The 268,690-nt window shown below is 25.2% G+C and overlaps 1 protein-coding gene across 4 annotated transcripts; it reads left to right on the top strand.

The window, feature by feature from the left end:
• The first annotated feature begins 39,985 nt into the window (after nt 1-39,985).
• Nucleotides 39,986-212,224, top strand: LOC113551315 (octopamine receptor beta-2R-like). 4 transcript variants are annotated; one of them, XM_026953486.1, is made up of 8 exons: nt 39,986-40,451; nt 51,964-51,988; nt 69,142-69,173; nt 114,859-114,926; nt 179,272-179,700; nt 186,825-187,346; nt 192,079-192,440; nt 208,031-208,352. In XM_026953486.1, the coding sequence occupies exons 5-8, from the start codon at nt 179,578-179,580 to the stop codon at nt 208,350-208,352; spliced, it is 1,329 nt and encodes a 442-aa protein (XP_026809287.1). In that variant the 5' UTR covers nt 39,986-40,451; nt 51,964-51,988; nt 69,142-69,173; nt 114,859-114,926; nt 179,272-179,577. The 4 variants fall into 4 exon arrangements, with proteins under 4 accessions (XP_026809287.1, XP_026809290.1, XP_026809288.1 ...); XM_026953489.1 differs by lacking the exon at nt 51,964-51,988 and having other exon boundaries at nt 208,031-212,224; XM_026953487.1 differs by lacking the exons at nt 51,964-51,988; nt 69,142-69,173.
• Nucleotides 212,225-268,690: the final 56,466 nt, after the last annotated feature.

A 268,690-nucleotide genomic window follows, 5' to 3' on the forward strand; every position in this document is an offset into this window, starting at 1 on the left:
GCAGCATTTAATTCACCAGTTATATATATTTTCACTACGTGTCGAATTCAATGCATCAGACGAATTAAATTAAAACGATAAGACACACAGTAATATCAACCAGCATTTAAACAATTTTTACTAAGCGATAATATCATCAAAAATACACTGTAGGTATTGTATAGGTATTTTCAAAAGCCATGAAGTCAATTGATAACTTAAAATCAGATCCTGATTTGTGTGACCGATAGGCGATAACCAAGTGATATTTTAAGCAGTAAACCAATACATTTCACTAAAGAGTAAAGGGGAATCGTATGTATTTTGTATTTAAAGAGGCAAAAAATGTTTTATAAAAGTCATTGTCATTAATGTAATAATTTATCGAATTTATTATTATTCTACTTAAATAATCCAATAAGATATCACTATGTATTAAACGTTGCGAAACTATTAACTAAATCAGTTGGAAAAATCAGTTATATACTGCAGAAAACATTATCAAGATAACATTATCGCGTTGATGACCTCCTATTATCAGATAGTTAACTATAGTATAGACGTTTAACAACTAAAACATCCTACATATTAATTTATAAAGAAAAAAAAATAATAATAATTACATTTTAACATGAAGTTTACGGTGACGAAATTCGATGTAAAATTTATTTCTAAAAAGAATGACAGTAAATGTATTAAAACATTTTTACGTATACAATTTCTATAGATTTCAATACACTTATCTGGTCTTCTATCTTTTAGGAATAAGCTCAAGAAGTTGAACTTTATACTGCATGTCTTGTTAACGCCCTCTTATCATTATTCTTTAAACTTATATTATATTTTAAGAGTCATATACTATATCGCTATTGGTGTAAAGAATATATTCATGTGGGATTATTTTAAGTACTCAGAGCATCTGAGTTTGTCTCAAACGAGTTCATATGAGCATACTTCAAAATCTACTCAATTAATTAAACTATTAATAGTTTTTATAAACGTTTTCATGCAAAACTTAATTTTAATTCTGATTAGCTAATCAGTCATTCAGCTTCAAACAAACTTCCTGAGAACCCTTCCAAACGACTCAAAACATATCTGGTGCCATGGCTGCTTAACATTTAAATACCTATTATAAATTTATCTCAGGATTATCAACTATGGGTTTTCCGTCCATGTTTTTTCCCCTATTAATAATGCATTTTAATACAATAGATTCTCGTTGTATCAAACTCAGGGGATAAACAGAAAAAAGTTCGAGATATCAAGTTTTATGAAAATTTAAAAAAAAAATTGGTACCTAAATTATTTGTATGCTTAAAATGCATAGTTTGAATACTTAAAGTACTAATACTACATACATATTAATAAACTACAATAATTGATAAATTATTTATTTTTTTAATCTGTCATTAATTTTGTTTAATATTACTTTTTTTTTTGTAAGAATGTAAAAATTAATTGTAAGGACATTTAAAGTTAACTAAAAAAAATTAAATTTCAGTACATATATTATTGAATATCTATTGCTCAATAATAAATTTAATATAATTTTATAAAATACAGTGTTATGCTATAAATTATTTAAGAGAATTGCATTTGACATGTACACATTAGTTGTTAAAGGGGTGGTGGTTAATACACTCCGCCTCTAAAATATGAATTAATTTATTTTATCATAAAATTTACAAGTTCAAATTATATGCAATAATTAATTTGATTATACCGTATTTTTGGGTTAGTTTTTGTTCACGTCGTATTCATCATATGACAAAGTGGAATGAAAAAATCATACAATTTAAAAAGTTTAAATGCACATCAGTAAAATCAATTTGTCCATATAAAACGCTACTTACGTAGTTGTATTTAAACTATATCATTGAAATATTGAAATATTTTTCAAGTAGGATGTATTTATCTTATTTGTGGTTTTACAATGCATCTAATATGATTTTCTTCTATTTTGGTTCTATGAAAAACAATAAATAAAACTGAGATAAAAATAATATTACCTTAAAGCCATTTCTCAAAATTCCACAATTTTGAGGATTGCGTGGTCCCAAAAATGTACTTAGAAATATTATAAACAATGAAAAAAAAAACATTCAACTTCTAGGTTTAAAACTACTAAGATATTAGGGTAAAATAACTTCGACTTAGAATTCAACTTGAAAATTACATCACGCGTGAAATTCAGACTGCACGATGAAAGGTTTATTTTATTGTGTATGAATATTCTCAAACTGAATAACAAATAACGCATATAATATTTGTATTGTTTTATTTCAAATCGTATAATCGATAAACGATTGTTGATATCAAAATACTACGATTTTGACTTATAAACAGACATTTAATTCCAGAGAAAATATATATTTTATATATTTATTTTCTGCAAAAGTAATATAAAATTATTCAACACAGAGTCGCATGAAATTCTTTTATTTTTTCGTTGACTTCGATATCAACAAATAAATGTATTTTAAATGTCCGTTGATTGCTTTATATGGAATTTAACATTATAGCTGATATGTCTGGAATTCTTATAAGAATTTTTTTTCGATGATGTAAAGACGTAAAGTATTAAATGTCTTATGCCAAGTATTTAATATAAGGGTATTTTTTTAACGATATAACGATTTTCCGCAGACATTAATAATACTATATATTTTTACATTTTAGTTCAAAATAAAATTATAAATTATTATCATTTATGGTAATTAAAATAATAAAGATCTAATTTTAATATTATTTTTATGATTACCATGATGATTTTAGAGTAAATTACACTTTTTAATTACAACTTATTAATATTTGTTTATTTATAAAAATCAAATATTTGTTTATTTTAATTTATATAAAATAAAACCAAAATCAATTAAGAATGCAAGGTACTTTTAAGTAAATAATACTTATTGATAATTATTGCTGAATTTAAAACCGTATTGAAAGTTATTAAAATAGTATTAAATCATTAGAATTATAAGGATGTGTAAAATATTCTAGTTTAAAACGCTTCAAAATTATTCATTCCTATTAATATTTGATGTTTAGATATTTATCGCTCATGTAAAAATTGTCCTTTTATTTTAGTGTTTATTAAATAAAATTAATATTCTATTTAATTTAGCATGGTAAATAAATAGGTAAATTTAACTTCAAATCGTCATTTTCATAAATGGAGTACTAATTAAACGTAGAAACATAGATTATATTAATTATATTTTATTATATTATTAACCTAGAATAAAATTACTTGGATATTATTTTTTTTTTTTTTTTTAAATATTGTTAAGATTAACTCGAAATAACTGATACTTGCTGGAATTACTTCATCGTAGTTGTAGAAATTTTTTTTTTAATCGTTCAACTAACGATAAAAATGATTAAAAAGCTTAAATGTATTCTATAAAATATGTGAATTATAAACAAACATTGGTTATGTATTTGAAACATCATGTACTGTCAATTCTGATAGTCTTAAATTTGAATTAAGATTTAAGTACAATGTAGCCAAATTTAGACACGTTTATAAGCTAACTCATTACACAAAAACGTCGTTTTCCGATAAATTTAATATTTTGTTACAATAAAACTATATTAGGAGCTCCTTTTATACGATATATACATCTATATTTTATAAAGTGTTCAACTACAATGGTGTTTAACATACATTAACTTAATATCTAAAAATAATAATAGCTCTTTAGCTCTTTCTCTATTTGCTCAAAATCTATATAGTTGTATTCCAAAGTATTCAACCTACACAAAAAGGATACACCATCCCAGTATTTCCATCACTATTCAATAATATTATTGTTTGCCATTGTACATAATATTATTGTTATCATTATTAACACATTCTGCCAAAATATAAAACAAGACTTAAATTTATTACGTAAGTACTGTGATCTACAGGTATCTGTGTAATTTTATCTACTCGTATAATCTGTAGGATATACATATATAGTACCATTAGTGTAATTTTATGCTGGAGTATGAGAAGTATTGTGCAAACAATGGCAGATTCTAATGAAAGGGTTAAAGTTGATTAATCTCTCTTGAGAGGTGAATGTAAATATAATCGAGACGTATATGCGGCAAGGAGTTCTTTAGATTTTGTTATTAACAAGAAAAAATAGTTAATTTTCTTCTCTTTTAGCGTTCAAAGAGAGAATTATCGCCTCAGGAGATTAACATGTCCTTTAATCTTCGTAATGAACCAATGAACTAATATATAAAAATAAACCATTATAAAATATAATAAACAAATGACTAACCATCTTAATACGTGATATAAAATAATAGTAATAATAATAAAAATAAATAAACTACTCACTATTAAAATTAATTTTAATCTCAATATTATAACGGTATAATATATAACGTATCAACAATGCTTTAAAATAAATTATTTATAAATTATAACAGTCAATAATATTATAACGAACAAAAAAATTAAAATCACTTTTTACTTTTTAATTACCCGCGATTATTTATACTATAGAAAATGAGTAGGTAGATAATAATTCATTTCATAATATTAAAACGACTAAAAAAAAAAATTTTTAAAAAAACATATTAACACTTCTCAGTGCTTAATGTTTAAAATGGGTTATTTATGTGAAATGTTCTAATTTAATGGATTTTTATAGTTCATTATTACTGTTAATTTTGCAATTTAATATTACATACACAACAATAATAATATGCTCTATAATTTATATTTTTGTCTCGTAAAAAATATTGTTTCGATTACAATACTTGAGTAAAATCATGAAAAAAAAAATAATACGATAAATAAAATTACGGGTGTTTTTCTATAAAATATGTACCTATTAATCCATTTATTAGCTTACATTATATAACTTTATATTACCCACTCATATATCTTTTTATGTAGGTATGCTATAAAACAGTTTAAAATTCCTAATGCAGCTGCTGTAGTACGTAGTATTGTACTCTTATTTTTATGTTTATATATTATATTATATATATATACTACACGACAAACGCCTTTAACTGTAGACTAAACAAATATTTTTGGGTTAATGCTACATATACTATACTATAAATATACAAGTAAATACATTATATTCAATTTACACACACAACGAAATTTGAGTAAATACATATTTTCAATAATAATACAATAACACATAATTTAATTATAATAAACGTCGAACCCATATAGTAAGACGAAATCGTATATCACTTTACTGAGACCAAACATATAAATTCGAAAAAAGAATAATAACTATTGAAACATTGACTAGTATTAAATAGAAATAAAATAAAGAATTTCACAACTTAATTATAAATAGGTATATTAAATTATAAATCATAGACATAATGATTGTAAAAATAAAAATGAAAACTCTGAGAAGTCACTATGCTGTATAATAAGTTGGATTAGAAAGCAATGATTCTGAATGTAGACACAGTGTCAGCCATTATATCTAAGAATATTTTATTATTATTTTTATTTGATAAATTACTATTAATAATTTGGGTTTTTTTTTTTTACAATAGAAATACGATAATTTAATATAATTGTTTCAAAAAATATATTATAATATTAATTATTTTATTATTATAATACAGTATCACATTATATATGTATAATAATAATAAATAATAATGTTATTAATTTATAAGTAATAAGTAAATACTGGCATACATTAGAATGATATGAATAAGACAATATTATATGTTTAGTAGTTAAATCTAAATACTATGAATAATGAATATTTCATTATACGTAGAAAATAAAAATATAAATAATAATATCAAACATAATATTTAAAACTAGGTTAAAAGCATTTTTGAATTACAACCATAGTTATAACTGTCAGAGGAAAGGTTGTTTTATTCGTACAAGTGTATTAAATGTTGTTTAAAGTTCAAACGCTGATAAAAAAAAAATAATAATAATAAAGCCTATGTATTTTTGATATTTCAAAATTACTATGAGAACTATGTACGCTGAACTTTGAGTTAAATTTTTAACATTTTTCGCTAAGAATAAAAATTATTTTGGTACCTCTAAGATTGACGTCCGCGTATCGGGGCCACGATGGATGAGGACGTTCTGGATCCATCAAGTCACATTATGGCTAGACATACAGCTAGATAGTTCTTAGCACACTAAAATATTATTTTAGCATCCCCATACAATTTAGTTAATTACCTACTTACACTAGTGTGTTAATTTATATAATGTGACGAATAAAAAAATAGATATAGACTATTACAAGAACAATTTTCAAACTTTATAATGGGAATATTGAAAACAATTTAACAGATCAATTAAAAACTGAAGACATATTATTAATACATTTGAAACTAATAACAGGTAAGTTTTTTAATATAAACATTTATTTATTGTTTATCTTTGATTTGAAAAATTGATATTATAATAAAAAGTATTGTTAGTAATATAATAAAATAATATCATCTATGTATTGTAGACTTTCTATAATTTTAGCACAATAGCATCCTAGAAAATTAAGGTCAAATTGCGTCTATAATTTAGAGAGTGTTAATAATAATATCGATTGATACCATTTGAAACAGGGACGTGATAAAGTGAATGATTATTACTGGGTACTGTGTAAACTATAATATTGGCAGTTCGAGAGGGTAAAACTAAAATATAACGTATTGCAATTGTTATACGATTGTAATTAAACTATGTTGCAAGTGCAGATAGTGATGGGCTAGTTGTAGCCTACCAATTACAGACAATGGCGTTATTGGTGCTTGCTGAATGTGCATACAATTTTGTGGTGGACGAGCGCGTAGAAACCGTTACCAAATATGTTCAAGTGGCGAGTAATCATTTCGTCGAGTTAACTGTTCGGTTTGATATTGTAATAATAATAATGAAAATAATTATTTTGTATAATATTGATGTCTCGTTTTTTCCAATTTTCAAATGTTGGTATTCGATTTAATAAATTAGGGACCAGATTTCGATGAAAAATGCCTTATTTTTTGTAGGTTCTAGGAAAACTCATTTCAAATACATAATTTTTTTCATTCAACAGATACTTACTATGAAGTTGAAACTTTCATTACTTTAATTTTGCACTTTCTAGAATTGTTATAAAACTTTATTTATTTTTAGTGCACATATCAATACATTGTATGATATTTTAATTTAAATCAGGAAATTCAAAATATTGTATTAAGAAACATCGTTTTCATAATATTATTGTTTTTTTACTTGTAAAAAAATAAAACACATTTGGTGCGCCGATCGTGGCTTGTGATACTTATCAGAATTAACAGAAATCTGAAAAAATACCAACATACACGTAATAGCTTTTCATAATTTCAAACGTATCCTGAAAAAATTGGTGAAGTTATTTTTATATTTTTACCAGAAATAAACTTTTTAAGGAATCATCGACCAATAAACGAGATTGCATTTGTTATATTTTTTAAAGATTAAATTGGATTTTTTTTCCCAAGACAAAAAACATTAAATTATTAGTTTTACAAGTGCAGTTAATTATTTGAATAGAGTTGTAACACTTATGGTAAATGTTTACTTACTTAAAAATATTTTGGACACGTTTCTATAGTGTTTATTATTATTATTATTATTATTTCAAACCATCGTGATACACGGTATTTTAATATAATTATTATATAGTCGCTGTTTCTTAACAGCCGATTACAACTTTAACCATGTCAAAATAGGGAGACTAATGCCAATTATTACCACTTCGACTTCCCAGTTTTCCACAGCAAATGAATGTATCCACTCGTATCCGTTTGCTTTGATTCTAAGATCTTATATTAGACTAATATTTTCGAACAACGATATTAATATCATGGTATGATTTCATATAATATTTCAGTGTATTAGCGTATATTATACCAGTCTACTAGGTGGTAGGTCTTTTATAAGTCGGTCCAGCTTTTAGGGCGAACGGATATTGTAGGTAGGTATATATATATATATATACATAAAATAATATAATATATTTCTGCGATATTTACGCTTTTCAAACGGTCTCTCGACCGCCGCCGCCGGTCATTTGTCTTTTGGGTCGCGTCGTGTAGCTATTTTTGAATGCCACTACTACGGTGTTGGCACGGTTTCGTTACGATTCGCGTGCGCAAGATTCGAAAATAAAATAAAATAAATAATAATAACAATAAATAAACAAATAAAAAAAATGAACGCAAAAACATTTTATATAATATATATATATATACCAACGATATATGACTGATTTACGGCAGACATACCTGTCATACCGACTGCTGTTTATAATGTGGATGTGTGTATATATATAATATAAGTCGTACTATATGATTTCGGCTGAGTCGACGGATATGAAGCGGCGTGGTAGAATAGGAATATTTGGAAATGCGTTTTATCGGGTAGACTAAATCGGTCTACTAAAGCAGTCCCGAGGGGGCTTTGATACGCGCGCTCCTGGGCTGGCTCATTTGCCGGCAGTGTTAAATTGTGCATCTGATATTATTCTGTATCCTGCAAAGGGGAGTGTTGCGCATTTATTCCTATACGAGGAGGACTACACTATAATTAAATCGAGGATTGCGAAAACAGCACGATCCACATTTCCAAACTGTAGTTCGAAAGCCAAATAATGTTTCAGTTTTATTTTTATAATATATAATTCGTTCTTTTTTCAAACGTTTATATAACAAATTTTTTTTATTTGTCTTAAAATGCCTATTATATTATAACCAACTTATTCTGTGGTCATTATTGTATATTATGCAGTTATTTTATTAATTTCAAGAAAACTTTTTTTCACATCACAAACAAAATATTTTAACCATTCACATTAAAACATATCATACATTTTTAACTAGTATTTTTCGTATTGGTAAAACTAATGTAAAAACATAAACAGATTTTAGATATCTTCGAGCGCCATTGTCAAAATAATTGCGCAGAGTTGGCTTGAAAATCGATTGCGATATGTTAAATATAGGTTACAGTCGATTGACCACAGACGACTCAAAAAATTAATTAGGTATCTATAAATTATAATTATATTTTATATTATACTTATCATCCAGCATAAAGTTGCGTACATTAATGGTTAACGGAAAATATATTTAAGTCTGTCTAATCTGGCGCAATAATGCATTTCAGTCGATTTTTGTCAAATAAAAACGTATTAACAGTCAAAACTCTACTGAGACATGGCGGTACCGTATCCGTTTTCCGAAATCGATATTGCACTTAACGATATTATTATTCGAATAAATGTATTATAATAAACATACCTATACATAAAATGGTTGGTAATTTATATTTTTGGCATAGTCGTCCGTTAAACATGCGTCGGCTATATTGGCACGGGTCCTCGTATATTGTTATTTTTTTCTTGATACGCGTTTCGTAATCGTCAAAATGAATACGTCTGGCATAAAAAAATACCGTCGCCGTCACATCGTCACTGTCATTTAAGTCATCCTGCAGAACTGAACTGTGAGATTCGCATTTATACTGTATACCATTACAGTTTAAATGTTGATACATACACTATACATATATAATATATATATATATATATATGTGTGTGTGTGTGTGTATTGTTATATTAATACGGCGTCTAGAAATTACATTTTTGTCTATCAGCTCAATACCAACAAAATAATATTCTACGACTAAATTGCGAATTTACTATAATGTAAGTGGCTATGGCTAATATTTCTTTTTTTAAATTTTACAAAATATTAAATAATAATATAGTAAAACCTTTAAACATGGATACTTTCAATTGCCGAAATGTTGTCAGCAATTTAAATAGGAAAGGGTGGATAAATGAAAAAAAAAAATGATTAATACAAAAATATAATAAAATGAGATATTTTATAAAAACAATAATGATAAAATAAATTATAATAGTATAATAATGTGCATATTATATTTATAAAATATACTTAGGTATATAAAAGTTAGGAAATTATCAAAATCTAGCCATAAAAGTATCTGCAATTCAGAGTATCTCGTATTTAAAGGTTTTTCTGTAGGTAAGTAGGGAAAATGTATACTTCTCTCAAAAAATTTCTATTATCTGTGAAAGTTTCTACCTGGTTTAAAAACCACTCTACTAAACAATATATTTAAATGTTTTATATATTTGTCGTTAGGGTTGAAAAAAAAGGTTTTTTTTTTAAATAATACAAAATAAACGTTTTATTCATTTAATGCTTTATACAATTAATACAAAAAAAAATTTAATTTATAACAATGCTTGGTTTCTAGTGTGATATATAGGTAACAGTATAAAGAAATAACATTCTTATATTAACTATTCCCTGGTTGTATACACCGTTATTTACAAACAAAATGTACACATTTCATCGAACTAATTACTATAAATTGTATGTTTATTTTTAAACACATGATTAACATAATTTGTTTTAAAAGATATTAATTCCTTGATTGTTGTATAGTATTGTGTAGCGATTTATAACTTTATCTCCCTGGAATCCAATGAATAAAGAAAATATTCTAAGGTGACACAGTCACTCACTCTGTCCTCTCTGTTCCTTTCTTGAATTTTAATTACGTTGACTGTGTGGTAAGGAAGATATTTACTAATATTATTATTGTACGCACTATATTATAATAGTCTCATCTCATCTTGAGTAAATATTATTATTGAAAACTTAAAAAAAATCACCCACAACAAATTCATATTATGGAAAAATAAAACATAATATGTTTTGTTTCAAAACTATTCAACGATGAGTTTCAAAACAAGTGCAAATAAATAGTCTGGTGCTGATGAAAAGTTATTTCCCGCACCTTTGGTATGGGTTTGTCGGTGAATTATATTTTAATGAATATTACGTAAATTATATTATAATATAACCGTTTTTCGACAATAAAATATGTTGAATAGAAAGCAATACATTATCTATCTTAAATCTTACATTTATTGTCAAATTGGGGACGAACATTTTTTCACGTAGGTATTTTATAAAAGCCAAATGATTAAATATGTGATGTTTTGTATTTTCTCTCACCATTAATTTTTATACAATTTTGTCCTTACATGATATTTTGTACTTATTTTCAAATATCAGTGCAGATTGTCAAAAATCTTTTTTTAAAAAAAAAAAGAAAAGAAAAAAAAGATTTATGAAAAAATAACATAATTTTGTCCATATTATGTAGCTCAACACGTCATGAATGAATCTATTTAACAATATAATTATTACACATTAATATTGAATTGTTAATCTTTCCGACAACAACACATATAATCGCGTTTACTTATATCCGCATTTTAAATAAAACGCGTGTCGGACCAACCGTTTTAGAATAACAAACTCTCATTACGTATAATACTTTTAAACACATTATTAAAATGCACATTGCCTTGCAAAAATAGATGTAAAGTTTTCTTTAGTAGCACCTTATTAATACTATTTATTTTTAAATCGTTATTGATTGACAATATTCAATAAATTATTAGAGTAAAATAAAAATAAGCTCTAATAAAACTTAATTTTGTCAAAAACTGAAAATATTATTTAGACAGATGTAGTATTTTTAATCATGTTTAGTTTTATGGAATATAAATCTTATCCAATAGTATATGGTTTATATATATACATATTAAATATAATAAATGTAATCCGTGTTTGTTATTATTTTTTTAAATATATAGTAATAATAGTTATTTGACAATTTATGGCATTTGAAAATATTTGAGGAAGATTATTCTAGAGTGTATGAAAGAGGAGAGATTAGAAGTTAGTATGCATGGGTGATTATACACTTGTTATTTATCTCACTTTTTAGAAAGCATGTGAATATTGTGTAATTTATATATTATAATCAATTATAACTGAAATTTAGAAATTTTAATTTCCTTCTAAAGAGTTACAGGTACCAAGAAGAAAATTGCAATTACTTTTATTGAAATTGTAATTTTATAATTGGGAATACCTCTACTACATAGATCAAAAATCATGGAGAATAAACTTCCGACGAAATCCTGCAATACTACAACCTATGAACAAAATCAAAAATAGACAACTACGACCTCGACTGACACAAAACCTATTCCTCGTGGATGATAGCCAAACCTTCTTAAATGAAGATTATAAAAAATTACAAAATTACAAAATAACAAATTTTTAATATATTTTATATTGAATTACATTTCTTACTGTATTATATATCGCATAGGTACCTACTACATTATATAATAAACAAATTTTAGAATATAAACATAAAATACTATACCTTCAATAAATAAATTAAGTTAAAAAAAAATTATATTTTTTATAATTACATAAATAACTTTTTTACAAAAATATACATACACAAGGAATATTAATATAGTATTATAGATATCTACTTTCAATACCTGAATATAATAAATAATAATATAACTATAATATAATGTTTATATACCTAATAATATAAAATGTACAATATATAATATTATATTATTTTATTTAGGATGGTTTTCGAATAGATATATATATTTTTTCAAGATTATTTATTTAAATTTTAAGTGTTACATTAGTTTTTAACTTTAATTTAAGTTCCATTAAAGTTATGAACTAACCTAACCTAACCTGTGTGAAAAAAAGCGTACTATAATTTCAAAAACAATGTTTAAAAACATAACTGATTGACGGATGGGTTTTGGAGAATATCGACAAAAAATATTATAAATCCATGAGTATAACTTTTTTCTTTAGTTTTTTTTATAGCCGAGAACTGAATAAAAAAAAATTACAAACCATCAAATCACGTTTTTAGAAACAAAAAGTTTAAAACCAACAAATCTATACACAAACGAAAGTTTTTAGTTTTTATATTTATTTCAAATTAAAATATATAACCAACTTTTCATAAATTTTATGAATTGTTTATAGTTGTTATAATATAATAGTTATTCCCATGAAAAATAATATCGTACTTATGTACGAATACGGCTATAATATATAAGATAAAAACTGAAAATGGAGGGATGGAACTGCCCTGCTACTTTTTTGCCAAAATATGTCGATCAAAAAGACAATGACGTCGGTTATTTTACAGAATAACTATTAGAATTAATTATATTTTGCTCGTGACGAGGAGTGGTTTAGTCAGCAATGAGCTGTAGATATACATAATACCACAATACACAATAATAAGTAGCCTAATCTGTTAGTGTGTGTTTGTAAATAATGACCATAATTATTATTATTATTTGCTATACAATATGTGAACAACAGACAAAAATTACGCTCGAAATATTATTCCAGAAATCAAACAGTGTAGTTACCTTGACATGCATGCGAGTTTATACCTATGCGGTACGAGTCTGTAAAATTTGAAAAACTCGCTTTTCAATACGTAAGCAGTCCTAAGAAAATAATTTCTAGTCCCTAAAATTATAACTTTTCTTTGTGTGCACTTATGAGTGGAATATAATAAACGTTTTTCTGATCTTATGAATTAACACTGGCGGTTGTAAAAAAAAAAAATGGTTACAGTGAAATTTTTTCTTCACAATATATGGTAAGGTGTATGATAGCACTTGGTGAATGTTGACAGTCACCAGTGTATGTTGACATTTTGCCAAAACGGTCTTTACGTATAGTCATACACCGATGAATGTCGAGCTTTACAATTATTATTGTTCAGTAAATATTGACCACACTTGAAACGCGATTTTTATTTATTATTTAATAATATTTTTTTGATAGTATTTTAACATTATTACTTTATCAGAATATTTCAAAAATTTAAATCCGTGTTCGAGACGTATGTTCGACTTTTATTAATGTTATCACATGAGCAGACGTATTATGTGACAATCCGGTTTTTAAATGTTTGAAACTGGAGATATCTATAATACATTTGTTATAAATGAAAGATCATCTTGTGAAAAATTTAGTGCATTTTTAATTTAAAAAAAGAAGATATTTTTTTTCATCTAAGCACTTATTTATATAATACTAATATTAGTAAAATAATGCTTAATGAGAGCTGAAAAAAAAATAAACAGTGAACTGATTACAGTAGATACATCGATTTGATATGTTAGAAGTACTATAGATAAATTAAAAACAGGTGAAACTAAAATTATTTATAATTTAAAAAAACGAAGTTTATATGAAAATGTCATATAATTGTCTTATAATTTAATTATGTATCAATCTCGTATAAAAACTATTCGTAGAAGGCAAAATAATGTAACTGTAACGGGGGGGATACTGTTTAACAGTAAATCTCACGATAGTTTACCGTGTTGTAGTAAATAAATTATGTTATTGTTATTTATCACAATAATTCTAATTTTATAGTTATCGTTCATATTATGTTAACATTCACTGAATAACAATAATTGTGCGTGTCAACAAACACCAATAAATGACAACATATTTTTAAAAATGTACAACATTCACCAGAATGTTTGGTAAATGTCAACAATCATCGATAATTGTCAACACTCAATAATAAACGGTTATATACACCTTAATATGTACATTTATACGTGTATATACAATTTTGAACCTAAACTTTATAGTTGTTTTTTTTTTTCAGTACCTTTATGTATAAAGAGAGTCGTGAGTAGCAAAAAAACTATTGTTCTCAACAACGTTATGTAAACTGTAAATAATAAAAAAAAATCTTAAGTTCAAAATAATCACCTCTAAAATGTATAAGAAGATAGGATACTCGAATGACTTAATCATGTGATATTTTCAAGTTTTTGAATGTTTATAGTATACGTAAATATATAATAATATTATATTACACTAGATATATTATGATATTGATTATTACGATTTATTTTAAGTGGTGAACATTGATCATCATGATGTAACTTTTAAAGATTATTATTTACCAATGCGTTGAGGCTTTACGTCGAGTTGATGTATTTAATTAATTTTCGGGGAAAGTATAATCATTTAAATCGCCGTTGTTTCGGATCACAATATTATTTTGGTATCAATAAATTATTCTATCGTCGCAGTATATAGACTACAGTCGTTATTAGTAAGTGGACAATGCCCAAAACCATAACAAGGAATGTGGGATATTATAATTTATGGTATAATACAATTATTATCAATACTATTACCAAGAAACTCGGGTTCCACGTAATTTATTATACGCATCCATCTCGAGGACGAATAAACAAATTTGATTAATTAGTATGCAAAACCTTAATTCTCTAAAATAAATTGTAAAACAATAATGCAATAGGTAAATTATATTAAGTATGTTAAACGTTTATGTCATGAATATTTCCAACTAAATTCAACGCGGGGGAAATTAGCTACAAGACCGTAATTATACGGATCGCATTAACCACAAATAAAAATCTTTGGAGATTAATATTTTATCTATTTATCCGATTGCAGACTTGCTTAATATGTGTGTTGTACCTACGTAGTGTATAGTCATAGTGTGCGCTGAATTAGAGTTGGGGACTGCAATTAATTCTCACAGTCACGCAGACGCAGTTTTAATAATACAAAATGTCATGACTTATAACATAAAACATATTTTAATATATCAATATATATATTTATACTATAGTGCACATCATCCAACTCGGCCCGCGAGAGAAGTAAACCGTATACCGACTAAAACGTGGTCGAGTTGACGCATCCCCCCCCCCTATAAGACATACCGACAACGTTGGCGCCGGTCAAAATCAGTCATTGCCGTCAGTCTACATTTGCGAAACGTTTTACTTCTTTCGAGAGCCGTTTTCCTGTGTATAGTTTTTAGTTTTTTAGTTTTTATCGAGATTTATTTATTAATCAAACAGATACATTAAATCCAAAAAAATATTTTAACAGTACGTCATAGAGACTGGTGAGATTAATATTGTATGTGTACAAAAATTGTAAGACATATTGCATATTAGCGTATGGTAGTGTAAAATATTATAATTATAATATTTTGTTAAATTTAAAATAAAATAAAAATTGTCGTTTAGTAAACAAATGATAATCGGTAGAGTGGCGGAGAAAAGAGTGTACTCATCCCCACAACGACTCCCGAGTACCCGTATATACGTATTGTTTGTAGACGTTAAAAAAAGCTAAATGTGCATTTGAGCGTGAGCTGCAGCAGTGGTCCGGAATGAAATAATAATAATAATAATAATAATGATTATGAAAACAAAAATTATAAAAACAAGCAAACATCTGTAGTCGAACGTCGAACGGACGAATAAATGAAACATAAAAATTAGTACGCGATCGGCGCTGTGTAAATCAGACGCTGTCTAAGGGTGGAATATATTAAGAACGTATTATTACATCTGATTGGTTTTCGAGGAAATGAAAAATTATTATAAACAAGATTAGAAGTAATTGGAAATTAAATTACAAAATATACCTAAAGGTAGTTTTATACGAATTATTATCAGCTACCTACGGAGAAATTATTTTATTTTCCCGAAATCGATATAGATATTAATGTGCAAACACAATTCCATAATAAGTCGTAAGTACGAATACAGATCATTATATTTAATCTGTGGTATTATTAAAGTAAACGATTTATTTATAAACCATAATGTTTTAATCTATGTATTTATATACATCCTACTTTAAATTTAATATTAATAACAGGAAGTCATCATTGTAAGTTGCGTTTGTTTGTTTTTATTTCGTGTGCCGTTCGTGATATTGCCTTGTTGTATAGTGTATTTACTATTTACTGTCGTATTATGGTTTAGTATAATGCTTCATACATTAGTAAGTATTTCCCTCCGGGTAAGTAACATATTAAAAAATTACTATTTTAAATTATTAGTCAAAGAAATGACAAGGATATCGTGAATAATCAGTGATAGTGACTGTAACATGTAACATTTGTCATGTGTCATAAACCATCAAATAAAAAATAAATTTTCAATAGAAAAATCAATAATAAAACATTTTTACTAGTTTATGTTTGAATTGTAAGTATATTGTAATTCTGAAGTCGTATCTTGAATATCATAAAGCAATCTTACAAATGTCTTTTAAAAAACCTTTTAATGGATATTTTGTGAATAAAGACCAAGAAAGACAAAGAGCTAAAGAGATGTTTAGTTACATCTGGCAATAGTTGGCTAAGATTAAGCTTGAGTATAAAACAACAAAGCTATGAAAGTCTTGGTTCGCTCATTAGTGACAAGCAATCATTAATGATGAATTTATGAAATACAAAGCTTAAGATTAATATAAATATTTTGAAAAATACTGAGAATTTATTACTTTAGAGCTTTAGACGTTCCTCCCCCCCATGTAGTAAACCAACTATTTGTTTATCGCAGTAACCAGTATCAAAATTTAAGATTGAAGCATTATTGTTTCAAATGTAAAAACTAAGTCTTCACACACACACACAAAAAATATTTAAAATAATTTTAAAACCAATAAATTGGCTGCACTCCGAATCAAATACGTACGAAAACAGAAATATTTATGCAAAACCAGTTTTTTGCATAATTGTTTATGTTTTTTTTTTAATGTTTCTAAGGTTAATTAAAGTAAACTTTAAATTTTTCTTTAATTTTTCAAACATTATCTAGTCATAAATTATTCAAAATAATACGTTAGTACTTTTTATGCTTTCAAATTTCTTTTCGATATTTTTATGACTATTCGATTTGTATGCAAATTAAAAACTTGAAAATTTAATACAACGGTACTTGTAATCTTCCAAAAAACGTATAAGCATTTAGAATTTTGTCTGAATTCAATCATATAGATCTAACGACTGCAGCCGAAAAAAGCGATTGGTTTTGTATTTGTGTCGTTATATAATATTAAAATATTTGCATTTTAGTCGAGGACGGTGACAAATGTGCGTGTGAAACAACAGCTCGGCCCATACAACGAGGACAATTGGAGCTAATAATTAAGTGCGATACGACTGACAGGTCTGACATGTGACGGACGTGTCGGCGGTCAGCCGGCGCTATTGCACCAGCTTTGGCGTGCGCTCGCTTTCTCGTCATGTATCGGAATAACGATATAATAACACGGCGATGATACACACCACCGCCGTCGTCAGTCCGTCACCGATGCGTGATATGTACAAAAAATATTGTGACAAGACCGGTGGCCAATTCAAAACGACATTGTAATTTTTTTTTAGTACTGCTCAGTAGTGCTTGGAGTTTTAAATATACTTCACAACATTTTAATGTATAGGTATTTTTTTTTTGTTAATATTTTGGATATACTAGGTGATCCATGTAAAGAATTTATAATTTTAAGTACTATTGACTTTTTAAAATATTTTTTACATCAATTTAACGTCGTTAAAAAAATTTAATTTTTCTAAAAAATATATATTTTTTATCGCTAATTTTTTTTTAAATGTTATAATATTTAACAGTAACATGCATTTTTAATTCTTTATTCCAAATAAAAATATTTTTTGAAGTATTTCGATGTATAAAAATCAAATTTAAGACTAATATTTTAAAGGTTTTAGGATCATGGAATGGATCGATACAGTTAAATTTTATGTAATGTTGGTCCACTTCTTCGCTTATCAAAACATTTAAATTTTTTTATTTAATAAGCTACTTGTCCAAAATTTGATTTTTATAGATAAAAATATTTCAAATAATATTGTACTTTGAAAAATGAAATTAAAAAGGGTGCACGTCGCACATGTGTGTGTCTTTCTGTTGTATAGTTGGTGTTGAGTATGGAATAGGTATGGCAATGAATTTAAATGATTTACTTTTTACACAATAATTTTTCCAAAAACATTATTTTTTAACGAATTAAGATTATTTATATAAAATATTTTTAAAAGTGTCTTTTTGAATGAGATTGTTTTCAATGGATAACTTGTTTCAACCAAAAAAATGAAATAAAATTAATTTGATTCCGTTTCTGACAAAATGTATTTATTTTGAATTTATATTTAATAGACTTTTGCTATAATAAATAATTATGTATTATTTGGTAATCATGTAATATCCTAATCATAAAGTAATTTCACGTGTGCTAATTACGATAAAATAATTAATCATTAAATAATAATTACATACATTAATAAGCAGAAATTTATTTCATTCATAAATAATAATGTCACAGTTAAGTATTAAGCAAGTTTAATCAATTAATTATTATTATTCATTTGTACTTGTATGTGGTATATTTAAAAAAAAATAAATAAATAATACAAGTAAATTATTGTTTTTAATCGGTTAAGTTAAAATGTTTTAAAATATATAAATAAAAAAAATATGTCGAATAATTGTAAAACTAAATTTTAGCTTTTAAAAGTCATAATATAGGTAATTATATTACTTAAAGAAACTTGTTTACTTATAAGTTAGGTATTGCCATATTGGAATTATTGACGATTATAGTTGTATAGTCTACGATTATTCACAAATTTTATTATAAAATTTAAAAGCCAATAATTAAAATATATTGACAAGATAAAATAATATTGAAAGCAAATCATATTAATATTAGATTTTCATACTTACTTACTATGTTTTAATATTTATAATTTATAAGGTAATAATGATATGTCATGTATTATAATATTAGTTTTTTTAGTTTTTTTTTTTACAAATTTGCATACTTATTTGGACAACATGTATTCATTAAAAAGGAATGGTTAATACATAAATGAGAAATATATTTAATCGTGTTTCTATTGTTAATTATGCATATCGTAATTATTTATTAAATTTAAATTTACCACTAATTTTACTTAGTTTATCTAAGCTTAACACGTCTTGTACATTACCTACTTATATCAGTATAATGTATATAGCACATCATAAACATGTGTAATTACCGATTTATATATTTTAACCTAAATTACATAAAAGTGATGATTACATTCATTATATAAGCTGTCTATAAAAATTTTAATATTTCACATACATTTAAAATATTATAAAATTGTATATTTCGTTGAATTATGAAAACCGTTCTGTATGTTCATACAAAATTATTATGACATTATTTTACCGGTTAAATATTATAAAAATTATTCTGATATTGTGATTAAAAAAAATAAAAAATATCTGTACATATATTCTTTGATATAGTTTATTTATACATAAAAAAATATTGTGCTTTGTCAAATATTATGATAAAAACTTTACAATTATAATACTATGAATTATTTGAATATCTGATTGTAATAATTTAATATACAATCATATTTTATTAATACAGTTCATAGTTGTTAATAATATTGTTATAATTCATGTTTGCAATTTCATTTTAATCTGCCTATATAGACATATAGTACATGATAACAATATTATTTTATGTATTTATAATAATTTATATAGACATAATATAGTGATCTGTTTGGTGCTATATTTTCAGTGAGTAATATATAAACATTATAAATGTTTATACTCAGAATTTGATTTTGAAAGGGTCTTTGTAGTCCTTATTATACTAGTTTTTTGGTAGAAAATGTATGTCAAAAGAAAAAAATGGAAATAGGTTTCATCATATTATATGTTGTCGAGTCCCTAGGGTGGTAGCAAAAAAGTTTAACCTATAGGGACGACAATAACCTAAATGCGCCTCTGTATAAGACAGTATAATAATTAATAATATTTTCGTGACGCAGTGATGGTCGTTTTGACGAAAAACTCGTGGTAGTGGTGGTGGTGGCGGCGTTGGTTAAAAATAATACAAATTGTAATTATTATTATGATTATTATTGTAGTTACAAGAAAAAAAGCCTAAAACAAAAATGAATGCACTGCTGCCTTACAGGTTATCATTAGGCATCGTAGCCTACGATGACGAGACTAGGTTGTTATTATAATATAATATTTATGAAGTATATAAGTGGCTATGCTATAAAATGATATGGTCATAATATAGGTAATAACATATTATTATTATTATTACGTGTCTGGCAGAGAACAGAATAATGTTGTAATTTTAGAGTTTAGATTATGAATCACTAGAAACACATTTGAAAATACCATAATACGTAAACGCATAAAAATATGATTTCGATTTAGTACTGATTATATGAATTAAGCAATATAGGTACTACGAGTTATAGGTATGTATATTATTGTCGGTATAACATCACTACATTGTACCTACTCAATAAAATAATAAAATCACCGTTACCAGGAGAAATAATAGCCAAAAAACGAAAAACATGTTACATTTACTAGAAAACTAGTGAGTCTGTGAATTAAAACAATTAATATTTCCTCATTGCTTTTGAAAATGTATTATTTTACATAATATTTCACAATATAAAAATATTGTTAAAATGTTTTTTAATTTGTTATCATGTGATAGAGTAATAATAATTGGGAATTATCTTTATATGAGTATCTTCGATTTATCAACATGTGTCGTAAATTTAATACTTACAATTTAAGATGTATAAATTAAATTACAATGTTTTTTTTTCAGTTTTTCAAAATACAATATTTGTTGAATTGATCATACTCAGTAAATTTATGAAAAAACTTAAAATCTATCAATTTATACGGAGAAATAATACTATTTTGTTTTCAGTAGTTTTGATATGTGCATATTATATGTATGGAACCATTCTGCTAAAAATATTAAAAAAATATTGTACTTCTTTAAATGTGTTGTTATTAAACATTAGCCAAACGCAATAATTTAAAATTAGCCTTGCACAATTGAAAAAGAAATTAATTCCTAAATTGTTTAATGAATGTATTAAATGTAAAATTAATAACACTACCTACTAAATAATTGCATTGTTCCCGAGGAAAAATAAACTTAAACATAATGACCCGGTAAACATCAAGTATATTTTATGTTAAAACAATGCTCAATTAATTTTAATTGCGTGGAATTTATGATATAATACATGTCTATATTGTTATATCAAACTCGTGATTTAGAGCAAATACTTACCAACTAATATTTTTCTAGCAAAATAAATTTTCACCATAGTTTTTTAATTTGTGTGACGATGAGTGGTTGACAGTAATTTTCACGTCGTCTGCAATTTTAATTACAAAATAAACTTAATATCATAATACAAATAAAACTATCTGTGTAATAATTAAATAAACACTGACATTTTATCCCAGTTATAATTTTTTTTTTATAAAATTGTTATTTTTATAATTTGATGAAAATGATAAGCAAATTATGAACGAATTAAAAAGCTAAAAAATGTATTTTAATGCTGTGAAAATAAAATATGTATTACACTGGTATTTCTAATAAATATATACATTTAGAAAATGTTATATTGCATACACAAAGATATAGTTACATAATAATATTATTGTCTGTTTTAAAATACAATACATGTACATTTATACTTAACACGTACGTCGTATTATATTATGTTAAAGATGTAAGGTGTAATTCTTAATGTTAAATAAAGTTCACTTAAACGTTCTTAGATAACAGATCAATAAGTTATTACTTGCTTGCTGTCTCAATTGTGCACTATACCATTGGTTTTAAAATATACTTTGCAATATGCAATTTAATTTAATATTATGTTATAACATAACTATTTATGCAATATATTAAATATATATATATATATATATAATATATATTACAATAATTAATACATATAAATAGAGTATTGTATTAATTTTTATTATGTTATACAAACACTAAACTATATAGTTTAAAACGTTTACTTACAACATACTTCAATACGCGTATTATACTCATACGTTTACATCTATAATGATATATAAAATAATTCATTTATACTTCCATAGATATAATTAGGTATATAATTATTCTGTTAAAGAATATAATTAATTTATAATATCATTTAATTTTAATGAATTTTATTAATTTCTATATAATATATACCAATTAAATATAAAATAGACCACTTAGTTTTAAATAATTATTTCTATGGTAGATATATTTATAAATATTTAACAATGTCCGTATAAAAAAAAATAGAAATTTTTCCAATTATTTTATAAATAGTTATTTTAATGAATGATTTATAATAGGTATATTAAATATAAAAACTAAAAATACTTATAAATTAAGAAAGTAAGTAATTGAATCGTGTTAATTTATTCTTATAGCTTTAAAATACATCAAACTGAACAACTAGAGCCTAAGCCGATAAAAAAAATAAATTACACCATAGGGTTAAATAAGTAGCTTGCGTTAGAGCTTGACAAACGGACAGAGATTTTCTCTTTCATTTTCATCCAACACCTAACATGTATAATATATATATATATATATATTTATATATGTAGAAGTTGATTTTTTTTTTTGAACTAGGCTATATATTATCCAAGTATTATAGGATTTTACTATCCTTTTTTTACAAGAAAGAAAACTTCTAATGGTAAAAGTAGTTGAATTCTGAAAAAAAAAACTATAGCTTAGTATATTATCTTTAAATGAGTTAAAAAAAAAATACAATCATATAATGCCGGAATAAGATATTGTCTAGTTCATTAAAAAAAAAAAAAGAATCGACTTCAGAGTTAACGATTCGACATAAAACACTCTAATGTTCACATTAATAAACACGAAAAAATAACAGTGTATATTATTTGAATACTATACTAGATACATAATACAATTATAATATTAATAATATAAACTATAAAGAGTATAAAAAAAAATTTAGATAAGTTTTATATTATGATTATGTGTAAAAATCAAATTAAAACAAACTGTTATCATCTGACGCCTTAATATTTGCGTATGATTTATAATTAAATATTTACTGCTTCGCTTTAACGTGTCACGCATTCTTATAGCGTCGTCTGTCTATTCTATTTAATAAAGTCCTGTAGGTACTCCAGTGCAACATTTATGATATAATATATTATTATAGTAAGTAACATTATTTATGTGGTAGAACCAAACTAGTTAGTTCTGTGAACTGTACTTTTTTTCATCATATTATATATGTTTTATGTTCAAATTACGCAGGAAATAATATCTAACAACATAAATTTAAAATATAAATGCACCATTACGATGATGCTTTTTTAGCCTTTACAAAATTTAACTGAAATTTATTTTTTTATCTACGTAAAGTGTATAAAATATTACATTTTGTGAAGTCTGTGGAATTAAAAATTCGCTATATCCGTGTACCTATATTGTCTGTATTTACTTATTATATAATATGTAAATATTATTATAATAATTCTAAGATGATGGAATAGGTACGAGAAGGAAAATTTATTACATATAGCATATTATGTTGTTTAGTTCTTTATGAACAACAGTTAATATATAGGTACCTATTAATATTATATCATTACATCCACGGCATAGTGGTCGTGCTATGAACTGAAATTGGTTCCGGATTAAACATATTGTTAGTCACGGTTTATTGTTTTTTTTTTCTGGAAAAATAATAACTACAATAATTTGAAATACTCAACAAGGTCGAAATTTTAAAGCTTTTAGGTAGTGTATGTTTCGGGTTTAAATGTATTCATATAGATAAAATATAAACAATCTAAGGGTGCACAAAGTTTTATTTAAACATTTTCAAGGACGCATTAGTCAAGAAAAGAAAGATTTATAATGCAGAGTTATTCGCATAGTTGGAACTTTTGGTGTCGCTTGTACATCGCTTACAGAAACAGCCAGCTAAGACCGGAAATCGTCCAGAAAATCCTAGCTATGCCAAGCCAAGGCCATCACATAATATGATAAACGTGGCAACATATTATACATACCTTACACATTCAATACCCATTTAATAACACTCAAACTTTATTTTATTTTATACGTACTTATTTACATATTATATTATAATTCATAACTTGTAAAAAATAAAGATCATGGAAATAAATATATGACGCAAAGGTACTGTTAACATTTTAAATACACTGAAATTGCTATGGAATGAAAAAACAGTACATAGGTACTGACAGTTGCATTTGTAAAATTCGTTTTATAATGAATATCATCAATTAAAACAAAATAATGTTACACTATAGTATTATATTGTCTTCTTGACTGCTCATGACTATACAATCAATATGTATGCAGACAACGGTTATATGTATAAAACACGTAAAAAGTTTTTGACTTGTCGTGTTATCAAAATAATATGTAAAATGTTTATCTTATAAGTACTTGATTTCTAAAAAAATAATAAAATATATGTTTTATGTTTTTTTTTTTTTTTTTTTTGATTGCGTTGACAAGAAATTCAAATAATTAGTGTGATAAAAGTAAATAGTCAATGAAGATAGACATTTGACGAAGGTGTACAACTGTTATGTTCTTAAAATGTAGAGGTCAACAATTCTGCAACTCTTAACTATTTTATATGTTTATGTTTATGTTTATATGAAATTGATTTGTATAACCTATACTTTGAACAATAAATTATAAATTTAATTAGTATTTAAAATTAGAAATTTATTGAATACCTAATACAATTACCAGAGATAGCGTAAAAAAGTATGTTGCATATTTATTTTTTATCGCCCGGAAAAAATTGAAGTATTAATGTTTTATTGCCTCGGTATTTCCCACTGGTGATCTTTCAATAAAAAAAAAAAAAAAAACCATTTGTTTGAACACATATCATGAAACTATGTAGCTATGTGAATACAAAGTAATAATTAGGAAGAATTTCAACGTAAGAAACTCATTATTTCGAAAACTATAAAACTTAAAAAATTACAATGATACTCAAATAATAAAAATAATTTTTTTTTTAACAATTTCGTTTTATAATAACTTTAAATTATGTAATCTAAATATTTTCTATAGCGTCAATAGTTTTTTTTAAAAAAAAATAACTAGTGACTAATGTTAAAAAATCACCTTTATAATAATTATTAAAAATGTTTTCATGTGATATTAGTCAGGTAGTAAACATGTAATATTTAGTTTTTTAATGCAGAATTACAGTTTAAAATACAAACTGAGCACATGATATAATAATATAATCCATCAATGCCATCATCAAATGGACCTATTAAAAAATGTGAGCGTTATTTTTCAACGAAGGTTGTAACCAATTCGTTGGCTGGAAGTAGACGGGCGAAGTTTTAGTTTTGACGGTTGCGTGGAAGCTAATCCAAATATTTGAAAACCGTCGTTGGAAGACATATTAAACGATTACTATTATTTTTGCTCTTATATTATTGCTTATTGTGGGTTGTAGTTACAGTTAAGGTAACTACTGCTAATATATATTATACTTAACGCCCGACCTTTAATACAATATGACGTAGAAACGAAACGTTTTAAAATATGTTGTAATTAACAGTAAATTGGTTTACTACATAATTTTGTAGTCGTCGGACGAAACTTATGTTTTGGCGCAATTCAAAATATTATCAGAGTCGGATTTCGTTAATGTGGACCGATTTACAAACATTGGTGGCGTTTATTCCCTTGAAACGTTTAAACATACAATATAATATGTTTCTACTATTATTATATATTGTGCACAACGCCGTTGATGATAATAATATAGTGATATTATGTTCCACGCCCACCCGTGGCTATCAGACATTCTGCCGTGGAAACTTTGCTAATTGTTACATGCGGATTGTACTACCGAGTGCGATTTATGTCTGTTTAATTTTATGTAATTTGTAAAATTGTAATAATAAGTTATAACACTTATAACAACAACAGCAATAATATAGGAACTGAAACAAATTATCCGACGACATATTCAAAAGCCTAGGACTAGAACTTTCAATGTCAAACATTTTCTCATTCCTCCAACAGTCAGAATTATATAAATAAATTAACATAAAATATAAATGTAAATTTTTGATTAATATTATTTAATCCTATATTGTGTTTTAATATTTATTAAAAACATATATATATATATATATAGATACATATAACTCCCAATATCAACGATACCAAGGACTATCTTTTCTTGAATAATTAAAAAAAAACAATAATCATTAATAAGAATAATAAACTATGAAGTATTTTAGACGAAACTATACGATAGTATTTAAGAGTAATAATAATAATAATAATAATATTTCCAAACTACGGTTGTCCGATCGATACTTAATTCTAAAAATATAGCCAATAACAAATATATTTATTTACTAAAATTTTATAAATAATAATATTATTATTTATTATATAAATATTCAGTGAACGAATATGTACGATCATGCGTTATATGCATATTCTATTTACTATAAGTTATAACCTTGGCATTTTTTGTTATTTAAAAAATATCCGATTGATCCGTATTCCGTATAGTGTATGCGTTGTATGTAACGATCAAACATATTATTATTATTATTATTATTATTATTATTTGGATTATTCTATAATAAGTAGGTATAATTTTTACGAAGGATTTCGTATTTCTCGTAAATAACATGTATACCTACCTGTGTGTAATATGGTTTATTCTGGCTTCAAAGTATAATACATTTTTTTAGATTTAAGTTTCCTTTATATCTTTACATTTATATTTCGTCTACAATAAATAAACAAATCAATTGGTCTAAGGTTTAGTTTTAATGATTATGCTAATATTAGATAAAAATAAATAGAAAATCATTAATAAATTATCCATTCTATATATTAGTGCAATGTACCGCGATAATAGTTATCAGAAAAAATAACATAAATTAATTACAATTTAATAATTGCATAATAAATAATAAATAATAATACGTAAGGTTTATTATGGTCATTGGTTCATCAATATTGTATTGATTTAATATATAATATTCTTTATAATCCAATATATATATATATATATATATTATATATTGCACACACAAGCCATATTCAGCAAGGCAGCAACTATTTGGTTCACAACATATTATGTTATTATAATATTTTTAATACATTACCAATTATTATGATAAACAAAGCGTAAGGCTTACAAAGATAGTTTCTACAGTAAGGCTTTTCGTTTACCTTTATGTACAATATTACGATGTGCGTGAGCGCGTATACATACTGTCTGTTGTACTATAATACTGTAACATCTACACGAACCTATTTGTTATTTTATTTATTCGATGACGTCAAGTGTAACATCATATTCATTAATAAATGACTATTTGTATAAAAAATAAATGTGTGGTATAAGAATATCAGTGTTCAAGTTTTAATGTAAACCCATTTCAGAAAAAAAGAAAAATAGGTGCCTATAAACATATAGGTACGTAATATATTATGTAGGTACCTATTTGTTTGTCTGCATTGTAGTACTTATACTGGTTATACTCTATAGTATATGGTCCAAGTTCAACGTAATCTATCAAACGTGTTACAATTATAATGGTGTAACGACTATAAAAATAACATAATAATAATTGTGTCTATTTTTATAGGAAAACACGATTTTTTATTAAATTTAAAATCGTGAAAAGGAGTATAAAGCAAACTTTAAACTTTATGAAATGAACAAAATCATATACAATAATAGTGTTAATAGTACTATTAAACATTTTTATTTCGTAAGAAAATGTATAGGTATTAGTATAACAGACATTGATTGTATACGATGTTTTTATACTCAAAATAAAAATATGTATACATTAGAATAATATTTTTATTTTTGTTTATATATATATCAATTTTCATTTTTCATAATAATTTACCTATAAAATGATCATAGAATAAATAATTAGTTTTTAAAAAATACGACATTTGTAAGTAAAAATTATGAAATATAATTTTTAACAAACAAAAAAAAAAATAAGTAATAAAAATATTATAATATATTATTATTATCTTTATTGAGCATTTTAATATATATATGCACCTATAATATAACTATTCATAACACAATAATAATTGTATTACCATTGTTATGTTAGTACTATCAACGTGTATCATTGAATGCAAATATTTCATAAGGTATTCGACAAAATAAAAATGAGAAATATTGAATGCTTACAGATAAACTGGTAGCCGATCAGTGCATATTTCAATAATATTTATTTATTTTTATAAGAAGGGAGTCGTAAGATATAATGAGATCTATAAGTCTATAACACGTAAACTTTAAATTATGAAATTATAGTATAACTACAACTATAATATTTTTTTAAATAATTTAAGCCTTGAATTAGTGAAAAACGCTTTGTTCAAGGCTGACGAGCCTGTATGATGAGTTAAATCCTTGAAAAAGCCCTTGCAATATTAGAGCACTGTATAAATAATTTCGAGAAAATCTAAATAAATACCTAAATATATACCTATTAACTAAATTGACTTTGCTTAAATTTGTGACTCTATGTGGTGAATGATTAGTTTGTATGAAGTATTTTACAAGAACAAATTACACTTAAGTATTCTTTAAAATATTTGATACCATTAATCATCATCATAATAAAATATAAATCTTAGACCTATTAAGTACTAAAATACTTAGTTATGTACATTAAGAACTTCCTAGTCAAATTATAGAACTAAAAATTAATATTTTCCTTTCGTAGCATTCTTTTCAGACGAACCTATCATTCAGGCTGAACATTTATGTGTGGGAGATAATATTAAATAATTGGTAGAACGCGTGACCCGTTTAATTAATATATAATTTATGCGATCAAATGATATTCATAAGTATATAGATGTACTTTATTGTTAGGTATCAATTTAAAAGAAGTATTAATAATACATATATATATATGTATTATGTATCACAACTCCTTATTGAAAAATTTGCGAAAACGAAAAACAAATCGTTGTAATGCAAATTCATATGTACACATATTATAATGCAGTTGTACCTTCTAAAAATTGGAATAACAGTGAAATACATTTAATGTTTTAAGTGTTTACAAAAAAAACGATTCAATTTTTGTGAGCTAAAACAAAATAAATGTGTGAATCACCCTATAGCAACCTTTATGTGTTCAAAAAAAGCTTAAGACAACCCCCGAGTTTTGAAGATTCTATTTATATATACTACTTTTATTTAAATTGTCAAATTGGTATAGGTTCTGATATTAACCGTTAGTAAAATAACTCATTATAAATTTATATTATACGTACGACTACACTCAACAGCTCAAGAGCGGGCATTGAAGTTATGTACCTAAACATTTTATGCCGTACCACCGCTGCATAGGTGTTGTTAACTCGACTGGAAAAATGAACTGCGCGTCGACGTTGGTTAATCAAATTGGAACTGAACACGATATTATTATGCTGTTGTTTATGACAGCACACGGATGGTTGAGAAAGAAACAATATTTTAATAACATTCTCACTTTGCAAGAAATCACATGCATTTTTCCCGCTATTATAAATAGTTCATATAAAAATGTACCCTATAACAAATGATTTGTTCAATTACGCCATTATGCCGATAACGGTCGGATAAGCTTATGAATTATATATTATAAATTCTTACGTGAAACCTATGAATAATAATACTGGTAACATTAGGTTTTTGAATCAACGACGTTTCGTTCTTTCCGTATTTTCTCAACCAGAAAACGTATTTTACCCATGTTTTGGCTACTGAAGATTGATGAAGATGAGATTTTGTCCCTAGGTTTTTCGATTAAAATAAAATATCAATAAATTAATATTAAGTTTGGAAATTATGTTAATATTAATTCGTTGGTCGAGTTTGGTAATTATTTTCGATGTGCATTATACCACCTTTGATTCGTATAATAATAATTATACTAATTATTATACTTACTAATTATAATACTATACTGTTCTCGGCGACTTTTCGGCGAAACGTGTTTTGCGCATATTCGAGTCTCGTCACTATATTGGTCCGACGAAATGCGTCACTCGTTCACTGAGGGTGGCGCGTCAAGGTGAGACGCACATCGGTCACCCATGTACATAATAATATTATGTACATTACATTACATATATAATATATTATATTATATAATATTATTTACAAGTTCCTCAAACAAGAACTGTAACGAGATAGCCCTATTGACATTTACGGAACACAATAATGGGCGATAAGCCAATTTATGACAAGGAGAAATATCCTGAATGATTGCGGTTCGGTAACACTGCAAAAGTGTGCCGTTTGAGATTGGCACGATGAAAACCCAGAGCCAATCAGGGGCCATACAGTCGACGGCTGATAGTGTACATATTACATAAAGTTGGGATTCCGGATGAACATTCATTCCGTTTACAAGACACTGTACATTCGAACTTTTCAAAACAGCGTCGGGAGAGTTGAAAACCAGAAACACGACACCAGTCTATCGCCAATCATCGCCGTGATAATTGACGTGCGGTGATGTTATTATAATTTAATAATTTATAGAACAGTAATATTCTCACGGCTACACTACAGAATCGTTGACATGATGACATTGCTATATACTATAACGAGTAAATTCTGAGGACCAGTCGCAATCACAACCCGTTGAAAGTGTATTATAAGTGAAACATTGAAAGGCTCGCCGTCCATACGACGCCGGACCATCGACAACGGATAGAAGCACCTATCTCGATGGAACAGGGAGAAAATAACCATCATGCCTTTGCCACATTCTAGTTCACTCGGCAACACCTCTACCGCATAGTTGTATGGTTTATTGGTTTCTCATTCATACATTGTTCCTGCCGCATAGTTTTAACGGTTCGTCAGAGGTCACAAGGTTTCTGTAGAATTAACTTAAAGTTCACTCACTATAATATTATACTTGGTTTCAAAAACACATACCTATTTTAATGTTGAAAATAACGAAATAAAACGTACCGTAATAATGAGTTACATAATAATTATTATTGTGAATTTAAAAGTTTACAAACAATTACATTTTTTTGAATTTAATTTATTTCTAATTCATTTTATGATAAAAACAAACATTTATTAAATATGAACCAGATATTTAAAAATTAAAATGCATTTAGTTATTATAGAAGTTTTTTTTATTAATCCACCGTATTAATTAACCATCAGATAACAACATTTAACGAAATAAATAATATGTAATTTATGAAATGAAAATAATTTTTAACACTGCTAAGTGGAGAAGGAAAATCCACATCGATTCAAGAATTAATTATAAGTCTTAATATTATAGGCACTCGATTTTTTAAAATTAGCGTAGTGCATAAATTAATCTGTATCATAATGTGATTATTGTGATTGTTTTTTTAGTTATTTTGAAATATATATAAACAAACGTGGACACCACTTTGCTATAAATTAGTTATCTAGTGGATTACTTTAATGGAGGTTTTTTCCCTAGGGCACAATAAAAATACATCCTACAACAAGAAAAAACATTGAAAAATTTGTGAAGGAAGAAGCCATCCAGTGATAGCAGCTATAAAAGCAAAAAAGTTGATATAGTTTTTTTTCTTAGAACACTGAATTTATTATATTATTAGTATTTAATTATTATAAATTATAATAATTTCTAATATCATTATACTATATTATGTTACTATTATTAACTTTTAAGATAATATCACTTTAACGCAAAAATATTTTGAATAGGTAATTTACTGTAATATAAATACATGATATTTAAAAAAAAAACGATAGTTTCCATATCGTCTAAAAATAACTTGCCAATAACAATGTCAAAATATTTAGAAAATTATACTATGCTGAAAAAAATTTTGCAATTTTGACGAATTTTGTAAAATTGTGAACGTAAAATGCATACAAAAATATTTGTACTTGGTAGGTATTTAAAGAAATAGAAATCTGTATAGAGCCACGGACACACACAATATGTTACAGTACAGCAGTTTTACCAACTTCACGCTGTATATTTTTAATATTTTTATACAGATTTATGAATAAGTTATAAAGAATCTTTTATTAAATTTTCAAGTATTTTTACTAAGCTAATAAAAATAAAAATAAAAAAAATATTTGAAAAAGTCTGTAATTAACTTAAAAAGAGTTAAAATATTTAGAAGATTTTATATTGTATTAGAAATATATACGTAAAAGATAGGCGAAAAATTCAATTTCGTTTTTGAAAAACTATAAAACACAAAAATTGTCTTAAGAAAAATAATTAGTATACGGGTGAATAACTAATATCATAAAAATTTGAACTTCATATGGTCATAAAAAATTAATATGACTTTCCACTCTTTTCAGTAAACATTTTTTTTTATTGATAAAAAAACTAATGAGAAATCTTGTATTATATTTTCAAATCTTAAGTATAAAAAGAATTTTTTTATGAATTTTAAACTACAAAATAGTTTAAAAATTTTTGAGATTTTACAAATTTTGTCAAAATCCAAAATTTAAATATTTCTAAAAAAAATGTTGTGACTATTCACTTTCTATATTTTTTAAATTATAAACTTAAAGTAATACTTTTTAACTGGAAAATTTTTCATAGTGTTAAAAAAAATTATAATTATGTCTATAACTAACTCAAATAAAGTCAAAATATTTAAAAATTATATAATGTGTAAGAAACGTTTTCTGTAAAAATTTCAAGTATCTAAAATAATTTATTTTTAAGTTTAACCAAAAAACAAAATTGGTTTTGCTGAAAACTGTTTTTTTTGTAAAATTTCTTGTTTTTCCTGATTATTTTGAAAAATACTAGAATATTAACCTTTCTAAAGTACAAAATTGAAAATAGATCCGATTTTGTATACGAAACCACCCTCAAAGTATAAAATTAAACCTTTTTTGGTCTACTAGGTATACACACCTGCACACACATACACACATACACAAAGAACTTACATCATAGTAAAATCAATATCGCTTTGCTCAGAATTTAAAATAATCAGGTATATAATAGAAAAGTTTTAAGGTTCCAAGCTTTAAAATAGCGTGCGTAATATGACTTGACTTAACACATGAAACTATGACTTTATTTTTAGAGAAAATCTAAATGTAATTTTCATAAGAATATTATAAGTAGGTATTTATGATTTAATAAATACTAGAAAATGAATAAATTTTAATAACTGAGATGTAATATCTTATAGTGCAATACACTTATTATTTATTATATTATTGAATATTGATCATTAGTTCATATAATATTTTAAATTAAGTCTGAGCATTACTATAATTCTAATGCTTTCTATTGTGGTTTCAAAGTGAACATTATATTAAAATATTATTATAGAAGATATCTGGTATTTATTATATTAACATATATTTTGTTTTATTAATGGCAAGTTATAACTAATTTAATTAATTTCAAATTTAAATATATTGCTATGAAAAATGGAGTTTGTATGTATTTTATAAATATTTTTAAGTAATATACATTGAAAAAAAATTATAATTTGCAATTATTAACTTATACATTAATGCAATTTAATTATTTAATATAACATTAGAATATTATGCGAGACAATTATTCATTGTAATCGGTAACATATCTAATTTCAGGAACCTTGATTGAGAAATTTTCATGCAAGTCTACTGTTATAGGAAGTAAAGTCGCCAAGATAATTATAATAAATTCAACCACCGTCTGCTGTCAGGCCTTCTAATAGGAGTGCACTACTTCCGTTTGTAAGAGGGCCACTTGTACAGCAACACCATCCCACTGACCCGGCGGCGTGGTGGTTCCGGTTCCGGACAAATGCCGAGATATACTGGAGTGCTGTAGTAATATTATCTGCACAGTAATGCACTCATACACCTTGATGTGTTAACTTATTAGTAGTTTCCTTGGATGAGTCTCGTTTTTGGCTTTGTGTTATCAAAAGTAATTTGCATGTGATTGAAAGCCAAATAATCAGAGTTCTTTGGCGAGCATCAATAAATTAAAAATGTCGAAACTCTGTTAACAATTAATACTATAGTTTTTGACAGCCATATTCGATGATCATCAAACAAGACGCATATTCATATCACACCGTATAGACATGGTATGTTTACTTATTCACAAACACGATGTAAGTAACCTCAACTCGACGTTCTTCGAGATAATATTATTATTACGTGGTTGGATTTCTATAAGCAGACCGTAATGTCTTTCCACTCTGGCATGAATTTGTCGTCAGGAGTGGCTCTCTTCATTTAGAGTGAAAATTAACGTATTTATTATAGATTATGATGTATTGTATAACTGCACGATCGATCTGAGGACGTAGTTGACGTTTTCAGCAGTAATATTTTACACATTTCTATACATACAAGCACTAGCTTCCGTATATTATAATGTTGTAGGCACAGCGTTGATTAAATACGCATATATATAAATTGTATATTTAATCAATGTATACAGCCTGAAATTATTTTTGCAATGTCTAATAGATACGTTTGTTTATTTAATATCATAAATAGTATTAATTAAAAATAGAATATAAATATTAATTTTTCAGAAATGTTATTGCGATATTTCCGAGAACGTCGGCCGTCCGATCTACGTCCATTATAGCAATGGTTTGCGACCATTAAGTATAAACTTTTGTTCGAGGTTGTGCGCTCTGTATAAGTACTCATGTATAAATCCAGTCGAGCGCACCGACCGACTGACGTCCGTGCCCTTTGCTTAAGGTACGTCGTCGAATATCGACTGTTAAAATAGGTAGGAAATGTGCGGAACTTAATGGTAAGTGAGCACGCCTCGGCAATAATAATTATGATTGCGCTCTGCGATGGCTAATGTCGCATACCTATAGAATATGTTTCTTGTTGTGGCACTTGTCGATCGATCATAACGTGTTAAGCAACGTGGTGTACTTAGAGTTTTTCGTGTTATTTGCGCAAATGAAACAATATACATAATTCGATCTTCCATTCAAAATAATATTAATTCTGCACAGCAAACTTAACTACCTACTGCGCTCACGATCTATCGGTCGCTTATATAAACACATTAAGCAGATTATAATAATATTATAACTTGTAAGTCATGTAACGTTTTAATATAAAAAACAAATGTCAATATTAGGTAGTCTTCATTGTGCATGAATGAAGGCCATTTAAATTAAAATATATTTTATGTCGAACGATTAAACAAAAGCGCATATTTTTAAATATAAATATATATTATGTTATATGACTTTATAATAATTTAATGTGAGCTAATAAATCATTAAGCTGTAGATGCATTTATTTTATACTATTTTAACTGGACAAAGAACATTTCAGTGCAAGGGAATATTTAATAGCATTTCATCTACAAAATAATAACACTCACACGTCGTGACAGATCTATTTATATTATTATACATAAAAACTGCATAATATTATTATTTAAATATACCAAAGTATAAAAATAGAACTATTTAATAACTGCTATTATGGACAATTATGAAAAACTTGGAACATAAATTATTGTTTTATTTTTCAAAATATTTATAATTAAATTAAATTCCTGTGATTGTCATCTATATACAATATGTACATGTTATATTTATTAAATATTATATTAATAATAGTGTACACGTAACACATAATATGTAATGTTTATTTATTTTGAACTATTTTAATGATATAAATATTGCCCGTAAATCAATATAATACAATGTAATGCAAAATGTATTTGAAACTTAGATTGTAAGATGCTTTAGATGTAGTTGCTCATAATTTCCTATATTTTTTTGGAAAATTATTTATTTTAAAAATAATTAAAATATAGTGTTCTTTGGTGGGAAAAGGAAGATTTTTACGACTTAATATTTACATTTTTATGCACAGATGAATTAGGTTTATTTGTACATACGATGTTTTACTTTTAAATATTTTGTTTCACTGAGACATCAGTTTTTACCTACACAGTATACATATACTCAACAATATTTCTCTAACAATAATAAATATTCAATGTTAAATTAATACATTATTTAACAATGGGATATGTAATTTTAGGAAACCTCAAAGATACACTTATACAGTATATTTGAAATTTGAATTATTACTAAAAATAACTTTTTTTTATATTATATTTTATACTTTTTGTATATAACAAACATTACAGTTTAACGATCATAATATTAATGACAAGGTAATTGTACTGAATAATGTAATTATTTACCTCTTACAAATCAAGTATAGAAAAACATTTAGAATGAGATGTATTCAATGAAATATATTCGAGTGATTATCAGCCTGTTATGGTAGAATATAGAAATCAAATTCGAAAATATTGCCAAGATTAAACCAAAATTAAAAACAAATGTTAAAATAATATTATTTTATTATTATTTTTTTTTTGTCATCATAATTTATACGTATCTTACTTAAAAATCAAAAAAGCTAGAGATTACGCGTTTGAAGCTTAAAAATGTATTAAACAAAAAATAAATTAATAATTACTAGTTAAAAATACTACAAAATAATAATGTACATACCAAAAAAAAAAAAAATGTTTAGATAAATCATTTTAGAATTGGTCGAAATTCGTTTGTATTATTCATTGTATTTGTCATTTGTGTATAAAACCAGCGTTATTTGTAAAAAAAAAAAAAATGATAATTAACTATTTATGAAAAAAAAAAAATTGTGATTAATTAAATTGATCAAGAAGAAAATTAATATAAATAATTGATTATATATTTGTATTCCTTGTCAAATAAATAAATATATATATATTTATTATATATAGATACAGTTGTCAAGAACTTGATTAGAATATTGTAAATACAGTGTTTTTTTCAAATGTAAAATATATTTTTTATGTAAATTAAATTACAATGATTAAATGTAAGTCAAACGACAGATATTATGAATAAAGCAAGAAGGACACAGTATATATATCGAAGTTTTTTATTTAATATTTATAAGATAAGCCGTTAACGAATGTTTTGTTTTTATTTTGTGATTGCTTGTCAACGTGTTAGATGTTATTGATATATTATGAACAACTTACAGTAGTTATAAAGATAACGAATATGAACTGTGTAGGGGGGCCATAAATGTGTAGGGCCAAATGCCATTTGCCCACAGATGCTTTCAATGTTTTTAGTTTGTTTGTATTTTTGTGTGTTTTCTCAAATGTTCGCCCAATTGTTTTGTCACCCGTGTAATTGATGGCGTCTTTAGTTGCCATTTCTGGTATTGAAATACCAGTGAAGTATAGAGTAACTCACCAGCTGCTTTTTTTCATTTTATTTTATTGTATTGTGGTTAGACAAAATTAATTTTGTTCAATAAACTGTTCTAGAACTATTACTAAAAATAATTTAAGCCATAAAATTCTAAAACGAATTTCTAAGACAAAAATAATAAATACAAAACAATGTTTTTTGAAAGTACTGACATACACGAGTATATTTATATATTCAAAATATTAATTAAATTTTTATTTTTTCTTTAATTAATGCAGTTTATAAAATTGATTTAAGACTTCTTGTAATATTGAACTCTTTTATTGTCATAAGCATAATTAAATTAGAAAAATGATTCAAGTTTAATATGTTTTACTATATTTGTTTCATTCATGTAAGTTATATATAATAATAATAGGATTATATGTTGAAAAATGTATTTATTTAAGATATAATATTCGCCATTAATATTCCAGAATTAGAAAATGGAGTTATATTGATTGTTGTAAGAAAACATCAAGCTTAGAAGTCATTAACATCGAGTAAGCTATTGTCGTATAGTATTAAAATTCCACATGCATATGACACGTCATGCACATAAAATAATATGACTGTTATAATATTACAACTGTGGTTATTATTATCATACTGCAGAATAACATTACCAGTTCGTTATTAACTTATAAACGAAAAAAAGGTTTAATTAAAAAATAATAAATACACTAATACGTAATTATAATAATACGAAATATTGATATCACTTATAATATGCAGACCATGTCCTTCATTAGTATAGTTTGTAAATTGGCTGTAATATTAACGACCGCCGACTACCGTGCACGAATAGTTTAAGTTTTGTTATTGTACATACCTAATCTCACCTGTTCTTAGTAATAATAATAATAAAAAGTAAAGAAAAACGTAAGATATATTTATTAAAATATGTCATCGACGAAAATTTATACTACACAACAGACCACAGCGATGGCAGCAATGTTTTTTTTAAAACATTTTATGTCATTGTGAATGTATTAATAACATTAAAACGGTTTCAGAGTTAGTAAAACAATTATAGCGTATAGGAATAATATAATATGTAGTCTTAAATATATTTACAAACGGTCACTCTGTGGCTGCCACTGGTGACCGGGGCTTAACACACGACTGTAATGTAATATTTAGTCAATTATTCATAAAAAATAATTAATTTACGACAAAATGTTACTGGTTTTAATTTGATGATTATCAGCGTGTGAGTGCGTGTTAAGCGTCATGACGGCATAACTGTGACGAGTTATACGACAAATAGTAGTATTCAATTTTATAGAAAAAAAACAAAATTGAAATCATAACTTTTTTTTTTAATAATATTCTATATTGAATAAATATATGATATATAATATGATTTATATAGGTATGATATAAGTTTACCGATTTAAAAACAATAATTTTCCAACAACTCACTGATCATATTCACTCAGTCAAGTATTTTCACGATTATTATCATTACCATTATATTGAGCAAAAATTGTCAACCTACACCAGTGGATCGTTTCTAAAAAGTTTGTATGCGTGTAGTGCATAACGTTTCCAGACAAACGCGTGTATCGGTTTCAACCGCAGTACACGTATGCTAAATATTTTTTTTTTATATGATAAAAATATATTATTATTATTTTTATTAATATTGAATGACTATTATTGTGGTAAGAAGGACAGGCGAAAAACACGCGAAAAATGACAATATAATAATAATAATGATATAAAATATAACATCGTACCATCTGTGTGCAGCGGGTCGTAGGTAATACGTATTATTCCAGTTTAATAACAACTATAATATGAATGCGGTCCATTTAGTTGAAAAAAAAAAAAATAATTAATGTAAAGCTAAAAACGAAATCGTATATACGGGCTCTTGGCGGCGACGAACGTGTCACATATAATAACAATAATAATAAAAACAATAATACGGAGTCGTAAAATCTCGCGCGCGTTGGCCTACGGTAATATTTTATTGCGGCGCTCGCGATCACTGTACGACGGCCGCGCCAAAGTTGCCCAAGCACCGGAGCGGCGGCCGCCGACGCGCACGGTAGCGCAGTAGTTCCGGATTACCCTCCAAGCGCGCCGCCGACCCGCGTAGTCCTGTGACCGCGTCAACTGTTCGCGCCGACAGACGACGACGAGAGATATTTCGCGCGATTTCCACTTCCGTTTGCCGTTCGAATATAATCCCTCCGTCGTTTATCGTTATTATTATTATTTATTTATTTATTTTTTTTAATTTAATATTTTGTACGAATTTGGTCGTCCGTCTGGGCACAGTGTAGTTGGTTTACGTACCGTCGTGAATAATACGAAGTGTGTGTGATCCCGCGCGGTGTCCAAGTGCGAGTCGGATTATAGCGTAACACGATTGCCGAAGTTGGATGTGTGTGCGAATTTTTTTTTTTATTGCTGTGTCGAGTTCGGTTATTTTTCTAAAAAGTTTTCCTCAAACAGATTACAATATTATCGTACTTGACGGATAATGAATAGAATTCAACAGCCGAATTTGCCGATGCTGGTTTCCTGATTGTAGTTAATAGGTAGGTACTTGATAATTACATTAATATTCAGCATTATTATTTATCTTCGAATAAAACGCAAAATGTAGGTACGAAACGACTTGTTTATCTTCTGCGAACATAATAATATTATATACATTAATATGATTATAATAAATACTATGACGCGTCCGCGATGGTGCCGAATTAAAAAAAAATAATTTTAACGACTGAGTGGCTTATAATATAATATAGAAGTATATATAAAAAAAAACATCACACTCAGACTTCTGAGTACATGGATACTTTTGACTATTTAATAGACTGAATATTTTTGTTATTCTTCAAAATCGGTCGAAATTGTGCGACGATGACTTTGTTTCACAAACCAACGCGTTCGTTACTATAATTTCTGAAAAATTTCCGTACGATGTTTACCGAATTAAGTTACGGTATGTGTTCGTATTATACAGCTCCACTGAGTATTATTATGCTTAAGAAGTACCCGTCTGATAATGAATAATATTATATTAATCTATATATTCTATATTTGCATATTTGTGGTCAACAACAACTGTGATATTTAAAAAATAATTTACCACCTAATAAAATTACTAGCGTCGTAATTACTTTTTAAAAACTTTAAACCATTAAAAAATTTATTTGCCAGATATGTGTCGAATGATAAAAAAAAAAAATGAGAAGCACTGGTGGAGTTCACTCGATGGTAATTGACGTTAGGTGATGGGTTACTTCCGTACTGGATTCCCGTGTGTGAGTGTGTATTTTTTATTTTTATTTTTTGTCCATTGTCCGTGACAACGAATTCGGCTGGTGTAGTTGCTACTGATCGCAATGATCACATATAAATTATAGTTAGTGTGTAGGCATCTCGTTTAATAGAATAAATATTAAGTTAACGATACGATGTTATACTATATGTTATGCTGCACGTTCAAAATAATTACATGTGCTATGCGATTCGTTGGTTCTTGTATTTGAAAGTTAGAACTGCAGTGCTACTGATACTGTGATATTTATTTTCATTATGTATTTAGCATTTGGTCGTTAAAATGCTTTACATTTATTTGATACAGAAACAGGTAGTTTATAATTAAAGTATTAATGTAAAAATATATTTCGAATACTGAGTGATATTGCAAAATGTCTAAAGGGTGATTAGCCTTTTATTCGTTTTTCTTGTTTTTAAAAACAACTCCTCTTTTGGGTAGCAAAGGTAATTCAGGCATTTGTATAAAGCTCTTTTTAGTCTCTATATTGATCGAGAAGTAGACTCGTATATAACTATGCACGAGGTCAGCTACAATAAATTCTCAATAACTTGTGGAAATCGCAAACACATTTAGAAATTGTGTCATACTGCAGCTATAAAATTAAGTTTAAAACACTTTTTTAATGGAAATAACATCCAAACTGTCAAACTGGAGTACTTCTAAATTTTTCAATATGCAATAAAATTAACTTAAATGTATTTTAGTATATTTATACAAAACTAAATTAAAAGTATTTAGAAAATAATAAATATCCGTGTGAAAATATTTATACTTAACATTTCATTAAGTTAATATGTATTTATTTTATGTGACTAGATTATTTAATATATTCAATCCTGAATATGTAATTCTGATAGTGTTTATTATAATGATACATCTAATAAGGATTTAACAAATTTATTTTACATAAATTATTAAGTAAATATTTGAAGATAAATGACTTAAATTATATAAGTATACACATAAAAATATAACATAATATTAGATACCTATTTATTTCGTATATGTATGTATATGTATAAATTAAATATTTTTAAAATTTAGTAATTGCACTTATTTAAATTTTAGTTTGACGATATTTTATATAATATGCAGTTATAAAAATCAAGTACCTATAAAATCGAATTGTTACTAATATACATCAACATGATGCTATAAATTGTAAAAAAATACTTAGGTAGGTACGTGATATGACAATATTATCGTAGCATAATTTATAACGTTTAACAAAACTATAAATCTACAAAAATAACAATAAACACAGTTAAATAATTGCAATACATATAAAAAAAAAATGTATAGAATTAATTGACAATATGTTAATGATATAAATTATGTAATTAAATACCTAATAAGCTTTTGATTAATTAATTAATTAATTAAATGTTCTTATGTTGTGATTATACTATTTAATTTAAACTGTAATAGCATTTAATGAATTAATAGTATTTGTAATCAGAACATTAATAATAAATGAAGACTTATAATTAATTATAATTACTCAATTAACAATCAATATTTAGTAATAGTAACGAATAATGCATATTGTAATATGCATAGTTTATACGAGAAAAATAATCTTTAACCTTATACGTTTTAGACGAAGTTTTGACGTAATAAATCACAATACAATTATAAAATATTTTTTAATTTGTTCATTCATAGTTGATATCAAAAAATAAAGAATAATCTTACCTCAAATGAAGGTTTATTAATTTTGTTTTTAATTTGATATCATAATCTCCTAATAACTATATTTAAAGACACAATTTTGATCGTTTAATTTTTATACTTGAGTATCTATCTATACTCATATAATTAACTATTTTATTTACTATGTCGGTAATCTACACACTACCTATAGATAATTCAATGAGTTCGTGTCTAATCTAATACTCTCTGATTTTGAGTCTCAAATATTTTAAGGATTGTAAGTACTTTTCTAGTACACTATAAAAAATAAAAAAGTCGTAACATTTTAAAACTAGTAGATAGGTAATTTAACTGTTTTAAATGAAATATGTCAACATCGTGTACTGAAAATAATCGAATGTCAAGAAATTATTAACGATTCAACTGTTATACGTACCTAAGACAAATTTTATGTTTTCACGTAACATATATTTGTCATAAATAGTAAAAAAATAATAATATACAATTTGTATTTTTTTTAAAGTAACCTTATTTAATATTATATAATAGTAAGCACCTTATATTAATAGGTATAAGCGCCAATGTGTATATTTTTTTAATATACCCATAAAAATATTATTAATATGTAATGATTACAACAAGTTCAGAATAAGCTGTTATATTTATCACATAAATTTGCAATCATATTGTTTGATGATTCATAATATCATATAATATGACGTACTATTATAAAATGTTATTTAGTTTTATTTTTAATTTTTCTGTTCATTGATTCCTATTATTTATTATTGTTTAAAATTAAACATGAATACTGATGACAAGAAGTTCTTAACGTTAATATACTACATAAATCAATGATACTCTTGAACCAGGTCTTATAGAAGTTAATAAACTTTGAATCATATAGATTCATGGTATTTTCGTGAAGTTTTCTTAAGAAGTTATTTTAAATTACACTTATGATTAGTTTATGTGTGTAATATAAGTACGTGCAATATGAATCTATATATATATATATATATGATTATATACAAATAAACAAATATATCAATATATCTGTTATTATCTTTTAACAAATTTATTTAGCTTATTAAATTAACTTAATGAGCTTATTATTTAGTTTTAAAATTGTACTAAATATATTTTTAAATTCCAAAAAAAAAAATTATATAATTTTAAATTATATAGTTATAAATAGTTAATTTGATCATTATTGATCATATTTTGAACCTTAATATAATTTTTAAATACAATGATATGTATATTATATATTGTAAATATAATATAATATATTAAATAATATGCCTTAATTAGATTATTATCATCAGGAAAAAGTTGATTTAGTATTTCATCAAGCAATAATATAATTTTGTTCTCATCTTTATTGAGAGTCAGTCACTTGCGTATTCGTATAATCTATTTTTAAATAATTATTATACCTATCTTATTTTTTATTAAACTTCTTGTAATCTTATCGTTTATATTATTATGGTAATTTGTCATTAATCATAAATATATATTATACACCAAACATATATTTTATGTTATGAAAGTACCTAAATTAATAACTTTTTAAAATTATTATTTTTTCAGTACTTAGTAAACACTTAGTCATCAGATAACATGTATTATTTTACTGTGTTTCTGTATATATTCCTAGGGATTTTTTTTTACAATATTTAACATAATTTTACAGTGCATATTTATATATTTTTAGACATACTTTAAAATTCTATACCTTTACTATTTATTATCAGAATACCATTGTTATTAGAATATTATACTATACCATTATAGAACTTAAATTCATACGTAATGATTTGTAATTTTATTTATCAAGCAAAAAGCTAACTTTTTACGCACGAAATCACTAATCAAGTTGACCTTGTTATTTATACACATTATTTTTAGCTTCTTTTAAATGTATATATTTGGCGCACTATGAGTGGTCAAAGCAATTAATTCGTGTGACAAAAAGTTTAAATTTTACAGGGTTTTTGGGATTTTTTTTCTTTTTTTAAATTATTATTTATACAGATACATATTCTAGATAAATTATTAAATATTAAGAAAATATATTTTAAAATGTATTTGTTTGTTAATTTTTATTCTTTTCATCATATATTAAAAAATATAAGGTTATGATTATATTTATAAATGCCTTGCTATAGTCACGATGTTTTTTTTATTTAGTCATTTTTATGACCATCATATTTTGTTGAATTTTTTTATTATACTAATTTATCCTTGAAAACAATAGTTATAATCTGATTTATTTTAATTCATAATTCAAAATAAGTTTGCTTTAAATTTCTCATTTCTCTATTTTTTAATGATTTCAAGTAGGTAATAAGAAAACTAAATTCTTAACTAATTATACACATTATATACACATCAATCTATAAAAAAAAAACTGGATAATAAAATTAAATCGGTTGTATTATTATAAATACATTATAGTATTATGTAATATATAAAAAAGCGGACAGTATACAGAAACTTGATAATGAGCACTAGTCTCGCTTCTAAAAATAATATATTTATATGTATGTTTTCAACGTTCTAACACAATATAATGTTAAAGACTGTCACTTTTACATAAACTTTCATCATAATAAAAATATATTTTATGAAAAAGATAAATTATTAAAATATTATTATTTCTCTAAATGTATAGTAAAAATTTAAATACTTTTAAATAATTTTGTATGCGTTTCAATCATTATATTATAGTTAATATACGTCTATTTTTGTTAAGATACTTACATATTCTTGTTGAATATTTATATATATATATATATATATACATTAAATATTTGAATACAAATGAGTCACTTACTATTTTATATTGCATTGACATTACCTAACCTTAGCTATAGTTTAATATTGTTAATATTAGACAATGGCCACTGGCCTCTGTTTTTTATGGACGAGTGTCATAACTAAAATTGAATATCGAAAATAAATATAAATAAATACTGTGCTAATTATGACTAAGAAAATAGATAATATATCGACAACGTACAATTCACCAATAGTTTACTTATAGATAAAAATGTAATTGTATAATTTATAATATATGATTTGTTTTATGTATAGTGTATTATTAGTTATTGTGCATTATATACAATTTTTATATTGTAACACGTATAAAAAGTCTCGTTAAATTAAATAACAGTTACAAATAATAGATAAATTATCATATAATATTACTTTAATAATATATTATTTTGGCTTGTAACTAATAAAAATTCATGTTATTTAGTTATAACATATCATTAGAAGTTATAGAAATAAAAATATATCTGCTTGTACCTACTGTATGTGTATGTATTTTAATAGATCAAAATAAATTGAATAAATAATTAATTTAAAAAATATTATATCACTTTTAAACTCTTTGGATTTTTTAAAACTATTAATAAAATGTTGGTACATTCATATTTATAAACATTTATATAACTATATACAAGTTTGAAAATGTAATACTGGGTTCCTTATAAGTTTTTTTTTAATACTTAGAAATATTTAAGAATATTGAATATAAATTGAAAATTTAAACAAAAAACAACGACTTTTTACCTTTAAATTATAGTTATTTTGTTGTAATTCAACAAATATTAAAACTTATAAAAGTTACGTATATTATTATCTTCTATGCGCAATAATATTTTTAAAATATTAAGACAAATTTAATTCTATTGATGAATCCCGAACCTATTTAAAACATTCAACGTACGTCAGTATTGGCTTATAAGTAATCAATAATAATACATATTAGGTATAATAATATAATATAAAATATGATGGTTTTATAAAACAAATAGATTAACATACCATATTATCAATAGACAAATAAATTACTTATAGTAATATTAATATATATATTTTATAATAGTCTTAGAAAATATCAACACACTACAATAATAATATAATATCCGCATTGTATCATTGGCTTAAAATTATTTTTCGTGTACAATTTTACTTATCATTAAATTAAAATAAAACACACGTATTACAGACTACAGTGACCTTCTCAATTTTGAAGTAATCTTAAAGTCTATTATACGGTAAAATTAGTTCCCAGGTTTTTTTTTTTTAAATTGAAATAACGTTGTTAGTGTTTTGCATACATAATTCGCCGTAATTAATTATTATTTATTAGTTATTTTTCTATACAATTTTTCTTATGTTATATTTTATAAAACCGTAAAAAATTAAATATATAGAATTTAAGTAATTAACTATATCGTTTATCCCTATAAATTATATTCACATTTAAACAAACAATTGCTTGGCGTTTTACATAATATTGTTAAAATATTGACGTTTGCATTAATATTATATACGATTAAAAATATTATACTGGTTCTCCGACGTTCTATTGTAAAAGGCTTTCAAATTGATTTACAAAGTGACTATGTAAATATAGTGTAATAAATAAATACTAGCGCCCATATGTCAACATTTAATACTAATTTTATAATATTTAATATATATATATATAGGTTTGCGGTCCATTGTGATATTACTGTTTGAAGTGCTCCAGATTATTTTTTCTCATCATTTTATATGTAATCTTATCAGAAGCCGATGAATAACCAGTATATAATAAATCGTTGTATTATTTTGCAAGCTAACAAAGTTTTGGTTGCAACATACTTTTTTTTGTGTTAAATCGTAATTTACACTATCCATGAGCAAAAATGATATTTTTTTGATTTTAATTTATAAAAATTGATTACATAATTAATTATCTACAAAGTTATATATGAACTATTAATTTGTACAGCTATATTTAACAATAATTTTGAAACATGAGGCATTTGACAAATTCTAAGATAGTTAACATTGGTGCAAATATAGAAAGAGATGACAATAAAAAAAAAATATCATATTATAATAAGATAATAATTTATATGCTACCTTGTAGAAATATATGACCTATATCATAATAATCAATAAAAAATATCATTTAGTTTTGTATGAATAATTTTTATTCGCCATTCATATAGAATAATTTGTAGTTTAAATCAAGTATTTTGATCGAAATACTTGTAGGTCCAGTTCTGATTTCATCGAAAAAAAATTAAGAACTCTTCAGAGAAAAATTTGAAAGAATAATATTTAAAAAATATGCCAATTATACTTTTAGTGTATCCAACTAAATAAAAAAATATTTTAAAAATATAGAATTTAAAAAAATGAAATAAATATTTCTGGTTCTTTTTTAATATTACACATCGTATGCTGAATGTAGTGAATAAGGTTCACAATCCTTTTTTTCTTTAATTATTTCTGGTGTTTATTTTTTTCTTCTTCTTTTAGTTTTATTTTCAGTGTAGTGTAGGTTTAAATGTAATCTTATAACATCGAGCGACATCGGATTAGGTTTGATGAAATAATTATTTTTTTTTTTTTAAAAAATAAACCACTTTATTAATTTGAATGTTAGGTTAATAATATTTGTAATATATATATAGTGTTCTGCAAAAAGTAATTTATATAATGTTAAGTGTGGATGTTATATTTCAGGCTATGATTGGATTCACTAAGGCATTAAAATCACTATGGTTTTGATATTCTGATATTTCCACTGTAATAGAAGAATAATAATAAATAGGTATCACGGTATCACTGAGTGCCAGTTTGATCCCATTATTATGAATTTCGTACAATCATAATGCATCAATAAATTATCATCATTTTGTATTGATATATATATATATTCCATAAAGATAGGCTTGTATTTATTATACACGTAGAACAAATACAATATGTTTCGATTTTAGTTTATTTTTTTAACATATAAGCATAATCAAACTACTTTATCGAGTGGAATCAAATTTGAATTATTCATACTAATAAAAATAATTTTAATAATGTACTATAATATGCAACTTTTTGTTACATTACAAAATATTAAATACAAATCTTTTAAAGACAATTTGTTCGTGTACCTTGGTATAAGTAGATAGTTATGATATAATGTATAATATATATATTATATATAAAGTTTTAATTTTTAATCTTTAATCATTGGTTATTATAAAATTTACTATATTTATAATTGCTTAGATGTGTTTTAAAGGTTAATGTACCTATAATATTAGTGTTATGTTTTTACAGTACTAATTATATCTTAAAGTGTTGTTATTTATAAATTGTATTTGTAATATGAATTGTATCAAAGTTAAAACAAATGTAATTGAAAAAATGAAATGTATTATATACATTTTTTATTATTGACAGTAAGATAATATAGATATAGAATATTCAATAAAAATATTATTGATACGGTTTACGCAATTAAGAGATTTGTTATAAGTCATTGTCATTGTTAGAAAAGATATGTTATTATGTAATACGTATCTTAACAAGTTTACAGTTGCTTTACTGTGAGTTTTTCGTAATGATTACTGACCATTTTTCTTTACTATTATCAAAAAGTTTGAAAACCACGTGATAATAGACCCGAGGGTTTCAAAAGTTAAAATTTGCTAAAAGAGCTGAATTCAACAGAATTAAAAACCTATCATTGTTATAACTTTGGAATGGGAATTGTTCAGTATAGTATTATTGTACAATTGTTGGCTTAGATTGCATATGTGTAATAAGATTTTTCACACATCACAAGTTTGGGTAATCTATTGAAGCGCTACGTTTCTTGAGTTTCTTTTTTTTTTTATGGGAACACAAATAAATTATATTTATTAACTTCTATGTAAAATTTGAGGTACCTACTCGTATAGACGTATAATACTGTTGATCGGTTTCATAATAAAGTGACTCTGGCTATTATACCTACTTTTTATATATAAACATATTTTTTTATTATAAATATATTACGTGATCTACGTATTTTTTTTTAAATTTAAGAAATTTATAATGTTTGTGTAACCATATATAGTTGTGTTATATATTCATTATTATCTAAAAAATAAATTATTCACAAAATATATACTATATATATTTATATTATATAGCATCATTTTTACCACCAAAACTTAAGTTTCTACCTCAAATATCTTAACTGAAATGTATAAAAATTTAAATATATGATTTTTTAAGTATATCTTTAATGGTTTTGATATTGTTATAATATTTAATGAGCAAATTATAATTAAGATACCCAAGTGTAATTTTCTTTTTTCAATAATATTAACATTATTTAAAAAATTATTAAAGTATAAAATACGTTGAAATATGCACTCTATTGTTTAAATATTTTAAATTATAGTACTATACTTAAAATAATAGTATTGGTTCTTTGTTTTATTATTTTGATTCTTATCTTTGGTTATAAATACTTTTGAGATTGGAATAATTTTTCAAAAATGTAACATACAATTATGTAGGTAATATCAAACAGTATTATTATTTATAGAAAAGGTCGTTTTATATTTTATCAATGCACAGTTTTAAAGTGTAAGGAAAAATATCAATAGGTAATAACTGAATTATTTTTTTTAAAAAAAATGGTTGCATCACGGGCTTAACCGATATCTAGTAAGAGGTTTCTAAAACGCGATGATTTATTATTTCTTTTAAATTTAATAATAAAACATACTATAAGTATATTTTTGGATTCTCTGTACTATTCGATATGCAGTAAATATAGCACTCCAATGGTTTAGTTTTTCTTATTAGCTCATTATATAATCTATACTTAAGTACAATATGAATTTATAAAATTATAAAGTTATTAAATTAATATTTGGATTTTTTTACTTCCCAAAAACTTTGTAGTCGATTAAACGGTTGTAAAACTGTATATTTAAATAAATTATTCTTTTTCTTCTTTATGAATAAATGTACAATGAAATGATAGAAATAACAAAAGTTTAAAAACCTATATTTGATTATAATAACTACTATAAGTAGTTTTAATTACTTCATTATCTTAAATATATTTAATTATTTTATTTATATCACATTAAAGACTAAATATGTATTATGTGTTAAAATTAAGAAAAAAGTTCATATTTATAATGATATATCTATTGTTATATAATATATTTATCTTTATACAAGGATAAAAATTATTGGCATTATTGGTAAAAAAAAAGGTTTTATTAAGTAAATATAATTTTATTTCTTGCGTATCGTAAACTATCAGTAAAAATTAGGTAACATTATATGATAATTTGATTTATGATCATAATATTGTAATAAAAAATAAATAAATCTCATTATTCAATAATTATGTAGTATAAATAAAAATGTTAAAAATTGTATAGAATGTCAAATCTTTATCAAAATATTTAAAGCGTCTGTATGTACAGTATCAAATAAATTGTCTAGCTTTGAAATAAACTGTGCATTTTTATTTATTTTTCCTAAATTCCAATTTTAGGAAATTTCTCTATTCCTCTAAAGAATATACGTACAGCGGTTGTCAACTGAAAGTTAATAACCAATACTAATGACTATAATATAAATTGAATAAATAGCTATTAAATATCATAACAAGTAGAATAAGCCCCAAGTATAACGTACAATATAAACAAAATATCTATACATTATATAATTTCTTTCATAGATTTATTGTATATAGATTCTATAATATTTTATTATATCATAGAATATACTGTATACATAGTGATATTTTATCTACAAAATTATATTATCTATGGCAATTGAAATCACATTCCATAGTATAGTACGCATATCTTATCGTATTCGTGGCTGCGGTGATAAATTATTACAAATTAATTATTCTTAACATATTTTAAATTCAAATACTTTACAAAGTTAAATGTTTGAAAACAAGTGTATATCAATTTAACAAATTGTTATAATAATAATGTTGTTAAATTTATTTTTTCGTAGACATTTTGAAGCGGCTAAAGTTTGTCATCTCTGCATTATGTGATACGCATACATGTAATTATAATAATTATATTTAATGCAATAAAATATAATTTTAAAAGTTTCAATAATAGGGGTAGATAATTCTAATTTATCCATGGTATCATGATAAATACAAAAAATGTAGTTTAATTATTTAATTTATAATATATTCATATTTTAAATCATTATTAATTATATATATATATATATATATATATATATATATATTATAATTTTTATAATTTATATTTCAGATATTCAGTCTATTAAGAAATACAGGTAAATCGTTGTTTTATATTATGCATGGTTTATTGAATATCGATTAATAACAAATTATACTTATACAAGTTACAAATGATAGGTTTTTGTATAAAAATCAAAGTATTAAAACAAATTAAAAGTTAAGATTGATATTTTTATGAAAGTTTCATAATAATATGTCGATAATAAATAAATGGATATTTTATGAAAGAATAGCTTATATTATAACTATAAATATAAAATATAATTAACGTATTCATTTAACACATTTCCTTTGTACAAGATTTCATGAAACATGCAATTCTCAACCTTCTATGATAGAAACACTTTGAGATGTGCTCACAAAGGTATAACATTTCTTTGAGAATTACTATACTTAAAACGAAAAGATAATACATTTTTCTTAGGTATTATGAACATAATTAAGTACTCAAGTGTATTATTATTTCGCCTAAGCTTTTGCAGAACAGTAATTTTCTTAATTTATACCAGATTATATAACTGTAACTACTTTAATTAAGTTATTAGATACATTATACATTTATAACAAATGTTTTTCAAATATGTAGTTTGGAGTTTAATAGTAAAAATATTAAGTATAGTTTATACCAGTGGTCAGATACCTTTTTAGACTACCGACCACATTCACAAATTAAAAAGAGTTCACGAGCATATATATATAATAATAGCCACGTGGGGCGCCAGTTGCCGACTACTAGTGTATATGATATGAGCTACTTAAAAATACAATAGGTTGAAAAAAATACCTTATAGATTTAAAATCGTATTAATTTGATGATTTTAAAATTTAAAAATACCAATAATGAAGATCTACGTTAAACATGGAATTTGGCTTACTATATCATCATAAATTGAATGTATTTGATAGGACTTTTTGTATTATGGTTAGTATCTATTATTTAATTTTTTTTGTGTTAATTTCGACGACTATCTGTCACTTTATTATTGTATAAATTTCTATAATTATTAATTATTTTATTTTATTAAATCTAACTTGTTTTAATTCGTACCAAATAAAAATCTGTGCAGTTACTGTACAACAAATAAATAAATATATTATATGTATTTTTTTAATAACTTTCAATATTATATATGTTACTGCGAATGTCCGCAATTGGTGAGTGCTGACAGTCACCGGTTAATGTCGTCATACACTAAAGTCATTGGTGAATGTTGGTATATTGATTAAATTTGTCATGTTTGTAAACATTTACTTGCAAATGTCGACATTAATATAATGATATTGGTGAATGTTGGTAATGTCGATATTATTTAATCTGATCTTATCTAAAATATATAATTATTGTTAGACATATTTTTTACAATGAAAATATTTTGGGAATTCTATAGTATTATTAATTAAGATTATTACAACGTTTATTATTATTTATTCGTAATATTGAATTTTTTAATTTTTTACATTTAATAATGTTCATAATCAATTTTATTTCGATTGTCATAATGGGAATTGTATTAAATTTTATATTCCCTTGATAGCTCATTTTGGTAGAAGGATTTAATGTGGTAGGAGGGGTATTTAACATTCTTGGCAGTCATGTACGAATACAACGGTATACGCCAGGGACACGTTACCGCGTGTGGTATACCAACGAGTCTCTTTCTATCATTGTCCACTTTCTCTGCCACCACCATGCATCGTTTTGTAATGCACAATTCATCTTTATTACCTCCTCTCTATGTTCATCTTTCGTAGGGTTTAAACAGAATAAGCCAGGTAGTGCCACCCCTATTACAAATGCTATTAAAAGGGGCACGTACTTGGGAACCGCTTCCCACCTATACTTTTTGATGGTAATGTACCTTTCTTTTATACCTTTATCTAGCCATAATGATGGAAGTTACCAAAAACAAATAATTATAATGTATTTTTATAGAAAACTTACAATAAGTATTATTTAATTTAAACTATCTATCAAAATAATTGAATAAATTAAAAAGAAATTATATATCCTAAGAAAAGTTTTATATTAAAATAATTATATTTATGTGTTACTTTTATAATTTTCTTATAATCTCATTCATAATAATAATTAATACGATAATTATATCTTAATCGTTTTGATAAAAAATATAACACATAATTCGCGAGTTAATGTCATATATTTTTATTATTTGGTTAAACTTAACTTTTGACGTACGAATATAGAGTTTTAGTTAAGTGTGATTAAGTAGTTGACATAAATCATTTTCGATACATCTACCTTAATTTGATTATTTTTGAGTTCTTTAATATAATTTACTATTACACCTTGAAATATAAAATAAATCTATAGTATGAATAATATACAAATATGTGAATACATTTTGAAGTTTAAAATAAAGTATTACTCAACTTCACATATTTGTAATTATTAAAATGTTTTTTTTGTTATTATAATTAGGTATTTAATACATTAAATGATAATAAGAAAAAAATTCGTGAAATAGATTTAAAAATCTTATATTGTATAATGTGGAATTGAAAATTAAGATTTCACTACTAACTATTTTTAGCATGAACTCAATTCGTAGTTTTTCTGATTCACTTTAGTCTTATACTCTATATATTTGAATATAAATGTGCTTATTTAAATGAAACCTTTGTCGAATGATTTCAACAATATATGTAAACGAATACTGTTTTTTGAATGTTGTCAAGTTGAAATACAAAATACGCAAATACGTCTTTCAACTTTAGTTAAATTTTTATAACCAAAAATATTTAATCATTTGCTTGAAGTGTTGGTATGTAGATTTACGTAAATTTGATTCAACAAAGACAAAGAAAAATTGAGCCATTTGCAACAATAAAGGTAAAAATGGAAATAGTCATGGTTACTTAGGGATAATAAGATTAGAGTAATAAAAATAATTGTAATGTATGAGGAGACATCATTTAAAATACATTAAGAACTTTTTTTACCTTTTGATTAATTTGTGAAACAAGCTATTATATTTTATGAATAATTTCACATTATTACATTATTTTTTTAACCTTCTTACTCAGCTCCATAAAGTATGCATTACTTTTTAGTTGTAGACGTTAGATATTCCACACAAGGTATTATACTCTTTGGATATTGCTTATCGTGAGTATCCATCTGAAAAATGAAAAATGCACATAACTTGATTTTATTTCATAGAAAATTTAATGCGTAATAATAAGTTAGAAAGAAAACTTAATTTTGAAAACAAGATGTATAGAACGTCATATTTTATGGATTTATTTGGCAGACCGTAATAAATAGTGAAATTAAACGGACCGTCACCATTCCACAGCGAAGCGTCATTTTTAGTTAAAATAAACTAGTGTTGAATTATGCCTAAGTGGCTGCAAATCTATTAAAGCCGTTGAAAATAAATTTTACCCGTACACATTCCAAATTAATATTCTATTATCAAAATGGAAATGTATTATTCAATAAAAAATGTGTATCAGTTTACGAGTATTTACACCTCAAAAATTGTATTAGGTATTCAGGTTTATTATTTTTAAATTATTATTATTTTTACATAGCATTCAAGTCCAAACAGTTTTCTAAGGATATTTACTCTGTTCAAAGAATAATTTTAATCCAGATATTAAAACGTATCACCAGATATACGGATGTGACTATCTATTTGTTGTTATAACACGTTTAGCAATAACGAAGCATTACATAATAATGGACAGTTTTGTAAAATTGTCGATAAAAATATTTTCAAATATAATTGACAATTATTCTAATCCTTAGCATTTTTTTACCTTAAATGTCCTTAATTGTTACAACTGCTAATTTAAATTTCTTTTGGACCGTAATATTGTCCTATTGGGTAAAAATATAATAACATATGCAAATATATATATTATAATATGAATAAAAATAGCAGGCACTACGTATAACAAAAACTGTTGAAGAAAAAACACGATCCAATTGATTACGGTATTCACAAAATCAAAAATCAAAATTAAATGGGTTAACTAATTTGGTTTTATCCATTATATATATTTTTATATCTACATTGACATCTAAGAAGTATAATATGGCCATGATATGTTTATATGATAGAAACCTAACAATTTGTGATAATACGTTTGGAAAAACCATTCGACTTTAAACTTGTTTGCCATAAAGTCATTTGTGTGCATAGAACTTCATCGAAAACTTTGTCCAACTACTTTTTTTTTCAACGCCGGCTCGTTAAAATATACTGGTCTTACTATAATACACTGAGTGAGCCAATTGATATAGTTTGAACGATATTATATATCATACGAAACTTCCAATTGTGATACTCGATATTTGTCCAAAAGAAAAGCCAGAGTTTAGTGATTGAACAATAAGAGTCAACGATGCGACGAGGAATTGTCTGATGCATGTGCCCCGAGAATTGTAATTGTAGTGTGTGATTCCATTTTACGTTGTTTGGCGGCAATACACTTTCGAGCACCGTTTTTCTTCATAATATAACGAGACACTTAATCGGAAGTACTACTCACTCCATTTGGACAATGGATGGCGATGAACCACAACTATATACAGAACAATTCTAGTTGGTTTTAATGTGAACTTGAGCCAAAAATTGATTGTACAAATACTTCAAAAATAGATATGTGTTTAACTTTCGAAAATAAAAAAAAAAAAATGGCTCGAGGGTGTTCGCAGGAATAAAAAATAATAAATATACAGGTGTATAAAAAAAAATGTGGATTATTTTCACTAGTTGAATTGTTAAACACTTATACTTAAATCGATAAAAAAATCACATACAATTTTTTCACTATGAATAGGTTTGTAATAAGATAATGTATATTTTTATATCATTCAAATATTTTATATAACGGGCAAAAAACTAATTAGTACTGTCGAAGATTATTTTTTTTAATTTACCGATTAGCGTTTTAATTTAGGTGTAAAAGTTTAAATAATTCGTATGCAGGAATCAATATATATATATATATATTTATATAAACAGTTAGATATAATATTTATTATATGGATGTACCTTTTTATACATTTCAAATAAGATTATTATGATTATTACTTATTTTTTTCGTATATTTTTAAATTCGTGTTTCGAATAATATTATAGTTAAACTAATACATTCAAATACACTTTTTTTATACCAAGATATTTTAAAATATTTTATCTTATATCTCAAATATAAAAGAATAGATTAAATATTTTATTCCACCAATACAATGTATACTAAATATTTGTGACAACTAACTATACAAAAAAAATGTTTTCAAGTTTTTTTTTAATAACAAAAAATTCGTTATACTAGCGAAACACAAAAACTATGTTTTAAAAATAATAAAAAAATAACATAAACCTTAAAATTTTAATCGCAAATAAACTTTGAACATTTATTAACAGCAAAAAAAAAAATTAAATAGGTAACTTATCGCGTGCAATTTGTAAACATGTGTTAGACATTATTAATGATCATAGGCAATTAAAATAACAAATGTTAGTTATTTTTTATACCTATCTTCTTATCATAGCAATTATTACCTGGTATGAGTAATACTTAACAAAAATACAGTATAATAAAAGATAAAAATATAAAACCTACAAAAGTATATTAACCGATTACAGGATTTCAGTATAAATGATGTTTAAATTAGCGACAAAGTAATAAGGATTTGATAATTAATAACTGATTTATTTTCTTATTGTCAATACAATTTATTATCTAACAATAATATTAATATTTTTTTCATTAAAAATATTTTTATTCTATATTTTATGCACAATTATATTATTTATTTTAGTGAGACTATAAATCCATAAATATTTTCATAATAATTATAAATTTACAATGTCTTTAAGTCGAAACAATAAAACTTGTTGCTGTTATCACTCTTCACTCCTAAGCCATAAATATTCATACTTAGGTATGTTACCCACAAAAAAAAATGTATATTTTACAATTTTTTAAATACAGTATGCTATAGAAGCTGATATTTCCAAAATCGGTAGTAAAATAAATCAGTGTTATATAATAAAAAATTGTGCACCTATGGGCTATTAGTCACAAAATGTACTTAAAAATGAGTCCTTGTTAGGCTGATTATTTTAGGTTATATAACAATTTAATTAATTAAGACATATTCTGATGTTTCTTTAAGACTTAAATTTTTAATATCTTCTAGAATATGGGTATAACATTTAGTTTATTGAATAGGCAATTTATTATTATTCAATGGCTGACCATGAATTAACTTTATATATCGGATTGCGAACCTAGTTTCTTTTTAAAACAAAATAATAAAATAAAATTATTGTAATATAGTAATTTATATTTATAAGAAAATAAAAATAACGATTAATAACAATATTATAAGCAGTAAGCACTTATAATAAAAACGTAATATGCTTTTCTGTAAATAAAAAGTGGTATACCATAAATTGAGTTTATTTTACAAATTAAATTACAATTTACTCATAAAAAATTTACTTTTATCTTATAAATTTGTGTGGTTTGACTTATATTAGAACCAATATGAATATTGAATATATAATGTGCAAGATGTATGACCAAAATTAATATTCTGGCTTTCAAAATTGGATTGTAGATGAAGTAAAATAATTTTACTCCATTTAATTTTACTATATAAATATATATATTATATATTATAAATTGCACCTTTAGTAGAGACAATTGTTGTTAAATCTTTCGTCCAAAGTGAGAAATATAATTTAATTCATATATTAGTATATGAAATAGAGCTTCATATCAAAGATATATATATATATATATATATATATTGTTCTTAAAATAATAGATCATATGAAAAAATATATATCTTATTTTGTCTTATTTTAATAAATTCATAGTTTGTAGAAATTCAAATATACGAATAGTTATTCTGATGTTCTGACTTTTGTTTCTTATTATTATCTACACTCAGTCAATCCACTAGCTTATGTTTTTTTATATACTTTAAAGTTTTAGTTGGTTTTAAACTGTGTTAATTACTTTACGGTTTTATAAACGCATATGAAATTAAAACATCATAAAAGGTTATATTATATTTTAATGTATTATAATCTTTGATACTCAGTTTGCTTTGGTTACTATAAGAAGAACAAAACAAAAATTGCAAGAGACAGAAAGTGAGAGAGCTAGCTGCGCGGTGGAAGTTGTGTGTTAAAATTGATGTGCTGTAAAAGCATATAAAATACGAACATAAGTGATAACTATGATAAGTGGTTTTTTTAAATAAAATATAAATATTTTATGTACATACAATTTTTATAAATAAATACAATTATTTACTTTATATAAGGTTGTTTTTATTTTACTTATAATTTATTTTTATTATTTAATATGTAAAATTGTATTATTTTTAATTTTTATTGTGGTTATAAAGAATACTCTTTGTTTTAAAATTTCAGAATTTAAATTCAAAAAATAATTAATGGTTTATCTTTATTAATGTTTCTGTATGTAATAAAATACCAATAACTGACTACCTATGTTGCCATGTCCCATTGTGACTTTTGTTTCATTTCTTACAGTTAACTAATATGAATTTGTTTTGTATAAATATTTGAAATTATTATATAACTATTATGTTTCAAAATATTTTGTAAATTAATTGTTTTGTTATTGAAATCTTCTAAAACTATTTTTTACATTATATTGTCTCATGAACTTCTAAGATAATATTATTTAGATTTACCACATTCTTATTAAAGTAAAGTGTAACATATTAAAATTTATTGGAATATTTATAGTATAATCAATAAACGTAAATAATTACAAATCGTATTAAAATTTTACCGAATATGTTACTTTATATTACAAATTTATTATTAAAAATGTAAAAATATAATATAATTTTTGGTTTTTTTTTTTTTTTGTTTAAAATATAATTTTTAATAGTTTTTTAGTTCAATGTATACTGAACTTTATTTTATACATTTTTAATTTTTTGTGAATTAGATTGGGTAAAGGTAGTACAATAAACTAAAAAGTAATTAACTAAATATATCTATATTGTTGGTGTCTAATGGGAATATCAGAGAAACTGTGGGTGGAATGATGAGTTATTGTCTAGGGACAGACACAGAAACTTCAAAAGCGATTATTGTCGAAACTTTACAGAAACAGTATTTATAGGAATTATTAAAGAAATAATAAAAATAAAAATCAAGAGTTACTTTTTTTTTTTTTTTTTTAGAAAATCTTAACAATAGGATTGTCAGATGAAGTGTATGTTTTTTACTTTTATTTTTTTTTTCTTTAGCTGGGCAAAGCAATATCGATTTTGTCTACAGAACGTATTTGACATTTTGAACCTGTGCCAACAATTTTTCAAAAACCTCGAACATAATTTTTATTTTTTCAAGAAATATATTGTAGGTATTTTTAACATGGAATTTACGATTTTTCTTTTCCAATTTATGTTAACAAAAAAATAATAAATAAATAAATAAAAAAATAACAATAATAAAAAAAAACGCAACAAAGGAAATATTTCTGACACGTGTTTTTAGGTTATTTATCTATAAGGAAATGAAAATATATTATCTTTTATTGTACTTACATTCATTGTTATATTTATTTGACATTAATGTGTTCAACAAAAAAAAAAAACCACAATCAATAAATATTTTAATTTTATCATTCAGTCATATAAAATGAGTTTAAGATATTTATCTAAATAATAATTATTATGTAGCACGAGATGACTTATTACTTTACTAAGAAAGAAGAATTTTCCCATGGGTCTCCGTCCCTATTTACATGCATTTTGGAAAATGGGGCCCTTATTCATCGTTGGACTGTTGAATATCACTTTGATATAGGTTGCAAGGAATATGAATTAGTAACGAGAATGGTTTATCTACTGATGTCATCTAGGATATACTATTTGTTTCTGTATATACTGAAGTAACTCTAAACAAAATATTGGTAAAAAGTGTAAGTTTATTTTCTGTATTTTTTTAATGCTTCGTTCACTTATTATATAACACTCACTTCGTGAGTGTGCTGTGTTATGATATAAATTTAAAACCAATAATCAATAATTAGTATCATTTATAAAATAATATTGGATAAAGCTTAATAAAAAAAAAAATAATAATAATAATTACATTCAATTAGGTAAGTATACTGATCTTGAAATATTTTCAACAGTTGTAGCAATTATACAATAAATTATTGTTATACTGATAACACACTTATATAATTTCATAACATTATTAAACTTCAATATTAAATACTAAATTACATTGTATCATATGCAGATGAATTAATCTATAATTCAAATTACGTACACAACTAATAATTCAATGTCATATTAAATATTTAAGTTGTGTTTAGTTATTATGTACACCATCGTTACCATATTATAACTGATAAGATATAATTGTATTTTATTTTTAAAAATTGGTCTATCAAAAAATAGGACAAGGATAGAAGCTTATTACAATTCAAACTAAAATAATATTTAAAAAACCTTTGTTATTTTAAATTTAAAAAATATCATCAGTTCTTATAATTTTAATTATTTTAACTAAGGAAAATTAATTTTCTTAAAGATTAATTATAACGATAGAGTGCAAATAAAAGTTTTAATATTATGATAAGAATTACAAATATTGTAGTGTTAAAATAAAATATAGCTACAACATATGATAATATAATAAAAATATCTGGTTTTAATGGAAACTAATAAGTAATAACATTCAAAGGTGTTACACAGATAAAACAGTAAGACAAAAGTATAATATATTATAGAGTTAATAGCTCTAATGATATGTCAGCCTAAAGTTTTGAACTACCTAAAGATATCAGCTTTAATCTCTTAGTAAACTTCAAATCCCTGGTATCTACATTGTCTATAGAACGAACACCTTTAAAACAACACCTCCGGGTAAATTTAAATCTATTAAATTCGTTTATGACAAATATTTAACATAGGTATGTGCCACGTGGTTAGACAAATAATTGTTCAAAATAAATTATGAAAAATATACAATTTATATAAAAAATCAAATTCATAAATATATACACGATATCTAACTTTAAGACTAATATCAGTTAACTATCAAACATGTGTTTACAAAATAGAATAGTGTCGTCTGGCTTGTAGCCGATATAGTATAGTTATATATTATGTAATGCTGAGCCAAAACGACTATAACCTTACTCAATACTGTTATCATAAGACAAATATGGACTTTGTCCAATATTTTAATAGTCTCCTATATCCTATATTTTAGATTTTCAGTTGTCGATGGTAAATTTATAATTTTTCAATATAATTTTTTTTTCTATATGAACCATTTATCAATGTAAAGAAACAAAGAGTATCAATCAATAAATTTCAGATAGATTTAATATTGTAATGGCACATATCAATATCTAAATATCACACTAGGTCATGTGGAAAAAAAGGAAAAGAAAAATGCATCCTTAAAAACTATCCTTATTTTTAGCTGTCGTATTTAGTCAAGTGTTTCACAGTCAATTTATCGTAATATTTGAAATTCTTTATATGCTCTAAAAATCATTTAAAAATATTTTAATAAAACGTATAACATATTAATATGGTTCAGCTGTAGTATATAAAATATACACTATGATGATTTAAATAATAACTGGAAATCAGAGTAATAGTTGAGTACAATGAAATATTATTAATTAATGCAAGAATTTAAAAAATTAGTTTCCTGGCTAAATAAAATAATGTCAGTACACTTGGACGAACACAAAAAGTCTGTTTCAATATTATAATCATCGGTATAATCGTGATATATTAATAAACATAATTACATCTAAATTTCACTATTTAGAATTGAATATATTTTTAGCAAAGATTCTTTAAAAGCGTTTAGTATTTTTTCTTTTTGTATTTAATAATTTATTATAATATCGTTTATATGATTTATATTATATGTTATTGTTTTGTGTGCTTTCAATATTTAAAAAATAAATAAATTGCTTATAAAATAAAATAATAGTAAATTAATATTTATAATATTGTAATAAGGTAATAACTGTTAAAAAAAAAAACACGTTTATATTATTACATAATATATTGATATGAACTATTATTGAACTAGTTTTGTCATTGCTAGTAGCAATATTTGTCTATAGCTAAAATTATATTTTCAATTAAATATATGAAAAAAAATACAATTTATTAGATTTGTCTACTGCAATCGTAATGTACTTAATATATTTATTTCAAAACATATAAAAATTTATTTAATATAATTTAATAGTATTTACTTATATTATCTTTTATGAAAACGTTGAATGATTAATCCAGTATCAGATCAAACTTTATTGAATTCACATAGTTAACTACAATAAAATATTCAACATACATTAATAATTGTATAACAAAATCTATTTGTTTGACAAAGAAAATTGAAAAATATATCGTTTTAATTAATTTTTTTTTTAATATCAACTAAGATAAATTTACATTTTCAGTTTTTAGCAATATGCTCTCATCCAATCATCCAATCAAATGAGACAATTCAGAAAGTGCAACTTATTATTACAATATACTTATTATGTAACCCAACTTATACTGTATACTTATATGTTTTTGTGTGCTTTTGCCAATTTCAAACATTTTAAGTAGTTAAAACATGAACTGTAATAATACACCCACATTATACTACTCACATACCAGTCATACTGTACTGTTCAGGCATATTTGATAAAAACTTCTATAATTAATTTAAATGGTAGGTAAGCATAATACAATTTTTTTCTATTTCAAGTAGATATTTATTTTAAGAATAAGTTGTCCTTCTGTTATATACTTTATAATTGTTTTATCAATATAAATCTGTGACAGATGGTCGTAATATTTATGCGGGCATGTGAACTTAATATTATTATACTCGTATTACTCCAATAAATAAACGGACGAGAAAAGTTTACTGGTATATCATTTTTTTTCTAATTTTCTTGAGTTGTTTTATATTTTTGCCTAAAATGGTAATTTTTCTGTTAACAAAACAACTATATAATTTAATATTTAGTATTTATATTTATTGTATAGCGTCGTATTAAATTACATACTACAATACATAGTATACTCATTGTGCAATAAGTTTCATAAAAAAAAAAATAATAAATACCTCTGATGTAATCCCACGTCAATTTATAACGACAATTAATCTCAAGATATAATAATATCAGATAAGCGTTATAATATTTTTTCGATATATTTTAAGCACTGTGCTGATTTCGGTTTAACGCTAATCCACCAGTATACAAACAAACCATTCAACAACGTACTAGGCGCCAAAATATGAATAATAATAACACATTATTCAATTTACTCAATACCCTTTAACATTAAATTTTATAAACAATTTTTACTTTGAGCTTTTTATAGAAAATTATATTAAATGAAATATAAAAAAATATAAGTTTAAAGTTATGAATTTCGTGTTATTAATAATTTTAAGGTTTGTTGGTACTATGACATATTAAAACGTATTATTATTATTTAAACAATTACCATCATTATCTTTATTTTCGAATGTTATATTAATGTTTCATTAAAACTAAACGTTTTTAGATTTGGTTAATACACGATATATAATTTATATAATTATAGTCCTCGCTTGTGAAAATTAAGTGATTTTAGATGAAAAGTAATTTCATCAAATTCTGATGATTGGTATATCAAGTATCTCTAGTTTTGGTACTCAAGATTGTACATGCAATTTAAAATTTATATTTAATAAATCAATGACAGAGTTCTGAAGTAATTGATATTTATTTTTGTTTCATTCTTAATTGTTAAATCTATAATTTATTTTAGAATGAATATGATTGAGTATAATTATACATTTTAGTAGTTTTGTCATCGCGAAATGATAGTTCAAATGTGTTTATTTTTATAAAAAATTAGAAAAATTTAAAACCACCGTACTTTTTACTACTTTAAATGTAAAAAAACTCTTAACTAATGAATATTTTTGAACAATAATAGATTATGATCTAAAACTTTTCTGAAGTAGTAGAGTATACTAAAAACAGAAATTTTATTTTTATTTTTGTTTAGAAAACCCGAAAGAAACCAATAGTACTAAGCTTATAATAACTGATTACATTAACTTATTTTAAAATGTTATTGATTTAAAGTATTAACATGTTTTGAAATATTGATACAAACTAATGTAATATATGTATATATATAATTAAAATGTAGAACTAGGTATTTCTTTTTCATTGTAATAATACATAATTTTACCTTTTATTTATGTACTGAAGTTTTGGTTATTTAGTTACAAAATTAGTTTTTCTTTAGATCCAACATAAAGGTATTATATGATGCTAATATATAATATGATTATATTGTTAGTGTATTTAAAATTAACATAGTTTCCATTCTATTGTAATCAATTAAAAAACATTTAATAGTTGTTTATTGTAATTTCACGTAAAACATTGTTGTTGCTTTCAATTCCATAACAATTATAACTTTGTAAAGTTGAATATACTTATTCAAATTATAGCGCTAAATTGGATATAAGTGTATAATATCATACCAGAGTTAATTTAGCATGATATTATGAGAATTTGTTCACATATTTATGTTAGAGAACACAATGTACTTGCACATTAATTTTTTTAAACACTATTTTATAAAACAGTTACCCGAATAAACCATTTGAGCTAGAACAATAATAATTAGAATCGATGCTTATTGGTGTCGGACTACCCATACAATAATATTCAAAAAGTACTTCGTAGCTGATGCATGTTACGTTTCGAATAACATGTTATTACATATCGCAGTTTAGGCGTGAAAAGTTGGCAATAATCACAATCCATAAACACACATATCCGACTCAATGTTATACGAAAATATAGTTCAACGTGTATATGTCAGTCGTATGTGTGCAACCGAGTACAGAGTATGACAACGACCAGATGTCGCGTGTCCGGCGGCGTTTGTTGGTTCGCAGATTTTTCCGGTCCGTGTGCGTCGACCGTTGTATATAGCCGTCCAGATAGTCATACACACAGTTTGTGACGGGAAAAAAAGCTGACAGTGGGTTCCTCACTATTTGTTTTCACAATAAATAATGAAGACGAGTGGCTGTGTGTGGATAGAGGTTACGGTGCGCGTGCGTGTCAGTTCAGCGTATATGAAATTTAACGAATATAATATGAGGCACCGCACACTCTTTTTGAAAACAATATTCTATTGGCAGTTTTAGACTTCATGCTTTTATCGTATATTGTGTATACGACGAGATGGTTCTTTTATCGCTACACTATCATATTTTAATCAGTGAATACAAGTGTTTTTAAAAACATTTTTCCGCATAATTTGAAGTCATTAAAATACATTTTTCTTAAGTTTTTCACATTTTCAAATGTCAACGTACATACTTAAATTTTACAAACTACACATTTTTCTAAGAATTTAAAAGTACACAAATTTGATTTTGGAATGACTTTTACCTACTTAGGTATAAATAATTACTTAAACATTATAGTTTTGAATATTTAGATGAATATGAAATTCTAATTGAATAGTACGGTACTTACACGATATAGGTCGTTATTGAGGGTAATGAAATAAAGTTGGTATTTCGACCACGTCAGTGCGACAATGTTTATTTATTTTTCATACTGTTATTTTTATTATTGTTAACTTTATTTTATATTTGGAGATGGTGACTGTGCATAAACAGTCAAATATCATTATTTGTATGCTCATACATACCTACACCTTTTGAATGGAAAATGCGACTGACTCGAAGACAATGTCGTGAAGTAGTAACGTAAATTATTGTCATCAGTGAATCAGACATACTGTTTCAGCAGCGTTTTATTATAATTATTTGTATATATATATACTACAGAATTTGTAAATTTTAATATCCATGTTTAATGTATATATGATGCGTATAATGTTGTAATTATTTTTTATTAATTTCTTTTTAACATGTTAATTGGTGCTTTAGCAGTTTTATTTATGAACTTTAGAACTAAATATTTGGCTATAAAATATGCAGAAATGTAATTATTATTAAAAAACATTTATATTTCAATTATTACCTTTTATCCAACTACATAATATTTTGTAACTAGTATTAATTGATTTTCAAAAATAATTACAAATCAAACACCCTTATTTTTATATTTAATACAGTTAATTAAAAAAAGATATGCTTTTTATAATGTAGTCTTATTAGAACCAAGTGTTGAATATTAAAATTATTATTTATTGTGTACATTTATATGAATTAAGTTAAGTAAATACGGCATGTTATTAAAAATCTATTCAATAGAAATTAACAATAAATACGTAGGTATTCAATTGAAATAGTGACTTACTTATAATATTAGTGATATAATATGATCTAATAATGTTTTTATTTCAATAAATATTTTTATTGATTAACATTATATTAATACTATTAATAATATTTGAGCCACGAATACAATTTATTGAAATAAAATAGGCAAATAATGGTTCAAGCAAAGTTCTTTGAGACCATTGATTTTGATATTATGAAATTACTGAAACAGAAAATATTTAATGAGTTTCTTTTAAAATGTAGTCATCTAAAAGTTATTAAATTTGACATAATTAATAAATTACAATTTATATGAGATATGATTTACATTTTACTATAGAAGTTTAGCTAGCACACTTAAAGCTTATGTATAGATTGAAAATTACTAAGTACAGAGTTATTCAAAATTAATCATCTCATGGTTTGCATCTAGCTTCCTGGCCCCTTACGCCATGTGACTACATATTTTGGCGGTATATGTTTAAGGTACCATATACGTACTATCGTATGATAATTATATTATCATAAACCAAAGAGGATAAAAGAATTAGCGTAATCAATTACGTATGATACGATCAGATTGTGATAGATACGTATTAAATAAATTACAGTTTTGACTAGATGACCTAGATGACATATGTGGCTAAGAGAAGCCACATAGAACAGTTATTGATACCATTAAATACATTTGAAATACTATTTTTTTAATTTTATGTATCATTATGTTACTTTATACTTGAAACAATTAAAACTAAAAATATATAAGCATTTGAAATTGGATGAACAATTACGAATAACCCTTTATAATATTAAGTATATTTGCTATAAAAAATATATATACTAGATAAAAAGATTTTAATATAATGTGTGTAATTACAACATTATTTGATTAATTTATTATTTGTAATAATAAATTTAAAAATAGCTTTTACACTTTTAATTTGTTATGCATTTTGGCATGTCATATATTCGTTTGTTGCTCCTTTAATTTCATTTTGCCAAGCAATAGCAACACAAATAATTTTAATCAAACATTTTAGTCACTAATTCTACAGTTATTACTGTTACGAAGTATATATTAAATTGTTGTAAACGTATATATTTTATCTATTAGTAAAATCAATAGTTCAATTCGAAAACAATAATATATCGTAACTTTATAATAAATTGTTAACACCTTCTAAAATCGGTATTCGCCAACCTAACCTTATGTCATTATGGTAAATCCTTTTGTGAAACGGATATGGACAAAGATAATAATATTATAAGCTGGTCTAAAATGTAAATAAAACTAATCGCATTATTAACAAACTCCGATAATATAATTTAATTTTACAATATTTTAATCATAAATTAATTTTTAATAAAAATATTATAATTTAAAATAAACCTACTAGTGTAAATCGTTAAATGTATAATATTAATTTAATATATATGTATATAACATCTAAGAATAACAAACATTTTGATATGAGTCTATTTAATGACTACTGTTTGAATTCAACATACAATTAACGATTAACGGTTATTTTGCATCAGATTTCTTAATTTCTTATAAAATTATAAATATATAGAATTAAGAACGTAATAAGTATATGTGTAGTACACAGAAATTAACCAAATCGTTGGATATATTATAAACTGAGAATTAATAATATAACACAGACTTTTGTTTATTATATTAAACTATGATATTGTAAGTCCTATGATACAATATATATATAAATATAATAACTATTGTGTTATTTTTTTTATAAGTACATAAAAATGTTTTTAATTACATTAACCTCGTATTTAAACAATTTTTCAATCATATAAAATGATTTTGTCAAAACTTATTTATCATTTTAATATTTATTTTTCAGGAAACAATAAAAGATAAAATATCACCTTTCATGTAAGTAATGCGAAAATATACATGATGTAGTTTATTGTATTGGTAAGTTAGACTTCAAAGTTTTTGCTTAAGCTGAATTCAGACAAGACACAAGAAAAAGCCTTGACCGTTACTGACCTAGATTTATTTTATACTGTAGGAAAACTTTGTAGCCTGGCAGTAAACTATAATAATACAAATAAAAAATAACGATTTACATGTACATATTCATTACTCTTATTTCCTTTCCAGTAATGTGGATAGTGTCCGGGATGTATGCCTATTTGTTATTTCCGGTTACGGTAACCAATAGTGAAAATATAGAGAAAATATAAAAAAATAAAATCTATAAATATATTTGAAATAACTTATAAGGCAGTAACGTACATTTTTCAAGAGCTAGTAAGCCCAGGAGAAAATTATAATGTGAAATAAATTCTAATTCTCAATCTATACAATTGTAAAGAGTCTATTTTTAGAAAATCTAAAAGTGTCATATTTACTCTAAATCTTATTTGGTTTTTGTATAAAAAATTATTAACAGATTTCAAACACATTTTAATATAATTGTATTAGGTTTAATTTATCTAAATGAAATCTGTACAAGAAAATTAAATGTTTTGTCAATCTTTAATAATATCATTTTTTTATTATAATTATTTTTTAAATATATTTTTAGTAAAATTATTCATATAAATATTGTGATACGCAAGTGTCGTACAACTTTCAACAGTGATAATTTAATATTAATTTATTTTAATTGCCTCATCATAAGTTTAGAGAGAATAAAGAGAATATTTTTACTTATAGGTCAGTTGCGTCAATAATTTTATTGTAAAGGTAAATGTTTTCTTTATTTTATATAGTTAACCAAATATATGCAAAAATCTTATCAAATGATATTTACAAAAGCAGCTGAGAGAAATTATCTATTAATTCAAAGCACTGTCTCCTACTAGTAACATTTGACTAGTATATTACTTTGAAATATTTTGGTTACACAAATTAAAATGTTGTTATAAGTATTTGAATCATATAATTTACTAAACTTTATCTTAATATCTTAAATAATGTAACATTGAACTAATATACAAATATTATCTTTATTACCATATTATGTGTATATGAGTTATTTTTCCATTATATTATTTTATGGAAAGGATTTAATGTTACTTAAGCTTCCCTTAAATTTAACTATCATATATAATATTATTCAAAAATATTAATTTAGAAAACTCATGTCTTTTAATTATAATATATTATATTATTATGTGATAATTGTAGTTTCTAAAATTAACATAGGAAAAAAACAAAAAAAAATTTCAATTAAAATGTATTTAAATTTATTTTAGACACTATTAAATTTGCGTATACATTATATTATTATAATATTATAGGTATGTGATATCTCTTATTATGATGTTTAGGTTCATTAAATAGCTTTTATTTTTATTTTATTTTTCTAAATTTTTAAGTTTATGACACGTAAACAATGGAGTGGGAAGGGGGTTTGTGAGTTCAATGGGGGGGAATATCCCCCTTCTCCGAAATATTTTAAATTACATATCTACTTAAATTTATTATTTCCGTAAATTACATATCTACTCAAATTTATTATTTCCATAAATATAATAAATAATTGTATTTATTGGCTCCCGGCCTTTTTTAACGATTTTTTTTTTTTGTGTACGCCTGACTATGACAATGTGTTTCATATAACTTGAATGAAATTCCACAAGAACAAAATATACAATACTAATTAATTTAGTAGGTACCTATATTTAGTTAGTATTATGTAATTTTACATAAAGCCATTAATAGAACTGTAAATAAAAAAAAATTAATAAAATAAAATAAAATATAGTCACATTATATCAAATATATGAAATATTGATATTTTACTATCTTACGTTTGTTATCTACAACTTCTCTTACAACCGTAGTCAGTATTATTAAATATTATACCTACAAATAGTTAATCTATATTATTATGATTGATTGTTTTCGATTAAAATCATGGTGGTCAATGGTATATTTTAGCTAGTGGTTCATTAATATTCTTCGTTTATAAAAATAAACAGTTTTTCCTTCCAGAATTAAATCTTAAGCACCAATTATTTTGTCTTGAAAGGTATGAAAATAGCGATGTGTTACTAGAATTTTCACTAAGTTTGTTTCGAAAACATATCAATCATAATATCATGAATAATATAAGTGGATATATAAAGGAATATATTTATATACATTTATAGCATTGAGGTAAAAAAATTGTAAATAAAGCTTAGTAAATAAATACCAAATTCTTACTTAAAAAATATGTATTGACCATATTTAATAATAAAAAGTGTATGATATTTTATTCAGACATATTTTTGCTCATTTCGAATACGTGCCGAATATTTACGCGAATTCTATCTTTTTTTTTCTTTGGCAACAATTCAGTCGTTCAAAGGTCTTGCAAAAATGTTTTTTATTTCATGTATATACATATATTAAACCAGGAAAAGGTCAAACCTTCTAAAACTCTGTGGACAGCGACGTCCGAGTAAATGCCACTAGTCTATAAATATAGACTTCGGACTGAGTAATATTATGGACGTACAAAGGTTTTCAAGTGGCCCTAAAGAATAAGATGGAATGTGATTGGGTCATAGAATGAAAATATCTTTAACAGAATATTGCCATTGGCGCTTCTTCATATTTAATTCAAAAATTAAATTATTATTATGTTTTGTTACATTATTAATAAAATTAATGTTTACTATTTTATTTTAAGGGGAAAAAATATTAGGTTTTTATTTATCTTGTACTTATGTAAACAACTCAGAGGATTCAACTGTGTTTATTAATGAACCGTGAAACTTGATGATTTCCTGAAATGAAAGTTATAATGTTAAGATGTTAAACCTGCTGTGAAATTGACTTAAAAATAAAACAACGCACTTGTCCAACTATAAAACAAAGTAATATCTAACGAGTGTTACATAAATATGGTTGAATTCTGTAGGATTCAATTTAATTAACCATCATAATAACTCAACTACTATGTTATAAAATATGTTCAGCCGAATAAAATTATCTTAGTTTTCTAAGCATATATAAAAAAAAACGTGTTCACAATGTTTGAAACCTTTGGCGCATAAATAGCTATAAAAATAATCGGAGTTAAGTTTATATTTTTGAAACCTTATTATGGATGATAATAATACTGGTTGTAGGGACTATGATTGAGGGACACTCGTTTGTATAGTTTATTAAATATTTTATTGTTTCTTTTAGATACATTTTTATGAAATTGCAAACGGCTGTAGTTCATTATATTCAATATTAACTACAACTATCGTTATAATTAAGCTCAAATTTATAATTTAAATGTATGTTATTTTTATTATTAATCACTAAATTTACAATAGTAATGAAATAACACATAAATTCCTATAAACCATCATCGATCCTGAAGGTCTAAAATTTAAATTTCTGTTTACATAATATAATATAGAATATTGGCATGTCAATTTCACGGTTTCGAGAACTTATCTACCTGTGTCCGCGTGCAGTATAGCTTGTTATGTGTATGTATAATACTGTAAATTATCATATCTTCACTATCCCATCAAATTACTAAGCCGAATATATTATATGACAACAACGACTATGATGGTAATAAACAGTTTTCATATTGAATAAACCTTGTTTTTCATGGTACGTTTGATTTTTAACTTCACGGAACTATATACTTGTACAATACGCTGGAAAAACGTATGCCAGTGGAATTTACGATCAAAGTATTTTCGATGATATATTTTTGTGAGACATAATACAATATCTATTATTATGATGTATACCACGCAGATAAAATAAAAATATGACCCAGGGTACTATTTGATTGATTTCCCCGAAACGAAAATATTTTTCTCTTTAATTTTTTACATTCTTAAAATATTTTAAGTAATTTAAATTATATAATAATTATCCTACACGAATCAAACTGAGCTAACTTTTACATAATTATATTCGTATATCATTGTATATTACTAAAATAAATAAAATATTTACTTAAGTTTTAATATTATAATATTTCATATTATATTTAAAACCAGTAATATTTCATGTAACTTACCTTATTAATAATTCATTTTAACACGATAATATTAGAAAAGTAAATTATATTACCTATATAATAATTGGTGTATATTAATAGCATTATTTTTAACACAGAAAATAAAAGCTTAAAAATTGTATTGTTTGTTAGATTAAATAGCTTTAAGTTTTGCTTAATATTTAACTCAAAAAAGTTCAGACAAGATCAGTGATATTTTATTATGTCAAACACTCGTCTCGTTTCGCTCACTTTAGGGTAGGCCAATGTTGTATTATTATTTATTATATTAAGCATTTGAAAGCAATAATAAATCATCGCATTTGAAAAATGGTTCTGAGTTTAGCTCGTCTTAATATAGTGAGGTTATAAAAACATTAGTACTTACAGCAATAATTTATGGGTAAAGATTTTAAAATTTAACGAATTCGGTAATGAAACTGACTTAAATTCAAATGTCTCAATCATATTAAAATAATATATTATTATTGTTCAAGATAAATGTCTCATGTTGTAAAATTAAATCGGATTTATTTGTTGTAAATGTCAGTAATACAAATATATAATTTTAAAATCTTCATTGGAATTTTTTTCTATTGATATTTCAATGTAGTTAAAATTTAAAATGAATAAATATATTTTTCTTTAATTTAATAAAATTTAGTTGAACATTTTTAAATTATTATTAAATATATTTGTTTAAATAAAACTAGAAAATATAATTTTTGAATCCATTTATAATATGATTACAACAGTTATAATATACCTAAACTAAAATGATCAATCTTAATCTATTTATGCTTAAAAGAATATTACATAGTATTGTAAGATTGCATGTAATTTTTTAGTTAATTATTTGAGTTTTCAAGCAGGATTTTAATGTTTTTTATTAATTTTTTCATAATTTCCTCATTTATATTGTAAAACATTATCTATTAATTTTATCTTGAAGACAGTAATTTATTACTATAATAAGACTGTAGTCTGCAATAAAAAAAAATAATAATAAGATATTATGTTATTTTTGTATACTTGGTTCTTTTGGTTATTTTTAAAGATATGATAATATTATTATTCCTTAAAATCTTTTGCTGTGATATTTTGTTTATATTATTTAAATACACTTTTTTCTCGATATCTTGCAGACGCGAAATGCGGATAAGAGGGGCGATGCAATACGCCAATCATCCCGGAGCCACCAGTTAAGGGCGAGAAAAAAAAACATCGAGAAAAAAAATATATATAAATAAAAAGCTACATCAACGTCCTAAACCCCATCCATTAAAACGAATTTGTATTTTTTTTTTTTGTTATGTTTCAACTCAGTGGATATGTTTTTGCCCTGGCAAATTGGGCACATTATCGTTAGCGTCGGTTGATGATGGTTTTCGTGTACACGCCCTGTTTTGATAATGCTCCGCACGTAACCTATTGGCACCCTGTCCTTCAAACTATATGCGAAAAAAAATAATAATATCACGTTTGAGTATTTACAAATGGGCGATACTAGGAAAATGGCGGAAAAGAAGTTTTCCACCGTTTTAATAGTAAATTGTTATTGACAGGAATTTATTGGGCGTGGAAGGAACGAATGAAATCTCCAGTCACACGGACGTGAAAACGTGATGACTTATTCCCTAAATAAGAACCAATGCGTGAATATATTTATTTTCTTCTTGGCTTGTTTCCCTTTTTTGTGCGATCTACATGTTTGATTATTAGAGCTAGGCACTTCATGCTCTAAAAAACTTTAAAATGTGCATGTGTTTATTCCCTTAAAAATTACCATATATACTCTGAAAATATGTGAAAATTCTAAAACTCGCTCTTAAAAATAATAATTTTTTTTATTAAAAAACCAAAAATTACAAAATTATTTATTATTAAATAAGAAAATTTTCTTTAAGTATTTTTAATTTAGTTTTCACTAAAAAAAAAAAACTGTATTTAGTCAAGAATATTATACGATCAACGCAAGACGAAAACACATACGATACAAAGTCTATAACAGGCGAGTTTGAAATAAACTGACAGTATTAGGCGTATTTCTTATCGTCCGATTTTATGTTTTTAACAACACACAAATAATTGGCAAAATACATGGTAGTTAGATTATTTAATAATTTTAATCTATTTTTCCAATTTCTAGAAAATTCATATTAAATATTGGATAGTATGTATAAAATAGTATTCTTTATGTCACATACTGTTTTAATTTTTTTTTTTAATAAAATATGTGAAATATGTATTTAAAATACAAATATAACAAAATATGTACTTATAAGAAAAAAAGAGCCAAATATGTAAAATATGCAAAATAAAAATGATTGCTTTAATCTTCTAGTACTATAAAACAAATTTCAAAGAATTACTTGTTTAAATTTAGAATGATTATTGAAAAATATGCAAACTAATACCTAGTCCTATTGATAGTTTATATGTTATATACAATTTACATATCAATATAATATATATAGAATGTTTTCATTTTTCCTGTTTTGTTTGTATAAGGTACATTTTCGTTTTTTAATTGTATTTAAAAAAAGTATTATCCCTTAAGCTTCTCCATATTATTTTGTCTTTCATTTATTTTAAAACTTGATGCATAATACACACTAGAAAATTATTAAAAAACTGCAAACTGTATTATAAGAATATATGCACCTATCCACCATATTATATTTTAATAATATATCTATGTAACCTATGATACCCATCATATGTTTTATGGTTTCTTTAAAATCAAGTTATACGGTTTCTCTGTGGATTTCATATCACGTAAAGACGTGCAATAGTATACATGTATATCGTTAGTCGTAACATTAAATGGAACTTAATTTTGTAATTTTAAACAAGGTTCACTCAATAGAAAATTATTTATTGATCAATTAATAAGAATATTTTAGACTAATTTTTAAATTTCTTTCCATACGTACTTTTTCTCTTAATCCTCTAATTTGTTATTTGTTTAAGTTTTAAGCGATTCAGATTCAATTACATACATTAGATAATAATAACAATCATTCTTTAATAATAATATTAAAAGAAAAAAAAACAATTAAATTAATTAAATAATTAATGATGCTATGAATTTAACCACTATAGAATTACAATGCATTTTAAATGAGTTGAAGTTGACAATATGAACAGATTAATGTATTTATAGTTCTGTTGAAGGGGGTATAGCTTAAATAATAATTCATTTTCGATTTTAGGATAAAATGTATTTTTAGACTCGGTGTTATGATTAGGGTGTTACAAAAAGGGAAATGTAAAGATAAACAAGTAAAAAACTCAGGACATTCAAATTTTCCTGTGAAGATCTTATACAAAATGTATAAATCTAATCACAAGCGACATTTTTCAAGTGTTTCGAGGTTACGCTAGATACTGAATAACATGATGATAAAAACAGTACAACACTTGATGCAAAATATTACTTTAATAATTATTTTGAAAAAGTTGAATAGGTTTATTAGAGAAGTAAATAATAATTGTGTTATTTTGAATCTGAAAAATTTTATTTTAATACGAGTACGATACAATCTAACCGCACGTTAGTAATTTGCATTTATTTACTGTTATAGTAAACATAAATTACTCATATCCTATGTATAGACTACGGCTACTATAATAATTACTTATAGTTACCATACTATAATATTATATGATGTTGTGTACATATAGATAAAATTCAATTCAATACTATGGTTAAATTTTCTAAAATTGTATTTCTATTATCTATACAAGTTGTTATCGATATGGCTATTCTATATTAAATTTTAACAGAGTGGACAAACGTCTAACATTATTATTACCTATGGTGTATTAATTGTTTTTATTTATACAACATGCAATAGATTTATGAACTGCTCTGATGAGAAGATGAGAAGTAGATTATTCATAAAGTAATTTAGACTTCGTTAAGACTGTAACAACAATATAGCATCATTCATCACTATTAAGCGTATATTATATAATATTTAATAATTGAATTTCGTAATTTGATCAATAAAAATTGAGATTTTGTAGACTACTATTAACGACTAATAATAATAAAAGTAAATAGCTTCCTCTCTATCCCTAGAAACTTAATCTATAGTTTTTGAAATTTAACATAGTTTTATATTTAAGGTTATATTTATACTGAAAAATGAATTACCTGTAGATATAAATATAATAGTGATTATATGAAACGTAAGTATATTGAAGTAATAAATACAAATAAAATGATTTTAAAATCAATTTATTAAATTATCTCTGTGATTGTGCTCATTCGTTTAAAACTAATTTGTTAGAGTGTTATACCAACTATAGAGGATGTGGAAAAATAACTCAATTAGAAAACGTAAGGATTGAAAAATAAATAAAATACTTATTTGGTTATATTTATAATTTCTAGACTTTATTATTGGAATATTAAATAACGTATTTATTCTAGATAAAATTTTAATTTAAAAAACATAATTTTTCAATAGGATATAATATTGAAATCTTATTAAGCATATTTAATAAAAATGCTTAATTTTATCAAAACAGTAGAACACATTTATATCAAACTAAACTATTTATTATTTTGTTTTAGAAAATTAGATGAATAATAAATTATTCATTGTAGGTAGGTACTATATGAAAAATTAAACTATTTGTTTTAATATGAACTGATTGCAATTTACATTCATTAATTTAAATTTGATTAATGTTTAAATAACTTTCTTTAGCTGGTTTATAATTAATCATTCATTTTATTTTTCAGTCGTAATAGAAGTAAAACATTTATTTTCTATAAGTATTATTGGTGCCAGAATTTATATATATATATATATATATATTTAAATTCTGATTCATATATTATTGCACTAAGTTAGAGTTAATTATAATTTACATTTAAATTAATTAGTTTTGTTTCTAAAATGTATTATTAATTATTTAAAATTTGAATTCAAATATTTGTCCATTAATGCAGATTGTTACAATAGATCTCTTATATTATAAACTATATATATATATATAGCTATGTTTGAGGCGATATTACGCATATTTTTAAAGTATAACTTCAATTACACTTGTAATTTAACAACATTTAATGAACGAAAAATGCCAATAGATTACAAGGACGTGACTTTAATATATTACTATCTTACACATATTTTATAATGCACGTGTTTATGCATTTATTTAATAAATATGAAAATACTTATCAAGGATATAATATATTAAATATTCTTATGGCCATTTCTAAATTTGTATTTTTTCTTTAAGTTTTACTGAAATCAGTTACAATCAACAGTTGGACAAGATTCCGAGACACGCGTGTGTGGATACCTTGGCACACAATAGCGGTATGTTTTGTAATATTAAAATTAAAAGTAATAATAAAGTATCGTGTCCAAATAAACGGTTCTTATAAAAGAATAAAAAAATTTATCTTCAAAGTATTATTTATAAAATTATACGTCACCATGGACTTACATTTATAAAACTATGTGATTGTGATAAATTACAATATGTTTAACACTACTTGAATAAATGTTGATAGACCAATATTAAAAAAAATAATATCCGTAATAAACTTAATAAATATTGGATTCATTCATAATTTTAAACGTGTTAAATTTATAATAATTTTTTAGTATTATTAAACGTACGTACATTATTCGTTAAATTTGTACAAATTAAGTACCCAGTTCAAATAAAATCATACAATAACAAAATTAAATTAAATTTTCATAAATTACGACTTTAAAAATGTTCTTAGATGAATTACACAACTCAGTAAACTTATATTACTTATCTTAGGCATTTTTATTTTTATAACTCATTAATACATACTAATTTTTACACGGATAAACTATTATTATTATTTTTAATTATTATAATAAAAATATCTATGTTTTATCGGCATTCATTTTTTATAATGGTTTTTGACAAATAAATAAACATAAAATCATATATTTCGCACATATAAATGATTAAAGAACACACCTTGAAAAGTCAGTCAAGATTTTGAAGGACCCATTTAAAAAAAACAATTTGTACGTTCAAATAAAAGTTGTGTAAAGATACAAAAACACTTGACATACAATTTTATGGTTGATTAAAGCTTTTTATTCAAATAATAACTATATTAAATACTTATCATCCTTTTGTAATACATACGTTTCATGATTATCAAAACTAAATTGTATTCAGTGAATAGAGAATAAAACCGTAAGATAGAATTATGTTTATTTAAATTGTTTGGATAGTTTTTATTTTTAATTTGTCTAAATACCAATCGAACAATATCTTTCATTTTAGGCATATGATTAAGGGAGTAATGCGGTGAAAACCATATTATATCGTCATAAGTTTTAAAAATAATAGTATTGTAATCGTTAAATTATTTAAATGTGGAAATATATAAAAATTTCTTTTATGGTATCGATAAGCCTATAATATAATATTAGGTATGATATATAATACTATTGATTATCCCACTAAATATTTATGATAATATGCTATTATTTAAAATACTAGTAATCGCAGTTTTTTTTTTAGTTAATCATGGTTATTATTTTCAAAACCAACAATAATAAATAACTAGATACTACTGTTTAAGTTAAAATCATATATATTTTTGATAATGTCATATTTTCATGTGTGACTTTGCTTAGTATTTTATAAATTTTATTTTTTTATCACTTTATTTTCTCAACTAAATTACTCAAGAATTCAATTTACTTTTTAATTACGTCGTGTTAAGTTTTCGATGACATTCGTTTATTATTAATACACTAGTTTAATTATCTTCTGTAAGATATTTCTTCCGGTTTCAAAACTTTGAGATTAAATTTGTTTTTTAATTGCATTACAGAAATATGCTCTAATATTATATTAAACCGTATTTTAATATAATATGTTTTTCTATTAAAAATCTACAATTTAACTTTATTTTATTAGCCTTTGTTAAGATTTGTATTTACTTTTAATGCGAGTAAGTTTATTTTTTGTGGATTAAGTACCTGCATGTACAATTTAGATCATTTGCATCTATAATATGTATTAAATTTAATATCGTAATAATAATAATAATAATAATGTATTATTCTATAATATGTTCGCTATAAATACAATATGATTGACTAACAAGTTATAAAACAAAATTAATTCTACTTTTTTTTTTTTTTTTTTTTTTTTTAATCAGGTTTATTAAAATTTATTATTATTATAAGAATTAATCATAAGCCATATTATAGCTAAATTAACTTTTTATGAGGTATTAATGGTATAAGAGAGAAAGTCAGTTTAAGGGAAAAATGGACCTCTGTTGGATTGGACACGGAGTATGTCTGGTGTTTTTTATTGGAAGTAAAAATATTGAATGTTGAAAGCTACGTTCGAGTTTCTATTTATATTAGTTATTACCAGTGTCTAGTGTACCTAACTAATCAGGCTTTGCTAAAGAATTCGCCTGTAAATATGGTACTATTGTTTTTTATTTAATAATTTTTTTTCTTTTAAAGAAAAAAACATGTAAAGTTTAAATCCACGTTTAAGTGTCTTAGTTATTTAGGTATACTAGGTAATTCTTTTATCAAACAAAACTCATTATTTAAAAATATATTAATGTTTATTTTATTTTTATTCTTACATTATTTCCAATCAAAATAAAGCTCTACATTTAAAAACATTTTTTTTTTAAGTTTTTTCTATTTTAAATGATAACATACATTTTGAATTTCATGTTCAGAAGCAAAATAATTTTCTAAGTATTTCGATTTATTAAAATAGAAATTCCATCGAGTATTTTATGAGTTATAACTTTATAAGTATTTAAAGTGTAAGTGAGCGAATAGGTTAGTTACGGGGATACCCTGCAAAATATTGTTCTATTGCTTCGCTTACAAAGACTTTAAAGTTTTAAATACTAATAACTCATAAAATCCTCGTTTTAATTTAGATTTTTATGGATTATAGTTCATAATACTCTACTCAGAAAAATTATTCTGTCTCTGAATATGAAATTAAAAATGTATGTTTTGATTCAAAAACATAAAATATTAAAAAATATATTTTTTTATAAAAATTTTGTTTTTGATTTTTATTGTAAAACGTACAATCTGTAATTATTATAACAATAAGTATGCATGAGGAAATATAAAAAGATTGACAAAGGTTTATGAGCAAAACAGCTACCCAATGGCGACACTGTATTACTTGATTAGGTTAAATTTAAAATTTACCAGTGTATATATATGTTAATTAAAATTTAAATCTCTACATCACTTCCTCTTCAAACAACGAAGAGAATTGCCAAGAATGGTGACAGAACCTAGTAGAATTTAGTAGATTGGAGTGATCAGAAACGTTTATATACGATTTTGGCAGTTTTTCCTATTGTATTAATTTTTAAGTCCGTACGAAGGGTATGATTAGAAACATAAAAAGGGGAATTTGTGATTATGCAGAGGGTTGTGGATTGGAAGGTTTGTATTTTGTTTGTGTTGGATTTTTTGGCTGTGTCCCATAACTGAATCCCATAAGTCCAAATGGGCATTAATATTGTTTTATTTTAACTGGAAATTATGAAAAAACAATATTTTTTCAAAATATATAACCTAACCTAACCTTGATATCGGCTTGTCCTATACATTATTATCCAAGGTATCGATGGACGAATATAATGGACACGGTGAGTAGTGTTTCAAACCGTGTTAATCTAAAAATATACGGTTTTTACCGTTCCAGCTAGTTTGACATAGTGTTAAAAACTAACTATTCTCTGCTATACCGTCAAATTAAAAATTAGCTAAAAAGATTAAGTTTTGTAAAATTGAATTTTAAATTTTACACGTTTGTAATTTACAGTTAAAAATTTACATTTTGTATGGATATTTCAAATATTGGATGAAAGTTCCTGGCGTATCCCCACCATATTTGATAATAACTTAATTTTATTTTTAAAACTGATGTATCAGTTATTGCTACCATTTATGATACAATATATTGTTTAAAAATTTTAAATTTTAGACAGCGCACATTTATTCAAATACAAATGAAATATTATATTAGTATATTACATTTTAAAAATAATTTATTTTTATTCCGCAGTTTCCATTACTTATTTTTCTTTTTTCTTTTACCAGTTTTAATTATATATTAATTTTACTTTGAAGTTAACCAATTAGAAAATAGTATAATTTTTGCAAGTTTTTAATATTAGGTTAGGTCAAATAATTCAATACTTTTTTAGTATTTGGTATTCCTATACAATAAAACTGCTGTGTAATAAAATTAATAAGTTCAAATTACACGTACATTAAACCACAAGTTACAGTGTTCTATTGTGGTTACAGACAAACCATTTTTGATTTTATCCCTTTCAGAAGTCATCTTTTTTGAGTAGTGGCTATTGTCCACCGCGGGAGTAATGAAGCGAAGTTTTTGTGTAAAAGGTTGATTTTTTTCTATTTATTTGAATCAAAAGTCACGAGGACAATTGGAAACCAAAAAAAAGGGACAAAAGAAATACAGGTACGCCCCCGACTTACCATGTTTTCGAAACTTAAAATTTTTTATGACATGTTTTTTATGATTTAAATTATAAAATTTAAAAGTTTTCATCGTTTAATAAAATAGTATATAGTATTATTAACATATAAAATGATGCATGTTATAATAATATTTATTTTCTATAGGTTTTATAATAATTTTAATATGAATATTATGATTAAAACAAAGCATTAAAACTAGGTCTTATTGAATCATTGAAATTTAAATATATTTAGTATTATACTGTATAATATATATATATAACAATATATGCATGTATATATGTTGTACATAGTAGTTGATAGTTTAATATTATTCATATTATGTACACAGGCGAAAATATTAGGTTTCATAAGGTGTGGTGTAAGCTTATTCTTTTAAATCTTAATTAGTTAGAATGACTAAATATTTTATTTCATGCAAATATAGATGATTAATAATTTTGCATATTTTAAACAATTATAATTGCTGATGATATTAATTTGTTACGTTTCGTAGAATATTTTTTTATTTTTCATTTTTTTATTATTTCACGTGACATTACTCTACAGCGGGACAGGTCACGGATAATAACCGCTTTACGTTCTCGCAGAAAAACTGAACTGGATCGATAAGAATAATTAAATCTGATTGTTCCCGCCATACCTACTGTGTAAAATGTAATAATATCGCAAGAATTGAAATATTCTCCGCCTTCCCCGAACACCAGGTCGCGGTCGCGTCGTAAATACTCCGGGACGGTATAGCTGCTGCAGCCACGCTACGGGTTTAACGTACACACGCGATTATATGACGCAAATCGTAACGTCGTTCCGTGTTTTCGGACCGTTTCGCCGCATAGAAGCGGTTTTAATCATGGAGAACGGTGCGTGCATGCGATCGTTGTCATAATCATAACTTCACCCCGACCCGACCGATTCCGCGTCAAACGACTGCGGAACCCCTCTGACAACCCAGGTACGCGCAGACGTATACGGTCACACACACAGACAACGAGCACCACGATACTATTTCGTGTACCCGTGTACGGGATGACGATTTACCGAGCACGCTCACTCCGATCGTATGGTTACAGAAAAAAATGTATAAAGAATATTTTAATTTAATAAAACAAAAGTTTTCGTCGCCACGGGACACTCATTAAATGGCGTTTAAATTTTAATAATTTGGAAAATATTCACTTTAATTTATTGTGCTTAAATACTTCAAGAGTTATAAGAATTTAAACGAACGCGTGTTTCAGTATAAGACGGGTGATTATAAGCGTGATCGGACATATTCAGACTGTATATTATTATTCCCGTACATCAGTATGCACAACGCATGTGTACGTTACGATGTTATGTCATTTTAAGAATGCGCGTACGTCAAAACACGCGCATTATGCTAAAATGGCGGCTGTTAAAACTAATGATGGATCTCGAAAATAGGGTATTTTGACAAGACATTCGACACATTGTCGACCTAGGATTTTTCCAAACAGATATTAACCTTTCGCGAATGCGTGACAGCCGCGGATGTTATGTTTATAAATTATTATGAACAGTGTCGTTGCAAAGATAAACTAACAAATATCTAGACAAAAAAAAATAAAAAGAAAGATAATGCATTGAAATTTTACTCTGATATAAAATAGATAATTTTACATACAATTTAAAACTTGCTCGTTTTAAATTTGCTATAAATATAATAATATATAATATTCAATTTGTACACTCTCAAATACGATAACCGATCGGTGTTTACACAGAATGAACAATATACTACGATATGAACTCACGTAATAAATGTACATTAAAGCACTTGATTATAAAATAAAATAAGCAGGGTGTGTAGAAAAAATCTTGGAAAACCTAACACCACCTAAAGTTATATATTTATGTTATATTACATTAAAATAGGCATCGAAATTGAAAATCCTATCACAAAAAAAAAAAAATATCTAGATAATTAATCGATGATTAATAACCATATATGACCATTTTATTTTAATAAATACGGTGAGATATTAGGAATCTCCAGTAATTTTTATGCAGATAAGATATTATGCAGATAAATATTTTTATCTCAATAAATTAACTGGATAATACAACAACTAAACTGCTTATGAGATATACGATAATGGCGTGGCAAAGGGGATGATCGCGAGGCAGCTCGCAGATACTTCTGAGTTTTTTAAAGGGTGGTGTGTGGGCATGTAGTAATTTAATATTACCAGTATTTTTAGCGTTTAATACAACAAATAATTGAGTATACGATAGTAAATGCTTTTGTCAGGATTTTGGCGGATGAATGGAATGTTAGACTAACATTTAAAAAAAAAATCAAGTTTGCTACACGACTAAATATTATGATACAAGGTATTTATGCATTTTCGCTTCGACCAAACAGGCACGTAATAAGCGCACGTTTAAACAATATACGTAGGTAAACATCGAAATATAAAAACGAATATTTCGACAAAGAAATCGCATATTTGACGTGTGACGTCTGAAGTAATAATAATCGACGTTGAAATTATTTCGAGCGTTGAAAATGTCGTCGTCATGTATTACTGACACATTATACCACAAACGTCATCACATCTCTGTGATTCAGCCTAGTTCTATTTTACATTTAATAACTCTGCGACCGAATACAATATTAGGTTACAACAATATGTGTAAACTGTATATATATATATTTATACAAACGACTCACGACCCTCTCGGTGACGTTTTGTACGTTTAATAAAACTATACCACCAATTAAAGTCATGCACGTGAGCAGTTTCATTATATCTGGCTTTTACGTATAATAATATCCTAAGCACGCGCTTCGAACACTTTCAACAAATAAGACACACGATATATTATGTCTTCGGATAATCGGGTCAGTCGATGTATTTTAGTTAGATATTGAAAGTTAACAAATAATATATTAATAATTAAATGTTTTCTAATATTGTATTTCAATGGAAAATTGTTATATAAAGTTTTAAATACTGTAGTCTATAAAACAGTTATTATCATTTTTTGGTAAGTACAATAAAAAACAGATTTGATTCTATCGGGAGATTATAGCGAAAATAGATACTTATTCTCTTTTAACACTGTTTATTTTTTCAATTATCCAAAAAATTGGTACTTATTTTAAATTTTCTTCTTTTGACCTTTAAAAAAATCAACCCGATCTAATATTTTTATCACAGTTGACACTCAAAGTTGAAAAATGAAAGATTTTGCTGTTCCAAAACATAATAACAAACAGAAGCAAAATGCGAAAAATTATTGTAAAACCAATACAGTTATTGCTCTTCTCAGAACCTAAATCTATTAAAGGATAATTAAATTGTATTGTAATTTTAAAAAAATAATAATTTAAATAACATAAATTTGATTTGTAGTGTTAAATTTCTCCAAAACCAAGCACATTTGATTCATTTTATGAAACAGTTTGTACTTGTCTAAAAATTGTATATCAAAATACATTTAAATACCACCGCAGTCGTAATATTAATTATTATTAAGTGGTAAAGAAACTTAAAAACATCACTTTAATAATTATATAAACTTATAACTTAAAAAGTAAAATGATATTTGGTGGTATTATACAATATTGCTATCTAAATATTTTTATATAATATGTAAGCTGTTGTGAGTATACATTTTCATTGATAACTTAATAATAACTTAATTACGTATTTAGGATATTTATTGATTATTCAATTTGTTTAGTTTTAATTCTTATTTTTTTATGTTTTTCTCATAAGTGTCTATAATACGGTACGCCTAATATTTATTATTACTATTTATATTTTCGTTTGTAGTTTTATTAATGTCTGGTGAAAATGTCAGTATGTGGGTACATAGTGTTCAAATACATTTACATAACGTACATTGACGGATGTGTTATGTTTGTTCAGTCTTTAGAACAATAAACTAAACTGTACAGGACAAAGATAAAAGGAAATTCGTAATAGTTGAGAGCATTTCACATGAAACCTGTAATTATATCCCTTAATTAGATAACCCTTGGAAACTTACAGAAACGGAAAGAAGTACAGATATTTATTGGACCATCGAATTGTTTCTGTGGATGTTGAACGATACCTGGGATCGTGTAATTTGTAACAACGATCTAAATTGCTGGTTTAATGATCGAAGCGTAATTTTTACTTATTTTCCACCACATTTAAGACGTTTAATACCACGTCGAAGAGGTGTCATGTCTGTATTAATATAAATTTGTTTAAACAACTACGAATATATTGTAGGTGTTTAAACAGTATCAGATAGAAGAGAAAAAAAATGTTATTATATTCATACTGCGTGTTAGTGGTTCATTCAATTTATCTCTTACAAGTGGGTTTTCGTGAATTTTTATTATATTTAAATCGTCTCCATTAGATGCAATTTATTTGAACTCCATTTAGCTGACAACTCTCAAACGCTACGGATATTAATGGATTACGCTTAAAATTCGATTTCCTATTCCTCTTTAGCCATACACGAACGATCATATAGGATGAACAAAAATACTCATAGCCTTTATATTTATATTTGCTTTACGCCTGGTTAAGTAATTACCATAAAAATTGTATTATAATTTTTGTAAGGTTTATGTTTGTCTGGTATAGTGTTATTATTGGTATTCTTCAAACACGAAAATGAGTCAACTAGAAATTGTATGACTATTGCTAATACCCTTCGTTTGTCATTGTATTATTGAATAATCGATGTTATATTAGTGGTTATATAATATTGTGTATTTTATTTTATTTGTTTATTAAAAAAAAGTTAAGTTTATTTCAAAGGGGCATTTCAATTTATACTATTAATACAATATAAAATATTATTAAGAAAAAAATAATTTATATTACAAATTTACAATTATTATTGCTGAATGAAGACAATTTATTTGGATTACAAAAATAAAAGTCGTTATGATGAATATTTTATTGTTCTTTAGACAAACCCGTAATTTAAAGTTAAGTCGGTTGTTTTTATTTGAGTTAGTTGTAAATATTAAAAATGAGGTTACCCTTGTAAAAAATGTTAAAGTATTTTTTTTCGTCAAAGATAATATCAAGAATTTATGTTGGAGCAGATATATTTTTGTCGGAAAACGATTACACCCACGTACTACATAGATAAATTTAGTACCTTAAAAAGAGGATAAAGAAAAATACACTGGAAAAAACTGCTTTTATTTATAAGTTTTTTTCTTAAACTATAATATAAGTTTTTTTTTATGTAACAAATGTGCTTACTTAATAATTATGGTAAGTTCATAGTAAAATAAATAGTTTAAAATAGTAAATTTAAAATAATTATAGATTTAACGCTAGTTTTTATGTTTGTTATACATTTTTTAAGAATATTAAAGAATGAAAAATGTTAAATATAGCTATGTTATTTTTGATTAATTGTATTGACATAAATTAAAATGGTCAACATTTATACAAGCTTAAGGTGGATAGGAGTATTAAATCTTAAAGTTTATTTCAATATTAGAATTAATAAGAATTTATATAGTTGATTTTGTTTAAAATAAGTATTGTTGTGTTTATTTTTAAATAATTATCCATAGTAAATTTATTCTTATTAATTTTTCAAAAAATTTGGAATATTTTTAAAATATAAATTTGTAAAATGGCCCTTTATTTAACTTACTTCTATAACATACTTTATCTTTCACATCTTAATAAATTTAGCACCACTCAGGTCTCAGAATCATTTTCAAATGTAATGATTAATTATTCATCATTGCTTTCAAATTATTTTACAATAATACATCACCGTCTTTCTTGAGGCTAAGTGAAGCGAGAAGAGTACTAAAACTCAGTGTTATTGTTCTGCCTATAGTTTTTTTAATTTTTTTTTATAATTTTAAACACTTAATGAATGGTTATAACAAAATGTCTTTAGAAAAAAACTCATTTGAGTATTAAATGACTCAAACTAAAGTTTTTATTAACATGTTTTTTACCTCTTACTAGTTATTTAAATTGGATAAAAATCAATCAATTATATTTTAATTGGATACATATTAAATATTAATACTAGTTAATGGATTAAAGTATTTTCATACATTACAGTAGTATACGTAATTGATATGTTATAATACACAGCCTATAATGTTAAAAATAACTAGGTCCACATATTTATATAATTAATTTATCTATTAAAAATATAAATGATATATTAGCTACTTAATATTATATATATTTATGTTAAATCTAACATAACCCAACTGTAGAATAATTAGGACAAAATTAATTTTATTATGTAAATGTCCATAAGTTTAATAAATTAAATAACCAAATGGTCTCATTTTAGATTCCGAGTTGAGTAAGAATGGTTTTATAATAATGTTTTTTAATTTAAATTTTAAAATTAATTTTTGCATTTGTTTTTACATTATTTTACAGTAAAAATAATACTCCAATTTTAGACTTTCATGAAAACTTTAAGTTTTGTAGTAGAAAATCTAATGTAGTTGGTACTTTGGTGTGTTAAAAGCCCAGAATTTACAGTAATTTTTAAAATAATTGAGAAAAACTATCAGAAAATAATAAATAATGAAAATATTACGTAACACTGACTTCAAAAAAAAAAAAAAATCATCTTTTTATTGTAATTAAAATAAAATTGTAAAGGTATGGCATTTCATGAGAAATTTTCTACACGTAGTAAATTTAATCAAAATATTTTGGCACTTATTGATTTAATTTCTATTTATAAGCGCTTGAATTATAAATTTTGAAAAAATCATGAAATTAAAAATAATTTTTTGTAGGTAGTTTTGATGTAATTATATATTTACACAAAATATATCCATTTTTAAATGGATGTTTAATATTTTAATGTATATGTTTTTTTATACTATATAATGGTTTTTATTTTGCTAATTAAATGCTTAAATTACTCTATAAATTCCAGATTAATACGGGTAATTTATCCAATATCTAGGTATGAATAATCTAACTAAGAAATTTGGAGTTTTCAACTGATATTGATACTATAATTTTTTAGACATAAAATATTCAAAATATAATTTAAAATACTTTATTTTAGTAATTTATGGATATTTGTAAATAATAAAATAAAAATGTTGGTAGTGTGTAAAATAATTTGATAATTTTATTTAAGGTTCTTCATAAGTTGTTTTAATATACATCTATTGAATAAATATAATATGATTATTTTATAGCTATGAAATCTTTTGTATATTGTATGTTTATGTTTTTTTCTTTTAAAAGTAATTTTAATGTATACTCGTATTTATAAATATATAATATATTTTAGACTGCGTTTTTAATTTTTACCAATTTCAACTACAGTTGATATTTTTTACCTATTTAGGAGTTAATTTCAACTTAAATAGTATACATTTTTAAATCTTTAATTTTAATATACGTTATAAATAAATTTATATAAATCCGTGTTTAAAAAAATATATATTACTTGCTTTATCTGTTGCTTCGATTCTTGATCCCAAGACTTTTGATACTTGGTTCGATACTTTTATTTTGTTCTTAATATTTACGACATTCAGTTATTATAATATGTACAACATATTATTTTAAATAGTACTAAAATGTAGGATATAAATATTTGTCTATAGATTTTCCACGTATCAGCGTATACTGGTGTAATTATTAATAAACTCTTTATGTGCTTCTTGTAAATGAATTTGAATATTAATTTAAAAACTATACCAACACATTATGGTTTTTGTTACTGATATATTATATATTATAAATAATAAGTAAACATATAATTAAACAAATTAAAGTATTTTAGTAAAAAAATGCGTTTATTATATACTATAGTAATGAATGTAAGGAAACGGAACAAAAGTCATTATTTTATCAAATTAAAATTATCGGTGATATTATGTTTAAATAATTTTAACTGTACCAACTGTACGCATAAAAAGTTAAGTACTGTGTATTAATATTATGCAATACATACAAAGAAAAATTAACCCTGAGAAGTCATATAATATTATAATGGATGCAAAAAATACAATGGTCGAGGAAACCGTATTGCCTTTGAAGAATTTGTAGGTACACTAATTATTTTTATTTGAATCGTCAATAGGCATATTCAATTACGATTCCAGTTTTAAAATAATACAATTAATGGACTTTTAACAATTACTATTGATTTTTAACGTGTACTTTGTTTTATTATTCAAATGAGATGATCCGCTAAGTTCTACATTATCTGAACTTTAAAATAATACAATTGTGTTGAGTTATATCCTAAATTTTTGTAAATGAAATTAAATGGTTAACATAGAAACATATGTCTTACAACGGATCAAATACTTTAACAATGATAGTTTTTTTTTTTTTTAACTTTAATATTCCGTGTAAACTTTTTTTTGTAGAATAATTGTTTGAAAAGCATAATTTATAACACATATTTAATTCAGACCACGGTCGTGTGATTTTGAAGATACTATCTTTCGAATTTCAGATTATTTCTCGAATCGTAAGGAATAATAATCGTCAACTGTAGAAATATTTTGAAGACGTTTTGGCAAGTTCGTCGTTAACTGCAGATCTCTGCTCGAAGTCTGTGTTGAAATGCAACAATTTATCATTGCTTTACTTTGTGCTGGCTGGAGAAATTAAGATAAATACATAACAGTCGGTCACAGTATTCTGTCCAACTTCTTAATTTTAATTTATAACATACTTAATTCATTGAATTCAGAGTATGGAATGCTAAGTGAATCGAATGTTTTATTAATATTAGAATAAATCTTTCCACCAAAAAAAGGTCACAATCTTACTTTAACCACTATACATATATTTTTTTAATGTTCAATTAACATTCTTAATTTTTAAACATTTTTCAGTTTTTTAAAATATTTACCTACAAATTTATAATTTATTAAAGTAATGTACCAATATATTTTGATATTTTTTTAAACTATTTAAAAAAAAAAAAAATATATGCATTAAAAAGCACACATTATTATAAAATCAATATAGCTCTCATGATCCGGTTAAAAACTAAAACAACTTATGTCTATACATCTTTTTTCTTGCATAACTTATACTATACAGTGTATTTAATGTTTATTCTATATCTTTACAGGATGATTCTTTTATCAAACAACACTTATTATTTCAAAAAGTATTAATGTTTTTGAAAATATTTTTTTACATAGTTTCAAGTTGTTAAGAAACAACGTTTTTATTAAAAATGTATATTTTTAAATATATTTTATCCTTATAATTTTTTAAGTTTTTTACTTTTGTGAATGACAACATAGTGTTTTGATTTCATATTCAAAAGCAGAATAATTTTCTGAGTATTTTGATACATAAAATTCGAATTTAGGTTGAGTAGTTTATGAGTTATACTTATTTAAAGTTTAGACAAGCGGAGTAGTGGACAAACATTCGCAGTGTAACCGCGTACCACTCTACTCCATGCAACTAAACTTTAAATACGTATAACTCATAAACTACTCGCCCTAAATTCGATTTTTATGTACCAAAATACTCAAAAAATTATTTTGTTTTGGAATATGAAATTAAAAATCTATGTTGTCATTCAAAAAAGTAAAAAACATAAAAAATTATAAGGATAAAAAATATTTAAAAATATAATTTTTTAATAAAAACGTTGTTTTTTAACAATTTGAAACTATGTAAAAAAATATTTTCATAAACATTAATACTTTTTGAAATAATGAGTGTTTTTTGATAAAAGAATTACCCTGTTTAGTAACGATAATATTTATTGCCAATTGTTTTAAACAGATACGGAGAACTTAGCTTTAAACTTGTATTTTAATTGACTAGACAATATCCGGTCATGTATGAAAGTTTATAATAATATAAGCACCCAACAGTTACGTAAATCTATTAAATTTATATAATTATTATTAAATTTAGGTCAGGAGGATAGGTTTGGATTCTTATAGTCAAAAATATGATTTAAATAATATTATACTTTTAATCGTGTTAACCAATATATATTTTTTTAAATTAATTACATTTTTATTATTAGTATTTTTTTTTTTTTTTTTTTTGGCAGCGGGACTTGCAACAGTATATTTAAAATAGTTCCAAGTGCTATTTTTATGAATAGTGTATTATTTTCAAATATCCAATTGTCTTTAATATTCTTAATTTAAATAAATTCTATAGAACTCTTAAAATATGCGAGTTTATAATTATCAAATCGTCAAACTGTTTTGTTTTTATTTGCATCAATATATGAATATTATTTTTCATAGAAAACTTTGACCAACCAAAAGTTCTCAAATATCAATTCGAATATTTTACTTAAGTATTTATATATTCCTTTCTCTTCGTTATTTTAATCTAAATTGGAGTTCGAAAAACTTCATGGATCATAAACTGTTATAAGTTTTAATGAATATAATATTTGCATCGTTTATTGTATGAAAATTCTCACGTATTATTTAGAAAACATTTAATTTATCGATATTATAACCTAACCTAGCCGTATGAACTTAATGACATACGTTATAATGCATCATGCAAAAAATTAAAAATTTTAATTTTAATTTTAACTAAGCCTTAAACATTAAATATTATTAGACCCTTAATTTAAAGTAACAATAAAATAATAATAAATTTAATGTGTATTGCAATTCAACAGTTTATACAACATATAGGTTTTTGTAATAATTTATTATTCAGTATAATAATTAGAATATTAAATCAAATTAGGTGTTAAATCAATATTTTTTTAGACCATTCTTATTTTCACCAATACAAATTATTAAGTTTTTATAGTAATAACATGGTACTATAGTAGCGTTAAATTTATACTTGCAATATGTGCACGAAATATATTATTCAGCTATACAAAATTGATAAACAATATTTTAAGTAAAAGATAAAATAAAATACTTTAAAATATTTGATAAAATCTGTATAACTTTAATTAAATGTATACCTATTATAGTTTTAATGTGTGTAACTTTATTTGTACTCTGAAAAATCAAAGTAGCATGAGTATAATTATTTCGTTTAAATTCTAACTAAATTTCGACGGTAGTACATCTAGCAGTAAGAATTTTAAAATATATTTAAAGGTACATTAAAACAAATGTATATACTTCATAAATATTATATTTGATGAAAGTATTTTAAAATTAGCCTGGGACTTAGTTTAAAATTATTTTTCCGAGAATTCTAGAGCAATTATTTTTTTTATCAAAATTAATTAATTTTATATTTATGGTTTTATGATGGTGTTTCAATATATGTATTAATGAATAAAACAATCAAACGTGTACACCTATTTAATGTATTATATTGTATTCTATTAATTAAAAAAAAAAAAAATATTCAGTTTTAACATTTGTTCATTTAATTATAAAACTTTATTTTTAACACACATGTATTAATTCTATGTTTTAGTTTGCTTGTTTTATTGTTAATATATTATTATACTAGCCGATGTTTTATTATGGTTATGAGGTTACTACGCGTAAACATTCAAACATGTACTACACATAATAATAATATAAGGAGTATTGAAAATGATACAACGTCCATAAAATATCGTATTACATATGGCGAAAAATTATACTTTGGTGACATATCGATTAAATTCCATCCAAAATCATCTAGGTCGATTTTATAATAATAATAATATAATTTTAACATAACAATTAATATAATATACACAATAAAAGTAATTGACACATTGGTTGTACGGTGACATACTCGTTTGAAAGGTACACGTCCGTTGATGATTGGGCCATGCACTTAGTTCAAAATCGTTTGTTCTCGAATAACGGTGCAGCTGGTGGAATAGGGTCGAGTGTTAACACCGTGAAACAAAAACTGACGTTTCAGACCATGATCATTTTTCAACTATGTACATTTTATATTTTTATATATATAATATTAGTTACTTTACTTGCAAAGCCGTTAGATGGATCAATATCCATTCGATGCACAATATTTTTCATAACGTGATAGATATTATATCAAAAATCATTTGAGGCATATTGTATTGAATGTAATAATATGATGCTACATGTCTACATTAACTTAGGAGTGTATTTTCAGTTTTTTTTTTTCGTAAAAAACACGATTTTTACATACCTATTAATAATATTATTAATTTTTATAAATTTAGTTAAGGAAGCAATAACAAACATTTTATTATTTAATAAGAACCTACTTACGTTTTACTTGATACCGTTTTGATTTAAATTGACAATAGTCTCTGTTAGTTATTCTAAGATTTAAATGTTGTAGATATATACAAAAACGTTATTTTTTGTTGGAAATACTATAATTGATATTATTAAATTTGTTTTAATCGTATTGATTGAAAGTATTAATTAAATTGTATAAAGTGTAATGATTATATTATTTAAGCTTAATTTATATAAATATACCTAAAAGTAACTAAATAATTTATTTTCAAATCAATTATCACTAAAAAACGATAATATTTTTAAAATTAATAACTGATTTATCTAGAAAGCTGTTACAAGCTGTACAATATTATCAATTTAAGTGATTTTCAGCAAATTTAAACAATATTATAAGTATTATTTCATTATTGATAGTATTATTCACTCACATACAAATTACATTGACTATCGCTAGTACCTTCAGAATCTACAGCAAAAAATATAACCTTTGTTTAATATTTTTATAATTGTCAGATTGAGTCAATTTTAGTTTTGTGATCACAAAACAGCATACATATATTTGCCTAAAAGGTCTAATGTTATATATTCCAAACTGGGTTTATCAAATACATTGGCATATAAAAGAAAAAGTAAAGTTTACCGAGTTTTGATCTTTGACAAAGAAGTTTTTTTATCGACTTTTAACCCCCTCTTTCTCATATTTTGTGTAAAGTGGGTTAACGCCAATACTCAACTCAATATTTTAAGAGAAAGTGAAGAAGTGGTTTTTTGATTTTTAATAATTCATAGAGTAATTTTATTTATTGTAATATTATTATTAGTATACCTACGTGGCTAAATAAAATTATTGCTGTCTATATGATATCCAAAAGCGAGGAAAATTCCTTTCAAGCTACATAATCCTAATCAGCAATTGAAAGTTTTTAATTACTTTCCAACTAAAGTACCTATATAGATTTTAATTGTTTCTATATATAAATATATTAAAATATAAAATAAAGAATTATAATACCTACCATTTTTTATAAGTCAACATTAATTTGTCGGTTTAGAACGGAATGGATAAATGTATTTGTTTCGCCATGGATGGTTTTTTCAGCATTGAGAATATTTTCTGGTAAAGAAAATCTGTTGATACTTCGATGGAATAAATTAATTGGAAGAAAAAATATTGAAAAATTGAATGGTTTAAGCAATATTAGTTTTTGATAAAATACATTTTCCGATTATTCAAAAAAAAAAAAAAAAATTCAAATATTCATATTATCATATTATATTCTAAGATTATCATGATTTTCGAAATATTTTGGACATATTTTTTGCAGACATTCGAAATGTTTGATTATTTAAGACTATAAATTATATTACACATTACAATGTAATGTATATGTAGTTTATGTCGCAAACTAAATTAATTACACAATATGTTAAAAAAAATTATAAAATGTATAGTATAGAAACTAATTACAAATCAATTATGTTTTAGTTAATCAGAGTAGTTTTCATGAATGCAAAATTTAAATATTTAGATACTGGTGGCTATATTTATATAGGCGATTTCGAATTAAAACTAATACAGGATTATACTGGAAATTTCTAAGCAATTCCAGTAATTGATTTTTATTGTCTCTCGTCTGTATGATCATTGCGTGTATTATTGTTCATTAAAATTGAGGATTTAATCCCATCAGTTTAAGATGATTATACATCTGTCTGTGTTTGATAATATATACTTGGAGTTCACATCAGCATAGAATATGGTAGTATAGTGATTAAGAAGCTTAATACAGTAGCGCAACGCGGGCCAATAATATCCCGGCATCGTGTTGAACGCATTTACGCATTTACGCATTTGTCCAAAACACTACATAATAGCCGAATATAACGCCACCGTCGAACACATTCGAGTACCTCTGAATGAACCTTAGACACGATTTCAATAAATATGTATTATAGACAAGAGATATCTGAAACACGCGTGCATGATAAACACGAGCAAGGTAACAGACTCCAACCCAGTGTATATAGTGTAGGACGTATGTGTGTATAATTTATTTATTTTATTTTAACAGATACTATAACATTTGACTTTTTTTTTTATTGACATATTTATGGATAGGAATTCATATGGAAATTTTGTCGCTTACCTATAAAACCATTATGGTTTACTGAATAAACTTTACTCTGTACTATAATATTGATTGATAAACAATAAAACAATGTTTAATTTATATAAAAACAATATAAAAGAAAACAAATATATGTTCTCCGACTTAAATAACGAATAACTTTTGTTTGCGTACCTTGTTCCAGTCATAAAAGCTAAATATATCTAAATATTTAATAAATGCGTTTATTTATTGATCGATACTCCAAAAATCTAAAATAATATATAGATATATATGCACAATGTCAATTACGATGTCATTACATTGGCATAGAATATTTTATCTCTGAAACGTTGGTGGTTAATATAAAAATGTACACTTGAGTTTAAATATCATCAATAGAGCGATTATTAAAAAATTTTTGATAACTTTTAAGATAAACAGTATTACCGAAATGCCAATAAAAATACCATACGAGTTATATAGATGATCAAATGTCACAGTCTGTGGTCAATATATTTGAAAACTTTGAGATTGTGTAAAGAGAACTTACTAGTAGAGACGGAATGTTTATATTTTTATATATCTTATATGTATATAATGTATTAATGTGTTGCTGTTTGTATTCAAAATAATTTAAGTTGTTTAATATTTGTATTCTTCTTATACATAACGTAAATTAAATTAGCTTTCACTTGAGAAAATATCAAGTTTGAAACAGAATTAAAATTAGAATTTTATTTATGTCTTTTTTTGATGTAATTAAAAAATATATATATGATACAATAATTCATCACTATGCTTAACACGTCAACTTATAACACAATTTAGTTAAAATTTCTTTAAAATGAATAATAAAGATTTATGTGAATACTTAATCGTGTACTATTAGTGACTTCATTATTATCATACTAAATGACTATTTAAATTATATTTAAATACGGTTTACCATTAACATATACCTACATTTTATCAATACACAGCAATAATAATAATACTGAATAGTCTATCGAAATACGGTTTAATAAGAATGTTTTATTCTTTAATCCGTAAAATCCAATATACATATTTTTTAATTCGATATTATGTAGATTTGATTTTTATTGAAATGTATTTAATATAATTTATATTTGTATTAATAATTACACCATAAAATGAAAAATAATTGTGTGCCTATCAATATAATAATATATCTCAACATAAATCATATAGTTTAATGTACTTCTGTTGTAAAGTTATAAAAATATTCACATTAAAATATCGAATTCTACTCACGTTTTCAAGTCCTAGAAAAATAAAACCAATAGTATATTTTTACTACTGTGCGATAATATTTGTCTGGCTTGCAGAGTACTTTGCATAAGTGATACGTTTTGCAGTTATAATATATACGATGGTCAACGTGTAGAATATTATATTATACACACATTGTATGCATATAAGAAAAGTATCACCATAGTCACATGTGCCTACGAAATTATTGGGTCATCTGTACAACAACCAGCTCAACAACCGTATTCGATGAACATTCTCTTTCGCTTTATTAGTATATGAATAATGATCATTGTACAGCGAGTAATATTATCACTACACAACATTCGTTTCACAAAGACAATTGAATCCATTCTTTGAATATAATCGAACATTGGCCGTTTGTTAACGATAACAACTACATAGCGTAATAAATAATAATAATTTATATATAAATATATAGTTGTGCGTGTTTACCCGGGGTAAGGCGCGTTAACTTTACATATCCCGGGGAAGAGCTTTTCGCAAAGAATGCGGTTGAAGTTGTTCGCACCAATAATTTCTTTATTGCATGAAATTTACATAATATCCTATAACAATGCGTTCGAAACACTGAACATCTGATAACCGTATACCGTGTATTTGCATAGGAACTATGTTGAACAAGTATATACTCCATACCTACCTATCTACCTAAAATAATAATAATAATATAAAAATAATAATTATATGAGTGTCTATATGCACTTAAAGATACAATCGATATTAAAATATTATACATGTCTAAAATGAGGGTTTCCAACATTTATATCTATGCCGTGTTGGGTATTAAATAAATTTTGAAGAAAAATAATTTATCCGTGGTTTTAGAATCGTTTATAAGTTATTTTGTTGATTTAGCAGCTAGTTAAATATTTATTTTTATTATATAAAATAGGAAAATTTTAACTAATATTTTGAGAAGGATCTCATTACGATAATACTTATTATATAATAAATACAGAAAAATAATTGAAATTAAACAAATTTGACGCCTGGACAATACCAAAAAGTCAACATAAAATATGTTTATTTCTGTTTTCAATGGAATTTGTGCTTATTCTCTAAGTACGCGGAGTGTATTGCCTATGTAACTATTCTTCGTTACAAATTAACATAAAGTTAGTCGTCGAAACTTTTTCATTTTTGTGTTGACTTATGTTTTCGTATCACATTAAGAGTTTAATCTGCATAATATTGTTATCTTTTTAAAAATTATTTTTTATAAATAAAAAAAAGAATATTTTACTTTTCCCGTAAAATAAATATTATTTAGCCATGATATGACGTTAGGCGATGGACCGCTAAGGTGTTATATTGTTTACATGTTACCAAGTTAATTTTTGATACGATACATTGACAGTAAACCCGTAACATGCTCACATTATATTTCCGTGTACGTGTCCATTGTGCATTCACTCCGCTGTCATTATTATTTAAATTATTATGGGTGGTCATGTTGTAACTTCGTGATATTGTCTACACTTCTAAAGCATGTTTTTAAAATGCCCACAAGGTAACTGTGTGGTTTCAACACCGTGTTTCTTTTTTATTACGTTTTTAAAACGTTAAACTATTAAATAATATATTTCGTTGTACTACGCGTGTATTCTGGCATCGGAGTTATCGGGTTAATGGAAAATTGTGTATAATTCCACTTTTAAAAATATATAATGTACACGAATACTCTGTCCATCTATGAAACATTGATTCTTGATACTCAACTGTACATCATATTTTCTTATCGAATAAATTACACAATGTACAGATAAATTAGTATAAAGTTTAAAGTTTATAAAGTTTTTTTTTTTTTGTTTAAGTAAATTATACATTTGAAAGACCAGCGATAATTATAACAGAAATACAGTATAAGGTGCCCATATCTGGGGCTAAACTTGATTTATAGTTATAAAAGATCTCAAGACTAGCTTTGTTTGAACTTCCTTAAAAGATTTTCTAGCAGTAATCTCAAGCAAACTTATTAACATAAAGAGAATAAACATTTACATAATAGCATAATGCATAGACATATTTTATATCGTTTTTACATTGAATTTGATATTTATACAGGTAGATAGTATCTATAAATACTACTGTCTTATACACAACAAGTATTATAATAATTGTATTTTTTTTATATTTCTGTGGATAGTTCAACATAGTACGCGGCAAAAGCGGTTGCTACAAATAATGGCAATCAAACCTGTCAGTACCACAAATCCTTGATTATACTAAAGTCTGTTGGTGCTAGATATATAGTAAATAGCATTTTCTGTACGTATAGTAAATGTGAAATATATACTTATATTTATATTCACAGTACATCTTTAGCAATTATAATATTGTAACGTCTTTGAATAGAGGATAATATTTCTTGAGGAACAGACTGATGCATAATGATGACTTCCAACAATTATACTGAACAGTTTTCCAGGGAACTGAGCAATGGTTTCTGTTTTGGTTATCATAAATTTAAACTAACCAGCCACTCGTCTAAAACCGTATACACAATATATGCAGAATAACTTGATCAAATTGTTTTATGATACGCGGGCAACTTTGCCCACAAAGTTTGTTATGCAATACGTGTGCTCGACTTTATATACGTTCACGGCGACAAATCGTCCCTTTGAAAACTATAGTAACTACTATATAAGCAATTGTAATGCGCTTTGAGGCCACCCATTCGCTCTATATAATATTTCTCATTTGCTTAGTCTGCCGAAATGCAGACTCGAGGAGTGGTTGTCGATACTATCTGGAGAGTCCTGCATGTTTCGTTTTCTAATCGAAATATGAATAGGTTAGATACCCGAGTTTCAACCCTTACACTGAAAATCCAGAAGTTTTTGAGTGTATAATTGTTCTAAATACGTGTGTTCTACTGCACGTTTTGCAGAATTTAAACAGGTTTAACAAAATAAAGGTATAGTAAACGATATCGCTCGGTATAAGTAAGATTTAGTTACTAAGTGAATAAGTGCATCATCTTATTATTTATATAATATGGAAAATGGCAAAATAATTTCAAAAATATCTTGATTGTAAAAACAAATTTTCAATAAGATATTTTAAAAATAAGAAAGAAAATGTAATACGTATTCTACAACTATAGAATAGTATCATGGTTGTATTTTCTTTATGACAATAATAAATTGTGTATAAATTAAAAATGTAACACTATAATGTACCTATGCTATAATGCCAGTATATATGCTCTACTACGATAATATTTTATCGTCACAAACATATGAGAGAGAGAGAAAGAGAGAGAGACTGCAATGTTGTTCGTAACTAATCGATGCGCGATATATGGTTGTGCATGAACAGCATTGTATGATATATGATACCATGCGATGGTATATAATAAAGCTGCAGTGGCCATGAAAAGTGAACGTTGACCGTCACGCGCCTAGTGGTTATTTCAGTTGGGCTTTAGTATTAAAACCAGACAATCTTTAGGTTTTAAAATTATTTTCATCAGCGATCAATTAACATTTTTTCACACACGTGTATATTAGTACTTATGCAATGGTTAAATAGTTAATATACCTTGAATATTGTATAATATTATAGTTTTTCTTATGTATTGCAAAGTCTTGCACAGTACGATCAAGAATAGTAAATTGGATCCCTGAAAAAAAAAGTTGTTGGTAAATTGTTTCAGAAAAGAACAAATTATGTATTTTTTTTTTTTTATCTAATATTATTTGATAGACGATAACTTAATAATACATATATTTTATAACTATGATATAAGTTGTACGAATTATAAATTAAAAAAATATATAATTATTATAGTTAAATCAAAATATATGTTTTTTTTTCAATTTTTAATTTTATTATAAATTATAATTCTTGGTAGAAACTTAAATGATACGGATTTAACAAACTCAAATCGGGTTATCTTATTTATAGTTTACTTTGTCATTTGTTTTATGAAGTTTCGTTCTTTTTAGACAGTACTTTTCTTTTTCTTAGCTTGTGCTACTTAATTTTACATGCATCTTTGACTGTATTTCTAGTAATTTCTCTATAAGGCAATAAAGTTAGAAATATTGAGATATGGACTGCAAAAATGTCGGTCATATCGCGAATGATGTGATTTACAATTTTATGAAAATGGTAGTAAATATAATAATCGAAGGTAGGTAAGTAGTCGAACCCAACTTACCTACCACTTTTTTTTTTCATGGGATTCAATTTACCATTTTAAAAATGTATACAGATGGTTGCGCACCAAATGTACCTAGCCCCGACATGATTACCATACATTTCCCAAAAACCTCGGCCAGTTGATGTAGGTAAGTACCAAACGAAAATTGTTCGAGACCACAATAATAAAACGTACTTAATGGATATTTTTATCTACCTTATTATAATCGTTACAGGATATAATTTTATAATTGATCCTTTAATGTTTGGTTAATGTCCTTTTACAGATGATATTTTGATTGGTTTTGGAATAAACCGTATTATTTATAATTAACGTAGGAATAAAAAAAATACGTTTAGAGTAAATTGTAAATTTTTTAGTAAGAATTATATTCAAACCTTTTTCTATTATTTGATTTAAATAAAAAAAAACATAATGGTAATATAACACTGCGTAGGAAATATTAAACCATATTAGTAAACTGTAGCTATTAATCACATAGCATTTTATGATTATGCATACAAATACTACATTTTTATCCTTTTATGTTGTTCAAAACGTTGTTTTTCCAATCAATTATAATTAATTAAAAACACATTATATGTTTGAAAACGTTTAATTAATAATAATAATAACATTTATAGGGGATAATTTATATTTTCTTATATAAGTTATTATTATTGTTATGTAATTAAAGTGAATGTCAATCATAATGCTTCGTATGGCGAAAACACGACGGCTTACAACGTAATATTTTGATATATATTCGTATCAAAATATTAAAATTGATATTAACGAAATAAAATTGGAATGAGCTGCAATTCTTCGATTAATCAAACTGTTCTGTAATTACATAGTTTATACCAGCAGTATCACGTCGGCCGTGGTACAAAACGACTACACAAAAACTGATAAAACGTCTTTCGGTTGAAAAGAGAAAATTAACTTTTGGGCGGTTTTCCTGGATGACAACCCTTCGGATAGGAGTTTTGATAAATTGCCGGTTTGTATCGTTTATACCCTCCGATGGTTGTGATTCCTGCACGTCAGTGTGTTCGTATTGAAACGATTACATTTACGATATTTCGAGGTCAATATTGCGTGTGCAACTCTGTCAGTGTATTCCTATTATTATACAGTTCCATTTACTGACTACGACTCTGCTTGTCACTTTTCCTGAAGTAGTTTTAACACGTGAGTGATAAATAACTGTGTCTTATCGTCATAATAATAATATGGTGGTAAAAAAACAAACAATGATAATGAAAAAAAAAACATAAAACTTATGTATATAGGTATATAACGAAATATATAAAAAATACAAATTATAAGTAAAAATCGTTTATTGTAGACAAATAATACATAGACCAATCGATCATATTATGTATAATATGTAAATAAACAATTAAATGTAAGATTGTATTTTCATTAGTAAATGTATTTGAAGTTAAGATGACCAGAGTGAAGTTAAACAAAAACGTTGGTCCAATACTCTTCTCATATAAATTTAGAATACTTATAACTAATATTCTATATTGTAATAACATTTATATATATTCATTAAAACTATACAAAAAAGTTTTGAAATGTGACATTAAAAATGTACTTGTATGTTGTCATTTAAAATAATTACAAAAGTCTTTAAACACAATAGTAGATAGGTAGTAATAAAATATATATTATAATATACTATAAACGTAAATTAATATGGAAATATTTAAAATAAATAATAAAATTTAAAAATATGTTACGCGTAAAACTTAAATAGACTAAAATTGGTATTTAAAGTGGGTAATAGGTAATAGAACAATACGTACTTATAAATAGATTATAGAATATTTATTTCGACAGAACTGTATTTATTGTTATTATTTGTATTAATATTATTATAGCATTGTATTATAATATTATACACTAGCTGAATAATCTGCCTTTGCTCGTGTGTTAATATAAAATAGTCCATTCGTATATACATTGGTTTTTCATTATAGTTAAAATATTTAAAGCCTAAATGAAAGTACGGACAAAATTAAATTTGAAATAATAGATCACTCATAGAAGTATTTGGTACTGCATTGTGAAAAAAAATCATTAAAATATTTAATTTACAAGTTAAAATACCGTAACCTTAGAGGGTACAACCCTCCACAAAATTAAAAATAGGGTGACGTGGTGACACTCAGTAGAGGATTTGGAACAACACTGTGAAAAAAAGTTGGAAAAAAATTAAATAATTTCGTCACAAAATTCGAGTATAAAAATGCGTTCTTTTATATCCATAAAGATTATTATTATTATTAAAAAATAATCATTTAATTTATTTATAAACCAAACTATTAGACACATTAAATACGTTAGTAGAACTTTTTTATTTTTGTCAAAATGTATTTTTAATAAAAACACCGAATTTTTTCTGTTCCCCTCCACCTTCAAGGTTAGTATCATTTAGAATATAACTTAATATTTTTTACTTTAAACCAATCAAACCATCAACTTGTATAAAGTAGTATTAAAACTATAACTATTTGAAAATTGAAACATTTTTACTGCTCAAAAAAGTGGCAAGGACTCAAAAAACTACACATTACAAAAATAAAATTTTTAAATATTCATATTTTATTTATTTATTTTACAGGCGGAAGCTCAACTAAAATATAATACATTTAAATGTAATATATATATTATATTTCGATAATATTTTAACAATAAACAATACTATTACCATTTTATAACAAATTATTATAATATTATATCAATGCGTGATATATTTTTAATATTTATAATATATCAATATTCAATATATGTGAGACTATTTGTGATTGGGACACTGGATATACGTCATTATTACGAAGGTAACATAATAAAAGATAATATTCAAGCACGAATATCTATCTGGTTCTAAAATTTCATAAAAGAAAAATAATTGATAATAATTTTTTGAGAAAAAAACTAATTTGTATTATTGTGAAACAAATATAAAATTTTTTTTGTTTACTAAACAAAATATTTAAAGTAAAATAATTATTATTGTCTTGATTGTAAAACATTTGTATCTGTGTGCTCATGCTATATATGTTTATTGCTTAATAATATTTCTTGCAATTTTTAGAAAGTAATGATAATTTAAATAATTATAAAAATTAGTTTTCTTATTAAGTGTCGAATAAATAAATGATGTTTTCTAATTGAACAATAGTAAGATTAATATACATTTGAAACTCAAAAACATAATTTGAATAATTACACTTAAATAAAATATAACATTTAATTAATTATAACTCAATAGTGAATATTGTGATATGTGACGTGGTCTGTCCGGCACAGTTGTATCGGTAGTAGTTCGATATACTATTGATTAATCAATAAATCAAGTCTCTCTATTTAATTGCTGGGCATATTCTGTTGTAATTTGTAATATGAGTTAACATGGGCATGCTAATTGCCAATACGTTAAACAGGAAAGAGTCAAATCAATTATTATATTTATACCTATTAGCTATTAGGTTATTAGTCACATTTTACTTATTATTCGGTGAATCGAATGACGAGAAAAAACAACCAACTCATAACTGGTCTCTAAGCTCCTCCGTTAAAGGAAAACACGTGGAGGCACTGAACCGGTACAATATTCAATCCAAAACCATATCATATTATGTATTAAGTAGTCTGGTAATTAATTATTTTAGATTTGGGATAATCACAGAATAGAAAATAATATACAGTAAATCCACGTTACAACGATTACCAATACAACGAAAAATCCCGTTATAACGAAAGTCATAGAAGTCCCCTGCCGAAAAGTAAGGCTTATAAAGAGCTTATTCGAATTTTCGTTACAACGAAAATTTTGTTGTAAAAAAATTCGGTCCCCTGGAGTTCGTTGTTACAGGATTTTACTGTACTATATTTTTGTTTCATATACGAGTATTGTGTATTTTTTTAGACGATATGGTTTAGATTATATTTTCAATAAAATACTTGTTAATTTATAAATTCTAGGTAAACAGTAGTTAATTTATTTATTATTTTCTTTTTCAAGTATATTATAGATAATTATTACTATTAATATGTGAAATATAAATATTCATAAATCTATTACTCAATAATACGTACTTATATGCAAACAATAAATTACTTACAAAGTGCTGTACTAGGAATACACAATTTTTCCTCAATATTAATTTTAAAGATTTATAACAGCTCTTGATCGAGTGGTTTTGAATTTTTCTGATAAAAATAGTGGTCAGGAGTTAATTTGTTAAATTTAATATCTAAATACTGTATCTAAGTTACTTTTTAAGAATATAAAAATAAAATCTAAATACAATATAATAGTTTCATGTATCATTTATAAAAAATGTATAAATTCTATGTTGGAGAAATCGAAATGTGTTGTATTAATTAATCTCATTTATAATGCCGTGTAGTATATTGTAACAGTATAATATGTTCACTATTCATATTAAATATATTGTTAATATATTATTATAATATCCATTGTAGCATATTGTACGTAAATACTGCTGCATCGCAATCGAACGAAGACAACGGGTAAATGGGATGTCTGACTACTACACACACGCTTGTCAATTTTTTTAAATTAAATTTGTTATTATAATGGAAAACGAAATTCTAAAATTTAACGATAATACTGTTTAAAATTTAAAATTCTATAAATAATTAATATTATTAAATAATATTTTATAATATACGCTTTAAAATATACATAACGATCAAAGTTTTTTACATTGAAAAAATATCGAAATTTATTGACAAATATGCTATTTAAAATTTGAATTTATATGTGCGATTATAATATAATATATTAATAATTTATAATTTATTGTAAACCTATAAAATGTATTTTTTTTTTTAAATAATACTCAAACCCTAATTTTCCTTTTAGAATTTCAATTTTATTTTAATACGATTTTAATATTTATAAAAATATTAAGTTTAACGAAATTAAGACGCAACGATCTTTGCAAATTGAGTGTATATTGCAGATTGGAAATAATTATATCCGGTGCGGCAATTCCGATCCGGTCACACATAATGTCTTTAGTCACGTAACAATAGTAACTAAAATAAAATATGTTATCATATTCATATTAATATACATTATACATAGTAGGAATTGAACATAGAATTTGTTAATAAGAATTAATTTAAAAATAATATTATCTAAAATTGCAAAAAACTACACTAAACAAAAATAATTATATATTTAAAAGAATACAATCAGTAAAACAAATTGGTATTTTCACAGTAATAAATTGCAACGATACTAAAACAAAGTACAAATGCAACTCAGTCCAAGCCATAAGTTACCTATAAGTTATTTGTGTAATTTTTGATCTTGTAATAAATAATTATATAAATCGGTGTACCATTCTAAAACATATGGTACAATGAAATAAACATTATTTATAGGTGTCTTAATGCCTGGAAATATCCGACTTGAAAACAAAACATTCAGTTCGATCAGTTTTCAATTAATTATATTTTCGTAACGATTATTAAATTAAATTATATAGTTCGTTTACATCGTCATCATCATCATCATCATCATCGTCATCATCATCATCATCTTCTTCATCGATATATTTCCAATAACCATAATTTACGGTGTTACAGAATTAATATAACTCATATTATTTAAAGGCATATTTATCCTACGCGGTATTGACTTATTATACAAGTATATTTTTTTATCTTATAATAAAACATACTGCTGTTCCATTCCATTGCACCGCAAAATACAATTTATAACAAAACAACGTTTTCATCGCGAAAATGAGAACACCGCAAGATTAATAATACTTGGTCATTGAATTCGTATAATATTTAATTATGTATAACTGCACCAAACATCGAATTGAGTGTAGTAAAAATAGACAACAAGCAACTAATCGTCGTCCATCGACTGAGGTTTCGATTGTGATAACGTTATCGATAATTACGCGGAGGTATAAATAATTATTATTTTCGAAGGTATAGTACCGCGAATGTCCAGTTTAGAAAAATGTCGAAACCCTGTTGCGCCCCCCGCTTTCCCAGTATATTTTTTTTCTAATAATATTATTACACAATTACTTAACAATTGCACAAGCTTGCAACAGTATCATCTATAGTGCAGCCGATACACTGTCCCGTATTGTGCCGTGCTGCCAACCTAAATACTGTTTTAACTTTGTCTCTAATCTAGTCTCGTGTCTTCATTTTTAAATGTCCATGTCATTACGACGGCGTCGTCGTAAGTTGGATTATTGGGTTAGGCGCCTCATCAAAACAGAATAAGACGATGATATATTTCGAATTATAGGTAACGTATTTTTTCCTCGTGTGTTATAATAAGATCTAACGATTCTTTTAAGGTGACTTTTGATTATATATCCATACGTTCGTAGTATTATAATCAATAATAAGTGTTCAGTCAGAACCGTACTTAGAAATAAAGCGCCATCCTGACATATAATTTATGTATTTGATCGCTAACTATCCATCTTAAACTTATTTTAGTACGTACATATTGCATACAATAAGTTTCTTTAGTATTTCCTAGACGTTTAATCTTTGTAAAATTTAAATATTAAATTCTAACATTTAATACATTGAAACCATTTAATTGTATTACTTACGCAACTAATAATTAATACGATAATTTGTGAAAGCATTCAATATAACATTTATAGTTATAGGTTAAGTTTGGTTGTTTGTTTAGTTAATATATATATATAGGTATATATTGATTGCATTTTATTTTAGGTATTATATTTTGTTAAAAATAGGATAAACAAGAATATGTAATATAGGTAGTAAATATCTGAAAATATTTTCATGTTTAAAATAAATAAAAAAAATTATAAGAATTAAATATATATATATATATATATCGCACTTTGGAAATGTATTGATAATTGGTATATTATAATAGATAATGTATTAACAATATCTTGCACAATATATTTTTTTCATTAAACTCGAATTATTTACAATAATTGGTAAATTATATTTATATATTATACATTATGTATACAATATACATCCATAATATAATGGCACTCAACGAACCCGTGGATATAAAAATAAAATGATTCATTGTTCATCGGATCGTATTGGATAACACGGAATATACATTTTTATTTCTGTCCTTTGTAATTTAATTTTTGACATTTCCCATTGTAGCGCTACGGAGAATAATGTTGTAACGGACAGAGAGAATAATGATCAAAACGTTATAAGTATTAACTGTACCGTTACGTTTCTTACTTAAAAATCGGATATTATATTAAACAATATTAAAAAACTAGTTTTATATTGTATATTGTGGTATGATTAATTACAAATATGAACAAATCTAATATAAAAACTTATTGTGACCTCAAAATGTAAAATTGTCGAGTACTACCGTGGAATAACGAACAGTAAAATAATAAACTAATATTGTGCGAGTACAAAATATTATGTTCACATAGATACGGTGCCTGAAGTTTCATGAAAAAAACATTCATGCATACATATATACTTATTTTACAGTATAATAATACATGTATATAAAAATATAATATGGTATAGGCTCAAGGCAACGGTCGTCAAATTCGTCATTAAATACCATAATTATTCGCACACGATGATGCTATTATAATCTATAAATAGATGAATTATTAAAATAATGATAATTAATAGATGCATTATCTTATATAACTCAATCGGACAGCAAATATATATACGAATACATTTTTATTTTCATCAATTGTTATAATTGTTAATATATAGGTCGTAAATTCGTTTATATCTTACTTAAAATCGTTATTGTAAAAATATAAAGTTAAATATTAATTGCATACACTTGTTTTTTAAAAATCCAATTACTATGCAATAATTCAGATAACAAGCATATACTCAAAAATCGTTTAAGTTTCTGCACTATAAAAACACATGCATTTGATTATATTTATTTTGTTTAAAATTTAACATGGGAATAATAAATCACCTTATTCAAAAGTGGTCTTGGTCTGGTGTGGTGTTCATAGGACGTTTTTCGAACTTTAAACGACCATAAGTATTTTCATTTTAAGATTAATAGGTATATTATATTATGTATACATAGTTAGAAAAGAATAACACGATTAATATTGCATATACGACTGAAGCTTAGTTTATTATAGAGATTAACAACGTGTTTAGTTGAAGTTAAAAAAAAATGTATTTATTGATCATTGGGTTTTTATATTATTTTGTTTTGTTATGCACAATATAGTGAAACTATTAAAATTTTTTAATTTTTCTACGAATAAAATATTTTGTCACGCTAATTTTAACTAGGTGTACATGTATTTTAAATTAGTTACAATTGTTTGATTTTCATATTTTGTTTTTTTATCCAGTATCTTCAATATCGATTATAATACATTTAAAGAAATACTGTTAATTATTACTACAGTTATTATGACATAATATCATGAACTTTTTTTTTAACTTAAATACGAATATGTATTAAATCATTTATTCAATAATATTTAAAAATACATAAACATTTACAATTTATTTTTCTAATCACAGTTTGTAAAATGATAGCTATTTATACAAAGTGTTTATCATCATATTTTTTTTTTTTTAATTAAAATAAATTCACTTAATATTATCGATAGATTAAAAGTACTCTTACTTTTTATATAAAAAAATAACTTATAAGTAAATAAAATGTTTTCAATTAATTCAATCATACTCACTGTATAGGTAATCAATGAACTAGCTATATTTTTATTAGATAAGTATTTGCAAATAGCATTATTAGAAACGCAAGTATAAGATATTTAATTATAATTTTCATACCATCACAGTTCATTACTGTTTATTTTAATAAGAATCATTTAACAAATACTATAGTAATTTTTCAGCTTATTGTTAAATATATATTATGATTATTATATAATGTACATTATTTATAATAACTCACGTGTGTGACTTAGCTAATTTTAGTTACACTAAGTAATCTAGACCATGTGAGCTGATAGTTATAAATAATAGTTGTACCTACGTCATATTGAATATATAATATAATATTTTTTAATTAATTAGAGTTTAAGCAAATGTTTTTTTTTTCATTCTTTATATTGAAAAGTTTTTATAGTTTGTTCTTTTATAGAAAAAAAAAAAAAATAAAAAAAAAAAACATTCATTATTGGTTAATGAATTTCGAAAATAATAATGGAATACTACCACTAAAAATAATTAAAAGTTTTACTGAATGAGACGCTATGATTAAAACCTTTGTAGGAAGGTTTCATTTTTCTCTACAGCATAAATTATTCTTGCACGAGTATAGAACTATGAAGATATATAATTTGCATTACTTCGTTGGAAATATATTGTAATAATAGGTATAGCTTTCACGAATTCTTTATATAAGACAATTTAACAAATTTGCTGTTTTAACCATGCCAATCTAGTTTTAATCAAAGAATTTTTACTACACATTTAATAATAATGATAATATAATATAATTCATTTGAATACAAAGTAAAGGTAATAAAAATTAACTATTGAGAATTAAATTTGCATTTTCATTTATAATTTTTAAATCACACATTGAGTTATTTACTTCTGATGATTTTTATATTTACTTTATAGTATAAATATTTTAATAAAAAAAAATACAACTAATTAATTATAAGTGTATAGTGTATACTTGTATAAAAAAAAATACATGAGGTAAACCGTTATATAATTAATAATAATTGTAACTGTTTACACTCCAGTTTATATTTGGAAAAATATACATTCTTAATTTATGTTTTAATCGTTTTTTGAATTTAAGTACAATAAGTCAGATATTTTTGGTAATTTACGAATATATAAATGCAATTCACGATGAAATTCTCTTAACTCCTAATTGGAAATTGATTTTTCTTCGTGTAATTATCTATTCATAAATAACTCAAGTAATAACATCTTTATATAGATGAATCATATGATATTAAATAAAAATAGTAATACACCAATTTTTTTGTTTCACTATTTTAGTGTCAATAAGTGATAAGTAGTCACCGATATGAAAAATATTAAATGTATGATATCATAAGTATGCTCGAGACCAGGTGGGCACGACTCATATAAACCAATCGTGTCAGTGATGAGTGTGTTTTATTTACTATATTATGGAAAAAATAGAATTGGTTCTTGATCGAGATTAAGTAGCAAGTAGTACAGTATCGGACTGAATGTCAAATTTTATTGGAACCTCTTGGTTGTTATATTGTTATACTTTATGATTTGTATCCAAAAAAATTAAGCAACAAACAAAATGTACCTATTATAGGGAATACGATCTATAATAAATAAATAAATCGGAAAAAATGTCGCGTGATAAACTAAAATATTGTGAGGTTTTATGTTAAATACTATTATATTCAATTTAGAAGTCTATTTAGCAAAGAAGTAAAAAAAAAATAAAATGATTTATTTTTCAAATAATTTCATAGAAAGAAATATTTTAATGATTATTATTTTAGTATTATAAATTATACTAATTCTATATTTATACTATTAGTATGCAGCTCTATTATGCATACAGTATTTAACCAGACCTACCAAATCCGATGATGAATTATTTTAAATATTTTTATTTAGTTAAATTCAAAAAATTAAAATTCAAAAATGAATATTATCATTTTTATATATAATATAAAAAAAAATTACCACTATATCATACTAAATTAGGTTTTTTTCTAAACATAGATTTTACAATTTTCGTCTTTAAGGGCCTCGACAAACAATTTCTTTATATATGTACTACCATTTCGAGATCTACGAAGTTTTCGCTATGATTGACGGTTACGTGGGTATATCCATATGCCGAAATCTTGTTGTACCTTACCAACCTGTCGTGATATATAGATATATATAATTGATGCACTATAAACTAATTTTTTTTTATGCAAGTCGTGTTATATTGTATTATGCTAAGTTTTAACTATACAATAGCGATTACAGTACGATAATTTGATAATAACGAGAAATATAATATAGTATAATATTATAATATATATTATAGTGCAGGCAGATCGCATATATCAAACAGCATTAGTCAGGTTAAGTTAGATTTACTCTAAACCACTTACAACATAATAGTTTTTTATTATGTTCTAACTATTTATTATTAAAATATTTACTTTTTATTTTTCATAGAAAATATTAAATAACAAAAATATTATGATAACAGTTATCGTTGTATTAATTTTAATTTTAGCTAATTTCTACAAATAACCAGATCTAAGGAAAACCTATTTAATGTATACCTATATTTATGTATTTTCTATATTTTTCATAGTATTTATGTAATTCAGCTTGTTAAAATAACTATAGCAATAAATAATCATAAGCCAAGAGCATATTTATTTTTTCATTATAATACATTAACTATCTAATTCAATGTAAATATATATTTTTGAATACTCTACTAGATAATTAAGTCAAACAGTGTAAATTGCGTTTTAAGTAGCTATCAAATACTGCTTTCATACAACTTAGGTATATTAAAAGCATCATAAGTATTTAGTTGAAATATATAACTATCTTTAACTGTTAAATATACTGGAATTTATTTGTTTATACACAAGAGTAAAAAGAAAGAAAAATTATCTTAATACGTAATTTTATTTATCAAATATTAATTTACGATGATTATCTTTCCATTTTTCCTTTAATATATTTAAATAAATAAATCGTGGTAATGATAAATATTACTTTTAACAGTTAATTTATTTGAATATATCATATTTTAATAATATTTTCCAAAGGTCTTCGTTCAATATTGTAAGTCTTTCTTTACTTTGAAAGAAAATCTTTACGAAGATAAAAATCACCATATTTGCATACTAGGTATTTTTTTTTCTATGTTCAATATACTAAATACTTTTATTTTTATTATATAAAATATAAATTTTGATAAATATTCTTTTTAAATATTTGTATCCTATACCATTATACGTATAAGTTAACATTGGTATAAAAAATAGTAAAAGAAAACCAATAGATGTATGGTAAAAAAATATTTTTTATTCCATTTTTATAATGGTAAGGTGACATTTAAATGAAATTATAGGGATCATAATTAAATAATAATAAACTCGATATCGATACGTTTAAATAATGTTTTTTATTACTATTTTTTTTTTTTAATTTCATTTCATTTAAGTATATTTATAGTTTACAAATTAAATGGATATAATATTAGGGGTAATGTCATTACCAATAAATAATTTATCTATGAAAATGTTGTAGTTTCGTATGATAGCACGGTTTGTCTTATGCATAACGCTGATAACTATACTAGACATATTTTGTTTTGGTTTTTTTCAGATTAATAGTACGAGTTTCATACAATTCAGAAAGCAATACGTTATTGATACACTTAAAATGCACATCAGGTAATTAAAATAGTTGCATATATATAGAATAATTTAATATCATATTTATATTTGTAATATTGAAAAACAAAAACAGAGGAGTTAACCCGACTAAAAAAATTGAATAGATGGCACAGGGCCATTGGTCATAATATGTCAAAAATAATGTTTAAATCTAAGTTAGATATTTAATATAATTTGTGGAAAGAAGACGAGTTGATAATAAAACGTAATATAGATGAACACATCTGAGGTTAAATTACTAATGAAAAAAAACATTGTTACTTTTTCAAAATAAAAAATAATTCTTTGGATTTATAAATTTCCTAACCTTAATCATTGCTCACATGTGTTTATCATTTATTTTATATTTTAAGCAAGAGTTTTATTTATATCATTTCCAGCTTAACTATTATGTCATTTGTCATTATGCTATTTGGTTCATTATAATATTATACCATTAACTAGTCGAATCGAAAATGTATTATACGGTTCTATAAGTGCATATACAAAGGAAACTCTTTATAATTTATCATGTAAGAGAAAAACATTCTATCATTAAAAGGTTTTGTTAGGTAAAAAAAAAAAATGTTTTTTATTATTTTAAGATAATTATTATAAATAACGGTTTCAATATTTTAAAAATAATTTTATAAAATATAATAACTTATTATAGCAGGCTACAATAAGTCACTAAATGAAAATATCTTAGAAATATGAATTTAAATCAAAAATACATAAAAGTTTTAATTGAGACACTTGTAATAAATAAATAACAATATAAAATAAAATAAACATTTAAAACTAATATTCTGTAATAATGTAATTTATATGGATAAATTTATTTTATTTCATTTTATCATCTAAAAATATAATTTATTGAAAATGCGTGAAAATAGTATTATTTAGTATTATTAGTTATTACTATAGCAGATATACATATTTACTTATTTTGTTCATTATATTCAATAATTCATGTATTAATGCTTTATTTATAAAGGCCATAATATTATTAGTAAAAATATTGATTAATATTGAATACATTCTTATGCACGATTTAGAGTGGAATTAAAATGTAATACATATTATGTACAATGTACATGTATGAAGATTCACCATAAGTCAAATCATATTATAAGTACACTAAATAATGTTTTATTTTACTAAAAATCGTGTTATTACTGATCATAAACTTTGTTTACAATGCTATTTCACTGCGATGTGTACGTTTTCAATAGGAATATGACAAGAAATATTTAATGAATTGTTTGGTTGGTTGTTGGTTTATTAAATTGTACGCGATCAATGAATGCTTTTTAATATACAAATGTAAGCCTACCCACAGTTAATATTCGTCTTGCATTATTCAGGAAGTTATGGTTATATAATATTTATGCATGCTGCATAGTTAAAAGTATTTATATATTTCATCATGTATACTTTTATTTGTGTGTTATTTTTCGAATAAAGTAAGATGTGCTGATAATTAAAAATAAATCTTTTGTTTTTTTCTTTTGTGTTGATTAACTTGATAAGGAAATGCAAAGTAATAAAAATTCAGCAATTAAAATAATTCAAGGCTTGATTTTAATTTATATATGTACAAAAGAGCTTCAAAAGCAGTATCATAAAAAAATACTTTTAAAAAAGTATTTAAATACTCACAGTTGCACAAAAAAGTTTTTTAAATACATTTATAATATGTAGGTACTTTTATAAAAATTAATTTTAAGAATAAATTAACGACATATGAATATAACTGTAAGTTTCTTTTTTGTTAAACAACTTACACCTGGTTTTAAAATATATTTCATACAGCTATAAATTTAAAACATTTAACAATTATTATAATTGTGGATAGTAATTAATACAAGACAAAGTTGTGTTTTATTAGTAAAATGTGGTTGTTATTTTTAGATATTGAATTATATTTTATCTTTGTTTGGGATTGTATACAATATACATGCAATAAAAAAATATATCTAATACGAATGCTGTAACTGTACTAGATTATAGGTACCTGTGTTAAAAAAAAATCTGATTTAATAATTCATTAAAATTTATTACGGCTTCCAGTATTGCCAATAAATAAACAATTTCACTTTTATTCATGAATAGCAGATGTTTATAGCAGTACTACCTACCTACATTTAAAAATTATTTTTTATCAAATTTTTGTGTATAGTTTGATGATTGGGACTATAATATTGTTATTTAATTAAAAAAGAATTTAATTAAAGTAAGTGCAGAAACATTTTATATGATTTTATTAAAATATTTATGACATTCAGTTTTTGATCAAAATAATTGCATGTTCCCTTTATTTAAGAATTTCATAAACAATAAATTATAGTATTGTATTTATTTGTTTATTTTATATTTGTTTGATTAAAGTTTTGTATTTGAATTGTGTTACTATTGTTTCATAGTATCCATCTTTACTTAATATGGAATATATAAGGGATTTTGTTAACATAGCATAATCCGACATTTTAATACTGACTATTAAAATATTAAAATATTTAGGCACTTATACATCTTCTTGTTTTTCAATTAAGACACATATTATATTTTACACGATATTATAATGATTTTTAATGTTGACGCCACATCTGCCATAAATACTATTTTAATAGTAATAATTAGATTTCAAAATAAAACTTAGTTTACTTATTTATTTTTTACTTTAAAATAAAATTAAGCTATTGTGATTTACGAGTTATTTATATGCAATAATGTCTTTTTAAATAGACTTTAGACATTCAAAATAATCTTAAATTAGGTTTAAATTTAATAGGCTTTTTACTTCACATGTAGTGCTTATAGTAGATTTCCTTAAAATATTGTTGTACTGTGAACATAATAATATACGATAGTTAAATTGTTTCTATTTTATAATTTGATTATAACAATATGAAAGTTACTATTTAAAGTGTTTATTATTAGTACCTTATAATGATTTTGAAATTTTTCAAATTGTTTGTAATGATGGATCCTTAAATTTTAATAATGTTCTTAAATACCTACATGAAATTAAAATTGTATGTTATTTTTGAAAAATCAAATAGAAATTTTATTTTATGTTTTATAAAGAAAATTTTCTATTCTGATTCTATTAACTTTAAATAAAAAATATAATATAAATAATTAAAATAGGTATTAATTATATTAATTGAGAAATTCCATCTAAAAACGATTGAAATAAATTGAAATGAATGACATGTCATTAAGTACTTATAATTTAAATAAAATTGCATATTATTATGAATATAGTTGATTTCTGCTTACGTTGTAAAATATGTTTTCAAAAGCTGTAAATCGGATCAGCATTGAGTTTAATAAAATGGAAATACTCGTACCAATACAAGAATGAGTGAAGTGATTTAAAGTATCTTAACGATTACTCTGTCTGTTATCAATCAAATTACAGTAAGTTTAACGTGTACACTTACGTATACCATTTTATATCAATAAATGTAACGCTGAAAATAATAATTTGGAAAAGAATATAAAATATTACTTTCAGTTTGTTGTAGTTAATGTATTAAATCGTTTTCGAGTTCAATAGCTTATGATATTTTAATTCGATGCCTTTGTTTCAAATTTGCTGTCATTTTGGTATTTCTTATATCATACAATGACATAGTTAATTAATAATTTGCTGTAATCTCGAAAAAAACTTTTGAAATGTTCCACCAGCAAAATCACATCAGGTTATCTGAAATTTAGTGCCACATTTTTGTTTTTGTTTTATTTCTTTCGTTTCCTTTCTTCAAATGTCATGTCCACATTTTTTCCGCAGTCTACGTGAGTACCTATTTCTACACTTTTCTACCTGTCGCTTTGCACGATTTTTTCCCTACATGTATTTATCCTTGGATCCTCTTATCCAACTACCTATCTATGTTTATCGATTTACCTATGTTTCTTTCTTCTTTCTCTCTCCCTTGCAATGCATCTCTCACTTCGAACACAATTCTACATTTTGTTCCTGTCGTAATACTATACAGTCGTTACATTGCAGGTACTCGTACTCAGCTCCAGTCAACAATCGTTTACACGTTTTGTTTCTTATGTGAGGCTATTTTTTCTTCAGTAAAACTACTTTACTACGTGTACGTTTTCGGCAACTACTTGACGCGGCCACACCGATAAAACGTGTACCTACTTTCCCTCCAAGGCACTTGCTCGTTATCGGTGAGAAACGTTCTTATTTAACAGTGGGGCCGGATAAATTCGAGTACAGTTGAGAAAAGGGAAACGTGTAAAAAATGTGTAATTTCTTACACAGGTGCCCTAAAGAGGAATCTGCCGCTGTTACATACACACACACACACACACACACACATATCCCTCAGGCTTTAGTATACACTTGTCATATGTTTGCATGTGTGTGTGTGTATTATATACATCGTCTTCTTCGTATTACCTCCACCGTTATACCTAAATACACCTCGGATGTAGTTCACCTACATGCCGTTAAAATGCTTTTATTGTTCAGTACTATTTCCCTTGTGCCATACCACCATCTGCTTCCAAACCTTTGTAGACCACTGGTGTTACCTCGTCTATCATTTACACATAAACACACACACACGCACACCTAATTTGTTCTGTAATACAATTTTGTAACCTCACCTTCATCGAATCACGTACTTTGTGGTAGTAACGATGACGGTGGCAGTGATGACGGTTGAATGGTCGTGAATAGGCAAGCGCACTGAGCTACTATTGTAGAGCTTAAAATATGCAGTTTACCAAACCCTAGTCTAATCTACCATCCAAGCCACTCGACGTCAAACCTGTCTCCACCCGTCTACAAAATTGGTTCTAAATAAACTTTCACACACACCCATTCATCGTCATACGTTTCTTGTACATACGTAGGTATATTATTTTATTATTTTATGCGATATGTTACGATATAAATGTTAACGACGTATGCAGCAGCAATGCTGCCAGTAGTGCGTTTCACCCTTGTCGGAACTCTGTCATCGGTTTCGTTATTACCATACAACTACCTATATTTTATTATTACATCCTTTTTTTTTCATAACATACAAATAAAACAATATTTTATCGACTTCGTGAATGCGTCAAATATGTTTGCGTCGTCGAATGCTATTGTATATAATACTCGATGCGCGTGTACAAAATTATGGTTTTTCACACATTGATGTAAGGCATAGTATTTTCCATTCTTTAATATTAGTTTCATAATTAATGTGAAAATTACGCTATCAAGCTCGTTAACGCATGAGTTATATGCCTACTGCAGAGGCATACATAATAATATGCATGATATACATATTAATTTTGTATACAATATTAGACTATTGGCCAACCTATTCTTAAATCAAAATATGTATAAATTTGATAAATTACTACTATATTACGTTTAATTGTTTAAAAACCATTTATCATTGAGCATTCTTTGTAACTTTAGGAACATATTTTTAAACTCTCATTATTTGTAAATCATAAATACTTTTAAGTACTTTTTTAATAGATTTTATATTGTCTACGTCATACAGTTTTATATGAATTAGGTACTATAATTGAGTAGTATTGATTAGCGACTAATTTATCGCATATTATGTGTAAATCTGGCGATACTAAGATGCATTCATAAAATACTTTTGAATAATATTTCTAATGGATAATTTTTTATTGGAAATTATACTAAATTGTTATTTAGATTATATCTGATTTCAATAGAAATTCGAACTTCTAAGTAAAATGGAATTTCTGTATCATATTCTAATATTTACATTGAAAAATTTCTTTTTAAATAAGCATAATTTGTATATCTAAAAGCATTCTCGCTCCATTAAATTATTATATTTTAAAAGTGAAGTATAATATATTTTTATTTTTATGACAACTCGTGTTTTATTAATACACTTAGACATGAAGGATACATTTCTTCATATTGAATAAATAGTATTTTTTTTATAATACAATTGAATCCAATATATAGCTCTTTGAAAAGTAAATAAACAAAATAATGATAAAGTATTAAAAAACGGTATTTCTATAAATAATATGTGATAAATATTAAATCTATATGGAATATATCAAGGGTGGAAGAGTTAGCATCATATTATTGCACTATATTTCAAATGAGAAATATTCAGGAATAAATATCGACAGTGAAAATGATACAATGCAGAATAGTAATACTATTTACAGTGAAATGCATTTAACTATATATAATGTATTATAATAAAACTTAGTCTTCACCGTGATTTATTTTATATTTTGAATATTTGATGTTTTATATACGTAAATTATGATATAACATCATTATTCAATATAAAATGGTAAATTAAGTAAATATTTTTAATGAAAAAAAAAAAAAAAAATTATTCTTGAAGATAAATCAGTTTTTATGATTATTTACGTATTACTTGCAATTACAGATATTATTTAGAGTATTTAAAGTTTGGAAGTATATAATTTTAACATAGATGTATTTATATATATATATATATATATATATGAAGCACTATATACTTGTATCATTTTGTATGGTATGATTATGCTACATGATCAATAAATATTGATTTATAAATATTTTAACAATATTAATAATTGTCTAACAAACTAATAATCATTGTGTTTTATATTAACAGCATTGTAAAATAGGAAAATTACAATCTTAATTTATCGAGTTCATACTTACAATACAATAATAATAAAACTTAAAAAAAAACTTACATAAACTTACACATTAGAAAGTTTCAAAGGGAAACAAAAAAAAAAAAAATTTATAAAAAGAAATACTTAAAATATATTCGCATAAATTTGGTGCTAATTTGGTTTTCGTTATCAAAAAAATTTTGTTAAACAGAAAATTAAGTTGAATGGAAATTCCTTTTATGTATATTTTACTGTAAAAACAATAATATTTTAACGCAAGTCCAAATGGGCACTTCATAGTGAAGATACCCTATATTTGCCTTCCCGTTTACTTATTCTTATTACTCACCTACACTTAGACTGTTTATTTTAATTTATGTAACACGATATGTGATAATAGCATTGGAACAAACCGCATTTTATGCTTAAACACATCGATGCGCATATCACGGCGTGTAACTATGGAACCGTATAATATCAAAACACACAATTTGACCTCGTTTTTTCTTGATACTATACAATCTATATACTTGCTGACATCATTTATAATATATATATTATATGGTGTAATTCTGTAACATACGCGTAGACGAAAATAGTAGAATATGTTCTAGGTCTAGGAGAAAATGGAAAAGTTAGAATCATAATAATAATATAATCTATTGTATAGTAATAATAGTGTGGGGGTAGTTACCTAACATGATATTATTGTCTCGTTAACGTCATTATATGGGAATCCGTTATTCGCGATAAATTTCTAAAAAAACATCACGAAAAATATCTTCTGTGGTGATGTCCTACCCGTGGGCCAGACTTAATACCACATTTTCGGACACAGAGGGCGATTCGCGAATTGTTATTATAATTATTATTACTACTATTTGTATTATTATTATTATTATTATTATTACCACCGTACATATGCACGTGACGTTTTTCCCCGTTCTGATGCCGGAGGCTGCGGTAGTGTCGGCTATTATTATCGGTGGCGATGTCTGATCTCTGATAACGTATTGAGTTAATGAACGACCAGCGCTCGATATATTGTACAGTTTAATAATAATATATATATTCTGCAATAAATAATGTCTTCGACCGATTACCCTTATAATAGATAAGTGCACGTTTTATTATACATTCGATATGGAGATTCGTCGTAATATTATTATTATATTATTAATACATTCACACTAACGTAATCATATTACAATAATTCTCACGCGTTATTTTGAAGGAGTCTCAATTATTGATTTTTTCAACATGCGTCGCCGTTTTGACCTTTAAATCTGGGCGAGCAAAGCTCTTATTTATTGCGCACAATGAATGCCATCGGCTGACTGTGTAACATTGACACTACACACGGATAAATACGCATGTAATAATTATTATAGACAGGTATCCTAGTGGGGTTGACCGTGAGATTTTATCGCACATCAAAAAATTGATGTTGGTATGTTTGACTAAAATATTACCTAGTCTAACCTAACACTCTCGTGGTATAAACATTCGATTGTAAATAAAAACTTTATCAAGTAATAATTAAAAAAAAAAAAACAGCCTCACAAAATATTGTGAAGACTAAATTCATTCGTTGCAATATCCACATTTTGTTAAGTGATAATGATAACGTTGATATATTAGTATTCTTATTATAATTACTAAACATTTAAACACAATCATATTTTACTTTTTTTATAAATGGTTATGAGCTGAAACTTTAGTTTAGTTATGACTTGCTTTAAGAAACTAAGGAGAATATAAAATTATACATTTATCTTTATAAAAATACCACTTAAATTAGATATTAGTTAATTTTTATTTATAATTGAGAATAATGACAACGAAACATATTTAATACCAAACTATAATAGCATAAAACAAATTATCATATAATACTGATCAATAAATAAATTAATTGAATATTGTTTAATTATAATAAAAATATACAGAATCCAGCTTCCAAGCACAGTTTCCTCAGCCTCAAATGATAATCAAATTGGATATCCACATTAAAATATAGTACAGTTAATATAGTATTTGTTATTGTATAATGTACGAGTATTATGCGATTTTTTTGCTTATCGCGTATTGTGAATCTAAGGAAAACAACCTGGTAAATTAGACAATTGTAATAAAACCGTGGTTATTTTTCTCTAAATATATTTTGATAAACAACTCTATTAATTGTATGAATGGCGACAATTTATTATTTATTAAAATATAAAAAAATAATAATACTTAAACTTTGTGTTTATAATATATACTCTAGACAGTAGATATTATAATATATTAAGTCCGTTCAATTATAACTGTAGAATATGAATTCAATATTCTATAGACACATACGCAATATTAATAATTCAAATGTTATTATTAAAATTAGTCATCTCTGCAAATAACCATCAACCTAATCATTTGGGTTATCAAAGAAGGTATAGTATGCTTGATGGTTATATTGATTCCGGTCGAATTATAAAATACTCAATGAAAACGTATTGTTTATGAAAGTTTGTATAAATCCAGTAAACATTAATTTTTTTAATTGTCATATTATTATCGCAGAATAACTAAAATATCAACAATATTTAAAATGTTATTAATTGTAACAATGAACAATTAAAAGATTTAGACCCTAGAAATCAAGAGCTGTTTACGTTATAGAGGTAAACATACGCGGATAAAATATTATGTTTTTTTTTTCGAGGGGACTTAGATTTCAAAATACTCGAAAAACAGCTGACAAAATATACAATAAAATAAAAATCTATATATGTGTATAACGTTATTCATGTAACTGCCGTGCAGTAATATGCAATATGAATCCAAATTTATTTTTTTTTTCAATATTTTACCCTTTTTGCCGTGGATGTTTATAATAATTTATTGGTTCTATTGAGTAAGTTTGTATTTTAATGTCTATTTACTATACATGTATAGGTACGCCAATCCTATTTCATTTTATATCAATAAATTATGTAACCGAATAAATTGCAGAGACAACAACGAAACTCCAATTCGAATAGCTGCTCTTGTCCCCCGGCGAATAGTGGTAATTTGTTTTAAATGGTAAATATTGATTCAAAACTGTAGCGGTAGCGCATTATAAAGATAATATATTTTATTATATTTCGTCCAAATTACCAATATTACGATCCGAAGTTATAGAATATCAGCAATATTTTGCATAAACGATTCGTCTATGCGTTTTTAAATCCCATTAAATGTATAATATACACACGATTGAACTAGCCTAATCAATGAGATGTAATCATTTATATAGTTTTATTTTTAATTATTCAAAATAACATGTTCAACATATTCTGCAAGTATGTACTCGGAATTTTGTTTAGTAAAGTTAAAATATTCAAAATACAATTTCATAAAAAATTATTTTGTAATATATACTCAAATTTACCGCGAATTAATTAATAAACTTGACAGAGACCAGAAAAAGTCCGCAGCAAGACTATTGCGTGGTACATGGAATTAATTAAAATTCAGCTTGCAAAAGATTTTTATGTCAATGTGGTTTGAAATATTTAATATAGAACTTTAATTACTTAGTTAACATAGTTTTTATTGATAAGTTACTTGGGGAAAAATTTGACTGACTTGACTTTCTAATCCTAATAAAATTCAATACACTAATGTTTCACTTAAGAAACAAATCTATTTTTGGTAATATTAAATTCAATAGATCTCATCAAGTCCAAAATAGTAGTGGATACGTGGATACTTAGTGGAAGCTATGTTTATAACTATTTCGATTTTCACGTTGATCATTTATTTAAACTTATTATATATTATATAACTTTATGTTTGTTTAAAATCAAATAATTTAATGTACACAGCCTTTTGAGACTTTAAACCATATAGGTAAACAAAAAATAGTGTCCCGACGGGTTATCGATTACTATGAAAGTAAATGAGGATAAATCATAAGATTATTAACTGGTCTTGTTAGACAAGTTTTAACCATAATAATTTTAAATGAATAAACTATAAAAAATAACATTTAAGTCATGTAAAAATCTACTAATCTACCCTGAAAATAAGAATGGTACCTTAAGTTGTTATTGAAATTTAACTTATATGTTTGGTAAATGGTCAGTAAATTCCAATGGATGTAATATAGTACATATTAGTGTATACTTCAGGAACATTAAACTAACCATAATATTTTGTTTTCACTTTTAAATGTTTAGTACTCTTAGTATAATATTATATAATGTATATCATAATATAAGTAAACTATAACTGTTCAAAATAATTTGTAAATCAAAAATATGGAACTTTCTTTGCTGCTTATTATGTATCAATGAAATCTTATATTAAATATGTTAGTTAAAATTAACACTGTAGCAACATAATCAGTAGGAACCGATTTGAATATAATTTGGTTTTTTTTTTTTTTTAATATTCGAACATTGCTTTCCAAGCACAAAATGCATTTCATATATTAAGGAATTAATAAACGTAATTTTTATTTTGCATTTTAAAGACTATTACTTTTTAGAACATTTTTTTGACATGTTTAGTGCATTTTTATGTTCTTAAATTTTTTTTTTAAAAGAGTGGATAACATTTTGTAAACGTTTAGTTAAAATTTATTTAAAAAATGAAATTAAATATTATTTATTTTTCCTTACCATACTTCTATTTTTATTATTTGTTTTATGTTTTCACCGATCAGATAAATATGACGCCGTCGGCACCTATAATATGGTTTGCCAAACGAAACTATTTTTGACACGTGTAGACATTTAAATAATATATGCATACACGCAATTAAACGAATAATTATTAAGAGTAAGACTTTTTTAAATGTTCAAAATAAGTTTAAGAACAAAAAATCGTTATGAGTGCATTAAATCGTATTTTTCAAGGTATTTTTTCTTGTTTTTAGAGCATTTAAATCTGTTCTATTATATTCAATATAATTGTATTTACCTAAATATATAATTTGTACAGTAATAATAATTATCATTTTAATAATATTGTTATATTATTTTTATTATTTTTATTATTATTATTTTTTTTTTTAATATTTCACTCTTTGGCTAATCATTATAATATCTGAGCAACTGCATTTTGAAAATCCAGGGCTACAAAAACCACTTTATCTTGCAATATATCGATCCAGAATACGTTGAAGAGCTTAGACACACTCGAAAATGGTGGTGAGAGAGAGGTAGGTGGAGAGAGATGTAAAAAAAATTATACATAGCACAACCCTTTCAACCACAGTCGAGGTCTCGTAGTAACTGTTTCATCGCCATGGCCCCAGCTTTTGTTCTAAAGAATTTTTTCACTCTGTTTTTACCCCTTTTCTTGACATGTTTTTTTTTGCTCGTCAATATGTATAGGGATATGTATGAAAAAAAAAAAATAATAAAATAAAATTCGCTAAGTTTTCATTTTTCTGGCTTCTGTCCTAAATTTGTTAATCGGGTATATTTATCAAGAGTCAGTAATTCTCAAACAACTTATTACATATTAAATTTACACACAACATGACATTTCATGATAAGTATTGAACCTATTTTACGAGTGTATAAAAAGTTGATTCATTTAGGAAGTAATTGTTGTTAAATCTCCGTTAAAAGTGTGTATAAAAAACGACAACATGGAAACAATAAAAGTGTGTATAAAAAAATAATGAACATTTTTTTACTGTCAGTGGAATCGTAAAATATAATATAATAGACACAAAATATCTTAGTTTTCGTGTATCAACGATATAAATCAATTGGTTTTCAATACTTCATGTTTATATGTTTCAGAAAACACTTTTCGGGATAGTAAAATGAGCTAAAATATTTATAAATAATAAATCGAATTGCTGTAAAAAAAAAATAAGATTTAGCATATTTTTTGAGTTCGTCAACTGCTTTTGGAACTTTTTGAAAAATAATAAACAGTTAATATTTATTTGTTTCATTACAATAAGAACAAGTATTGAAAAATTCAATTTTACAATAATTCGATGGAACATAACTGTAAATAATGCTATTAAATTCAACAGCAGTGGTCTTTGCGATTAGAAACTTGTCAGATATAGTCACTATTTGTTTATTTATCGATCAATTAGACATTATATATACGTATGTGTGTGTGTGATGGGGAAATTTATTTCGTGTCATATCCGTACGGGACATACCTAACTTATCACCAATACCTAAACGAATGCTAGATTAAAACTGAAATAGTACTCTATTAAATGCATGCATTTTACTTATCAATAAGTTCGAGCTTAATTTATTCATCGATAAATGTCTGACACCATTAAATCTGACTTATATACATACATTCATGATCCATCATATTTTTTAAAATCATTGGCATTTCTTTAACTATTTGTTAAACAAATGGTTTATACTCTCACCAATTTCCAGTACGAATTTGTTTTGAAAATTTGAATATGTTTTGGTTAGTTCTTAAAATTTAAATTAATCTAAAATTATTTTTGTCAATAAATATTTTGGATTAAATTGGCGTATAGTATACATGTAATATTTATCTTTGACATCAATTTAGAACATCTGCTAAACTTTCTTATCCCATTTTCACCTAAATGAGAATATGAATGATCTCCAGCCTATAATATACCTAATACCTAATACATAAACTATATAATATATTTATCGGTTGATGAGTTACTATTTTATATTTTACTGTATAGAATATTATGCGTTATGTATATAATATAATTTATAAGGAATGATATATTTTTTATTGGCTTATTTAGGTCAAAACACCTATCACTTGCTAGAATAAAGATTAATGAAATTCAAGGCAATATATTATAAATAGTACATAAACAAATGTAATAACAGATTGATACTATAATATTAAAGCATTTTATAACAATTTATAATATATATTATATAGCATTATTGTGTTTGGCAAAATTAAAATATATAAATATATTTAATATATTATATTATATATAGAGGTTGATGGGACAAATTTTAAGATATTTAATTTACATATTCTTTTAACCGGAAACTTTTTATATTTATAAAATAAAAAGTTAAATATTGTGTTCTTTAATAGTATATTACATTATTATTGAATATTATTGTATTTATTTTTTTCGGAAATATATAATTTTACATCAGTTAAACGTAAAACTAATCAATAAAAGAATCAATAATTTATTTACGTTAAATTTTCTTAGAAATTGATATTCTAGTGTTTTATAAGTTGGTTGAATTATTTATATTAAATGAAGCAACCCGTTTAAGAGGAGATTTTTTTCTCACTATCTCGTGATATATAAGTCTTCGAAAAAATGTGATTTATTTTATCATATAGAAGTACACATTAAATTATGTAACCTTTTTATAACATATATTATTTAGATAATTATTTATAAATATTCAAGTTTATAGGAATTCCAGATAAATATAATTCGAATAATAAATAGCACAATTATGTGGGATGACATAGCACCCCTAGCTGAATGTACTAACCCCAACTAGGTGACAATAATTGTATCAAATAAGTAAAACGATGAGGTAATTAGATTTCAATTTAAGTGATCACGGAGATATAACATTTCATAGGGAGTCTTCATGGTAGTATATGTTAATTATACCATGTTAACCATTTAAAGTTGTGAATGAAAACCATGTTCATTTCAATTTTAAAATATAATTTATATGATATGATTTACATTTGTAAATTTGAAGCTTATGTATTCATCGGTAACTTTAAGTCTTGAGAATGTTACAGTGTCTTAATCAGTCACACGATCTATGAGCTAAAATTGCGCGTGAAATAGAGTATGTTTTAGGGTGTAAATGAATACGGAAAATACGAATGATAAAGTACGAGTAATCATATACGTTAGAATTTTAGAAAGTATGTACCTACGTGCATGACATATAATACATAGTGTATACATATTTTTATGACAGAGAATATTTGAAGTAATGGTTAGATATTTTGGTTATGTTGAAGTTGAAATGCTATTGGGACTTCAGTTGTGTATACAACTAATAGGCAATTATATAAATTTAAGAACTCAATTGGTTAGAAAACAGATTTTTGAAGTTATTCGAAAAAGTCTGTCAAAAACAGAATATCAGAGGACAAAAATGAATCCGATTTATATTCTGATTTCAGCATTTTTTTTATAACCAAAAAAAATTATATTTTTATTCATACAACAAGACTATAAGATATTTCCGTAATAGATAGGTTTCCGTTTTTATTCAGTGTCCAAATTTGGTTTTTATTTTATTTTGAAAATATAATTGAAAAAAATATATAAATTATATAAAAATAATAATATAAAATATTTATATGCAATGTTATATTTTTTCAAACCAATCATGTCTAATGTAGTGTCTACTTCTTTTCAATAAATAATAATTAAAATCCTAAATAAAAAATTTTAAAAGTTTACCTCAAAGAAAAGAAACAATGTATAATTTTGTAAACTTTAAATCAACAGGTTTTTAAGTATTTCGAAATTTTGCTATAACTCCAAAGTTTCATATCTGTGTCTGAGTATTTTTATTTTATCAAATGCGATATGTTTGTATAATTATCTAGCAATCAGTAGACGAAAGATTAATTTATCGCCAATCAACAACTAAAGGAATGTGAACTCAACTTGACAACTAAATAAATCGTTCAATAAACGAACTTAAAATATATTTTTCCGGGATAAGCCATCAGCAAGTTTTGACTTGTTTAAGTAGATAAATGACAAGAAAGGAACGAAATTTGACTTAACCCAATTCAAGTCAACTATAGTGCCCTAAAGTTTGAAGGTAACAAATCTTCGAATTACATAAAGTACATACAGTATGAAACTGTTGCCATTTGAAAATACCCGTCATAAGCTATTCGAATCGAATTTTTAACGTATTGGATAAACCCGGGAGACGACCATATTCTAGAAAGATGTATTGATAAATTGTATGTGCAGATGACGTAGATAGTGGAATCGTGGCAGTGACAAAATACATTAACAAGCGTTCCCCGTTAGGACGTGTCAAATGCTTTATTCTGAAATAAAATACTTTATTAGTGTCAGATACCGAAATGGTAGAATAAATAATTAGTACAAGCACTTCACCGACACATTATTTTAAAAGAATCAACTGCAAAATACAACTTAGTTTATGTACCTATTTATTTCTGAACAAGTGTTATGGTATCATATATTATTATAAAAAGATAATATATAACTGTATGAATACTGAATAATGCTACTTAGTAAACATACATCGAAATTAATCTGTAAAAATACTGTATATTATACAAAAACAACGGAAAACATGTTTTTAACAAAATTAAACAAATTTAAATTTAAACCAGATGCTATTTTTAATTGAAATTAAAAACATAAAATACTAAGCGCTAAACAACTATACTTCATATAAGGATATAGTATATAAAAATGGCATTAGATTTTACGAGAGTCGTCAGTTAGCCACCATTAGTATAATGCATTGATATTAATTACCAACACGTACTGATTTGTATTTTTACGAGTTTTTATAGTATTATTATATTATTTAAATTTTATAATGTGCAGCTTAGTTTGGTCTGTCATAATATATTATGGGTATATACTATTGGTTAGACACCAGAGAGACGAACCTACATCATATTCAATAATGATATTTTTGGTAGGTGAAGCATACATTTTGAAAATGATTTTCAAAGAATGGTTTCTGGTCACCGATTTGATAACAATAGTTTACATTCAAAATGAATAAGTACTGCTTGAAATATTGAAACTGGTATTAGCAGAATATTTAGCAATGCCGTATTTTAAGTTATAAGTACAACTCTTTAAAATTTAAAAATAGTTTTTAAATAATTTTTTTTACTTCATGCATAATATGCAACTCTTAAATATTTCCACGAAAAATGTTAAATTTGTAGTATTTCCATATTTTGCGAAGACGTAGGTAGAATCGTTGAATAGCAAGGTTATTTTTTTACGCTCAAAAATATAATAATATTTTTATAACATAATATAAAATTGATAGAATTGTAATATTGTTCATGAACGCATGTTGAATATAATATTTTGTTAACAATACTATATACATTGCATATTTTGTAACGTAATAAACTGAGGAAGAGTATGCAAATAATGGTTTGATTTCTTTGTGAAATTATTATTCATCATAATTATTTTAACGCTTATAAATTTAAAATGATGTTATCCTTTTAAAATAATGTTTTATTGCAATAAATGCCTGGACAGCTGGTGTTTATAATAATATACAATTAAATCATTGAACTTAAACGGCATTTAAAATTTTAAAGTGTTAAGCTTATCACCGTCTAATCCAGGTTCAGACTTCATATATTGTTTTTTTTTTATTATTAATCTGTTAAAAAGTAGTACTGCTTATTTAATATTATTATTGTAGTAAAACGACCATTGAGTCAATAATATTATAACATTTAAAAAACGATACGAATCATATTATTATGCTTATCGAAAACGAACAGGTGTTTGTTGTGTAGTACACATAAATATTCATTAAATACAACTACTCTCCGGTATCTAAAAAAACATATTTATTACAATAATAAATTATCCAAACAATATAACAAAACATTTCGATCACACTCGTTTATGATCGGAAGTAACTTCACGTCTAACAATCAAGGCTGCCGACAGCACAACGAATTCATTCATGAATTTATACACAAGATATACGTCAGAGAGTACACTACGAGAATAATAAAATAAGTTAAAAATAATACATTTATATTATATCTATATTTACGGTTTTTAATATTCGTTGTATTGAAATAGCTTATAAACGTTTTTATAAATTATTAATAATAATTATACTGTTGGTTAATTATATTGTTATATATAATATTATTGTGCACGCTTTTGACTTTTTTCATTGTGAAATATATTTTTTTTAACTTAATATTATTTAAATATAAATTAAATTGCGTAGACTAAACTCGCTCATTTCATTTTAATTCATGAGATAAAATTAATTAATATTGAAATTCTAATATTTAAAAAATATAATTAAAATAAGGAATATGGAAATTCATTTATTGAAAATTTATATCTTATTACTTACAATAAATCCACACTGTTTTATGTTTTGAGAAGTCTAAATATTTTAATGTGCCATTAATACATTTTTTTATGTACCTTCTAATATTTTATTGCTTTGTATTTTGACTATTTCTGTCATAATATTAATATTAATAAGTATGTTTTGAAATTAAATATAAATGTTGTTGTTATCAATTCGTAAACAATTTTGTAATTCACTATAAAATTATTTTCATAATATCATACTGAATTAATGTGAATTTATTTTTATTTTTACGTAATGATTATGAAACGATACTGATGTTCTTGAGTTATTTCAAACTTTTTCTTCGTATATTTTTCCCTTAACTATCCCTTAATTATACTCAATCATTCGTGGTTTTATTATATTTAAGAAACCTAATGAATTTCGTGGTTTGAACAAAAATAAGAGTGAATAGTGAATACTATCATATTTGTTTGCTTTCGACTCTTTAATAATTAAAAAAATATATTCTTCTTTAATTGTAGTAATACTTAGGCATATGACTTTATCTACCATGAATAAATTTTAAAATTGTTTTATTTGTAACATAATAGTATGTTATGTTTATACCTTTGTTGAAAACCAGTTATCATAATGTAACTAGAAAATAATTTTTGCTAAAAATGCATAAGTTTTAATACATTATTATAATTTTAAAGTATAATTATATTCAAATTTGTAGATTCAACTAATGAAACCGTACATGTTACTTTTTTCAGTAAATTATAAACACTTGGTATAAACAGGTCTTTGGGTATATATGAAAAAAGAATAATCTATCTATATTTTTATAAATCTTTAGAATTAACGTTTGATCAAAATATTTATCAATTGAACAAACTTTTCTTAAAAATTCATAGTTTTAGCCTTTATATCGTTTCGTATGTTTCATTGTATAGGTAATAGTTTTTTGGTTTTTAAATGAAACTGTTTTTATAAATAATAAACGAATGTTCACTGAATTAAAACATATTAATTTTAATTAAAAACTTCAATTTAAATTTTATTTTTTTAATTGTACCGATTTAGTATTTATTTTTAATTATTTAAAAATACAAAGTATTGTACTCATAAAATCAATTTCTAATGTAGTCATATTTCTAAGTATTGATATATAGAAAAAAAATACATATTATTGCAAAATCACTAATATAACATAATTTCAAGAGCGGAGAAAGAAGTACTAAATGGAAGGGGAAATTAATAAACTAATAAAAATTATAGTATTGTAGTAAATAGTTATACATATTAAAATAAAGTTATTTTGTTATCAAGGTTACGACGATGCACTAACAGAAATTAGCGAGGAGTTGTAAAACCATTGTAGTATATGACATATTAATTTAAAATAGATGACTTGGTGACTAGTGTAATCGTAATAACTGCAGTACTCAGTAATCAGCTTTGACTTTAGAATATTATAGCAGATATCTTTGTACGTTTATTGTGTCACTAAGGTTCAAAACCAAATTAATAACTAGTTGTAGAGGAAATTTTGCGGCGCGAAACCGTGATCACAATAATTTCAATGAAATAAAAATATATATTTTTCAATGGAAAAATAATTTAATGTTCATGGTAAATATATCGGTAATACTCGATAACTTCCATGAACAACATTTTGGTCACAATTAGTTATTAGAAATGTAAAATTTAATAATTGATAACTTTTTTTTGTGAATTGAGGGGCAATTACCCTTATCCCCCTTGTATCTGTCTTTGTATTATTTTAATGTAAATTTTAATATTCTTGAATTTAAATCATAATATTATATATTTAGAATATAAAAATGAAAATACATATAAATGTCTGATTTATATTTTTAATATAAATAAGTTATTTGATCATATTATACTTGTAATAGCTAAAAGTAAATTGCATCTTATAATTTTATAAATATTGGTAATTCAAATATAATGATTACTTTTAATGTAATTTACTTTTCTTTCTGAATATTTTTCTGTATTCAAAATAGTTTGAAAGTAATTTATAATACCCAAAAATTATAATTTGAATAGTGATAATAATGGATGATTTGGTTTTACTATTATAATCCTCTTAAAACTATATTTATTAAAATTTCCCATTTTTTTTTTTTTTTGTAATTTTTATTATTTATAATTTAATACAAATTAAAGATAATACTTTAAGTATTTACTTGTCAGAATACGATAATTTATTTAGATATTAAAACATATTTCGGTTGACTTAATCAATATAATTATTATGATTATTATTGGATATTGATTGATAACTGGATGTCGTGGATTTCTATCACAAAATCGGGATACTAAAACTACAGTTTATATAATATAGTGCTTGTAGTATATTTATATTATTCTATATTAAAATAAAACGTATAAAACACACATGTGCTTGTTTTATTAAATATATTAGAAGGTATAATAATATACCTTATGTATGGACAACTTTTGTGGTGAAATAATAAAAATTATATTACTACATAAACATAACAAATATTAAACCTCTGTGACATTTACATATTATATTATTATTCGCCATTTTATACCTAGTGATAAAAAAAAAATTGTAAGTATAAAATATAAAGCTTGTCTTATTTTAGGAATTATATGTTTTACGACTGTTCTTTACTATAAACAAACATGAGAATCAGCAAGTACTTTTTAAATTTATGAAATCTACATCAAAAAGCTTTTTATTTGTATTTTAACATGACTTTTGTTCAATTATATTGTTTAGATAGAACACGAAGACGGTTGTGAAATTGTATATAGAATTTGTTTTAGAATATATTTTACTGGTATTCATATTATTTCATGTAAATAGCAATCTAAATAGTTTATTTTTTTAATTCTAACCACATAAAGTATTTTATGTATTAAATGTTTTTTTTTTTATTATTATATCGATACAAAATTATATTAAATATATTTATTTTTATTTTTTTTATTATTATTTTTTCATATCCAGTTATTATTTGTCATCCAATGGTACAAATACTAGTCCATAAACGTTAAATATCTAAAAAAAAAAAAAATATTCAAAATTCTGAAAATTGTGATGGCTTACTTATTATTAGTCATGCTTTTATTTAGGAAAAGGTAGCACGGGAAAATTTTAGTTTAAATAGGGTATCGTAAGTATAATATATTTTTTTAAACCAGTGGACTATGTGAACGTACTTAAAAATAGGTGTATATATATTTGTTTTTGTTTTCATCCTAAAAATCTTGTAAAAACAGAATTTTTTTTCATAATAGTTTAAAGTTAATAATAAATGTTTAACACGTTTTTAATTTTAATGTTAACAATTAATTTGTAGATATGTTAACAAAATAATCTATATTATATATGAATGAAATATACAAAAAAAAAAAAAAAATCAGAAGAAAATGTTGAATATATTATAATATTTAAACTTGTATTAGTGCAATAATATTCAAAAACAGAGTCTAATACAAATAATATATTCATCATGCGATGTAACAAACATTTTCACACATTCTCTCACACACAAACATATACATAATATAGGACTGGAATTTTATTTTATTTTAAAATTTAGTTGAATACAATTAAAACAATAACGTACTTATAACGTTATATTATTATCGTATAATATGTTTTAATAGTTTAATGTAGATACATTAAGAATATTAATTCCATAGCGAACATAATATAGTTTCTATTACAAGTATACCCAATGTATTTTGGGCATGCATTAGATTTCTCATACCAGTGTATCATATTTTAGTATCTTGAGAGACGTGCGCCTATAAAACATTATAAATTACCTATTATATAATATTAACATGTTTACGTATATTTATTAAACATAATATTATTTACATTATATTATCACACGGCGTCTTGAATAGGCAATATAGCTACACTTTTATCACAATATGTTAAGTTCTCTAGTATATCTTTCAGCATATTAATATTATTAACATTATTATAAAATGAAAAAAAAAAAAAATTATAACATCCCATATCGTTGAAATCCCTTATTAGTCGATCAGTACATGCGTGCATAATACATTTATGTGGTATCCAGTATTATATTATGTAATATTAGTGTGTGTATAACTTCGCTGGGGCCCGGTGAAGGGAGGTGACCGATGGTGCGAACTGTGTCCTGGATGATGAATAGTATAGGGATGCACGCATACGATACCCGTATACCCGTTGACGATGCAATAGTAATGGGAATTCCGGCATGCCACGAGGAAATACCATTCGGTGGCTGCGATATTAAATACGGTCCGGACGAAACGGAATATTATCAGCAAACGCGGTGGCGTGGTGTAGCGCACAAAATAGTGATGCCCCAAATAGGCGGTAATCAGAGAGTATTATATATAATATATATAAATATAAGGTGTAAGCACGTCAATTGGAAATGCATACCTGTCCAGAATAGCTTAGGCATATTGTATTATACATACATATATATTGAGGTAGTCTCGTGAAAATGAATATTATCTATAGTTGGTGACAAGATGAGAGAGATAGAGAGAGATAGGGGATGAGAAAGACAAAATTCTACGGAGCGTGAAGTGAAAAGAATTTCGCTGAAATGATATAGGTAGTCTTCGCTGTCGAGTTTTTACCTTTTCCTTCTACCATAGCCAGAGCCAAGTTCACTGGTCACACCCGATTTTGTACAGATGTAGTCTCGCTAAAAAAAAACCGATCAATGAATGTTCGCCAATGTGTTCGTATATAAAATATTTTAATATTATTTATTACATTTTAATATAAATACTATTAATAAATTAGTTAGTTTTTGCACATTTTAACCGCGTATATAATTATGCTTAAGCAACTGGTTTTGAATGGAAGACTTTTTAGTCGTTCCACTATTAAAAATCGAAACAAAATAATTGAGTATGATTAAATTTTGTAAATTATATCTATATAAAATGTACTGCAAATAAATTATTACTAAGTATTTAATCTAAACTAAGAGATATCCAATTTTCGTATTTTTTTTTAAATGTTGAACTAATTAGTTGTTCAAAATTTAAAAATAAATCATATTATGTTTATTTTAAAATTTAGCCAGTAAACGAGAAAGATATAAATATTATTATAATCAGTATATTATATAATTTCCATATATGTCTTAAAATATATGAAATTCACAGTGAAACATCTTGTATATAAGTTACCATATAAATTCAAATACGCTTGTTCGACCCACTATGTGGTTCTATATTACAATGAGATTCACAGCAATTAAAATTTGCAATTATAGTATTATTAGATTGGGTAATACATGAGCGCCAAAACAAATAACAACGGTATTATTATTCTGATATTATATTTAGAGTGACGCCTTCACTCAATATTCACGCAAAATGTTCCGAGACGGACTAAGATATTATATAAATGTGAGTAACACTACCGTTATAATAATAATAATAATAATACCTCACAGTTTACTTGTAAAAACTGCTTTAATACTTTTACATAATTATGATTGTTATCACATGGTTATTAGAGTACTATCAATCTAACCACAATGACGAATAATATGTTTTATATGGTTAGGTGTCAATAATATCATTAATATATTATTATATATTAATATATAATATAACATTGGAATCTAAACGTAACGTAAAAAAAAAAAAATAACCAACATTATATTATTTTATAGTGTATCAATATAAATATATATGTAAAAAAAATATATTTTAACGTTTTGTGGACGATACCTTGTTAGTTGATAACATACCTTTTATATTGATGATTATTTCATCGATTTTCATAAAACGCTTGCGAGGGTCACAAAATAACTTTATAAACTGAAGAAATATATACCTATGCAATATGCATTTATTTTTAATGAATATTATTTTTCTAATGGTAGCAAATATATTAAGACACTACAAAATAAGTAAATAACTATTTGGGGTATTCTAAATTATATTTTTTGTGTTTCTTATTGTAACTTAAAGTTCTTCAAAGAATCGATTAGCAATTTAAAAAAAAAAATGCCACCGCTTTCGTTTGTTAGTTTATATAATATTGAAAGTTATACAGTTCAAGACAAATAGAAAATATGCAAGAATAAATTCCCTAAATTATTAAAATTGTTATGACTAGTCACCTAAAAAACTCAATTTAATTTTTTTGTTAAATACAATACAGTATATTTTCAAAGATACGTATTTATTTTTTTTATTTATTACTAATATTTTATTTTGAATAAAATGTCTTTAATGTTGAATGAAAAAAGTTATGTAAGTTTAGATAGTTTATTATGTATATAATAATAATAAAATGGTAATTTTCACATTTTCTTTCACTATTTCTACTTCAGTTTGTAGCAGTATTAAATAATTAATATGATCAAACCACATTTATACAAAAATTGTTTGTACAATTTATTCTTCCAACATTTCAATTGAGTGAATGATTAAAATTAGGGGCCATTTTCAAGTTCCCAAATTATGTATAAAAACATTTATTTCAAAGTTTTTTTAAAATTTTTTATTGTTTTTAGTACTAACAATCAAAATATTGTGTTTATTTATTAGATACTTGAAAATAAATTCAGTATATTTTACACAAAAATAATATTAGTATAAAATATTGAATGAAAAAATAATAATAAAATAAATATTAATGGAATATACTATGTAGAATATCACATGATTTTATACTATATCACTATAATATGATGATGCTTACCGTTATTTTATCGATTAGTCATTAAATCACTATCGTTCAGACCTTTAGAAGTGCAAAATTAATATGAATAAATTATTTATGTACTGATAATTTAAGAATACAAATATAATTGGTCTAGCAGCCACTATCATTTCTAAATAACGTAATTACTACAAAGGTCGATTAATAATAGTAGTATGTCGGTGATATTTATTATATTTATGGAATCACAGTCGGTTGCCTATCAGTTGGAATCGAGAATGTTATGAGAAAAATATAATTACATAAGAATATAAGACCATACCTAAGTAGAATAAATAACTATAAATCAAATATTATTCTAAACCATAATAAAATATATCTATTTAGCATACGATTTCCAAAATGTATGAATGCTGTTGCTCGTACCGAATAACGATTATTCAATATTAATATATAGAATATTATTTACAGATAAATTAATTTTTCTTCAACTATACCCGGTGTGGAAAAAAATTGATCCTGCTGAAAACAAGTATGATGATGCATTATGAAATTATTTTATTAAACCAATATTATATATATATAGATACCCGCATTTGAGACGTAAACAAATCTAGGATAAGTACATAGCATTATTTATATTCTGCAACCTGAATATCTCTACTGGAAGACCATATATATCATGTACGTCTATCTTTAATACTATCTCCTATCGTATGGACACTGTAAAATAACATAAGTGATTTACGAGAAAGTTTCTAGCCAAACCTGGTGGAAGTCAAGTATAGTACTTAGCGATAAAGTTGTCATTTTAAACATTGCTATTTCTTTTTCTCAGCTGTAACTCGAACACGTTTTACCCACCTATCTTTCTACATAAATACAGATATATATTTATATGTATTTCAGTATACAATAACTCACCAACATGATCACACCATTTCTCAATAACACAGCCAGTTTAAAATAAATACTCTAAAAAAAAAATCATCTATGGAATAATAGTTCAAAGTAGTTCAAAGTAAATAAGGTGAATATCATATAGCAATATTTGGCATATTACCACATGACATTCTTTAAATAGCACAAAAATTTTTTGTATTTAAAAAAATATTGTCTTCAAGTTTATTTAAAAGTTCTGAAAATCAGATTTTAAATGACAGTGTTATACAAGAAAAAAGGTGAGTAAGCATATTTAGTACACCTTACAGGATTGTTATTTGTACAATTTTTCAGTGATTGTCGTTTTGTAAATATATTTTATTTTTTTGAAAGAAAATGTAACTCATTGTATTGATAATAAAAAATAAGTACTTTATTACTAATTTATAATATACATTTTATTATTTTGATACTCTCAATCAATTTTTTTCTGTCGAAACGACTGTAGATAAAAAATAAAAAGTATTTGTTATTTTTAGTTTATTATCATTCTTCTTGATTTTTATTATTATTTATAAACGCAAAATATCTCGGCGTCGTAATAAAAAATTAACTTTTAATATTATTATAATATACTATTATACTATTTTAACGAAACTTAACGATATCCGAGTTATCGGTAAATTATCCTACGCGTTGTTCTATAATCTATGTGCACACACAACTCGTTCACCACAAGACAATGTCTGCCTTATCTATGAGTCTATTGTAACCGAATATTGGAGATAAAAATATCTATACGATTACAATCTTGAGAAACGAAATTGAGAACGAATATTCAACAATACCCAGCAAAACTATGTGCTTTCACACTGTATAAATGCTACAGTACCGTTATTAAAATGCGACAGGATGTTATTTGAAAACATGATGTTCAACAACTATAATGGACATCGATCATAGTACAATTTCCCGAACACGTCAGTTCACGAGTAACGTTTTTCTAGTAACAGACAGAATATGATGAGGTAGTGGTTTTAATTTTATAGTTCGGCAAAAAGTTACGTCTCATAAAAAAACTTTATTTTTTCAAATTATGTTTTTGATTGTGATCGTTGTTCACTGTACACTATAGTTTATACGAGTACGTACATAATAATTTGGAAAGATACACGTATCGTAGTCTCGAAAACTACATCAACGTCTTTATATTTTATACATCATCGAAATAATATGAAACACTGCAAACGCTTGTCACTAGTAACAGCTTTTGATTTTATTTACAGATTTTGGTAAAATATTTATGTTTATTTATTTTTATATATATATTTATTTTTAATAATTATCTTTTCTTTGTAAATACAATGATTGGATGTATAATCCATTAATACGCATTTTTTTTATATTGTTAAAATTAAAAATATTATAACTAAATTATAACTTAAATTAATTATTTTTAAAATTAGTTTTTTGTTATCTTCTCTGAATTTTTAAATTCTTTAAAGAAATTATTCTATGTAATTATTGTACGTCAAGGTTTTTAATATCGCTATTAATTTAAATATAATAAGTAATAACATTTTTACTCTCTCACTTAAAACATTTGCCTTCTTAAGAGCTTAATCTACACACAATGTATTAAATTATAAATTGTCGAATCGTTTGTGTACATAATTTTTATTTCATAAAAAACTGTTTCAAGCTTAAAATAATATATTAAAATATTTTATAGAAAATATTTAGAAAGACTGATAGATGGATTATAAAAAATAAAAATGTTAATGAAACTTGTTGATAACTTTTAAGCGATTTTATTTTGAATAACTTATATATAACTTACAAATAAATTATCACTTAAAATTGTCTACAATTTGTACTAATTCAAATCTACAAGAATATCATAGTTTTAATTATAGGTGAAATGTTACTGTCAAAATACTTCCATTATATAATGAAACGGGATAATATGAACTCGAAAGTATTATTTATAAGTATTCAAAAAAACAATATTGTCTCTATGACAAAAGCATATATAATTGTATGTATTATTAAAATGCCCGTAACGAATAGGAACAGCAGTCTTATTGTAATATTTGTTTAAGTGCAATCTGGAGAATTCGTATTGACGTATTTACGTATAAATTATATTATTCTATAGGCGTGCACGTGTATAGAAATTTATGGCTAAAACCGTTTTAACTCAAGAACCGACAGCAATAAATGTGTATGTAAATCGAGCGAATCGAACCAAAGACAAAGAAGTGCACGTATTTTTCAGATTTTCTCTTCCGATACTCACAGAGGTGTACAAGCAGAAAGTCTAAAACTAAAAAAAGAAAAAAATAGAAAAATGTACCTACGCATATTATATACAGATGAATAATAATATATATATATATGTGTGTGTGCGAAGTGTTATTTAAGATAAAAGTTGTCTGCAAGAGGTGACGATAGTTGTATTATCATAATCGTCGATATATTATATTATCATCAGTATTCTTATATTTTAATTTGTTTTTATTGGCACTAGTTGTTTATAAAATGTAAATATTGTAACCTCAATTACAAACAATGTATGCGTTCCTTAATATTGAAGTTTAATGTTATCGTACAGATACAAGTATGTTACACGAACGCAGCTGTTTTGTCAGCCCATGCTATTTCACGCTGATTTAACTACTGCAATCGACAGTGGTTTTGCTCTCGTGTTATTCGATCGTCAACCAATAGTTATCTGGATAATGGTAGTTATTGACCTAATACAATATGAAACGAAGAAATGTTATTGATAAAAAAAAATTATTCAACTTAATGCTGTGTAACGCGAATACAGATTAGGTTCTTACTTAAATCGTGATGACAAGTGTATAAAGTGTGACGTTCAATTTCAATGATACAATTTTTACTTACCAGTAACATTTTTATGGACATTGCATTAGCGATGAACTGTATTAAAGACATAATTGCAAACAAAATCAATCACAATAACATTAGATAGCAGGGGTGGCTAAATTGCAGCTCTCTTCATCGTCGTATGCGGCTCGCGGTCTTATTTACAAGAACCAAAATTTTAAATTTTTATTGCGTTTATTTATAAAAAAATTGATTTTACTATTATTATTTTATAATTTTATATTTCGTAATTTGAGATATTTATCGGATGTTAGCTATCTTTATTATCTTTGTAGCATAAAAGTACAGATTAGATAATTTGGCTCTTGATATAATTGCATTAATATATTATCTGGCTCGCGTACATAGTCATATTGGCCACCATTGTTATATTCAGCATCGATTACGTGAATTTCATATCATGGAATGTGATAACAAACTCGTTTTTTACCTGAAAAATAATTAAATGCGCCATTACTTATCCTGCCGATGAATAATTTTTATTCAAATTTCTAAGATTGACTCGAATATAAAACATACTCAATAATTCTATGCTACACTCATAATGTTTGATAACGTCGTAATAATTTTAAATTTCGTATTCGAGTTAAATATGTTGGGTATTACATAATAATAATATATATATATTTGATCTTAATATATCGCCAGAGAACTATTTGGACCTGAAAGGATCAGTAATACCTTATTGAATAAAATGTGTAGGTATAATATATATAAATGCTATAATACTCTCACACGTGGTGGACTGCATGCAGATGGCACAGAAATCTAATACTTTCAAATGTTTTCACCCTTTGGGTGGTCAAATTAATTTAGTTGCCATGACCCTTCAATTATCTATATGCATTTTTAAAAGGTGAAATAAACCTAGGATAAGTTAGCAGGAGATAAAAAACTTGTAAGGTTACAAGGAGAATTTAAATAATTTAAATTTATAATTATTCACTCATTTTATTTTTTTTTTTTTATCTCAAACCATAAACTAATCGTGTTGTATATATTTGAATTAATAAAATATAATGAAATTATTCTACTGTATAATACGATTCTAATCGAAAAAATAAAAACACTTCTGTCAATGAGTTTGATTAGAATCTAAATGTTGTAGACAGAATATAAATGACTAACGAGTTTTGCTGGTTAGGTTTTTTAGAATTGTTTTGTATATTTCATTGTAAATTTGTAAAAAAACCGGTTTTTTTAAATATAATATTTTCAATAATATTACACCATTTGACAATGGTTAATTATTTTTTTTGTGTGTGATGTGTACTTAATAACGTTTTAAACTAAAATGTATAACAGAAATACTGTATTTGAGCAATGAGTTGAGAAGTTTGTATGTTTGAAATAATTTTGTAAAGCGTTCGATGAAATTTTAAACATTTCTTCTTCATCCCGGAGATGATGATATTGTACTGCAATAGCATCGTATTTTTGTTGGTCGTTAAGCACAGTCGTACATGAATTGAAAAAAATACCTAACGATGCAGTAGAATTTATGGACAATATCCGGCCGAAGACCAAATAAAACGATGCGTCGCAATTGCCATAACTACAGTGAAAAAACACGATCGCAACGATTCATCTTCGATATAAAATCTTATACAAATATATATATATATATTTGGTACAGGGGTATATTGTCTTATTATCTCCACAGTTAATATAAATAATATAATATAATAATATATAGTTATGGATTCAAAGTTGGAATGGATGTAGAAAGTCAATTTGACACTGATTGCTTGTTAGATTATATATTCTTTAGCTATATAGTATAAATACTTACTTATTTAATATTATAATCGCATTCGAAAATTCCAGATTTACATCGAACAAACACTGCGTGACTCTTGTCAACTAAAATGCGGTGAATAGTTAAAATGAAAACATGCGAAATCCTCATTAACCTTAAACCGACCGTGTATATTATATAATTAATTAGAAATAAATTATAAACTAGTTACATAATATAGGTTATGTTTTATTTTTAGTGTAAGTATAAATGATTTGTTTTGTTATCATTAAAAAAAATTATAGCAGAATTAAATAGAAAAAAATACCTTAAAATTTCTCAAAAGTTTTTTTATATTTATGATTGAATATTAGTGATTCTCAATCTTTTTAGAATAACGAACCAAATTATTCTCTGAAAATCTATCGTGAGACACATGGTTTAACTTTTACATGATCAATTAGTAGTTCTAAAAAATATAATATAATAGGTATATAATATTAATACTATACAATTAAAAAAAAATTGCGCGACCCACAGTTTGAGAAATGCTGTTATATATAATTTACTTACACTTTTTACTTTTAAATAAATATAATTTCCTAAGAAAGTATCCATGTAAATCAATATTCGTGTACAGAATTATATATATCGCACATATTTGAAAAATAAATAACATAAAAATGAGATAGTTTTATTTAATTTTGGTTATATTAATGTTATTTATAATATGTATTATATTATATAAAATATAAAATATTTACATAACTAGAAGTGTTTAGTAAAATTATATCTGTATGAATCTTCTATTGATTACTAATAATTGTATTTAACATCAAGTTTAATTATTTTTAATGATTGCTAAACATTTTAAAATAGAATAATAGACATTCACTGAAACGTTATAAAGAAAAAAATCATAAATATTAATATTTTTAAGTATTGAATATATATTATTCTAATGAATTATAATTTATTGTTCCAGATTAATTTTGTGTTCATTTTTAATGACTTGCATTTCATATTGATTTATAATTTTTTGTTTTTACATATCTAATATTTGTTCATTACTGGGGAGTAAAATGTTATGATTATTATAGGTTTATTTGTGATTGAATTTTGTAATATTGTTTAATTTAGTATAAATATTTTTGTATAATATACATGAACATAATAAAATCATAATGTATTTCAATAATACAATTTCAAATTTTTTAATTTATTATTTTATTTTTTAGTTATTATATATTATTAAGATATTATGCTTACACAGTTATTATATTTTGTATTGGTTTTAAAATTGTATAAGAGCATATAGTCTAATAATTGTAATTTTAAAATTATTTTCCAATACACACACACACACACACACACACACATATATATATATATAATAAATAATATAATAATAATATATATTTAAATATATAAAATAGGTTATATTTTATTCAAATTAATAATTATTACAGCTATTGCGTATATTTAAATAATGGTTGAAAAATCTTCTTTGCTTAATCTAAAGTAATTCAAATCGTGTTTCACATTACACAGTAACTTATTAAGATGTGTGAAACGTGAATAATATCGTTCATTGGAACTTGCCCAAAGAATAATGTATAAGTATTATTATAACGAGGAGTGAAAAATATAAATTAATAAAACATGCATATTACACACACTGATCATTTTTCGTTAAAATTCGATTTGAATTGAATTGACATTTTATGTAGTAATCGAATAACCTAACATATATGGTGAGAGTTGGACATACAGTCGTACGAGTTATTGACATATATTTTGGTATATTTTTCGCGTCGAGATTAACATAAAAAAGTTGATAAAAAAAAAAAAATTATTTTATTTTTCCATAAAGCAATGCTATTTTTTGATCCCTGTCCGTGAATGTAATACGTATGCATATTGCATGACATAGTTAAAAATATGAAACATAATTACATCCGTCTAGAGAACCGAGAAGATAATAATATTACTGCTCTCATGTGGTCGACGTGTTTTTAACGTAAAACAAGATCAAATGTGTTGTTTGTTGTTGGTCGTCATGCGTGACGCTACATCAGTTGAAAGTCGAAACCACTGTCATCTGTCCGTCAGTGGTAAATATTTACGAGAACCAAAAGTATATATGCAACGCCTTAGAACATAAAATCGTGTCAGGACGTCTTAAGGTGCCTGTTTATTGCGAAATGCAATAAATTATCTATTGTGTGTTGAATTTTCAGTTTGTTGCACTTACAGACTACAGTACTTACACTCGTATCATATAAGACTATTGTTTTGCGCAGTGTTGGATAATAATAATTATATTATAGTTAAGATATATGATGCTACATTATGACGCAGATAATTATAAAAAATCGGTAAATAGAAAATAGTTCCCAGTAAACATATAAATACTATTTTTATCAATAATTTTTGTCAAATAAAAAAACGATTATTTTCCATATTTTTTTTTTTTTTTTTTGAACGTGTAAGTTTATAAGTGCACGACTCAAATATTTCATTGTTTTGAAAATTAAATAATATACTTTTATTACATAATATAATGTACCTACACTTGTAATAAATTGAAAAGATAAGTATTTTTGTTTTTTGATAACTTAATTTTTATATTATAATCTATTAACTGATAACACTTTAGGCAAATATTAATGCTAAAATACCATCGTAAATTAAGTACCGTAAAAGTATTATACTAATTTCGTTTATTTCACAAGTATATAATATCCATTCCTAATATGAGAATAAGGTATCGATGGTATAAATTTTGTTTTAAACTACTGTTTACGCTTCCTACTGGAGTCTGAACACATACAAAAATGTAGTTACATTATATTTGTTAATATAATTATGCTGATTAAGATCAAACAAAATAATGCAATTTGCACCTACTATATTCTCAAGTGTTTATTTATTTCTATTTCTATTTGAGCTTACAAACATAAAACGTGTACGTGTACGAGTATTAAAAGTCTACTATTTTATCATAGAACACGTTAATCCGATATAGACAAACGTCTCGCTTGTGTAAATGGGTGTTATTAAGTCTCGTAAAAAAAAAAAATAAAAAAAAAATAACATAAAATAATGAACAAAAAAATAAATGTATTATTCAATACAACAACGGTTTTATTTCCGTTTTTATTTAAATATTAATTATAAAGTGCAACACATAAAATACACCTTTCAAATCGAAACGTAATCTGTATACCTCTCCTCGTCTTCAAGGTATATTTACAATTGTGTCTTGGTAAGAGGAAAGTTAGAATAAAAAATAAATAAAAAACAACAACAATAATAATATCCACTGCAATTATTGTTGTATAGTTACATCCGGAACGTTGAGGGTATTCGGAAAACTCATGGGCTTGTTTGTTGCATGAAATAATATACGACTTCAGTGGGAGGAAATTAAAATTTATTCAACTTCCTGTGTAATAACAAAGTAAATATAGACTCTGGAAATATATTATAATAGACGTTAGATTTTTTTCACAATATTTACAACATTACAATAATACATTATTATATTATTTTTAAATGTATAATTTGCGATAAATATCAAACAAAAAGTCAAGACTTAGCATAACATAGTATTATCTTAGATACACGCTCTAAGAACGAATCATTTCACATTTTGTCAAATAATCGTCTGTTTCCTTGAGTTTACCTCGGTAATGACGAGTACTTATGTACAATCTTTTTGGCTTTAAATAACTAGTTATGTGGCTATCTCGACATAAAACTATTATCTTATTATACGGAGTGATTCATCGAACATGGTCACCCTCATTTTTTCTTTAGTAATAAATTTATTCAAATTCTGTTTATTAGCATTTTTAGTAGGTATGCCGTATATAAGAACTATAATATTTTCAATTATTCAAATTTTTATACCATTTAAGGAGAGCCCTAAGGCAATACAACATTTTTTTGTTTTCAAAAGAGAACCAACTTTTTCATTGTGAATTTTTAAGCATATATATATATATATATATATTATATTAATGGTGATGTATCTAAATCGAAATTTTAGTGAATAATTTGTGAGTTGTTAAAATGTATATAATATGGAAAATTATCTTTAAAAATGGTTTTACAAAAATATAAAATATTTTATCTTAGATCTAGTAATTATTATACTGAGACAATTTCCACAAGGTTATAAAATTTTGATGGATTAATAAAATGTTCAAAACACACATGGCTTCTACCTATTATATTTTTTAAGCTTATTATTATGGACCATTACCCTAAGTACATTAAGTTAAATAATTTTAAAAAAAATTCGTCTAAATACATAAACATTCTCTAAATGTCACCTGATTAATACATCATTGGGAAAGAGGTGATTCTTGTTTGATAAAAAATTAATTGATACCACTAGCTGCTACAAAATACTCCTAAAATGGAATAAAAACTTTGAATTGTTTTTTTTATTACATGATATTTAAGACAAGTATACTTTAAAATTCCAAAAATTAAATGTTTAATAAATGTATTATAAATGAAAAAATGTGGATGAGCACTGAGTATATCTGGTGAATCACTCTGTATATATATTATTTAATATAGGTATATCATTTAGTTGTTTACCGTCATCGATAAATCTGCCATAAAATCATTAAAGTTTCGAATACGAAGGTCGCCTTTTATTTTGCTCCAAGGAGGTAAAAATTCCCCGAGACTGTAATAAACAGTTATTAACATACGTATCATTTATAGCACCTACATTAATCGAAAATAAAAAAAATTATAAAATTATTTAATGATTAAGATTCTCGTAAACCATTGAATATACTGTTATTGTAATATTTATGAAATGGGTATACACTACCTTTTTTTTATTTAATACATTTTGTAATCATATCCATTGTTGGGAAACTTTTAAATAAGAATTACTCTACTAATTATATTGCGTTTTAAAGTTATATTTATATAACTTTGGCTTAATTATCTTAATTTTAAAATGAATTCACGTTACTTTGCAAAATATTTTAATCTATTTTTATACTGTATATATACATAATTTTCACAAAGAAAGATATCAATTAAGATATGTTTATGTAAATATATATACAATGAGACATAATCAAGTGCATTTGGACAATATGGAAAGTTCGTGCTAAAATATAATACATTGCACTCATTCTGAAAAAATAAACTTGCTATAAAATGGTAAGCGTTAGTGCAGATAAGTGCTGGACTTGACAGAGTGCTTAGAAGGTATAGTAAGACACATTTCTGATTTACAGCATCGCATTGGTTAAAATGGCGACGACAACGACGAGATCGCACGTCCATACCCATAAACCTATTCCATATTTACAACGTCATCGACAGTCTGCCCAATTTCACGGGCTCACCGACAATAAATTGAACACCAATAGCGAGTGGTAACCAAATGCTATTCACAGTGCCAGTACAACGAAACCTCTCAAGCTTCATATTTTTTTTTTTTTTTTTACAACCCTTGTTATGATATTTTGTTTAGTTCTATAATTTTTAAGCGCATCGATATACTGACGACGTATCGCCACTAGCAAATCACTCTATTGCGACACAACGAAATATTATGTAATCAACGGGAATTATGTGACTCTCGGTATGTCTTCTACGAACACTTGCAAGACAGATACCCAAAATCTACGGAATGTCCGTTAGAACTTCGTGATGCACTTGTGTCGACCTACTAAACCCACCCGGTTACGAGTGAGTCCACAGTCAAGGGATTAGAACACGACCTGTACAATACCACAAACCAATAAATATCGATCGTATAGTACAAAAACGGTCATCAGTTGTATACGAGTGTAATAATTACATACTGTACTAGATCGACTGTATACGGATGGACGAGACATGACCTTTTCACTGTCTATAGCAAGACCGCGTACTATTAACGGTAGCCGACACCTTCACGGCGACTTACAAAATAGAAAAATGGTTTTCTTTGCAATTTGTCAGTTTCAATTCCGTTTCTTTCGGCCATTTTCCAACCTCACTCCCCCCTCTGCCCAGAAACATCCCCGTGGCGGTCAAGCGGGCTGACGCCGAAAACGTGTTTTTCGTACAAACCCAATTAAGTTTTTACTGTAGCTAGTACTACCGTACGTGTACGGTATTATAGCCCAAAGGAGGCGTGCATCGGTATACATATATAATAATATGTAAACGTTGCACGCACACGTCAAACATTGAATTACGGCAGCGTAGGTTGTGGCCGTGTTCAGCGCCCGAACCGTAAAAAACCAACCAAAGCATTTCACGGTAGCTACTTAGAAAATATTATATTACATACAACCGAATAATGCAGGCCTTATAATATTATAGTACGTAGGTACATGTTTCGTTAGTGCAATTTTATTTTTAATCATTCAAATATTTAATATGAATTACCAACTCTGTAAATAATACGTTTGTTATGTGAACTTACCGACATACAAGCGTACCTATAGAATTATGTTTCTACGCAGTGATATTTTTTAATCGATTTAATACGTTTGTTTTTTGTTTGGTTTTCATCTCGCATTTACGATGTTTTCTCAGCCACTATCCACTTTTGCCCCAAGGGCTTATATCTTTATTTCTGATGTTAACATTGTCTGCTACTTATTGTAATTACATATTATAGACTCAACAAATATAAAACAAACACAAATATATAAATATATATCAACCGTTGTAACAATAAAAAAAACAGTATATATAATATATATTTACACGAAATCCAATGTTGTTAAAACATAACGATATATTATGTGCTAATACCGATATTATGCAACCCTACGAAGGATAACAATATTTTAAGTGTCCGTTAAACGAATAATATTATAATGCATTTACACTGCCAACCTATTGTTTAACCCGTGTCTGGACGATAGAATAAATTAATAATTACGTAGGGGTTCGGTGTAATGCGCAAACTCGTATCTCTGCGTGAAATTGCTCATTGTAAAATGCGTGTTCCTATATACACAATTAATATATTATTTATATTTCAAAATCCGTCTTGATTAAACGTTTTAATTCATAACACATATTTTTTCATAATTTATATTATTCCTATTCATTAAATATGAGTACATAATATATATATATACACGTTCAAAGTTGACCACCAACAATCGTATTCAATTCGTTTAAATTTAAAATCAAATGAATATTTAGGTTTTCTACTACTTACTAGTGTATATATTATTATATCTGTAAATTGCGAATACGAGACACTTACCGCAAAGCAGAGATCATCCGAAGAGACATATCAGTATTAAAAACTTGTGATATACACAATCATATACTGAGCACCTTGTTTTGACGCACCGCTGTCGTTATTGACTCGCAACTCGAGCAACGAGTACCATCTACATCTTGTTCGGTGCGGCAAAATTGTATCGCTTTGATTCAAAATGACTCATTTTTCGAATTAAGCATTTAAGCGCATCATTGTGTCAAATAACTATTGCTAATTGGTGATTGGTTTCGATTATATGAGATATCAATAATTAATGGTGTTCATTCATGACAGTTTTATTCGGTAGCTCAATATTATCGATACTTGTAATCTGTGACATTTAATCGTTAAATATTTGAATATATTTGGGTAAATCTTATATCATTTGTTATGAAATGTTTGAATATTTTGATCTAAAGTTTCTTTTTAACTGTTAAATCTATTTTATTAATACGTTCTTTAAACGCTGATGAACGATAAAAACGCTAAAAATGATGTTTTTAATAAGATTACCATTGAACGTAAGGATTGTGGAATATGGAATTGAGCATTGAAAGTTCTTCAATACCATTTTTGTTCAATAATTGCCGCTCATACTGACTACAATACTATATAACTACGTAATATTATATTTTGATTTCATTAGAGTTATTTATAAATAAATTCATGATCGTGTGCCGTTTTTTATAAACCTTACTAATAAATACATAGTCACAATAGTGTGAAAAACAAAGATATACAAATTACATTTACTAACAGATATTTAATTATTTTTAAAATATAAAATCATATACATTTCACAAATATTGTAACATGTGAAAAATGTTAAGTAGTAATGTGATGAACATTTTGTAATATCGTCGGAATATAAACACGTAAATAATTGTTCACCTTAAAATGAACATGGTTTAACACGCGACTGTACTTAAAAAAGACCCTGCAGTTATATATATATTATATAAATTGTTAAATACATGCTATATGACTAAATACGAAAAAAAAATGTAAGTGTTATTTACTAGATTTAAGTAAACAGCAGCATTCAATATTGTATAATTTAGATTTAGAATGTATTGAAATAATTAAACGTAAATTAAATTAAGTTTTTTCATAAAAGTGATAAGTAAAAATATATTTATCATTATTAAAATATCAACATTATTAACTCAATTATTATTTAATATATTATATTAATTATAATTTACGAATATGTTTTTATAAAAATATCGCTTTTAAGTAATGATAAGTCAATAAAATGTGTTTTTTTTATTAACGATACGTATTCAATTTTTAGTATAAATTATTTATAATTTTATTAATTTGTTTATCTAATCATGGCATAATTTACTGAATGATGACAAACTTCGTAGGAAGTAATTATTCAGGTATCTTCGCAGTTCCGATATCATTTTCGCTTAAGGATAAACTCATTACGCATAATACTACTCTAAAGCATATTATAATCGATTCGTTGGCGTAGCGTATGAAAAAAAAAAATTGAACTGTATTTCATTAGTGCCAAAACAATCTATATTCATTATGAAATTGAAAATCAAGTTTGATGCTTAATCATTTTGATGTTCTACAAGACTAACATGCTTGGTTAGTTTATTATTTTTGATAACATTTACGTAACACGCATGTGTGTGTGTGTTAATGTATATAATATATATTCAATCTCCTTTATAACTATTGTAACGTGATAAATTCCAGTTTATATACCTGTAATTTAAAGTATAATATATATATATATAATACATAAAAGTAACTGCGTTATTCCCCGATTCACATGCCTATAGTGTATTTACACTACACATTAGAACGCAACGAAATGGAACGACCATATATTTATACATTTAGGTACATTTATATATATATATATATATACATTTATACACACACACACATATATATATATATATAAACTCTGTGCGTCCCTAAGTATTTCGATTCTATTTTATCGATGATGAAATGTTATCATAAAAATCGAGATAGACTTATCTACTCTAGCGTATTAATGCGTTTTTCTCGGCTATCGTGCGATGTGCTAATCAGGATTTTTTACAGTTCGCATATTAAATGTATTTAAAATTATTTCGTTTAATACATAATTTAAATTATTTAGTATAATACAATTTCAATTAAAAGATGTTGGCACTTTAAAAGCTATACAGTACATATAGTACTTGAGAGTAAAAAAAAAATATTTTTTTTTTCTAAAAGATGTGTTAACGAGTATGTGAAATCCATTTAAAAAAAAAAAATAATACAATAATTACTAAAAACAATGTGTTATATACTAAACTATTTAAAAATTCATAACAATATAATATGATATTTAACAACGAAAAAACATTTTCATATTTACTACGAATTATAAATCAACCACTGTATTAATAGGTATTATAGAATAGTAATAATATAATTGTTTTAGATAAATAATTCATAATATTGTTAGAATGATTTGAACTTTTAAACACGTCTATTTAAACCATATTCCACGTTTTGAGTATTTTTTTTTCCTTATATAGTGTTTTGAGGCAATATTTACTTACATTTTTAAATGAGAATAATTTTTTTATTTATCTGTAAATTGTTTATTGGATAATTTTATTAATATGTTGATTTGCCTGATTCAACATTTTATTCAGGAGTTTTTCCGTTATTAAATTGGTTTAGCAGTCTTACTAATATATAAAATATATATCATATTGAATTTAATATTTATTATACTTGGCCCACTTTAATAATTTATAAATATTGATGGATTAATTAAAATATGCATTGCTAAAATTTTAAAATGACTAACTCCCCACATATTTCAAAACTTTTTTTTGAATCGCTAATTTTCTTTAGTACAAAAAATTAAATAACTCAGACTGCCCATTTTAATTTTTATAAGAGTTTTATTATTTTAAAAAATGAAAGTTTGTCTCTTAATAAGATATTCCTTGTAGTTATAAAATCTTAAGAGTTTGAAAACATGTCCTTTACGTATATTTAAAAATAAGATTTTGATTTACTGCATTATTGAGGAAGAAATGGGAGTGATCATGCTTGTATGGTGAGTCGCCTTGTATATACATATATTAAAGTTAACAAACAATTTTCGACGAGGGTAGCCAAAGTGAACGTGAAAGGAAATATCTTAGATGGCATATTGATGGTTTGCATCATAAATCATGAGAATATACACTTTTCGACGGGAAAAACATGTCTTTAAAAGTAGCGGCAGTCACTGGCGTACAAAAGAGAACCAAGAAAAAAAAATCGCAACCAAGAAAATATTGCAAGACGTATTGATGGGCATTAGTTACTACGACGACGATCCAATGGTTTTAAGTTTTTAACGTTGTTTGATTGCAATTTAATGCAAATTGTAATATTCGCTATACTATAACTCAATTAACTTTGAGCCAAATTGTATCAGCATTTTGTGTATTTTATTAGATGACTTTGATATAATATACATTCTATCAACGTAGTACGTACACAGTGACGATAAACGAATTATGAGCTAAAAGATTAACTCGATTTTACACTTACTGCTCTACTGCCCGCTTCTCAGATATATTTGACAATTTATGTAAGAAACTGAAAAAGTAGTAATTTAATCAATTCAAGTATAATAGTATGTTATTTTATACAATTTGTATTTATCTTTATTCAATCAAACTCACATTTTACAACGCATAATATAAGTCGATTTTATAGGAATAGTATTATGTTGTAGTTTAATATGGCGGTGAAGTTCAAATTTATGGTGTGTATAACATAATATATCTATATACTCGCGAAGAATTATTATACTATTATGTACAATTGGGTTGATTATTTTTAATTTATTAGTATCTATGTTCTTTTTCTGTAAAGTACTCTGGTCTAGTAAATCAAATAAATAATTAAGGTAACCGTAAATAAATATACTTATACTAATATATATACTAAGATACTGTGCCTACCCGTTCGTAACGCAAATATACAACTAAAATTCAGGCGCACAGCAGAATCTTCCGGATATTATATATACGAAACACCGAGACCGCAAACGGAACAATATTATTATACAAGAACTTAATAAATTAATAACCGCAGGTAATCCGTTCGCTGCTATCAGGCCAGTACGTGGCGATAGGAAAGAAAATGGTAATCACTAAAAATTAAATGAAATCTGTTTCTTTAAGAATGCTATCCGGTTTTGTGTGTCCCTCCCCCGTCTCCTCATTACGCCACATTCGCAGCCCGCGCGCTCAAAATGAGAAATCATCGGTGTAGATTAGAATTGTTAATGCAGAAAAGCTTCTAGGGAAATTTTCCACAACGTTCTTTATGTATAGATCCGTTGCCTCGTGATATATATTCATACACCCACGCAACACTGATGTAACAGATGTACATGAGGCGACGGATAGAGGGATAATTTATGCCGGCCGGGAAAAATGGAGGCTTTTGCTCGTCGCACCGACTGGATAAACGACACGCCATTAATATGGACTACATATATGACCGCCACCGCCGCGTACCGTAAGGCGCACAACTACGAGTGCTACCGCTGCGTAATACTACGTGTATACCTCTATGCAGTGATAACGGTGTAGTGCATTATTTTTTATTTTTGCAATCAGAATAAATCCATTGCTTTTTGGCATTCGTGGTTATCTACTGCTAAATGGTTATCTATCAATTCAACGTAAGCGATTCACCACAAAACTCGATTACATAAACAATATTTTATTAATACGATATTATCGTTATCTTATTTTAAAGTAGATATTTACAATAATTTGTAAACTAAATATTAATGATTAAGTATATAAATATATATATATATATATGACAAAAATAAATAAAATGGCCAATTAATAATGTACTAAAAAATGCACTAAAAAATATACTGTATCTTGAGAACCGGCCGTAAATTATATCGTGTAACTACTTATAAATATTTACTTTCATATTAAAACTTATATTTCGTACATAAAATCTGCACTATCGCAATTTGACGTTCACTCCTTAAACGTACAATAACTATATAATTGGCAATCAGTATTATAATATGAGAATGAATTATCATCACTTTGTCAACTTAACTATTCCAACGTAATAATGTACTGATATTATGATTAGTTTATCTGTGGGTAAGTGGACGGGAAAAGTCGTAGAACCGTGGGCGTCAGAATATTTCACGTGAGCAATGAGTGGGCCAGAACACTCGATCCGATTTTCTATTCGCAAGTTTCAGTTATACGTTGAGATCGCCGGCAAAGTTATCAATGTTGGAAAAGTTTTTGTTTGTGAGGTTTATCATTCCTAGTCTCGGTTCTGATTGGTTACGCTGTTACGGTATGCTGACAGAGAACGACACGCCTGCGTGATATTTATTGTCTTATATACATGTTATTCGTGTATGCTCATCCATCTTCGCACTTCCAATCATATAAATCGTTGTATGTAGTTGTGTTAACTGTTCCGTAATAATGTGACTTGACTTAACTCTGTAAAAACATAAAAAAAAAAAAGAATTGCATGTTTAAAATGGTCACCGTAAATTTTAAAATGCATTGTATTAACATCTATATTTTACCATAAACTAAATAGTTTTGTACATTTGTATGTTTAGAATGTTATAAAGTTGCTAAATTGTTGCTGTTGTTATTATATTGTTTAGTTTTATAGTATAATATGAACATTAAACTACTGCTACACGATTATATGGACACAATAATATATCAAGATATAAATTACTTACAGATACATAAGGGATAATGCTATGTAATTTTTACGTTTTGTAAATAATGTATTTGATATTTTAATAGTGCATAATATTCAGTATAAAATTCTTGTAACATTTTTGTTAAATCGTACAAATTACATAAAACAAAACGAAAGTCGTAGTATACAATGTATATATATTCAGTACAATCATATACACCCATATAAAATATAACTAATTTGTTAAACGTTCTAATATTATATTTAAAAAAACAACTAAAAAAAAAAAAGCCATTAACCTACAATTTTAGTTGTTTTTTTATTCAAGTTTCCTACTTGTTTGCATACTATATAATATAACATTCATATTTATATGTAAACTACTTGGTCGCACTCGAGTATACATTTTTCCGTCACAACGTATACGCATATTAATATATTAAATTATTTTAATAATACCTACATGCGAATAACTTTTGTAATAATGTAGCACGCATAGAGTATGCGGATGAACATTTCGAGTGATTAAGATAAAAAGTTTATCGTCATATTTTTTCAATGCATAGTTCACCAAAGAACTTCTAAGTTTTAATTATAATTAATTATTATTATTAAAAACTTATTAATTTTATACCAAGACGAAGACATTTTTGATACTTACCAAATTCGTTAAAAATATTATTAAAAAATGAATAAGTAAACAAATAAATAATTTGTAATTTATTGAAATTACCTTTTGAAAAGTTCTGTTTTTTGTTTTACGAAAAAAAAAAAAACACGAATTAAAAAAAAAAATCCATTTTAATAACTACCTACATAACATAGGTTGTTAAGTTGAATAGCATTTTAGAATAGCTATAATTTCTCCTCTAATATTATAATTTAATGTTTGTAATTTATTTTTTTTTATGATTTTCTAAGTCCACATAATTAATAACAACATAATCCTTAGCATGCATTTGGTCATTAAAAAAAATAAATATTACCCATATTATGTTTTTATTCACATTACTATATTCACTAAGTATTGAATTTATTTCAAGGATAAATTTGAATAATAAAAACAAAAAATAAATAGGAAGTTCGTCTTATGAATATAAGGTTTTGAATTATTGGCACAGGTAATACATTCTAATGTATGTGTTAAAGTTGAGTTCAAAGAACAAGTTATGAGAAATATTTTTTCAAACATTTTAAACTAGACTATTTTTGTCAACGAACTTTATAAAAAAAAAAAACCTATGTTCATAATCGTTCTTAAATATTTGTCATTATCTCAAAATTATACTGAATGAAGTATGGATATTTATTTTGTTAAAAAAAAAAAAAAAATAATAACTTTATTCATAATAGAATGATATTAAAGGTTCTTCTACGATATATTTTTCGATAGTTGTTGAATTACAATAAAGTCACAAAAATTGTTTTATAAGAAATCAGCATAATATGTTTGAATATTCAATTTTGTTAACATTTTAACTTCAAATGCTAATTAAAATAGCTATATTATGCAAAACTTTGTTTTAATTCCAATATAAAAACTTATGCTGAATTGTTTAGTAAATTATCAAGCTTAGTTATTCTATTTAAAATATTAATATTTAAACGACAAAATAATTTATTAATTCTAAATTATGCTTATTACAAAATATGTTGCCTACAATTTTATTTCATATGCTTATAAGAAAAAAATTGTAGCAAATATTATATTATAAAATGTGATATGTTAGTGTAAGAACAAATTATGATGACTTTAATTAAATAGTTAAGCTTTTTAAAAAAAAATATTTTTATCAATGCGTGTATGAAAGAAGCCGATTATTACAAATAGCTTTAAATATCTTATAATATATTAAAATATTTTTAAAATTATAAAATATCTAGATTTAAGAATATATTAATATAATTAATATTTAATGGACATTTAATACATACAAGATATAAAAAAAATTCAGTCAAAAATTTATATTTCGTAAATATTGCCTTATTTTGTAATATATTCAGTGTGTTCACGGAAACAAAGTACAGTTTATCACTCATTATACTAAAAATATTTTTCAATTCTGTTTGCTGGACATTAAACTAAAGAAATAAACCACAAATTCCAACGTTTTTATTTACAGATTAATTTACAGAAGTCAGTCAAAAATTGTTCAAAAGTCCCTTGTTGTGTAAAAATGTATATTACTTGTCTTAAATATAAATAAAATTTATAGACATTTGAGTATTTATTTTATATCTATTTATTTTAGTTAATAATAATTAATAATAAGCATTCGTTTTATTAAGGAATCAAAGGTACTTCTATACAAATCGTTAAAATCCAAAAATTTAATACTTAAAGCCACTATATAAAAACCACTTTTTAAAAAAAAAGTTGTTTGCACGTTTTTGGGGTGAAGGATTTGTTTTTGGACCTTACATGCATTGTTAGAACTCTTACCGAAGCAATTTACGCGTAAAAAACGTAAAATGTTCGATATTTTTCTTCTTTTATTTGCCTTCGTTACTTTTTGTCAATTTTGCCGCAAAAACATTGATGACATTGGTAAAAAAACTAAGTTTTAAATTGTATTTTATGGGAATACAAGTTTTTATAATAAAATAAAATAATACATCATAAATAGTGTCGAATTTGTCACTTAATTATTAAACCTATTGTTTTGTGTAAAAAAGGAATACGTGATGTACAGTCATAAAGAAAGTCAAATTTAATATATATTTTTTTTTCAAATTTACCTAATTCTAATTTTGCTTATATTGGGTTTAGAATACAAGTAGACAAGTCAAAATTACTTGAAAATATCGATCAAACCAAATATGATATTCATAGTAGCATTTACCATTATAAAAATGAGATGTGTTGTTCATGCGTTAAATACTGCTTAAAAAATTTTAAGTTATAGAAATTTATGATCCATCAGTTCATTTTAATGTCCCACAAAAAATTTAAATATATTTATAAGGTAATGAATGATGAAGTGTACTCTGTTTCCACTGACGCATTTTATAAATGTGTATGTGTTTTAATGTTTTATCAATTATTTTCAACACTATGAATTTATATTTTATTGAAATGTTTGACTATTAAAATAATTTAATCTATATCTGATAAATATTTTATAATACACCACCTTCAATATCTAAGTTTAATGAATTTGTATAGTAAAAAACGTGTATGTTGTCAAAAAAAAAAAAAACCCGTATTTTAAATACTAATAGATTCATATCTTCACTCATAACTCAATAATTTAATTTATGAACGAATTTAAATATCGTGCTGAAGAGACTCGTGCGAATATTAATATAATATTTATTATTTATGCACTGTTTAATGTAATCATAATATGTTATATTAAATTATTACATCAAGTATTTATATTTTATCAAAGATTTAATATAAATAAAAAATTTAAACGCTTTTATGCTAAAATAGTAACTTATAAAATGTAGAAATTAAATACGTTCGATAAATGTTGGCCCGATAAAACGTTTATGTAATCAATTATATTATGTGTTTATTTTAATCACTGTCTTACTCAGTAAACATTTAATTTCATTTAAATTTGAATAGATTTTACTATAATAAATATTTGAAATATAATATGAAATATATCCACATCGCCATGGTATAATATTTTATATATTGATGATTATTTAAAAATAAAAAATTTTAAATAACATGGTATTATATTATTATTCTTTTACAAATATTGCGTTTTAATAATTTTTTCATCGTACAGTAAAAATGTAACGAATTAAAACTTTTGAAAAATAATGTTATGTTGCTAAGCAATCTTATAGGTAACTTAAAACTACAACATTTTTATAGTTTTTTCGCTCGCAATGTATTATAATGTTAGAGTAGTTACGTACCTGCTATTACAGTATTACATCGTTTACACAGTTAAAATGTTTTTTTTATTTACTTTTCTGCTAGTTTTGTGTGTTTTGTTCGTTGTTTTTTATCGAATTAATAAATAAATTGCAATAACTGAATAAAACTAAAAACCTTATTAATCCTATTGTAGTTAAAAATGCATTTTAGGGTAAGCTGTAACGTAAATTTGTACAAAAACGATCCATTATAAAATTAACAAACCCAATTTCATTACTCCTAAGCTCTAAAAGTCTATATCGATCGATATACTGCAGTTATTAACATTAAATTAATTGTTGGTTGTTGTAATAATTTTGAAAACATTAAACCCCTCAAAAAAAAAAAAAAAAATAATTATACGTATAATTACGTATACTTATATTACAACATAATTCATGTAAATTATGTTAAAAATATTAAAAAAATAATCTTTAATTATAAATTAAATTATGATATTTTTTTTTTGTCATATTTATTTTTATTTGTACAATCTGTATAAAATATATTTACAATAAGCACAATAGATGGACGATGTATATAATAGGTCATGATTGGTTTGTTGAAGGAGCTATTCAGTAATAGCACTTCATGGCATGGGTGGTAGTGGTCAGTTGACTAGTCGACTAGCAGGTCACGGCACCAGCTGCGCTTTAAATGTCGGCCAGAGTCGCCTGGGAATGTTCGAAAGGAGATGTTTTGGATGAAGGGGTTACAATAATTTACAAGTTTGTACAAGTGGAAACGTTTGTATAAGATTTTAGCGTCGTTTTTGACTGTCGGAATAAGGAGATCCATGTGGAGAGTATCATTCGATATGTAAAAAGGAGCTTTGGTTATCTGTCGGAGGCGTTTGGATTGGAATGTTTGGATTCTGTTTGTGTTGGAGTCTTTGGCTGATCCCCAAAGTTGAATTCCATAGGACCAGATAGGTTTGAGGAGTACCTTATAGATGATAATTGTATTATGCAGTATGATATGTTTGGATGAAAGGAGGAAGCGGAGCTGTCTTAGACGATTGTTGAGTTCTAGTCGTTTGTTACATATATGGGCAGTCCATGTTAATCGGCGGTCTAGATATAGACTTAGGTAACGTACATTTTGGGCGTTTGGAAGAGGTTGGTTGTTAAGTATGATATAGGGGCAGCTTATGGGTGTGAGTGTTAAAGTTCAGTGTATGGATTTAGATTCATTTAGTTTGAATCCCCATTCTTTGTACCACACCGAGAGCATGTCGAGATGGGTTTGGATTCTGTTGGATGCCTCAAGAGGATCATGGTGGAGGGCTAGGATGGCTTTATCGTCAGCAAAGTCACCAATGGTAGTAAGGTTGGTAGTGGGTTGGTCTGATGTGTACAGATTGACGAGAGAGATGTCGCTACAGCTCCTTGGGCTACTCCAGCTCTAATTGATGATATGTCAGATAAGGCTGAGCAATATCGTACGGAAAATTGTCGGTCTTCAAGTTAGGACTTGTAGATTAAATAGATGCTGGGAGAAATAATGATATAACGGGAAAAATATCATAATTATATCTTATCCATTAATGTTATTTATTTATTTATGTTTTTTTTTAAACGGTTCAATGCACAGTGACAACTTTAAATAGAAGTATAACAACAGTATATTTATTTAAACAATCCAATTAAATATAACATTTAAAACAATAAAAATAATAAAGTATAATTTATGAAATAAATATAATAATATTCTATTCTAAACATGAGAAATAGAGTTAAAATTAAATTAACCTATTTGATCATCATTAGTTAATCTCTTCTATTCTATTTAAAGCCTTAAAGGTACCACCAGGATATAGTAATTATTTTTACCATATTATTATATTATTCAGAATAATAATCTAGAACACATTGTGTTATAGTACCTATTTTATGATTTTAAATTATCATATGGAACAACGTTAGAACATAGATGAATTATTTTGAAACAATGTCATATACTAGGTAACATACTATAGGTACTATGTCTGTACACACTGTGGGCCGGCCGTGGTATATTACATTTCTGCGAAAACGTCATCACTGCAGTTCATGATGTATCTATGTATTTTAAATGTACGTACGAATGGTATGTAGAGATGTCCTTGGAGAATTTACTAATTATATAGACGCGTACTATTCATGTGTGTAAATATTAGTAAATCCTCTAGGGACATATTATAATATGAATGTGCGTTTATAAAAACCGAAAAAGCATATGAAAAAATATGTACAATTTTAAATTTAACACGTACAATACTTATGATTGATATAATATTTTTGTATTTAATACTATAAAATAAACGTAGCGTTTTACCGTTTACGAAGTCCATTTTTCATTATTCGATGTTTTTGAGATTATACGACTACAATAGTAATATTTTATGGGAATAATTTCCAAGCCGAATTTAGTATAATAATAATGAAACATTATTTTGTTATACATAGAATATCCACTCAAATGATGTATGGTTCCGTACAAATAAAAGCATTGTGATTAACAGAGTTAAATGCCTTGGAAAAATCTGCTTAGTTTATCGATAAGACCACTTTGCTATTAAGTCGATCTACGTCAAGACGCAGCTTAGCATTTTAAGTTTTGGGGTCGGCTTAAGATTCCAATAATGTAATTTTAAAATTTAAAAGTCATTCTTAAGTTAACTGAACTGTAATCCTAAGTTACCTAATAGTGCACTGGTACAAAATAAGAATTCACAAAGAGTTGCCATGAGATCACTATTAAATGGTAAATTAGCTTATTGGCTGTTTAGAAAAAAGAGGGTAGTATTGGAGGAATTTCTTAAAAGCACTGAGATGTCGAGTAGTTGTTTGGGGTGCGCTGTTATTATGTGTAGTCAAATTACTCATGGAAACGAAAGAAATTATAGTAACAACAAATAAAAATAACGCCCAACAATTTGCCCCTTGAAGTATTTCAAATACAGCTTATAATATAAAAAAACTAGAATTATGTTAGACGAAAGATAGAACGATGAAAAATAGTTAGCTTTCTAGTCAGTCGTTTGAGTCTCCACAATTATCGCGGAAATGCCGAAAGAGACAGATGTTTACACTTTATTTGATAACAATATCTGATAAAGATTGGTGCTTACCAAAAATTAGCTCGGTGATCAGGAACAAAATCAGTAAAAAAAAGTCACTGATTATGCGGTATACATTCGCAATGATTCACAAAAGGGTTTAATAAATGAATAAGAATAATTCGTGAAAAAATGAAACTCATTAGAAATGTTGATTTTTATTTAATTAGACGGATGCATGTGCATTTATTTAAATATTCATTTATCGTTTATTCAATGTATATGTGTGGATTTTAAGACATTTAAATTGCTTTCCCTGAGTTATACTATACTTGGTTCTGTTTATTAAAGTGATGATTGAGATTTCAAATATTAACATAATATTATATCGAATACATGCATATTAATGGTATTTCGGACGATGTTTTTAGAATCCTATAGTTGAGCAACTAGCGAGGACGTGCCAATAAAATATTGTATGTATAGTGTATACTGCACCATGGATTTTATAAATATCTAAAATTGGCGACGGTTTAAGTTACTCGTGTATAATAACATTCGAGTGTAGTATATATAATATATAGTTCTATGATTTATGGTCAATTGACGTTTGATATATTAGAATTATTTTATAGTATTTACTAGTACTATATTCTGTTCAATATGTTCGCATTTCACTCTTGTGGTATACTCGGGCGCATTGCGTATAATATAAAGATATGAGTTATTATCATCTATAACAAAGCAAACAAATGTATTTTATCTGCGACTTGGCCGTTAAACATTATGTTATATACGTCATACTCTGAAACTGACAAAGTTTGGATTTTATTTCTATAATATGAATAAAAGATAATATAGTTTTTATACTCGTAATCATCTAACCCCCCCCCCCTTACACACACTATAAAAACAGTCATAATATTATAAAATTTGACCAAGTTTTTGCGACTTATTTCAGTTATTTATAAAACAAAAAAAGTAGAATAGTTTTTTCTAAATGTGTGACTATAATTTTGTACCTTGCGGCATGTAACATATTGGTGAACTACGAGTATTATTCCACCTACGTATAGTATTTCTATTATACACGTCTATATTTCAACAACAATTTAAACCCTGTAAAATGACTTCTATACGGCACGAGTATGGTACATATAAATATAATAGTATATGTCTGTAGGAAAGTATAATTTAGTACACTGCACTACTGGTCCATTGAACATGACGCTTTTCCACTACGTTACATTGTTAGATTTAACGGACCACATCATTACACAAAACTGAAAAACACATTTGAAACTTTGAAGAAAAATTAAACCGATTCACACGTCACGTGTTTGTGTATTTCTACCCCTCGTTAATTTCGTTAAATACGATTGAGAACGGACACTTAAGTAATACATTTGAAAAAGCTCAATTTATATATTTTATTTCTAAAATTAAAATATTTAATAATATTCATCGAACAATATTGATAACAATATTTGGTATAGGTACAGAAAAATAGCGAAAATCAACTTCGAAATGTACACAAAAAGTTTGATGACATAGGAAAGTGGCTTGAGTTGTTAATTGATTAACAAAGTTAACTAAATTATGAATAATTCGGAAATGCACTTATATATTATAGAGTTAATAAACTAAGATAAAAAAAAAAAAAAAAAATTGTCAAAAAATTAAAAGATAAAATAGTTAATTTATTAAAATACAACTATTTAGCATTTATTCGTTTTAACATTATCCAGAAACTTGCACATAATATATTTTATAAGATAAAATTATTTTTGATTGTGCTTTTAAAAATTCATTTCATAATTATTTATTTACACATAACTATTATTGATATTAAAACTTATTTTAACAATATTTATAATTATTATTATTATTTTACATTACATTTAAATGTCTATTTAAAAAATAAAATTCAACGTTCTAAATTATTCGGTAGCCTATATTAAATTATACATGGCAACTTTGCAACGTAAATACGCTCTCGATCGTATTCGTTATTTTGGGCAAGCGAAGAATTCTTTTTGAATTTTAAGTGTTCTCAATCGTCCAGTCATAACAGCCTCAACCGCTCACTATCCATTTATTTTGGCTCTAAAAAATTGATAAAATGACACACACTGAGAATGTTGTACCAGAAATCACGTCGATTCATAAGTGATGCATAGCGGATAACAACGTGGAAAACTGTGTGTATTAGAAGGGAATTGGCTGTAATATCAAGCTAATCGAATTTGAATTAAACCATTGTGTGCAATTACGCTCAATATTTCACGTGCTCCAAATTCAAAATTGTAATAATTTGACATGAAGGCCGTGTTTCTATAATACAGTATAACATCGATTGCGCACAGACGATTTGTATAACAAACACAAGCCACATAATATTATTCAGCACAAATCTATAATTTAGTACATTATTATGCAACTAATCTGAAATACATAGTACTTATGTCATATTATCGTATTCATTTTCTGAATATTTGTTGCTTCGTCAACACAGCTTACAAATATTTCTTTACGTTTTAGAATACAGAAACAAACTGCGTTGTTGGTTGAATTATATTTAACAGCGCAAGTCGTAAATAAAATCCTAAACCAATTTAAAAGTACGAAAATAATTTAAATAGCGTCATACATTTCAACGAGACCGTTATTTTATTATGTTTTAATTCTCCTCTCGATTGTTTTTTTTTCATTAGTTTCATCGTTACATTTATTTTTGAAATAAATTTTAAAACTTTTTTTTTCTAAATAATTCAATTTAAAATAATAAAAAAAAAAAGTTATATTTTATTTATCTCACAACTTTTATTTATTTGGTTATTTTATTTTAGACATGTTAAAAGTTGTTTTTCACGATTTTTTTGTAAACTGTAATATGGGTTATTTTTTATTAATACGCTGGTTACTATTCACGATAAGTTTTCCATAAAATAAGGCTTAACGTTGAAATAAATATATCTGGATTAGAACACATTGGATGGTACAACATTTCTTATCGAATACTTAAATAATTTTGTGCTACATCATGTTAAACAGTTAAGTTTTATACAATACCAAAATCGTATTATAATTTACATATATTTAATTTTTAATAGTCCAATCACGAGAATCTTTAAATTTTATAACAAACTCCATACTTTTAATATGTTAAGTCAACCGTATATCTTTGAAATTTAACATCAACTTTCGAACATGCGGGCATCCGTCGGCCCGTACGTTGTAAAATATGTCATAACGTTAATCTCCCAGTGGTGTTCTCTTCTGACGTTTAATTTAATCAAATTAAATAACTACTGGCTCCTTTTAACTAGACAAATCCCAAAGTTAAGCTAACGAGCAAACAAGCAAGAATATTCCAAGACATTTTTTTCACCCAAGTGACAAGTAATTTGTTATAGGTGTAGATTGTACCATATACATATACATATATTCATTACATTTCTCATTTTGCTAGTCATTTTAAAGTCTAGCACTAAAGGTCATTTCAATTAATATTGTGTATATATATATATATATATAGTAGACTAGTCCACGAGTCATTGTCACCGTTGTTAGCACTGCTGATGGAAACCAAAAACTAAAGATTCACTCCGTATAAATTCTAACGCCCGACTAAAAATATAATATTATATCGTACTATGTTGGTAACCATTAATTTCAATTTGTCACAGAAGTTTTCATATAACAATATAATATAATTTATATACATGTATGTTATATATATACATAGCTTTTTATGTATCGTATATACAATTTTTATTGGTGACGTTTCAGAAAAGTTGTATAGAAATTACGGCTCAAAATGTTCGTGATCCAATATAAGTTTTTGCAACACAATTTTTGTAACTGACAGAAACTAAAAAGAGATACATAACACGATATACGTTCGAAGTTTTGGAACTCGACCAAAAAAAAAAAAAAATAATAATAAATAAAAACGGAGAAAAAGAATATTTGGAAATAAAAGAAATAATTAATATTGCAGACCGGTAAAATTTAACTTGGTCACCGTATTCAAAAAACCAATACAATATACATAATACATATAAAATTATTGTTTATAGAATCGCATTTAAACAATTCTTCATTTTAACAATAGGTATATTATATAAGATATAAAATATTCTATATATATATATATACATATATGGAGAATAAAAACAAATCCTTTATATATAGACTATACTTAAATGTTAAACTTTGCATTTTGTCAAATTAAAAAAAAAACTCCTTGAAATGGTAAGAATAATAATCATGCTTCACAAAACTTAGTTTTTGTATACAGAACAATAACGATGATCGTATAAGCTATTATTCATAAACAGTATTAATTAATACTATCGACAGTTAGATTTTTTGTTTTTAAATCATTTTTTGATAATTTTTATTATATTTATAGATTATGTGTGAGAAACTATTAAATATAGGTACCTACAAATGAAATTAAAAAAATATATACTTATATAAATTTATATAATATAATAATGAGATTTGACAAATGCGAAGGTATACATTTTAATTTCATAAATATTCTTTGTATTTCTTAGATTTTTATTAAATTAATATCAAAGATCTTTTTAATAGAATTTTTTTATGGTAATTATTAAGTAATCATTTTTTTTATTTTAATTTATTCTTAGATAGCTAATAATATATTTATTGAATATTATGCGTACATTAACATTAACATTAACTATCTTAAATTATATTTTAAATATAATTTTTCCTTAATAATTATTTTTAGTTGAAAAAATATTAATTACCTTTTTGCATTATGTATATGTACGTATCTATTCATTTCCATTTTTATTTAATAAAAAACAATTAATTATTTAAAAAATATTCATTGTCTAATTTTTTAAATCTTAGAACTCTGTGTTACGAATGTCTGTAATTATAGTTAGGTAAGTTGTTTTTACATTCTACGCAAAATTCTGCTTATATAGTAACCTCAACGAAACATAAAATACAATAATAATATATTATAATGACATCAAAGTAAGTTAATTTAATACAATATGAATGGCAAGTTTTTTGAATTCGAATTTCCTGTTAAAAGTCGTAAATATGAAACTATAGTAAAAGAAACCTTTCACGAAACGTTTAACTCGTGTATACGCGAATTTTTGATATTTTTAACTTTTCATTGTTATTGTGATTTATAAACGCAACGAAGTGTCAAATGGTGTTAAAAACATAAAATTGTATTTTATAAATATTATTTCTATTATATTATATTATAAAATATACCATACCTATAATAAAATTATAAACTTCACTATAAATTTTTATGATATTTGCCAAATGCCAGTGTATGAAAATATGCAAATAAATATAATTTCAATAGATCGATCATATTTTTATAGTTTATTCTCGTTGTTATTACAAATATCAGTTGTAGTTGATAAAAACTCTAAACAAATTTACGTATAGGTAGAGTACAATTAGATATGAAAGAATTATTTACGTTTGATTATACATGTTTTATAATAAATTGCACAACCATTGACTGTATTATAAAATATTATAATATTATTTTAATTATAGATATTTTTTGTGGTACTACTATATTACGATAGCATCGCATAGGTATTATAATAAATTGTTTGTCAAACACGTTTTTATTAGCGTATGCAACTCTTGAGGTAAGATGAGTATAATTTAAAACAAATCAACTTGGCTACATGTAGGACAATTTCCAGACATTCAGTCGAGCAACGCGCGTGGGACAATTAGATTTGTTCAATTTATGCGTGTTAAATTAAAACTGTAAAATTCCTTTTAGAATGTCGGAATCCGTATTTATTGTAGACGTCGCTGATATTTTATTTTAATTATATTGAAGTCACAGTCGTTATATCATATTGAATATTTAAATATATTATAACTAGTATATTATAATGTTAGATCTAAAATGGTTATTTTACGGAAACGTATTTTTTTCTCCGTGACGCAGAGAAAAATATATCCATCGAAAACGAATTGTATCGTATACCAAAATTGTTATGTTTTAATGAATTACCTGACATATTTAAAAAAAAAAAAAAGGTAATACTGTTAATTATTGGCAAACGCTAGCCCGTTGTAAAAACTGTAACTGGAACCTCGACAGATTTCAGGTGAGACTACATGACGCATAATTATAAAAATTTATAATAAAACGTATATGTGATTTAATGGCTAACGACCTTTTTACGAATACACGAGGAACTCGTCGCGGTCCAATGCCGTGAAAAAAGAATATGCGTTTCATACTTTTTTTTTTCCTCCGAAAACCCCATGAAATATAAATAATAAAAAAAAATAAATGATATCCGTTCTGCGCTACACGATTATCGCGCCCGCACGACGAGCTTGTGAATATTATCACGTCGTGTAATCCGGCTATATAACAGGAACCTTTACATAATGTATACATTATACCTAAATAACGTCATATACACGCCAACCGTACACATATTATAATATAATAATAACACGTAACTGTACAACGCGGGGGTAGTAATTTAGTCACCGCAGCGGGATCTCATTCATTCCTTCGTGGTCGGGGTCAAACACGCCAAAATATATAATGCCATCATCACATTGTTATTGTACACAGCAGTGTGAAACCAACTAATAACGTCGTCGTGTATTTGCGCGTCCGTTTCGTCGCCGATGCATCGGCTAAAATACGTTTAATTTTTTTTGTCTGTGATAACAACGTGAATATTATAATAATAATAATAATAACAATGTACAATGTATACATTATAACGTGTGCATAATAATACAGCCAATTCTCACAAACCGTCGGGGTATAAGCAGCAGTGTTACAATCGACGGCATTCGAGGGCGGCCCGTATTGCAATGATTACGTGCAACGAACAACGGCGCAGCTATAATATTATAGTAGTGCCGGGGAAACTATCGCAGCGTGTATAATACCGTGTGCTGCACGCGAATTAAATTAATTATTTCGATGTCACCTATATTGCGATACGCGACACGGCAAAGATCGTCCAGACGAATTAATTATATGGTCGTAATGAGTTACACCGTGTATGCAGTGTTATACGCGTGTATGGTATACGCACGGGAATGATAATGATATATCAGTATGTGCGTATGTGCGTCTGTTGTGCGGGTGGTTGACAGCATCGAGTGTGCGCGAATCCGCGGATAACCGTATAGCGAATGCAATCACCGTACATTTTAATATATTATTAATACGCAGTGTACCTGCTGAATTGGTATTGAAAAAAAAAAAAGAGAAAAAAATTACAAGGCGCATCGGTGGAATATTATTTTTTAACGCGTTCCAAACGGTTCTCTCGTTGTTACACTCGGTAAGCCCTGTTTAATCGATTTGTTTCTCCATTCGTTGTAAACGAACTTATATGCAGTTTTGCGCCACGACGGACTCGTTTCCCACGCTTATGGAATACATTTAATCGAGTGTGATTCTAATCATTCGGGTCTTATCGATTTGAAACGCCATGTAAAATTTAAAACGTGTACGCATAACACACGCGAAAAGGCACGACGTTTCTTATTGATCATCGTACGTGATGTCCCGCGTGTTAGGCATAATATTGTGGACAAATGGAACAATACCTAGGTATATTCAACCTAGATTTATTTTTAAAAATACAAAATAAATTGTACTTTGAAGTAAACCTATAAAAATACACATTAAATCACGTTATTTTTTTATTTTTTGGTCTATGCATGAATGCAAAAATACTATTAATACTATTTTTATATATTTATGAATCATAGCAGATAATGATATGCAGCTTAAATCGTCTATCCTATGCGCCGTCTTACATATTTTTTCTTACTGTATTATTACGAATAATATTATAATATCAGTAGACCTAAAGTTTATAAATAACCTAACCTAACTCGTGTATGTTTTTGTATTTTGATTTGTGTATGACCATTGATAGAATTCCGACAAATTGTATATGATTGACCATTTCCTTCATTTAATCAGGTGCTTTCAGCATACAGTGTCGATCGTTTTTAGTCATCGACTGTAGTAATTGTCTATTCGAATTAAAACATTTAGAACCAATGAGACTGTATAGAATGGAACAATCTTTGTTAAATCGTGTTATAATAGTTAGTCATTGTAATTGATAACTAACAAAAATGAATATAATATGTCGTTATTTATCTACATAAATTATCATCTAAGCTCTGAAGACTACCGGATGCCTGAACTTAATGAAAGTAATTCTTCAGCCTCTGTGTTGACTTATGATGTGGAATTATAGTGGACTATAAAGTTATTCTTATTTATAATATTTTTAAATCATATAAATATATACTAAATAGTGTTTTTAATAAATGAGTTGTATGATATTAAATTATAAATAAATTAATATCAAACTAACTTATTCTTTCTTCATAGTAAAATAATATTTATTAATAACAAATTAAATATAGTATATATTATATATATATATTTGACTATACATTGTATTTTTAATACTCTTAGATTACATATTATAACCAAGACATTTTTTTTTTTTTTAATAATAATGTTTATTTTTTTTTTAGAAAAAATAGTAAAATGTGAGATATTTATAACACCATAATTATTATACAGTAAAAAAAAAAACTTTAAAAAAAATGTTTTTCTCTATTCTGTTGTTGACATTATTTTAATTTATTTTAATTTGGTTAATGTTTTGGTTCTGTGATGGTAAGTATGTTTTGATAAGCTAAGTCATATCATCGTAAGTCAGAAATAGCATAAATTATATTCATTACTTATTTGTATTGTGTTATAACACAATTCAATAATATACAATGCTATTATTTTCCATTACAAAATTTTACACGATTCTTAAGTTAAGTATAACATATCAACACTTAAGGTAAAAAAAAATTACCTTTATATTTTTAGGATCTCATTTTTTATCGTTTTTCTTAAAAAAACAAACCAAAGTTTTTGACTCAAAAAGATTTCAGAAAACTAGCATACTTAGCTTTACTGTTTTTATAAATAGTACGTTTTGGAAACGACCGATGTTTAAAATAGTTAGAAAGATAATTTTATTTTAAACTGATGTAAAACCTCTAATAATTCCCGTAATGTAATTATTATTAATCGTATAAATGTTTAACGTTCCAATCGCATCACAAATACGCAATGAATCTTCGTTCGAGTATATTTCACTATACTGATATGACATTGTCAAGTGTAAATCTGAAATAAAAAAGGGTTTCAAAAAATTTGATTTATATATATTTTTATAACAATATCGCGTTTTATAACTGTCACTGTTTGATATTGTCAAAATTGATCTCTCCGGTTTATCGCACAAAGCTATCAATGTTATAGGACGACCGACGGGAGGTATGAAAGAGGTCGCGTTTTTGTGGAGCGACCGACACGCATATTTGATCGCGTGACAATTTGACCACTTTTCACAGAAATTTATCGCGGAACACCATCGCATTAATTATTATATACCGTGATAGGGAGATGTCATGTCGTTTATGCGTTTTTCAGATTGATTATTGAACATTAAATTATAAAAATGTTTTATCATTTGTCCTTTTTTTTATATATAAATAATGTGAATTTGCAAAATAAATAAATCTGTTAATTTTGAGTACTAAAATAGTGACATTTAAAATATACATCACAATAATACAGGTAAAGAATATTAAAAGACAAATATTTTTTTAATTGTGATTTATATATTCTACAGAACTTTTTATTTATATCATAAACATATAAACGTACATAATGTTGAAATTAAAATCTAAAAATTAATTTAAATAATTAAGTGATGTCAATTTTTTTTTTTTATTATTTAAAAAGTTCGTTTTCCCACAATCTTACTGTTTATTAATGGAAATTTAAAGATTTTATGAAACTATCCTAAAAATATTTTTAAATTTGTTCTTATGTATTTCAACAAATGTGTAACACGTGTCACTTAAAAGAAAAAAAATAAACAAAACAATAGCACAGTTTATTTTAAAACCAATAACTTCTGTCGTTGTTTCTGATAAAATTCTGAAAATAAACAATGATTTTTTTTTAATTGTTATTTCCAATAACGACAGTAAAAAACGATTACTAGTGTTGGAATTCCAAGCATGTATATAAAGTACGAGTGCAATTATTTAATAAATTGTACGATTCTCGTTTAATTAAACACTCAAGTAGATTTTACAGAGTGAGTAGATTGGTGAAGTTTTTAATGATTCTCTCGTATAGAACAGAAATCCTATCAATATTGTTTAATAGAAAATATTAAAACAACTTTTCTCGCCGAGAATTAATGATCACCTTTACTGAATCTAGCTTTAGTTTTATAATTCAACTAAAAATAGTAGTAATTCATTGTGAGTAGATATTCTATGGTACAAATAGTGTATTATATTAATAAACGATTGTTATACTTAGTAAATGAACAATTTATTTTGAAAAAAAAATGATATATGCTAAAAATTAACAATATAATGCCTTTATAATCATTTGTTATTACGTATCATATTGAATATTATATTGTTTTCAAAAAAAAAATTTTAAATTGGTCAGTTAGTCAATTATCAGTTATCATAAGTGTCGGTAATTATCAAAAACAGTAAACCATTTTCACTATATTAGTGCCTTATTTTAAATTTTCCAAATTTGATTAATTTATTGATTAAAATTATAGGTAAATATTACAACAGTTCGTCCTAAAGATAATTTTTCATTTAGTTATTTATTTCTTTTTATGTATTACCTATTAAATAAATTCACTACAATTTTTCGCATTAATCATAATTGGTAAATCTAAAGGTTTATTTCCATAGTACTCGTTCAATTTACAAAACACCCAAATTTGTTCCATGTTAATGTGATCTATATATAATAAGATTTGTAAAACATATATCTGTAGTCATACTTTCATTGCATATTATTTTTAATGTAAATACGTAAAAAATTCCAACGATTTTTTAGAAAAAAATTACAATCAATTCTGGTATTCCAATTTTTTACGTGGCTGATTTTAAACCAATCCATTATGTACTTGGTACAAGATAAATATACAGCGAGTAGCTAAAATTACTAATGGTTTGAAGTACTTGAGTTTTTAGAGTAAAACGCAATAAAAGCCATACTATTATCAAAAATATATATGTACTTCGTAATTTTATAATTATTTTCTTCATATTTGTACTCGTATTTATATAATATCTTTTAATAATTTAAGTGCTTATTTATTACATTACCTTAAAAGGAAATTTTAACATTAGAATTTAGGTTACTATTCTAATCAAGGTAGGTAACATCGGTACCATATTATGTATAAATTATAAAATACAATATTCAATTTATTTATTATTATTGATGAGTCTTTTTAGATTACGTAGTCATAGATTTAAATTTAATCTTTTGAATTTAATACACAGTGCCAAAATCGGTCATTTATTAAGGGTTATGCAAAGATAATTAATACTCAGAGTACTTGAAATTTGGGTGTCATATATATATCGAATCAGGTGCATTATTAGGTTTGGAGATTAGGATAATAGTACACAATTTCCACAGAAATTATAAATACGATAATGTTAAAACAGAGTAAAAAATGGGATAGTCGGATAATGGTTTTTTTTTAGCCTTATCTTCCTACCTTGTTGTGATTATGTTAAATTCAAGAGATTTTTAGAGGTAGTGTTTATTGGTGGCGAATTTGATCTAATTTGGTATGAAATTTTTGACAAGGTAGGACGACGGACGAAGAGGATAGTTAAAATAATCAGCCATAATATTTAAATTAACAATAGAAACTATGCCGAATGACATAAAAAAATATTAAACAGGTGAATTTTATAAGTTCAGCTTTATCAGCATCAGTAATGACATGACTGCCGTCCAAATTCTTAATTGGTAAATTTAGAGTTTTATATTTACATATTTTTTTTAGTTGTTCTCCTGAGATAACCATATTTTGAAGAAAGATTAGAAAAATAACTAACGAATAACTCAGATTTATGTTTTTTTAGTATTTTTCTAAGATGGCAAGTTAGTTTATTATATTTTTGCTTATTAAAAGATTGATAAGTTCGTTAGTAAAAAGCTCTAGCTCTACGTCTCTACGTTTTTCTACTTTTCTACTTTTTATATATTTTAGACTAAAAGGATAATGAAGTGAAGGTTGATATTTTAACGTTAACGACCAAGCCTCCACGTATTGGATGATTTAAGTAACATCTAGTAATTTTATCTATTAATTAATTTATTACACCTCTTACGAGTATAAGATGAGAAGGAAGAGGAAATTATGTTTAAAAATATCTTTAGGTCTATATAATATCCATATCTAGATCCAAGAATGGGTTATAGCTAAATTTGTCTTCATGATTAAGAATTTTAAAACGATTTGTTGATTTAAACAATAATATAGTTCTTTTCTGCATTTTTACTTGCGTATAACCTGAATCGTTAGAAGTTGACTTTGTTAGGAAGTAGATAGTATTATTTTATTAATAACATTAACAACCGAGTAAAAGTCTTCATTTGGATTCATATTCTCATTTTCGTGATGTCAAGCATAGATTTAGTGGTGCGAGTAATTAAATTGTGTGATTGTTTGGATATATAGTTGTTTTATTTTTGTCAGATTTTTGATTAGGATTTATGATAATTTTGTATTTTGGTGTACCTAGATATAAAAACCAAAAACCGCAACATTTTTATTTTGAGCCTAAAAAGATCGATAGACAAAAACAGCTTATCGGTCATTTCATAACAAATTACCACACATTTAGAGTGGGTTTAAAAATTTTCACTATTTTCACTGAAAATAGTAGAAAATATAAGATTATAAGATAAGTACTATATAGTAATCAGGTCTTTAGTTGCCTATTTATTTTTAGGAGTATTTGTTTCAATTTTGGGAAGATGTTTTATGTGACGGAGATCGTATAAAGTTTTTAAATGACGTCGGCAGTCGGTTTCAGCCAATCAAACTGAAAGTTTAAATTTTTTTTAAAATTAATATTTAAAATTTTTGAATATATATATTATATATATTTTTTGATGAAATATGAGAATGAATAATTATTTATACTTATACAAATGCGTTTTTTGTTTATCGACCTTTTGGGGGTCGAAATCATAACAGTGCGGTTTTGAATGCGACAATTTTTAAAACTGTACGGTTTTAAGCTATTAAATGTGTGTGATTTTAACCTATTAAAAGTGTGCGGTTTTTGGAGTCAACGAATAATAGATAATTAACTGCGGCAATAGTGTATTTTGATAAGACTACCGTCGGTAGTCTGCAGATAAGGATATTCCGTGTATAACAGTAGGTTATGTAATAGTGCTGTGGTACTACGATGACGGATTAGAATAATAGAAAAAAGATGTTATATACATATTTATATTATTCTAAGTTTGAAATAGTAAGAAGTTGAGTATAAATATAAAGTACGAATGTAAAAAATGTAACACTAACACATCCACTATTAATTTTTATCTCCTTGTTGCCAATGGGTGAGCTAATTTATGAACTAAAGCGAACAAATATATGTGCATATCGATCGGTTTCCACTGCGGGACTGAAAAGGCAACTTAATTTACATTTTGCTTATTTATTTTATTATGCTCAAAATCAAAATAATTTTCCATATGTATCTATAGAATAAAAATTGATTGGGGATCAATTGTATGTAAATATAAAATCACGACGAGGCGTGTATACATTTTTATTTTTAATGAAATTTTGTAATAAAGGAATGGATGACAACAGGTCTTGTAAATGAAATAATACAGTTAATAAAGGAAATCATTTTGAATAAAAACTACATACGTGCATGTATGCGAGTGTCAAGTGTGATGTTATATTGCTATTACGCCAGTATAAAACAGGAGCAAATTATTCAACTTTTTAGTACTATACATAATATGGATGGTGGGCTTTACAAACCAGACATATCTCTAGACTCGTTATGAAGAATCGTGCCGAGTTAGTGACAGGACATATATTCATGTACAGTACATGTAGAAACATATGTATCTCACTTTTATACTCTAAATTTAACTTAAATATACTTCTCGTCTAAATCCTGCTCATAAGACTTCACATATATTGTCTAATCTAAATCCACGTTGAACTCACATTTATCTTATTTAAACCCGTTTAAAACTCGTATAACAAATAATACAATAATACATATTATACATAATGTATATTTATGTACATTTTTATTTTTTTGTTTGTTTATTAATTATACATTAACGACTAGTAAATACACATTCCGATGATAACCGATGATATATACTAGTTTTAACCACTTTAAAACATTCTAGAAAATCGATACAAACAAATTTTATAACGGCTGATGTGTCTATTTTATATTCTTTGTGAAATGGTCTTATAAATTATATACGTGTATGAAGATAGTTAATATTTATCTGAAAACAAATGTTAGAAAACAATTTTAGTCAATCGTTTAATGCATGTACTATACAACAAAAAATCCAAACACGACAGTCACCTTAAATATGAAAAAATATAATATAATTTTTAAATATATTTTTATTTTTTTTTTTTGTCACAGAATTTGGCGTTGTATCTAGGACGCATTTGTTGTGACTCTGAAAATAGTAGTAACAACTTTTGAAGAAAATTGTTGCGAATACGAACGGTTATTGGAAAACACTGAAACATTTATAACCACGATACAAAATAACCTTATACCGCAGCTCAACCGAACGGTAACGTCCGGCATGTCAGTGTACGACCACAGTGACATTGTATACCGTACCTGATCGCCGAGAGTGTCCGTCGGTATGGTGAAACGGCCGATGACCGAATACAACACTCCGGTTATTTCACAGATACCTATTATACCGCGACCGCGGTCATGGAACATGGTGACGACGTGTTCAACCACACCCCCACGACAGTCGTTACGTCACTCGATCCCCGGGACTCACTGTACCGGTTGAGCGCCATGGACAACGGCACCGATCCCACGGTCCAACAGGTAATATGAAATATTAATAGTTTATATATTTAATATAATTGTGAAAATAGCAAACATTTGAAATATTTATAGCGTGTATATACGAATAATATGTGAAATACGGAAAAGTAGGGCGTTGCATACGCCAATTATATGACTGGAAGTCTTAAATTATCCTATATGGTCTAATTGTATGGCGAAATTAGTTATCAGTAGAGGTAATTATTGGATAATCGCGATAATAATATCCTTATATTATACTTCTGTATGTGGTTTATATTTGGTGTGTGTAGGTTTAAATGTGCACTGTGTATATACTGCATATAAAATATACAAGCTACTTTTCTGTATGTGTTGAACTTCAGTAATAGCATCAAACTTATATGTATTATATAAATGAAGCTTGTGGTGGAAGTTTGAGATGCATACAACACCACATTAAATGTGTACCACGATAACAAAATACCACGTGTTGTATGAGTTTACATTCAGATATCGTTTAACCGATTCAAAGCACCAAAACCTATTGATATAAACTTAAAATTGAATGAAAAGCTTTGCTTATCATTGACGTTCACCCACAGTCATACGATATTTTGCTCCGTAAAATATGTGGTATTGAGATTTCATTTATTTTGCTAGAATTTTGATCTAATCAATAAACTCGGAACTAATTCGTATAAAGTTCAACCTAATCTTATATGTCTGTAAGTAAAATATATCTTGGTCTCAATAATATGATTATAGTTGGTCGGTATTTAAGTAAGAAGGATATTACCTTATTGTAGGTTATATATTTTTCAATAATTCAAGCCATAACATTCAGTGAATACATAATAGCTCAACTTACCAGAAAAGTAGATTACAGAGTAGTGATTGATTTGTAAATTGGACTTAGACCACAATGTAACTTCTAAATGTTTTTTGAATTTTAATTTCTAAAGTATGGAGCTTGTAACTAAATTGAGATGAGAAAACGTTAAGATAATTTACTATTTGGATGAACTGCTAAAAATATTTCTAAACGCCAATCAGTATGCCTAGAAATACTACTTAACCTTGTTTCAATATAAAAAAAAAAAATACTTTGATCAGATAAAATTGCTATAACGGCAACGCCGGGTGGTTTGAAGGGCTTATAATATAATATTTCGTCATCGTCATCGTCATCGTCCTCGTAATAACCATATTTTCCGGTCATTTTATCCTTCCCACAGTGATGGTTACCCAGACGGACCGTAATAAACCTCCCACGGGTATTATTTAATAACTTAGCGCTGGTCGCGCAGCGATTTAAGCACGAAACCCTCTCATATAGATTATAGATATACTGTTACGATATAATCATTATTGTCTGCAAATTTATTTATCTTAAAACAACCGATCTGAATAATCGATATGAAATTAGCTGATATTAATAGAGAAAAAAAAATCAAAAGCCACAAAATTTGCGAAGCGTGTAAAAAAAACACATTACTGTGCTGTATATTATAATGTTGTAGCAATCACGATTATCTCATAGACCGTACGCGACGTGCGCGTCCACTTGCCCGGAAGTTAAGCGATAAGGCACGCGTGGCATTATAAACGTCAGCTTTTGATTCAACACGATACCGGGTAATGTTTCGTACCTCGTACCTACAACTGGGTTCGACAACGTGTCAGGCATTTGATAGAATATGATTTTTCATAGTTCGGTACAGAATTATTCACGACCCTGGTATGTGTCTCGTATAAAATACATAATATAAATACAATTATAATAATATATAATTTTTTATATTCATGTTATGTTTTGTTACGAATTTTCAAATAACTTATAGGTATGTATTGACTTAATTGAATCGTGTGTCGTTCTGAGGTGTACAAAACACTTTCGATTAAACTACACAGAGAAAATCTTATAGTGTAACATTATAGCTGCCAAGTACATTTGAACGTTCCATATGTATATAATGATATTTTGAGTTTATCCAAAAGAATCGCTTTGAAGAGTGAATAATTATTATTATTTGCGTGTACACGAATTTTCAATTTGTACGTAACTACTAACTACTCGTATTTAGAGAGAAATGAAAAATAAAAACAAATAAAACGTTATGATTTTGTTCATAGTTCCATATAAAGAGAAATAAAATAGTGATTTAGATGAAGATGAGTTCTTGTCCCAACTTCCTAAAATAATTGTATATACATATAAATATATAATAGTCTTCTTTTACCTTTGTACTTAATTATAATATTGTAAAATATTTTAACTTTTGAAATGTAATTTTAATTTATCACGTTGTGAATACATTTTGAAATATAGTCTGTCTTTGATCCTCCATTTGAGATGGCCTTTGATTACTTAAAACAAATAATAAAATATTATATTAATATTTAAACTAAAAATACATTATAAATTAATTTTTAATTTTTTTTTCAACAGCCACTCATTAAAATTGTCAAAAGTAATCTTATAATATTTCGTTTAGTGAATTTAACAATTTATTTATTAAATGGTAAATTAAATATATTATATTTACGTGTATTGTACAGAGTTTGGAAAAATAAATGTATTTACTTAAATTTAATATGGCGCTTACAAACGAAAAAAATATTAATCGTTTTTGACATTCTTATCTCCACTATGCAAAGTATATCAATGTATATTTTTTTGAAGAGTTTACATATATAGTGTCTAACTACACCAAACCTATTTTATCTGAGGGGAAGTACAGCTTATAAATGAATATGCTATAGGCAAAAGTTTAAATCGGGCAAAACTCAGAAATGCCAATATATTTTGTGTAGTTCCAAATGCCATGTTTATGATGGTTCTTATATGACTTGTAGCAACAAATAAACAAAAAAAAACATTTTTTTAATTAGATGTACTACATTTTTTAATTTTTTTAATTAAAGTTATATTATTTAAGCGTATTCAATTACATTTGTACAGTAATTATTATTTTATAATTATAATAAATAACTATACGAGTACCGAACATCATTATACTTTTATTATTATTCAAGCGTATTCAATTATATTTTTACAATAATATTTATTTTATAATTATTTACGTTTAATATTAGTACAGGTATTTAAAACGCGACCGTTTTGACCAAATTAGGATGGTCACAACTTGGTTTACACGGACAAATTCCGAAATATGACGTTTTGCACAAAGATTATAGGCTTTCGCGTTTTGCCCTATTTCAACTTTAGCCCATAACATATACATATTATGTATTACGAACGCTAATAAATGCAGTAATATTCAGTATGTAGTTTTATAATATTATTGATGAAATCGTATGTTTTATATATGGCCGTAAATATGTTTAACTATGTAAAGTGAATTATGAAAGCACGTGTTAAGTAGTTGTAACTATAAAACGCTGTATATCCTCAGAGTGGTGTATGAGCGATAGATACATACCCGACGGTAGAGTACGAAAGGATTTTTATGTTCAATTTGACAAGATACTTGGTCGTATCAAGTATAATAAATTCAACGTTATGTAAAAATGAAATATCCATAATAAAATGTAATATGTTTATATACGGGGATTTCAAATTTTGTTTGATAATAATGTTGAGAAGTAAATCAGCAGTTCCACGATTCTAATTTTTTCCGTTCACAATTTATAACAACATGTATAAATTAAGTTTTTGGAAAATAAAATGTAATACAATTTACGTTATTACATCCACTTATTAATTAGTGGCTACAAATTTAGTTAATGAATTACCATCATGAAGTTAACGAAGTACTAACCAATACAATCTATCAATAAATACATAATATTAGTATTGTAATTATATTATTGTATACGACAAATGCTAGACAAAACTTAATGTACATACTTTATTCATATAATAACATTATCGTGGCTTAAGTAAAAAATTGAGCATTGAAAAAGAAAAAAATATAATGAGACCTGATATAAACAAGTAGAGAATATTAAGAGTATGTAAAAATATTAATAATTGTAAAGTCCGACTATATTATTATATAATCATTAAACAGTTTTGAAAAAAAAAACCATGATATATAAACACAGGTAATTAAAATGGTTCGGAATAAACGACAAATAATACAGTCACATGTATTAAATTAAATAATTTTGAAACATTTTAACAACGAAGATCACTTAAAATATTATAATTTCAAATTATAATAAATACAATTTATCAATAATAAGACATAATTTAAATAATATTATCACCGTTAGTCGTATTTTAAAAAGTGACCACAGCTCGATAACGTAAGATACTCATTATTTAAAACACTATTTTATTATTCTGATGTTATTTTGAATCGTTAATAAACAACTAATTTGATTATTTAAAAATATATACTTTTTGAGTACTTTGAAAAATATAAATTGACTGGATGAGTAGTTTGTAAATTATAAAAACTCTATAGTTTAGTTGAGCGGAATGGAGTATTACAAATTTACAACATAAGTACTCCACAATATGTTGGTCCACTTTTCCACTTATCAAAACTTTAAACTTATACCTATAAATTATAACTTACTAATAAACTATTTATTAGAAATTGTATTTTTATAGATCGAAGTATACTGATTAATGTTTTGCTTTGAAACATAAAATTAAAAATGTAAGTTGTTAAATTCAATAGAGTAAAAAACTTAAATATTATACTAAATAAATTGTTTCTTAAAATTGTTGTTTATTTATATAAAAAAAAAAAAAAAACATGGTTGCTTATAGGATTTTAAATCGGAATATTAAACTCGAAAATTTTCAATTTCTTTAAATTCTTAACAGATAAATCTAATGATTGTAGAATTGTTTGATTGCTATGAAATACAACATACATTCAAGTATGCTAGAATTATATTTTAAATACTCGATATAATTAATCGCACTAAATAAGGTTATTGATATATATATATTTTTTTTTATAAGGAAACGCTATTTACTGTGACAATTATTATACAATATTATGCATATATTATTTTACTTGTAAGATAATTTTTTTTAAGGCATACAAAAGTTATACATGTAATAACATATTATATATTATTTCTGTGTACATATTTTAATAAAGCTTGACAAATTGAATAATAAAAGCACAAGCAGTGCCAGTGCGTTATACTCTAAGCGTTTGAGCCACCACACCTTGTGATCCCAGGGTAAGTCTTTCGGCACAGAATTTCTATGAAACGATTATGAGATTTTTAGTATTATTTTCTCGTAAATCACAAGTATACACATATCAGATACATTAGAATCAGTACATTAAATTTATTTTTAGATATGTTATAATAGCATATTGGATAATAATCTATTATAAGAAACTATTAACTTCTTACTATATCATTAATAATATAATTTAATAATTTATATTCGACAGAATTTCATTACTGTGTATATATTATTATATTATTAAATAAATAACTAGTATATCTATTATATTTAGTTTGGATTTAATTTGTTGATCGAGTTTTGTTTTAAATGGTAATCTCTTAATACCTATAAATAGACTTTAACAATTACAATGGTTAATCCGTTAAACGCCTGTAGGTTGATGGAACTGATAAAAACGTATATATAATAGAAATGTTATAAAACAATTTGTTTTGTACATTAACGTCATCAAATTTTTTGGTATTCCTATTTTAGCGCTATTATTTATATATTTGCTAGGTATCTCCACCTTCTATCACGGTATAAGCCATGGAGGATCATAAAGTTCAGCCTCAGATTTAGAATTATATCTATTGTGAAATGTCATCCGATAATACGTCCAATTAAGTCCGATAAAATGGCTAGTTGATATATGATTTTTATATTGTTATCTTATTTACGTCATTCTTTATTAATGATATGAAATAAACACAGCATAGGATGAGATAACTATATTCAAATAAAATATAAATTAGTGGTTTAGTCGATAAATCGGTACTAGGAAACGAAATAAAATTATTATTTGACAATAATAATAATAAAATGCATACACAAATTAAATTATAGTAAAATACGCGTGTTTATAGTTAGTTATGAATAATTATAATGTAACTGTTTAGCTTTTAATATTAAATTCAATAAATAAAATAAAAATATTGTTTTTGGTTTCAATTAGTTATTAATTTTCGGATTCAATCAGATTATTGTTTGGGCTATCAAACGATTGGACCTTTAAATCTTTATACCTTTTTGGCTGAACGATTAAAAACATTTAAAATTCACAAACTACGCTTATCCAAAAAAACAAATAGATTGAGAATAAATTTACGTAAACGTTAACGTATAATTTAATTGCTGAACATGCTGAATTTTTTAAACTAAAAATTAAGTGTAGTTAAGAAAAAATAATAACAATACAAATATTGTTAAATTAAATTATAATAAATGTATATATACATAACGTGTGTTATAAATTATCAAAGTCGTAGTCATAATTATAATAATATTATAAACGTAAAAGAAATATTGCTGTATAAATAATGAGTTAATAATTAATAAATTTTAATAAATTACCTATTATAATATCTATAATGTTTACATTTTTAAATAGCTTTATCGAAACGTATTCTAAATATTTTACCTATTATATTTATATTGCATTTTTCTCTATCATGTATATTATTCTATTTATTTTTATTGATTACTATTTTGTATTTATATTTTTTCGGTAATTCTTTTATTTTTTTGGTTCACCTTGTTTTTATCTTAGCGTTACTTCTAAAAACTCATCTTCGACCTCTACATTGCTAAAAAATATGTAATTACCTAAGCTAATTTTCTAGGTTATTAATTGTGTTGTATGCATTTCGAAGTGGATTTTTGACATGAATCAGGACTCGTTCCAAATATTATCATGGTCAATCGTTAAAATATTGAACATAGCATCATCGGAAAGAAAATACATATAAATTGAGTTTTCTCAATCGTGTATTACTTGGAATTCCGGCGTCAGTCGTTTTTTACCCATTTATCAGACTATAAATTTAGGTATAAGTTTATTGGACTCATCCGGGGTTATACTCCACGTCACAATATCCTCTGAAAACCCTATTCACCCTCGGTATCCACCTAACGTTTATTTAATAATAATAATAATAATAATAATAATAACAACAGTATACACACATACTAATAATGACCACGTGATCGTATTGTGTAGGTGACCGGTGACATGATGGACTGGTCCGATTACGTGTCGGTAGCGCTGAAAACGTCCATCATGGCCATCATCATACTGACCTCGATTGGCGGCAACCTGCTGGTGATCGTATCCGTGGCCCGACACCCACGGTTGCGGGTGATCACCAACTACTTTGTCGTGTCGCTGGCGTTCGCCGACATGCTGGTGGCCATTGTGGCCATGACGTTCAACGCCAGTAAGCTGATCAGCGGCAAATGGATTTTCGGGTACTTCATGTGCGACGTGTGGAACTCGAGCGACGTGTACTTCTCCACCGCGTCCATACTTCACCTGTGCTGCATCAGCGTGGACCGGTATTACGCCATCGTCAAGCCGCTCAAGTACCCGGTGCTGGTCACCAAGCGGCTGGTGGCGTTCCTGCTGCTCGTCACGTGGGTGGCGCCCGGCATCATCGCGTTCGTGCCCATCTTCTACGGTTGGTACACCACCGACGAGTATCTAGCATACCGGATGGCACACCCGGACGACTGCGATTGGGTGGTGAGTGTTATAATAATACATCGATAATCAATTGTGATGAGGTGGGGAGGTAATTAACCAAATAGAGGGTTAACTTATTAATAAACTGCCCAGTCGTTTAATATTATAATAATCAATAACTTACTCATTTGACTAGTTTAGTCTATTGTAAAAATAGCTTAGTTTTTTTTTTTTAATTCATTTAAAAAAAATCATTGGAGTTATAATCAAAAATTTTTTTGAAATTGTCCGTTTTAATCGTTATTTATACATCAATTATCACTATGTACACGGTTTTAAATAAAAATAATTTATAATAATTGGTACTATAATATCTGTCGTGTTCCTTGATAAAATAATAGTTTATATAGTTAGGCACAAAATACTCTTCATATTATGAACCACGAACTAATCAAAAAAGTAGATTTATTTTTGAACTTAAAAAATAAAGTCTTGTCAACTTTTAACTTCTAACTTGACTATCTTATGTTCACTTGCATTAACTTGAGTTAATTATTTCCAATTATTTTCCTACCTAGTATATTATATGGTACATGAGTTTAATGGTTGCAGGGTACACATTAGAGTAAATATATTTTTGTTCGTATCATCAACTGGTAGTTGTATGATTAGTAAGTTATAACTAGTTATCGTTGGTAGTGCAAAAATTAATTAGGTACGCTAGAATTTAGATTGATACAAACCACGTTATTGAACAGACCAACAGAGAATTTATAAATGTTCAATAATCATTTTTTAGATATTGTGATATTAGTCGAGATATCTGAGGGATAATTATTATTAAATTTTATTAATATGTCAAATAAATCGTCAAAAAAAAAATATATATATATATATTAAATATGTAGAAAGCATTAAGTAGGGAAAATTGTTTATTGTGTTAGATTCCGAACTGAGTGATGAATATATTTTTGTTCTTTTATTTTAATAAAACTATAGGTATATTAAAAAAAAAGACACATAAAATTAACAAATATTTGTCAGAGATAGCTTAATTATTTTAATAAAAACTATGACAAGTTTAGCAAATTAAATTTTTTTCATAATTTATATTAATTTTAATGCATTTTTTTTATTCTAATGTATAACAATCTTTACTTCTTTTAACAAATGAATTAGATTCTGAAAAAATCGTTTCGTGGAAAAAATATGTAAGGGGGGTCGTTTGTATGATAAATAATTTTTATAATTTTAACTGACGATCTTACACTTCATATTCACAGACTGTAATATTATTGTTATTATAGTATAATTACGATAGTAAAACATCATTGATTATAAAAAAAAAATAGAATAAATTCAATATATCAATTAAAAGTAATTTGTGAAATATATTAATGGCAAACATTTGAAAATTACTTTTGAAAATCCTGCTGAATGCATTATTATTACATCTGTTAACTTTTCAAATACTATAGAAATAATTTTATTAAATTCGTGTTCTAGTTTAATTAATATCTATATTTATATTTTGTTTTGGACATAACTCGCGTAGCAAAAAGAAAGTATCGAACGCACATTTTATGTACCTATGATTAATTTATCTAATGGACATAATTAGTTAGTTCAAAAAACAAGGTTCGAATATAATATCATATGATGCCTCGTTTGCTACAGTTAAGTATAGTAACACAATAATGATTACGTATTTCACACACAACGCCGTAGGTGTTTTTTACTTTCCTGTTATCGTTTACATTTATAAAGCGACATGTTTTTGCATAAACAAAAATATATTTTCATACATGTATAATTTTCATATTTTTTTACAAAACTTCTACAAAATTCCCAAGACACAAAATTAAATCTAAAAAAAAAATTTAAATTTCTACTAGATACCAACTGAGAATATTATAAAAATATTTAAATATGACCTTAAAATAAAGTATAAAAGTTTTCTTTATTTTTTGGTTTTTACTATAAAAAATGATCGTACCTTTTTATTTTAAAAAAGCTATTATATTAGTTTGAAATAGTAAAAAATATTTAATACTCCAAAATTCTAATACATTTTGGTTTCTTGTGAATGTAACCACTACTTTACCCACTTTTATACAATATGAGTTGTTTGTTAGTGTATATTTAAGAAGACGATTTATTCAAAAATCAATAAAAGATGTTTTTGCTACGTTACTTTAGAATCCTATTCAAAGTAAACAGTTTGTTAAAACTAAATACATAATTTCTGTTCTCAATAACTCAAATAAACAGTTATATGACATTGGTTTTACGGACTTATTAAATCAAACTCAATGTAAAATTTATTAATAGCTGGCTAAATATTATAACTACGTAAACAATATCTATTTTATGATATCTGTGTAATACACAAAATAAAAAATAATTATACACATATATTTTTGTTTTCGTGGTGCCTTTAGAAAATTATAAACTTAGCTATATTATGAATAAGTAATACACATTACTATCCTTGTTTCTATCATCACGTTATTTCAATGTCTATTAGAAAAAAAAAATCGAAATTATAAATATGTTTTACAATATTGACTATGGAAAATTAATTATTACTAATACTTTTTAATCCTTGTAGTACAGTTTTGAGATTAGAACAATCTGATTCTATAATCAATATAAAAATAATGGGTATTCTATAAAACTCTTCGAAATTAAAAAGAACTTAAATCAATGAATAGCACGCATGTCAACCTTTTCAATGTCAATGGATAATGTAAGGATAGTGCTTATATAATGATATAATATTTGATACATTTTGCATAGAACAAAATAAACACACTACACTGTTCAAAACTCTGATATCTACGCATAGACAGTGTTATTAGTAAAACGGAAAACAAAACAGACAAAAGACTTGTGTCACTATAGAGCTGTGCTAAAATAAATGCATAGGAAACAATGTCTCATGGAATAGCTTTGTGACGTTTTGGATTCCATGCAATTTCAGTTTGTTTTGTTCTATTGTGTATTTTAATTACGTGGTTTTATGTAAAAAAGGGAAAAAATATATTAATTGCTTAAGTGAAGCTGAAAAATTAAAAATCCTACAACTAAGCATTAGCAGTTGCTCGTAAAAGTACGTTTATATTTTATCTCATATAATATTTACCATAATCAAGTAATACATTATTAATCAGTTATTATTATATTATTGTAAATTTATTCTTTTAGCGTTTGGTTGGACAAAACAATTATATTTCTTTAATGTATAAAAACATTTGTTTTGTTTCTCGAGAAAAATATATTCATATTATTTCAAGTATCCCAGAATTCGCAACAATTAGTTTATTTTAAATAAATCGATTTAATTGGGTTTGTATAGCTGATGGCAAATTTTGTCGAGAGAGTTTGAATAATATTTTATTTTAATACAATCTGAGGTACAAATTGATTTATATTTTGCATCTAATAAGAACATGGATTTATTTTTATTTTTAAGCTTATATAATATATGTATAGGGTGATTTACCAAGCATGCAAACCTCCATTTCTCCTTTAACAATAAATTTATTCAAATTAAGTATGATTTTTGGAGTTTTCAAATATACTTCAAAACTTTTGTTTTTTTAAATGTGACCCCTATTTTTTACTGCAAATTAATTAGTTTGTAATGTTTTCGAAAATTTTGATCTACCTAATAAAAAATTAGTATGAGTTATTTTTTAGTTATTAGATTGTTTATACTAATACTCGTAATACAAATTATATTTCAAAAATATAAAATAGAAGTGTTATTGGATCTAATATTTATTTAGCGAGAACTATTTTTACAAATTATTAAGGTTGATAAATTAATATTAATTACTACAATTTTCAAGTTACTATATTCCCTAGGTATATTTTCCAAATATTATCATGTATCTATTATAAAACTCAAAAACTACTCGTTTAAATTTTGATTTTGGTATGTTAATATTTTTAAAACAATTATCTGCTAAAACAAAATACTGTAAAAGAGGGTATTTTTATTACATACAACAATTATAATACATAAATAAACGAAGGTAATTATTCTGTTTTAATTGAAAATAAAATAAAATTACTATTACCTATTTATGGATCCTATTGATCGCATCGCCTCCCATCATTGAATCAGCAATTGATTATTTTATTATACTCAGACTAATTGTACTCTTATAAAGTTATAACACAGCAATATTACAAAAATATATTCTTATTTACCATTTGAAACCACTGTATTGTTTCTAAGAAATATCTTATTATTTATGTTTTACGCATATATAAAGTATTTCAATTGTGCTAAAGGGTGTATAAAAATAACGACTTTGTTGTGAACATAAAATACTACTAAATATTTGAATTACGGTAGTGGTTGTTATTTACTGATGTTTTCGTACTGAACTCAATATTGAGTTGTCCGTTTCCGTGTATTTATCGATGATATATTGTGACTTTATTTTACTTTAAAACATAGTAATGAAACAGCAAAAACAAAACAATATTGTCGCAATCTTGAAAAAATGGATTTGTAAAGTGGCTTCTTATCCCTGATTGCTTAGAAAATTTTAAATTAACAACATCTAATAGGTATTAATTAATATTCTAGTAGGTATATTCGAAACGTTTTTAAATAAATTTTAAATATCCAAAGTTGCACAACAGCACAGCCATTGATTAACCCACTTCTTTCTTAGCATACTCTAACGTCGCATTATATTATAATAATCAATTAAACTGAATTGCGTGATTTACTTTACAATCATTGTTTATAACGAACCGTTCGTTCGTTTTTCAGGTGAACAAAGTGTACGTGATCGTGTCGTCGTCCATATCATTTTGGATACCCTGCACGATCATGTTATTCACATACCACGCGATATTCAAAGAGGCGAACCGTCAAGAAAAGCAGATACACGCAAGGATTAGTTGTGGTCAGCAGATAAACTACAACCGGGAGCTGGCCGAAAACCAGCTGCGATCGAACGGTGCGGCAAACGGGTCGTCGTCCAGGACTACGCTGGCGCCCAATGACCACCACTCAACCCCTTCCCGGGACAACAGGAACATCATCAAAATGAAACGGGAGCATAAGGCGGCGAGGACGCTAGGCATAATCATGGGCACGTTTATCGTTTGCTGGCTTCCCTTCTTCTTGTGGTGAGTATTTAATCGCTGTTTTATGTACTTACCTAAACATAATATTGTCCAACATTTTGTTGTTAACATAAAACAACCTGCTATCATATTGTGCTAAAACATAATTTTTCAGTATATAATATAAAACAATTAAAAAAAAAAAAATTATCGAATTTTGAGTCAATGATTTATAGAAACATAATATATTAATAAAGGTATATAAAATCTTATTTTGAAAAAAAAATTGGATTCAAAATTAAATGTCTGTGGAAATATCGTGAAAATTGTAAATGTCTTATTACATTAAAAGTTTTATTAATTCATGTATTTTACCAAGCTATGTAAATTTATAAGTTTAAATTTTTATTTTTCTTTAATTTACGACGATGAAAATCTTATTTTTTCTGAATACAAAGACATCAAAATCTTATGATCTTAAATTTGGCATATGGAAGGCTTTTTTGTGTCAACGACGGTATGCCGTTTATTTCAAAGACGAAGAGTCCAATTTTAGAGGCGAATATTTTACACTCAAAATATAATTTCAAACATAACATAATAAAAATCCAAATACTTAGATAAATATTATAAAACAATTTTAAATTATGATTACCTAATCAAAAAAAAATTATCAAAAACTTTTTTCTATATCAGCTAGTCGTCATATATTTTACATAAAAAAAAATATTATAAAAACTATCGAAATCAGAATTTTAAATTACACTATATTTTCAAATAACTAGTTTTAAAAGATTGTTGCAATCTATTTTTATATACCTTATCTTTTTTAATATTATCAGATACAAAATATTCAATTTTTCATATTACATTGTCTATCAGCTTATTTATTTTTTTAATTTGAAATTCGATGTTTAAATATATATTAATGTGATGTCACAAAATATGTAGACTACGATCGGTCTTAACAATATAATGAAATTATTATAGTGTGAATTATGACTTATGGGTATAGATAAAGCCGAGATCCCATTATTCTTAAAGTTTATTTTTCATAGAAATGTTATAACTTTAGCTATCTATATAACTTTTAATTAGAATATTCGTGTAACTACTTTACGAATTAATTTTTCAATTTTGTTATCGTAGAGTATTAATTAATGGGGTTTCGTGCACAGATTTTTACATTTTAAGTCACCTCGAAACATCTGTTGTGAGAATATTAATCTCCTCAAACGATTTACTTGTTCTACATTATCACTAAAAATAAGATTTCTAAAGCTTATAATAATAAAATTAATACTACTTAATATTTATATCAACGATTACGGTATTAATGTACAGAAGTATAATGTCAACTGAATAAAACAGTTTTCCGTGTACACCAACCACTAAGTCAGTCATATCTACAAGAATACCCAATTATTTTTTGTTCTAAAACTTCTACTATGATGTTGATAACTTCTTTTATCCTAGTATATTTCAAAGCTATTACAAATACAACAAAAGCAATTATTTCAAATTCGCAACAGTATAATATCATAGTTATTATACCAATAAGATTAAAATAATAAACCAAAATAATATTTAATAAAAGACTAACCTCTTAAAATAAGATATATCACTCATGTTATTTCTTGTTTACTACAAGTACTAGTATTCAGATATGTAAAATTTATTTTCAATAGTGGGTCATATTGCTGATTTCGTAGTTCAAATAAACGTACACATTTTTATCAGATATTATCATTCTCTGTAAAATATTGATATTTAAATAGATGTTCAGTTATTTTTTAAATATATATTATATACATATATATATATATATATTCTAATTCATTACATCATTGAATTAAATTAGAGGTTCTTAATTGACAGGTCAAATGTTTTCTTCATTTGTATTTATTTTAAAGAATTTCCTTCAAAATAAGAAATAAATAAATGAAACTCAATTAAAAATTAACCACATTGTGAACGCAGGTAGAGCAGTTTTATTTTATTGAATATAACAACAAAAATGAAAACTAGATATATACTTAAATTTTTTTTTTCATTAATTAATATTTTGATTAAACGTTATTATTTCAGTTTATATGCAAATGCATTTTTTGTTCAAAGGTTAGTCCATTTCTCGAGTGTATATTTTTTGTTTGTATATAACTAAAATTAAATTATGAATATTCTGTAACGAATTTTTTTTTCATTTATTCAGTATTTTTGCGAAGATGCAATCTTCGTGAAAAACGTTTATAATCTATAAAATACACACTTTAAAATATAAATTATTATTTTCTTTTGGTTTTTTTTTTCATTTATTTTTATAATAAACAGCCAAATATTTAAGAAAAAAAAGATTAAACTAAATGTTAACGAATATCATAATATTATCTCATATTCCACACCTGTCTTGTTCAACACTACCGTATCTTATTAAATTTATTTTATTATTCTTTTATGCTAAAATATAAGTTTTCTTATGTTTATTATTTCTTATTTATTCTTCGACGGGTAGTAGTTATTAACATATTTATTTTTACTATAAGTTAAAAATTATATTTTTGTTATTCTAATATTATTATATTATGTAATTTATAGCACATTAAGGCTAGAAACTTAAAAATGAATTTTATATTAATGACCTAAAAATCGTATAAAGGTCGTAAATATGTTATTTTTTTTAATATTATTATATTTTCCTGAAATCCAATTAATATTGTTTGATGACGAAAAGAAATTATGGGTTTACAGGGGAAATAAAATATATTACCTATGTTAGTATAAATTGTTTTATATTATTAAAATAATATTTTTTTTTTTTTTTTTTGTCAATAGTTGTATTTTTAAAATACAATGTTTACGATGTTTTATATAATATTATTATATTGTTCTATAATTGTGGTGCCCGACCCACGGCCCGTGGGCCCCATGTGCCCGCGAAGGTATTCTGTGTGACCCGTCACAAATTTATAAATAAAACAAAATATTCTAAAAAAAGTAAAATTATATTTATTTATTTTGTAATAGTTATAATAATAATAAAATAAAATATGTTTAATGTAAAATTTCAAATAGTGTTTGCTTTACTAATAATGAAAAATATTGTTCGAATTTAGTTGTTCCAATCCTCATAGTTGAATGTAGATGTTCATCCGTAAGTTACGATCTATGAACCGATTTTATTTGTTTCATTCGTGGAAATAATTATTTACAAATATTTGCCGAGCCAAATACAGTTACCATTTTCATTATAACGTTTCTTAAAGCAAATAAATCTTCGTGTGAAGTTAAGAATAACATTTTAAAACATTATTTTTTTTTTCATTTTTTTTTTGTATACTGATCATTGTATGTACCTAAAATGTACAATTCATTCCATGATATTTTCAATAGTTAACAATAGATAAAATATAGCCATATATATAGTACACTTATTACGTATAAAAAAACTATATTATAAGATTAAGATTGAGGTTATTTATACTTTTATATATGGTGGATTACTCGGAGTTGATTGTTTACCAAAATGGCACGCCGAACAAAAAAGGTTAGGGCATCACTCTATAGTGTGTATTTATTCATTAAAATCAATTGACTATATTATAATAATAAAAATTTAACGTGCAGTTTCACGTAAAATAGTTATTTCTTTACCTAATTTATTATATGACCAACCAATAATCTGGAACGTACTCGTATATAAAAAACTATTTAAAGCATACCAATTGGTGGTTTTTTTAATACAAGTGACAAGTCGATATTCAAAAAGCTAAACATAAATAATGTGTTTGTATAATTAATTCAATATGCACTTTGATGCTTTCAAATATATTTTATGTTATAAACATTTTTTTTTTTTTTGATGATGGTTTTAAACTAGATTAAAATTTAATTAATTGCTAAATTTCTTCCTCGGTCAACCATAATAAATCACCTTTTTTCATCTTCTTATTTAGATATACGATTTAATCACCAAAAAAAACGTCTTACTAGACCGTTATAGAAAATTACTAGATAACCGTCTGAAAAAAAGAGTAAATACACTTTCAGTGCATTTATAAATATTACTATCAAAATTTAGAATCATACCCTTACTAAATTTTATCTTTTGTCAAATGCAATGGCTTAGTTTGAAAGGCTATAAAAAAAATGGTTAAAGATGATAAGCCTTTGTTTCTACTCCTAAAGCCACGGTTCTTGGGTAGTGGATAAAAAAAAAAAAAAGCCAAATTTAAAAAAAATAATATTCACAAACATCTAATTAAAATTATCTAGACATATAGTTATCAAATAGAAGATCTGTTAAAAAATCAAAAATTCTTTTTCAAAAAGTTTCAAATTACCCAAAATATATAGTTTTTTTCCCAATCATAAATGTATAATTTATGTCTACGAGTATGTTTATAAATTAAAACAACTAAAGAATCTATTATAAAATCTTACTCGTATTATTACTATTAAAACGACTAGCCCAATATCTAAAAAAATTTATTCCAAGTAATTCTTATATGATTCTACTAAAATAAATAAAAAATCAGAGTCGTGATATTTTAATCATAACATAATCCTTTTTATTAAAACCCTAGGACTGTTGTCAATGGGTGGCTTCTATGTATATCAAAATGTTATTATGTTCTATCGCTATGTAATATTATTTACACGTATTATACTTAAATTATATAGATTATATTTTTCAAGTAAAAAATTAAGAAAATGTATAATCACCAAGTAAAATATACAAAAATCGATATAAGGATACAAATGATATTGTAATACTATATTATACATTAGTATATTATGTGACGTTTTTCGTCAAAAATTAATACCAATTATTAAAAGTTACATAGATATTATTAAAATACAATTTATTGTTATTAACATTTATAAAATACAAAAAAAATAATTAAGAATTATTTAAAATAATATATAAATTAAAATATATTTTTCATCAAAAATTATTGTAATTATTATAATTATTATAATGATACTAAGTTATATTATGCTATTGCTTTTAAGTATTTATTGTTATTTATGTCATCATTATATTCTCTAACTATATCATTTAACCATCCGTCCAAAATTTTATATTTTTTCTTTTCTTTTGTTGAGGTGAGGTACTCCAGCTATCTGTTGTTCAAGTTTGGCGTCCTGCAGACTTTGTTCTCGTTTCAACATATCTATGAACTTCTACACTGTTAAGTGTTTAGCTGCCAGTACAGAATTAAATGCTCTGTGCCATCCTTCTACTGCATTATTCTTCCTGGTAGTGCATTGCTGTACAACATCATACATATTCCATATTTTAATTGGAAATGTAGGCGCTCTTGCCTATCACCAGGTGTTGGTCTCCCTACCCATGTGTCCTCAACATAATTCACAATTTTTTGTAAATTTTCATCATTTTCTACGTAGTAGTTGAAGTTGATTAGTTCTTAAAATGTAGAAATAACGTTATCAATAGCTACAAAAGCAAGAGCCGATAATTTTTTTATTTCAAAGGAAAAGATTACATCTGTGGAAACATATTTTTCAATCCACATGATTGCAATTTTTGCCGTAAGTACAGGATAAAATGAAAAAAAAAACATCAATGTATTTTAACATTAATGTAAAATTCTTTAAATGATTTTACAAATGCCTGTTCGAAAGGTTAGATTAGGTTAGGCTACATAAAATAGTTTGGTAAAACCCCGTACTATAATATAATATATTAGCTACTAGTATATTAGATAGGTACACATTTATATTCTTATTAATTATTATATATTTTATTTTATTTGTTTATGATTATTACGAATTATTATCCTACGATCGACTAAGAAATGGTAACGGAAGACCTTGACGTGGGTACCTACTTTTACTATCAATAAATTAGCCAAAAATGTATCTTCCTATGTGATAAAAGTTATTCCTACTAATCAATGTGTTGTACATACAATTTAGTTTAATATACGGAACAGATTAATAATAAAGATAGTAGATTAATATCCAGGCCTATTGAAAATAATTGTTTTAGCAGTATTTGTTTTACAAATATTGATGCGAATAGTATATTACGTTTAGTACACACATTCACTTTAGATAAAGTTCGATTATTACTTCTAATCGCAACTTTTATAATAAAGCTTTATATTTTAAATTATTATTTACGTGGGATATTTTTACCGGGATATTTTGACGTAGAACTATTTAAATGTAAATACCATTGTCCTGTCAGTTTAAATACTATGTTACATCCTGGTTATGCTTTAATAATATATCAACAGTCTAAAATTTTAAATAGGTACCTACATTTTCTCTTTTTATATATTTTTTACTATGATTTAATACGGTTTTGGAGTTGGTAATTTTTTAAACAAAATAGTCTCATTCTTTTACTAGATATAATAAAGTTAATGTGCAAACAATAATTTTACAAATGTCATGGGAAGTTCACAATTTATTATTTTATAATTTTATCATGTAGACTGAAAAACCTAACTAAGTTTATCAGTATAAAATGTTACCATTGACTTTAATGTTTAATTAGTTGCAGACTATATTCCGTATAGATAAATATAAATGAAAATTTATTCTTATCGTGATTATTATACTATTTATTTTTTATAGTATTTACATATTTTATATTAGATACATTTTTTTTTAAATTCAAAATTATACCATTTTAAAGAGATATTTCTAAAATAGAAAAAAATAAAAACATTTTTTTCTTGGGTATGTGTTTTTAAAAATCAACATGAACATAGTTTTTTAAAACAGAAATAAAACTAACAAGTATAAATAAGGTGTATTTGCTTGTTTTAACGTCTATACATGACATTTCATAAGAAACATTAATGACATGTCTTCTAAGCATCTAAATGATTTTAATTATTCTTTTCCTTATTATTATTAGTATTTTTTTTTATGATTATTACTATTATTATTATTATTATTATTATTGGAACATCTAAAACAGTTGTTGTACAAAAGAAATGTCAAGGGTTTCGCTTGAATTGGTCTGTCAAATGTAACAAAAGCGAGACCTTTTCCACTCATTATTATACAACAGTTCAAGAAATTCTCAAACGTTATTTTAAAATATTTAATTTATCCACGGATCTCAAGACTCAATCTACAGGTAAACTTAATTATTTAAAGCTCCCAATGATTACTATTATATTTAATGCAAAAACCAAAATTTCGTTATTTTTCCTTCAATTATTTCTTTTCATTATATTGCATTTATAATTAATGTTAATCATAGTGTTTTTTTTAAATCAATAGGTATGATTTAAATTTGTTTTTTCGAATGTTCAAATGTCAGATTATTAAATACTATTATATTTTTAAAAATATTAACAATAATGCGTTTTTTAAATTAATTAATTTTTTCATTATTATATTTTTTGTTACAAAATGAATAATAGTTAATCCTAATAAGTTATTCTAATAGTTAATCGATATATAAATATACCTAACCAATTATGCTATTTTAATAGTATATCTAATATAGAACTATTATTCTTATTATAAATAATGGAAATAAATGTGTGTACTTTTAATTATTTATTTATTTATGGGCTAGGAGCTTTTTATATAATTAATATGATTCAATATCACACATTGCAATTACAATATAGTTAATAGTAATAGAAAACATTGAACACTATAATAAAATCATAAATGTAGCAAACAAAAAACAGATTAATTTAACAAAACTATATAATGCTATTCTTCATAAACATTTTAAATGAGCGATATACTGTTAATTTAAGGACCGGAAACATAATATTTAATTATAGGTATCTTTCTTAGAACTATATGAAATGTTTGATAATTTTTACTGTGTCAGACATTAAATATTTATAATATTTAACTTCACTTGTTATTATATTGATGCAAAGTGCATTGTAAACATATTATTTAAACGATTACTGAAAAAAAAAACAAAATGCATTATAAATTCATAAATAAAATAAGCAGTAGATATCGTTATTCATTATAACTATTTATGATAATATTTATGATTGATTTTAATAACTGTAAGTCTATACAAATTAAACTAAGCTTTTAATATTATTATACTTTTCATGTTTTATTTTATACACGAATAATCAACTAGCTAATATTTAAATATAAATCTCCGAATGTTATTTTAGACTAAATAGAAATTATTTTATTTTTAAACACTAAAAATATTATTTGAAAAAATAATTAATACCTTAAGTTAAGTAAACATAATTTTAGCTTTTTCTTTTAAGTTTTTGTTTAGATGTTTATATTTTTTTCAACTTTTCTGAAATGGAATAAGTCGTTACTATAACTCGTATTATACTAAACATCATTATTTATTATTCAAATTATTTACTTTAATGTTTAATATATGTAGTATAATATGATGTTTGCAACAAATTAAATAATAAAGATTATATGAGAATAATAAAAAATAATAATACGGCAAAGTCAATATCTATATTGACTATAATCCAGTATTGAACATTAATTTCCAACAAACGTGAAACGTTAGATTGTTCTATAAGTTTGCTCATCAGTTAATACAACATTGATATCAGATCTGTATTACACATAGCACGTCATATGGCCTACCAAGCTCTTAAATTTCAGATATGGCCTGAGGCCGATTTTCAAGTTGAAACAATAAATATAATATAATTGTTTCCAAGGTATTTAAATTTAATTTTTTTTTCATTATTTTTTTAACTCTGAGCGAAGCAATGTGTGTATTGGTTATACAATATGTTATATATTTTCTGTGTACACATCTTATATAAGTACATTTCATTTATAGATATTTAAAATTTTCAACATTTTTGGTTTATTTTCAATTTATGTAAGATAAAAATGTGTTTATTATTTATCAATAAAAACCCATTCATATTCAAAATACAGTTTATAAGCACATAAATTGTTCTTATCGCAGTTAAAAATTATCAAAAATACTGTTAAAACAACTAAATGCCATATATAACATTTAAATTGTATTAATATTTATTATTATTTTTTTTTTTTTTGTAGTTTAAAATGTCACCTATATGTTCTATAATATATTAGCTTTTATACATGCCTTCTTAAAAGTTTTTTTTTATTGATAGTATTGGTTAGTATGGTTTTTGAATTATTGTATTTAATTTATTTTTAACAAAACTTTTGGAGTTATTGGAATGCAATACAATCCAAAGGTAAAGAAAAAATTAAAAACGTCTCAAATAATATGGCCAGTGCATAATTTAAACTTGAAATAATTATTAAAATTATTAAGTGAAAAAAAAATAAGTGCCAATTACAAAAAAAGAACACTGTAAAAAATAACAAGATGAATAAAATCGTAGGTTTTAAATTTATTTTACATTTGGCTTTTTTTAGAAAACATAATTAATATCGTAAGGTGGTATTAACTATATTTTTGTTTGTAGAACAGCAAAAAAAAATTCTACTGAATGAATTTTACTTTTTAAATTTTACTACAAGATAAAATCACACATTTTAAGATAAATTAATTTATATTATTCACATGGTAAACGACCAAAATATATAAATAAAAAAGTATAACATGTGATGAAGTCATTATAATTAGAAAACGTAGCCGTTTGATGTTGCTTTTAATTTTAGCCGTTTGGAAAACTTTACACTGATATTTAGATATACTTTCTACTTCTAAGACTTGTATTATAGATACAATCTTATTAAGTAATATTCTATTATATTGTAGGTCTTTAGTTAGAACTTTAATAAAATCATCTAATGAGAAACAATCGAACAATGATTTCGTTTTTAATATTTTAAGTTGAACGTAAATTATTAAATACAAATATGTAGTCTACTTTCGTAAAACTGAATAATATTTTATAAATTCTTGAAATTCGCATCAAAAGTTATACATTTAATAATGAAAAATGTGCATGGGTCGAGTTCCTGCTTTTAATTCGTTAATAGCTGACCCGCGATTTTATCTTATCTTAGTGTATGTATAGAAACCACTGATGCACGGCCATTTTTCTTCTATTCACATTATTAATGTTGACGCAATACTACCATAAATCGAGAAATGTTGTCTTTTAGCAGCACCGTTTCAACAAATATTATTAATAATTAATAGATACTATATTTTGCTATGCAACGGACAAACTACGATATGCTTTTTGTAACGATATCTATCGGTGAACCTTATGTATCCATTTCGCGTTTAATGGATCGTCATGATTGTCGACAATAATTGTCGTCAAATAATTAATCAATAACATAATGATTATTAGAATACTGAAGTGATTTTTTTTTATTTATATAATATATATTATTTATATTTTAACCTCTGCAATGCCATTACTTAATCGACAATAATCGTTTTCGGTTTTCAAACCAACACTGACACACTGTCGATCGGCATCGGACGTATCTATACACGATTCAAGTGTATAAATACAACATAATAATATATTATTATACATTCCGTAGCGATATTAAAAACATCATTAAATTATTTTGTAGCGCTTGTGTAAAGTGACGGAGACTGCCGGTCGTCCGTTGGTTGGCGGGTGGCTATAATATAACATGCGCTTGTTGGCTCGCGTCCATTTCAATTACGTAGGCGGATAAGCGACGAGGAGGATCGAGGGGTCGTTACGGGGAGAAAAAAAAATACTCTGACACGCACTCTAAGGAATAATCGGCTCTCCGTTTTAATTGTTGGCGGCGACCCACACGCCCCTCGTGTCCGCCAGATACCCACCTATCGGCAATCGTAACGCGCGGCTTATCATAACACGACTATCTGTACAAAACATCATTAGGCGCACACGATTGCATTTGAAACTATAATGTCACCGTTATAACAATGATAGTATTATATTGTTTCGTTGATCCCACGGCAATACAGTAGAATAATATTATAATTTTATAATTTATCTTAATACGGTGTTCGTCACATTTTAAATCATATGGATTTTATGCATACATAATCCGTTATCACGGTTAATAATATTATTGTCTACAGCGTGGTGCAGCGGTCGGTAATTGGCCCACATTTTATCTACCGGCTTTGTATACGCTGTTGTTTACATTTTATAGTACCTCAATAATTACATTTTCATTTTAATAAATGTACAATATAAAACTAGTTACATATAATAATTAGACGAATAATTATTTTTTATTTTGTTTTTAAATAATGCAATTCAGACTTCAGAAATTCAAATCTGATTTTTACCCTTTTTTCGTATTTTTAATTTCATTGAAAATATAATATTCTTTCTAATTAAAGTTTGTTTCCTGCAGGCGTTTTATGATCTTAGTGATCTTACACTTCTTGAAAATGATGGCCCAATGTAAAATTTTAGTGGCCCAATTCCTGTGTATCCCGTTATTTAATAAAGGTAAATTTACAAACTGTATTTGGACTTAAAGACTACCGAAAAAGATTTTTACATTATTAAAATTTATTTATGAAATTAATTTTGGTCAGAAATGAAATAATTTTGGATATTCGGTGGTATTGCTAAGTTGTTTCTTATGTCCCGGTATTTGGTGCAATCAAGGATGATGTGTTGGATTGAAAGGTTGGTGTAGAATTCGTCACAAATGAGTGATGGATCTTTGCTGATGAGAAAATAATGGGTTAGAAATAAATGTCCGATTTAGCATCTGGTGATTGTAACTTCCTGTCGTCTGTTAAGGTAATAAGGTGAAATCCATTTCTATGTATTTATCTTTATTGTTTTAAGTTTATTAATGGGGGGAATGATGGTATCCCAGCAATTTTTCCATTTTGAAAATATTTTATGTTTGATAGATGTTTAGATACCATAAGTCGGTAGATTGGAGATAGTTGGATGTGAGATGATTTTGGTTGCAAGGTTGGCTGCCTTGTAAGTAATTTTGTTGCCGGTTATACCTATGCAGGTAGGTTTATGTGAAAAAAATAACAAGTTATATACTATAATAAGTACACGCTTTGCAAAACTAGTGAAGGTTACCGCATACTTTGGTTAGTATGGACGAACAATTTAAGTTAGTTATCGACTTCTCATGATGTAATAGTAATTTAGTATTATTGTGGTACTACATTATATGAATATATTTTGTATATTGAGTATGTTGGGTATAGTTTATAGAACCCTCGTCTATTAACATAAGTATGTATTATTTTAAAGGGATTTTAATGGAGCGAAATCAGTGTTTTGTTTTTGAAAACGAACTGTCAAAATGTTCAAAGATAAACAACTCTCGCCGCATAAAAATTAAATTTGAAACGACTCACGTTTATAATATACACATACATGAATTAAATTGTACCTAAAGGAGATAAACGTGTGATATATTTAATTGTGATTCTCGCTAGTGGCGGTTTGTGATGGAATTTAGTTAAAACAGTATTATAGTTTTGCACCGAAAGAGAGATTATTTCAACATAATGGATTAGAGCCTGTTGCATGCACATGCGGTATTTAATTGCTATTATAATAATTATACATGCATATTGTATATGATCAGTGGATGCAATTATTTTAATTCGGTAATAAATCGTTTGCCTACACCGATTGGATACATATGGCTGATTTCTCTGACATTGTTCGATGCGCTTTACATTCAAATTATATTATCAAATCATATTAATATCAATCACATTCAATCATAAAATAAGATAACACAATGACTATAATTACCCAAAATGCAAAATAGATTAATTTTGAAAACATTATCAAATCACGCATACAATATATATATATATACGATAACAATTTATGTGATTAAAAAAATGTATAAATAAATACAAATGACTGTCATACCAGTTTACTAGCGTGTAATGTGAATCTATTCGAATCCCGATAATACCTGGGGGCAATATTTGATTAGAAAGATTTAAGGAATTATATCCGTAATGAAGTTGAACACAAAAAAATGTATGATACGCTTTATAAAGTATTTTATTTTTTCTAGGACAGACATATTGCGATGGCCACTTAGAATTTTTAGTTTTCCACCACATTAATATTAATAATATGTATAAATATAATAAACTATTATATTATTGTTTATTACTATTCGCGATACTGACGATTCCATATAAAAACCAGTCTAGTAAATATGACGGTTTCCATATTTAATATCAATACTAGTGCAGTAGCGCACATATATTTATTATTTATTATATTTCTGATGTAACCTAGTGCGGTTTGATCGTGTGTGTGTGGTGCAATCACCACTCGTGGTAATTAATAAGAGTATAAGAGTGTCAGTCATTCATGTAGTTTAACTTGTACTGTACATAGCGGTTCTGATAGTGGGGTAGTTGATTTAGTTGAATCAACTCAAACGTACTTACTTGTCAGCTTTCTGCACACGCGTGGACTTGTATGTGTGGTGCATAACCGTAACAATGAAAATTAACAACATTATTGTAGCACGTTGCCGCCCATCTGGTACAAATTAGTAACATCATATTATTATTATTTTATGGTGGTGTATAATGAACGTGCGTATTGTCATAGCCAGGTACTTTTTCGAAAAATGACGAATACTTTTAAACTATATTATTATTATTATTATTTAATGTTTAATATCAATAAAACGTCATAAATATTAATCAGACAATTTTACACCACCTCACGATAAGTCAAGTTTTTTAAGTTTTATTTTTTTTTAGTGAGTTATATTTCGAGTACACGGATAATTGTGTAAAATTATGTCATAACTTATAAACTAAAATTTGTCGATTAAAACGGCACCCTTTAAATATTTTGCTCTGTCAATAACTATAATAATAATGTTTAGAACTTTATATTATTTTCCTCAAATTATGTACATAAAATCAAATACAAATCTCAGTGAAGCGGCTTTTATCAGATTTATTTTTTTTTAGATCTGTTAAAAAATTTTCATTTATATTTCTTATCTGTACTAGCATATTATAGTGAATATAATTTATATTTAATTATATATATCGAATCTTGTATAGTAATAGTAAATATTAAAATATATTAATATAAACCTATACTTATATAAATTAAAATTAATCTGATAATGATTATTTTTTTTCTTTTTCTTTTCATTTTTATTGATAATGTGGAATTGTAATTATCAAAATGTATAGATAAAATTATTAGTTTGAATAAAATCATTTTAATATTTATTTAAAAACTAATCAATAATTAATTAGTTTAAATATTGTGAAAATTAAACTACATTACAATAATACGAATGTCGACAATATTAAATAAATTAAACAGTCGAAATATAATACAATGTTTATGAAATAAAATAAATTTATTATCACTGCAGGTATTTTACAATAATTTAAATTTAAGAATCGATTTTTGTTAGTAAATGGTAAACAATAGTATGCGAACATAAACCTAAGGTCGACGATCAACGTTCATTCGATATATCTATACTTATCAAATCTCCTAAACATTTATTCATGGGCAAAATATACATTGGTAATGCAAACTAAATGTATTCTAAAAAGATACCATTTTCATTTCAACTACTACCCGTACGTCTTCGAACCTTTAATTGGGTTTCTCTTTCTTTGCAAATAAAAATAGGTGTAACTCAACACACGGCTGGCCTCATAAGTTGTATAGAATGGCCTCGGCAGAGTTGCCTATTTTAATTTATTTTTAAATGAATCCCATCTGTACGCACGGTCTTAAATGTTACCTGCTCGTTCGCTTTTTTGTACTGTGTGCTACATACAACAATAATAATAACTATTTACCGTTTCGTTCCGCTTTTTTATTTAGGCACCTAACGACGCTCTTGAAATTTCAAGTGTCAGCGAGGGATAATGTGATTTTGGAGTACCTATAAAAGTTTATTTTGTGCGAATGGAAAATGTAAACGGTCGATTTAACAGATCCCGGTAAGACTGAAATCTTTTACTGGTGATGATTCCATTCTCCTCTGTTGTATACCAAACATCTAAGGGGTAGAATATGTCACTTTTTTATTATTATAATATATCTTGATCGCTAACGGTTTTATTAAATTAATTTTAATGATATTTGTCGCAAATATTTTACCTTTATACCAACTAAATAAATTATGCTTAATGTATTTTCCGTTTGAAAATTAAAAAAAACATAAATTTCCTTCATCATCAAAAATATATTTTTTTAAACTATAAAATTATTATACTGATTTTTATTGTAATAATCAGCTACTGAACGAAAACTATAACATATAAATATCGACTATGCATTGAGCAAGTGATTATTGAAAACAAATTAATAAGTCTCGAGAGGCAAATATTTGTCTTATTTGTATTGGATTGTGTAAGATGGTGATAAATAATGTAAGTTCAAATAATTCATAAAATAGCATGGTGAATTTAATTGATTCGAAATAATAGGATAAGACCTTGCAACGAGTGCAATTAATAAAAATATCATCAGTATTTATCTAAAAAAAAAAATATTGTCTCAAAAAGGATAACCAATAATAATTCTCTTTGAATGTGTTTTACGATGTTAAGCTCCAATCCTTGTTTCATTTCAAGACTCATTCTACATTTCTACTTCAGACGGCTATACCCAATCTATCAAAATAAATAACATGTTCTGTTAATTATGTAATATATATATATATTTATACTTCAATTCTGTTATGTGTTAGTATAATACGATAAAATAAAACAATAAATACATATGTGTTCGCAGGTACGTTATCACGACGCTATGCGGCGAGGCGTGCAACATATCGTCGTCTGTGGTGGCCGTGCTCTTCTGGATCGGTTACTTCAACTCTACGCTGAATCCACTCATCTACGCATACTTCAATCGAGACTTCCGGGAAGCGTTCAAGAACACACTGCAGTGTGCGTTCTGTAACCTGTGCCGAAGCCCACCGTCCGACTTGGAGGCGCTCGACGCGCGAAGGCCGTCCCTCCGGTACGATGACCGTACGCGCAGCGTGTATTCCGAAACGTACCTGAACCACTGCGACAGGCGCCGGTCCAGTCAATTTGGTAGCAGCTTATGATCCACTGCGCCGCCAAGACCCCGGCATCGAATCTAGAGCTTTTTCCGCACACCCCTCGCCGGAATCTGCACCGACATCCATGCCCTCCCCCTCAAAAAAACCCACCATCCCATGAAAACAAAACCGAAAATCAATTGCCACAATTATTAGTGTTAATGAAAACCGTTACGCCATCGTGTACAATAATAATATGATATACGTATTTGACTTGGCGACAACAACAATAATAATATTATGCGCCATGATTTTGTATCGTAGACCTGGTGACTGCTCAGAAAATACGAGAAATTAATTTCGTTTTTTCTTATGGCTAAAATCATATTAAGTAGGTAATTTGCATTTTTCGATGATTGTTTGGAGTATTTATTCTTGAAATCAAATTCCTTGTATATGCTGAGGTAATAATATTTGTACCTGGTTTGTGATAAAATAATCATCTCATATACATATGCATTATCGCACCCGTACAGACATTCGCATACGTTTATAGACAAGCTTCTCCTCCTTTTCAACTACCTCACGACCGAGTGCTATAATAATAATTTATGTTCGCCCGACAGTATATTGCATCGTCGTCATTATACAAAATTTATTCAGTTATGCTCGTTTTAATCTAGTTGTTTGGTGACGATCTATCGTTATTTCAATCACCGCCCGCCGAGCGAGTTCGCCACAACGACTCGAATGATATCGTATTATTATTATAATTATTATTATTATTATTATTTATAATTTAACGATATAGCGATGACACTGTACGATATTTCTGGTGTTGCTGACATTTTTAATTTAGGCGAATAAGCTAAAATAATTATAGCAATTGTCTCTGGGATCGGTGTTTTGCATTTTATTACGGTCATATTATAATATGTAGTTCACCAACAAGCGCTACAGCTGAGTTCACTGTAATACTGTAGATGTGCCTACGCGAAAACGACAAGACATGTCAATGTTGCGCATTAATATTAATATTAAGTACAATATAATAATCATATATTGATTTTATAAGTTTTTATACATTTTAATTGAATTAGAAAATACATTTGAAAAAATAGCATACTCGTCGAGGATAATACGTGCAGAGTTTAGTTCTATTATCGACATTCGCTTTTATCTCAAAGATATAATATAACATCGTTATATTTTTATACATGAAAAAAAAAACAACAGTGTGGTTTATTTTATACTCCCATTACGAATATCGCTGGCCACAAAATTGTAAATGAAATTATTTGATGACAATTATTATCAGAGAATAAATTCTACAGTTTGTGAACCGTAAAAAATAACAAATAATGACGTACTAAAGCGATATATTTTTTAAATGAATTCTATCTTCCTTCTGGAATTGTGTCAATTCAAATAGTATGGTAACATTTAATTCATGTATTTTCGAACTTCCGGTTAAGAACAATAACAAACAAGACTGTATAATTTCGTTTTCGTCTTTTTTACCAAATAGCCTATTAGTTTTAAAACATGTAATATTATTATTATTGTAATATAACAGTCTGGTGTAAAACACTTAAAACACATAAGTAATAATATAAAAAATCGCTAACTTTTTTACTGCTTTGTTATTTTTTTTTTCGATATTGGTAATTTTCATTAAATTGTTTCACCAATTCTATTATACTATAGTTCACATCTCAAAGTTGTCGAGCCTCATCAATAATAATAATAATAATGATAACAATATAATGATATAAAATAAATCGTTGATGTATTGAAACCTGCTTTATATTAATAACAGATGACAAAAAACGCTAAAAATATTATAAAAAAAAAAGTTTAAGTAAAATAAACATCTCGTATTTATAAGTGTACATCTAGCAATAGTTATCTGATAAATTATCCTACAGCTATGGTTAGACACAGTGATTCAAATATACATATTTTAATTATAATATTGTTATTTACCAATTAAATTGCTGTGATACGTTTTGACGGCACGTCAGTGATTAGATGGACTACGTTTTAAATGGCTACAAACTACATCTATTATAATGTACAATATACAAATTTATAGTATGTATTTCCAACTGCAGTTGTATATTATACGATATAATGTTAACAATTAATTCGACGATTAGTGTATTGTTTCACAAGCGTTGTCCTCTGCACATCAAGGCCTAGTTAATTAATTTTGATTTAGTGGCGTTTCAACAGTGTGTATTGTTGGGTGGTAAATTTACAGTTTATTTTAGTAAATTAATAAATTAATGAGCATAAAATAATAATGGTAATAAAAATTTTAAAAATACAACAAATGAATAAGTTCAATGGGGTCTCGGCGGTACACTCTAAGAAGATAATTAATTGATTAATTTATTGTTGTTGATTTTTAAGGTTTTTAAATTGTTTATGTTATAATAGTGAAAATTTGATCATTAATTTCTTTTGACTGTATTATAATGGAAAATATAAATACTATTTTTCATAAAAAAGGGAGATGAATTAAAAATTAATAATTTAGAATCTATAGTAGATGATAAATACTACTTCCGGGAAAGATGGAAATATAAAAATATAATAAAATTATTTTAACCATAATCTAAAATGTGAAGCAATTATCGAAAATATTGTAATTTGTTGTTATTATTATTATTATTTTTTTTTTGTTTTTTTTTTTGCTTTTGGAATTGTACTATAAACTGTACCTATTGTAAATAATTGCAATTGTTTTTGATAATCAATATTTTTTTCATATATAATATAACAATTATGTATAAATACGCAACATTACAAGTAGAAAATATTATGGTGTTACAGTTTATTAAATAGAAAATATAATGTTCAGGTGTCAAAAATAAATCACTTAGTGGATACGAATTTCGAAAAATCCCATACAAATACCTACATAAATAATAATGTGATCCATTGATGAAAAAATGGAAAATATGAAATATTTTGAACTGAACGCATTTTTCCAAGTAGAAAGTAGGTATATAGCATTGATTCGTTTGGTTTTACCAATATTTTCTTCAATACACACTAACGTTAAGAAAAAAAAATACTTGCACATTTGTAACCACTTCAATGAAATCGAACACAATTTACAATAGAGACCGTATGCAAAAGTACACGTTAACACCATTATGGTAAAATAGCGAGTACCTATTATTATGACGTTTGTAATATTATATACAATTTCAACGCTATACTTGTACTTACGAATCTAAAGCAGTCAAATATTTTTTTTTTTTATCCGACGCGTTTCTAAAACTAGCAATGTTAGTAAATTATAGCAATCGTTATTCGACTCTTTGCTCTACGAACTTGGACCAAATGTATTATACATAATAAAGTATCTATTATTATGCAATCTATATGCTGATCTTGGGTAACGTCCTATTTTCTCCATAAAAAAAAAACAACCAAAAACTTAAGTATTTTACGAAATTACGAAATATACTAATGTACTAGTAGTATTGCATTCGGCGAAATAAATTATTATGCATGGCCGCTTTTAAACGGATTTCACATTCATATTAATCGTTTATGATCGTATAGGTACATAGTGAAATTATTGTTCCTTCTTGTAACATAATAATGATATTATAACATATAAATAGGTATGCAATAGTTTATACTAATATATGTACACAATGTTTATGTTTACTTTGAAATGTATTGTTTTGTTATTACAATTATATAATGATTACTAGCGAAACCATCATGTAATACTATTATACTATATAATATGTATATTGTTTATGAACTACGATTTAGTAATAATTATTATATATATATATTTAATATTAGATGCAGACACATTTTGTACCTGAAAGTCCTAATCGAAATTGTAAAAGTAGCATTGATTATTAATTCTTTATTTATACATACATTTTTACTACCTATATACAATAAATTTTATAGTTACATATATGTACAAAATTATATCAAAAATCTATACATTATATCTTAAAAATAATAATAATAATAATAATAATAAGTATAATATAATGTATTATGTGTATTATACTTTAACTACTATATTTATTATTAATTATAGCCCACTTATGACAAAAATGAACTATAGAGTGATTCTAACAGATTTGTAATGTGTTAAGTCTTGCTTGAAATTTTGAACTATTGTATAATATAATATAATGATTAAATAACTACGTATTCAATATCTTGACTTTTTTTTCTGTAGTCGTGTGCACTTGTGTCACATAGTTTTTTTTTTTTTTTTAAAAATCCCTAAAAGAATATTCCATACAATTTTAAAGGAAATGTTTTAACGACTTTTTATCATCAAAAAGACAGTTTTCATACTTTTTTTAAGAAAAACTTTTCTTAAATATCCTTTATACATATTTCTTACACATATACATCCACACACACAAACATACACACACAATCGGTATGCCTATAATCAATAAAATACTATGATAGGTACTTTATGATAAAAGACAATTTATAAAGCTTTAACTTCATAGTTGCACCTGAGAATCTGTGAATTTTTTGCTAAATATTTTATTGCGTTAGCTATTCATACTTTAGCAAATTTGGATAAATAATTATTATCTTTTAACCCTAATATAATTCTATTACCTCTACATTATTTCGTTTTGAAAATTTGTTATTTATTATTATTCATTTAAATTGTTTTTTTTTCTATGACTCAATAAATTATGACCTAGGGGTATGATATAGTTATTTGTTCTAACATTTCGTTAGAATTTATGCTATATTATAATAAATAGGTATATTTATTATATTTGTGAGATAGTTTTTTCAGTAATATAATAAAGTAGTGAAATTATGCTGATCACATTATGTTCATATTGGTTTTTTTTAAATTAAATTATATAAAACATGTTAAACTTTTCATATGCAAAATAAATTCACGTTACAATGAATTGACTAGACACCATTTAATAATTTAATATTAGTATAGAATATATAATAATCGACAGTTGCAAAAGTAAAGCAATTATTTTAATCGAGTATACCGTACATTAAGGTTCATATCAATTCATATTAATCGTTTAACAAATCTCGTTTTGGGAAAATACTTTCTTCTCAACGTTAAAAACTGAGTTAAAACTAGTTCTACAGCACATGGTTTGAGTTAAAAACAACCATAATATTTTATTTATGTATAATGTATATTGTATAATAATATAATAACATTTAATAATTACTATAATAATTTCAAATTGTATTTAATTTAATTCAATTTTACATCCCAGATGATCTATTTTTTTATCTAGTTAATTTCTTTATACCTATAGGTGATATGTAAACTAAATCAAATTACAAATATGATTTTTATCATTATAAATTTGATAAATTATAATTGAAGATATTTTATTAAATATATTCAATTAATTTGACCCATTTATTTTGTGATCTGTACTCTATTGTTATCTAATGGATTAACATGATATACCTACCTATCATTGTACGCATTATACACGACTGGTGTACTTTCAATGTAGTCAAAGTCTATATTTGCCCAGACGAATATTAATTTTTCGTTTGGACAATATTATTAGTGTTAATACGCTATACGACCATCGCTCATCAACGACGTTATAATCAATAATAAAACAATGTCAACTTTAGGTATCTAACAATATGCATTATAGTTACGGTAGGTACTTTACGGGTTTCGTAACATTGATTTAAAATATACATATATGTATATGAATCAAACGCATTAAATGATGAGAAAATAATTTTGTTTTATTCGCTTAGCTGAAACATATATTATGGTTAAATTGTGTTCAAGTATTGTCTAAAATAACAATAAATTATATATCATGCTTCATTACTTTTAGAATTAATGGATCATTATTGCGAAAATGATACCTACTAATATTATAAAACTTGACATTCTAATGCTTAAGTTATAAGCAAGTAATTAATAGTTCTAGGCGTTTTTATTATTAAATTGGTCACTGGTTGTTGAAAATAAATGGTTACGATATTTTTAATATGTTCTCTTGGGTCAATTCTACACTATATATATAGTTGCGATTGGGGGACTAGAGTACGCGCTTAACCCTCTAGTTTAATTTAAGACCGTCTCATTTGTGTATAAATTTATTCTTAAATTCACAATCAGTATACCTAATATAAATGATAGAATTAAAAAAATAAATAAATAACAGGATTTTGTAGCTAACTTGAAATCAGTATACAAAAATGTGGTGTAATAATTAATAAAATGTTCAGAATACATGATAATAAATTATTATTATTCATTTTATAACATTTCGGATTAATGATATGATATATCGTTCACATTGTTGTATAGCAGTATAGGTTTTAGTATAAATATTAAAATATAATAATAACATTATGTTTTATGGTGACGTGGTTCTATGATAGTAACTAAGAGTATAAATATTAATACCACATACTAGCTATTTTTAGAATATGGAATTTACAATAATGTCACTATGATGACTTCTTACTTATCGCCATTAGTTATGCAACGTGAGTCCACAACGTTTCTGTCTTCCCCACTTGGCACTCATTATGTATAAGAAACTCATTCTGAAACTTAGTTTTCTGTAATTATTAATTCCAAAATAACAACTTTATTCTTCGATGTTTTTTTTTTATTTACTCGATAATCGACATTGCTACTTATCAGTTGTTTTGTGAAGTAACTACACGTCTTCATTAAAATCATTAGGTGGTTAATATCATTATGTTTAATATTTTTAATTTTAAAACAAATAAACTACCTAGTAATTTTAATCCGTTAAATTCTAGACCGTTTGAGATTTCATCTAAAAAAGAATAATATTGAAAATAACGAAGATAATGATCTAACCATTGCGTGTCATGTTCAAAATGAGCAAAATTGTTCTTCAGACAATACTTGGGAAACAATTGACCTCGGTGACATAAATTCTAGCCCAGAAAGGCCAAAATTACAGTTATGATTTGTGTTCAATCGATACGGCTAATGGTATATAATTTATTTATTTGATAAAAATACCTACTTTGTACAGTTTTATAATATTGACATAATATGTAGGCCGTAAACGAATGGTGAATTTATGCAATCGCATATTTGACATGCACTGATAATTACGCGCGTACAATCGAACACTTGACGCGTAGAGGTGTAGCACAGTAAATGGTTGTATCAATATCAGTAGCGATACATGGTTAATAATATTATATTATTGGTTCAGATCAAAACTGTTTAATGTACACAAATAGTAAATGTCGGTCGTGATGATAATAATAATAATAATGCCGTCCGACCGCGGTTATATCGAGATGTTGGTGTGTGCGCAGAACGGTAGTTATATGACGGCGGATATCGACGATCACTAGAACGACATTCGCAGTAATCGAGAGAGCGAGCGTTTCCCGTCGCATTGAAAGTTACACAGAGAATTATTATTGACAACAGTAACTGTTGTCGCGACTTCTGGTGGTGTGCTTACGGCCAGTGGTTGAGATAATTCCGTACGTCGGCGGCCGGTCCACGACGGTTTATGTTTATTGAGTCACATTCGTCAGATAAAATGTTACACACAAGTTGAGTTATTTAAATTTACCATCGGGCTCGTCATAACCCGAATCGCTATAATCTTGTTCTTCGTAAGTTTCTACATTTTTATGATATTTATGTAAGAATAATTCAAATTATAAAAATATGTACGTAGAATATACACATTTACGAGTGTGCACTATTCCACATGGACGTACCATAAAAAAGTTAAAGAATTTTTATATAAACTTAAAATGTTCAATGTAAAAACATTAATCAATAAAAATTATTACATTGATAGTATTATTTATTGTATTTACATAATTTGTAATAAAATGTTATATTTTATAGATATTTGCAAGTCAAATTTGGATGAAATTACGTATTTTAATGATGAATAATGATGTAATTTATTTTATTATAATTAAAAAGCGTTATTCTTGGGGACTTAAAACTTTTGCGTACATTTTGATATTTTTTCACGCATTAGCGTTATCGAAATATGCAGATTAATTTAAAAATATTATTTATTTACACTTCAAATCTAATCACATAATTTCATTCCTTTGATAGCAAGGTGGTTGGTTGAACTTAAAAAATATGTACGAGTAGGTAGGTACTTACTTTATACGTATACATTTAAGTATGTAAACAGTATGTTAATATGACCTTTTATTATATTAGTTTATTTAATTATTACTTATTGTTAATAACATCAATTTATATATATTTATTTTTGTTGTATCAAGACTACTGATTAGTGCGTGAAGCGTTTTCTTTACACTTAAATTTGTTTTCTCATTAACATTAAGTGCGTTCGTTTAAGCAAATTGTCACCGCAGGTCATTGATACATACGCACTTAAACTCAGTTTTTGACTTACATTTTTTATATTAAAAATACCTGTGATACTCTGGTTCAATTGGACCCACGTTTGAATTAAATCAAAACAAAATTTCACTCAATCTAAAATACACTTACACCGAAATTCGCTGAGTGTCGTTTTATTGAACCCCAGTAGGGGTATTACCTAGATAGTCCAATTTACACCAATGACAACCAATAAATAAAACACTAAAGATCAGCTTCAAAAGATTAATTTTGTTATATAAAAAAAAAATATATATATATATATGGCTTAGATTCGATTGTTGTGAAAATTAAAAATAATTGTATACTATGAATGTATTCAATATTAATTATATTAAACTTAATAGTTTTATGTGGAATCGCGAAAACATAATACTATATGAAATTTTGCAAAATTAAAAAAAATATATGTATGTGCAATATAGCAATATGGCAAGTGGGTACAATGACTAATATAATAATATATAATTATTATAAAATTGAATTTATAGATTAATAATTAAAAATATAAAATTGGTGCTGAGAAGTTATTAAGATATTTAAGAAATCAATGTGAGAAGAACAATGCATTGAATACATGAAAAAATCTTCTACGTTCACCATTCGAAGTTTTCCAGCGATGTTTCTTTCGAAAACATGAAATGTCCACCAAACAATGATAATAATTAAAAAATATACTTCAATTTAAGAAAACGATTATGAAATATTATTATCATATACATTTTTTTACACATTATTAGTAGTATTGTAACATAAGTTTATCATGACTTAAAAAATTGACTATTTTTAAATCATACATAGACTGATATTAAAATCGCATGAATACTTGTTTTAGATAGGTACATATCATTTTTAATATAAAGTCATTTGTCTGGAGTTATTTATTAGGGGAATCGTTTTATGTAAGAACTCTAAATAATACCAATTATTTAAAACATTTATTATATATACCCATATAATAAATGGTAATATTATTTTTATAATTAGGTAATTATTAATATCTTTAAAAAATAACGAATTTTTCAAAAAATATTGTTAGATTTAATTTGCGTCGCTAGTTTGAAAAGTAAATCAAAACTTTTTCCTTATAATTATCTTAAAAATTACGGGTTAGGTATATATTATTTTTTTTTTTTTTATTAAACATTATTAAACATTGGCTGAAAACAATATTAAACTTTAAAAATATAGAAAATATGCATAGATACTAGATTTTATAAATTGTTTCTGATTATTTGTTTTTATATTTTTTTTTTTCTGAGGACTAGCTGATTGATGTTACTTTTTGTGATAAATTGTTTTATAGTAGTTATTATACGTTCATATTAAGATAAATATATGATGTTCATCATCTGATAAATTATCTTATAATTTAATAATACAAAAAAAAAAAAATTGAATATCAATAAAAAAAGAAGATTAAACTGTTAAACATTAATAATATTATATTATATTCTGTATTTCAATATTTAATTAAATAGCTAAATCATTTTTGCAAACACTACCACTAAAATGTAATAATAATTTTATTGAAATTTGAATGTTTTTCACTTCATTCTGAATCAGAACGGACGTGATATATTCATCAACTAAAACATTTCAAACGAACAGTTCAATGTTACTAACAGTAGGAACCAATTCAATATTATCCAAATTATAGTATGGAAAATATTATATAAATACTTGTGTTATACCTAGTTTTGAAATATATGAAATAAATTATAAATGCGTTTATAATTGGAAAATATACTTATCTTAATCACGTGGTTTATATAATAATTAACTATTCTAAATTTAAAATGCATAATAATAAGTAAGATTTTCAAAAGTTAATAACCATTAAGCTGATTACGTCTTGTCTTTGGTACCTATCAGTTAGAAAGACATGCTATAATTATTAATAAGACAATACGTTTTGAAAATATTTTAAATGTTGTTAATTTTCTTATTTTTGTAAGGTTCTTTAAATATTTTTAAAGGAACAATCACAATACACTTTTTTCAATGAGAAAAAAGACATAATATTAACGAATCTGCATCTCACACGTAACTTTATGGCTCATATTACAAATGTTAAAATGCTTAATCATTTTAGCAACTTGATGGCTCATTATTGGATTAGTTAGTAAAACAAAATATGTTTAAACATAATTTAAGTATAGTGGCCCTCAAATTCTACTACACGTCAATCATTAGTTTTAAAAAACGTTTAAACAAGGATACAGTTTTTGTAAACAACGTACAGCGTTTGATAAATAATAATAACACGAGTTTATTAACCAAATAAGATGTATTATGATATGTAATTTATTAAGATAAGTAAAAAAAAATGAAACCCAATCAAGATATGCACTGTTAATATAAACTCAACTTGTGTTTCATTTTAATAAAAACCAATATATAATACGTACTTAACATACTAATAATAATAAATTATTATATCAGTTATTGTTATTGAAATTTATATTTGTTTGCCGATGATGGAACTTAAACAGATATTGTAAATACATATTATAAGTTATAAAATATACTTTTGTGCATAAACATAATATAATAATATATTAGTTAACATTAAATTTGGATAGCTTATACAATACCTAATACGTATTATTATTAGCATTATTAATTTAAAGTGTTATGAATTAAACCCACACAATGTACGTTCTATATTTTTTTAACCACAATTTGTTATATTATATTCTCCGCTCCTCTTTCTTTTCCTCATTTAGTAAAATTAATGTTCAAACTATTTCTATTTTATATATATATATAGACAAAGTAAATATAGTGTCCAACCTTTAACCCTGAGTAATCACCATTTGGATTTTTTCAAATTCCCGACAGCTATGTATGCAAAGAATTTAACCTTCAGTTTCACGATTTTGTAACACAAACTTCATCATTCAATCCATTCACGTACTAAAAAATGCACGAACTGTTTGCTTATCATCATGGGCAATGGCATAACAAGTATAGAATATTAGCATACGTTTATTGTTTTAGTTATACAGAATAATTATTTAATTTTCTTTAGTCTAACTAATCATAAGTATAAAGAGTTAAAATAATAATTGGAAAATTATAAATTATTTCTAGACTTAATAGTAATATTATTATTGAAGAACTTTCATAAAGTGTTCTCATTATACTAAAGCTAATACTTTGTGCATTTAAGCTTAATATACATAACTAATAATAATTGTGTCATACAATTTAAATAACAGAATATGTAGCTGTTTTGTTGGTAAAAAACACTGAAAACTAAACGATTTATGGAATTTGTTAGAATTTTTTTGTTTGATAGTGAAAGTGTTTGAACGGTCTATATATTACAGTAACAATTTCCATTAAAAAACAGATACATTTTTAAAATATAGAATTAAAAGCCATGCCGTCAAATTGATCAAAATTATATTACTGTAAAAGTGTTAGTTAGAAAATATGAAAGTCCTGCAAATAAATTGCGTCATTTTTTTTATACATTTATAATAAAATTATAATTAATTAGTGAGAGTAAATAAACGAGTTTTTTTAATTTGCTTAAAATCAGCATCGAAGTTATTATTGCGTTCAAAAGTTTTTTGATTGATAAAAATATTACCGTTGCAGAATAAAATCAATATTATGTTAGTACAAGTATGTATTTATAATAAAAAAACAATAAAGAAAAAATGCGTTGGTAAAATATTATATTGTGCTAATGAGTGACTTAAGAATAATTAGTAATTACGTTGACATAATATATCTTTACAGTCTATCCAAGTATAATATGTGTTTCTATGTTAAAAATGTAATATTGATTTAGATTTAATACTTAAATTGACAAAGCATATAATTATTTTACAGTCAATACTCTAATAGTGTAGTGATTTACTGCTTCTTTAAAAATAATATATTTGAAAAGTATTATTATTACTTTCTTTTTTATGAACACCTAAATAGACAATGTTTTGATTTTAAGAAATTGAGTTAATAAACTTATACAAAATATAAACATAATATACAATTCAACGAAAAATAAAAAATAGTTTAAATTATCTTAGTAAAATAAACCGATACTCTATGCATCGCTAGTTCTTAATACTTTGATTATTGGGTAAAACTAAATACTATTTTATATGGATCCATACGTACCTCTTAAAAAATATGGCTCGTTTTAAAATTTTTCATAGTTTAGATCGTTAAGTAACAACTATTTTCTAGAATCGATTAATAATATTTATTTTAAAATGCTGTATAATTCATATTATTTATCATCGAGCATCCATGGGTTAAAACTAGTTGATATTAATTCAATTTATCAAGTAATTTTAATTAAATTACGTGTGAATTTGAACACGTTAACTAAAGAACGAAGACACACACAAAAACTTTAACCATAGCTAGGGTAAATTTTCACACATTTTACAACATTTTGTACCCGGCTTATAAAATTGGGACATGAACTTCCTCGCTAAATCAAATTTACTCATATCGAGAACATGTGTACATTTCTACCAACTTTTTGACTACTAACGTTTATGCTATTTAAATATAAATAAGTAATTTTATAACAAAATTCCACCAAAAATAACATTGTTTTTTTTTTTTTTATTAGTTTCAAGTATAAAAAAATGAAATGTTCATAATTTTAACAAACGCATTAAACGGTTTAAATTAATTATTAAATTTTCAGTGAAAATAAAAGAAAGGTTTTGAAGTTATTAGAACAAATTAGTAAAATGTAACATCTTAGATTTAACAATTTTAATAGAAAGTTGTCAAAACCCATAATGATTTTAAAAAGCATTCAACATAATAATTTTAAAATATTTCAACTATTTGGTAAGTATTTCCACCTTATACACGCACTATCATTTTTCATTTACGTAATATCCATTTTGCACTTAGGTTAATAATATTATGTACACAGTTTTTAAATTATTTTTATACATTTTAAATTGCCTCTTTGGATATCATGGTAGGTAAAGATTACATTTCATCTTATTATGAATATTATGTAACTGATATCAATTTAAAGTTTATTATTTATAAAATGCATAATCAATTTACAATGCATTGTATAATTTAATATTTGTTTATTTTGTAAGAAGTCATAATAATAAAAATGAATTTACCAAATATATAATATATAACATATTAATATATTGTAAAATATAATTGTTATGCTTATATACTATTCATAACATAATAATATGTTGTAACGTAATAACTGGAGATATTTTAAACAATATTATATTTGTTATTATAATATTCGTTATTGAATAACATATTAATCACTTATTATTTTCCTTATTTTTTTCATACATTTTTTTCGTCTTGAAGCCCACGCATAAAACTCAAGCGTAAACCAGTAAACTCTAGACAGACTCAACATCTTAAGAGCAATCAAAACTATACAACTGCTTATCCTTAACGAATTAGCCAAATTATATTACTTTAAATTACCTTTCAACTAAAACTAATAAGATAAAAAAAAAGAAAAACACAATAATTCCTAAAAAATACCAGTTTAGGTGTTACTGTTAAGTACCCCAAGTACCCGTCCATTAATGCTAACCTCTTGTTACTTAAAAACCAATATATTATGATTAATTTTACTTATTATCTGTACAGATTAAATCCAGAGTTGTCATGCATTCCGGTTTTGTCGGGACACTATCGGTTTTTAATCAAGTGTCCAGTGTCCCAAGAAAGTTTTTTGGGACAATGATTTTTCCCGGTTTTAAAATTTTACTTGATAAAATACCGATTTTTAACTAGGAGAAAACATAATCGTCCTACACATAAAAATTATAACAAAAAGTTGTTAAATTTAGTTTCGTTTTACCGACTTCAAATGCAGCTGTGGAACGTGTATTTTCACTCATGGACAACACATGGACAAATTCCAGAACAGGTAGAAAGCTTTTCTTTTTATAAAAACGTGCTTCAAATGCCTCATAATACATCTGTAAAGAATTCTATGACCACATTTTGGAAAAAAAAATCGATTAAAACAAGTTCATGGATAAGTCGAATATTTAGTAAAATCCATATTTATTTATATTTATATCCATTCAAAATGTCTAGGGTTCGGGAAAGTATAATCGGGTGGACCTAATTACAACGTATTAATAAATAAATTTAAAGTTGAAAAATTAACTTTTTGAAAATTTTTATAAACAACATCCATTGTATAGTATTATGTTTTACGAATATTTTTTTATCATATTTTTAGTTTTGAAAATGTATCCAAAGACCAACATTTGCTTTCTGAGAATAACGTTTGAAGTTAAACAGAAAAACATAACAACGATGATCTTTTGAAATGTCATTTAATTGGAGACTTGAAAATCATAAAAAAAAATTTCAAACCAGCTGACACAAAATCAGACTTCTGTTGGCAGGAAATCCGATGCGTATAAAGTTTTGCCAGATGTATGCAATGTTATTGACATCTCTGTCATCAGTGTTTGTAATATACAACTTTCTGGTTATATTATTTTATAATATCTAGCAAATATTTAAATAATATCATAACTATTTTAAGTATTTGCATATCATGAACTTGTTTTCTCCCTTGATATTTTAAATATTTAACCTATGTCTTGTAAAATGTATTATTTGTGTCTATTTTTATAACAAATTTTATAGACATAAAAAAAATATTCTCTCCAGGAAAAGTATAGTATCATTCTCCCATCTACGCTTTGGTTACATCCCTACTTCCTTCTCATGCCTTCAATTTTTCATTAAATGATTCTCCTTCTGCATACTCTACTATGACCCAATGGTGTGTAACAGAACCCACCTCATCTTCAACTGCCCCGGCCTTTCACTCCAACGTAACCACCTATTATCCCTTTTCAACACCTCCAATATCCCTTTAAACACCAAATATATCCTCTCTTGTCAACAAAAAAACATATTATCTTTTTTTTATCCATACAGGATTTTTAATCTGAGTTCTTCTTGTTCCTTTTTTTTTTTTTTACTTTATGTAAATAACTCTTTTATCATTACTCATGTTCTAATCTTGCTTGTTATTATTTAACTGTTGAAACTAATTGTAAATAACAAAGTTTAAATAAAAGAAAAAAGTATAAGTATATTCTATAATTTTTTAGAAATACCTATATATTTTTAATTTTTTCCTTAAAGTACAATTTATAATAATAATAACCACTAAAGAATTGTATGTCCTCCTCATGATATTACCTATTAGGTGTGTTTAAACAAAAATTTATTAAAAAAAAAAGATAATAAAATTAGTTTCTTAAACAAAATAATAATATTATCGTATACGGCATAATAACAGCATTCTTGCGAAACTCGCCCATATACATAGTATAACATCCCATAATATCTTAATTTTTCTATATAAAATTAATTATAATTATTCAGTAAATAAGGCGTATCTCCTATTTTTACTTGATGCTTATTAAAAAAACAAATTATATACTGTATCTTTATACTATCTGGAACATTTACACAATGAAAATAGTAAATTATAATTATTATCAGTTTACCAAATTGAGTAATTTAGTAAGTTACCGTGAACTATATACTATATTTGAATTCAATGATAAGCCATTACATACAAAAATAATAATTGCAGAATATATGTTTCAACATCTATTTCTAAGGATATTTTATAATTTATGTTATTATCAGGGAACGTATTTGAATACCAATTGTATTTTTTTGTGAAAGTTCGAAAACATTGCTTTCCAAGCACAAAATTAATTTTATACATCAAGGAATTAAAAATGTAACTCTTATTTTGTATTTTTTAACATTTTTAAGTAATTTTCATAGGAATGAATAAAATTCGATACAAATTTCGTTAAATGAATGAAGTAAAATTTATCTTATAATATTATGTTGTACTTCTATTTTTATTATTAATTATGTTTTTACCGATCAGATAAATGTAACGCCAGACAAAATTGTTGATGACACGTGTTGTAGACACTTAGGTATACATATACCTACATGCGAATTATTCAAAAATTATGTATGAATAACTAATACATAAGATAAATAATTTATATCATTAAACACATTTTTTCAATATAAAAATAATTTTAAAAGCAATTTTTAGTGCATTTTTTAAAAAAAATGTCTGTTACGAGTGCATTAAATGGTATTTTTAAGGCATTTTTCTTATTTTTTAGAGCAGTTTAAATCTGTTTCCTAGTTATTATATAATTAACTATACATTTAATTTTTTAATAATTAAATGGCAGGTTAAACTAATTGAATATTATATCTTGAGATATATAATTTAAATGTCGTTATGACATTTCGGTTTTCAGACTTAGGTACATTTTAACTTTTCTTTTCATTTTTAAAATATTCAAATAATTCACTTCTAATTAAAATCATTAAATTCCAATTAATAGGTTATACTTATTAATTTCTATTTGGTATTTTTGTGTAATAATTTTAATGATGACAAGCATTTAAGAATATTAGTAAATTTAATTGTGTTTTGGTTAGATTGAAATATATAGACATAATCAATAACACGACACATGTTGTATCACACAATAGCATTGATTATGTTTATCATATTGCGTTTAACATGAGAAATAAATCCTCGAGAATTATAAATTGTATTAAATAGTCCGAAAAATAATAAATTAATGTTATTAATTATCTAATGCTATTGAAATAAATGTATTGTTATTTATTCATCTAATGGAAATAATCAATATATTATCATCATAAATATCATATAGGTATAATAGTGCATTTTATAATTAGTATATTTTAAGGTTTATATACTATATATTATATTATTATATATATATTACTATAAAAAAAAATACTTGTTTAAAATATTTATTAATAAACATACACTTATTTAACGTTCATGTATATATATTTGTAACTATTGTGGTAAAGGATGTTCATATAAGACCAAAAGTATTTCCCGTGATATGAATTAGGACACTTAAAAAATTACTGTCACACTGGTATATTAATTTATATACTTAATACATCTAGTGCACTATTACATTATAAAAAATATAATCCCAATAATTGATTGAATTAATAATCGAAAAAACAATAACTATGTATAATAAAATAATTGCGTATTTATAATATGTATTGTCTTTCCTTACTAAAGTGTATTTATTGGCATGATATTATTATTATCAATTGAAACGATTTAATGATTTAATTCAATATAGTTTAAAATGTAGACATAAAAATTCACTTTTCTTATGTAATTTATTTATTTATCTAAAAATTACATTCACTCATTATAGAAACATAATTATTCTGTTATTCTTAGGTACTTATACTGGGTAATCTATCTGCATTTCAAAAAACACACAACTTATAAAATACCTGTAAAATAAACCTACAAATATATGCTGTAACTTATCCTCAACTCATTGTAATAATCATAATAAATGATTAATAATCAAAAAAATGTATTATAATAAATCGTGTATTTCTGAAATATTGGAAAAAAAATTTATAGTAATGGAAGTTTTGTAGCTAAATCGCTTACAGTTCCATATTATTGTATAATGTATTGACAATTACAATAATATTATATTATTATGATATGCATATTATATTTTTTTTTTTTATTATTGAATCGAGATTTTATATTTACAATCTGTATGTACACATTATACAATAAGTAAATCAAGTGGTATTTAAATGATGGTAAGGGGAAGTCACTATTGGTAGCACTCCATAATTATTATATACCAATTATATAAAAAAATATTACTTATATTCATATTTTATAGCAGAGGTCACCAACTGGTGGACCGTGAACACTTTTTTAACGGACCCTTATATGCGGAGTAGATTTTAAAATGTTTATAATATAAATAAATACAAACTATAAGTGGGTCATATAAAATTTATGTTACGACAAAAAAATTAAATTAATCAGTATTAAACAAATGCAAAAAATGAATCAATATAAATACTAATATTTCTAAAAATGTATTTACTTATGTGTGTAAATTATTTATGCTAGCTGTTAGGGACCACGGCCAGTTTGGTAAGTTTCAAAACGAACTTCTATAGAAATCAGTTGGTGACCTCTGCTTTATAGTATGCTCAACATTAATGTAATACCATGGAACAAGATGACTTGACATCGCACGCAGTGATTAACATTATAATAGGGCATTATATTATTGATCGTCTATTTATATTATAATTATAATTACATATTATCTATTGTGCAAAAGCGTTATTCATGTTTTTTTTTTTTTCTAAATTAGATATTATTAAATTTTTCTTATTGTATTATTAGATTTATTTAGTATTTTGGCCGTGATTTGTAATATTTTGCGTGTGGTTGTTATTTATTGTAATATACGATGACAGTAAATTTCCACAATAATTGTTTGATGTTTCTTCAAACTTAACTTGAACGCATTCCTTCAAAAGCATGAGATGGCATTCGGTACTTTATGAGATTCATTAATCATTGTATTTATCCAATTAAATATAAGTAATTAATACAATTATCTCTACTTACTTTGATTTGAACTTCATTTTAAGTCCAGGAAATAATATGATAATCCATAATGTTTTTATTACATAAATGTATTGTTAAGTATAACTGGTATCTAGAAATTATTTAATAATATACCTATTGCTTGATAAATTATAATATCAATTTTTTATAGAGATAATGTTTATTGCATTCCTTTAACACTATTGATTTTCAATTTATAATGTTGTATAAATCTTTATATCAAATATTTAAGTAAATAATTACTAAAACGACAACATTCACAAAAATAAATACGTTTTATTAAAATATTTTTTAATCGCATGAAATATTTTAGAACAAAATATTTCTCGAGTTTCTCAAAATGTTTACACCCATATACCTAACTGATGTAACCATTTTCAGAGATTTTCATTTTTCTTATAAAAGTATGATAATTATTTAAAAAGTAAATAAATTACTCATTAAAGTTTAACAATATATAGCTTGTTTCAATAAAACTAATATCAATATAGTCAAATTAAAATTTAAGTAATACATATTATAAAATAATACATAAATAATTTGTCCAATTCGTATATCGTATTAATTTATTACGCTTAGTTCAAAGTTCACAATTTATCAAACACATATCCCACTTGTATGCACAACAATACGTTAATCTTAATGTTTACTTATTATTAAATGTATACAATAGGTAATAACTTATTACTAATAAGTAAGTGTATAATAGACGTTTCTACCGCTACGACCGCATACCGAAAAACATCCTACTGTGAGACTAACATATATTATAGGTTATATATATATATATATGTCAATATTATTATACCTATTTTATGCTTCGCGCAATCTATATACATATGTTTTACCTTTTAAACTTTTAAACAAATTGGCAGTTCCGGTGGTTGACTATGTGCAACCACAGATAAGTCGGAATCCATTTATCTTGTCTGTTTCAGAGTTGTTTTTATTTATTTTTTCCCTGTACCGCCGAATACTTTTGTGTTTCATTTTACGCGCGTTACTTTTAACCAAACAATTTCGATTCCACGCAAAAACCAGCGGATTAAAGGACATGTTTAGCGTATAAATGTATTGCCACACACTAGTGATAAACGGAACTTTTCCGGGCCGGTTGTCGGAAAATAATTTAAATACTATTTTATAATAATTTCAATTTTTACAACATAAAACATAATTGTAAATAAATTCATACATAATCAAAACTTCAGTGATCAGCCATAAACAGTAAATCGGTGCATATATAAGTGATATGATATTCAGTAATACGTTTCCGTCTGTTTAAAATAAAATTCGTTAGTACCACTGAAACGTAAACTTTATAATTTGTTTAGATTGTATTTTTATATTTTATCGACTTATTACAGCTATACGTCATTTTAAATGCTTATATTACGCTTTGTATATAGTATTTTGGTTATTCGTTGTGTATTTTATTTGTAATGCTATAGGTACAACGTTATGTTATATTATATATCATATTATACTATAGATTTATGCGTTTACAATCGTAATTTTTATAATTGCATTGTTCAGTTTGATTATCTCTTTTTTTTTTTTTAACTACAATAACTCCCTCTCTCCAACACAAGTTTTCAAGCTTAAAGGTGAGAGGTTAATCGAATTTGTAAATTTAGTATTGTCTGTTTTGTTGGATTTTAAATAATAATAATAGTTATAAAGGTATAATTTATTTATTTGCATTATAAAGTACTAAATAATAATTTAATATTGTTCAAACCACAGTCTTCCTTCAGCAATCGAACTTCCCAAATCGGTTTTGCGATAACGTGAATGATCAAGAACGTTCAAACCCCTCTTCCTTATGCCGATAAATGCGACAAGCTGTGCGCTTGTTCCGTGTCCGGTCGACAGTGTTTTTCTGCTCGTTGGTGCTGCCGATGCGCAACGGCCCGAGCGTGAACACCCTTTTTACGACACGTATATATATTTTTTGCCATCGGCCTTTTTCGAACTATTGTGCGTGTCGTTTTACTCGGCATCCATATTCGTCGCTCCTACACCCGTCATTTAGAGTGTGCGTGATCCGTCACCACAATCAGGTGACTGAATCGTCTCTATCAACACGTAGTTCTATCGACGGAACCAAACGAACACCAGGTAGTTAATTATATTTCATAATTCGCCCGCGTCTTATTGTGGCGACGAGTGTGTTGCATTGACTATGGGTTTTCGTGAGTTGCTAATTGACACGATTGGTATAATACAACTGTGGTTATACTGTACCTTAATTCATTGGAAAAAATGGTATCGTTGTAACTCGCTTTATGAACTAATTTCTCGATATATGTAATTTACCCTATGTTTATTTAATATAATTTCAAATGGGGTTAAAAACCACTTTATCAGCTTTTTTAGTACACTTAAAAGCGATATTTGATATTTTTCAAAATCGGTCGAGTAGTTTTTGAGTATAAAAATTACAAATATTTATTAATAAATAAGTATTATGTATATATAGATTAGATAAAAGTATCTTTTATTTGTGTAATCAATGACCACTATATTATATAAGAACGAAATCCTATTCCCGTGTGAGCTACTAACTCTATAGAAACTTAAATGAGTTGTAAAAATAAGCTATGAACACTCCACAATTATTTGTGTAAAATTCGGTTCAGTATTTTCTAAATCTAAGTCTAGTCCAAACATACATTCATTTTAATATACATATATATCTATAATAAGTATAATATTAAGTTGAAATCTCTCTAATACCGCCAATCGTTAGTTAATTTGCGTAATACGTAATAATACAACAATAGTTACAAAAATGAATGCATTTATTTCGTACAAATATATTTGAGATTTTATTCAATTTCCAATCACGGAGGATATGTTTTGTTGTCACTAAAAGGCAGCACATATATATATATATATATATATATATATATTTATATTATTTATTATGTTTCATGTGCTCAATAAACATAACTAATTAGTTTGCGCTTAGGTTTACGCAAAAGTATAATATGTACAATGTACATTACACAATTGGTGCGTTTTTATTTGTTTGTGTATGTAATAAAATTTTTTACACAGATGAACGTTTAACAATACGGTTTTGTCGAGCAAATATTGAATTTTAATTACAATACAGTGCAATTCAATGGATAAACAAAAAAAAAAAATGGATAGTATTCATAAAATAAAGGTCAGATTCGTTTGTAAAAAACAAACCAAATTGATTATCCATCTTTGATACCACCAAAAAATAATAATAATAATGAATTCTTTGTACAAATTTATTTAATTTTACTGTCCATTCTTATTTCTAAATTCACCACAAACTATTTACAAAACAAGTCCCTAAGACGACATAATATGTGGTCACCAAAAAAGAACTGATTTTTTGATAATATTTTAACTATTTTTTTTTTCGAATACATTCTATTATGATTAATAATCCATATATTATAATATTTACTTACGTAGTTTACTATAATACGATAAATTGTTAATCGTTATATAATTTATTAATTATTGACTTTTGCTAAGTTATAAATAAATTAAGTAGAAACTTTTATGGTTCTAATAAATAAATAAATATAAATCAAGCGGGGAACTTTGGTTGATTAGAATGTTTAATTAATATTATTTTTAACACTCAACTCAATTTATGTTCGGCAATTAAAATATTGATTTAGCATTGATTTTGAAGTGTGTACTTTTTTTGTTTTTTGTTGAGTAAAAGAAAAATATTTTAATTATTTTTCATCGCTTACAAGCTAAAAAACAATACTATGCATATTATATTATAATTAGTATTTATGAGGTAAATTAATCAGTTACAAAAATATTAAAATGTAACTATTTAATCTGTTGTCTACATGCGTATAAGTTAATAAAATATAAATATATATATATAGATAATAAATTATTTGTATGTTTAATGGGTCTTTGGATGATTTAGATTTACAATAATTGGATCCAGCGGGTGGCACTGAAATTGGGTTCTAATAAATGTTGAAATGGATATGACTTAAATAATTCATGTGTACATCTTAATTGTTAATGATATCGGAAACCACTCATCCAATAATCATCATGAGGTTATTTTTTTAAAATAAAAGAACACATTACATAGCAAGTTTTATAAATGTAGTTTTATTGATCTCATCCACAAAATATTTAGCGATAAAATATGAATATGAAATATCAGTAGCATCATCTTTCCAAAAAAATAAAATATTTAAATTAAAAACAGTGTTAAAACAACAATTTTTGTGGAAACTACTAGCTTTTCTAACCTATCTTAAGCTAATTACTAAGTACATTTGTATGTAAGTTTATGTATGCTTGTTAAACGATATTATAAAACTGGTATTTAGTATATTTAGTTTATTGCAAAAAACATAAAAATATTTAATTCATTTAAAGAGCAAATACTCATAATATTTATTGTATTTACCTGCATGACAATAATGGGAAAACTGTTAACAGTGTTAACTTACTTCCCTCCAACCAGCTGTTTTTACTATTAGCTTATTTATTATTGTATTAAACTGATATTGATTATACATATATATATATATATATATATATATTAATTGTTAAATATGTTTTGTTGAGATTGGAATTTAATACCATTTAAAAAAGTATCAAATATCCATTTTGTCAAATCGATGTGTACGGAGTATCTACTATTATAATGATTATTTAGAGAATTATTTGTATGAATAATAAAAGGATTTTTATACTGATAAAATAAGTGGATACAAGTGATACGGCATAAGAAAACCAATTTAACCCATGTCCTGCACAAAATGCAAAACGTTCTTTTTATTTTGACCGATTTCTCCATAAAACATAATAGACGTGCAAAACACCAAATGCAAAACATTAAATAATTTAATATACGAATAAATTATTATACGTATGTAATATGTATAGATTTAAAAACATAAATACATGTTTGCATACGGTTTTGAAAGTGCAATTGGCACATTTGAAATATATCATTGGAGATACTATTACGTTACGAACCTATAATAGCTCGTTACTCATAAAAGAAAAATAATAATATATTTAAATTTGACTGTTTGAATATCAAAGCGCAATGATATACATAGTAAATGATTGTTATCACCTTGGTAAAACGTAGTTTGGAAATCACACAACACATTTTTCTCGTGTATGATCTGTATATTCATTGGTTGCATAGTATTTCCAATAAAAATACATATATTTTTATAATAGTCAATGGATATAAAAGTTAGCATTTTTATTTTTATTGGTAAGATTAGAATTGATGTGTAATAATTGTTAAATACATAATATAACTGTTGTAATGTCGTGATTTGTGCGTACTCTGTCAGTGCGGATAGTTCGTGGAAATTTCACAATTTAAAAATACACAATATTCAATGATAACCTATTTTTTTATTTTACTAGATGGAAAATTCGTTTGCCCACAATATTTGTTTATTTAGTATTGAAGAGTAATTGCATTAAGATGAAAAATATAAAAGTATAGACAATATTATATCATACCATCATTAGTCATGTAAGTCAATACCATGTATAGAATACGGCGATTACGTTATATTTTAGTAGTTTTTTTTTTTTTTATTTTGTTGATTACTTAGTCGATTTCGACATAACAAAAAAATATTCCAAATAAAGCTAATGAAAATCAGTTCTGCATTAGCTTTTGTACATTACACACGTGTCATGTGTATTTAACTGGCCCAATGTTAATCTTCAAATCTCACATTAAAAAATCCCTATTTTTATCTAAATAAATAAGTAAAAATAATATATAATAATGCAAGTATGTATCAATGGGATTTTATTTTTTCAATAATTTAAAAAAATTATGTTTTTTATATAATATATAATATATTAAATATTATAGTATTATACATATATTTGTCATTAATTTATATGATTCAAGTATCAAACAATAAATTAGTTTATAACATCGACATGTGTTAGATATAGTTTAAGGATAGGCTTTAGTTATTGATGTACGTAATTCACAGTGTAAGATATACATTATATTTTCATTTGTCTTACTTGACATAATGAAAGCATTATTTATAATATTAATGGTTTCTATAAAAAAAAAAGTAAACATAGAAAATAAAATATGATTTATATCAGTGCATGTATATAGGTTTTACAAATTGTATACACTTAAAGATTTTTTTTTATATTACAATAGATATATTAGATGAAAAAAAAGATCTTGCGTTGAAAAACCAAATCATGTATAATACTTCAGTTTTTCACGTATATAATAATATAAAATCAATCGAAAAATAGAAGTACTTATTAACAGTGTTGAGCCCAGATAAGTAGTTTGTCATCTAGATAAAAATAATTAACCAAAAATCTATTTAGATAAAGATAAAAATAAGCTTAACTAAAATTATCTATTTATTGGATAAAAGATAATAGGAATTTATCTAGGTAAAAAACAGATACATTTTTAAAAAACAATATTTAAAATTTAAATGTATATTAGATCAAAAATATGTATATTATTAGACTTATCACGAACACACCATTTTGTATTTATTTATTTTGCATTTAATTTTTAATGTTTCTTTTATAATTTAAAAATTGTTTTTTTTTTTAGAATAAAAAAGACAGATACATTTTGAAAATCAAATGTATTTATTTATACTTTAAATCAAAGCTATTAACATAAAAAATATAGGCTGTACGTAATCAATGGATTTATTTTCAATTAAATAATTATTTTCTAGTTATTTATAATTTCTAGGGAGTTCTGATATTCCACTGTTTTGACCTGACATAATTTAATTAATTTTAATTACCCACATATCTGCCAGTATTTGGAATTTCGTGGTATGAATGTGACAATAAAGTACAAGCTATTGACTATAGTGATTGATGGCTAAAGATTAATAACTAATAAATAATAATAATATAACATTATAGTAGAAATTGTTATAGGCCGATCATCGTCGTCGACGATTTACCAAAACATAAAAATAAATTAAAACATGAAGTATGTTTAGTTCTTGTCCCTGTGAATCTTATTAAAAAACCAGAATTATGATATCTCCATTATTTCAGGAGATATTTCAATGGGTAAATCCTCGCGGGACACTCTGTATAAGACAATACTGTAACATAAGATATAATGATATAAATAATGATAAATTCATAATTCATATTCCAATTTTTTTTTTTTTTTTTACTTATTAGTTAGTATTATCAATATTTTTGGGAATATTTCATCAATTTTTGCTGCATATAAACATCATATTTCAAACGTTTTAACAGAATATAAATCCGGACTCTAGTTATAACCCATAATTATTATTAATATCATTCATCTCTATCTTGCATGAAAATCAGGATTAAAATTATTTATAGCTTACAATGTATAATGGGTAGACTGAATATGAATTCATCATAGAAAGTCTTAACTAATATGTTTCATAATATTGATTGGCATTAACTCATAGTATCAAGAAAGAATTAAGTGAACAAGCCACACATTGCAAATATAGCCAATACAAATAATTACTATTCATATTTATAACAAACACGTATTCCATATTATTATGTTATGTCATATCGGCTTTCATCCACGTGAATACGATTTATTGTAATAACACTAAAATAATTTGTTATTTAATTATTTATATACCTACTATTGAGTACTATATCGTAACAGCTAGTGTGGAATATTTATATTTTGGAAATGGCACTATTTTAGCACGAAATACAATTTTAATAAAATAATATCATGTATGATAAATTATTGTGTTTCACATAAAAATATTCAAAATATACATAGCATATAAAAATAAGAAATACTCAACACATAAATTGCTACCCTCGTGATGTACAAATGAGATCCAACAACTTAAATTACACAGCTTGTCGTGTAATATAATTGGTAGTATTTTCTCGGTTGAATGTAAACCAATAGAAACTTTCAGAAGTGAGAAAAATTACTCGGAGTTCTTCTATCAGTCACTTAAAAAAGTTGTAACAGCTGAAAAACAAGTCCTAAGGTTTACTTAATATACTATTATAGAATAGATAATAATAAAAAAAAATATCATATATTTAAAACTATACATTCACGAAAATAAGCTTTACACTACAGATTCGTTGGGATATTATTTTTACGGGATTGACTGTTGAAAAGTTATTTATTTTTTGTGGGTTATGGTACAAATACTCGAGTATTTAGTTTCTTCTCTAACGTATTTTACAATATCGTACAGTTTTTATACTTCTAGCTAAAAACCATAATGCGGACGAAAGTTAATCAGCCAAGTCAAAGCATTGGATAGTTGGCAATAATCTTTGAAATATCATGATTATGTAAATCTGTCAAGAAATATTATACATTTATAACTATATAAATTATTTGAATAAAAGCAATTACGTTGACAGAAATCATTATTTATTATAGAGAGATACTCGTTAAATATAGAGATCAAAAGGTCCAGTATATTATATATAATTCTAGATTCTCAAAAACAAACAGCTGAAACCTACGCAAAATGTTTGGAAATACACTTTTATCCTACGGGCTAGATGATTACAATTTATATACTTTTACAAGAAAATTATATTCACCTGTCTTTGTGTTTGTAAACTGAGTTCACGTGTGCTTTGTGTGTAAATTTATACTTTGTAGCTAAAATTTATTCACTTTTTTGGGTAAATTGATGAATTTATCGCGAATCATTATAACTAGTTGTAATTTAAAGTTTTACATTTATTGTTATGGTGTTACATTCATCCATTTCATTTTTCATATCTATAGCCATAGTGTAAACTACAATAGAACATAAAAGTAATTAATACATTATTATTAAAAAAAAAAAAAAATTTAGTTGTTAATAACTAATAAAAGTGATAATAAATATTGAAACAATTTAAAATATTTAGCTATAATTTAATAATTAAAATATAATTTTAATGAAATTGGTATATACTTATAACCTTGATTTTAATTTCACGTAAACATATACCAACTGCAACATACATCCTTCTTCCAGTTAAAACTAAATTGCTGTCTATATTCATCCCTAATCATATCCAGTTATTAACTATTTCCATTATACGAACCGGTTTTGTTAATCGTATTATTAAAACAATATACATAAAGTTTTCTAAATTATATTTTACATATACTAGAAATTTATGAAGTGCATTCATAAACTAACCCAATCGAACACAATATAGCAACGCACGAGTAGACTAGTCCCTTTTTAAACCAATATTTTTTTTTTTAATTTAAAATTATATATTCACTGAATTTTACAATTTTCTATTTTATTAAACACGATTATTATATTTAAAAGTGATTTAGAAATTATTAAAATTTTAACATACAATTTTATGAAAAAATATGTATTCATGAGTAGGGTAGGTATCTCAAAAATTAAAATTAAGTTTTTTTTTTTTTTTGTTGATCTCTATAAACTCGCGTCTATGGAAATTATTTATAATAATTACAATTTTTACGGATATATTTTAAATTCGATACATTAGAATTAAAATATTAGACTTAGATATATTTTTTAAAATAATACGATATTTATTTGGAAAATTTCACTGTTCTATATTTTCAAGTTTAATTTAATTTACACTATTTTTTTGAAAATTAAGATAACACAGAGTTTTTACTTGTTTGATAAATCAGTTTTATTGTTAACTTCAGTTGTTATAACAATAGTTTTTTTTAAGAAAACTATACGGGTCGAACACGGTGACGTCTCATGTAAAAAACTGTTAATTATATTTAGTAGAGTATGTGAGTATGTAGTATGTAATATTCATAATATTATACAATACAATATTACCTGAGTAACCCTGTTCTTAAGGGTAATAATATTTAAGGTCATAGAATAACATAACATGAATTGAACAATTGTATTATTATTATTTATCTATGAGTTGGTTGAACCTAAAAACAATTAAAATATTATAATATTAAAAAGTAAAGAAATGACTACAAAACTACATTTCGTGATTCAAAACTAATTGTTGGCTATGCAAATAATATAAACGTTCATACTCAACGCTCCTGTGTTCCGTGTAGGTACCTATGCAGATTCACTGAGTGTGACATAAACAAGGAGTCAGTAATCTATAAATTCTTACACAATCCTTGCATCTTAAGTTAAGTTATTTATATATGATGCAATCCAAGTGCTACGCAGAAAAGCAGTTTTCAGTCTACCAAATAGAACTATGATCGCTGTATTTTGTTGTTGTCAATAAACGATGCTGTTTGAGGGGGCTGATGTTGTTCATTCCTTGTGTAGAGAAAAAAAAATGATGGAATGTTTAGTACACAACTTTTTGACTTCTCGTAATGATATTATGTTTAATGTAGCAATAGCACATTTTTCCAAGTCGATATATATTTAGTAAAACTCTAGCGTCTAGCTTATTAAATAATTATTTCATCATAGAATTAATATTATTATTTAAAATAAAATAATACTTAAGGTATAAGAAATATCAACGTTTTTTAGGTTGCATGGCACTTTTTATTTTAAGAAAGTTCAAGGGCTTAACACATACTAAAATTTTATTTAGGTATTGTTTTCAGAATTTGTTTGATGTTTTATTACATATAACATTTATAATAACATACAATTAAAAATTTAAACTTTTATCCTGATTTTTGGTCAATATTAAATTACCTAAATATTATTCAAAATATACTAAATACGTTTTATTAATATTGTTAAAAATACATTCGATTGAATTAAGTTTAATGTTAAAAAAAATATATTTTGAATTGTACAATTGTTTCATAATTTTTGATTGTAGTAACAAATACAATTTGTAAGCAGAATTGCTTTTGGACTTTTGGAAAGCAAGAAATTTCCCTTTCTCGCAGTGTTTTCTAAGTAATTATAAATGATACTGAAATATTATAATATGTTATTATATTTTGTAACCTTATCCAAATTAAATTTAAAATGAATAATAATGTTTTTTAAAAATAGTTATTTGGATGAGGTAAGCTCTTTTTATTAATTTTATATTATTTAAAATTATAAAAAGTACTCGTATGTTTGTAACGTTATTTCATCTTTACCTGTATTTGTCCTTTAAAATGTATACCTAACTCTAATATTGATACTAATTATTTTTATTCTTTAAAAAATAGATAATAATATATATCATAAATATTTCCTATGGACTAATTGATTCAATTATATGAACAAAAACATTGTATGGACAACAATTTAGTTTTTATGATAACTATCGTAGATCAATAACTTATTTTTTTTAAAAAAATTCAATCAGTAAAAATAATTACATATTGGATCATAAAATACTAGTCTACCGTTAGTCTGCATACTTATATAATATAATATACATTAATAGTTATAGAACAATTTAATTTTTAAATATTAACAATACTAATTTTGATACTTTTACCTTATTCATATAGTGGCCTCTATGTAATATACTGAATACTACTAGTACTATTACTGGCCGCATGTCAGCATTCTTGTAACGAAATTATAATATTATATAAGATACGCGTTCGTAAAAGAATCATTAATTTTTGAAAATTGTACAAAAATGACTGTAATGTTCAACTATGAATTCGTTCACACATTTTTAATATGCTTTTTTTTATTATTATTATTATTATTAAGGCTCTCGGAGATACAGGCCATTGGGTTGAAATACCGTTAATTATTACATGATATTATATAATTGTGCACTTATTCTACTTATACTAATTGTTTTGAAGTCTGGCGGCTATGATGAAATTGATGGTGTTGGATATTGACTGAGAATGATTATAGAGAATTTCAAGCTAATGTTTCCGGTAGGTTGTAACTTGTTCTTAAATTATGGTAAATTCGACATTCAGTGAGAATGTGGTTAATAGAGACTTGGACACCACGTGCTATGTATGATAGGGGTTCTTCTTTAGCCATTAAGAAGTTATAAGAGATTTGAGTGTGTCCGATTCTGAGTCTTGTTAAGATGACTTCAAAACTTCAAATTTTCTGGTTATTTCAATAGGATAGGTCCAATTGTCTATGTTGTGTTTGATGTGATTCAGTTTAGTTGAGTATGATGACCATTTCTGGTAGCCATCTTAGTTAGGTTAGCTCATTTTCTACATTGCTGGAGTGTCCGAGGATCCATAAGAGTTTAATTTTATATTTATGTTTATTAGCGTGAAAATTTCGTTTTGGATATGTAAGCCGATGTCTTAAGGGTTATATGTATTTTTAATATTATTTATGGCGCTGAGGGAGTCAGTAAAAATAGCGGTGTCATTGGAGTCGCTGATCGGTTATTAACTCAAGAGCTTTTACTATGGCAAAAGACTGCAGTGAAAACTGAACAGGAGAATATACTATTATTCAGTGTAAGTGTTATAATAATAGATTCGTAGTACATTTTCGCAATAATAATAATAATAATAATATTTATCATAGATAATGTAAAATATAATTATTTTATTTTATATATTATCTTAGAATAATTTATACATTATTTCATTAAAATCGTAGAAGGATTTCATTATTCAAATAGTTAATTTTACCAATTTAACATAAATGTTATTCAAATGAATGTTAATACTTATTACTTATTTTATGTTATCATGCTATTTTGGTATTTTTCTAAATTATATAAAATCGGAAAATAACTAATTGGTTCATATTTTTGATAATTGATATTAATATATAACGTAGGGTGATAATATTTTTAATAAATAAAGAAAACCAATAGATTTCATTTTTATCCATAAACAATCTAAAAAGATGTGTATGGTGTACCTGTAAACATTTTAGAAAGTATCAATACATTTAATGGAACTGTACATCTTACAAGAAGTAAGAAAACCAAAGTTTTTCCCTTAAAGGATTGAAAGATATCAGATTATGAAGTCTTATTGTGTTAAACTTTTTTATTACACTTATTGAAGTGGGTGGTAACTAGGTATATCAAAATCACATTCACGCAGATCAATCATAAACTATCTACGTAAATTATATATTTTGAATTGATTTAGGATTTGAATAACTTTAAGTTGCGTAAAAAAATATACAATCACATTTTGTTTGTTATATTTTCAAACCAAAAATTATTGATTTATGTAAACAGTACAACTGAATTAAAACAAATTGTTTTTGAATTAATTCATTAACAAATACACGTAATTTTGGTATGTATATTAGTTACGATTAAAACCCGAAATCCGTCGAAACTAGTTTTAGCTAGTCAAAACTAGTTTCCACAAATCCCTTTAGTCACTTCTGGTTTTAACTAGTTAAAACTAGAATTTACTAAGACCATTACCGTAAAAACTAGTTTTAACTTATTTTTATTTAGTTAAAACTAGTTGTGTCTAAAATATATTGTTGAAAACTAGAACTATCTAATGAAAATCCATAATGTTTATATTGATAGGTTCAACTAGTTTTAACTAGAGAAAAGTAGAAATATGAGTACATATTAGAATAATTATTAAATATAGACATTTATTATATTATTAAATTTAACAGGAAAAACCTATCGTGGCATTTAGTGTAACATAGAATTTTCATAAACAGCGATTTGTTCCGCAGGATATTTTACATGTGCATTTTACAAAGCCTTTCTCCGATCCCGTTGATGTTTTTGTTGCGGCTGCACGAAGGGAAATATGATTTTTCGAAACTTGATTCTCTGTGATAAATTGTTCTTATCGTATCTAAGTAATGTACGACTAGTTAAATTATTTTTATTGATTATCAAATCGGCCGGTCGAATTATTGAGCAATATTTATAGAATACATCGTCTGTGGCCGCGTCCGTTTTATGTACTTAGTAAAAGATCGAATACATATATTAACTAGTTTTTACTGACTTATTTAGTTTCGACGGATTTCTAGTTTTAACTGTAACATATTTATATATCACCGGTAACTATAGTAAATTATTTTTCTTATTTAAAATATAAATATACTAAGATGACTAAATTTTCCAAGTAAAAATCAAATAGTTATTATTGTTTTCAATATGAACATTTTTATTTTTAGTGTTATATTATGAATTTTTTCGCGCACATTTATAATAATTTATTATTAAATTATTGTTTATAATTATTTATAATAATTAATTTTGAGACTTACAATTACGTAAGTTACCAATAATTACATAATCTATTAAATTTTTATTTTATTTATTTGTTTTTTTTTTTTTAATTATTTTTATAAAAATAAACAATTAATAATTAAATCATTTGTGTGTTTACGCATATAAATCATAGGAGATTAAAATGATAACCGACGAAGAGCATGCTTTTTTGGTTGCTCTGTATAAAAGTATTTTCGCTGAAGAACACCTAGAGGAGGAAGAGGTAAGGACTATTTCATCTATTTCTAACAGCGAACCGTCCAACTCAATATAACAATTTCTTTGGGATAATCCTTGGATCGAAATTATCCAAAAAATTGACTTAACTAGTAATTAACAGGTGTACTTGGGCGAAAATTACAGTGAGTATAGTTTTATGTCAGATATAACAAAGGATAACAACAAAGAGATTGAGGAAATGGAACATTTCGATGAAGTGGAACAATTCGAGGGAATGGATCAATTCGAGGGAATGGAACAATTCGAGGGAATGGAAGGAATCGAAGAAGAAATATACATATTTTCCGAACCATCTATTACGGTTGAAAAAATTAAATATAAACCATGCAAGAGGAAGAGTAAGCAAAACCGTGACAATAATAATGTAGGATAAATAATTTAATTTATACATATATTCTGGTTAGCGAATAGAAAGACGCATACTCCTAATTTTCAGTATAACTAAATCTGCAGTGGCTCCAAAATGGATTTTCTTCAATGTGCACATACTTATACTAATCACTGAAATTTGAGACACATTTTCAATAAACATTTTGTACTTCTTAAACATGAATTGCTTTTAGGTCGAGGAGAAATAAACGCTAAAAATAATTATTACAACATTAAAAAAACAAAATTAAAGTACATATTACTTATACATTTATATATATATATAATTATTATTTCTTTCCTAATAAAAATCGTATCTCGAGTAGTTTTTATATTTATATTTAAAATGTTTTATAACGTATTTAATAATAGGTATTTTAGTTATTTTTATGGATCTAAATAAATGAATGCTCAATCGTTTACAGCGATATTATTCTTTATGAAACAGTGGTCTAAGTAGTAATTGTGTCTCAATAATTAGCGTAAATACAAAATAATTTATGATTGTGTAATTTATTATAAAACCCAAAATCTGTACTGATACGTTATACCATATTCATACAATTTGACATATTATGATTAAATTGATCATAGTGTATTATAATGCAAGAAATTTAATAATATCTTACTCTCAGTCTGACAAAAGACGTCATCAACCATATTAATCCGTTTATACATTAAATGAAAATAAAAAAATAATATCATAAATGACTGTTGATTATAATAGTATGCTAGGCCCTTATCATTCCTTATTACAATTAGTGTCTAATTATTAAAATTACTCAAGAGACCATAAACTTATGCATTTTATTAATTTTAATTGGTTGATCGATAGCAAAAATATATTTATATCCATTGCAAGTATTCTTCTAACGTACAAAATGTAAGGACGTGCCCTTATGGAATAAATTTCACACTAAAAATAAATTTCAAATTGTTAATTTGATAAATTATTTCCTTAAGTAGTAAAAATGAATACCTGTAATTAACTACGTCTTGTTCGATTTAATTAAAAATATCAACCATATTTTTATTCTGCACACTAAAACAAAAAAAAAAAATCGAAATATTAAGATATTTAATATCAATTTTATAGTCCATTAATTATATAAAATTAATCGTTTTATATAAATTCCATTTTATATCATAAACGGTGAGAACTTTTTTCAATAATATCATGTATAATATTTTATAACAATACCATTTTGGATAGTAAATATTATAATATCCAAAATATTCGTCGCTAAAAGTATAGTTTTGCTATTTACATGTTAATATATCATAAAATACGTTCACGATGGCGCTTTTTAAAAAATATAACAAAAATATCATAACTTTAAATTTTATATAATTGAACTAAAATAATAATAATAATAACCTCGATTTAGCCCCGGCTACAGTACTTTCTTACTCGATTATTATTTTTTTTTTTGTTTTTTTATTAATTTATCCGAACGTTGTTTTAGTTTGTTTTCGTCAATCTACAACGCTGTGTTTATACAATATACATCACAATATCATTATATTTCACAGTTAAATACATTCCGTGGTCCACAAGAGGTCCTGACGCTCCCCTTACAAATTTGACGATGTATATCCACCACCCCCCCGCAAAACAACAAAAACAGGCGTATCTCGCGCAGCGCTTAAATATGTTGCGTCGATCCGCATTCTACAATTAGCCAAACCTCGGAGAATAAGAAAACGGGAAAACAAAAAAAAGTATTACTGCGTGAATCCAAAGTCACTAGTTTATGAACCATCAAAGCGTATTCTTGAACTCGCCAAACCCCGGATCCGCGTAGCGAAGGTTAGGTGAGTATTGCTTTAATTATTGTTATTATATATTTTTTTAGCATGATGGCCGGTTTAAAAAAAGGTAATAAATATAATTTAAAAATTAAAAGTAGTATTTGTATTGATAACGTTCTGATATATTTTCTATTGTATCCAGAATAATAATTTTACTTGCGGTTTATTTAAAAACATTTAATTAATAATCATATAGGTAATAACATCTGTTATTAAAATATATATTTTTTTTATTTAGAAATATATACTTGCATGAAATATTAAAATAAACAATAGACTATACCAATAATAATGTTACAACTCACAGTATTTCAGTTTTGAGTGTTTAGACAAATAAAATAAATACTATAAGAAATATGGTGTATTGTCAATTTTTTCATAATAAATATATCTTTAAATACTCAATATAATTCTCAAAGTATTTATATGGATTAACATATTCAAACACAATATACCTTTTGTTAATGCATAAGTATATTCATATTCTAAGATTAGTTTTTAATTTTTAATTACAATAGCAAAATAATAGCAATGGCTTCAATACAGGCGTTGTATCACAGTTAGCAATCTAGTTTATTCAATATGTCTGTGTATAAATCAATTATATCTAGTGTAAGTGTGTATGTGTGTGTGCGTGTTTTCCATTATCCCCAATATAACGTTCATTATAATCGTTTAGAGTTAGTGAAAATTTCGAATTTTTTAAATAACCTTAAACTTTTTAAAATCTTAATATTTAAAAAAAAACTTAGCATCTTGCTATCTGAAATATTTTAATAATTTAATTTTATAATAGATATATTTACTCAGTTAACCAGGATTTTTCAAGGGGGGGGGTGCACCAGTAGCGTGTACAGTAGTTCCCCAATACATTTCCAAAATGGTTAGTATACTATCGACAAAAGTTACAGTTCAAAGGGGGTTTCATACACCCAAAACACTCACCTTGGTTGCACCACTGTATTTACTCTAGAATTAAAATTAAGCGAAGTTTTGCTCAGACTGCTTAACCGCGTTTTGTCTATGCATACGTGTGTAAGACGGATATTACATAAAGTAAATTTAAGGGTAGAAATTTGGGTCCTGAACACCCAAATAATTTTAATGTACAGATATGATTTTTGATCAGAAGTTATTTTACAAATTCATGATATTTAAATTTACTTGGAGATACCACCAAATCATAGTAATTTGTAGATTGTATTATATTAAAACATCATGTATGAATAAATGCCTATGAATTAAAAATAAAAACATTATATTTTTTTCTTTTAATAACAGCTATTATTAGGAATGTTTAAAACATATTTTTAAATACACTGCAAATGTAAAACAGAAAATATTAATTGGGACGCCATTAAAGCAAATATTACTTTTAAGTTTTAAACGATGATGATAAAATTTAAAAAAATGGCAATCATATGTTTTAAGAATTAATACATACAATTAGTAAAATAAAATATTAAAAAATAAACTTATTTTAGATTTTAATATTTAAAATAAACTAGTTTCAGTGCAGAAAATCTAGTAAGTAACCTTATAAACTTTCACATAACTTTTAGGTAAAATGTAACAAAAAGAGTTTCAACGAGCTGAAAGTACTATAGAATAATATCACTATTAGTTTATTTATTTTTAATACATTATTTAGTTATAACTGAAATTGCTATCTACACCACTATTTGAAGAGTGAAAATATTATATTAATAATTTTGTTCTAAAAATATTAAGATTATTTCTTTTGAGTTGTAGCACTTTAAGTTTATCATTTAAAAATAAATAATTTAAATACATAATTATTTATATGTATATACCTAAAAATCAAATTTCAGAAAATCATTAAATTAGTTAAAAGCATTAAAAGCTTATATAAGTGCAGTAATGGACCATAATTTTGCAGTTTCCTCTTCACTCATCAAAACTTTAAATATTTATTACTTAACAAAAACTAGTCAAAATTTAATTTTTAAATGTAAAAATACTTCCCAAAATGTTTTACTCTGAAATATAAAAAAAACAATGTAATTTTTATTAAAAAATAAATAAAAAACTTTTAAAATCATAAAAAATAAAGTTTTTTTTTCAAGACTAATGATGTGTATCGACTCTAAAATAACAAAAAAGAAAATAATATAAAAAAAAAATTCATAATTTTTCAAATAAACATTTTTTTCAACCAAATTTTACCCAGTATTATACAAAGTAAGATATTATATTAACTGATTTTAGTATAAGAATTATTTAATTATTTCGTTTAAAAATATTAACATATTTTCATGACCATGCAGTTAAGGCCATATTTATTAAATATTATTTAATATTTTTTAAGTTAATATAAAAATAAAAATAATAAATTATTCATACAATTATAATATTAAATGTTGGATAGGTACTAACAAAATAGTAAAATATATTTTACTTTTGGATACAAATATATTTACGTCTTAATTTCATAATAATATCTTTATAATTTCGTCTAAAACTGAAAACAACTAAAAACTTATTTTTTATTTATATTTTATTTCTATGTATTTTTTTTTTCTGAAGTTTTACTAAATGTTATAACATTTTTCGTGACATATAATTAGAAACTAATTAATAACAACAACATTTTGTGGTTGAAATCAATACAAAATGTAATGTATTTTAGTATTACATATTTTATATAACACCATATTCTATACATATATTAGATAATAAAAATTATCCTTAGACTTTAAAGGAAGACCACAGATGTTATGTTTTGTGCTTTACTTTAAAATACAACTTTTTCATTTTTGGATTATTTTTTATTTTAGAAATAACAAATTGTTTGCAAATCTAGATTTTTTTTTTTGCAATAAGTATCTGTTCTTATTTTTTTATTTTATTTTAATTTGCAATCTATACAAGTATATAATCAATAACATAAATGTGACTTTTAATATTAAATTATCGAAAAATAGCTGTATGCATGACATGTGTACTAGCATTAATTAGAAATCACTCATCAGCATTCCGACTAAGGAATTATTATGTATTATTTAAATATCTCTGAGCTAATTAATTAATTTTGAGTCTCCTGCAGACTTTTCCAGGAAGTTAGTTAGAGGATAATAAATTATTTTATTAAATAATTATTACTAGAATTTAATTTCTTGTGTTGAGAAGAATATTATGCTAAAGCTAGATGATTAGGGGTAGGTATTTTTAAATCGTTTGAAAATATCTAATGAGTGAATAATGGGTATAGTGATATACAATGATGATGAATTTAATTGATACAAAGATTTTATTTACAAATTTCTAGTTATTAGTTTTGTTACATTCCTTAATCCACAATCCTGCAATACATTTGAAAGATAGTAAATAATTTGCATGATTTTTTCTACCCAGGTTTATGATAAAATATAAAAAATATTATTTATTCTTGATATTCTAATTTGTTATTTTATTTCCAGCCTTTTCTTATTTTATTTATCAAGTGATACGTTTTACATAGTATATTATAATAGTATTTGTAATATGTATTATTTATGTTACATAATGTATATAATACATATTATATCAAAATTTGAGTTCATAATAATAGTGTTATTGTTACCCTTTGACGTTAAAAATAACAATCATAAGCTTGTTTAGAATCCACAAAAACTGTACACTTGGGAATGGTATTATGTATGTATTAGGTTGTTTATTTTTTTTCTTATCTTCGTAAAAGGTTATTACGAAACAAATGATTTATAGTACTTAATCTTTCAAAAAATTTAATATTTTTGTTCTATCTTAGTTTACTGTATGTATTACTATGTTAACTGTACGTAAAATTATAATCACAAGACTTGGCTGGTACCTATAGTATAGATTTAAAATTAAATAAAATGTCATAAATACCTTCATTGAAAGATTTAAATAATATTTAATTTCTCATTATCACTTGAATTTACTTCATTCAGTATCTATTTCAGTATATTTGAAATAAAAATAGAAATATTATCAATTTTTTTTTAGTTTTATTTTTTATGCTTTTTGAATAAATTATCATTATTTATCAATATTTTAATAATACATTTATTTTGAAACAATACATGTATATGTTTTTTTATTCAAATCTTATAATAATTTAGATATTTAGATTTAACACGAGATTTGTGAGATAAAATTATGTGACCTTTAACCGAGCATGGTCTGACTGTTGAGATAGTAATTAATAATTTATATGTACAGGATTATGAAAAATATATTCTAAATTTGATGACATAGTTTATTCATAATTTTTATTTTGCAACTATGCAAAATATGAGTAATGATAAACATATGTTTACAAAATTAGAAAAAATTCTCTATTAATAACTTAAAACAATAGCTTATATAGTAATATTTAAATTGGCACTTATAATATATTAGCTTAGATATATAATTATGTAATAACTAGGGCTGGGATTTGTATGTAACTACATATTTTTAGTAAAACATGATTGATAAATTCATAAAATAAACATATTCATAAAAATATATTTTATTTTACATATTTTGACATATTTCGTCATAAATACAGATTTTAACATAATTTGTAAAATGTTTGAATTTTGACAATGTTGGTGGTTTAGTAGTATTATACATTTATACTTCGATAATAGAACTCGTAAAAATTGTAAGTGTATAATGCATATAGGAAATAAGTATATGAAAGTATTAGTTTAATAATAAAACTTTATTACAGTTTATCTTATTTTTTTCTGTTCGATAACTATACATTAATGATCTTAGATTATACTTATATTCAACAATTATTAGACAAAATATATTTACGAATTTTCAACAGTGTCAGTACTTGCGTTTGCGTGGTTGTAAAAATATCTTTATATTTTATAATTTTTAAATTATATTGATTTTAAATTAAAAACAATTAATGGTATATTATTCAAAAATTATTTAGAAATTTATTTTAATTTTACACGTTAACATAATTTAAAATTTTTCTTATAAGATATTTTTTTATTTTATACTAAATATTATTTTTTCCATTTTAATTATATATATATGTACATATTTTTGGTTTTTTATTACATTAAAATCCAGCCCTACTAATTATATATTATATTATAATTATTTATCAAATATTGTTATTGCTATGATATTTTACTTTGTGTTAAAATTATTATATACTATTATTCTTTCTCATAAATTATACGTTTATACATAATATTGCGGTACAATATACTTTATTATTTCATCTTTGATGTATATATTATACCTTTTTACAGTTATATTAACTCAAGCAAACTATAATTAAACTTTTTGATACGAACCGACGGTCACATGTTTACTATACAAAACTTTAAACGTTAAAAGTTATAACGAGATTTTCTGTGGATGTGATTATTCGTGTTTTACTTGTTTTATAATATGTTTTATAGCATAGAAAGATTGGAAAACGTAACGTTATAACTCCGGGAGTAAATTATATGCGTTGGATCAATTAATGGTGAAAATCATCATTACATTATTATTTTTGATAAATTGTTTTTTTTTCTTCAAATCTCTATAAATGTATTATTTACCTAAATTACTTCATTCATTGCACAACTGAACAAATTCGTTTAGTTGATTTCATTTTTAAGTGCAAGTAAAAATAACTCTATTCTTCTGTTAGCTGTGGAAATTAAATATCGATTATTCATTATATTAATGTGGAAACGTTTCAACGATACATCTTAACCCTTAGTCCCTATATTCTCAACAACATTTTTCCTCAGATATACTACACTCGAATGGTATTTATCTCACTACATTTACAGACGTTTATAGTTTTCTCCCATATAGTTATTAACTACTTCTTAATAAGTACTCTCCAAAATCATCTAACAAAATTCCAAAACTGTTTCTAACTCTTTGGAATAAAATCAACAACCAAGATAACTTTACATATTTAAATATTCATCTTGATAAAAAAAAATATTAATTTGACACATTATATTAAAAATTAAAATAAATTACTAAATATTCTCATGCGTTGAGAAATATTAACGCACAATATGTCAAAACAAAATTCTTATCTAACAAATTATACAATTGGCTAGGTATCTATTAAATGTACTTATACTATTCAACAGGTACCTTAGGTACCTACTGCTAAAAATGTAATATTAACATCCTTCAATTATTTTAGTTTATTTGGTTAATTTTTTTTTTTTTTTTTTGTAGTATTAGTATTAGTAAGAATCTGGTTTGAAATGATGATATCTGTTTCATACAACGAATTCATATCAGTGTTTCAATTATCGATAGCCAAAGAACACTGAGAAAGTAAGAATTATTGATTTCTAAAAATATTTCTGCTTACAAAAGTACTATATTATTCAAATTGATAAAAATATATTTTCTTTGGAAAAAACTTAGAAATGTAATATAATACCCCATACAAAATGCTCTTATATCTGTATAAAAATATTAAAAATATATTAGCTCAATTATATTTTATATACAAGTATTTTATGTTTAAAAATAGATATAATTCATTTAAATCACTAAAAAATTACAAATTGCTTTGCGCTTGAACATTTATAAAATTAATGTACAATTTTTATCGCTAATGATTTAAAATTTAATAAAAATATAGTAGTTCAGGCTAAAACAAAATGATACATATAGGTATTTCCTTTTTTATAGACATTATTTATTTACTTTTGGATGACATTACATATTTAAACTATGAATAACGAAAATCATTATTAAATATAAAAATATAAATTAATTCAATATACCGTATTAACTAAAATAGTAGAATAAATTACTTTATCTATTAATAAACATTACATTAAATACAATTAGTGATATAGGCTGATAGACTGTCTTTGCTCAGAATCCTTTTTCATGTACAATAATGAATAATTAAATTCAAATTTAACTCATCCATCATTGTGACTCACTATTGATACCTACTATAATACAGTAAGACAGTACCGACTTGCCTACCTTTTTTATTTTTATACTGAACCATACATTTTTAATTGTCCTGCTGTTTTTTTTCCACTAGGCTCTTACCACACAAAACAAAAAAAAAACACGTCATTAGGTGCACTGAACCAGATATACCCATTTCTAAACTACACATTCTTATTAAATCAATTAAACAATTTCGATACTTAAAAGACTTCTGTAACGTCCCTTCTTCACTGACTCGTAATGTGTACGCACGTTTCCGTGGTAAAGTTATGTTTATATTAAAGAGGTCTCGGGAACTCGACCTCGGTGTGTAATATTAATACTGGAGATCTGGATTCAGGGTTACCTTATTTAATTAAATCACATAAGTATAAAAATAACGTATATTATTTATATGACAGATGTATACTATGTATATTCGATGGTGGCCTTACGGATCGTCGCGGAATCTTCTCCACTGTCGCGTTCCTCTCCGTGTCGCACACTGCCGTAAAATACGTATCGGTCATACTCGTCATTCCTCACGCTCAGCATAATATTAGCAGCGCATGCCTACAATTAAGGAGTATTGTACGATATCTATAGACGGCAATCGTTAAATTACCTACTCGTACTGAATTTTTGATGTCCTCGTACGTTTCATTTTATTTTTCTATGTATAACCAATAACAATATTTAAAAATATGTATACATATCTAAATATTAGAAATTATAAACGTATGATTTTCGGAGTTTTTAAAATAGTTTCATCAATTGCCCAATTCTAAAAATTCAACATGTCAAAATTAATTATTCTATTAGTTGTCTTATTTATAATTTTCACTACGCATGTCAACCTACAGAATGTGAATATTTTCTTTTATAATTATAACAAGTATTAATAATAATAAAAATTTAAGAACTTGTTACTCTTTTAAACAACTAACAGGACCAAAGCAGCAACGTTTTAATAATGTATATAAACAAACGATTATTATTATATTACAATATAAATATAACGCTGTTTTACGTTTATGTTTGTATAACATGTATTTTACTATCGTCATCGCAGCGCGTTCAAATCGTATATAATTATTTACTACCATAAATTATCCTACTTAGTAAATAGATAAGTAAAGGAGCACTTTGTATGCTTGTAGATACCTAATTAAATATATGTATAATGTAATATGTAATATATGTACGTATACACCGTTTAGTATAGGTAATTAAAACGCACGTAGGTAATGTGTTATTACTGTTCCGTGACGTTAATCCCAAGATTTTAGTCACAGTATGAGATATACACACTTATTAGGGTTGGGTCCAGATTATTTTTAAAAAATATAAAATAAATAATTTAAATTTAATGCATATTTTTCTATTATTAAAACACGTTAATATTATATATTTATTATTTTTTTTCTCAGTCTGAAATAATTACAAACCGTATGGTACATACTTCATACATCTTTGTTCAAATGACTCCATATTAAAATATATTTTATCCTTTATGTAGATACCAACCAAAAATAAAGTCTGAAGGAGGAGGGGAATTGATAATTGTGTTGAATATACCTAGTCATTGAAAAGTGAGATAAATTTAAATTTGAATTCAATGATAAATCATTGTATATGGAACCTGATTCTTAGCGTAGACGATAATATATCAGTCTATATTTTATGATATATTTATAATTATATTGAATTAATTTATATTACTATTAGTAGTATGGTAGATATAATATTAATTTGGTTAAAAAAAATTATAATTTTTATAATTTAAATGTCGATATATGAATATTACTATACGTCAAAAATATCAATTACTCATGATTTATATTTTTAATTTATAAAAAATAAGTAAAACCGTTATTTTTCGTTTAATATCCAATTTAAAATAACTTTTAATTTATTTATGATTATAAAAAAACTTTTATATGTTTAAGGTTCTTTGATTTAAGCATGAAATATTCCTGAGAAATCTTGTATTCAATCCTCTTCCATACATATTGAACATTTTATACATTATTAACTACAAAATTATTTACACATTTTAATAATTTTGATGAAATTCGTCAAAATAAAATTCTTAAATATTTATAAATAAAAATCGTGAATGTATATCTTTAATATTTTTAAATAGTTCCTATGAGTTATATAATATTATCAACTTATAAGGAATCTAGTATTACATTACTCAATATTGTAAGCATAATAAGTGGAAAATCTAAGCATTGTAATCACCCCAAAAAGTGATGACAACACATAATATAAACCATCATTGTAAAATCTATAGATTCATCAACCCACTTACAATCTAAAATTGCCATTGTTAGTTTATTGATTAAATAAAAAAACAACTTTATACACTCGTGTTAATAGAGTTTGTGTTTTTGTAAACATAAAATGTAGTCATGTTAATAGTATGGTAAACAAAAATAGACTACACTTGTTTGCATGTTTTATGTACGACATAAATTTTATTTTTTGCATCAAAATTATATTTTTCGATGATAAGTTTACGAACTTTTTGTCCATTTAATGTTTAGATGGATATCGTTTCGTTTTTTTCTACTTCAATTCCCTCGTATTTGTTATAGCTTATAATAATAATATAGTATCATACTCTTATGAAACAAGGGAGGTGAGCAAGTTTATTCATTGAATAATCTTGTGCGCTATGCAAATTATTCGAGTAGAAGATAATCGTACACACAATACGCGAAATAGTCTGCCACTTTTTAGAAACAACATTTATAACTTGGTTAAAGTTTATCAAAATACATAACAACTGCTAACGTTTTCATTAAACATCTTAGCGTATTATATTTATAATATCGGGACGTCTTATAGTTTTCAGCAATTTGGAATTATTCATTTTTGTTTTATTTATTGTTCAGCGAACACATCCGTATAATATAAAATATTAAAAACAACGCCACTTTGTATTCAAACCATTCCATTTTCCACTAATGGCTTTATAAATTGATCGTTTATGAATGAATAATATTTTGTTATGTAAATATATCCATAATTTTATATTATAACTCATTAGACTGAAACAAAATCGTCATAAAATGTATACATGACTAGGCAGATAAAATAATTATACTTATTTCATGTATATTATATAATAACAAGTGATAGAAAAAAAATTATTTTTATCATCTGTAAAAACACGATGAAATAAATTGTTTAAAAATAAATATTATGTTATATGTTCATGGTGGTACAGGGAAGAGTTAAGATCTGTCACCCTGTTGACACACTCACCTGAATATACCCACAATGGACTTATCATCTTCAGTAATTTATTCGTTGAATAAATGTGTGTTTATTGTCGGACGTGACAAATATATTCCAAGGATTATAAGCATTGAATTTAATCTCCGCGAAGTGCACTTAGTCCTTGTTAACTTGTTCCTAACTTGAGGCAACATTCGAAAGATCTACTAGAAACTGAAAAGGTCGCCATTGAGAATAGTAGGTATAATACTCGAATAGTAATTTAATTTTCTATAGTTATTTAAATTATTATACCCGTTTATAATTTATAGTCGGTAATTTTATTCGAAATTCAAAATATCTGGAGATTGTTTTGTAGCTGCATTAATTTTAATGTTTTACTTTAACATTATCTAAAAAAATAGTTAATTAGGTTAGGTACCTACTATAATATTTCTTGTCGAGAAACATTGCATGTTTTGTAAAACAATAGTATTAATTGTAGATATTAGTAGATTTAAAACGTTTACTTATTAATATTAATTATTATTGCAATACCGAATACGCAAATAGATTATTTTACGTAATACAAAATTATATTACAATATTTATAATATTAAACATATTTGCATTTTTATAATATTCATAAGCCACATAATACAATCAACTGTACTCTATCATATTATATTTTGTATTACCTACACTAGAAGACTACAGACACTACAAATATCCTGTAAATCTGCTACAGAATTTATTTTTAAGGTTCTTAAAGAGGTTCGTAAAACGATAAATTTCAGAACTAGTAGATAATGTTCGTAATTTACACATTATTACCATTAGAATACAGTAAGCATATCATTTATTTATACTGAACAGTATAAAACAGATCCTAACACATAATATCTCAGAACGCAGCAGACTGACAAAAAAGAAAAGAAAGTTAAAGTACTTATTATTTTACAATTTAATTTTATGATGAAAGATTATCAAAAAAATATTTAATTAAGTGCTCGAAAATCGTTTGTGTTTTTAAACAATGAGTTATGGTATTTTTAAATGTGAACAATGTAACTTATTGTTGTAAAAAAAAAAATGTGAATATTTATGAGTAAAACTATATTTAATCTCTGTTTTAATATTTTTATAATTCTTAATTAATGTATAAGAAGAAATTCTATAATTTAACAATAATAATATTTTTTTATTTTTGTATAGTTTTTTTATTATTACAAAATCAATGTTGTGAATTTATCTCTTGTTAAGGTGCAAAAAAATGCATACAATATAGTAATATTTAATTATTTTTATACATTTTATAGCAGCACTTCATGTAAGTATACAATGTTTAACATGACATGATAAAGTCAATTTGATATTAATATAACATAATTAAATCATAAACAATCAAAGCAAACGTCGTTTCACTATAAAGATATCATTATGTTATGTTATAATTAGGGTTAGAATGTTTATGATTTTGCATATATTTTTTAGGTTTTCCAATAGCATCCATTCTTATATAGAAATATGTTTCATGATATCTATATTCAAAATATCAAAATTTTATTTTGCATAGAATTGCATATTTTACTATTTTTTATTTATAAGTGAATAATTTGTGGATTTTTCTATTTTTAAGCGTATAATTGACAGTTTTCAATGCAAAATGCTAAAAAATACCGTATTGTTATATTTTATTCACTGAATATGATATAAGTTTGATCATCTGTATTTACAAAGTATTTTATACTACTTATTTATTGTTGAGAATTCAATTTAGTTATACAAAGTAAAGGTACCTATAAATACTTTAATATAATTTAAAACTGCGATCCATTACAATTTTAACATAGTGTTTATTAATAAATTTATAAACAGTTACCGTCTAGTCAATGAGCTATGTAAGTACGAAGTACGAAGTACCTATATTAGCACCAAATAGACGAAGATTTACCATAGAACATTTAAAACAAACATTAATTATTCAATAGAATTCTTTTTAAAATGTACTTTTTTATATTTTATTTAATTTTATATAGTAAATAATATAATTTAAAAATGTAATAGGTAATAGTTAGATAGTATTATATAGATCATATATTATATTAATAATAAATTTGTTTTTTTATATTTATTGCTTTTGAGTTTGGTTCGTAAAGGTCTTCTTTGATTAAATTATTCAAGCCATGGTTTATACCTATTTTAAAAAGGCTGTGTTCATAGATTGTATATTTTCTAATAAACGAAAGACAGAAGAAAACAATTAAAAGGATCCAAAATCTTATATTATCATCTCTCTAATGATCTCCTCACTCCGATAATCCTGTCACACTGTAACGTAGACCAATAAACTTGTATTTATCCTTAAATTTATTTTTGAAATTATTTGTATTTTTATGGATATTGTATAGTTTATGATATAGGTTAATAAAAGTTTATAAAACATAATTTTTATTATTATTTATACCTACCCATAATTTAATATTCCCAATGGACTAATACATTGTGTACACGTATTATTGATTGTGTGATTGTATCGTTTTTTATTCGTCCACTGTACTTAAATTATATTTTCTTTGGATTTTACTACTTTAATTTTTTTACTATAATTATAATTATTATTATTATTATTACTTTATTTTTGTTACTTTCACTATTTAGAATGTATAGCTTCTACTATTTATTATTTTCGTAATGTTTACATATAAACGTTTTTTCCTTTGCTAATTTTATTTCATTTTCCAATGGAAATGAAGATAGTTTTCAAAATACAGTGTCTTGATAACTTTCTCTTGCAATCTGGATTTATAACTTAGTTGTTAGAACTCATCGTAGTCCTTTTAAAAACATAACAGTGACAAAGGTCATACATTGACTTTTTTCGGGAAAAGCTCTTCTCCTCTATATTTACTTGGTAGTTCTTTAGCTAAGAAAAAAGAATTAATATTGTCAAAGATCTAGATTTTAATTTTACACTATCTCTTACTTTGTCTCTTATAAACAAAAAATAAATATTAATATCTTGAGAAACCTAAAGATTCTAGATTTTGTAGCACGTAATACTTCTCTATTCTCTTCAACAATCTGTATCTAAACAGTACACACTCTGTTTTAGTTAGAATGTGGAACGAGTTAAAAATCGATATCTTTCTTTTGCAGCCAACCTGTTAAAAATAAATCATCTTTAACACAACTGTACACTTTAATTTATTTAGTTCTTGATATTTTTCAATAAATGTTCCATCACGTATTCATATTATTCTAATAATGCATTTGATACTCTGAAGTTATTAGCCTTTGTAACTTTTCAAATTCTTTTCTACTTCACAAAAAATCATGCTATATTTTTTATTATTTCTTTGCTTTCATCTAAGTATTCTTAAAACATATATATGTCGCATCCACTTAGTGTAATCGTATTTTTCATGAAATTGAAACTCTTATTTTACACTTTGTGTAATATTTTAAATTAATTACATCAATAGGTAACTTTTTGTGAAATCGAAATAATAACATTGATACGATAACACGAATCTAGTACCTTTAAATTGTAGGCATTAAGATACTAAATAGGTATTATAGAACTTACTGTAGTACTGTACTACATAGGTGTGCGCACGGGGGTTCCGGGTGTAGTTGGGCACCTCTCAACATGTAATTGGGGCCCTAAATTTTAATCCAACAGCATATATTATATGGGTCCGTATTTTATTTAATATTACTAGAATAAAAATGGTATTTTTTCTAAAATATGTCGTACAAAAAATGATATTTTGGGATAAAAAAAATAATACAACGTAAACTATTTTAATAATTGCGTGGTAAAACGTATTATGATTATAACAGCTAGATGTTATTGACTACAAAAGTTAAAATAATAAATAAATATTGCAATTATCTTGAAAATATATTTTAGATCCAACTATCTAATGAAATATATTATATTTCTTGGTACTAGTTATACCACTGATTAATATGTGATATAATGTAAGTAATGTTTATTCGTGCATTATAATTTATTAATATATGTTCATGTCTTTTTAAGAGAGGGCAAATTAAGAAAAGGGCCTGAAAAAATTGTAGGCACCCCCCGAAATTCAGGTCTGCGCACGCCTATGCTGTACTACTAATATATTATCAACACCTGTTATCGATAAATAATCGGATCAAATGTATGAGTGTAATACGACTATGGCATTCTAGAAAAGTTTTATTATATCATTTTTATTTTTATTTTTATATGATGCCAGTACGTTCTCTGACTTGATACGAGCCGTATGTTACCGTTTATTACAGAATAATTAATTTATATAAAATGGATTTTGGTTCATTTTCTGAATTTTATGAAAAATTAAATGCTTACTACGTAGACAAACTCGAGAAAAAACCACCTACTAAAAATAAGGTTAAATTAATAATTGAAGAAATCTTAGCAGACAAAATAAAAATGTAATTAATTGTTAAAATATTTCATATTTCTGGGAGATAAGGTTTTTTAAATTGTGTTTGTAAACGCCAATGTTAATCAAAACAATGTGCTTGTTTTATAAACTTCTGTAAAGTGTAACAGTCGTTTCCATAACTCTAATATTTGTAATAATATTATTATAATTATTTATATAATTTATAATTTATTATTATTATAAAAAATTATAATAATCATGAATAAATGTAATAGATTAAAAATTAAACTTAATTTAAACTGATTGTATTTTTTCATAAGACGAAATGTTATTATTTCGATTTCACAAAAAGTTACCTATTGATGTAATTAATTTAAAATATTATACAAAGCGTAAAATAATAGTTTCCATTTCATGAAATGAATAAAATATATGTCCATTTCATTAACTAAAATTTGACTTACATGATATGATCGTAGTTCATGAAATGGATATCCATTTCATGAAAAATACGATGACACTAAGTGGATGCGACATATAGATATTAAACATTTGATGAGTTTATATTGATATTAAACATTCAATGAATTTTTCATACACCTTAATCTAATTTATTCTTGAACTTTAGCACTTGTTTGTATGTTTATTGTGTAGGTATGTAATTCAATGCCTAACAAGTCATTTTATTATTAAATAAAACAAAATAAATAATTGTGAAATTTTGCACAGCGTATAAAATAGGCGATATATGTTCGTTGTTGTTTTTAAGAACTTACTGTGTTTTATTATATGTTGAATAAACACTCATCTTATTTTGTTTTTATTGTTTAAACGTGCCCATGACTTAAATTTAAATATTGGTTTAAAGGTTTGTATCAAAATGATAAATTATTAGCGTGAAATCTGCAAATGGCATGTTCATTCATTATATAGCTCTATGACGTCAACTACTATATAATATATTCTTATAAGTATAGTTTATTTTTTTAATATATTTTCTTATTATGTATTCGTTTCAGCGATTTAATAGCGCTAACCATTAAAAACAATGAATGGGGTATTTATAGAATGCAAAAGTTCTTTTTGAGAGTCGAGTTTCCATTAACAAATTGTCTACTAAGATGGCCCTCTAATGTATACCATTTTTTTTTTTTTGGATCAATTTAATATAGTCTTAAAAAACAAATATATATACTAAAATATAACAGTAAGTTAATTCAGTAATTTGTATTTAAATCAATAATTTATTTACGAACGATAAGCATATTATGTAGGACTTATGTTTATGTATTATATTACGCATAGTATTATTTTTATGTTAGTCATTGAAACTTAAATGTAGCACTGATATTTATGAATGTCTTGACGGATCGAATTTCTAGAAAAATTATTCTGCTTCTACTCTTTAATACTTATTCTATATGTTACTACTGGGTACGAACTTAATTTTTTATCATTAAGACGAATGATTAAATCTAAATTAAATATAATTACTTTGTGTAATAGAGTATAAAGTTAAAACTACAAGATAGTTTTTGTTCCTAAAAAAAAAAAACTAAAATATAAAATTTCACTCTGCAGGAAATGAATATAAATAAATATCATAAGATTTAAACTTTTATATATTATATTCAATAATAATTTAAATAAGTAAGTTTAAAATTTTAAAATATATATTAGGTAAAAATAATATGTTATCCGTAAATGGTAATAAATAAAGATATTACTTATATCAATATATTACTATATTTATTCGAAATTCACACCTTTCGCTATACGGAGCAATAATAAAAAAATAAAAATTGTATACTAAATAATATACATATATAACAACAAATAATTACATAATATATCCAACGGCTTGTGTAAAATAGATTAAATTTAATTAATTGTAAAAACATTGTTTATTTTTGTTATGAGTATAGATAATAATTCAGATTTTTTTCAATAAAAAAAAAATATTAACTTAGGCATTAAATAAAAAGAATATTTATAATGATTATTATTAACTAACATACTTTACCGTTTTGTTTTTATAATAAATGAAAAGAGAACTATTATCTTTTATTGGATTTGATTGAAAAACCTAGAGTATCAATTTAATAAACCCTGAAGTGTTAGATATTCTGGGGAAATCTAGGAATTTAATGAAAAAAACCCACGTACATGGATATTATAATCGGCTTTGTATCACTATCGTGGTCGGTCAAATTATATTACCTAAAGCAAATACTAAAATCAAATAAAATATAGTATAATATTGTATTAAAACAACGTGGATATGATTATTCATACGTTCGAGTTAAAACAAACACTTATATGCTGAAACAAAATTTAATTATTCTATATAATATTCGGAGATTCTAAATTTGCGGATATTATCAACTTGACATTTTTATGTCACGTATTCAGTAGATTGTATTTGCCTTTTATATACACATCTGGAGCGTGTTTTTGGATATTTTCATCAAAAAGTTTATTTTGTAGTGTGTGTTATTACTGTTACTGTTATAAATATGTAGTATGTAATGAGAAAGCCTTTGATCAATGATTGCGCGAGTAAAGCTACATTTTAATAAAATTATTTTGAGTGAAAAAATTAACTAGAATCTTTTAAACATTTGTTACTTTTAAAATAAATAATAATTGTATGTGATATAATTTAAATTATGTGGGTGTGAGATTTATATCATAATGATGATTTATAAAATATTTGTAAAAAATAAAAATTTTCAACTAATACAAGCAACTCTGGTTTGATTGATGATTCACAAAAAAAAAATATCAGATTTTCAAGACCTTATTGGTATGATATAATAATATTGGAAAGTAGGTATTAAGTTAAACAGTGTTGAGATAAGTTACCCGATGACATTTTTATAACAAAAGTACTTAGTCATTTTAGAAATCTTCGTAAACACTTAACTTACCACACGTTGGAAGCGACTAGTTGTTGCAGTGTGTAGTCGTCGAATAGTAGATAACGATAGTATGTACCTTAATTTAAAAAAATTAAATAATATAATATGTATATTAATATTATATGCAACAATTTATTTTATTTTATTTGCTTTCATATAATAGTGAATATTTATTATATTTGTTGAAGTCGAATGATCTTTAAAAGTTTTATTTGACGATATTAAAAGTGGAAACTGCCCAGTAGTATAATATGTGTTGTTGTATTAAAACTGTTTCCCTGACTCTCTTCGAAGATTCAAAGTTTATCGAAATATTTACAATGTATTTGTACTTCAACGGCATACCACTTTCATGTAAAGAAGCAGCCATCACCACTTTTAGTGATTACTTCGTTGTGCCCGCATTTTCTTTTAAGAAAGATTATCATTAAAAAAAAATAAAAAGTTTACACGATACAACGTTATACTTAAATATAATAAAAATAGCTTTTAGTATTTTAATTCTCTAATATGAAAACAAGGTTCAAATAAACACTGTAAGCCAGACGTTTTTTTTTTTTGATTTGGACAATTTAGGGACATTTGTTTATAACATTTAAAATATATGAGAGTATAAATAGATATCTTCGAACTGATTTGTAGTAATAAAATATATTACACATCTCTGAAAATAAACACTTAATAAATTTAACTTACAATAAAAAAAAAGTAAAACCTGTTAATATATTCAGGGAAAAATGACTTTAATTCGAACTTATTTTCCCATGAAATATTAATTACGTTGTTTTTGAATATCTAATGACGATATTATTTTAAATTTATACCTATATATGTACGTATAAGCTAGTTTGAAAAACTGTTGAAGTGATCTATAATAATATCGCCCTGATATATTTAAAATAAAAACTATACAAAAAGTACCGTAGTTTATGAATCTGATAGTTAGTTTTAATCAGATTTGAACAGGTGTGTACACATTATATTCAATATTATAATACGTATAATATGTTTTTGCATCTTTCTATAGTAGGATTTATTTAAACTAGATTAAAAAAAAATAAAAATGTTTTTCTTTCAACGATGTAATTTATAATTATTGTTTTCTACATAACTAATTTATTTTTATTTAAATTTAAATATTACAGTTTTAAATCTGTAAAGAGATTGCATTTTTTGATGTATTGAGAAAATATAAGGGCCACTATCCATAACAACTCATCTCGGGCTCAATCTGAAATTATAATCTATGCACGCCGATATGCTTATTACAATACCAATCTTTTAATAAAATATCTTTTAATTTCTAATGATAAAAACTATGTATTTTCATATATTCATATCATAAATACCATAAGTTATAAAACTAAATAAGTATAATATTTATCAATACAATTCATATAGAACGTATTCAGCATTTAAAAATTAACAAGCACTATAAACCATAATATAACGTACTGTAAAAAAATATTTGTAGTATAATATATATTATATAATATTGCGATACTAGCCGAATAACCTAGCTTCGCTCTTGAAAAATAAAAATCGTGAAATTTTTAAACTACATTATAAGAAACGTATGTATTTAAATAATGTGTGCTCTCCCCCCTCCCATGATTCATTCATCTAAAACAAATATGTGAATAGAACGATGCTATGACATATGTGACGAGGAGGTATTTTCAGCATCTCTGTGAAATAAAATCGTGAAATTAGTCAAATATCTCACCAAAAAACCGGAACATTGATTGTTTCAATGTGTGCATTCCCCTGTTCAAAATTATTCAAAAGTTTTGTCGGAAAAAGGGGGAAAGTGAAATACAATGTGCGCAGTCTATTCTTCTCCTCTGGCCAAAAATGAGAAAAAGGAACTGTAGGGACACTTAGAGGGTATTTGTAACAACATCACAAAAAAGAATCGTAAAAGAGGATATATTTTCATAAAATGAAAAAAAGAATTTTCCAAATGATATTCGTACACAGTATAATATACTTCGTTTAGCAATGGTATGCTGTTTTTCTTTTATTATTATTATTTTTGTTGTTAAATTCAAAACCAAACTGATTAATGACATAAAAGTAGTATATCTACAGTAGTATATTCCGCAAAAGTGTCATACCAAGTTGTATATTTTTAAAGAGTTAAGAACGATAGTGTTCAAGGTTATGACTGCTCAATTTATACCACTGAAAAAATCGCGGTATTTATTATCATTGATATTAAAGGTCATTATATTTATACTTAAAGAATTTGTTTAATGCGGTAATTTATACATTTATAAGTATATATGTATTTATAAGTAAATACATGTTTTAAATTTTAAGCCTATTATTATTCTGTTAGATTCTGAACGGAGTGATTGATGTATTGATTTTACAATGGTGTGTGTTTTTTTTTAATTTTTTTTTTTTTTGTGTCTATCATCTCGTTTTGGAGTAATAATAGTGCTTTGATTTTTGACTTCAGCCCCGTTTCTAAAAGGAAAGAGAATCTAGTTGGTATTTTGGAGGGTCAAAAATAATATATTGTTATTCAAAAAGTATTATTCGTAGAAAATGGAAACTTTCACTAAATAGGCGTACATTTTGTTAAATATTTAGAGGGGCTATAATAATCCAATGTAAAGTGACTGCCACTCCCTTTCTATGCACAAGTATAACATATAACATTTGATTTTTGAGAGTTCTTTCGAAATACTTGGGGGCTAAGCCCCCAAGCCCCCTCCCCCCCGATGACAACTTATGTTTCACCAGTAATTGAGATTGGCATTTTCTTTGCATAATTTTCTTTTCAAAATATTTCGCTAATTTTTATGTTAGTTATAGGCGTTTGAAATATTCAATTTTTTAATCTCCCTGTATGGAAGTATGCAACCCGTCCTAAATCCTACTTAAAAAATAAACTACTTTTATCAAAAAAGTATATATTACAATTTAGATATAGGTAGTCAATATAATATATCTCAGACTGACAATCATCTCTGTTCAGAATCGTTTTTCGTATGCAATGATATCATTGCATTCAAATTTAACATATCCATAACAGTGGGTCACTCGACGACTAATGCACAGCAGAGCGGTTCCCTACCCTTTTTTCTCTTGCTCTTTATTCCTAAATGCACGAAGTTAGTGATTCTTATTTTATATACTTCGGCACTTCTTCACTTACTTACTCCTACTTACTTTCATATGTAATATTGTGTTTGACTATATACATAATTATTTATCATACTGAATGTATTATAAAATAATAATTCATGTATAAATGGAATTATATTAAATACTGGGTATAATACTCTTATTAAATAATATTCATTATTTCATAAACATTTTTTGAAAATTATTATTATTTTTAATTATTTCCAATTAAAATAAAACAAAATTTTTTTTTAAATTATATTTTTTTATATTTTCTCATTATATTTTTCAATTATTTCTACTTTTTTTAATGCAATATATATTTTTAACTTCATATTCCGGATAAGAATATTTTTTCGGAGTATTTTCATACATTATTTATATTTCAAAGAGTGGTTGAATTATGAATTATAAGTATTTAAATGTTAGATGATTGGTAAAGTAGACCAAAATTTTTTGAAATATTCCCTAACCTAACACACTAACACAAACATAATCTCATTTAACAATTAATGGATAAACAATTTTAACTTAAATCTAAAAAAAACCTATTACTGCATATATTTTAACAAATATGAATAATTAATAAATTTAACAACGTAAAGATTTAATAACATTTACAAGTCTAACATATTTAAATTCATATAATACGATCTATATAAAATATTAGATAGTATATTTTGCTATTTTTTGCTCCCAAAATACAACTAATATTAATAATTTGGTAGGTCAAATGTAAAAAATGTCCTATACTTTCCAAAATAATTGATAAAAAAAAATAAAAGAAGTAAAGTGGGCAACAGCTCTGCAAAATAATATTTAGGTGTCGAGTGTATATGATCATTAAATAAGTCCTGTAATATATATGTTAAGTTCAAATTAAATAATTACAAAAAAAAGATTCTAATTAATGATTGCCTAAAATCTAAGGAAAAAAAAATTAAATATTTCAAATGAATATAAATAACTCAAAATGAATTGAAATATTATAAAAATGTTAAAATGTATAGAAAATGATGTCATACTTATAAACATTTACAGACAATTTTGACTATTATATTTATATTAGATTTTGAATTACAACGAAGTATCACAATTTTTTGACGAGTAATAGTTTCATACTCTTCAATTGTCCGTAATACGTTTGGGTACATAGTGTACATAATATTATGGTAGTATGGTACACAATATTCTGAATCCATGATATAAAATCTTTTTTATTTTGAAAAATCATAGTTATTGCTTTGAATAAAGATTTTGGTATTTTAAGAAATATTTTTTATCTAACTTCGCTTTCTGAACAACCTAACGTTGGAATGACATAGATGCTCTAATTAGGCAGTTATGTAGTTCTTATCATATAATGTATGTTTATTTGGCTTCAGTAGTTTCTCTGCGCTTTAAAAATGACATAACTTTTTGCTTAGTTTTTGCGTCCATAATTATTACAACGAATAAAATAAGTTTAAAAAATGTTGCCGAACTGAACGTTTAAATATGGAACACTTAGTTAGTTTCACAAACCATAACTTATAAAGACAGATAATCATTCTGTTTTTTGCGATTGGCGATTAGCGTATGTACCCAATCGTGTTATGCGTTTATGTACCCAAATGTGTTCTACATGTACAGGTAAAATAATGCTAGGTTAGGTTATGTACCGAAACGTGCTTGCCCCTTTAATTATAGATAGAGAGACAGATGAGAAATCTCGTATTAAATTTTAAAATCTTAGATTATAATATAAAAAAATATGCTTCATGAATTTATAACAAGGTACAAAGTTTTACATCGTTTTTCAACTACTTATACATATTAAAAAATTATAAAACTTAAAATTTGCTATGAATCAAAAAATTTAACATTTTTTAAGAGGACCTACCCAAAAAAATATGAATGTTTGTTAAAATTGCAATAATATATGCTGCTATGATTTATTATCAGATTAAAATTTAACATATCCATTTCAGTGACCTACGGAATTATTTGATGCACTAAAATACTCGACACCTATACTGTACAGAAAAATGGTTACCTACTTATCTAACTTGACTGCTTCTTTAAATAATTTTGTAACTTGTAAATTATTTTTATTTTATAATTCTTAGCTAAATTTACCAATTTTAGTATATAGTTTAATAATATATTATAATATTATTACACCATACGTAATATGACTTATGTTTTCAATCAAAAACTCATGAGTTAGTCAAAACCTACATAAGCTTTTGAATTATCTTTAAATAAAATCTAATTGCATGATTAACAGTTTATAGCTGTATACTACTCAAATGTTATTTAAATTGAGTTTGTATTATTTTATAACTGTTTTACATATTTTGATACATTGTCATAGTACGATATTTAATATATTAAATTTACTTTTATCTAAATTAGTAATTATTTTTTTTTACGCATATTATTATAATAATTTAATGTGGTTAAGACATCAATAAAGTTTCATTGTCTAATAATTTATACTCTACATAGAATTACGTATTATAAGGTATAAGGTTATGATTTATGTATGCTTTACAAACTTTATTTGAAGGAAATTTTGTTTTGATTATTGGTCATCATTTAAAAACAGAAAGTATGATATAAATAAATTTATTTTATTCAGTATAAGCAATTTGAAAAAAAATCACTACATTATTATTTTTGATATTATTCATATTACTTTGCACAATCATCTCCCAAAATTAATAAAACAAACAATATAATTTTCAAAAATAGGTACTTAAATTTATTTTTTAATATGCTGGGTCTGTTATACATATGTATTGTATGTTTAACGGTATTTCATACAATATAAATTTGAGAAAGTATGTGAAAATATGTGAACTTGTAATTTTTTTAGATAACTATAAGTATAAAAAACAAATAATAATATTTAATTTTTCACCTATCATAATAATAGATGGTATGATATTAATGATTTTAAATTTAGTTTCGTATACATATAATTACAATTTCAATAATTATTATAATTTTGAAGTTTTACTAAAAATTAACAAGATATTTTTGAAACAAATTTTCATTAATAAGTTTTGATTAAAAAAGTTATTTTACAGTCGTACATAATTCAAATTTATACTGTTAATTAAACAAGTGTCTAAATTAATCAAAAAGTTGTTTTTTTAACGACTTGAGTATTAGTTCTAACATATTGAAAAATATGTATATGTGTATCAATAATATAATATGTATTTATATTTTGAGTTATATAAATGATATACTGTAAATAATATAGGTTATTATGTTGAACATATATATCCTTTTTTTTTTTCATAATTAAAATATTATAGAACGATATTTAACAGTATTTAAATCATATATACGGCTTTGTATACTATTTTAGTAAAACACATCATTAAGGTTACAAATACAAAAACACGGTATGTCAGAATTAAAGCTTTTTACTTTAATGTAGTATTGTATCGTACGTATAAATTCGATCAATAAAAAGTAAAATATCTGTATCGCAAACAATTGTGAATTTGATAGGAAATCACGAAATCCAATTCGTGCGAACGAAAAATAATAATAATAATAATAATAATAATAATAATAACAATAAAAAACATTTTGACTTATTGATTGTAGTTTTCCTCTCGGGTGCTATAAAAAAAAAATGGCTAACTGCCAGTAAACTCGAAAAATTTCGAACGATCCCGTAGACTCGAAATAGTTTAGTGCACGCATCACAAAACACGAGGGATCATTATAAATTTAATTTTTTTTTCGTTGGTTTTTATTGCCGACAATCCTTCGCGAAATTTTTTCTTAGCGTATACCACGCGTAGTTTGTTTAGTAGTATTATTATCTAGCCGACTATTGTCCGGACACTGAGTTATCTATGCAATTAGTTTCGATTATCATAAGGCCTGTCCCCAGTATTCGTCGTGTTCGGCTCCGGTCGAATTCCCACAGTCAATCAATACATGACGATTTATTATGTGTAATGTAACCAGTACCTCTCGGCAGCAACGACAACGGTTTATTTTTCATCACACATATTATTGGTACGCGTGAATGTATACGTCACTAGATGTTTATTTATTTTATTTTTTTTTTCGAAAATCAAATAACTCATAACTATACCGATGGTGTGCATTACACATCTATAATATAATACATTATAATGTGATATACTTATATTCATATAACCATATCTTACCAAAGCATTTCCTGTATTTATGATGTATTTATTTTTAAATATTTGCAATTCCGTGTAGATGTTGAACAATTTATTTATTGTTCCACGTCGTATTGGGAATTTTGCTTGTATTTGCAATACAGTTGGCTAAGTTTGTTTTTATGTAAATGCTTACGAAATAGTTAAAATATATTATAT

This window comes from Rhopalosiphum maidis, chromosome 2 (genome assembly GCF_003676215.2).
Source record: "Rhopalosiphum maidis isolate BTI-1 chromosome 2, ASM367621v3, whole genome shotgun sequence".
Classification (NCBI taxonomy): Eukaryota; Metazoa; Arthropoda; class Insecta; order Hemiptera; family Aphididae; genus Rhopalosiphum; species Rhopalosiphum maidis.

What these genes read in the sequence shown, in the direction of transcription:
- LOC113551315 (XM_026953489.1), top strand. Translation starts at nt 179,578, where the DNA reads ATGGAACATGGTGACGACGTGTTCAACCACACCCCCACGACAGTCGTT. An exon ending in CGGACGACTGCGATTGGGTG is followed by an intron (nt 187,347 to 192,078) that starts GTGAGTGTTATA and finishes TTCGTTTTTCAG; the next exon opens with GTGAACAAAGTGTACGTGAT. An exon ending in TGGCTTCCCTTCTTCTTGTG is followed by an intron (nt 192,441 to 208,030) that starts GTGAGTATTTAA and finishes ATGTGTTCGCAG; the next exon opens with GTACGTTATCACGACGCTAT.